The 243,640-nt window shown below is 44.1% G+C and overlaps 4 protein-coding genes, 1 non-coding gene and 2 pseudogenes across 13 annotated transcripts; 4 read left to right on the forward strand and 3 right to left on the reverse strand.

The window, feature by feature from the left end:
- The first annotated feature begins 51,648 nt into the window (after positions 1 to 51,648).
- On the forward strand, positions 51,649 to 74,069 carry NRROS (negative regulator of reactive oxygen species). Its single transcript, XM_004038256.5, has 3 exons — positions 51,649 to 52,039; positions 66,610 to 66,730; positions 71,816 to 74,069. The coding sequence occupies exons 2-3, from the start codon at positions 66,623 to 66,625 to the stop codon at positions 73,784 to 73,786; spliced, it is 2,079 nt and encodes a 692-aa protein (XP_004038304.1). The 5' UTR covers positions 51,649 to 52,039; positions 66,610 to 66,622; the 3' UTR covers positions 73,787 to 74,069.
- Positions 52,215 to 53,316, forward strand: LOC109026140 (uncharacterized; annotated as a pseudogene).
- A 45,480-nt stretch (positions 74,070 to 119,549) lies between the features above and the next one.
- Positions 119,550 to 125,884, reverse strand: CEP19 (centrosomal protein 19). 5 transcript variants are annotated; one of them, XM_004038258.5, is made up of 3 exons: positions 125,198 to 125,884; positions 121,789 to 121,988; positions 119,550 to 121,178 (listed from the first exon to the last, which is right to left on the reverse strand). In XM_004038258.5, the coding sequence occupies exons 2-3, from the start codon at positions 121,928 to 121,930 to the stop codon at positions 120,817 to 120,819; spliced, it is 504 nt and encodes a 167-aa protein (XP_004038306.3). In that variant the 5' UTR covers positions 121,931 to 121,988; positions 125,198 to 125,884; the 3' UTR covers positions 119,550 to 120,816. The 5 variants fall into 5 exon arrangements, with proteins under 5 accessions (XP_004038306.3, XP_055238722.2, XP_018879485.3 ...); XM_055382747.2 differs by having other exon boundaries at positions 125,760 to 125,858; XM_019023940.4 differs by having other exon boundaries at positions 121,789 to 121,985; positions 125,760 to 125,850.
- On the reverse strand, positions 122,121 to 122,226 carry LOC115934100 (U6 spliceosomal RNA). The gene has a single exon (XR_004069948.1). It is a non-coding gene; the product is annotated as a U6 spliceosomal RNA (small nuclear RNA).
- PIGX (phosphatidylinositol glycan anchor biosynthesis class X) lies at positions 125,571 to 194,515 on the forward strand. Of its 5 annotated transcripts, none has more exons than XM_063704536.1 (7): positions 125,796 to 125,928; positions 130,198 to 130,261; positions 135,758 to 135,899; positions 141,281 to 141,494; positions 144,369 to 144,469; positions 147,841 to 147,897; positions 194,439 to 194,515. In XM_063704536.1, the coding sequence occupies exons 2-7, from the start codon at positions 130,209 to 130,211 to the stop codon at positions 194,448 to 194,450; spliced, it is 579 nt and encodes a 192-aa protein (XP_063560606.1). In that variant the 5' UTR covers positions 125,796 to 125,928; positions 130,198 to 130,208; the 3' UTR covers positions 194,451 to 194,515. The 5 variants fall into 5 exon arrangements, with proteins under 5 accessions (XP_030865536.1, XP_063560606.1, XP_063560605.1 ...); XM_063704535.1 differs by lacking the exon at positions 194,439 to 194,515 and adding an exon at positions 188,751 to 188,967; XM_031009676.3 differs by lacking the exon at positions 194,439 to 194,515 and having other exon boundaries at positions 125,571 to 125,928; positions 147,841 to 150,081.
- On the reverse strand, positions 128,557 to 128,611 carry LOC115934173 (uncharacterized; annotated as a pseudogene).
- Positions 194,460 to 243,168, forward strand: PAK2 (p21 (RAC1) activated kinase 2). Its single transcript, XM_031009672.3, has 14 exons — positions 194,460 to 194,646; positions 212,881 to 212,981; positions 213,979 to 214,126; positions 216,327 to 216,358; positions 217,555 to 217,662; positions 218,758 to 218,890; positions 221,269 to 221,332; positions 223,113 to 223,161; positions 223,640 to 223,752; positions 225,349 to 225,466; positions 228,960 to 229,059; positions 231,280 to 231,476; positions 238,145 to 238,282; positions 239,013 to 243,168. Exons 1-14 carry the CDS (start codon positions 194,460 to 194,462, stop codon positions 239,097 to 239,099), a joined length of 1,575 nt encoding a protein of 524 aa, XP_030865532.1. The 3' UTR covers positions 239,100 to 243,168.
- Positions 243,169 to 243,640: the final 472 nt, after the last annotated feature.

Consider the following 243,640-nt stretch of genomic DNA (forward strand, 5'->3'; position numbering starts at 1 on the left):
ATGTAGATTGTCATATTAATATTAATTTTTTTTGTTATTTTGAAGAAGTGAGTAGTTTGAAGAGATAGAAACTTAGGGAGTGGTGTGTATGTTTCTTTTTTGGAGACAGAGTCACCCAGGCTGGAGTGCACGATCTTGACTCACTGCAACCTTTTCCTCCCAGGTTCAAGCGATTCTCGTGCCTCAGCCTCCCGAGTAGCATGTGCCACCACACCTGGCTAATTTTTTTCTTTTTTCTTTTAGACGGAGTCTTGCTCTGTTGCCCAGGCTGGAGTGCGGTGGTGTGATCTCAGCTCACTGCAACCTTTGCCTCCCGGGTTCAAGTGATTGTCCTGCCTCAGTCTCCCGAGTAGCTGGGATTACAGGCACCTGCCACCATGCCTGGCTAATTTTTGTATTTTTAATAGAGACGGGGTTTCACCATGTTGGCCAGTCTGGTCTTGAACTCCTGACCTTGTGATCCACCCACCTCAGCCTCCCAAAGTGCTGGGATTACAGGCGTGAGCCACTGTGCCCGGCCCTAATCTTTGTATTTTTAGTAGAGGGGGTTTATGCCATGTTGGCCAGGCTGGTCTTGAACTCCTGGCCAACACCACCCACCTCGCCTCCCAAAGTGCTGGGGTTACAGGCGCGAGCCACCGTGCTGGGCCAGAAATTTAAGGAGTTTTAAAGGTTAGCATTGAAAAGATTACTTTCCAGAAATCGAGACCACCACAGTTCCACAATTGGGACTGTGGTAGATAATCAGGACCACTTGGAAGCCTTTATTAGGAACAGCCCACACCCAGCCCAAATGCTGTCCTCAAAAACATTCCTCAGTTTCTCTAGCTGAATGTAATCTCTCCTTGAAATTTCCCTAGTTTTATATATCTATAGTTGACTCATGCTGTATTTATTTATACCTTGTTTAAAATTATTTATTGATTATTTATTGGTGTCATATTGCCCCTAAACTGGGACAGGATCTCTAACGGACTCATCTTTGTGCCACAACATGTAAGCCCAATAGGCAGGTGCTCACATATTTGCTGAAGGAACAGAGAAAGAACTGCGGAGAAAGACAAAAGCTCCTCTGAAGTTTTAGACTATAGAAGCAAAAATTATAGTAGCAAAAGATGAATGAGAAATTCTGTTCTAGTCCAAGTGAAGCAGGAAGGAAAGGGTTGCAAACTTGAGGCTGGTAAGGAAGAAATAATTACTGTGAATGCATTTAGCCACTCCCCTCTACTCAAAAATACTGGTAAACTCTAATTTTTATATTTGTTTAGAATTTAAATTAGAATTCTGTATCTTTATTTTTTGGAATTCTGTTGTTTTGCCTTAGTTTCTTAATAAAAAGTTAAACATTAACCACCTGTGATTGCTTACATTTAAAGACATTTTTTACACATTGGTTAGAAAGAAAAATTGGGGTGCCTTAATAGCCAGAGGTGGTGATGGAATTTACCTATAAATTCCATGGCTTTAATAATAGAATCCACATTCCCCATGTTTAGAATGGAAAGTGGACAGAGAACAGTAATTCACTAGGGTCTTATTTCCCAATTGCCTCTACCGCCCCCCACCCCACCCTCCTGCTGACATTTGTTTGATAATGCAGTTGTTTGCCAAGAATTATAAGAGACAGGCATGCTATTCCTGAGCTGGCTGAATACACAGCTCCTGTGATCCAAAAGCTTAAAAGAGAATCAGTTGATGATGTTGCTAAACAAGTTTCCTAATAGGTTAAAGTGCAAAGCATTTTAATTTTTTTTTTTTTTTTGAGACAAAGTCTTGCTCTGTCACCCAGGCTGGAGAGCAGTTGATGTGCTTTCGGCTCACTGCAACCCCCGCCTCAGGTGATCCGTGTGCCTCGGCCTCCCAAAGTGCTGGGATTACAGGCATGAGCCACCGTGCCCAGCCCAAAGCATTTAAATTTCGTAAAAGAAAAATGGGTGTAAATGTTCTGTATTTGCCGCTTTGTTTAGTGGAAAGAGACACCAGAGACAGCTTTACCAGTCTGTTGTCCTGATTTCTTTTTTGGATCCTCCCCCGAACTGTTTGCTTCTTATTTAATATGTTCACTAAAATACTATTGAGAGCAACATGTTCTCTAGTCTTCAGAATAATAGTTTGCTGAAAGAAGTAGCCCTTTAAGATTTAAGATTGTTATTCAGCTTTTGTATGTAGGATTTCATGATGAGTGGCTCAAGAAGTAGGAATCATTTGGGGAGTTTCCTTAGGTCACCCTGTTGATAGTGTTTAATTTCTGTTTAAGGCAGGAAAACATTAAGAAAAGATTAGAGAAGTCAAGTCCTGTCTATGATATGATATGATACTTGTACACCATGTTATATTTCTGCCCTCTTTCCTATATAAATAAAATGGGGGATAAAATCAAGTAATGGTTTTGAGGTCATAGCTCCCTTAAGAAAGTCTCCCTGAAATAATGTATTAAAATTCTAGCGTCTCAAGTTAGATTCATTAGAGGCATATTGTAGTGGGAACAGACCAGATATCTTTGTTTATTTTAATATAGCTAACTTGTTCATATTCCAAACCCATGTTTAAAGAGCATATGATTGATCTGTGCCCCCTTGTTGGTCATCTTCACCTTGGAAGGAAAGGAGGCTTAACGTTGGAATGAGAGTTGTTGATGACATCTCTAACCCCTCAGTAGGCCAAAGAGTGATGTAGTTCATGATCAAATTGCCCAGAACAGCATGGACAGATGGCTACTTGCTAAAAGACATGTTGGTAGCAAAGACACTGCTCTGAGCAGAGACTGGTGGCAAAGCCCAGCGCAATCCACCCTTCTGAGCACAGCCTACAGGAACTTCAGTGCCGATGGAGTCACGGAGCTAACAGTGACTCTGTAGGCCACTCTAGGTTTTACATGGCCATAGTTGAGCTTCTGAAATTTTGAAGGATCTCCCTGCCCACCCAGCTACTAGTCATCCACTTGGTAATGTAGAAAGAATGAAAAAGGCAGGAAAGATAATGCATCAAATTATTTTCTAACATCCATTATATACCAGGCTTTTACCAGGTACTAGAGATGGAAAGATGGGAAGGAAAAAACGAAGTTGCTGACAAGCTTCTGTGAAAGCAAATGTGGAAACAGACTACTGTGAAACGGAGGTTACTGCTTTAATGAAATTACAGGTGAGGTCCAGGGTGGCATAGGAGAGGGAATAGTTAACCTGGGGCGATGTTTAAGCTGAGCTTAGGAGATAGTAGGTAGGAGCTAATGAGGATAAATCCACTGTTCCAGGCAAGTGGGATAGGACGTGCTATGATACGGAGGCACAGATAGGTCCGCTATGTCTGGAACCATGCTGGACAAGTGGTGGGGGAGGGCATGGAACAGGGAAATTGCGTCTGGATTATAATTGCCATACTAAATAGTTTGGGTTTTGTCTATTTTTTCATGGGGGAAGCCATTCAAAGGTTTTCAGCAGGTGCATGATTAGCTACAAAAAGCAATATCTGAAAGGTGGGAGTCAGGAGATCTAGGCAGAAAATGGTGAGGACCTAAACTAAGGTGACTAAAGATGGAGGAGGGATGTATTTAAGAGAATGCAGGAACACATGTGGACACCATTTGTATGTCAAGAGTGAGAAGCTTTTTGGTGCAGACATTTGAGAGAATAAGGTACTGCTTATTAAGAAAGGGTATCGAAAAGGAGGAATAGATTGGGAGGTGAGGGGCCGAGCGCGGTGGCTCACACCTGTAATCCCAGCACTTTGGGAGGCTGAGGTGGGCAGATCACCTGAGGCCAGGAGTTCGAGACCAGCCTGGCCAACGTGGTGAAATCCCGCCTCTACTAAAAATACAAAAATTAGTCGGTTGTGGTGGCAGGTGCCTGTAATCCCAGCTACTTGGGAGGCTGAGGCAGGAGGATCACTTGAGCCCGGGAGGTGGATGTTGTAGTGAGCCGAGATCGCGCCATTGCACTCCAGCCTGGGTGACAGAGCGAGACTCTGTCTCAAAAAAAAAAAAAAAAGATTGGGGGGTGAGGGTAACAAGTGCAGTTTTGAACATGTTAAATCGGAGGTGGAAATACAGAAAAGGCAGTTGGAACTAGTGAGCCTGGAGTTAAGGAGATCGGCAGCCAGCTGGATGAGAGAGCTGCTGGTGTGCCGCGTTCCTCGCTGGCTGTACCGGCTCCACAATCCAGCAGGTGGAGAGAGGGAGGCGGGCCTGCAATACCCTCAAAGGACAACCAACTGCCTTCTCAACCGTGACTCTGCCAACTAAAGGCTGCGGGGGTGTTTTGTTGTTTCGGGATTTTTTTTTCTTACATACCCCACACCTCTGAATAACAATCCTAGCAGTTCAATTTTTTTTTTTTTCCTTGGAGACAGAGTCTTGCTCTGTTGCCCAGGCTGGAGTGCAGTGGCGCGATCTCAGCTCACTGCAAGCTCCGCCTCCCGGGTTCCAGCCATTCTCCTGCCTCAGCCTCCTGAGTAGCTGGGACCACAGGCGCCCGCCACTACGCTCAGCTAATTTTTGTATTTTTAGTAGAGATGGAGTTTCACCGTGTTAGCCAGGATGGTCTTGATCTCTTGACCTCGTAATCTGCCCGCCTCGGCCTCCCAAAGTGCTGGGATTACAGGCGTGAGCCACCTCACCCAGCCTCAGTTCAAAATTTTTAGGTGCCGCTTTTTAATTTTGGGAGAAGCTCAGCAATGTTCTATCATTTTGGTCTTGAGGCAAGACCACTGGGTCAACAGCACAGGACTCATGCGGTCTAAGTCCTTGGGGGGCTGCTGGTCACAACGCGATTCCGGAGCAGATGTCTTCCTTCCTGGGGCTGTTGCTGAGGCTGACCTAGCTCAATGATTCTCATTTTGGGATGCCCACTAGAATCACCTGGGGAGCTTTTTATTTCTTTAAATTAGCTTTATTGAGATAATAACTGACATCAAATAAGCTATACATATTTACCAGTGCACAATTTGATAAGCTTTGATGTATGTATATATCCATCACAATCAAGATAGCCTATATGTGGGAAGCTTTTAAAAGATAAGATGCAGCCGGGTGCGGTGGCTCATGCCTGTAATCCCAGCACTTTGGGAGGCCGAGGCAGGCGGATCACCTGAGGTCGGGAGTTCGAGACCAGCCTGACCAGCATGGAGAAACCCCGTCTCTACTAAAAATACAAAAATTAGCCGAGTGTGGTGGCGCGTGCCTGTTATCCCAGCTACTCGGGAGACTGAGGCAGGAGAATCATTTGAACTCGGGAGGGGAAGGTTGCAGTGAGCTGAGATCGAGCCATTGCACTCCAGCCTGGGCAACAAGAGCAAAACTCCTTCTCAAAATAAATAAATAAATAAGATGCCCTGGCAAATTAAATTCCATGGAATAGTAGAGTGGAGTTTTGTTTGTTTGTTTTTGTTGTTGTTTTTTTTTGAGACAGAGTCTCACTCTCTCCCAGGCTGGAGTGCAGTGGCCCGATCTCGGCTCGCTGTAAGCTCTGCCTCCCGAGTTCATGCCATTCTCCTGCCTCAGCCTCCCAAGTAGCTGGGACTACAGGCGCCCGCCACCACGCCCAGCTAATTTTTTGCATTTTTAATAGAGACGGAGTTTCACCGTGTTAGCCAGGATGGTCTCAATCTCCTGATCTCGTGATCCACCCCCCTCGGCCTCCCAAAGTGCTGGGATTACAGGTGTGAGCCAACGCACCCAGCCTTTTGTTTGTTTTTAAGTCTCCAGGTACCTCTCCCCTGAACTAGGAGACCACCATTCAGGAGTGACATTTGAGCAGCCTCAAGTGGAGGCAAAAATCTCTGGTTTATTTTATGTTATGATTTGATTATTTCATTTCATTTTATTTTATTTTATTTTATTTTTTGAGATGGAGTCTCACTCTGTTGCCTAGGCTGGAATACAGTGGCGCGATCTTGGCTCACTGGAACCTTTGCCTCCTGGCTGCAAGCGACTCTCCTGCCTCAGCCTCTTGAGTAGCTGGGATTACAGGCAAGTGCCACCATGCCCAGCTAAATTTTGTATTTTTAGTAGAGACGGGGTTTCACCATGTTGGTCAGGCTGGTCTCGAACTCCTGACCTTGTGATCCACCCGCCTGGGCCTCCCAAAGTGCAGGCATTACAGACGTGAGCCACCGTGCCAGGCAAAAATCTCTGGTTTATAACCAGGAAAATCGTATGAGAAAAAAGAGCTCTAGCTCTAGAGACCAAGAGCAAGGTGATGGCAGTGCCAGAGTGAGCACCTAAGGTAAGACTGTCTCTTCTGTGGGTCTTTCTATGGCCCTTAGTGAGCTAAAGTGAGGCTGTCATTTAAAAGAGGTTCTAGCCCGGGTGCGGTGGCTCACGCCTGCATCCCAGCACTTTGGGAGGCCAAGGCGGACAGATTATAAGATCAGGAGTTCAAGATCAGCCTGGCGAACATGGTGAAACCCCAGCTCTACTAATAATACAAAAATTAGCCGGGTGTGGTGGTGGGTGCCTGTAATCCCAGCTACTCAGGAGGCTGAGGCAGGAGAATCGCTTGAACCCAGGAGGCAGAGGTTGCAGTGAGTCAAGATGGTGCCACTGCACTCCAGCCTGGGCCACACAGCGAGACTCCGTCTCGGAAAAAAAAAAAAAGAGGTATCCTTATCAGGATTCTTTCAGGAATTAGTGATTTGGTCCTTCCTATATTGGAGTGGCAATGACATTTGGATGCCTAACCAAAGCTGAGCAGCTGCACCTGTGGTTTGTCACATCTTAAAATCAAACTTCTTACCTCTGATAAAAGGAGATATAATGATTGAAAATTGCTACAGGAAAGAAACAATAAAACCTAATGTCATGGGCTGAGTTGCATCCCCTTGAATATTTATATGTTGAAATCCTCCAGTACCGCAGAATGTGACCTTATTTGTAAATGGGGTCATCTCAGATGTAACCAGTTAAGATGAGGTCATACCAGAAAAGACTGGGTCCCTAATTTAAGATAACTGGTATCCTTATGAAAAAGAGATTTAGACGCAGACATGCACGCAGGGAGGATCCCATGTGAAGATGAAGGCAGCGATCAGGTCCACCCAGCAGAAGCCAAGTGCCAAAGACTGCCAGCAAACCAACAGAAACCGGGCAGCGGCGCGGAGCAGATTCTTCCGCACCACCCTCAGGGGAAACCAGCCTTGCTGACACCTTCATCTCGGACTTCTAGCCTCCAGGACTGTGGGACGATACTTTTTTCTTCTTTGAGACGGAGTCTCCCTCTGTCGCCCAGGCTGGAGTGCAGTAGTGCAATCTCGGCTCACTGCAAGCTCCGCCTCCCAGGTTCAAGCAATTCTCCTGTCTCAGCCTCCTGAGTAGCGGGGGTTACAGGCGCCCACCACCATGCCCGGCTAATGTTTGTATTTTTAGTAGAGACGCGGTTTCACCATATTGGTCAGGCTCGTCTTGAACTCCTGACCTTAGGTGATCCCCCTGCCTCGGCCTCCCAAAGTGCTGGGATTACAGGCGGGAGCCACCGCGCCCGGCAAGGGACGATACATTTTTGTTGTTGAAGCCACCAACTTTGTGGTACTTTGCTGTGGCAACCCTAGGAAACACACCTTTTAATTTTTCTCTCTACCAATTCTATTTCTTTCTGGAGGCAACTTTGATTTTGTGTTTGGTTGTTCGCCGGAACCACGGGAAAGGCCAGGAACAGTTTTAAGGTGTTAAGGTTTGTTGGAAGGTCTTTGTCAGGTTGCATTCGTAACCCAGTGTTTGTAAAGTACTTAGTGTAGTGGTTAGGGGCATGGATTCTGGGGTCATGAATTCAAACCCGCGTTCTACCACTTACTAGTTCTGTGACCCTGGGTGGGACATTTGATCCCTCCATGCCTCAGTTCCCTTATCTGTAAAATGGGGGGTGGGGGGAATCGTGCTACTTACTTTAAAAAGTGATGTGAGCATTACATGAAACGCACATTGAGCCACTTAGAACAGTGCCAGGAGTGTAGTAAGTATTCACTGTATTTCTCATTATTATTACTGAACTGTTCTATTATAGGTAAGTATCATTAGGAGCCAACCATGGAAGAAAAGCAATTTTAGTCACTAAAAAAAAAAAAAAAAAAAAAAAAAAAATTGTGGTGAAATATAAAACGTTCCATTCATCTGGTTCTAAAATTAAGAATAGGAAACATTTTAAAATAGGAAATGTTTTAAAATTTAGGAAACATTTAAAAATATTCAAAGCAACAGAACTTGAGGTAGTACAAGCAAAATAAGTTTATTTTAGAGATACAGGGCTGGCTCCCAGAGATCAATAGCAGGAATGCCTTGTTTTTCATGAGGAAGTCGGACAAAGCAATGGAAAGCCATCAGGAGCCTGGGAATACCACCTCTTCCTTATTCCCGAGACATTTCTTCATTCTTTCCCCAAACTTCCTCTTCTACACAGTCCACGTTGTGAAAAATGGCCACCCACACTTCTCCCCTCCATCCAAGAGATCAGCTCAGGGTCTCAGATAGAGACTCCAATTCCTATTATTGGTCCAATCAGCTATGGCCATGGGATGGGGACTGGGCTCACACAGTACCTAGGATGCCACTAGAGTCTCAGCCCTACGACTCTGTGGCTGGGGGATGAGGCGGAGGGAAGACATAAAGAAGAGAGAATGGGTACTGCAGGAAGACACTAACAAATATGCTTCCTCCCACCCCCAAACTTTGGCCATATGAGGAATAGCACATTTGAGGACTCCCCAGAAGAAAAACGACAAAGGAGGCTGAAAGGAGTGAAGAGGAAAAAAGATACAGAGGGGAGAGCAAGGTAACCCCATCAAGTACTGGAGACTCACAGCAAGACAGCCACCTAGACGGGCAGCGCGGCGTCTCGGTGTAAGACTCAGATGGTGCCTTGCCCAGCCTCTGCCCTGAGAAGCAACAGACACTACCTGCGCTGTCAGGGGCTGTGTCTGAGCAGGAGCTGGTTTGCTAAATCAAGGGCGAGAAGAGAAAGCTCAGGTCTTTTGGATCTTGAAGAAACTGTACTTCTTACCTCGTCCTTCTCTTCTCTGTTTTAAGGGAGAGACTAAAGAATTGTGAGGTTTGAAACTCAGAGGAAAACCACCTTGGTGATCTGTTTTTTGTTTAGCTGATACGAAATCATTCACACCCAGCAGCTCACTGCCTGCTTATTTTAAGCATGAAAAATGAGGGTAATAAGTTTCTCCCTCTCTTGTGGGAATTATGTTCATATCTTTCACTGGACTCCTTTCCTACACACCCAGAGCTTAATTTTGGTTACTTTTGGAATACTAAAATGAACTGAGGGTCCCAGCCTGGAAGGGAGTTTGGTGATGAGGTGAAATGAAGAAGTATTTTAGGGCAAGGATGGCAACGGAATTCAAATCCTCTGCCGTGACACCCAAGTGAAATGCTCCGCTTCTCACAGAGTGACACTTAGAGCTGTGGGTTTTGAGACAGATAGAAAAGGATCTCTCTTGGTTTTTTGTTTGTTTGTTTGTTTTTTGAGATGGAGCTTCGCAGTTGTTGCCCGGGCTGGAGTGCAATGGCGCAATCTCGGCTCACTGCAACCTCTGCCTCCCAGGTTCAAGCGATTCTCCTGCCTCAGCCTCCCAAGTAGCTGGGATTACAGATGCCCGCCACCATGCCCAGCTAATTTTGTATTTTTAGTAGAAACAGGCTTTCTCCATGTTGGTCAGGCTGGTCTCGAACTCCCAACCTCAGGTGATCCACCCGCCTTGGCTTCCCGAAATGCTGGGATTACAGGCGTGAGCCACTGCGCCTGGTTGAAAAGCATCTCTTGTAGGAAGATGGAACCCAGGGGGGCTTAAGAGGACCTACCGCACCCGCAGGCCTCCTCTCCCTGCACAAAAACATATGCGTCCCCTGATTTCATGACCAGTTGTCATGAAATCACACCCAAGTCCCTCACTTAGGAACCCCCATGAGGAGTTAAACTATTCACTGGCCGGGCGTGGTGGCTCATGTCTGTAATCCCAACACTTTGAGAGGCTGAGACAGGTGGACTACCTGAGGTCAGGAGCTCGAAACCAGCCTGGCCAAGATGGCAAAACCCCGTCTCTACTAAAAATACAAAAATTAGCCGGGCATGGTGGTGGGCGCCTGTAATCCCAGCTACTCAGGAGGCTGAGGAAGAATTGCTTGAAGCTGGGAAGCGGAGGTTGCAGTGAGCCAAGATCATGCCACTGCACTCCAGCCTGGGCAACAGAGTGAGACTCAGTCTCAAAAAACAAAAACAAAACAAAACAAACAAAAAAAAAACACCGTTCCCTGCAGCTTCCCTGCCCATAAAGAAACGCATGCTATAGTGAAGGAAAGGGGTACAGCCTTGTCTTCTGCGCATCTGTCTTCCAAGGCCTTATCAGAAGTGGCTGGTGGACAATTTATGATTGAGGTCTTCTTACCTCTTTTCCCATCATAATCATGACTAGCAGCAAGAATGGAACATGTAGAGCCCTAGTCTAGGCAATCAATATAGCACTCACATTCCTTTGACTCAGCATCTCCTCCATGGAATATGCAGCACGGGTACTGTTAGTGTGTCTGGAATTGGTGGGTTCTTGGTCTCACTGACTTCAAGAATGAAGCCGCGGACCCTCGCGGTGAGTGTTACAGCTCTTAAAGCGGGGCGTCTGGAGTTGCTTGTTCCTCCCGGTGGGCTCGTGGTCTCACTGGCTTCAGGAGTGAAGCTGCAGACTTTTGCAGTGAGTGTTACAGCTCACAAAAAGCAGTGTGGACCCCATGAGCAGCAGCAAGATTTATTGCAAAGAGCCAAAGAACAGAGCTTCCACACTGTGGAACGGGACCGCAGTGGCTTGCTGGGGCTGGCCCGGGCAGCCTGCTTTTATTCTCTTATCTGGCCCCACCCACATCCTGCTGATTGGTAGAGCCGAGAGGCCTGTTTTGACAGGGTGCTGATTGGTGCGTTTACAATCCCTGAGCTAGATACAAAGGTTCTCCATGTCCCCATCAGATTAGTTAGATACAGAGTGTCAACACAAACGTTCTCCAAGGCCCCACCAGAGTAGCTAGATACAGAGTGCCGATTGGTGCATTCACAAACCCTGAGCTAAACACAGGGTGCTGATTGGTGTGTTTACAAACCTTGAGCTAGATACAGAGTGCCGATTGGTGTATTTACAATCCCTGAGCTAGAAATAAAGGTTCTCCAAGACCCCACCAGACTCAGGAGCCCAGCTGGCTTCACCCAGTGGATCCCACACCAGGGCTGCAGGTGGAGCTGCCTGCCAGTCCTGCGCTGTGCGCCCACACTCCTCAGCCCTTGGGTGGTCGATGGGACTGGGCATGGTGGAGCAGGGGGTGGCGCTCGTCAGGGAGGCCCGGGCCGCACAGGAGCCCACGGAGGGAGTGGGAAGCTCAGGCAGGGCGGGCTGCAGGTCCCGAGCCCTGCCCCTCGGGAAGGCAGCTAAGGCCCGGCGAGAAATCGAGCACAGCGCTGGTGGGCTGGCACTGCTGGAGGACCCAGTACACCCTCCGCAGCCGCTGGCCCAGGTGCTAAGTCCCTCATTGCCCAGGGCAGGCAGGGCCAGCAGGGCCGGCCGGCTGCTCCGAGTGCGGGGCCTGCCAAGCCCACGCCCACCCGGAATTCCAGCTGGCCCGCAAGCACCGCACACAGCCCCGGATACCGCTCGTGCCTCTCCCTCCACACCTCTCTGCAAGCTGAGGGAGTGGGCTCCGGTCTTGGCCAGCCCAGAAAGGGGCTCCCACAGTGCAGTGGTGGGCTGAAGGGCTCCTCAAGTGCCGCCAAAGTGGGAGCCCAGGCAGAGGCGGGCCGAGAGCAAGCGAGGGCTCTGAGGACTGCCAGCACGCTGTCACCTCTCATTAGGACTCTGCAGCGCGGGTACTGTTAGGACTCTGCAGCGCGGGTACTGTTAGGACTGGGTCCCTGCACTCCAGGTCTTCAGAGATGTTGTGCTTAACATTTCTGGGCACCTGCTATGTGTTTTATCTACATTGCTTGATTTGTTTATTAGAATATCTTGATGGTATTCACATTCATGGAACACTGAGGCTCACAGACGATAAATAACTTGCTAAAGTCACACACCTTAAGTTTCAGAGTCTTGTTTCAGCCTAGATCTCTGACTCAAAACCTTGGTTACTTTCCCCTCAAGGGGGAGGCAGACGTGTCAGCAGATAAACATCCAATAACAAGTAAGTGCTCTTGAAGAGATAAACGTGAGTAGTGCAGGGGTGGCTGACTTGCCTGGAGAGTCAGTAGATACATTTTGACTGTTGTTTTATTTACCAGGACTGGAGAGGAAAATGGGAAGAACATATATTCTCTCTCCTCACAGCCAGCTCCTCTCTGCTCCTCTCCTCGCTTCTGTGAACTCTTCCCTCAGCCTGCCTATGAATTATGATCACCATTCACTATAGAACCCTGACCTGTGTCCGGGTTGCCAGACATAATACAGGATGCCTGATGAAATTTCAGATCAATGAATAGTTTTTTAGTATACATATATACCCAATGTTGCATGAAATATAATGATACTAAAGAATTATTCGTGTTTAAAATTCAAATTTCACTATGGGCACTGCATTTTTTCCCAATTTTCGAACTGTGGTACTATACACACAATGTACAATGTTTACCATCTTAACCAATTTCAAGTGTGCAGTTAGTGGCACTAAATACATTCATGATGTGTGCAACCATCAGCACCATCCATCTCCAGACCTCTGTTTGTTTGTTTGCTTATTTGTTTGGTAGAGATGGGGTCTTGCTGTGTTGCCCAGGCTGGTCTCCTGCTCCGTGACTCAAGTGATCCTCTCGCCTCGGCCTCCCAAAGGCTGGGAATACAGGCGCAAGCCACCATGCCCGGCCTCCCGAGCCCTTTTATCTTGTAAAATTGAAACCTTATGTCTACTAAACAATAATTCTACATTCCCCCGACTCCCCAGTCCCTGGCAACCACCATGCTACTTTGTGTATCTGTGATTTTGACTCCTCTAAACACTGCATATAAGTGGAATTACACAGTATTTGCCCTTTTGTGACTGGCTTATTTCACTTAGTGTAATATCCTCAAGGTTCATTCATATGTTGTAGGATGTGTCAGAATTTTTGTCCTCTGTAAGACTGAAGACTGTTCCATCGAGCCACGTTTTGCTTATCCATTCATTCGTTGATGGACTCTGGGTTGCTTCCACGCTGTAGCTGCTGTGAGGAACGCTGCTGTGAACACGGGTGTGCAAAGGTCTCTTTGAGGCTCTGCTTTCGGTTCTTGTGAGTCTGTTCTCAGCAGTGGGATGCTGAATCATACAGCCATTCTCTGTTTTATTTTTCGAGGAACTGCCAGACTGTTTTCCAGGCTGGCTGCACATTTTCCACTCCCACCAGCCGTGCACGAGGATTCCATTTCTCCACGTCCTCACCAACGCGTCTATCTGATGTTTTTGTTTTCCCAAATAGCCATCCTAAAGGGTGTGAGGTGAGGGCATTCTTTATTTGTATTTGCCAAATGTAGCGACCCTAAAGCCCAGCCAGAGACCTCTTGCCGGGCTCTGATGTCACACCTTGCCCATCTAACCCTTGCCTTTTCTGTGTCGCATCCTGGCCTGGACTCCTGGTCCTCTGGTCCTCACCCAGCCTCTCCTCATTTGCTGCTGCACATGCCTCAGTGTGAGACTGTGTCTGGGGCTGCCACAGAAAGAGCTCTCATCACCTCTTCTTGCCTTGCTTCCTCTGAGAGCACCTCGCTGGCACCACACTGACAGGTTGGCACCATAGGCTGAGCCTGAATGTAGAAACTGGCAGAACATCAACTCAAAGGAAATGTCCCAAGAGGAGAAAATGTTGAGACAGCAAAAGTTTGTGGCCTAATCTCAGAGCACTCACAGTTATAGATACCCGACACTTTGCAGGCCAGAAGAAGCTGAATTTTTAGTTATTTGATCCTTTCCCAAGTTAGGGTTCCAGCTTCCTCCTCCTTTCCCTTTTTCAGGTACTAAGAACCCACCATGAGCACCACGCTGACAGGCAGGCATAGACAAGTAAAACTCTGCCCTCAAGGATCTAGGCCCAGTGAGGAAGCCGAGACCTTTCTAAATAGTTGTAACATATAGAAAATGAGAACAGCTGAAGGAAGTGCAGGAGGAACGCCACATGAGGGCATTTGCGGGTGAGGGAGGGTCCAAGGACCTTTGTGGAGCAGGTGTCATCTGAGCAGAACCTTAAAAGATAAATGGTATTTAAGCATGTATCAATTTGCCAAATAAAATTGTTAACACAAATTTATATTTATTTATTTATTTATTTGGAGATGGAGTCTCGCTCTGTCGCCCAGGCTGGAGTGCAGTGGCGTGATCTTGGCTCACTGGAACCTCCACCTCCCAAGTTCAAGCAATTATCTTGCCTCAGCCTCCCAAGTAGCTGGGACTACAGGTACACACCATCACGCCCGGCTAATTTTTGTATTTTTAGTAGAGACTGGTTTCACCATGTTAGCCAGGCTGGTGATCTAGCCATAGGTGATCTACCCACCTTGGCCTCCCAAAGTGCTGGGATTACAGGCGTGAGCCACTGCGCCTGGCTGCACAAATTTATTAATAGCAATTTACCAATGTTGCTCGCTAAAACTTTATTACTTTTTTTTTTCTTTTTTTTTTGAGACAGAGTCTCGCTCTGTCACCCAGGCTGAAGTGCAGTGGCACGATCTCAGCTCACTCTAACCTCCGCCTCCCAGGTTCAAAAGATTTTTGTGCCTCAGCCTCCTGAGTAGCTGGGATTATAGGCGTGCACCATCAAACCTGGCTAATTTTTCTATTTTTAGTAGAGACAAGGTTTCACCATGTTTGTCAGGCTGGTCTCGAACTCCTGACCTCATGATCCACCTGCCTCGGCCTCCCAAAGTGCTAGGATTACAGGTGTGAGCCACCATGCCTAGCCAAAACTTTATTCCTTTTAGCAATTTGTAGAATGTATAGCAATTTAATTTTTACCAAGCTTTCCCAATATTCCATTTATTTATTTATGTTTTCATTTCAGGCAATGTTTATGTCCCAAATGTCAAAAAACATTATAAGATTGGTTTTTCTCTTCCAACCATGTTTTTCTGGTTTTAAAAGTAATCTTTATTTTTAATTAATTTATTAATTAAGTTAATATAAATTAATGTGATAGAAATTAGGATAATTTAATTACTCTTAGTTAATATGTGCATTATAAGAAACTGAAAAACACAAGAAGCGGAGAACAAGGCCGTCCACAATCACTAGCAGTTTGCAGTTGGCCGTGTCCTTCCAGGTCCCGTGTATGTACAGACACAACACCCAGTAGATCGTGCTTTGTCACACATCATTCTGCCCAATTTTAAATCCGTTTTGCTGCCTCCTTGGGATTCTGTGACTCTAGTGGCTTGGTTCCCACAGGTATCTCCCTTTGCAAATCTATGCTTGAAGGTATCTCTGTCATACTAAGTCAGTGACTATTATTTTTCAATTCTGACATCTTTGAAATATGCAGAAGAGACCAGGCGCAGTGCTCACGACTGTAATCCCAGCGCTTTGGGAGGCTGAGGCGGGCGGATCACGAGATCAGGAGATGGAGACCACCCTGGCCAACACGGTGAAACCCCGTCTCTACTAAAAATACAAACAAATTAGCCGGGCATGGTGGCGGGCGCCTGTAGTCCCAGCTACTCGGGAGGCTGAGGCAGGAGAATGGGGTGCGCCCGGGGCGGGGCGGAGCTTGCAGTGAGCCGAGATCGCGCCACTGCACTCCAGCCTGGGTGACTGAGCGAGACTCTGTCTCAAAAAAAAAAAAAAAAGAAAAGAAATATGCAGAAGAGTAAAGAGAATAACAACAAACACCCACCTGCTCAATGTTCAGCTTTAGCAAATCTTAACCTTTTGCCAAATTTGCTTCAGATATTTTTTTCTCAGAAACGAAATATTACAGATACAGTTGAAGCCTCTTATACATCTATGCGTGTGATTTGACTCCTTTCTCTCTCTCTCCAGAACTTGACACGTGTCATTGCTGTGTTTGTTTTCATGCTTTTCTGTAGTGTGATGGGTCCCCAGCCAAGTTACTAAAGAGTGTGTGTCTGCTGCCTGAACCCTGAAGGCCAGGCCATGAGCCAAGGCCACAGTGCCCAGCAGAGGAGCAGGTGTCCCTCAGAACCAAGCATCCCGGAGGGTTTCTAAGAAACTACCAAGAAAAACAGTCCATCTCTCACACAGTGGGCAAAGAGCCAGAAAATTAGCTTAAAGGCAGCTCAAGAGTGTGGCCAGGCACGGCTCACGCCTGTAATCCCAGTACTCTGGGAGGTCAAGGTGGGTGGATCATGAGGTCAAGAGATCGAGACCAGCCTGGCCAACATGGTGAAACCCCATCTCTACTAAAAATACAAAAATTAGCTGGGCGTGGTGGCATGAGCCTGTAGTCCCAGCAACTCAGAAGGCTGAGGCAGGAGAATCACTTGAATCCAGGAGGCGGAGGTTGCAGTGAGCCAAGATCATGCCACTGCACTCCAGCCTGGAGACAGAGCAAGACTCCATCTCAAAAAAAAAAAAAAACAAAAAACACAGAGTGGGAGAATGGGAGGCAGTGCAGGTCTCTAAAGCTGTCCTGCTACTGCCCAGGAGGCCTTGTATGTAGGTCCAAATAAACTCATCTACTTGCCAAGCTGGACTTGTCTCAGTCATTCTTTGGTCTCTCAACCTCCTCCTAGTTTGGGAAAAGGTTTTTTGTTTGTTTGTATTTTTTTAATACAATTCCAGGTTTTCTTTGTTATGTTTCTACATATCCATTGATCTATAAAGAAGGCTTAGCATTTTTTGCATATTTCTAAACCATATACAGGATATATACACATGCATGTGTGCCACGAACCGTTTATGTCCTCCTGCAACTTCGTGTTCTTGTGATTTATCCATTCCTAAACATAGAACTGTTACTTCTTTTTTAATTGCTGTACAGCAGAGGTCCCCAAACCCCAGCACAGGTGCACAGCCTGTTAGGAACTGCGTCATACGGCAAGAGGGGAGCAGCAGGCGGGTGAGCAAGTGAAGCTTCATCTGTATTGACAGCCGCTCCCCATCACTCGCAGTACTGCTTGAGCTCCGCCTCCTGTCCGATCAGCAGCGGCACTAGATACTCATAGCTATGTGAACCCTATTGTGAACTGAGCATGTGAGGGATCTAGGCTGCATGCTCCTTATGAGAATCTAATGCCTGATGATCCATCAGTGTTTCCCATCATCCCCAGATGGAACCGTCTAGTTGCAGGAAAACAAGTTCAGGGCTCCACTGATTCTACATTATGGTGAGTTGTATAATTATTTCATTATATCTTACAACGTAATAATAATAGAAATAAAGTGCACAATAAATGTGATGCACTTGAATCATCCCAAACCATCCCCCCACCCCCAGTCCATGAAAAAATGGTCTTCCAGGAAACGGGTCCCTGGTGCCAAAAAGGTTGGGAACGCTGCCGTACAGTATTCCATTTCACCAACATACTACCGTCTATCAATTCTTCTGTTCACCACCATTTAGGTTGTTTCCAATTTGTGATTACAAACAAAGCTGGAATGAATTCTGTATGTATGTGCTCTAGTCTCTAGAATACATTATGAGAAGCGGCATTCTCAGGTTCTGGCTTATGCTCATCTCCACCTTTGTTAGGTATTGCCTCATTGTTCATCACCATCAATATTTCTGTTTATCAAGCAAGGGACGAGGGCAAGCAGCAAAAATAGCACATGGTACAGGTATGTTTCAACCTGCAGGTGAGGGGATGCATATAGTGCCCAAGATTCTCACCATTTCATGGGGAAGAGTGCTTAGGCTAGGCATAGCTGGACACATCATGTGTTCTGCACAAGAGAGGGAATATAAAATTCCTTGTTGTCTCATGCATTTATAAAGTATTATGGAGGGCAGGCGCCGTGGCTCATGCCTGTAATCCCAACACTTTGGGAGGCTGAGGCAGGTGGATCACCTGAAGTCAGGAGTTCAAGACCAGTCTGGCCAACATGGTGAAACCCCGTCTCTACTAAAAATACAAAAATTATTCATGCATGGTGGTGGGCACCTGTAATCCCAGCCACTCGGGAGGCTGAGGCAGGAGAACTGCTTGTACCTGGGAGGCAGAGCTTGCAGTGAGCCGAGATCACACCAATGCACTCCAGCCTGGGCAACAGAGCAAGACTCTGTCTCAAAAAAAAAAAAAAAAAAAGAATTATGGAGGAATCAGAGATCATCTGACCAAGGTGGCTTTGCAATTAAGGTTTCAGCCTTTCTATCCTAAGAAATAATGTTAGAAACAACCCAATAATCCAGACAGTTTATACATGAGGGGGTTTGTGGCCCTCCCTGAAGAGCCAGCTTGTTGCTAGGTTACCTGAAAAAAGACTCACAAGGGTCATCCACTTAACAAACTTGTTTATCCCTCTGCATTACACCTCTGGCCCTGGCGATTTATTCAACAGGCTTTCCGACCTAGGGCTTGTATTAGTTGACAACATTGTGACAAGTTTGCATCACGGGCCATGAAAGGCATAAAAGGTATTTTGAGGCTTCTGTCCATATCTGTAAAACAAAAGGAGAAATAATCTTTAAAACATTTTTAATATAGGTTTTTAATCTATCTAGAATTTATTTTTGTTATGGAGAAAGTAGAAATTTCATTATTAAAAACATACTGTTAACATTGTATCCTGCTCCTATTTATTGAATAGCTTATGCTTCCATTGATTTGCAGTGCCTCCTCTGTCACTTGTCAAGTTTCCATATGTACATATACATGGGCCAGCTCCTGGACTGTCTGATTCTTTTGGCCTCTTTGTCTACACATAGGCTAGTACTATACACTCTTAGTTGTTCTCACTTTATAATCAATCTTAGGGTTTTTGTTTTGTTTTGGAGTCACGGTCTTGGTCTGTCACCCAGGCTGTGGTACAGTGGCATGATCGTAGCTCACGGTAACCTTGAACTCTTGGGCTCAAGAAATCCTCCCATCTCAGCCTCCCTAGTAGCTGGGACTTCAGGTGTGCACCATGACACCTGGTCAATCTTTTTTATAGATCTTTTATAATGTTTTAAATAATCTTTTTTCTAGGGCTGGAGTCTCACTATGTTGCCAAGGCTGAGCTCGTATTCCAGATCTCAAGTGATCTTCCTGGGATCGTAGGCTGGGATTACAGGCATGAGCCCTGTGATCACGGCTCACCGCAGCCTCTGTCTCCTGGGCCCAACTCCTGATCTTGAACTCCTTGGCTCAAGTGATCCTCCTACCTCAGCCTCCCAAGTAGCTGGGACTACATGCACACACCACTATGCTGGCTAATTTTTTTGCATTTTTTTGTACAGACAGGGTTTCACCACGTTGCCCAGGGTGGTCTTGAACTCCTGGGCTCAAGCAATACGCCTGCCTTGGCCTCCCAAAGTGCTGGGATTACAAGCGTAAGCCAGGGTGCCCAGCCCCAGTCTTCATTTTGAAAGAGCAATTCCCTCCAACTTTTGGTTTTAAAAAATTATTTTGGTTATTCTTGGCCCTTTACTCTTCTATATAGATTTTAGAACATACCTTGTGAAGTCACCTGGAAGTTCTGTTGGGATTTTTATTGAAAATTGAAAATATAAATCAATATGCATGTTGAATCAATAGACTTGGGAAGAATTGGTATCTTTATGATGAAATGCATTCTCATCCATGACTGTAGCATATCTTCATCATCTTTTATGTCGTTCAATATTGTCTTTGAAGATCCAATAAAAAGATAGGGTTCTCTGCTTGGGTTTGGCCCCTGTAGAGGCCAAAATATTATCTTTATTGCTGATAGCGACCAGGTTAGAGGATGTAGCTTTAGGTCTGTTAGCTGAGTGTTTAGTAGATCAAGGCAACAAATATACAAACAATTTGATAAACATATATATATATATATATAAAACACCGCCAGCAGTTTGCTCCCCAAAAAGAAAAGCAGAACTAACATATCCAGATTATTCTTCCTAAATTTACTATTTAACATCACTCTGTCCTCCAAGGAGCAGAATGAGTAAAGAGGCAGAGAGACTGAGACTATCACACCAATAGAGGTCCTTGAAATGAATGGAAATCTTAGGAGTAGGAACTAAGCATGCTTTCCTCACAGGCATCTAAGTTGTTTGTGTACAGATCCTTTGCCCATTTAAAAAATGGGTAATTTGGCTGGGTGGAGTGGCTCATGCCTGTAATCCTAGCACTTTGGGAAGTCGAGGTGAGCAGATTGCCTGAGCTCAGGAGTTCAAGACCAGCCTGAGCAACATGATGAAACCCCGTCTGTACTAAAAATATTTTAAAAATTAGCTGGGCATGGTGGTACACACTTGTAATCCCAGTTACTTGGGAGGCTGAGGCACAAGAATTGCTTGAACCTGGGAGGCAGAGGTTGCAGTGAACTGAGATTGCACCGCTGCACTCCAGCCTGGGTGACAGATTGAGACTCTGTCTCAAAAATAAAAAATAAAATAAAATAAAATAAAAAATGCGTAATTTGTCTTTTTATTGTTGAGTTGAAGTCCAATTTATTTACTTCTTTTGTCACTTGGGCTTTTGGTTTCATATCTAAGAAACCATTGTCTAATTCAAAGTCACAAAGATTTACTCCTTTGTTTTCTTCAAAGGGTTTTACAGTTTGATCTCTCACATTTAGGTCTATGAGAATTTAGAATTATTTTTTTGTTTATGGTGTGAGGTAGGAATTCAACTTCATTCTCTTACATGTGGATATTCACATGAACTATAATCTGTTCAATCATTTCTCCTTTACTGTTATTTTCTTCTGAGGCTTTTAAAAGGGGATATATTAGAGACCCAATGTATTGTCTCGATTGCCTAGCTGATGTCACATATTTTTTACTTGAAAAAATGTCTTTATCATGTTTACTCCTCTGTCTTGTCTTAATTCACAAATTTTCTCTTTGTGCTCAGTCTGGAGTTTATTCTATTAGATTTTAAAAGTCATTAAACATATGTCATGTTCCTAAGATTTCTAACCCATTTTTTCTCATTTAAAAATAAACTAATGAATTTATTATTTTTGAATATGAAACACAGGCACACAGTACAGAATTCAAAGAATAAAAAATACAATAATGAGGTTATTGGCTTTAAAAATATTTACCTGTTCTTGTTTCATTTTTGTCAGTTCTTGTTTCATTTTTGTCAGTTCTTGTTTCATAACTTCGTTTATAATGTGTGTTATTTATAGAGCTATAAGTGTGTGTGCAGGGGGAGTTGGTAGAAGACAACATAGGTCACAGCCTGTGCAAGGAAGAATAGTGGGAGACAGAGCTAAAGAGGTAGGTTGGGGTCAGTTTGTGGACTTTGGAATAAAAGGGAAGAAAACGGTTGTTGAAGAGTATGAAGCTTATTATCCTAGCCATGTAGTCTTTGAATAATTTTTTTTACCACTTAATAAACACTGTGCTTTAAGAAGGCTAAAATGCTTCAGATATACCAAAGGGAGGAGATGGGTTGTCTAGGCCTCATTAAAAGGCTTCCATCTCAGGTGGGTACCCAACCACCTTATACTTCCTTGACCCCTTTTCACAGGCCTGTATGCTGATTATAAGCCAGACGTTTCAGACATTTTCTGCAAAGATTTTAGTGTCTGGCTATATTTAAATGCTCTGTTTTATCACTTACCCCTCAAAGTCCCCTCCTCTCCTGCCCCTGATGTGGCCACTCTGAAAGGAGTCCCTCTCCCCGGGATCCAACAGTGTTCTCCCAGCAGGGGGCAGCAGCGGCACATGTCAGGTGCCCAGGGTAGGGTGGGGTGCTAAGGGGTGCCCTGTGGGGAGGAGCTTGCATGAGGAAACACATAGAATGGAAAAAGTAAACTAGTTCCTCAGTCCCACTTCAGAGTCAAACCCACACCTGTGGTGAGTTGAGCCACAAATATGTTTTCTCTAAAGCTGGCAGCCGTTTATTTTGGAAGGAGGAAGATGCACTCAATACTATTGAGGACCTGGCTTTTTTTTCTTCGCTTTTTCCTAATGTCTTATCCTCTGCTTCGGCCATAAATGTTCTAGCTTCTCTCACTCTTCTCTTTCCCTTCCTTCATGTCCAACGTTTTCCCATTTTTTTTCCCAATGGTCAGGAGTACAGGTCTGGCCAAATAATCACCTTCTAGTAATAAGAATATTTCTGGAAATAAGAAACACAGCATAAGGGAATGGAAAAGCTGGTTGGCTCCCCCAGTTCCTCACCTACCCCAGAGGCATCACACTGATCTCCAAGACTATCATCACCCGGAAGGCAAAGGCCTCCCACAATTTCTTACACATCTCTATGTTCCCCACTCACTTGCTAGACTGGATGAGAACATAGACACCCACCTGCAATCTGGTCTATAGCTTTGTCCACACCCGCATGGCATGTGGAGAAGGAATGCCTGGGGGTAGGACCTGGGGGGCTGGGGATCAAAACACTGTAATGAGGGGTAGTTTTGCAGAAATCCCCAAAAATGTGATCCTAGGACCTTCTCACTGCTTCTCCCTGAAATCCACTGTTACAATGCCCTTATACTATCTTGGTATCCAGGTGTACCACAGTAGAGGCAGCGTGGTAACTGTGTGACCTCTAACCTAGTCCCACCATGGCCAAGGTGACAAACATGTACATGGGAGTTTATCATCTTGGGCGTGGTTGCACTAGGTTAGAGGTCACATAGTTAATTTTGGGCAAGTCACTTGCCTTCTCTGGGCCTCAGTCTTCTTTTCTTTTTTTTTCTGAGAAAGAGTCTCACTCTGTTGCCCAGGCTGGAGTGCAGTGGCGCGATCTCAGCTCACTGCAAGCTCCACCTCCCGGGTTCATGCCATTCTCCTGCCTCAGCCTCCTCAGTAGCTGGGACTACAGGCGCCCACCACCATGCCTGGCTAATTTTTTTGTATTTCTAGTAGAGACGGGGTTTCACCGTGTTAGCCAGGATGGTCTCGATCTCCTGACCTCGTGATCCGCCCGCCTCGGCCTCCCAAAGTGCTGGGATTACAGGCGTGAGCCACCATGCCCGGGCCTCAGTTTTGTTATCTATAAATGGGTATTAATAATGCCTTTCATAAATATCTCACAGAGGACGGGCGCAGTGGCTCATGCCTGTAATCTCAACACTTTGGGAGGCCAAGGCTGGAGGATTGCTTGAGGCCAGGAGTTTGAGACCAGCCTGGGCAACAAAGTAAGACCCCATCTCCACAAAAAATAAGAATTAGCTGGGCATAGTGGTGCATGCCTGTAATCCCAGCTACTTGGGAGGCTGAGGCAAGAGGATCCCTTGAGCCCAGAAGGTGGAGGCTGCAGTGAGCTGTGATTGTGCCACTGGACTTTAGTATGGTGACAGAGTGACACCTTGTCTCTAAAATATAATAAAAATAAATACCTCACAGACTTGAGATGCTCAAGTAAGATAATAATGTGAAAAGTTTGCATTTATGGTGGAGTGTTTTTAAAACATTATTTATCATTACTAGCTCTTTTTCAAGAGCACTTTGGCCCTTGTCTCATGGGCATGTTGCTTGAATTTCAGCCAAATAATTAGGTGTTGGGACAAGTTGGCTTAAAAACATCTTTTATAATTTATTTTAATTTATTTTTAGAGATATGGTCTCTCTATGTTGCCCAGGCTGGTCTTGAATTCCTGGCCTCAAGCCATCCTCCTTGCCTCAGCCTCCCAAAGTGCTGGGATTACAGGCATGAGCCACCAGGCCAGGCCAAAAATTTCTTATTTTTAATTATTACGGATACATAATAGTTGTACGTCTTTCAAATTGAACTCTTGAGGGGTCCAGGGCCATTGAGAGGAAAGACAGCACAGAACCAGGTGGATTTATTTCTAGGGATTTGGCTCCTACCCCCTTGTCAGGGAAGGTGGCTTCTTTCTTTCCCTGGGGCCAAGAGAGACTAATAGGGAGATGTATCTCTAGAATCCCAGGTCTGAATGAGACCACCAATGGGTCATTGGTTTTAGGTGTTTTTTTTGTTTTTGTTTTTGCCCCTCAGGTAAGGCTACATCGAAACCACACTAAGGGGATCAGAAAGAATATATGTTAAATGTTTCCAAGGAGATTCTATATTCTTTCCTGGTAATTCAGGACTAAGGATGTTTTACAATGAGTTCTTCTTTTTAGCCTTTTGGCTGCAATTGAGGGTTGGAAATGCTTTGAGGGTAGTCTATTCATCTTTATATCCTGTCCAAACCCAGCACAAACAGGCCCTAGGGTCCCATCTATTGACCTGAACTGCATTGTTCTGCTCTGCCTGGAGCTAGGAAATATGCTGGTCACTGTTTTTTGTTGGCTTTAAATATAGTATTTGCAAAGTTCAAAACAAATCTTATGATCATTTGGCTTGTGGCTTCTCTCCTAAATCTCCCTCCTTTTAGAATGGTCAGCATGGGAGGAGGACGTGCCAAGACTGAGCTTCTGTTTCTTTTCAAGGACAGTCCCTGCAATGGCTTCGTTTGACCTGCCCTCCCTTTTCTTATCAGATGAAATCAGCCACCACAGGAAATTGACTTCTCCAGATTGTAGGAGACAGGAAGCAGCACCACAAAGCAGGGTCCAGGGAGGGAAGGCAGAGATGAGAGAAACAGCTCGAGTCCCAGCTCGGTCAGTGCCTGGCCCCAGCCTCGCTTTCTGCCTCTCTGTCTCATTCTTACCATCTCTAGCCTCACCTACCCTTCTTCTGGGTCCTGGCGTCTGAGGCTGAAAGGCGCTGTAGAAGTCTCCAAGGCCAGCCTCCCTCCCCACTCAGTCACTCCCAACAAGCCTTCCAGCCTGTGCTTGACCCTTCCAGGCATGGAAATTTTACTGCTTCCCCTAAGAAACCAGCTCTGTTTTGCCTTTTATCCATCTGAAACCTCCCTCCTCCAGTGTTCTTCCACTGGCCTCACTTTTCCTTGGGACAGCCCTTTCCATACCTGAGTCTCCAGGCTAAGCCCTCCCGGGGAGGTCTCTTGGTAGAGGCATGAGTTTCTCAGAAACTCAACCAGAGGGAGTCAGGAAGGGGTCTAAGCAGGAAGGAAAAGGTGAGAACAATGCCATCGTGGGCCCTTTCCTTGCCAAGGAGTTATGTGTGGTGGCTTTAACTTGATGTTTAGTACAACCTCAACGTGCTTTTCTTCTGCATGACTACTGCCTTATGGGAAGAGTGTCTTCTCTTTTAGCTCACTTCATTAATTTTTTATGAAATATTTAAATACATATATAAAGGTGTCATGACATTCCACTCCTAAATACTTCAGTGTGTATCTTTAAGACATAAGAATATTGGCCGGGAGCGGTGACTCATGTCTGTAATCCCAGCACTTTGGGAGGCCAAGGTGGGTGGATCACCTGAGGTCAGGAGTTCAAGACCAGCCTGGCCAACATGGTGAAACTCCATCTCTACTAAAAATACAAAAATTAGCCAGGCGTGGTGGTGGGTGACTCCAATCCTAGCTATTCCAGAGGCTGAGACATGAGAATCACTTGAACCCGGGAGGCGGAGGTTGCAGTGAGCCGAGATCACACCATTGCACTCCAGTGTGGGTGACAAAGCGAGACTTTGTCTCAAACAACAACAACAACAAAAGAATATGTTCTGCATGGCCAAAATCAAAATATAACACCCAACAAAATTAGCTATAATCTCCCGACATTATTTAATACTTAATCCACAAAATTTCCCCAGTTGATTCCAAAATGTCCTTTACTGCTGTTTTGTTCAAACCAGGATCCAATCCAGGACCACACATTTCATCTGGTTGTTCTGGAACTTAGGGCTCTTTTATGGATGATGCTGATAAATAGAAGGAAGCTTCCTTGTTAAAGTGCTCTCTTTTTAAAAATTCATATCAGGGCCAGGTGCAGTGGCTCACGCCTGTAATCCCAGCACTTTGGGAGGCCGAGGCAGGCAGATCACCCGAGTTCAAGAATTCAAGACCAGCCTGGGCAACGTGGTAAAACCCTGTCTTGACTAAAAATGCAAAAATTAGCTGAGCATGGTGGTGCACACTTGTAATCCCAGCTACTTGAGAGACTGAGGCAGGAGAATGGCTTGAACCCAGGAGGCGGAGGTTGTGGTGAGCTGAGACCACGCCGCTGTTCTCTAGCCTGGGCAACAGAGTGAGACTCCATCTCAAAATAAAATAAAATAAAATAAGTAATCAGGCTGGGCACAGTGGCTCACTCCTGCAATCCCAGCACTTTGGGAGGCTGAGGGGTCAGATCGCTTGAGGCCAGGAGTTTGAGACCAGCCTGGGCAACTTTGTCTCCTCAAAAAATACAAAAATTAGCTGGGCGAGGTGGTGCATGCCTGTGGTCCCAGCTACTCGAGAGGCTGAGGTGGGAGGATCCTTTGAGTCCAGGAGGCAGTGGTTTCAGCAAGCCGAGATCACGCCACTGCACTCTAGCCTGCGCCACAGAACCAAACCGTCTAAAAAAGAAAGAAAGAAAAAAGAAAAACCAAACCAAAGTACATATCATATATCATCAACATAGTTCATTACGCCATTATTATATCATCAATATAGTTCACATTGCACATCACATGACAGTTGTACCACTCAGACGCCATGAACCTTCTACTTGAGACAGTTAAATTCAAGAATAATTTTTTTGGCCGGGTGCGGTGGCTCATGTCTGTAATCCCAGCACTTTGGGAGGCTGAGGCGGGTGGATCACCTAAGGTCAGGAGTTCGAGACCAGCCTGGCCAACATGGTCAAACCCCATCTCTACTAAAAATACAAAAATTAGCTGGGTGTGGTAGCCGGCGCCTATAATCCCAGCTACCTGGGAGGCTGAGGCAGGAGAATTGCTTGAGCCCAGAAGGCAGAGGTGACAATGAGCCGAGATCATGCCACTGCACTCCAACCTGGGCAACAGAGCAAGACTCCATCTCAAAAAAATAAGATTAAAAATAAAAAGGATAAATTTTACCAGACTCCATCTCAAAAAAAAAAATTTTTTTTTTTTTTTTTGAGATGGAGTCTGGCTCTGTCACCCAGGCTGGAGTGCTGTGGTGCAGTCTTGGCTCACTGCAACCTCCACCTCCCAGGCTTAAATGATTCTCCTGCCTCAGCTTCCCAAGTAGCTGGGACTACAGGCACATGCCACCACGTCCAGCTAATTTCTGTATTTTTAGTAGGGACGGGGTTTCACCATATTGGGCAGGCTGGTCTCAAACTCCTGACATTATGATCCGCCTGCCTTGGCCTCCCAAAGTGCTGGGATTACAGGTGTGAGCCACAGTGCCCAAGAATAATTTTTTTCAAGAAGTATTCAGTCTATAGAGTCCCAGTAACAGGGGTAATAAACATACACATGGTAGTATTTCAAATTCATGGATTTGTTCAGCTTGGGAGTAATGGGAATTTAGCTTTTTCTTTTATCTTTTATCTTTTTTTTTTTTTGAGATGGAGTCTTGCTCTGTTGCCCAGGCTGCAGTGCAATGGCGCGATCTCGGCTCACTGCAACCTCCGCCTCCTAGGTTCAAGCAGTTCTCCTGCCTCAGCCTCCCGAGTAGCTGGGATTACAGGAGCCCACCACCACACCTGGCTAATTTTTGTATTTTTAGTAGAGATGGGGTTTCACCATGTTGGTCAGGCTGGTCTCAGACTCCTGACCTCTAGTGATCTGCCCACCTTGGCCTCCCAGAATGCTGGGATTACAGGCATGAGCCACCGTACCGTGCCCAGCCTAGCTTTTTCATGTTTATTTATTTATTTATTTATTTTCAGAATAACCTGAAATTTATTCTAGTTATATTGGAAAAAAGAAAATCCTCAATCACTATCCACATCATACAACATACCAATTCTGACTCAAATGCCGACCTACATTTTTTTTTTAGACTGATGGGGTATATGTACATGTTTGTTACATGGTTTTTTGTTTGTTTGTTTTTGTTTTTGTTTTTGTTTTGAGACAGAGTCTTGCTCTGTTGCCCAGGGTGGAGTGCAGTAGCATGATCTCAGCTCATTGCAACCTCTGCCTCCTGGGTTCAAGTGATTCTCCTGCCTCAGCCTCCTAAGTAGCTGGGACTACAGGCACCCGCCACCACACCTGGCTAATTTTTGTATTTTTTTAGTAAAGTCAGGGTTTCATCATGTTGGTCAGGCTGGTCTTGAACTACTGACCTCAAGTGATCCTCCCACCTTGGCCTCCCAGAGTGCTGGGATTCCAGGTGTGGGCCACCGCGCCCGGCCACGTGGGTTATGAAGTGCTGGGATTCCAGGTGTGGGCCACTGCGCCCGGCCACGTGGGTTACGAAGTGCTGGGATTCCAGGTGTGGGCCACCGCGCCTGGCCACGTGGGTTATATCACATTATGGCGAAGACTGGGCTTCTGGTGTACCCATCACCCAATAGTGCACATTGTACCTAATAGGTAATTTTTTGCCCCTCATCCCTCCCACCCTCCCCCCTTCTGGAGTCCATTCCATCTTCATGTCCATGTGTGCCCATTGTTTAGTTCCCACTTAGAAGTAAGAACATGCAGTATTGGAGTTTCTGTTTCTGAGTTAGTTCACCTAGGATAATGGCCTGCAGCTCCACCCATGTTGCTGCAAAGGACATAATTTCATTTTTTTTTTTTTTTGAGACAGAGTCTTACGCTGCCACCTAGACTGAAGTGAAGTGATGCGATCTCAACTCACTGCAACCTCCGTTTCCCGGGTTCAAGTGATTCTCCTGCCTCAGCCTCCTGAGTAGCTGGGATTACAGGTGCGTGCCACCATGCCCGGCTAATTTTTGTATTTTCAGGTGAGATGGGGTTTCGCCATGTTGGCCAGGCTGGTCTCAAACTGCTGGCCTCAAGTGATCCACCTGCCTCAGGCTCCCAAAGTGCTGGGATTACAGGCGTGAGCCACCGCGCCCGGCCACATTTCATTCATTTTTATGGCTGCAGTTACAGTGTTCTAGCTGGTTCTTCTGTGTCCTTTATTTCCTATAAATGATAAATGAGATGTTAACATTTGATTTAATTCAAGTTAAACACTTTTAGCAAGGATATATCCTAAGTGCTGCGGGGTGCTTCGTGCTCACCATGGTGGAAGACATATTCTGGTTGTTCTCCCATCAGCGATGCTGAGATTAACCCCTGCATTAGTGCTAACAGTGTGACCCTCTGATTGTGACCCCTTGATTGTGACCCCTTGATTGTGACCCCTTTATTGTGTTTCTTTTCCTCTCTTGTGACCAAAGAGAAGTCTGCATGGTTGCTGTTGCATCACACAAATGTCAGGTGATGTTTATTTTATTTTATTTATTTTTTTTGAGACGGAGTTTTGCTCTTGTTGCCTGGGCTGGAGTGCAGTGGCGCAATCTCGGCTCACTGCAACCTCCGCCTCCTTGGTTCAAGCGATTCTCCTGCCTCAGCCTCCCAAGTAGCTGGGATGACAGGCATGCACCACCATGCCTGGCTAATTTTTTTTTTTTTTTTTTTTTGGATTTTTAGTAGAGATGGGGTTTCTCCATGTTGGTCAGGCTGGTCTCGAACTCCCAACCTCAAGTGATCTGCCTGCCTCGGCCTCCCAAAGTGCTGGAATTACAGGCGTAAGTCACCGCACTCAGCCAAGTGATGTTTATTTAAAAGTCACAATTGGTCAGAAAAAGAAAAGGCAGATATGTTAGGATTCTCAAGGACACGTATACAGAGAAAGAGATGTTTTTAAGGAATTGGTTCACATAGATTATGGAGGTGGGCTAGTCCAAAATCTGCAGCGTGAGCTAGCAGGCTGGAGAACTTCCTCTTCCTCCAGGGAGCAGCCTTTTTGTTTCAGGCCTTCAGCAGACTGGATGAGGCCCACTCGCATTACGGAGGGTAATCTGCTTTGCTTAAAGTCCACTGATTTAAATGTTAATCTTATCCAAAAATATCCTCACAAAGACATCCGGAATAATATTTAACCACATACTGCTCTGAAAAGTCAATGGGTTCATTTTTTTTCTATTAAAAAACCCCACCACATATCTCGGCATTGTGGCCCAGCTAAGCTGACATGTAAAATTAAGATATCACAGCAGCGCTGAGAGAGATGGAGCTTCCGTCTCTGCTACTGTTTTCTGTTCTTGTGTAAATAATGTAACACTTAGGGCCTCAGTTTTCCTCTCTGTCAAACAAAGGGTTTGGACTAAAAGATCTCTAAGTTCCCTTCCAGCTTTAAAGTTCTTTTAAAAATTGTGGTAGGACAGGCATGGTGGCTCGCGCCTGTAATCCCAGCAATTTGGGAGGCCGAGGTGGGCAGATTGCTCGAGGTCAGGAGTTCAAGACCAGCCTGGCCAATATCGTAAAACCCCATCTCTACTAAAAACAAAAATTAGCCGGGTGTGGTGGTGGGCACCTGTAATCCCAGCTACTCAGGAGGCTGAAGCAGGAGAATCACTTGAACCCGGGAGGCGGAGGTTGCAGTGAGCCGAGATCGCGCCATTGCACTGCAGCCTGGGCGATAAGAGTGAAACTCTGTCTCAAAAAAAAAAAAAAAAAAAAAAAAATCGTGGTAAAATACATGTAACAAAAAATTACCATCTTAACCATTTGTAACAGTACAGTTCAACAGTGTTAAGTGTATCCCCACTGTTGTTCAATCTCCAGGAGTGTTTCATCTTTCAGAATGAACTCTCCATCCACTAAACATTATTTCTCCCTCTCCACAGCCCCTGGCTGCTTTCAATGCTTGTGGGTATATTCCCATAAGCAGAATTGCTGGGTTCTGTGGTAATTCTTATTTTAAGGTTTTAGGGAGCTATCACACTGTTTTCTATACTGGCAGCACCATTTTACATTCCCACCAGCAGTGCACAGGACTTCCAGGTTCTCTACATCTTTTCTAACACTTGTTGCTTTCAGGTTTGTGCGTATGTTTTTTTTGTTTTTGTTTGTTTTTGTTTTTGTTTGTTTTGTTTTTTTTTTTTTTGAGACGGAGTCTCCCTTTATCACCAGGCTGGAGTGCAGTGGTGTGATCTTGGCTCACTGCAACCTCTGCCTCCCGGGTTCAAGTGATCCTCCTGCCTCAGCCTCCTGAGTAGCTGGGATTACAGGTGCCCACCACCATGCCCAGCTAATTTTTGTATTTTTAGCAGAGACGGGGTTTCACCATGTTGGCCAGGATGGTCTCCATCTCTTGACCTTGTGATCCGCCCGCCTTGGCCTCCCAAAGTGCTGGGGTTACAGGCATGAGCCACTGCGCCAAGCCTTGTGTGTGTGTTTTATAGCGGCCATCCTCATAGGTATAAGGTGATATCTCACTAAGATTTGATTTGCATTTTCCTAATGATTAGTGCTGTTGAGCATCTTTTCGTAGGTTTGTTAGTCATTTGTTTATCTTTTTTGAAGAATTGTCTACTTAAGCCCTTTGTCCATTTTTAAGTGAGGTTATTTGTTTTTGTTGTTGTTGTTGAGTTATAAAAGTTCTTTATATATTCTGGATATTAACTCCTTATCAGATATGTGATTCACAAATGTTTTCTCCCGTCTCGTGGTTTGTCTTATCCCTCTGTTGATTGCATCCTTTAATGCACATAAACTTCTTTAAGCCTATGAAATTTGGGGTTGCAACTCTTCCTCCCATCTGTGGCCCATGGCTGCAGGCTGAGGACCTTAACCTCTCTGTCCTAAATGAGTGGTATGCCTGCCCTCCTATCTCTTTGATGATACATATTTCAGAATAGAACTCTAAGTTCTTATTGCTGAAATCAACTTCGAAATTCTTGTCCAACCTCATTTTACTCATGGACAAACAAGGCCCTTTGTGAGCAACAGAGCTGGATCTAAAGTGTGAGCTTCTCTCTCCGTCCGGCGCTCTCTGCACTGCGATGCAACTCGGCAAGTCAACTGGTCTTTGTAATGAACTCCTCAGGAAACACAAGCAATTACAGGAAAAGACAACCAGGCTATTAAGAGGGAATTTTATTCTATTGAAACTCTGTTATGGGGAAACGTGTGTGTTTGTTATAGGTAATCTATTTACATTTTCAAAAACCTTTTTACTTTCTAAAAGCAACTACACATATTCTAGGACTGCAAGTGCTGTTTTCTGGTAAACGGGGAGTTGCTTAGAAACCAGGAATGAGGGATGGAGACCAACGGTCTTCTGTGGATGAAGTATAAACAGTAACTCTTCTAAGGAATCAGTACTAACCTTGGGAAGAAGATGAGCATGATTTTTCTCTGTACAACCTCTACCCCTCTTCTGATGAAAGCACCTGCTTTTCTTTAGGGCCTACTCCATCAACAGGAGCCCATGTCGTTTGGGTGGAGCTTCAGGAATCGGCATATGAGTCAGTCCAGAAAAATAGGCACATCCCACCCGTCAGCCACAGTGACTGATTGCAGAAGAGGCACTTGACCCCAGGTCACACCAAGGGGGTTCCGTCCTGGGACTTTTGCTGCACTGTTTTGAAAGAGGCCCTCTTTCCCCTGGTATTGCTAAACTAGCAGGCCGTGGGCCTGAAACTGCCAGAACGCACCCTTGATGCCACCCGGGTAGAGTCGGGGAGAGCAGGGCTGAGAGTTGGAGACACAGATTCCTGAAAGCATTGTTTGAGCGCGTGGATCCAGTCTTGCTTTAAATCAGACTTTTTAGTAACATGAACCGATCAATTCCTCTGCTACACCAGTTTGAGTTGGGTTTCTATCACTAGTGATTAAAAGAGTCCTCATTAGTCCAGATTGTACTTTAAGTTGCTTGCATACATTATCTGGAGGAGAGTATAAAAATAATAGGCTATAAATAGTGAGACTAATATTAAGTTATTTTAGGTAATAAAAAATCAAACTGATGGGAATAGTTCTGTGGGGAATTGTGTGAAGCTATGTTAACAGTAAGAAAAGTGACTAGGTTTTGGTGTAAGTAAATGGCTGGTCACACATTCGGGAAATAATAATTTAAATTCTATTTCTAGTATGACAAATTGCAAGGCAAAGAATAAGTCATTAAGGGCTCTTTAAGAACATACAGTGCAAAGATGCCACTGCACATAACATATTAGAAAAGTATACTAGAAGTAAAACAGGTGACAACGTTTAAAAAAAAAAACAAAAAAAAAAAACAGGTGGCCAGATGCAGTGGCTCACGCCTGTAATCTCAGCACTTTAGGAGGTCGAGGTGGGCAGATCACTCGAGGTCAGGAGTTCGAGACCAGCCTGAGCCAACATGGTAAAACCCCATCTCTACTTTAAAAATAGAAAAAAAAAAAATTAGCCGGGCTTGGTGGTGCACGCCTGTAGTCCCAGCTACTCGGGAGGCTGAGGCAGGAGAATCACTTGAATCCGGGAGGCGGAGGTTGCAGTGAGCCAAGATCACACCACTGAACTCCAGCCTGGGCAACACAGCAAGGATCTGTCTCAACACAAAACAAAACAAACAAACAAAACCAACAGGTAACATTCATCCCACTGTTGCATAGAATCACAACGGGCCGGATATATTCCGTCTGAGCTTCCAGATCCACTGTCCACCCTCTCCCACCCTGCTCTCCGCTCAGCAGACCTGTGTCCTTTGTCTTCTAGCTGGGGTCCCTAATAGGGATCCCCGTCAGGGAGGGGAGAGTGGTCGCGTGTTTGCTCCCCTGGTTTCCTCCTGCAGGGCTTCCTCGGGGAGCTGCTTCCCTAGATCAGGGGTCACAGGGCTTCTCCAGGAGCCTCTCCAGGCGCTTGTGGACTCTCACCTTTTGGGCTCTGATTGTTGTTGCCTCCCCCAGACCTAGGGAAGTAACAGCCCTTTGGGGCAAGTCCTGGGCTCCCGCGTTGCCGTGACCACACTGGGTACTAGTCCCTTTATTACACTCTCCTCAAATTGCCTAACTTGCAGATGGTAACTCTTTCCTATGATATGACATAATATATCATAACGCACGTTTTTTTTTTTTTTGAGATGGAGTTTTGCTCTGTCGCCCAGGCTGGAGTGCAGTGGCTCAATCTCAGCCGCTCACTGCAACCTCCGCCTCCCGGGTTCAAGCGATTCTCCTGCCTCAGCCTCCCTAGTAGCTGGGATTACAGGCACTCGCCACCATGCCAGGCTAATTTTTGTGTTTTTAGTAGAGATGGGGTTTTGCCATATTGGCCAGGTTGGTCTCGAACTCTTGACCTCAGGTGATTCACCCGCCTTGGCCTCCCAAAGTGCTGGGATTACAGGCGTGAGCCACCGTGCCCGGCCGCGCAACGCACATCCTATGTCCACATTTGGAAAATTACCTTTGATTGTGAGTGTTCAGCCTCAAGAAAACAGCAAGGCAGGCAAAGTCTAAAGGAGGGGAAGTGAAGAGATCAAGAGCTGGGAGTGTGAGCTAGAACAGTCATATTGGAACCGATTACATGTGATGCCTGAACTTACAATCTTCATGTGAATGACTGATCGGTTTGATTATAGACTAGAATGTTAGTATAGGGAGGACAGCTTACACCTGGAGATATGCTTTAAGTAAATAAAATGGAGTATCACCTCGCGCAGAAGGTTGCACACTCACGAAATTCATTGTACTAAGAGGCAGCACAATTTGAAAGTAAAAATCAATTCCAAAATGCTTTAAATACACAAATGAAGGAGTTTTAAGTCACCCAGGGAAACTTGAATTTTGAGGTTAATATCAAGATGTGAGAGGGGTAAATGGACTAGAGCTGATCTGGAAATTTTTATGTTTAATAATAAATGAAATTTTGAACATAAATAAAACTTAGGTTAGCTTTTCATTTTCCACCTTAGTTGGCCCTTCTGAAAACATTCACCTTATATAATACATTTACCTCTTTCATTTGAATTCTGAACTACTATCTGCTGCCCTCTCAGGACGTTTTAACCCGGAGTCCATGGATTCAAGGGGTCTATGGATAGAATTGTATTTCAATGTAGTCTATTTCTTCTCCTTGAGTATGTATTTCATTTTCTACATTTAAAAACGTGACTCTGAGGAGTCCACAGGAGTTGCCAGAGTACCAGAGGGTTGTGTGGCAAGTGAAGTTTAAGATTCCCTTGTAGGCCAGGTGCGGTGGCTCACGCCTGTAATCCCAGCACTTTGGGAGGCTGAGGCAGCAGATCACGAGGTCAGGAGTTCGAGACCAGCCTGGCCAACATGGTGAAACCCCGTCTCTACTAAAAATACAAAAATTAGCCAGGTGTGGTGGCGGGCTCCTGTAATCCCAGCTACTCGGGCGGCTGAGGCAGGAGAACTGCTTGAACCCAGGAGGCGGAGGTTGCCGTGAGCCGAGATCACGCCACTGCACTCCAGCCTGGGTGACAGAGCAAGACTCCATCTTGAAAAAAACAAAGATTCCCTTGTAGACCAAACCAGCTGTCTGGGTTTCCCATGGGGTAACAGAGAAGGGCACTGCCTTGCTTCACAATTCTTGTAAGGATCCTGGTTACCAGGGCACTTCCCAGCCTTTGGAGAGACGGGGATCTCTCTCCACTTTGGTGTGGATGCAGAAGCACAGAGACTAGAGTTGAGGCAGAAACGAGTAAGAGGCTCTCCCAGCCCAGGGCCTGTTTGGGAAGGAGGAAGCTGAGCTGCCAGGGCCATCTTCCAGGCCCAGTACAGGCGGCACCTCCCTTCCTGATTGCTGCCAACATAGACTCTCTCTGCAGTTCCACTCTCTGATCCCATCCTGCACGACTGGATGCACTTTGGGACCACGCACTGAGACAAAACTTATTTTAAAAATTTAAATTAGGCCAGGCGCAGTGGCTCATGCCTGTCATCCCAGCACTTTGGGAGGCTGAGGTGGGCAGATCACCTGAGGTTGGGAGTTTGAGACCAGCCTGGCCAACATAGAGAAGCCCCATCTCTACTAAAAATACAAAATTAGCCGGGCATGGTGGTGCATGACTGTAATCCCAGATACTCAGGAGGCTAAGGCAAGAGGCAGGAGAATTGCTTGAACCCGGGAGGTGGAGGTTGCAGTGGGCCGAGATGGTGCCACTGCACTCCAGCCTGGGCAACAAGAGCAAAACTCCGTCTCAGAAAAATAAATAAATAAATAAATTAATAAATAAATTAGCTGGTGCATGCCTGTAAACCCAGATACTTGGGAGGCTGAGGCAGGAGAATCGCTTGAACCCAGGAGGCAGAGGTTGCAGTGAGCCGAGATGGCACCATTGCACTCCAGCCTGGGCAACAAGATTGAAATTCTGTCTCAAAAAAAAAAAAAAAAATTAGCGGCGTGTGGTGGTAGCGTGCACTTGTAATCCCAGCTACTCAGGAGGCTGAGGCAGGAGAATTGCTTCAACCCGGGAGGTGGAGATTGCAGTGAGCTGAGATCATGCCACTGCACTCTAGCCTGACAAAGAGAAACTTCGTCTCAAAAAAAAAAAAAAAATTAAATGAAAAATAATTGATCCTAGTGAAAAAGATTTCAGTGGAATAAAAATAGACAAAAATGGAAATGTTTCAAATGAGTGTCATGGAAAGATGACCAAAGAATTCAACTGACTGTGTGAGTTTGTTCCAGAAAACATGTTCTTTAGAACAAAACGTTCTTTAGTTCCCTACATGGACTCCTAGTGACCACCGCCATCTCATTAATAAGTGGCTTTGATTCTTGGACTCAGTAAACAAAATGGCTTGAGGCGTGTGGAACTGAGTGTCTTTACTCTTTTGAAAATTGTACTAAATGCTTGTCCCTAAGAGGTTTAGCCCTTAGACAATGCATGGAGGGAAATTATTTGCAAAACTCCCCACTCTCTGGAAAATCATTTGTTCTGGTCAGATTCCTGGAATTCATATATAGATAGTGGGGTCTCTCACAATTTTTTCTGCCACTTTGGGTTAACTTTTCCTCCGGGCGTTTCAGTTCTAAGAATGCTCCCTTTGACAGGGAAAAACAGAAGCAAAATACACATTGAGGAGTTCTGCTTTCCCTTGTCACCCACCAACATGACAACACTGACCGCAAACAGCGTATCCCCTTTTTTGCTTTGAATATGACTTTATGAAGCCCTTGTACGGGCCTCAATTCACGTGGGGCTTTCACTTTCTCAGAAGCACGCTGCCATTTGTTCCACCTTACGTTCCTCTGCGGGCGAAAGCACCCCCTGTTCAGCTCAGGCTCACCTTCTCCCACAATCACATCACAAACATCTGCAACCTTAGGGTTTCTTTAAGCCCCTTTCCTCCTTTTTCGCTGAATTGAGATTTCACGGGCACAGTGAATGTTCTTAGGAAGTACTCAATTCTTGAGCATCTTTCCAGCGTCTCAAGCCATGGTATGTTCTTTTAATTGGTAAAATCTAGGGACCACGTCTAACTGGGCCCTGCCATTTCTCTCACTATTATATACTGGAAGAAGACACAGTTGCTTTCTCCCAAGCTTCCTGTCATTTCCACTCTGCCAACCAATTCCTCCTTTTGGCCAAATTTAGTTCAGAGTGGCAGTTCCGCTTACTACTTCTCCACTCTCTGGAAGATGAAATTGTCAGCATGCAATAATAATAGCTGACGCCTACTGAGTTCTTTCTGTGCCAAAGGCACCTTTACTATGAGGAAGCGGAGGCACGGAGATGCTAAGTGTCTTGCTCAAGTTCATCCATCTGGCAGGTGGCGGGGTGTGGGCATTCGAGCCAGGGTCTGACTCCAGAGCCCAAGTTCTGTTTCTTGCTCTACGCACCTGTCAAAGACTCTGATTTCCACTGGATGGACTTTCAGCAGGTCCAAGGATGTCAAGATCTCCCATCAGCATCTCCCCACCTTGGGGTCGCCTTTGTGATAGGGAGAGGTCTGTGGTCTCTTTCCTGAGTCTGGTTATGGGAGCTGGGTAACTCCCAATGCAGTGGACAGAGATACCTCTCTGGTATCTCTCCTTGTTTTCCACCCTCAGCCTTCTATCCCTGTGACCTACGACAGCACAGCCCCTCCACTCCTCATAGGGCTTTCTTGGTTACTTCCAGGATGTCTTCATGTTCTCCCCGGACGATTCGCGCAGACAGGCTTTTCTTAAACACCTTTGCTTCTTCCTACCTGTGGACCATCTTACACTGATTGTAGACGTGGCTGGCAGGAGGATAATGGCGGCCCCGCCTGTGGACCATCTTACACTCACTGTAGACGTGGCTGGCAGGAGGATAATGGTGGCCCCGCATCTGGGACTGGTGGTGGGTTCCCAAGTGGAATAGTTCTCTGTGGATCCCTCTCTAAACCATGGCTTGAGACGCTGGAAAGAGAGTTCTGCTCTTTTCCCCCCTAAATTTCAATAAGTTTTGGGAATGCCACATTTTCTGAGTTAAGTAATCTCATTTTAACTAAATGGCTCTCCAAGGCTGCTTTCCCTTCCATGGTCATTGAGAATACATCTCACTTTGCCCCACATCATAAAAACCCTGCAATCACAATGAGAACAATAGACACAGAGTTCTTCATATGCACCAGGCGCTGTGTCTAAGGGCTTACAGGATTGATTCATTTCATTGTTCACAACAATTCTGTGAAGTAGGTACTATTATTATCACCATTTTACAGATGTGGAAATGGAGGCACAGAGAGGCCACACCACTGCTGAACAGGTCATTTTTGCTCATAGAACAAAGTCTATGTGAATCTGTTTCTTTTACAAATTTTCTATTAATAATTTTCAGCCAATCCATGTGATCAAGAGGACCCTAGATTGAAAGAAGTATCATTTCATTGAAATGATTTCAAATTTAGGCCAGGTGCGGTGGCTCACACCTGTAATCCCAGCACTTTGGGAGGCTGAGGCAGCAGATCACGAGGTCAGGAGTCTGAGACCAGCCTGGCCAAGATGGTGAAACCCCGTCTCTACTAAAAATACAAAAATTAGCTGGTCGTGGTGGGGGGCACCTGTAATCCCAGCTACTCGGGAGGCTGAGGCAGGAGAATCGCTTGAACCCGGGAGGCAGAGTTGCAGTGAGGCAAGATCGCGCCACTGCACTCCAGCCTGGGGGACAGAGTGAGACTCCATCTCAACAAAGAAAAAAAAAAAAAAGAAAGATTTCAAATTTAGTATTATCAAATTTCACCTATAGGCCACTATATACTTAGAATCTATTAGCTTCTGGTCAGTAATTTAAATTATCATGTTTGTTATTATAATTATGTAGAATTGTAATTTCAGAATAGCTTAAATAGTAATTTGACCCAAACTGCAAATATTCTTCTCACATAACCGACTGTAAGTCAGTTCTATCAATTTCTTATTTTTAAGTTTGGTTTGAGATTACTTCACCTATAAACATTTATTGTCTATTAATGTTTCCGCAATATTTTGAGCATGTTGCAAATAAAGTTTTTTCTATCTTGTTATGCAGTTTTGGCTAATATTTAACTCCTATGCTGTTAGGCATTTCCAGACCTAACTTACCCTAAAGTATAGCCCACCAGGAAACATCATCTCAGAATATCAGACACTACTGCCTCTGTAAATAATTCCATTACTCTGTCACTCAAGTGACTCAGTTCCCACTGGGGTAATAGACTGTCATTTTTGACTTTTGCCAATTGAATTGCAGCTCTGGTTTCTCTGGGAGCCCGGCAGCTTTGCACATAGCTGCGGGTAATGCAGTGGGTTACTCTGGCAAGACTTGCTGTCATTGCTTTCTGCTAATTCCAGGAAAAAACTTATTTTACCTTTCCAAATCCCAGTACCTCTTTTCTTCCCGTCTCTCCTCCTTTTCTCCTCACCTTTCTCAACTTGGAGGGGTTTAGTTTGCATTTTTTTTTCCTACTTGGAGAATGAGTCAGGGCTTTTTTGTTTGTTTGTTTTGTTTTGTTTTGTTTGTTTATTTTTTATTTTTATTTTTTGACGGAGTCTTGCTCTGTCGTCAGACTGGAGTGCAGTGGCACGATCTCGGCTCTCTGCAACCTCTGCCTCCTGGGTTCAAGCAATTCTCTTGCCTCAGCCTCGCAAGTAGCTGGGATTACAGGCACGGGCCACCATGCCCAACTAATTTTTGTATTTTTAGTAGGGACAGGGTTTCACCATGTTGACCAGGATGGTCTCGATCTATTGACCTCGTGATCCGCCCGCCTCGGCCTCCCAAAGTGCTGGCATTACAGGCATGAGCCACCGCGCCCGGCCCATGAGTCAGAGTTTTTAACTGCAAACAACAGAAACTGATTCTGATTCACTGGAGCAGGAAAGGAATTTATTGGAAGGATAGTGGGTAAATGTCAGTGCGAAGGCTGGAGACGCAGGTGAGCAAATGGCAGCAGCAGGGGAGGTGGGCAGCTGCACCCACAGCCATGGTCATGCCAGGGGGCGGCCTGGTTGGAAGGCTGTGTCACTGTGACTGCCTGGGACATCAGAGGCTGCGGCTGCCACCCCTGGAGCGAGGCCGCTTCCTCACATACTTGCTCCATGCCCAGGTTTCTTAGCACACATTCCGATGGTTGAGCCCAGATCATACAACCAAATCCTAATTTCCAAGGGACAGGCCTCTGCTTCCAAACAACACCATGCAAGAAAAGGCTCCTCTTAGCCGTGAATAGGTTCAGACGCTGAGCACCCGTCAAACACAACCCCTGCAAATACTGACTATTATAGATTCCAGCTCTGGGGACATCATCCTTTTATCCTCAAACAGAAGAAGAGTCATTTCTGCTCTCAAAGGGATGAATGCACCTTTCTCCTTCACAAGGAATACCAACTTCCTGCAGTTTCCTGATATTTAACATTATCTAATTACTTCATGTATTTAAATTATATAATTTTAAAATATTTATATTATTCTTAATATAATTATATTTAATACATTATACTAATATGCTATATAATTTATTAATATAGTAGAATATATTTTATATATTAATGATCTCCCTAGTAATCATCTCCAACATAGGATTAAGGATAATTGTGGCAATTTTAAAATTTTGTTTTGTTTTTGTGACAGGGTCTCGCTTTGTCACCCAGGCTTGAGTGCAGTGGCGCAATCTTGGCTCACTGCAGCCTCAACTTTCTGGGTGCAAATGATCCTTTCGCCTTAGCCTCCCGAGTAGCTGGGACAACAGGCGCGTGCCACCATGCCTGGCTAATTCTTTTGCATTTTGTATTTTTGTAGATATGGGGTTTCACCATGTTGCCTAGGCTGGTTTCAATCTCTTAAACTCAAGGGATCCACCTACCTCAGCCTCCCAAAGTACTGGGATTACAGGCGTGGGCCACCGTGCCCGGCCCAGATGATTCTATATTTTATTTTATTTTTTATTTTATTTTATTATTTTATTTTTTTGAGACAGAGTCTTGCTCTGTTGCCAGGCTGGAGTGCAGTGGTGCGATCTCAGCTCACTGCAACCTCCGCCTCCTGGGTTCACGTCATTCTCCTGCTTCAGCCTCCTGAGTAGCTGGGACTACAGGTGCCCACCACCATGCCTGGCTAAACTTTTTTTGTATTTCTAGTAGAGACGGGGTTTCACCATGTTGGCCAAAATGGTCTTGATCTCTTGACCTTGTGATTCACCCGCCTCGGCCTCCCAAAGTGCTGGGATTACAGGTGTGAGCCACCATGCCTGGCCGATAATTGTATTTTAAATAAGAAACCTAAAGCTTCAAAATCCTCAAAATATAACACTTAAAAACATTTATACAGATATTAAAGGAATAGTTCAATAGCAGTGAAATATTTTTAATTTGAGAAGCCAAATACATATTCATGAATCACTCTAGAGATACAAAGAGAAACTGCACAATTTCAAAACAGTATGGTCAAAATACGACGTCATTCTGTTTAACTAGCTTTAAGATGTTGCTAGGTGCTCCAATGTTCTATCTAATTTAGACTATAATAGGAAAACACATGTTTTACATAAATGTATTTTCCAAATAACTAGAGAGTATCAGTTTAAGCACTAATCTTTTTTATTCTGATTTTCAAAAAATGTTAAACAAATCACACTTCACGGGGATTACAGATGTGAGCCGCCACACTTCCCTTTCTTGTATACTGAGTCTATGTTAATCTTTTCTTTTTTTCTGGCGTGATCTCGGCTCATTTGCAACCTCCGCCTCCCAGGTTCAAGTGATTCTCCTGTCTCAGCCTCCTGAGTAGCTGGGATTACAAGCATGCACCACCAAACCCAACTAATTTTGTATTTTTAGTAGAAACAGGGTTTCACCATGTTGGTCAGGCTGGTCTCGAACTCCTGACCTCAGGTGATCCGCCTGCCTCGGCCTCCCAAAGTGCTGGGATTACAGGCGTGAGCCACAGTGCCCAGTGGTTTATTTTTATAGGACAGTTTATTGAGATATAACTCATCTACCATATAATTTACGCGTTTAATGTGCACAAGGCAATTGCTTTTAGCATATTCACATAGTCATGAAACCATCACCACAATTTTAGAACATTTTCATAACCTCAAAAGGAAACCCCATACCCATTACCAGTCACTCCCATTTTCCCCCAAACCCCCAGACCTAGGTAACCACTAATCTTTCTCTCTCTACAGATTTGCCTTCTCTGAACAATTCATGTAAATGAAATCATGTAATATGTGATCATTTGTGACTGACTTTTTTCACTTAGCATAATGTTTTCAAAGTTTGTCCCTGTTGTAGCGTGTATCAGTACTTTATTCTCTTCTATGGCTGAGAAATGTTCCACTGCATAGCTGGGCGCAGTGGCTCACGCCAGTATTCCCAGCACTTTGGGAGGCTGAGGCGGGTGGATCGCTTGAGCTCAGAAGTTCAAGACCAGCCTGGGCAGAAACCCCATCTCTACCAAAAATACAAAAAATTAGTCGGGTGTGGTGGCAGGCACCTGTGGTCCCAGCTATTGGGGAGGCTGAGGTGGGAGGATCGCTTGAGCCCAGGAGGAGGTTGCAGTGAGCTGAGATAGCATCACTGAACTCCAGCCTGGGTGACAGAAAGAGACCCCATCAAAAAAAAAAAAAAGAAGAAAGAAGAAAGAAAGAAGGAAAGAAAAAGAAAGAAGGAAAGAAAAAGAGAGAGAGAGAGAGAAAGAAAGAAAAACAAAGAAAGAAAGAAAGAAAAGAAAGAAAGAGAAAAAGAAATTCCACTGCATGGATATACTGTATCCACTCGTCAGTTAGTTGATGGACATTTAGGTTGTTTCCACTTCTTGGTAATCATGAATGATGCTGTTCTGAACATTCATGTTCAGGTGTTAGTATGGCATGTCTTCAGGTGTTAGTATAGCATGTCTTCAGGTGTTTGTATAGCATGTCTTCATTTCTTTTAGGTCCCTAGGAATGGAATTTGTGAGCCACCTGATAACTCCATGCTTTTACCTTTTGAGGAGCTGCCAGACTCCTTTCCAAAGTTTCTGCACCATCTTACATTCCCACCAGCAGTGTATGAGGGTCCCAGTTTCTCCACATACTTGTTTTATTTGACCTTTTGATGCTAGGCATCCTAGTGCATATAAAGTGATATGTCATTGTAGTTTTTGTTTTTGGGGTTTTTTTAGACAGGGTTTCAGTCCCGTCACCCAGGCTGGAGTGCAATGGCACAATCTCGGCTCACTGCAACCTCTGCCTCCTGGGTTCAAGTGAGTCTCCTGCCTCAGCCTCCTGAGTAGCTGGGATTACAGGCACAGGCCACTGTGCCTGGCTAATTTTTGTATTTTTTTGTAGAGACGGGGTTTCACCATGTTGGCCAGGCTGGGTTTGAACTCCTGGGCTCAAGCGATCCACCTGCCTCAACCTCCCAAAGCGCTGGGATTACAGGTGTGAGCCACAGCTCCTGGCCTCTCATTGCAGTTTTGATTTGCATTTCCCCGATGACAAATGATATCAAGCATCTTTTCACATGATTACTGGCCATTTGTATACCTTCTGTGGAAATGTGGTAACACCCTTTGCTGATTTTAAAATAGGGTTGTTTATTATTGAGTTGAAAGAATTCCTTCTTTTGAGTGTCAGTGACTGAGGTTCGCTGTGACACAGAGGGGTTCTCCTGGAGAGCTATGGCACATGCTCCATATTAAAAGGCAACATGATGCTGTCAGGAAGAATACAAAAGCAATTATAAAAACATGTTAGTACATATTTATGCATCTTTTTTCTTACTCTCTCTTTGCTATCTATTCTCACAGCTCTAAATATGAATTATTTCTCTAGGTAGAGGCCAAGCATGAGTCAGCTTCTCCCAAGAATGAGTTGCCTGGGCTTCGAGACAGTTTTCTGCCGTATTTTGGGTAATTGAAGTTGCCAGGAGTCTGATTTCTGAGGGTGTCAGGTGCCATTTGCCGTAAGTGGAGATAGTAGGTTGAACAGGGTGGGACTAATCGGGGCCAGTTTTGAGGAGGTGAATCTTTAGTGAAATCTCCAAGAACACAGTGGTGAGGACCTGGCAGAGAGGAGGAGATTCCAAGGCTGGGGGAATCGAGTAGTGGCGTCTGGGCACTGGGTCCTGTAGAAGGGAATTGGCGAGACGAATGAGCAGGGCTTCACAGGTGTGACTGATCTTGGTAAAGACGGTGAGAAGCCGTGACGAGGCAGGGTGTGCATGGGAGCAGTGAAAGGTCTAAAACTCAGCCTTTGAGCTCAGTGCTAGGCTCGTGCTAGTAATTGGTTCTGATAGGTTAAGCTTCCTCTGGTTTGCTGGTGTGAGAAGAAAACCTACTCCTCCCTGTTTCCGCCTCACCAGCTTCCCTTCTCTGCCAACCCCACCCTGCCCCCAGCCCGTGTGGCTAAACTGCCCAACTGCCGATTAAAACCCACACTTCCCAACATACCTCGCACCACCCAGAGGCCCCAGTCCCCACCATTCATTCCGCTCCCGGCCGAGGGTCGCTCTAGCCAGTCACCTTCCAGGCTCAGGGCGGCCGAGGCAGGGCCCCTGCCCCTTCGGGGGGCCTCTCCCTCCCACTGCCCCTGATTGTGGCTGAACTGCCACCACTTGATAGCAAACCACACTCGACACAGGAAGGAGAACAGGGCCCGTGGCCCTGGGCCTCCATGAAATCAACAAGGGCGCGTTCCTCCCACCGCAGGCGCTGCTGAGCCTCCCGCCTTTCCTTCCGGTCCCCCCGCGCCTCGAGCGGCCCCGCAGGGAGCCCTCTGCTGGTCTCGTCCTCCGCTGTTAGCTCTTAGGATTTTATGCCTTTTCATAGGGGGGCAGGTGGGCGCGAGGCGAGTCTGGGATCTTCGGACCTCCGCTTTCTGGCAGTTTGCACCTTGCCCCACTCACCGGCAGCGCGCCTGCGGTCTGTGTTCACTCTTCCTCCTCTCCCACGTCTCGGGAACCTGCGGCTGACCCCCGAGCCCGCGCCCTCCCGGTTCTAGGAATTCACCACTTTCTTGCCTTTGTCTGGGTGTCTTTCGTTTGGAGCCAGAGTCGGCTCCAATGAGGAGCTGCCGGAGGGTGTTAGGCTTTTTGCAGAGGAAGTGAGGAGCAGAGTGATAGGGCGTAAAGTCAGAGGGAGCAGAGAAGGGGCGGAACCCAGCGGGGCCCGGATCATGCAGGGCCTTGAGCCTGTGGTAAGGACTCCGGGATTTATATTCACCAATTATGAAAAAGGACTTCTGGGCCGGGCGCGGTGGCTCACACCTGTAATCCCAGCACTTTGGGAGGCTGAGGCCGGCAGATCGCCTAAGGTCAGGAGTTCGAGACCACCCTGGACAACATGGTGAAACTTTGTCTGTACTAAAAATACAAAAATTAGCCAGGCGTGGTGGTACATGCCTGCAATCCCAGATACTTGGGAGGCTGAGGCAGGAGAATCGCTTGAACCCAGGAGGCGGAGGTTGCCGTGAGCCGAGATCGTGCCACTGTACTCCAGCCTGGGCAACAAGAGCGAAACTCCGTCCAAAAAAAAAAAAAAAAAAGAGAAGAAAAGAAAAAAGCAAAGAAAGCAAAGAAAGAGGACTTATCAATGACCACAAATGACTAAGTCCTCAACCTCTCCAACGGCTCTAGAGCAAATAACACTTTAGCCTGCATTCATTTAAGAAACCTGTGCTGAGCCCCTACAAGGTGCTAGATTAAGTATTCTTGGGGATATATACAAATGTGAACAAGCCAGAAACCCTGCCTGGCAGGACTCGCTGTCCAGGGGGAAGGCAGAACTGCAAAGATGAGCTGGGACGCCCCATGGGAAACACTGGACAGAGTCAGCCACAAAGCCATCCCCCTGCAGCCTCCTCCTTGGCATGGCCTTATTTTCCTTGTCGGATCCCTAGTGTCCCACCCCATGCCAGGTCCCACCCCGGGAGGGTCCAGTTCACACTTCCAGAAAGTTTGGGCTGCACTGTCCCAGCGGCTGTGCCCTTCGTGTTCTCCCACTCCCAGGACTCTCCCAGCACCGCGTCCCCATTTTCCCCATGGTCCTTTCTGCCCTGGACCAGACCACGGTTAGTTATGGGTGCCCCTTCCCCTCGCCGTCCCACTCCACGCCCTGGCACTGATAGGACACTTCCATGTTATCTTTGCACCAGCTGGACTCTTTGATCATATGTTGATACTGTCGGTGTTTCAGGACAGGAAGAGGCAGTGTCCCCACAGAGGTCAGTCACCGGAGTCAGCGGCTGAGGGAGGCCATGGGCAGCAGGGAGAGCCAGAGGAGCTGATCTCAGGACTGGAGACCGCCACCTCCTCCAGGAGGAGAAACACGCGGGGAAGAGCCCCCAGCCCCACCCCCACCCCCGCACTGCTTTCAGCCTCTGCATTAACCCCTCCGCTTTTCCAGGACAGGCATCATGAGGCGCTGAGTGGTACCAATGTGGGCGGTGGGCTCTCCTCTTTCCGGTTTTAATCTTGGTTCTTAAAAACTCCGTTCCAAATGAGGGAAATGAAACTACTGAACACTCTCCCCCAGCAGCCAGCTGACGTGGGGCAAGAGAACAATTCCCAGTTAAGGCCCCAAAGGAAATCCCCTTCCTGCCATGTGCTGAGGCTGGAGAAGTGGGGACTGGAGAAGTGGAGGCTGGAGAAGTGGGGGCTGGAGAAGTGGGGGCTGGAGAAGTGGAGGCTGGAGAAATGGAGGCTGGAGAAGTGGGGGCTGGAGAAGTGGGGGCTGGAGAAGTGGGGGCTGGAGAAGTGGAGGCTGGAGAAATGGAGGCTGGAGAAGTGGGGGCTGGAGAAGTGGAGGCTGGAGAAGTGGGGGCTGGAGAAGTGGAGGCTGGAGAATTGGAGGCTAGAGAAGTCGGGGCTGGAGAAGTGGGGGCTGGGAGAAGTTGGGGAGGCTCTATCTAGCTCACTGCTCCGCCACCAAGGTGAAGGGCCTGTCTGTGGCCAGCGGCTGAGAGCCCACAGCACAGTGGAGAACCCAGAGGCAGGAGCGAGAGGACCATGATTTTGCCCGGGGTGAGCCGCCAGTTCCAGGTCCCCATGGCTCCACTGCTAGGTGCAATCCCTGTGCTCCTCTCTCACAGACCTGTCTGGAGTGGGGAGCAGCCCCGGCTTCTCCCATGGCTCCCTTGCACACCGAGTTGTGTCCCCTCTCACAGGCCAGCTGTAGCCCCCTCCCCTGGTCTTGACTAGGTTGCCATCTGGAAAAGCAGTCAGGGGTCGGGGTGGAGGGCAGAAGCCAAGGCTCCCTTTGATCTCCTTGGGAGGCTGAGAAGTCCCACAAGTGACAAACTCTTATGAAGCTTAGTTTAAGAAAGAAAAGAGATCCCCACACCCTCAGAGGGCAACACCTAGAGAATTATACAAAGTGGGTTGACCGCCATCATTCCTTCCTTCCCTCTCTTCGTTTCTTTCCTCCTTCTTTCTTTTTTGTGGAGATGGAGTTTCGCTCTTATTGCCCAGGCTGGAGTGTAATGGCATGATCTCGGCTCACTGCAACCGCCACCTCCCGGGTTCCAGCAATTCTCCTGCCTCAACCTCCTGAGTAGTTGGGACTACAGGAATGCACCACCATGCCCAGCTAATTTTTTGTATTTTTAGTAGAGATGGGGTTTCACTATGTTGGCCAGGATGGTCTTGAATGCCTGACCTCAGGTGATCCACCCACCTTGGCCTCCCAAAGTGCTGGGATGACAGGCGTGAGCCATTGCGCCCGGCCTCCTCCTTCTTTCTTTGAGCAAATAGTCACCAAGCCCCTTTATGTGCATAAGACAGTATATTTTTTGGAATAACACATGACCCCTGCCTCCAAAAGTTTGTAGTGGGCCAGGCATGGTGGCTCACGCCTGTAATCCCAGCACTTTGGGAGGCTGAAGCGGGCAGATCACCTGAGATCAGGAGTTCAAGACCAGCCTGGCCAACATGGTGAAACCCCGTCTCTACTAAAAATACAAAAAATTAGCTGGAAGTGGTGGTGGGCGCCTGTAATCTCAGCTACTTGGGAGGCTGAGGCAGGAGAATTGCTTGAACCCAGGAGGCGGAGGTTGCAGTGAGCCGAGATGGCACCATTGCACTCCAGCCTGGGCAACGGGAGTGAAACTCTGTCTCAAAAGAAAAAAAAAGTTTGTAGTGTAGTTGTGGAAAAAAGGCAGAAGTCCAAAAAATTAAATCACAACACAAGAGATGTCATGAGGTAGGTGGATATTGGGGACACTGGCACCATGTGTTCACAGGACAAGGTGGCAATTGCAGTGGGGAAAGCTTCATGGAGGAGGGGAGTCCAAGCCATGCCTTTGGGATGGGGAGGGTTGGGGTAGGCAGAAGAGGCCATTCCAAACAAGGGAACCCTCTGCCAGAGAGAGTAGAGAGTGGGGAGCGTTTGTTCTGTGTTTGGGAAAATCGTGAGCAGCCCGGGCTGGGTGAACCCACCTGCAGGCCATGTGTGCAGTGATCATGAAGCGTGGGCGGTAGTCGTGAAGAGAGGCTGGAGGCAGCTCAGGCTGAATGAAGCATCTGGACTTTCTCCTCCAGCCGGGAGCCGCCTGGGTTCTTGCTTTCACTTCGGATCAGAGACGCTACTGCGCTGCTTGACACTAGACTTGCTTTATTCCTGTTGAGTGGAATACGGCAAACACCCCAATAGGTGGAGCAGGCTCAAAGCAAGAGGCACATGGCCCCCCAGAAATTCTCATGATCCTGTGGAGGGGTGAGCTTGGTCAGGGCAACCAGGGCTGGATGCACCAGGGTTGCATTTGAGAGGAAGCACCCTGGTCTCCTCTGCCTCGAAAAGCATAGTGAGGGGGGAGCCCGACCAAGTTGGAGGATCCTGAGCTGTGCAGTCGGGCTTCCAGCCGTGCTGGCATGTTCTCCTTTCAGCTGAAATCTGCATTGGTTTCAGCTGGACGTCCAGGCTTCCACCCACTGAGGCAGCGTGCTGCTAGACTAGGGGAGGGCTGCTGGTGTTGCCAACCAACTGGCTTGTCTCTACACATCCATCAAGAGCACTGGGGCCGGGTGCAGTGGCTCACACCTGTAATTCCAGCACTTTGGGAGGCCAAGGTGGGCAGATTGCTTGAGCCCAGGAGTTTGAGATCAGCCTGGACAACATGGTGAGACCCCTGTCTCTACCAAAAATACAAAAGACATGGTGGTGTGTGCCTGTGGTCCCAGCTACTGAGGAGGCTGAGGTAGGAGGATCACCGGATCCCAAAGGTTGAGGCTGCAGTGAGCCTTGATTGCGTCACTGCACTCCAGCCTGGGCAACAGAGTGAGACCCTGTCTCAAAAAAAAAAAAAAAAAAAAGAAAAGAAAAAGAATTAAAAAGAAAAAAAAAAGACCATTGGTTTACTAGATTTTTTTTTTAGGGGTAGCAGCTGCCTTTCTCAAAAGAAATTCTATAGAGAATCTCCCAATGTATAAAACATATCAAAGTAGAATTCTTGGGATGTGGAGGGAATGGGGTACCTGGATCCCACCTGCCAGTCTTTAGGCATTCATGAGGAACCCCTGAACCTGCTGAACCCTGTAAAAGGGCTGTAAGCAGAGAGTGAGATGACCCAATACACATTTTAGAAAGATGCCCATGGCTGCTAGGTGGAGTTGACATTGGAGAGGGATGAGATTAGGGGCAGGGAGCCAGTTTCAGGAGGCTATGAAAGTGGTCCAGACATGAGCTGATGAGGTCTAGACCCAGGGCAACAGCCTAAGGATGAAAAGCAGGTTGGATTCCAGAAACATTTCTGAGTTAGAATCAGCAGGAATTGGGGGTCAATGAGATATGAAGGATGAAGTCTGTGAGGGCTGGGCTGAAACATACTGTAAAGTGTGACAGCCATACAGGAGAGAAACTGCTGGGACAAAGGATAAGAGTTGAGTTTGGGGCCAGGCACAGTGGCTCATGCCGGTAATCCCAGGACTCTGAGAGACTGAGGCAGGCGGATCACCTGAGGTCAGGAGTTTGAGACCACCCTGGCCAACATGGTGAAATCCCATCTCTACTAAAAACACAAAAATTAGCTGGGTGTGGTGGTGGGCGCCTGTAATTCCAGCTACTTGGGAGGTTGAGGCAGGAGAATCACTTGAACCTGGGAGGCAGAGGTTGCAGTGAGCTGAGATTGCGCCACTGCTCCAGCCTGGGTGACAGAGCAAGACTGTCTCAAAAAAAAAGAGAGAGAGTTGAGTTTGGGGTACATCATGTTATGGTGACTCTGGGACATGTAGCAGTTGATTGACCAGTAGATAGTTAGAAATGCAAGTCTGGATCTTCTCTCGTGGAAGAGAATGTTGGAGCTAGAAATTAAAATTGGGGAGTTATCAACAGATTGGTAGACACAAAAGACATGAAGTAGAGAATGTGCATACAGGAGAGAAAGAGGCCTGAATCAAGCACCTGGGTTTGCAACAATTTGATCTTTATTTAGCCTTTTCATTGGTGTGATTGTTATTACCATTATGAGATAATATTTTATTTTTTAAATTATTTTTACTTTTTTAAAGACGGAGTCACACTCTGTCACACAGGCTGAAGTGCAATGGCGTGATCTTGGCTCACTGCAGCCTCAACCTCCCTGTGCTCAGGTGATCCTCCCACCTCAGCCTCCCAAATAGCTGGGACTACAGGTGCGTGCCACCAGGTCTGGCTAAGTTTTAAATTTTTTGTACATACGGAGTCTCAGTATGTTGCCCAGGCTGGTCTTGCACTCAGGCGGTCCACCTGCCTTGGCCTGCCAAAATGCTAGGATTACAAGCCTGAGCCTCTGTGCCCGGCCATGAGTGAATATTGTAGAAAGCAGAGACAATGTGCCGGATGTTTGGAGTGAAAAGGACTTGGCTCCTGTTCTCTTAGGATGGACAATGCTACACACAGTCACAAATCACAGGCTATAAGAGAGGTGACCCAATCCTGCAGGACAGTTCAACGTTTCAGATTTGAAGGGGAGTGAGAGAGATCAGAACTGGAGGCCCCTTGTCTGAGCCCCCGACTATGGTGGTCCACGTCTCTCTACATGCAGCAGGCACTGTAAATATTTCACCTTCTCTAGACGACAGTAGTTCCTCGAGAACAGGAGCGCTGGGATAATGCATATAAAGCTCTTAGCACAGTGTCTGGCGCTGCTTCGATGATGGCTATATTATCAATTATTCTTATTCCTTTGAATTCTTGGCAAGAGCTGGCAGGGAACTTTGTACACATCAGGTACAAAAAAACCCATCCACGCAGGCTAAGATCAAGAAGCTCTTGGCACTCTCTGACAGTCCTCGACAAAGCAATTCCCCTTCTTTCTAACTCAGGGTCCGTAAAGGAGATTATCCACAAGGACCAGCTGAGTGGATAAGAAGACAGACTAGCCGAGCGGCTGACCCTTCCAGACGACAGGCTGTCCCTCTTTACCACGGTGCTGCCGTTCCCAAAGTCGGCCTCAGCGTGGTCCTTGGCTGGAACCTTGTAGCAAAGTTTCTGGGTCAGCAGACCTCATGGGCAAGGGGCCCCTAGCTGGCCACCCCCGGCCCTGCAGAGGCACCAACGCAAGAAAGCCGGGGGAGCCTCGTTCGCATTGCTGGAAGAGCGTTTAAATATCCCCGCTGCTCGGCTCCTAGGCCGGCAGGTGTTCCGGGGCCAGCTCCCCGGCCCGCCCCACCCCCGCGCCCCGCGCCGCAGTTCCCTCTAAGAGGCCCGATCTGAGTGAGCCTGTGCTGAGTCGCTGAGCAGCCCGCTCTCCATGTGACTTCAGTTTCCGTCTGTTCCTTCCGCTGGTGCTAAAATAATCTGATGCCCCACAGCAGGGAGGTAGCCCAGCCCCGCGTTCGGCTGCTCTCGAGGAGGCCGGAGCCCCCGGAGAGGATGCGCCCCGCGCAGCCGCCTGCGCCTGCGGGAGCCGTGAGTATTTCCCGCGTGGGGGCGTCCCCGGGGGACAGCCGGGGCCCTTCTCCAGGTGGGCGAGCTCGAGCGAGGTTGGGTGGTAGGAGGTCAGCGTCCGCGGCCCGCAGCTCAGGGCTGACGAGGAAGCTGTGGCTTGCTGCGTCCAAGCGCCGCCGCTTTTGTGCTGGGCGTGGGGGGCTGCAGCTCTGGGTGGAGGTGGAAATGCCTCCCTCCAGGAGCACTTAGAGCTGAGAAAGGTGGTGCGACGTAGTGGAAGCCACGAGGGCTTCAGACTCAGACGTGGGTTTGAGTCCTGGCTCTGCAGGGAGCGTGTGAGCAGTTAAGGTTTCTGAGCCTCAGTTTTCTCATCTGCAAAATGGGAACAGAGATGCTCCCTCCCTGGGCTGGGCGACTGGATGTGATGAGACCGCTCTGTGCACACTCAGCATGCTGAGCACTGGGCTCTCCTTTCCTGTCCCACAACGTGGATTGAGAACCACTATTTCATAGATGAAGACGCTAAGACTGGTTAACAGCAACACCTATTCACAGATGCCGTCCACGTGCCAGGCCTGTCCGGGGCCCTGGGGATACAGCTGTGAAAATGTGCAAAGCCCCTTCTCCCACAGAACGTTTGTCCTTGGGAGATTCACTGGGGCTCTGTGACTTGGATCTTAGCCTAGACTTAGATCCATGGCTTATCAGAGGGAGACTAACAGGAGGGCGACGAAGACTCTGATGCTCTTCCGTAGCCCTCGTGGCCTCTGCATGTGGGTCGGCTTCTGAAGGGGTCAGCGTACTTCCCCACGTACCCAGGATCTAGACGGAAAGAAGTAAGGAGCCACCGGTGTGGCTTTGTGCTGCCTCTGAGAGAAGGTGAACACGTGCCAATTGGTGGCTGGGACTGGAGGAGGCCGGATCGGGGTCCTAGGAATGGAGCCTCCGGACAGGGCTGGTCGGGGCTGCTGTGCTTCCGGAGGGGCTGAGGGGACCCCACCGGAGGCTTCTTCATGATGGGCACAGCCTGTTAGGAGTCTGGGTGCTAGAAACATTCAGCGTCTGTGGCCCTCCATGCTTTCCTGTGTGCTCCTCACCTGCCGGCTGTGACACACGGACTGTTCCTGTGGATGCTGAGGGTTTGCTGGGCTTTGCATTTACAATACGTATTTATTCTCCTCACACACCGCTTAGGTTTGTATGTGTATGCCCGAGAGTCCCTAAAGAAGATTGTAGAATCATGGGCCCAGGAAAAAACCTTAACTCCTGCCTTTAGGTTAAAAAACAAAACAAAACAAACTCAGCTTCACAAAGAAGGCACTTTTTAAAAATATATATGTTTATTTATTTATTTTTAGAGACAGTCTCTTGCTCTGTTGCCCAGACTGGAGTTCTGTGGCACGATCACAGATCACTGCAGCCGCAAACTCTTGGGCTCAAATAATCCTCCTGCTTCAGTCACCTGAGTAGCCAGGACAGCAGGTGCACACCACCATGCCAGCTAATTTTTACAATTTTTTTGTAGAGACAGGATCTTGCTGTGTTGCCCAGGCTGGTCTCAAACTCCTGGGCTCAAGCAATCCTCCTGCCTTGGCCTCCCAAAGTGCTGGGAGTGTGGGCGTGAGTCACCACACCCAGCTTTCATGTAATGAGTGCCCTCATGGGAACTTCATGAAAACACATATAAACTTAATCTCTCATAGTTTTTAAACTCATCATCTAAGAGTTCCTGCTCTTTGATGATGAGACATACCTGGTAGACTCCAAAACAGAGAGCAGATGCCTAGTATCTTTGTTCTGGGGTGTGCATTAAGAGTACATTGACCTGTCTGTCTCCAGTCTTGACTCTTTTGGAAGAGAGACGCTAGTACTGATGACAACCTGCATTCTGGCTGTGGGGTGCGTCCACACTGCACAGTGTGCACCAGACTCGTATGGACAATGACTGTTCCTCACATCAGGCGCAGATCCATTTTAGAGCCTCAGAAGTCAGGAGAGGGTGGACTTTCAACCACGACTGAAAACACTGTCTTTCTTAGGACATGCTGTGTGTATGACACACTTATAGATGTCTGTGCTCACTGATGCTTGTTGATGTGTCATCGCACATCAGTGACAAACATTTGTCATGTTTTTGCCTTTGGTGGAACTTCTTTATTATACTCACTTTCCTCCCAAACCATTTTTCTCAACTTCATCATGAAGCAAATGTCATGTGGTCATTCTGTGATGGGGCTCAGGGCTAGGTTAGGTGATGATTTCTGAAAGCTCAGAGATGTGAAGGAAAAAGGACATCAGTGCTTGGATCTTATAAGCCTCACGTGCAACAATAAACCCGAGTTCAAGAATCAGATTCTTAGATAGATTGGTTTGGTAGCAAATGACAAAAAACCAACGTAAATATGCTTCGGCAAAAAAAAAAAAAAAAGGATTTATTGTTTCAAATAACTGAAAAGTGTATGGGCAATAGTTTCAGGCATGGCTGAGTCCAGATGCTCAAACGGCATTGCCAGGAATCCATCTGTCTCCTTTCCTCAGCTTTGCCTTCCTCTCTGTGGGCCTCTTTACCAGGCAAGTCCCGGAGCTGGTGGCAAAGATGGCTGCCTGCAGCTCCAACTATATTCCTACCGGTTTGGCATCTGAAACAGAAAGAGCAAGTCTCCTTTCCATGAGTTCTAGCAACTGCCCATGGATTGATTCTCATGGGCTTGGCTTTTATGATGAGCCTGTGTTAGGAAAATGGAGTGCTCTCAGGGGCCCAGCCTTACTCATAGGCCCCACCCTGGAACCAGGAGCTGGGATCAGACCCGAACACACAGACTTTTGAAGAAAGGAAGGGGGTTGGTTGCACAGCCGCGTAAGGGTACTTAACACTACTGAATTGTACACCTAAAAATGGTTAAGATGGTCACTTTCGGCCGGGCGCGGTGGCTCATCCCTGTAATCCCAGCACTTTGGGAGGCCGAGGCGGGTGGATCAGGAGGTCAGGAGTTTGAGACCAGCCTGGCCAAAATGGTGAAACCCCGTCACTACTAAAAATACAAAAATTAGCTGGGTGTGGTGGTGCACAACTGTAATCCCAGCTACTCAGGAGGCTGAAGCAGGAGAGTCGCTTGAACCTTGGAGGCGGAGGTTGCAGTGAGCCGAGATGATTGTGCCATTGCACTCCAGCCTGAGCCACAAGAGCAAAACTGTCTCAAAAAAAAAAAAAAGATAATCGCTTTCATGTTTTGTGTATTTTACTACAATTAAACATTTTCTAAAGAAAAAAAGGAAAGAAAGGGGGTGATTTTCTCAAAGGGGAATTGAGGGGTTGTTACCAGAAGGAGAAATGAATGTGAGTAGGCGAAACCAACCAATTTCCAGAGCGAACGGAGTCAGGTGCTGAGCCCAAGCCAATGTGTCTTTTCTCACTTTAATGCCTGAGGGATTTCAGAGTGAACAGAGTGAAGAAAGGAGGAAGTGGAACCTTGTCATGGTCCTCACCCACGAGGTGGGCGCGAGGAGCAGGCTGGTACTGGATAGGCTCAATGCGGCCACAAAGCCTGGTGAGGTCACAGGGACTCCCCTCCTCCAGCCCCAACCCAAAAGGTTGCCTAAGGCAGGTGCTGCACCATGTGGACCAAGCAACTTTCTGCTGCCACCTCCAAGAAAGAGAAGGACCGGGAGGGGATTTCTCCCAGGAGAGAGCACATAACGCTCCGTCTTTTCACCTGTCTGTTCTCAAGCAGGACCTAAGTGTCTGAGGCAACCCCACACCCACAGTGCCTGGCAGGGGCCCACCCATGGGTACACATCGTGTTCTCCTAAGCTCATGTCACTCCATTTCAGATGTCAACTGGACATGGACTCCTGCTGATCCTCCCTACTGTCATTCACTCCTCTCCTGCTCCAGCCCTGATCCCTGAGGTCTCTTCTGCCCTTGCAGTGTCTCCCCTCTGTGGTCCTCAGGCACCAAGGCTGAGCCCTTTCCCTCGGCCCTGCAGGCTCAGTGGGGAGCAGGGCTTTCCCTGCCTGGCCCTGGATCACCTCCTTCAACTTCAGCAAGTTAGCGGTCTCCCTGTCACCAGCCAGCCTGACACCCTGAGACCTCCTCATGGGCCTCCCCCAATGGCCGTTCTCTTGTTCTAGGTTATTGGCCCCTTCCTCAGGTCCTTAAACTGATGCTTCCATTCAGCTTCTCATCTCCTTCCAAATCCCCAGTTTTCTTCTAGGCTCTCTGGCTAGAGAAGGTTAGAGCCATTTTGAAGGCCTCTGACAGCCCCCGTCTTGCTTTGTCTCCACAGAAGGCCATGGTCCCATGATACACTCAGGGGTGCTGTTCAGAATATCAGGCACCGCATGGCACAGCTACTTGGGAGGCTGAGGCAGGAGAATCGCTTGTACCCTGGAGGCGGAGGTTGCAGTGAGCCAAGGTCACGCCACTGCACTCTAGCCTGGGTAACAGAGTGAGACCCCGTCTCAAAAAAAAAAAAAAGTTAAATCACTTGATATGCATTCTGAAATATTTAAAGGAAAGTATATCAATGACTGCAATGTACTTTGAAATGCACGATCAGGCTGGGTGCAGTGGCTCACACCTGTAATCCCAGCACTTTGGGAGGCCAGGGCGGGAGTTTGAGACCAGTCTGGCCAACATGGTGAAACCCCATCTCTATTAAAAATACAAAAATTACCCGGGTGTGATGGTGATCTGTGGTGATCTGGTGCCTGTGATCCCAGCTACCTGGGAGGCTGAGGCAGGAGAATCTCTTGAACCCCGGAGGCAGAGATCTCAGCAAGCAGAGATCGCAGCAAGCAGAGATTGCACCATTGCACTCCAGTCTGGTGACAGAGTGAGACTCTGTCAAAAAAAAAAAAAAGAAAGAAAGAAAGGTGGCATGAGTGGTGCTGTGTGCCTGTAGCCCCAGCTACTCGGTAGCCCTAGGCGGGAGGACTACTTGAGGCTGGGAGCTTGAGGCTGTAGTGTGCTACAATCCCATCTGTGAATAACTACTGCACTCCAGCCTGGGCAACATAGCAAGACCTCTAAAAAAAAGGAGAAAGAAAGATGGACAGAAGGATAGATAGATGGATAGATGTATGTTGTTGGGGAAAAGTTAAATGACTAACAGTACCTAGTAACTGTCCACATTCCTTGTCATGATCATAAAAATCAAATAATTTAGAAAACTTCCATAGGAACTGTAACTACCTATAATACACTGTCATATGAATTACCGGGTTATTGCTCCACTGAACTTTTAGTTTGTGATGAGGAGGTGATACCAGCACTGAGCCTGGCAGGATGAATAAGAGCTTTGCAGGTGAACAAGACCAGCAAAAGAGCCTTTCCCACAGAGGACAGAGCGTGTGGGCATGCATGATTTAGTCAAGGATCGCAGGCATCCCAGGGTGGCTGGGGCTTGTGGTATTGAGGTTGAGTTGATGCAGAAGTCACAGACCTGGGTTTGAATTGTGGCTCTAACATTCTCTAGCTGTACAACCTAAACCTAGGTGAGCCTCAATTGACCAAGTGTGAAATGGAGATGACAACATTTACCTGCTAGGATTTTTGTGGGAATTATATGTAAAGTACCCGGTATAGCCCATGTTCCAAGGTGAGCACTCAGTAAGCGTGAGCTGTCACAGTGAAGAGCCCGGACAGAATCTGGGAGCGATTATGCAGACCTCGAACACCACTGAATTCACCTTTGAATCGGCCTCTTGTCAGGAATCCATATGCTTTCATTCTTCAATTGTACACTTTCTCAAGGAAACCAAGTAGTCGGGGTGGGGGGATATATTTTCATTGTTTTCCCACTGGGGCCACTAAGCCGCTGTCATCACCCATAAAAAATCCCTGCCCACAGTCTACTGTGGACCCTGGGTGCTCGCTTCTCCCCTGGACATCCCAGGGTCCACACGCTGCAGCTCCCAGGGGTGGGAGAAGGGACGAAAACTCCTTCTCCTTCACTGTATTTCCCTCAACACCAGCTTGCTGTTTGCACAGAGGAACTCTGCTTTCCCTTTGATTAATACACCTCTTTGTCTCACTATAGAAAGCGTCTGTCCCCCTCCAGTGGGGGCGTGTCCTCCTGCAGGCCTTGGAGGGCTTGGTGGGGTCCCCCGCCCACTGAACTTGAAGTCCGAACATTCCCTTACATCGACAAAGCCTTTTCACACACACTGTCCCATTCAGTCTCGACACAACCCTGTGAGGCCATCAAGGCAAGTGCTGTCCTCCATGGCCACCACCAGAGTGAAGGAGCCAGGCTTGGGCCCAGGTCTCCTTCCCCAGCCCAGGGTCCCTTCCTCTACACAAGTCCCACCTGCTCCTTCTTATCAAGAAGGGCGGTGGCAGGTAGCCACTCCCTCAGAAGTGACCAGAGGGAACAAACTTGTGATACTGAAGGGAAATCAGATGCTAATGCGTTATGCAGTTGAGCGCCTATCAGCAGAGATTATGTGGGCCTCTCCTATAGAAAGGTGACACCGAGGACCCACCACCAGCCACCACCAGCATGCAAGGGCGAGGTGTCACCTCCCAGTGGGAGCAGGTTTGCATTTATTAAGACCTGTGGCCAGATGCAGCCTGTGGGCATGGAACAGGACGAGGTGAACTGACCTCTGCTGGCTCTACCAGGCCAACGCTGACCACGTAGGGAAGCCAGTTGGCTTATTCGTGGCCCTAAGGAAGTGAGGGCTGAGCAGGGAGGTGCTCAAAGCGGGCTCCTCACACTGGCTGTCTGGAGTCGCTGTGGGAAGGGCCCAAGGGAAGAAGGGTTGCTGGGGACTCTAAATCCCCCCCCATGGAGGCAGAGCCTCATCCATTCCCAGAGAGTCTCTCGCCACGAGCCCCGGTACAGCCCAGGCTGACCAGGAGTGCGAGGCCGGGGTGGGAACCGGAGATCTGAGTTTAACCAGTGCTGGGAACCATGGCACTGCCTTCGCCGAGCCGCCGTGTGTCTCTCTTTTCACCTCTCTGGCCTGCATGTTCTTTTAGCAAACTTGGGGATTATACTACACATTCTGCTTTACACTTTCCTTTCCTTGATATTATTTTATTATGAACATCTTTCTGCGTCAATCAATAGATTGCTACCAAAGCATTTTTTATCACACCACGTCATTCCTATCATGTAGTTTTATCATAACTTATTTAGCCAGTGCTTCCATTATTGGACTTTTGATGGTTTCCACTTTTTTATTATTCTTACTAATGTTACAATGAATATTTCTTTTAAAATATTTTTATGTACATTGTATTTCCTTAGGATAAATTCCTAGAAATTGAATCATTGAATCAAAAAGAATCCAGACTTTCAAGGTCTTTGATAAATTGGCTAAATTGTTCTTCAGAAAAAGTGTGCCAATTTTCTGTTCTACCTGCAGGGTGTGAGACAGTTCTTAGAGGGGGAGAAGTCAAAACAATTGTATTGTCTGTATTTTAACAAATTCATTATTAAGAGAAAGCTAGAGAAGCAAATCACAAGCTCTGAATTCACACATCACAATTCTGAATGTTTGTTGTTCTAATCCTCAATTTCAAGTTCTTGTTAATGCATCCACCATTTGAATATTTACTTTTTCAAAATATAGGAATGTATTAATTTACCAAAGATCACAATCGGTTCTTTGCTTTTTGTTTATTTTTTGAGACAGAGTCCCACTTCGTTGCCCAGGCTGGAGTGCAATGGCATGATCTCGGCTCACTGCAACCTCTGCCTCCCAGGTTCAAATGATTCTCTTGGCTCAGCCTCCCGAGTAGCTGGAATTACAGGTGCCTGCCACTATGCTCGGCTAATTTTTGTATTTTTAGTAGAGATGGGATTTCACCATGTTGGTCAGGCTGGTCTCAAATTCCTGACCTCAGGTGATCTGCTGGCCTTGGCCTCCCAAAGTGCTGGGATTACAAGCGTGAGCCACCGCGCCCAGCCACCTGGCTAATTTTTGTATTTTTAGTAGAGACAGGGTTTCTCTATGTTGGCCAGGCTGGTCTTGAACCCCTGATCTCAGGTGATCCACCCACCTCGGACTCCCAAAGTGCTGGGATTGCAGGTGTGAGCCACTGTGCCCAGCCTGTATTTCCATTTTTAACATAACAAATGTTTCCTAAGCACCTTTCTGAGAAGAGTGTTTGAAAAAGGTATGTTAATGATTCCTGGAAATATGGGGACAAAGATTACCATAATTTAACATCTCTTTTCAGGAACACTTATTTCATTTTCCTCATTTTTAAATGTGAGTACTTTAAAACTTACAGAAAAGTTTACAAGAAAGTACAATACTAAATTTACCGAGTAGTAATATTTTGCTTTACTGTCTCTATTGAGCCATTTGAAGGTAGGTTACATAAATTACGGACATCATGAAAGTTCCCTGTAAGTGCTTCAGCATGCATTTCCTAACAATAGAGGCGATGTCTTACATAACCACAGGCTTGTTATCCGACCTGCAGACCTCATATCATCTGCGCATCTGAAAACTCATCACTTAGTGCCTATTTAAATTTCCCCAATTGTCTCATACTTTTCTGTTAGAGATTCTTTAAAATCCAACATCCGGCCGAGCTCAGTGGCTCACGACTGTAATCCCAGCACTTTGGGAGGCTGAGTTGGGTGGATCACCTGAGGTCGGGAGTTCGAGACCAGCCTGACCAAAATGGAAAAACCCCATCTCTACTAAAAATACAAAATTAGCCAGGCATGCTGGTGCATGCCTGTAATCCCAGCTACTCAGGAGGCTGAGGCAGGAGAATCACTTGAACCCGGGAGGCGGAGGTTGCAATGAGCCGAGATTATGCCATTGCACTCCAGCCTGGGCAACAAGAGTGAAACTCCATCTCAAAAAAAAAAAAAAAAAAAAATTCCAACATCCACTCAAGGTTCATTCACTGCACTTGGTTAAATGCTTCTTAGTCACTTGTAATCTAGAACAGACACCCCCAGCCCCACTCCAGCCTTTCTTTGATTTTCAAGACTGACTCTTGAGAAGTCCAGGCCAGTTACCTTGCAGGACGTCTTACAGCCCGGATCTGTCAGAGGCTTTCCTCATGACTGGATTCAGGGCAAGTGTTTCTGGCAGGCGTTCCACCAGGACAGTACCCTGTTTCCTAAGGCATCACACTCAGAGGCTCAGAATGGCAGGAGCTCTCACCACGGGGGTGTTGAGTTTGGACATTTGGTGAAAGTTGAGGTCATCCTAATGTTTTGCTAAGAATCAGAGGGACCAGAGCTGCTTGCTTGAGGCTTCCCAGTGCTTCCTGGAGAAGGGACTGTTGGAAGTGGTCACAGACTGGGGGTTGGTTTTGTTCTGTATCATCTGTTCTCGGTGGTCTGTGACCAGCTGCCCTTCCCATTCTCCCAGATCCCAGGTGCAATTGCTCTTTTTCTTGCAGTCCAAGACAGACTCCCTTTCTCATGGAGGCCTCCATCCGGCACCGTGTGCCCTTGTGTGTCCATGAGTGTCGCTGTCACACATTTACACGCTGCACCTGTGTGCACTCTGCCTCTGGAGAGCCCTCCCCCAGACCCAGGGAGAAATATTTGTTTCTTTTTTTTTTTTTTGAGATGGAGTCTCGCTCTGTCGCCCAGGCTGGAGTGCAGTGGTGCGATCTCGGCTCACTGCAAGCTCCGCCTCCCGGGTTCACGCCATTCTCCTGCCTCAGCCTCCCGAGTAGCTGGGACCACAGGCGCCTGCCACCGCGCCGGCTAATTTTTTGTATTTTTAGTAGAGACGGGGTTTCACCGTGTTAGCCAGGATGGTCTCGATCTCCTGACCTCGTGATCACCCGCCTCGGCCTCCCAAAGTGCTGGGATTACAGGCATGAGCCACTGCGCCTGGCCAAAATATTTGTTTCTAGCACAGAGTGCCCCGAGAGCTGCCCACTTTCTCCAGGAGACCTCTTTCCGTAAAGCTTTTTCAGCTTCTCTGGTTACTTTGAGGAGAAAATTCTTAACTACGTGGTAACATACGTATGGCACTTGCTCAGAGCCCCTTTAGCAGAGAGGGTCCGGTCCCAGCTCTGGCAGCAGCTGCTCCCGTAGTAGCAGTCAGGGGAGGTGGGGGTGGGGACGGTAAGGTGTCCGAGCAGCTCCAACAAGGAGAGGCCGTCACTCTGGCCGGGATAACAATTCAGATATCCAGCGTGCACCTGAATAGTAGAAATCCAGCATCCTTTTCTAAAAACAAAACAATAGCAAAATTCAGATCTGAGCTACTCTGTAGCATTTCTTTTTTTAGAGACAGAGTCTCACTCTGCTGCCCAGGTTGGAGTGCAATAGCGAGATCTCCGCTCACTGCAACCTCCGCCTCCCAGGTTCGATTCTCCCGCCTCAGCCTCCTGAGTAGCTGGGATTACAGGCATCCGCCACCACGCCCAGCTAATTTTTGTATTTTTAGTAGAGACAGGGTTTCACCAGGTTGGCCAGGCTGGTCTCAAACTCCTGACCTCAGGTGATCCACCTGCCTCGGCCTTCCAAAGTGCTGGGATTACAGGAGTGAGCCACCGCGCCCGGCCATTTTTGTATTTTTTTTAGAGAGGCAGGGTTTTGCCACCTTGCTCAGGCTGGTCTCGAACTCCTGAGACCCAGTGACGCCCCCACTCCTTGGCCTCCCAAAGTGCTGGGATTACAGGCGTAAGCCACCGCACCTGTTCGCAACAAACATAATTTCTAAAACAAAGGAGACTCTTTGCAGCGGCTGTACGTTCTTATTCCTCACTGTCAGCATTCTCTTGTTGCAGAATACAACCTCCAGTCATGTTGTTTTTATGAATGAATCTTTTTACCACTTTCTTACTATGACCAGGTCTGGAGGCAGAAAACCACGTTGTCTTCTCTGCCTAAAAAGCAACACCACATCTTCACAGACAAAGTTGGCTATGGAGTAGACTCACAGCATTCCATGATAACTAGTTAGAATGCAGCAGTGTTCCAAATGGGCCAAACCTTGTCCAGACAGGAGCAACAGGCAGCTCAGGGTCCCAGGAACACTCACCAGCTGGCAGCCCCTCGGGAAGCGGCTGGGCTTTCCACGTGTTCCTGCATGCTGGGCACACTCTGGCTTAGATGCCCTCTTACAGCTGCAGGTGCTGTGGCGTGGTCCTCAGCCCTGAGGATGTGGGAGGAGAGGAAGCAGTCCTGTGCATGCAGGGGATGAGTCACGGGATTTTGCAGAGAGATATGGCAAGAGGATTGTTTATCTTGGACTCTTTGCAGTGCCATGGCTCTGAGGAAGCTCTCTGCAGCTACACACTCTACGAAGAGTGTTTCTCAACCTCAATGGTCACTATTTTGAAAGCCTTTTATTTCTTACAGTCATTACATACTTTTGATTTAGCACTGGGTCTTGGCCATTCTCACATGATTGTATTAGTCAGGGTCCAACCAGGAAACGGAAACTGCCCAGATTATTTAAGACAGAGGATATTTAATGCAAGAAAGTGGCAACACATGGTGGAAAAGGCTGAGAAAGCAAATAAACAGTCAACACAGCGACGAGCAGCTTCAGGAAGCTTCTTATCCTCACCTAGGTAGGGTGAGGACAAGAAGAGAAGGTGGGCCAGGCACCATGACTCACGCCTGTAATCCCATCACTTTGGGAGGTCAAGGCGGGCAGATCACCTGAGGTCATGAGTTCGAGACCAGCCTGGCCAACATGGTGAAACCTCATCTCTACTAAAAATACAAAAATTAGCCAGGCGTGGTGGCGGGCGCCTATAATCCCAGCTACTTGGGAGGCTGAAGCAGGAGAATTGTTGAACCCGGGAGGCGGAGGTTGCAGTGAGGCGAGATCACAACATTGTACTCCAACCTGGGCAACAAGAGCAAAACTCCGTCTCAAAAAACAAAACAAAACGAACAAAAACAAAGAGGAGGAGGTGGTGTCACCAGAGCCTAGGGGTCAGTGGAAGAAACTCTAGGATGTCTCTGTCCAAGGCAGAGAGGAAGGGAGAGAAGTATGCTGGATTCTTTCTGCCCTCTACTGTCTGACCTCCCAGGAGGAGTGTCTTCCATTGACTAAACCAGCAGAGTTTGTGACAGGTGACAGCAGTTTGAGGCCAGGTGACAGCACAGTTTGAGATTCAGGACCTTCAGAAGTCAGAGCCCTGCCACACTGAGGAGGGCAGGGAAGGGGAAGGCGCAGCTCTGGGGACAAACTGCTGTCAGCCAGCATAGTCATCTGTGCCCAGGGCTAGCCTTGCTCTGCAATTTATGAATGTAGAGTTTTTAATTGAACCTTCTTGCATACGTTTTACACATCTAGTTGGTATAATTCATCCTTCCAGCCACATTACTCAGGCCTTTATTTTAGACTTTGGGTAGCTGTTGAACTACCTTGGAGATTACACAGGAATAACCAGCACTCAGTCAACTCACTGGTGTTTGGAACTCACAAGTAATAATTAATAATTGTGTTACTCGCTACCTTTACAGCCACGAAGCCCTTTCACATTCATGAGACTGGTTTATTCTCATGCAACTCTGGAATAGTTATTATTACTCCCATTTTGTAGACGGATTCTCCGAGTCTTGGAGACTTTGTCTGAATTCCTGAAGGACAAATAACAAATAACAGAGGCAGAATTCAAACTCTGGTCTGCTTGGTTCCAAATTCCATTATCTTCCCATGATATCCTGCCGCTTCCTGCCAGGGCCACAAGAGTTTTTTTCTGGGCTGGTTGGCTGAGTTTAGGAGGAAGGAGAGGATCTGTTTTAAACTTGCAAAATTCTTGATGACCCATAAATTAAAATGCCCCTCCTGAGTGTGACACAAGGCCTAGCTTGCCTTCCAGTCTGAAGGTTGCCTTTTCGCTGAGGGACCTGCACTCTTGCCCCTTACACGTCTAGATGCAGTTCTTCAATACACAGGGCTGGCTCTCCTAGAAACACTGGAGTCACAGCAGCAGGTACCACCCCACACCCGACAAGAGGCGGCCAGGGAGGAAGGGAGGGTTCTTACCTTCCCATCTCCCCTCAGTAAAATTCAGGATGCCCAGTGAAGTTTGAATGTCAGATAAACAATTTGTTAGTATAAGGATGTATCTAGCATTGAAATGATGCCTTGTAATTTACTAAATCTGCAACTATGCAGCCTTATTTCATGGTGGGCAGTGGTGGTGATCCCAGGTTTCAGGGGCGTGGGGGCAGGGAAGGGTGCTGGGGGGATCCTGAGGTCAGGAACCCGCACACCTCTGCTTCTGCCCTCTCTTCCCTGTGCCGGCCACAAGGCAATGACTCCCGTGTGGGTGCAGAGGCAGAAGTGGGTCTGGAAGGGGATTCCCAGTGTCTGGCAAGTTCTGGTAAATTCTGCATTGGAGGTTCTCTCTGTAGTAAGGGGAGTTGGCCTGGCCTGAAGTGAAAGCTGGCTTACCCGGTTTCATTGAGCTCTTCAATTAGTCTGTTTGCACTGGTGAGCATTCAAATCTGATCAAGAAGGTAAAATGAGCTTTCAAGATCCCTAAATGCATTTGAAGAAAGGAAAGAGGCGGCCCCTGAGTGGTTGGAGCTAGCAGGTGGGCTGAGCTGGTGCCGCTGGCCCAGGAGAAGATGGGAGGGCAGACACTGGGCCTCCGGTAGGTGTCAAGGAAGGGGGCAGATGGAATGCTGGGGCCAGCTCTTGCCTCTGGGTCTGCAGAATGCAGAGCTCGGGGCATGCACTGGGCGTCAGGTCCCCAGCAGGGCAGCAGTGAGTGCAGCCTCACTGCTGGGAGAAACTGCCCTGCTCACTCATGGGAGCTCGGGGAGCGAGGCGGGGCTGCTCTTAGCCCTGCCACTAAGTTCATCCACAGCCTCGAGTAGTATCTCTGGGCCTTTGTTCACCTGGCAAATGTGATGAGTATATTGCATTCCTTATGGCTCCTCTTAGTTCTGAATCTCTGCTGGTGCGTGTATACCTTCAAGCCTTCTCATTACTGCTGTTCTCTGTGCACTGGCCAGGCAAGCGGCTGGCAACCACGTTTTGTTAACCACCTTTATTCTACGCAAAGATTGCTTCTTCATTTTCCCTCCGTTTTTCCCCCTGTCCAAGCAAAATATCAAACCTCTTTTTTCAAAGGGTCATAGTCAAATGAGTGAACCAAAGAGATCAACGCTTTTGTAACAGCCCCACGTCAGCAGTGGAGGAGTAACTCTGTGGGACAGAGGCCCCCATCCGTGTTTCCGTCTCAGTCCACTCTCCAATTGTTCATTCATTCACTCAGCAAGTACTTACTGAGCTCAGGGGATGCATCAGACCGATTGGAGCTGGAGGCAGGAAAACTTCAGCAGAATTACAAAATATGGGAAACTCCAGGTGACTGGAGGCCTGGTTACTCAAGCTTTTTGCTTCTCCCTTCTGTGCTGGACTCACTGAAGTTTAGTGTTCAGCCACCCATCCATCAAGTGGTAGAGGCAAAATGAAATTGAGTTCTTGTCAACAGTTTCAGTGAAAGGCCGGAAGTCTTGGCTAAATGGAGGTATCTGAGTATCCTGTGGGCTGCACCTCTATGGAGCTCCACAGAGCTCCAAGACCACATAGAATTGGAACTGGCTCCTTCTCCCGATAATACAAACAGCCCTCTGGGATGTCCTTCTCTGACTTACCTCTTCCCTGCTCTCTGTCCACAGGGCTGCCCTTGAGATGGAGTTGCTGCCTCTTTGGCTCTGCCTGGGTTTTCACTTCCTGACGGTGGACTGGAGGAACAGAAGCGGAACAGCCACAGCAGCTTCCCAAGGGGGCTGCAAGTTGGTGAGTTTCCCTTGAACCCTGATCTGTCGGCTGCTCCTGTCCTGACAAGGCTTGGTCCATTCGGAAAGCTGACGGATTGTCCATCAGGAAGGGCAGAGAATGAAGGAGGCTGCATCACTCTGTGCCTGCCTAGCACAGGGCCATGTGCAGCTGCTCTTTAACCACAGGATTTTAAGATGCTTCCTGGGAAGAGCCAGGCAGTCCCTGCCCCGCCCTTCTCACGCCTGCTGAGGATAGGAGGCATCCGAGACCAGCCTAGGGCATCCTCCCGGAACAAGAACAACTTGTTAAAAATCTGGATGATTCAGGCCGGGTGCGGTGGCTCAGGCCTGTGATCCCAGCACTTTAGGAGGCCGAGGCAGGCAGATCACTTGAGCCTGGGAGTTGGAGACTAGCCTGGGCAACATGGTGAAACCACATCTCTACAAAATACAAGAATCAGTCAGGTGTGGTGGCACACACCTATAGTCCCAGCTACTTGGGAGGCTGAGATGTGAGGATGGCTTGAGCCCGGGAAGTGGAGGTTGCAGTGAGCTGAGATCATGCCCCTGCACTCCAACCCAGGTGATGGGGCCAGACCTTGTCTTTAAAAAAAAAAAAAAAAAAAAAAAAAAAAAAGCCAGGCGTGGTGGCTCATGCCTGTCATCCCAGCACCTAGGGAGGCCAAGTCCGGCCGATCACCTGAGGTCAGGAGTTAGAGACTAGCCTGGCCAACATGGTGAAACCCCGTCTCTACTAAAAATACAAAAATTAGCTGGGCGTGGTGGTGCATGCCTGTAATTCCAGCTACTTGAGAAGCTGAAGGAGGAGAATCGCTTGAACCCGGGAGACGGAGGTTGCAGTGAGCCGAGATCACACCCCTGCACTCCATCCTGGGCGACAGAGTGAGACTCTCTCAAAAAAAGAAAAAAACAAAACAAAACAAAAAACTGGATGACTGAGCTGCACCGATGGTATGAGAATCTCCGGGTGAGGTGCTTGAGAGCTGGAGAAGCCTGCCTCGGAGTTTGTGGACGAGTTGACCGCTAAGGCTTACAGAGCTGCGGGGAGGGCTTGCTGCCATGCCACACTGCAGAGCGGCAGCCCGGACTACGCTCAGGCTAAGAAGACCCAGAGCGTGGATACCCAAGCCTTCTCTAGGGCTTTCAGCCTAGATGTGAAAATAGACTTGGGTCCAAACTGAGAAATTTCCAGTAATTTTCCCCTTCATCTATATAACAATGATATCAAAAGTCTGCTCAAGAAACACATATTTAGGCCAGGTGCATGGCTCACGCCTGTCATCCCAGCACTTTGGGAGGCCGAGGCGGGCAGATCACAAGGTCAAGAGGTCGAGACCAGCCTGGCCAACATAGTAAAAACCCGTCTCTACTAAAAATACAAAAATTACCCAGGCATGGTGGCACATGCTTGTAGTCCCAGCTACTCGGGAGGCTGAGGAAGATTGCTTGAACCTGGGAGGCAGAGGTTGCAGTGAGCTGACATCGTGCCACTGTACTCCAGCCTGGGTGACAGAGTGATACTCCATCTCAAAAAAGAAAAAAAAATGAAACACATATTTAATAAACATTTCTTGAGACAAATTGGATGTCAGGGCTAACACTTACATTCAAGTATGTATTCTTAAAGCATAGCTGTCATGGTTTTTAACCTCTTTTAGTAGGAACCTATAACCACTGTGCTAGAGTCTATTCCAATATGACATAGAGGTTACAAGCTAGACTGGCCTGGTTTAAACCCAGCCCCACCCTTAGCTGGTGACATTGGGGCCACTCTAGGTCATAGTTTCTCCATCTGTAGAATATATACGTAATAATAATATCTACCAATAACATCATGCTGTGTTGGCTGATGATTAAATGGGTTAATACATGTAAAGCACTCAGGACAGTGCCTGGTAGGTAGTCAGTGCTATGCGTTTTATCCGTTATCACTCATATTATTATTAATCTCTGCTATGTTTGACCTCCAGCGTTCTCTTACAGAGGCAATAAAGGATTAACTACACAGTAGTTATTCAGGGGTTACCAGGCACAGGAAGAGGAGAGATAAATGAACAGCCTTTCAGAGTTCAGGCAAGACCCTCTGCTTGACACTTTCTGGCCCAGTGGGCAGGAGTAGAGAATTGGCTGCCAGGAAGCCCAAAGAGTGGGTTTCCTGCGGCTCTTCCGAGTTGAGGACTGAGAATTGGAGAGTCTGGGTGCCCTCCACTGGCCCTCATCACATTATCCATTTGACCTTATTAGAAAGTGGACGTTGGCCAGGTGCGGTGGCTCACACCTATAATCTCAGCACTTTCGGAGGCCAAAGCAGGCAGATCACCTGAGGTCAGGAGTTTGAGACCAGCCTGACCAACATGGTGAAAGCCTGTCTCTACTAAAAATACAAAAATTAGCCAGGCATGGTGACAGGCACCTGTGATCTCAGCTACTCAGGAGGCTGAAGCAGGCGAATCGCTTGAACCAGGGAGGCCAAGGTTGCAGTGAGCTGAGATCGCGCCACTGCACTCCAGCCTGGGCGACAGAGCAAGACTCCGTATCAAAAAAAAAAAAAAAAAGAAAAAGAAAAAGAAAGTAGACATGGTAAGCTTTTCTGGGATGGCCATATGGTCCTTCTACATCACTTCGGTGGGGCCACAGGGAATTGCAGAGGTGTGACCCACGACTGCAGCAGCTGTGGTGGAACAGCACCCCATAGCGTGAAGAAAGCCCCTGACCACAACATTCTCCAGTGAGTCCACACTCAGGGAGGAGCGCAACACCCACTCACCTAAAGACACACACCTGGCCGGGCGCAGTGGCTCACACCTGTAATCCCAGCACTTGGGGAGTCCAAGGCAGGTGGATCACCTGAGGTCAGGGTGGCCAACATGGCAAAACTCTGCCTCTACTAAAAATACAAAATTAGCCCGGTGTGGTGGTGTGCGTCTGTAATCCCAGCTACTTGGGAGGCTAAGGCAGCAGAATCGCTTGAACCCGGCAGGCAGAGGTTGCAGCAAGCGGAGATGGTGCCATTGCACTCCAGCCTGGACGACAAGAGTGAGACTCTGTCTCAAAAAAAAAAGATAAAAGTTCTCTTCCAGAGTACTTTGTAATTATAATGCAATCCCAATCAAAATACCAAAGAGGGAAGGGGGATGTGGAAAGAACTTGGCAAATCCTTTCTAACGTTCATCTGGAAATTAGAGAAACCCAAATGCTCAACAATAGGAGATGATTAATTAGATCATCCTAATAATTATAGCTAACATTTATTAAGCACAGTAAATGTGTTTCACGTCAACAGTCACACTTGATCCTGAAAAAAAACGCTATGCGAAAATGACGAGTATAAATTCGGTTTTACAGGCAGGGTAATGGAGGTCTCTTTCGGTTCCGTAACCATCCAAAGGTCACCCATTTGATCAAAAGCAGAGCCACGAAGCATTGGCCCTGGAACTCTTGCTCTCAGCCACTGTGCTATTCATGAGATGAATGCATATGCTTCCTAAAAAGATTATGATCACATTTATTTGTACTGCCAAGGCAATAAGTCCATCATACTTTATTGACAGGGGGAGAAAAATAGGTTACTGAACAGTTTGCACAGTATGGTCTTATTTTTGTTTTTTTAGACAAAGGTAGGTAATATCTTAGGAAAGATCCAGAAAGACATGGAACAGAAGGTGACTGGTGTTTCTCTGAGAGAGAGGCGGAGGTGACAGAAGAGTTGAGGTTTCCATATGTCAATACAGTATCAATGTTTAATTATTGGAAGGTTTTATTTTAATTATCAGATAAAGAACCCGAGGGTCCAAGAAATTCCACTGCTAGTGGTGGTAGAGCCAAGATTCAGACTTGAGTCTGTCCTCCAAACCTGTGCTTCTTCTAACCTCTCTCTTGGGATTTTCCTCCTCTGTTGCCGTGCTGCACTTACCCTCTGGGACTGAACCCACAATTGTAGGCAACCACTGCCCTTGTATTACTGATGAACTTGTGCAAACAAATGCCATTGCTCCTCTGTCTTATCACTTAAAACTTCTTTCTGGCCGGGCACAGTGGCTCACGCCTGTAATCCCAGCACTTTTGGGAGGCTGAGGCAGGCAGATCACCTGAAGTCAGGAGTTCGAGACCAACCTGGTCAACATGGTGAAACCCCGTCTCTAGTAAAAATACAAAAAAAGTTAGCTGGGCATGGTGGCATGTGCCTGTAATCCCAGCTACTTGGGAGGCTGAAACAGGAGAATTGCTCGAACCCAGGAGGCAGAGATTGCAGTGAGCTGAGATCACACCATTGCACTCCAGCCTGGGTGACAGGGTAAGACTTCATCTCAAAAAAACAAAAAAACAAAAAAACCGTTTTTGTCCTAGACACCTAAATAACATCCTATGGCTGATGGTTGTTTTTGCCAATTTTGCAAAACATGGGGCTGAATTAAAGTATCCTGCACGTGTGCTTTCTGCAGTGTGACCAGGGTGCCCTCGTCCCTTCCGCCTCCTTATTCTGCATGATCAGAGTAGAACCCTGTTTAGGAAAAGCACTGAACTGGGCATTCAGAGCCCTGGGCTCCAGTCCCAGCATAGCCACTGGCTCTTCACTTCTCCCCTCCAGACCCACTTTACTTCCCTGTACAATTCAGGATGGTGAAAGCTCTCAAGTCCTTTTTTTTTTTTGAGATGGAGTCTTGCTCTGTCGCCCAGGCTGGGGTGCAGTGGTGCAGTGGTGCAGTCTCGGCTCACTGCAATCTCTGCCTCCTGGGTTCAAGCAATTCTCTGCCTCAGCCTCCGGAGTAGCTGGGATTACAGGTGTCCACCACCACACCCGGCTAGTTTTTTGTAGTTCCTGTAGAGACAGGATCTCACCATGTTGGCCAGGCTGGTTTCCAACTCCTGACCTCAGGTGATCCACCTGCCTCGGCCTCCCAAAGTGCTAGGATTACAGGCATGAGCCACCGTGCCTGGCCTTGTCTATCCTATTTTTAAAATGAACATCTCTAGAGCCATCCCCGGCGGTTGCAGGGAGAGTCTGATAAGCGAACTAAGTTTCTATGCACAAATGCTTGCCTCTGGGCCCCCTCCCTGCTGACCAGTGTGGTTTTGGCCGCAGGTGGGTGGAGCCGCTGACTGCCGAGGGCAGAGCCTTGCTTCGGTGCCCAGCAGCCTCCCGCCCCACGCCCGGATGCTCATCCTGGACGCCAACCCTCTCAGGACCCTGTGGAATCACTCCCTCCAGCCTTACCCTCTCCTGGAGAGCCTCAGCCTGCACAGCTGCCACCTGGAACGCATCAGCCGCGGCGCCTTCCAGGAGCAAGGCCACCTGCGCAGCCTGGTCCTGGGGGACAACTGCCTCTCAGAGAACTACAAAGAGACGGCAGCCGCACTCCACGCCCTGCCGGGGCTGCGGAGGCTGGACTTGTCAGGAAACTCCCTGACGGAGGACATGGCAGCCCTCATGCTCCGGAACCTCTCCTCGCTGCGGTCCGTGTCCCTGGCGGGGAACACCATCATGCGGCTGGACGACTCCGTCTTCGAGGGCCTGGAGCGCCTCCGGGAGCTGGATCTGCAGAGGAACTACATCTTCGAGATCGAGGGCGGCGCTTTCGACGGCCTGACTGAGCTGAGACACCTCAGCCTGGCCTTCAACAACCTCCCCTGCATCGTGGACTTCGGGCTCACGCAGCTGCGGGTCCTCAACGTCAGCTACAACGTCCTGGAGTGGTTCCTCGCGGCCGGGGGGGAGGCTGCCTTCGAGCTGGAGACGCTGGACCTGTCTCACAACCAGCTGCTGTTTTTCCCGCTGCTGCCCCAGCGCAGCAAGCTGCGTACCCTCCTGCTGCGCGACAACAACATGGGCTTCTACCGGGACCTGTACAACACCTCGTCGCCGAGGGAGATGGTGGCCCAGTTCCTCCTCGTGGACGGCAACGTGACCAACATCACCACCGTCAGCCTCTGGGAAGAGTTTTCCTCCAGCGACCTCGCAGATCTCCGCTTCCTGGACATGAGCCAGAACCAGTTCCAGTACCTGCCAGACGGCTTCCTGAGGAAAATGCCTTCCCTCTCGCACCTGAACCTCAACCGGAATTGCCTGATGACGCTGCACATTCGGGAGCACGAGCCCCCCGGAGCGCTCACCGAGCTGGACCTGAGCCACAACCAGCTGTCGGAGCTGCACCTGGCTCCGGGGCTGGCCAGCTGCCTGGGCAGCCTGCGCTCGTTCAACCTGAGCTCCAACCAGCTCCTGGGCGTCCCCCCTGGCCTCTTCGCCAATGCTAGGAACATCACTGCACTTGACATGAGCCACAATCAGATCTCACTTTGTCCCCTGCCGGCCGCCTCGGACCGGGTGGGCCCCCCTAGCTGTGTGGATTTCAGGAATATGGCATCTTTAAGGAGCCTGTCTCTGGAGGGCTGTGGGCTGGGGGCATTGCCAGACTGCCCATTCCGAGGGACCTCCCTGACCTACTTAGACCTCTCAAGCAACTGGGGGGTTCTGAATGGGAGCCTCGCCCCACTCCAGGATGTTGCCCCCACGTTACAGGTCCTGTCTCTCAGGAACATGGGCCTCCACTCCAGCTTTATGGCGTTGGACTTCTCTGGGTTTGGGAATCTCAGGGACTTAGATCTGTCGGGGAATTGCTTGACCACCTTCCCAAGGTTTGGGGGCAGCCTGGCCCTGGAGACCCTGGATCTCCGTAGAAACTCGCTCACAGCCCTTCCCCAGAAGGCTGTGTCTCAGCAGCTCTCGAGAGGTCTGCGGACCATCTACCTCAGTCAGAATCCGTATGACTGCTGTGGGGTGGACGGCTGGGAGGCCCTGCGGCATGGGCAGACGGTGGCCGACTGGGCCATGGTCACCTGCAACCTCTCCTCCAAGATCATCCGCGTGACGGAGCTGCCCGGAGGCGTGCCTCGGGACTGCAAGTGGGAGCGGCTGGACCTGGGCCTGCTCTACCTCGTGCTCATCCTCCCCAGCTGCCTCACCCTGCTGGTGGCCTGCACTGTCATCGTCCTCACTTTTAAGAAGCCTCTGCTTCAGGTCATCAAGAGCCGCTGCCACTGGTCCTCCGTTTACTGACCTGGCTGTGTGCCAAGACTCGGAATTCGGTCCGCACACAACAGGACGCTTTCTCTGCCGGCTTTCAAGATGTGATGCAGAGGCCAAGTCTGACGAATTGAAGTTTCAATGAAAATTTAACATGTTTCCATTCCTCATCGCCCACCCCCCGCCCCGCCCCCACCACCGCCCAAGTTCTTTTTCCATCATTATAATTCATCCTCATTATCTTGGTAAAATATTTATTGAGTGACTTTTTTAGAAATAAAAGGCAACGTGTCTCATAAATATTTTTTAAATTAAATGCAGCTTGTGTTTTTTTTTTTAATTGTTCCTTCGTGGTTTCCCTTGGATTATTTTGTAGTGTCCTCCCCTTGGTGACATCCGTGGAGCCGAGGGTAGCAATTCAATGCAACCTACTGGAAAAAGAACTCCAAGAGCAGGTGCTAGAGATGGTGAGTCAGTGCCCTGGGGACTCACCAGGGACGAGGATTTCATAGCAGGACGACGACAACAAAGCATTTCAAAGCACAGCTGGAGGGTCTGACATACGATCATAAGATGAGGCCTCTCACCTGCTGCGTGACTGGCCTCTGCCGTCAGAACGGTCCTGTGATCCTAGCACTTTGGGAGGCTGAGGCGGGTCACCTGAGGTCAGGAGTTCGAGACCAGCTTGGCGAACATGGTGAAACCCCATCTCTACTAAAAATACAAAAATTAGTTGGGTGTGGTGGCGGGCGCCTGTAATCCCAGCTACGTAGGAGGCTGAGACAGGAGAATTGCATGAACCCAGGAGGCGGAGGTTGCAGTGAACCGTGATCACACCACTGCACCCCAGCCTGGGCAATGGAGCAAGACCCCATCTCAAAAAATAAACAAATAAATAAAATAATGGACCTCTAGCTGGGCCCTCTCCAGGTGCCCTGGCTTCATACCCGGAGTCTCTGGCAGACAGACATGACTCTTCCATGGAGAAACTAAGAGAATAATAACTGGCCCCGAGTTTATCCAGTCAGTAAGCCGACTGCCAGAGGCAGTCCTCGTTCTGAAGGGAAGTAAAGAGGAATGCGGAAAGGAATGAATTCTGCTCACTTGTGAACCCTCCTAACTCTTCGCAAAAAATTGCTTACAACTGCTTAGCAGATGTTTGGTATCTGTATTCACTAGATTCTTAGCTTCCCTTCTCCCTCTGTTCAATGACTAACGAACAATGTGAACAATGTCTGTGCTCCTCTCTGAGAGAAAAGATAACAAGGACACAGCCCCCGTCCTTTGGTAGTTTAGAATTTACACTGTCCTCAAAGTTTTTAATCTCTGCTTACTAAATCATAAAGGAATTAAACGCAATGGGGGAGAGATGGGGAGGGAGAAAGGCTAGAAATCCCACAAACTGATAGCTATTACCATGCAGACTGTCAGCAGAAATGTTTAGACAAATCAAAGAGATAAAATCAGTGGTCTCACTCTGACAAAGCAGAAACTTCCCTTGGATGCTCTACAGAGGTTTGAACAAGGCCATCTCAGGCCCCACATTCAATAGCATTAGCGGCAGGTCCTGTTAGGCTTTACCCTTGTTATGACCCCACCTTTCCCTCCTGCACTGCGCCCGGCCTAGTGCCATGGATGTCTCTCAGGTTGTCTTGAAGCCTCCTGGGCAAGTCCCTTCAGCCAACGCAACATCAGAGCAGACTCTCCTGATTTCCTCTCCCCATCAACAAAACCCTTCTCTGGGGTCCTGCTGTTTCCTAATGTGACAACTAGCTAATTAGACAAATGCATCTATCTGTGGCTGGTGCACTGACGGCTTCTCTTGAGTTAATGTGTCACCTCTGGTATCAATCAGTGTTCTTAGTCTCATGCAACTGAAGACGGTTCTGTCTGATTTAAGTAGCTTACGCATTTAGTAAAAGAATATTAGTAAGCTCTGGACTCTCGGGAAGGCTGAGGAACAGGCTTGGAAAATGGGCAGGAACAGAAGATGCTGTGTAGCAATTGGGACCAGCTGGTCTCGAACTCCTGACCTCAGCCCAAACCATGCCATGAGCAGTAACTGTGGGAGCATGGCTGCAGCCACCCCTGCCACCTTCTGCTGAAATAAATGCTCCCCAAATTCTGCTGCGTCACCAGCTCCTGACCGTGGTCATGTGCCCCTGCCCTGAGTACAAGAAGGACTGGCACAGCAATGCTGTACCCCTTAGTGAGGTGTCTATGGCAGAAGATAGGCTCCGTGTCCTCCAAATTCTTATGAGGGGGCAGAGTTCTTGAAACCTAAGAAAGGAAGTGAGACGTTGAGCAAACAAAATGAATGAAAAGTAAGTCCCATATCCTTTTATGGCTGCATGTACATTTTATTTATTTATTTATTTATTTATTTATTTGTTTGTTTGTTTGTTTGTTAGCCTGAGTCTCGCTTTGTTGCCCAGGCTGGAGTGCAGTGGCGTGATCTCTGCTCACTGCAACCTCCGCCTCCCAGGTTCAAGCGATTCTCCTGCCTCAGCCTCCTGAATAGCTGGGACTACAGGCGCCTGCCACCACACCCAGCTAATTTTTGTATTTTTAGTAGAGACGCGGTTTCACCATGTTGGCCAGGCTGGTCTTGAACTCCTGGCCTCAGGGTGATCCGCCCACTGTGGCCTCCCAAAGTGTTGGGATTACAGGCGTGAGCCACCGCGCCCAGGCAGCATGTACATTTTAGCAGGCAACTTCTGGAAGCAAATTCTTAGCACAAAGAAATGACTCAAATGATGGAAACTTCAGACAGAAACTCAGGGCAGTCGGGGAGATAGTTTGGGATTCAGCAGGACTTTTGAAGCCCCTCAAGTCACACCATGTAGCTGACCACCCACTCTTTCTGTTCTTGGGGTCCAGCCCGGGAGGATGACAAATTGAGCCCCAGCCCTGCCTGTGACTGTGACTTTAGAAGGCTGTGGGCTTTCCTTCCTAGTGTTTTCCATCACAAGGATCCAAAGGTGATTTCCTGCCAGGTGCGGTGGCTCATGCCTATAATCCCAGCGCTTTGGGAAGCTGAGGCGGGTGGATCACCTGAGGTCCGGAGTTCGAGACCTGCCTGGCCAATATGGTGAAACCCCATCTCTACTAAAAATACAAAAATTAGCTGGGCGTGGTGGCATGCGCCTGTAATCCCAGCTACTCGGGAGGCTGAGGCAGGAGAATCGCTTGAACCTGGGAGGCAGAGGTTGCAGTGAGCAGAGATGGCGCCACTGTAGTCCAGCCAGGTCGACAAGACAAAATTCCGTCTCAAAAAAATAAGGATGATTTTCTAGGTTTCTCTCAGTATGAGGAAAGTTACATAGGGAAGGTGCTTTCTGCCTTCAGTGCTCAGCTATGGTTCCCTCAGCAAATTCTGTCCCCTTTCCCTGCTTCTCCCACTCCGACCTGGACACATAGGAGAGCGTACTGGTGAGGGAAGGACCCACAAAGCCTGTTACCAGAGTTCTTTGGTGGGGCCAGAATGGTGTCTGCCTAAGAGCTCCCATTCAGCCAGGTGGGGCACCACGCGGTTCTTCCTCAGTGGGTGGGCAGTAGGGGGCCATTTCCGGTTGCCACATGCCAGAATATTCACACAGGAGGATATTCAGAATCACAGATAAATCATGTCAGAGACTGGTCTGTGAACATGAGTAACAGTAACTTAGATTTTGGAAATCCAGTCATAAAACAAAAGCTGAAGGTTTTTCTGGAGGCATTTAAGTTAGGGATCAATTGATTTTTTTTCTTTCTTTCTTTTTTTGAGATGGAGTCTTGCTCTGTCACCCAGGCTGGAGTGCAATGGTGCAATCTCGGCTCACTGCAAACTCCGCCTCCCGGGTTCAAGCAATTCTCCTGCCTCAGCCTCTTGAGTAGCTGGGATTACAGGTGCCACCACCACACCCGGCTAATTTTTGTATTTTTAGTAGAGATGGGGTTTCACCATGTTGGCCAGGATGGCCTCGAACTCCTGACCTCGTAATCTGCCTGCCTCGGCCTCCTAAAGTGCTGGGATTACAGGCATGAACCACTGCGCCTGCTGATTTCTTTTTTTAAAGGACTCCAGTTACAAGCAATTGGACAAACTCTAATCCTTGGTTTGTATCACTGGTCATATCACTTTTTATTTATTTAATGTGCCAGATAACTTCCATTTGCCCCTCCAGATCTGCTTCCCACTCTTTTCCACCCTGCCCCAGGAGGCTGGCCTCAATGGGCTCCCTTGCCCTTTGGCTTCCAGTGGTATTTGGCTAAGAAGGAGGTTTGGCAAATCACGGGAGGAAGAAAGTGAGATCAGAGTATTTATTCTCCTGACTCCTCCCTGTAGATTTGTCTCAGACTGGCTGCACCCATCAACCAAACTCACACTCGTCTCAAGGCGGCTCTTTGCACACGAATCTCTGCCTTAGGTATCTAGGAACCACTCACTCTCCTGGCTCTCTTCTCTGGGCCTAGCATGGGTAACAGCTCTGCCTCAACAGCTCGTGTAATTGCATTATCCTTTGTGGTTTGCCTTCCCCTCTCCACCGCTTTGTGAATCGTCCCTTTGTAAATCCTCCTGACTTGTCCTTGTTTGAACGTGCCATCTGGTTCCTACTGGGTCCCTGCATGACGCAGCTGGCTACTCATTTAGTAATCCTGAGCCCGAGAGATTCCAGCACTTGTGTCAGGGAGCCACAGAGTGCTAAGGATGCGGCCAGCGCTAGGAAAGCAAATCTCCCGAAGATGGAGTCCCCTGATTTCCATGGAGTCCATGCGTGGACATGAGGAAGATGGCACGCCTCAGTGTGTTACAAACATATTCATATTTTACCCAACTTAGAGTGGGAGAAGTTGCTAGCCTTGGAGACCTTCTTTAAAAGAGTGTGGGTGTTGCAATGACCAAAGCAAACAGACGATGGAGCTGGGGAAAAAAAAAGTGTTATTTAAAAAAATACTTCTCGGCCGGGTGCAGTGGCTCATGCCTATAATCCCAGCACTTTGGAAGGCTGAAGCAGGCGGATCACCTGAGGTCAGGAGTTTGAGACCAGCCTGCCCAACATGGCGAAACCCCGTCTCCACTAAAAATACAAAAAATTAACCCGGCGTGGTGGCGCATGCCTGTAATCCCAGCTACTGCAGGGGCTGAGGCAGGAGAATCTCTTGAACCCGGGAGGCGGAGGTTGCATTGAGCCAAGATTGTGCCACTGCACTCCAGCCTGGGTGACAAGAGCGAAACTGTGTCTCAAAAAAACAAAAACGAAAAACAAACAAAAAAAACCACTTCTCACCAACTAGTCATCTTCTATTTCATCCTCATCAACAAGTACCAAGCACTTATTTTGTGCTAAGTGCTTTATGTGGATAATTTCGCTTAATCTTGGAGAAAACTCTAGGCTGAGAGCGCTTAAGATTTGTTCAAGGTGGCTGGGCGTGGGGGCTCATGCCTGTAATCTCAGCACTTAGGGAGGCCATGGTGGGAGGATCACTTGAGGGTAGGATTTTGAGACCAGCCTGGGCAACAGAGCAAGACCCCATCTCTACAAAAAAATACAAAAATTAGTCAGGCATGGTAGCATGTGCCTGCAGGCTCAGCTACTCGAGAGGCTGATCACTTGAGCCCAGGAGGTGGAAGCTGCAGGCAGCCACGATCGCACCATGGCACTTCAGCCTGGGCAATAGAATGAGACCCTGTCTCAAAAAAAAAAAAAAAAAAAGATGATTTGCCCAAGAACTGTGGTGAATATGTTAACATTATGCAAAGAAGAGAAAACAGCGTCAACAACTTGTCATCTTTATCAAGTCTATCAGACTGTCAGCCGATAGTGGTTAGTGGCTGCTAAACAGCACGTTTGCTGATTAAATGGCAGACGTGGAGAAGGTTCGTATGGGGCACAGGTGACGAAGCACATAGTGATGGAAGATCACTCACTTCCACTGAGACTGTTCGAAGGCAGCAGCATGATGCAGTGATAGCTTGGAGGTAATTAACAACAGAGGAACCTTACTCAGTTGCTTCCTCCTTCAGCCAAGCAACATCTTCCTGCTGAACAGTCAGGATCAAAGGCTGATGTAGGGGGATCCTGGTTTTCACCATGATTTTAATGGTTCATGGTGGGTGTGGGCACTGATTAGGAAAACCATCTTGCCAGGGAGGAAACTGTTTCTGAGATAATCACCTGATCCAAGTTTTTCAAACGTAGAACCCAATTATAGATGTCATTTCTTTGGGCCTAGGCAAAGACTGGGCACAGTGGCTCATGCCTGTAATCCCAGCACTTTGGGAGGCCGAGGTGGGTGGATCACCTGAGGTCAGGAGTTCGAGACCAGTCTGACCAATATGGTGAAACCCCATCTCTACTAAAAATACGAAAATTAGCTAGGCTTGGTGGCGTGCCCCTGTAGTCCCAGCTACTCGGGAAGCTGAGACAGGATAATTGCTTGAACCTGGGAGACGGAGGTTGCAGTGAGCAGAGATCATGCCACTGCACTCCAGCCTGGGCGACAGAGCAAGACCGCATCAAAAAAAAAAAGAGAGAGAGAGAGAAAGAGAGAAAGAAAAAGAAAGAAAAGAAAGAAGGAAAGAAAGAGAAAGAGAGAGAAATGAAGGAAGGAAGGAAGGAAGGAAGGAAGAAAAGCAGAAAGAAAGATTAGGCTAAATACCAAGATGGACTACTCATTCAGAGACTTAGTAGTTGTTGAAGCATTGATTCATTCACTCCAGGACCTTGAGAGCTCAAGCAGTTGGTTCTTGTTCTCAGCTTTACCAAGAATGGTAGATGGCGGAAGGACGAGAGCCAGCTAAACCCCAGGAAAGACTGGAAGAGGAGGATCACAAGGCACAGACCTTGACTCCCCAAGGAGTCACTCTCAAATTATACTTCTCAGGGCTCCTTAAAAATGGTCTTCTTTAAGGCTGAGGTAGGCGGATTGCCTGCGGTCAGGAGTTCGAGACCCGCCTAGGCAACATGGTGAAACCCCGTCTCTACTAAAAATACAAAAATTAGCCGAGCGTGGTGGCGGGCTCCTGTAGTCCCAACTACTAGGAAGGCTGAGGCATGAGAATCGCTTGAACTCGGGAGGCAGAGGTTGCAGTGAGCCGAGAGATCGTGCCATTGCACCCCAGCCTGGGTGACAGAGTGAGACTCTTGTCTCCAAAAAAAAAAAAAAAAAGGTCCTCTGTAATTGGTCCCAAGAGCCTCTGTGACTTTCATTCATTCGGGACACGGCTTTTGTTCAAGGTCCCATCTTCCTCCCAGTGCAATCGGTGCAATGACTGTCCTCAGCAGCTTTTTGGACCTTCTGTCCAAAGTTGGTTCTGTCGAAGGAGAGTCAAACTCTGGAAAAAAAAAAAAAATATATATATATATACATATATATATATATATTTTGAGACAGAGTCTTGCTCTGGCCCCCAGGCTGGAGTGCAGTTGCACGATCTCGGCTCACTGCAACCTCTGCCTCTGGTGTTCGAGCAATTCTCTGCCTCAGTCTCCCGAGTAGCTGGCATTACAGGTGCCAGCCACCATGCCTGGCTAATTTTTGTATTTTTAGTAGAGATGGGGTTTCACCATGTTGGCCAGGCTTGTTTCGCACTCCTGACCTCAGGTGATCCACTTGCCTCGGCCTCCCAGTGTGCTGGGGATTACAGGTGTGAGCCACCATGTCTGGCCAGAACTCTATAAAATATTTGAAGAGACTTATAGAACTCTGTAAAATACTTGAAGAGATTTATTCTGAGCCAAATATGAGTGACCATGGCCCATGACAAGTCCTGAGAACGTGTGCCGAAGGTGGTCAGGGCACGGCTTGGTTTTATACATTTTAGAGAGGCAGGAGACATCAATCAAATACATTTAAGAAATGCATTGCGGCCAGGCACGGTGGCTCACGCCTGTAATCCCAGCATTCTAGGAGGCCGAGGCGGGGGGATCACAAGGTCAAGAGATCGAGACCATCCTGGCCAACATGGTGAAACCCCGTCTCTACTAAAAATACAAAAATTAGCTGGGCGTGGTGGGGCACACCTGTAATCCCACCTACTCGGGAGGCTGAGGCAGGAGAATTGCTTGAACCCAAGAGGCAGAGGTTGTTGTGAGCTGAGATCCTGCCACTGCACTCCAGCCTGGGTGACAGAGTTAGACTCCATGTCAAGAAAAAATTAAAAAAATTAAAAACTTGCATTATATTTAAAACTCTTATCCCTTGTACACACTGAGTTTGCAACCAGTATTCCCTCCCTTTGCTTCTTTCAAGGGTGTTTAGCTTATAAATGGCAACACAGCAAACCATTTTACATGTAAGAACATGCAGAGCAATTCTGACACTAAGTGAGTCTGTGTTTCAGTGACTGATTAACCCTGATTGATTTGATTGATTAACCCTTAGTAACTTTACATAACAGCGTCTTATCTTGCTGAGACTGAGAGAAGTTTCTTGCATCATCTCATAATCTTAAGAGAGATGGTATTGGCAGATCACAGTTCAAAACCAGTCTTCCCACAGACCTCCAAAACCTTTGTCTAGGAGAACATGGGAAGGTACACATACAGCCACATCAAATCTCAGTGGGGGTAAAGCTGGCATGGACACTGCGGGGGCCTGCACACTGCTACCCCAGTGGGGCCCCCCAGTCATTGAGGGGGAAGTGGGGCCGGCATGGGGAGGGCACAGAGAGCAAGGAGGAGGGGGAGAGGTCATGCTCTGGAAGATGGGTGTGTGCTCTCTTTTCCGGCTGCTGTTTTCAGTGTGGTAAGCAAATCCCTTCAGCTGAATGCCCTGGAGAGGAAGCCCAGTGCTTCCTGTTGTCTTACCAACGCTGTAAAATGCAAGTTAGAAATAAAGCAAAAAGGGGGAAAGGGGAAAAAAATGGGAAGCTCTCCTGGCTAGATCGGAATGCCAGCCTTTAGGAGGAAACTCAGCTCACTTCTTTTCCCCGGAGATGCAGAGGAAGAGGCACACCTCACATGTGAGTTGTTTCTCAAATCAATCAGGATTCAGAAAATAATCTCTCTATATAAAAAGGGCATTTTTGGCCGGGCTCGGTGGCTCACGCCTGTAACCCCTGCACTTTGGGAGGCTGAGGTGGGAGGATCACCTGAGGTCAAGAGTTTGAGACCAGCCTGGCCAACATGGTGAAACCCCATCTCTACTAAAAACACAAAAATCAGCCGAGTGTGGTGGTGCACACCTGTGGTCCCAGCTACTCGGGAGGCTGAGGCAGGAGAATCGCTGGAACTCGGGAGGCAGAGGTTGTAGTGATCAGAGATCGCACCACTGCACTCCAGCCTGAGTGACAGAGCAAGATTCTGTCTCAAAAAAAAAAAAAAAAAAAAAAAAAGAAAGAAAGAAAAAGAAAAAGAGAAGACAAGAAAAACAGCAGAATAAACAACAGAGTTGAAAGTCTTAAAAGGAAGACTAAGGAGATATGTGTAGGAGATACAGCCAAAGAAATATACCCACCCCCTGTTTAATGCCCTCAAAATCCTTCCATTCTGTGAGAATCTACCCCCAAGGGTTTGTAGTATTGAAAGGAATCATTTAAATATCAGATTTTGTTTGATTGCTTTGTTGCTCTGAGCATCTTAGCTGCCTATGAGATACTTCATGAGATGTAGCAGAAACATCCTGGCCCCCAGGGTAGAGTACACAGGCAGTCCTGACAGGTCACCCGGTATTCATATACTTATTTATTTATATCACCATCATTAATATACATACATTCATTTATTTTTAACATTACCATACAGCTTACCGCTTACCAAAATAGCCTCTCTTTGGCTGGCATTTCACTGACAAACTTTTTTCTTCTATTTTCAAAAAGCCAATATATCTCCATTCAAATTTTATTTGGCCATTTGCCTTCCCCACACCCCCTTCTTAGATAATGTCTTTGAGAAATCTGGGCGAAGGACTGTTTTTAAACCGTCTTCTGCTAATGACACCTCTCCTGAAATTTTCAGATTATACAAGAAACTTCTCTTAAAAGTTTCAAGCCAACCCTGACTTTCTTGATCTAGATTTCTTGAACAATATCATCTTCCTCTACTGCCTGTGTTTCACTTTGCAGAACATCCTTCCTCTGAAAGAGCGATAACAACAACAAAAATTCCACTTTGATCATAACAGTCGATTAGAAAAGGAAATGCCCTTCAATTCTCTAACTTTTCAAAAATGTCACATGCTTTCGGCCGGGCGCGGTGGCTCACGCCTGTAATCCCAGCACTTTGGGAGGCCGAGACGGGCGGATCACGAGGTCAGGAGATCGAGACCATCCTGGCTAACATGGTGAAACCCCGTCTCTACTAAAAAATACAAAAAATTAGCCGGGCGTGGTGGCGGGTGCCTGTAATCCCAGCTACTCGGGAGGCTGAGGCAAGAGAATGGCGTGAACCCGGGAGGCGGAGCTTGCAGTGCGCTGAGATCGCGCCACTGCACTCCAGCCTGGGCGACAAAGTGAGACTCCTTTCTTAAAAAAAAAAAAAAAAAAAAAGTCATGCTTTCCTTTTGAATGCAAGTCAGTGTTGCCTCCCCAGCTCCGCTTCCTACAGTTGTCCTAACAGGAAACTAATTTTTCTTCTTTTATTTCTTTATGGCCACTGTCCTGATTTAATTTATTATTTTTAACTTTTGTGGGTACAGAAAAGTGTATATATTTATGGGGTGCATGAGATATTTTGATACGGTACACAATGTATAATAATCACATCAGGGTAAATGGGGTACCCATTACCTCAATCATTTATCTTTTCTTTGTGTTACAAACAATCCAAATATACTCCTTTAGGTATTTAAAAATATACAGTAAATTACTGTTGACTGTAGTCACTGTATTTTGCTATTAAATACTAGATTTTATTCATTCATTCTTTTTTTTCCCCTGAGACAGGGTCTCGCTCTGTCATCCAGGCTGAAGTACAGTGGCCGGATCTCGGCTCACTGCCTTCTCAACTTCCTCGGCTCAAATGATTCTCCCACCTCAGCCTCCTGGGTACTGGGATTATAGGCGTGCACCACCACGCCCGGCTAATATTTTTTATTTTTATATTTTTTCAAGACGGAGTCTCACTCTGTCGCCCAGGCTGGAGTGCAGTGGCTCAATCCTGGCTCACTGCAACCTCCGCCTCTTGGGTTCAAGCGATTCCCCTGCCTCAGTCTCACGAGTAGCTGGGATTACAGGTGTCCGCCACCATGTCAGGCTCATTTTTGTATTTTTAGTAAAGAAAAGGTTTCACCATGTTGGCCAGGCTGGTCTTAAACTCCCGACCTCAGGCAATCTGCCCACCTCGGCCTCCCAAAGTGCTGGGATTACAGGCGTGAGCCACGGAGCCCGGCCATTTTTAAAATTTTTTGTAGAGATGGCGTCTCACTATGTTGCCCAGGATGGTCTTGAACTTCTAGGCTCAATCATTCTCCCATATTGGCTTCCCACAGTGCTAGTAGCATAAGCCCCTGTACCCAGCCCTTTGTTTCTTTTTCTTTTTCTTTTTTTTTGAGACAGAGTTTTTCTCCTGTTGCCCAGGCTGGAAGGCAATGGCGCGATCTTGGCTCACTGCAACCACTGCCTCCCAGGTTCAAACGATTCTCCTGCCTCAGCCTCCCGAGTAGCTGGGATGACAGGCATGTGCCACCGTGCCCGGCTAATTTTGTATTTTTAGTAGAGATGGGGTTTCACCATGTTGGTCAGGCTGGTCTCAAACTCCTGACCTCATGTGATCAGCCCACCTCGGCTTCCCAAAGTGCTGGGATTACAGGTGTGAGCCACCGCGCCTGCTCCATTGTTTGTAACTGTATTTTTGTACCCATTAACTATCCCAGTTCTCTCTGACCAATCACCCTTTCCAGCCTCTGGAAACCATCATTCTACTCTATATCTCCGGGGATTCAACTGTTTTACTATTTTTAGCTCCCACAAATAAATGAAAACGTGAAGTTTGTCTTTTTGTACTTGGCTTATTTGACTTAACATAATGACCTCCAGTTCCATCCAAACTGTGGCAAATGACAGGATCTCATTCTTTTTCTTGGCTGAATAGTACTCCATTGTCTATATGGACCAGTTTCTTTATCCGTTCATCTTTTGATGGATACTTAGGTTGCTTCCAAATCTTGGCTATTGTGAATAGTGCTGCAATAAACATGGGAGGGCAGGTATCTCTTCGATATACAGATTTCCTTTCTTTTGGGTATATACCTAGCAGTGGGATTGATGGATCAGATGCTAGCTCTATTTTTAGTTTTTGTTTGTGTGTTTTGAGACAGGGTCTCACCCTGTCGCCCAGGCTAGAGTGCAGTGGCATGAGCTCGGCTCCCTGCAGCCTGAAACTCCCGTGCTCAAGCGATCCTCTCACCTCAGCCTCCCAAGTAGGTGGGACTACAGGCATCCGCTACCATGCCCTGCTAATTTTTTGTATATTTTGTATATATATATATATGTATATGTATATGTATATATGTATATATAGAGAACGAGTGATGGAGTTTCGATCTTGTTTCCCTGGCTGGAGTGCAATGGCATGACCTCGGCTCATTGCAACCTCCGCCTCCCGAGTTCAAGTGATTCTCCTGCCTCAGCCTCCTGAGGAGCTGGGATTACAGGCATGCGCCACCCTGCCCGGCTAATTTTGTATTTTTAGTAGAGATGGGGTTTCGCCACGTTGGTCAGGCTGGTCTCGAACTCCTGACCTCAGGTGATCTGCCCACCTTGGCCTCCCAAAGTGCTGGGATTACAGGCATGAGCCACTGCACTCGGCCCCAAATACTTTTTTTTTAAAAGTTACGTTTAAAAATGAAAGAACTCTTTGCATAACGCATGTGTTCACAAATAAGAAAGTGGCATATATTAATTCAGTGGCTGAAATATAATTCTGCGTATGAAAGTACAAAGTCTTTTTTAAAATGTGCTTTATTTACTTTTGATTGCTAGTGCTTCTACTGAGGCTCCCATGGTGGGCGCAGTTCTGCAGCTATTCACCTTTCTATGGGTATTTTGGGTCTCCCACTCTCCTCCCTGTCAACCCTGCTCCAGCACCCGGCAGGTAGGACATCCTTGTTCATACTTTTAAAGTTTATTTAGACCAACAGTGAAATACTTTAACAACTCAGTTTTTTTTCTTTCGATGGCTATTAACTCTAGTACTCTCCTCTTTTTGGCATTTAAAATCTTATAAATAGGCACAATTTGTTTCTCAGGCTTCAAAGGAAGAAAAGAGCTGATACTTGCTTGAGCAGCTCAGCCTCTGGTGACTGCCATCAAATTCCATTAGCCCATCATTGAATTTATCGTCTTTTCCCTTCCTGACTTATTTAATCTTTTTTTTCTCCCAATTTGTACCCACTCAGTCCTTTTTCATTTCATTTTCAAGTGTCCTTCTTGGGTGTATTTTTGTGAGTTCATGAACAAATTTTACTCCTTTTGGGGGGCTTAGTTTTCCAGTGTTGATTTCTTAGCTTGTGAATCTCTCCACAGTCCTTGCAAAATGTTGTACTTACTGGCCGGGCGCGGTGGCTCACGCCTGTAATCCCAGAACTTTGGGGGGCTGAGGCGGGTGGATCACAAGGTCAGGACCATCGAGACCATCCTGGCTAACACGGTGAAACTCTGTCTCTACTAAAAATACAAAAAAATTAGCCGGGCGCGGTGGCGGCGCCTGTAGTCCCAGCTACTGGGGAGGCTGAGGCAGGAGAATGGCGGGAACCCGGGAGGCGGAGCTTGCAGTGAGCCAAGATCGCGCCAGGGCACTCCAGCCTGGGCGACAGAGCGAGACTCCGTCTCAAAAAAAAAAAAGTTTCACTTACTGTTGTTTACTTTTGTAGTTTGTGGGGTTTTTTGCTTGTTTGTTTGCTTGTTTTGAGACGGAGTCTTCTTCCGTCACCAGACTGGAATCCAGTGGCGCGATCTCGGCTCACTACAAGCTCCGCCTCCCGGGTTCCCGCCATTCTCCTGCCTCAGCCTCCTGAGTAGCTGGGATCACAGGCACCTGCCACCACGCCCGGCTAATGCTTTGTATTTTTAGTAGAGATGGGGTTTAGCCATGTTGGCCAGGCTGGTCTCGAACTCCTGACCTCAGGTGATCCACCCGCTTCGGCCTCCCAAAGTGCTGGGATGACAGGCGTGAGCCACCACCCGGCCGAGTTTGCGGTTTTCATCACTCAGTCACTTGAGGAGCTGTATTCCCGGCGCGTGGTATCCAACATGGCGACCGCCATGGCTTCTTTGTTAAGACTTAAGCGGTACCTGGGCTTTGATGTTGTGAGGTTTGTTCATTCTCAGAGGGCATTTTAATGTTGCGTTACTACTAGGTTGCCATGTTACTGGGATTCAATGTTAAATTCTAGATCCTGTTTAATTTTTGGTAGTGGATGACAGGGCTCATCACCTTTTTTGAGATGATGGAGTATAGCCTACTTTGGGAACTTGTATCAAGAGAAGGAGGGTTGCTGGTTGAATGGTATCAATCCTTCGAGTCATCGCCAGTTCACAATTTCTATCTTCCCGTGGAACATACTGTTTTTCCCAATCCCAAGAAGCCTTTTGCTAGATACATGATTTTTAAAAATCAACCTTTTTTTTTTTTTGAGACGGAGTCTTGCTCTGTTGTCCAGGTTGGAGTGCAGTGGCGCGATCTCGGCTCACTGCAAGCTCCGCCTCCCGGATCCAAGTGATTCTCCTGCCTCAGCCTCCCAAGTAGCTGGAATTACAGGCGCCCGCCACCATGCCCGGCTAATTTTTTGTATTTTTAATAGAGACGGGGTTTCACCATGTTAGCCAGGATGGTCTCGATCTCCTGACCTCGTGATTTGCCTGCCTTGGCCTCCCAAAGTGCTGGGATTACAGGCTGGAGCCACCGCGCCCGGCCCCGTTTTTATTTTTTGTTGTTGATAAGTTTTCCACTGTCAGTTCCTGAACTTCAGCAGGTGGAAAGGTAGGTCAGCCTGCGGTCTGGCTGTTGCATCCACTCTGAGGTTACTCAAGGTGGAGGAGCAGCACCAGAATAACAGAGATGGCTTTCGACTGGGCGTTAGCACTGAGGTTACAGTCCCAGGTTGACTCTAACGAAACGTGCCCTTGAGCTAAGCATTGCCCTCCTGGGCTTCACTTTCCTCACCTACAAAATAAGGAGGTTGAACTAGATAATTTCTACAGTTTCCTGCAAGTCTAACGTTCTGTGATTGTAAGAGCTTTCTGTTGGATTATCTGGGTGAATTAGAGAGATATTAGAAATGTTTATAAATAAAATATCGTTTGTAAATAAAATTAGAAAGAGTGGGAGGGGTCAGCTTAGTTAAGAAAGGGAGCAATGTGGAGGTGTTTGGTTTGCCCGTGGCCCAGAGGTGATGAGGAAGCAGCCTTCCCTTCCTGTCCCCACAACATTTATCTGATTGTTTATAACTGTGAGCTTCCAGTCTGTGAGAACACCTATGTGGATTTTGTTGGTTGTCGCTGAGGGTTTCAGCTAACTCATATCCACAAAGTCATTGGACTATTGGACTTAGAGGGCTATTGAGCCCTCTAAGATGGGTATGTCTCAGCTCTCTTTCTCATCCAGGTTCCAGCACCTACCTGTGAGATACTGACCAGGAATCTCTTTCCTAACACCCCTAAAGTAGGCTGGAATCTGCCCCCCACCCTTCAAGCCAGCTGACAGCAACATCAGGACAAGTTTAGATGTACTAAGCTGACAAAGGGCACTCTGCTTGGGAACTGCCCACTGGTTTCTTGGTATCAATAAACTAGAGCTTCACCACCCACCCCCATATCCTCAAATCTGATGTCCTAATCAGGGAATTACAGCTCAGTCTTCCCTTATGATTTCAACATCATAAGCCTTTTAGGTCTGTTCACTTCTAGAAAGATGCGTTTATTTGCTTGAGGCTTATTTAAAGTCCAAATACACAGAAATCTTACTCCTTGTTTAAGCAAACCCCTAAGACATTCATTTATTCAGCAAATATTTACCAAGCTGCTGCTCTGTGCCAGGCACTGCTTAGCTCTGGGGATACATACAAAGCTATATTTTTAATTCATTGGTTGTCACTTACAAGTTACTTTTCTTCACTTCCATCTCCCATCCCTCCACTGTTCTTGACTCCCCCCAGTATCCTGAGAGCTGAGTACTGAACTACTCCTGTCAGCACTGGGTCAAGGTTCTCTGTGCTGCATTTGGACAATGACAAGAAGGGTGTGTGGCATATGTATCATATAAGCTGTTTTCTGTGTCTTCATTTTTCTTAATTTAATGTGCTCCTGAAAGAGGAATCAGTTTCTCTTCCTGTGTCAGCCATGCATTTGCCACATACTATAACACAATAGGCCATTTCTGTTCTTAGTCTCAAAGCTGGATGACACAGAACATCAATTTGCCACATATCTAATCATCCAACAGACACATTAGTCCAGACTCTGGGCTCAGAATCTCAAAGAAACTAGAAAACAAGTAATATTGGCTTAGCCCTAGTGCCAGTCAGTTGCCTCTTTACTTTCAGATCCATTCTCCACCCTTTCCTGTTTTCCTCTGTATCCATCCATACTGATATAAATAAATGTCTGAATAAATTAATAAGTGGGAAAGAAGAATTATAAATAATGTGTCTAGATTCTTTCCATTCTAGGAAGTGAATATTATCCTCCTCTGTTGCCCTCCCTCAACTTTGGAGTGTGGTTGGACTTAGTGACATACTTCCAAAAAATAAAATACGGAGAGGCAAAAATAGTAACGTCACAGTAAAGCAACCTGGCAGATACTACTTAAACCAAGTGATGAAGGTTAACATCACCAATGGTGTCATGCAAGTAGTATGTACCCCTTGATACGATGTGATGAGAACGGCACATCACCTCTGGTATTCCTTCCAATAACCCATCACCCCAGTCCTATAATGAGAAAAATACAAGACAACCCAATCTGAAATACATTCTACAAAATATCTGACCAGTCCTCTTCAAAACTGTCAAGATCATGAAACACAAGGAAAGCCTAAGAAAGTAATAACTAATCACAATACAGTATTCTGGATTGGATCCTGGAAGAAACAAAGATCACTAATGAAAATATCTGGTGAACTACGAGTAAAGTCTGGAGTTTATTAATAGCAACGTATCAATGTTGTTTTCTTAGTTTTGACAAATGTATTGGATAAACAAATAGGGTGAGAGGTATATGGAAACGTTTTGTAGTATCTTCAGAACTTTTCTGTGACTCTGAAATTATTCTAAAACAAAAAAATTTTAGTAAACTCTCAAGAGGAAAAAAATGAATTACCAATGTCAGGAATTAAAATGAGAATATTGCTACAGACCCTACAACAATAAGAAGATGATACGATGTTGTAACTATCTTTGCACAATAATTTGAATAGTTTAGATGAAATCAGCAGAGGCTTTGGAAAATGCAAGTAAATAAATATGAGATGAGAAGAAAGAATAAAATCTGAATAGTCCTGTAGGTTAGATTTGTAATTAAAACTGTCCTACAAAGAAAACTCCATGTCCAGATGGCTTTACTAGTGAATGACTCAAAATATTGAAGAAAGAAAAATATTAATATTCTTCACAAATTTTTTAAAACGATAGAGGTTCATGACCAACATGGTGAAACCCCATCTCTCCTAAAAATACAAAAATTAGCTAGGTATGGTGGCTCATGCCTATAATCCCAGCTACTCGGAAGGCTGAGGTAGGAGAATTGCTTGAACCTGGGAGACGGAGGTTGCAGTGAGCTGAGATCGCGCCACTGCACTCCAGCCTGGGCGACAGAGCAAGACTCTGTCTCAAAAAAGAAAAAAAAAAAGGAAAAGATAATATATTCCAACATGTTTTATGAGGTGGGCAAAATCCTGATATCGAGACTCAAAAACAGACATTGCAAAAAGAGAAAATTGTTGGACAACCTCTTTAATGAGCTTGGATATAAATATCCTCAACAAAATATTAACAAAGCAAATCTGGCAATATACCCAAAAAAGACTTCACACCTTGCTCAGTAATGTCAGGTTTATTCTAGTAATGCAAGATTAGTATAACATTTGAAAGTCAATCAACACAAATTTTACATGAACAGACTAAAAGAATAATCATGTAATCATCTCAATATGCAAAAAAGCACCTGAAAAAATTCAATACCTGTTAATGTAATAACACTCAGGAAACCAATAATAGAAGATTTTTAAATTCATTAAATAGTATCCATCTGTGCCAGGTGCGGTGGCTCATACCTGTAATCCCAGCACTTTGGGAGGCTGAGGCAGGTGGATCATGAGGTCAGGAGTTCAAGACCAGCCTGACCAAGATGGTGAAACCCTGTCTCTACTAAAAATACAAAAATTAGTCGGGCGTGATGGCGGGCACCTGTAATCCCAGCTACTCAGGAGGCTGAGGCAGGAGAATCACTTGAACCCAGGAGGCAGAGGTTGCAGTGAGACAAGATCATGCCACTGAACTCCAGCCTGGGCAACAGAGCAAGACTCCATCTCAAATAATAATAATAAAATAGTATCCACCTGCAAAAGGTTTTTGCGAAATACTGCAAAAATAGTATCCATCTGCAAAAAGCACTTTTTGCAGAACTTTTCTGTGACTCTGAACTTTTCTGTGACTCTGAACTTTTCTGTGACTCTGAAATTATTCTAAAACACAAGAACATTTTAATTAGGTATAGGTATCATCAAACGGAATGCTGAAATATTGAATACTTCCCCCTGACATCAGAAACATGGCAATGATATGTACCATCACCACCAATACCCAACAGTGTACTGGAGGTTCTAGCCTTTACTGTCAAGAAAGGGGGGAAAGGAATAAAAACTGGAAACCAAAAAACCTGTCATTATTCACAAATGACATGACGATATACATAGAAAGTCTGAAAGAATCTGCAAATAAATGATGAGATTTCACAGATGAATTTAGCACAGTTGCTAGAAGGAAGGTCAGTATACAAAAACCAACTGTATTTGTACATGCTTCTACAATCAACTAGAAAATAAAAATCTTTAAGACACCATTTATAGTAACACCCAGCAATTCCATTCCTAGTACTTATCCAAGGAAAATGAATCTCCCAAAAGACATGTACACACTTTTAGCAGCTTTATCACAGTAATAAAAAACTGACAACCACCTAAAAGTCCATCCACAGAGGGCTGAATCACCAAAGTGTAATATATTCATATATAGAAATACCACACAGCAATACAAAAGACAAAGTACCATTTTACGCCACAGAGTCAATGAATCTCACTGCCCCATGTTGAGCAGAGAAACCAGATGCCAAAAAGTATATACTGTTTTTGTTTTGTTTTTGTCTTTTTAGTAGAGACGGGGTTTCAGCATCTTGGCCAGGCTGGTCTTGAACTCCTGACCTCATGATCCACCCGCCTCGGCCTCCCAAAGTGCTGGGATTACAAGCGTGAGCCACCGCGCCTGGCCAAGTATATACTGTTTTATTCAATTACATTCAAGATGACGAAAGCAATCTAAGGTGGTAGAAGTTACAGTGGTTCACCCTTTTGGGGTTTGGTATTGACAAGGAAGGGGATGAGGCAGCCTTTTGGAGGTGCTGGAGACGTGTGCTGGTGCCCACAGGGGTGTACATCTGTGTCAACGTGCACTGAACTGTACACTTCAAATTGATGCACTTTGCTGGACCTCCATTAAATAAAAATGACTATGGAATAATCGCAACCAATCTAGACAATGATAATACTGTAGACAGCATATGACGAAAGCCTGGTCCAAAGCACCTGAGGGCGGGGATCGTAATGTCTGAGACTGACTCTTCAGGACTTAGAATCTCCTTAGAAAGAAAGATAAGTGTAAAAGTTACCACCCTATAATGATGACATAGATTTTTTTTCTTTGCAATTTTATCTTTTTTTTTTTTTTTGAGATGGAGTTTCACTCTTGTTGCCCAGGCTGGAGTGCAATGGCACAATCTCGGCTCACCGCAACCTCCGCCTCCCAGGTTCAAGCGATTATCCTGCCTCAGCTTCCTGAGTATCTGGGATTACAGGCATGCACCACCACGCCTGGCTAATTTTGTATTTTTAGTAGAGACGGAGTTTCACCATGTTGGTCAGGCTGGTCTCAAACTCCCGACCTCAGGTGATCTGCCCACCTCAGCCTCCCAAAGTGCTGGGATTACAGGTGTAAGCCACCCTGCCCAGCCCTTATTAAAGGACATTGTTGCTTTACGCATTTTGTATCAGTCGTTTTCAAAAAGTGAATTGCCTATGTGTTACTATGTAGCTTGGAAAAACTTGCAGGTCTCTTTAGCAAACACACATTGTGTGGAAAACACGCTACTCTCTGTGAGAAAGCCAGAAAGGAGCCTCAGGAAATGAACCTGTAAATTAAAGAAAGGAGGGAGATGTTTCCACCAGCTAGTGGGAAACCTGGAGAGAGGACAGAGGTGACTCTTCCCCCCCTCCCACACCTGGACTTTTCCCTCACGGAGGAAGGAAGGAGATGCAGGTATATTTGCTGAAGGGATTTTCTCTGAAGTGGGATGTAAACAAAATACTGTGAAACCAACCTAAGGCAATTTGTCCATTTATAATAGTTGGTAGATAACAGATGAGGTCCACAGATGTCCTGACCCACATCATGGCACGATGGAAGCAAGTCTCAGCCCAGATAGAGCCGTATGCACATCATGTTTACTATCAGGCAGGTACAGGAACAGTTTTCAAATGTGTTCTGTGTACTTGACGAAGCCCCAGATCTCCGACCTTTTCGGTACTACTCCATTTCACTTGACACAAATGAAACGCTAGTCTCCAGTGAGGATCCAGCTAGCCTCTTGTCAAACGCAAAGGGCCAAGACTATTTTTTTGAAACAGAGTCTTGCTCTGTTGTCCAGGCTGGAGTGCAATGGCATGATCTCGGCTCACTGCAACCTCCACCTTCTAGGTTCAAGCGATTCTCCTGCCTTAGCCTCCCGAGTAGCTGGGATTACAGGTGCACACCACCACTCCCGGCTAATTTTTTTGTATTTTCAGTAGAGGCAGGGTTTCTCCATGTTGGTCAGGCCGGTCTCGAACTCCCGACCTTGGGTGATCTGCCCGCCTCAGCTTCCCAAAGTGCTGAGATTACAGGCATGAGCCACTGTGCCTGGCCCAGAAAGGTTTTCTTTTCTTTTCTTTTTCTTTTTCTTTTTTTTTTTTTTTTTTTGAGACAGAGTCTCCCTCTGTCACCCAGGCTGGTGTGCAGTGGCGCGATCTTGGCTCACTGCAACCTCCGCTACCAGGGTACCTGCCCCGATAATCACGTATGTTCTTTTCTAGTTTCCCTAAGCGTCCGCCAGCTTGAGAAATAAAGGGACAGAGTACAAAAGAGAGAAATTTTAAAGCCAGGCATCCGGGGGAGACATCACATGTCGGTAGGTTCCGTGATGCCCCACAAGCCACAAAAACCAGCAAGTTTTTATTAGGGAGTTTCAAAAGGGGAGGGAGTGTGGGAATAGGTGTGGGTCACAGACATCAAGTCCTTAACAGGGTAATAGAATATCACAAGGCAAGTGGAGGCAGGGCGAGATCACAGGACCGGGGCGAAATTAAAATTGCTAATGAAGTTTCGGGCACCATTGTCATTGATAACATCTTATCAGGAGACAGGGTTTTGAGATCAACCGGTCTGACCAAATTTATTAGGGGGAGTTTCCTCTTCCTAATAAGCCTGAGAGTGCTATGGGAGACTGGGGTTTATTTCATCCCTACAGTCTTGACCACAGAAGATGGCCACACCCAAGGGGGCCACACCCAAGGGGGCCATTTATAGACCCACCCTCAGGGGTGCATTCTCTTTCTCAGGGATGTCCCATGCTGAGAAAAAGAATTCAGCGATATTTCTCCCATTTGCTTTTGAAAGAAGAGAAATATGGCTGTGTTCTGCCCTGCTCACCTGTGGTCAGAGTTTATCTCTCTTATTCCCTGAACAATTGCTGTTATCCTGTTCTTTTTTCAAGGTGCCCACATTTCATATTGCTCAAACACACATGTTCTACAATTTGTGCAGTTAATGCAATTATTACAGAGTCCTGAGGTGACATACATCCCCTCAGCTGACAGGATTACGAGATTAAAGTAAAGACAGGCATAGGAAATCACAAGGGTATTGATTGGGGAAGTGATAAGTGTCCATGAAATCTTCACAATTTATGTTTAGAGATTGCAGTAAAGACAGGCATAAGAAATTACAAAAGTGTTAATTTGGGGAACTAATAAATGTCCATAAAATCTTCACAATCCACGTTCTTCTGTCATGGCTTCAGCTGGTCCCTCTGTTTGGGGTCCCTGACTTCCCGCAACACTCCGCCTCCCAGGTTCAAGTGATTCTCCTGCCTCAGCCTCCCCAGTAGCTGGGACTACAGGCACCCGCCACCATGCCCGGCTAATTTTTTGTATTTTCAGTAGAGACGGGGTTTCACCATGTTGGCCAGGCTGGTCTCGATCTCCTGACCTCATGATCCACCCACCTCGGCCTCCCAAAGTGCTGGGATTACAGGCATGAGCCACCGCGCCTGGCCAAGGTTTTCTTAATGGAGGGACATAAAGTCGATATTAGTGGAAAGGGGCAAGGCCCCCTCTTTTACAGTGGACACAGAGCTGAAAAGACTATGAGTGACAAAAATTGGTGATAAGTGAAACACAAAACAGGAAAATAGAAGGAGTTACAGTAACATTGTTTGAAGTGTTTTGTTTTTGTTTGAGACGGAGTCTTGCTCTGTCGCCCAGGCTGGAGTGCAATGGTGCCATCTCGGCTCACTGCAACCTCCATCTCCCGGGTTCAAGCGATTCTCCTGCCTCAGCCTCCTGAGTGGCTGGGATTACAGGTGCTCACCACAATGCCTGTATTTTTGTATTTTTAGTAGAGATGGGGTTTCACCACGGTGGCCAGGTTGGTCTCGAACTCCTGACCTCAGGTGATCCGCCTGCCTCGGCCTTCCAAAGTATTGTGATCACAGGCGTGAGCCACCGCGCCCGGCCTGTTTGAAGTTTTCTTAATGTATTTCATTTAATCAAAGAGGATTGTAAAATGTTTTTAAACTCAGGTGAGCTCTGAAAGTGCCTAGTCCTTGGATTTACCCAAACCAGTGTTTAACTCCTGCCACTGCCACTCACGAAATGCTGGGTTGCCTACCATTTACTTCACTCTGCTCCTTGGTTTCTTAATCTGCATAATAGGATCAGAAATTCTTCTGTGAGGAAATTCGGAAAGGAAAACCCAAACGTAGCAGAGACAATGGACATTGGCACCCTTCTGCCCCCTGGTGGTAATTTTTAGAACTATGTGGGCAGTGGCGAGGGTAAAAATAAAATGTGCAAAGTGTAAAACAAAAACCACGCAGTGTCTTCCTTGTCATGCACGGCCGCGTTCGAATCGTTCATTGTCTTGCCTCCTCAGTGCTTTCTCCCGCCCACGACTATCAGTGGTCCAACCACACATTGCAGGAAGTTCCAGGAGTCATCCACTTACCCTAGAGCAAGCTTGTCCCACCTGCTGCCCGCGGGCTGCATGTGGCCCAGGTGGCTTTGAATGCAGCCCAACACAAATTGATAAGCTTTTTTTTGTGACTTTTTTTTTTTTTAGTTCATCAGCTATCATTAGTGTTAGTGTATTTTTTAATGTATGGCCCAAGACAATTCTTTTAATGTGGGAAGAAAAAAGATTGGACACCCCTACCCTAGAGGAATGAGTGTTTAGTATTTGTTTTCATTCTTATTTTCCTTCTCCTCTACGTCGCATGGACTGTGGAGCGTGTCCATGTCTTCAGGTCATCAGCATGACTTTTAGGGGAGGTGACTACAGAGTCGAAGCCATGGGAGATGCGGAATTCAGCTGAAGATCACTTAAACATCCAGCACCGCTGTAGCACTAGTCATAGAAAGAATATGAAGAGAATTCAAGATTGAACAGACTGGCCGGGCGCGGTGGCTCAGGCCTGTAATCCCAGCACTTTGGGAGGCCGAGGCATGCGGATCACCTGAGGTCAGGAGTTAGAGACCAGCCTGGCCAACATGGTGAAACCCATCTCTATTAAAAGTACAAAAAAAATTAGCCGGGTGTGGTGGCGCATGCCTGTAATTCCAGCTACTTGGGAGGCTGAGGCAGGAGAATCGCTTGAACCAGGGAGATGGAGGTTGCAGTGAGCCGAGATTGTGCCACTGCACTCCAGCCTGGACGACAGAGCAAGACTCTGTCTGAAAAAAAAAAAAAAAAAGATTGAACAAAGCAGTGAATAGATTAATTGGATTTAATGAAGTGATGAAAGAATTGAGTAATGGAACTTCACCCATTCTAACCATGTGATAAAGTAGAAAAGTTTCAAAGATTTAGTAGGGGTTCAAATTGAGTTCAAGAGAATGGGATTACAATTCCAATCCCATTGATAGGACAAATTCTATTTCTAAAAATTCATGTATTTCCCCCTTTATACAACTGCAAATGCGAGTTTGGAGCTAGAGTGGGAGAGGAAAGCAAAGAACGAAGGGAAAGAAATAGGAGGAAGATTCTAGAAATGGGGGCAGCATGGGAGAAGTGGTGGGAGCAAAGTTCTGGCATGTAGATGCCACAATCAAAACTTCTGCCCTGTTTCCTAGCTGCTTGGTGTCAGCACTGGGGCCATTCCCCCAGCCTGTGACCTTGGCACCCCCTATGTTGACCTGGGCTCTTCCTCTGTCCTTCCACCTGGATGTCCTTTAGTGGGTCCTGGCCAGGGTCCTATTGCTCCCTTTAACCTCTGGAGCTTTTGTCTGCTACATTTTCTTACACTGATGCTGACTCAGACCTAATGCTGGGTGAAGTCGTGATGTGGCTGAAGTGTCTGGGTGTAATTCAAGAATCCTCGAGGGAGAATCAGGAGTTTTGGGTTCCGGTTCCAACTTGGTAATTTACCAAGTCACAGCCTCCTGGAGCCTGGTTTTCTCTATCAATAAAATGAAGAAATCTGTCTTCTCTAGTTCATAAGTCGTCAAGATCAAATGTGTAAATACATAGGAAGTTCTTAAGAAAGGGAAGGCTTCTATCACTGTAAAAAAGTATCATTGATAACTAGTATATGATAATCTGCTGCTGTCTGCCTTCCCCATGTGTACCCTATCATGCTCTGAGTCCCTCCTTCCTGCCTTTTCCCCATCTCCTATCACAACCTGCTTTTTGTATGTGATTGCTATTTACACCTTGATAATATTAAATCAGAGATGTACACAATTAAATTTGACATAGTTACGCCTTGTCCAGAAATATTCACATATTAAGCCTGATCGCTATTTGAGTGGTAAAAACAGTTAGTCCTTGTTCAAGAAATGTTAACCAACAGTTTGGGGTAGGAGGGAGAAGTGAGGCTTTCCTTGTGTTCTGAAATCACTATATTTCATGCCTGAATTAGCCTGTCTGAGCTGGAATTCAGAGTGAATCTTTGGATCCATGTTTTAAAGGGACAACTATAGAGACTCCCATTGCTTTTTCTATGCACATAGTTTTTGTGTGGTTTTTAACTGGAATCTTATTACAGTTACAGTTACCATCCCATGGACCAACATGGTCCATCGAGGGCCTCGCAGTGAGAGGGTCAGTCCATAGATGCTGGAGCCACATGGCGTGGGTTCAAATCTCAACTCTCCCACTTATTAGCGTGTGACCTTGGACAGGCTGCTTCACTGCTCCGGCCCTCAGTTTTCTAATTTGCAAAATGGGGGAGATTAATAATACCTATCTCCAGAGGTTTGTTGGGAGGATTGAATAATAGGCCTAAAACACCTAGAGCAGTGTCTGGCGCTGAGTACACATTAGCTGGAATTTATTTCAATTGCATGTTTGAAAAAATTTAAGTCATTCAGAAATTTAATTTTAAAAATAAAAAATGAAAAGTCACTTAAGCTCTCTATCTCCCACTTTAACCCCACTCCTCTTTCCACAGGCAAACTGTTAACAGTCACTTTGCACACATCATTCAAGAGTTTTGTTTTTGTTTTGAGACGGAGTTTCGCTCTTGTTGCCCAGGCTGGAGTGCAATGGTGTGATCTCGGCTCACTGCAACCTCTGCCTCCCAGGCTCAAGCGATTCTCCTGCCTCAGCCTCCCGAGTAGCTGGGATTACAGGCCTGCGCCACCACGCCCGGCTAATTTTGTATTTTTAGTAGAGATGCGGTTTCTACATGTTGGTTAGGCTGGTCTCAAACTCCTGCCCCCAGGTGATCCGCCCGCCTCGGCCTCCCAAAGTCCTGGGATCACAGGTGTGAGCCACTGCACCTGGCCTCATTCAAGAGTTTTTACTGATGTATTTTTTAAATCAAGGAATTATAATATACTATTTGGCAACTTGTTTTCCTCACTTAACCATGTAGCTAGGAGTTATTTCCAGGTCACTATGCCCAGTGCTACCTTCTTCTTCCTACGGGTTTCATAGTATGCCGCAGCATGGACACTGCGCAATTCACTTAACCGATGTCTTATTGATGGATATTTGGAGTGTTTCTGGTTTTCCACGATCATATTCACTTTTTGCACATTCTTTTCTCTTTATAATTCAGAACGATCAAGCTGAAGCCCAGCAGGGCTTCCTTATTTCGTCATCATAGCTCATTTCCTATTGAGCAAAGCTTCTTCCTCGGGTCAGCTCTTGCCACACTTCTTTCTACAGAAACAAGAAGTGGAGTTATCTGTCCTGGGCTTCGGGACTGAACACACCCATTCCCACGCTGCTGCTGCCCATGCTGCTTTGCCCACACAGCACCACTGTCCCTGGGGATCCTGAATAACAATCTGCTGAGCAAAATCAACATCCCTTTGGTTACAGCAAGGCTAATTGCACTTAATAGGTTGTAAGAGTTCTGGCACAGACAGGCTCCTTCCCATGATGTATTTCACCACCTCATTGAAGAGATGTGTGTTCCAGTGAGAGTCTGTTCCTCCGTGTCATCCCAAGAAATGCGCCTATGTTCAGGGGCCATTGTCAGGAATGCTCGTTCCTCTCCCTTCTACACAGACAAATCTCCCTCTGAGGACACACTCAACTCCAACTCCTTTTGTGAAGCTTTCCCTGTTGCTCCAGCCCGCATGAATCCTTCCCTCCGCCGAATGTCTTCAGCAAGAATGCCTTCTAGGCCAGGCGCGGTGGCTCATGCCTGTAATCCCAGCACTTTGGGAGGCCGAGGCGGGCAGATCACCTGAGGTCGGGAGTTCGAGACCAGCCTGACCAACATGGAGAAACCCTGTCTCTACTAAAATACAAAATTAGCTGGGTGTGGTGGTGTGTGCCTATAATCCTAGCTACTCAGGAGGCTGAGGCAGGAGAATCACTTGAACCCGGGAGGCGGAGGTGGAGGTTGTGGTGAGCTGAGATGGCGCCACTGCACTCCTGCCTGGGCAACAAGAGCGAAACTCCACCTCAGAAAAAAAAAAAATGCCTTCTAAGTGCATAGCACCTGTGTGAGGGTGAAACCCTGGCCCACAGAGCCAGTGGTTGTAGGATAGTTAAAATAGAAGGCCACAGTATATTGGGAGGCCGAGGCGGGCGGATCACGAGGTCAGGAGATCGAGACCATCCTGGCTAACACGGTGAAACCCGTCTCTACTAAAAATACAAAAAATTAGCCGGGTGTGGTGGTGGGCGCCTGTAGTCCCAGCTACTCGGGAGCCTGAGGCAGGAGAATGGCATGAACCTGGGAGGCAGGGCTTGCAGTGAGCAGAGATCGCGCCACTGCACTCCAGCCTGGGCGACAGAGCAAGACTCCGTCTCAAAAAAAAAAAAAAAGGCCATAGTATATCAGAATTCCATAGAAATAAGATTATTACAAAAAGCCTATAAGCAGAGAGACACTGGAATATACTGAAGCTAATATGAGCAAAAGGGAATTGTGGGTTGGAACACCAATACCCACAGCAACAGTGAAGGAAAGCAAAAGCCTCGCACAGTGCTTCTCAAAGTGTGGTCTGGGGGCTTGTTAGAAATGCAATTTCTTGGCTAGGCGCAGTGGCTCACACCTGTAATCCCAGCACTTTGGGAGGCCAAGGCAGGCGGATCACCTGAGGTCAGGAGTTCAAGACCAGCCTGGCCAACACGGCAAAACCCTGTCCCTACTAAAAATATAAAAATTAGCCAGGCGTGGTGGCACACGTCTGTAATCCCAGCTACTCAGGAGGCTGAGACAGGATAATTGCTTAAACCTGGGAGGTGGGAGTTGCAGCGAGCTGAGATTGCGCCACTGCACTCCAGGCTGGGTGACAAGAGCGAGACTCTATCTCAAACAAATTTAAAAAAAAAAAAAAGGAAAATAAATGCAAATTCTTAGGCTCCACCCCAGACTTACTGAATCAGACATTCTGGGGGTGGAACGCAGCAATCTGCGCTATCGTAAGTCCTACAGATGAGTTTGGTGCATGCTGAAGTCTAAGAACCTCTAGCTTGAGTAGAGATTCAAAGTTTGAGTCTCTAGCACAGAAAGACTTTTGTAACAACGAGTCTCAGGAGGCGTAAAGCAAGCAGAGAGGACTGCAGCTGTTAAAAGTAGTCCTAAGAAGATTCTAGGTAGGAGAACTCAAGTGTGGGGAGCTGGGAAGCCCCAGCTGGCAGGGAGGGGTCCTGCCTGGCGAGCTACCCCCCAAGGGCCTGCGCTGGTCAAGTGTCTCCCGAAGGGTCTGCCTGCGGGCAGGAGAAACACAGGTGTCCAGGACTAGTGTTCTGACTGATACGTTGCCCTAGGATTTCTCTCCTGGGACCACTTGGAGAGGCAACCCTTGGCTGCCAGAGGAAGAGACTGATGGAGGCGGCAGGATGGGAGGAAGGCCTGTGGGAGGAGGGTGCCAGAGTGGGAAGGGAACATGTGAGGAGAGTCTTGATGGTTAATGCCAATTACCTCTAGAAAATTACCAGGCTTTACAGACTCAAGAGCTACTACCCAAAAGATTGAAAAAACTGCCTTAAAAAAAAAAAGCAACCCACCCCAGGGAAGAGAGAGAGCTATTTAGAAAACTCCATAAGTAAATAAACTCAGACAAATCTGAGATTTATCTGGTCTCTGCTCCTGAGTCCTGTCTGAGAATCAGGCACCTAAGAGACGGGGTGTTGTATCCACCAGGGACGGTGGAGAGGCCGGGCACGGCGGCTCACACCTGTAATCCCAGCACTTCGGGAGGCCGAGGCAGGCAGATCACCTGAGGTCAGGAGTTCGAGACCAGCCTGGCCAAGGTGGTGAAACTCTGTCTCTACTAAAAATACAAAAATTAGCCAGGCTTGGTGGCGCACGCCTGTAATCCCAGCTACTCGGGAGGCTGAGGCAGGAGAATCGCTTGAACCCGGGAGGCAGAGGATGCAGTGAGCCAAGATCACGCCATTGCACTCCAGCCTGGGTGACAGAGTGAGACTCTGTCTCAAAAAAGAAAAGAGATAGTGAAGAAAGCCATCATCTCTGGTGGTTTGCAAGTTTGATTTTCACAGCAGAACCCTTAATGAAGATCTCAAGTAGAACTCTGAAATGGGAAAAACTTCAACACGTAAGAATTGAGCTGCTGTGGATAAATTAGGAGTCCAGTTCCCACCTCCTTATTCTTTTTATCACTCAGAACAATGACCACTTTTACACCCGACCCCAACCCTAGCTCCCCAGGGTGCTACTCCACAGAAGGCAGCTTGAAAAACGCCGATGGTTAACCTCTCTGGTGCCTCGCTGGGCTGCTGTAGGGACAGCGGGGTCACTGCTTCACAAAGTCACCCTTCCCGTTGCTGGCGGTTTTGATCTTCAGAGAGTTCTGTCTTTTCTTTCTTCTTCTTCTTCTTCTTCTTCTTTTTTTTTTTTTTTTCTGAGGCGGAGTTTTATGCTTTTCCCCCAGGCTAGAGTGTGCAATGGCATGATCTGGGCTTGCTGCAACCTCTGTCTCCTGGGTTCAAGTGATTCTCCTGCCTCAGCCTCCCGAGTAGCTGGAATTACAGGTGCACACAACCACGCCCGGCTAATTTTTGGATTTTTAGTAGAGACGGGGTTTCACCATGTTGGCCAGGCTAGTCTCGAACTCCTGACCTCAAGTGATCCACCCTCCTTGGCCTCCCAAAGTGCTGAGATTACAGGCGTGAGCCACCGCGCCTGGCCAGAAAGTTCTGTCTTTTCTTGAGGTGAGAGCTGCTCCCTAAATTTCCAATCACTGTGCCTAGTTTTTCCCTCTGGAAGTACTAATATATTCTTCTATGTGAAAGATCTGTAAAGAACTAAAGAGCTTTAAGAGCAATCTTTTAACTTTTGCCTTTTCCAGGCAAAAATCTCATCACTTCTTGCAAAGGATTCTCATGTGACATGGTCACTCTCTGTGGGACACACTCCAGTTTGTCAACATCTTTTAAAATGAGGCTCCTGGAAGAAAACATGGCTCCAGACAGGATCTGATCAGGACCTTTCCCCAATCTGAGCACTAACTCTCAATTAATGCAGCGTAGGCTTACATTAGCTTTCTGGGCAGCCAGTCCACAGAGTGTTCATACTGCGACTGCTGCCAATTGGATGCCCTCTGTCTGTTTCACGTTGTTTTTAGGTTAACTGTTTCCTGTCCTGTGCTCTTGCAGTTGGCATTTCTTAATGCAAGTCATGGACTTTACTTGTGTCTCCATAATATCTCATCCTGTAGGTGTTAGTCCAGTCACTCAAAATATTATAAAATACAGATCTTTTCCTTTTTTTTTTTTTTTTTTTTGAGATGGAGTTTTGCTCTTGTTGCCCAGGCTGGAGTGCAGTGGTGCAGTCTCAGCTCACTGCAACCTCCGCCTCCTGGGTTCAAGCAATTCTCCTGCCTCAGCCTCCCGAGTATCCAGGATTGCAGGCGTGCACCACCACGCCTGGCTAATTGTGTATTTTTAGTAGAGACGGGGTTCCACCATGTTAGCCAGGATGGTCTCCATCTCCTGACCTAGTGATCCACCCACCTCAGCCTCCCAAAGTGCTGGGATTATAGGCGTGAGCCACCACGCCCGGCTGGCAAAAGACTTTTTAAAAAAAAACTTTCACATATTGAACACTTACTCCCTGACAGATGCTGTACTATGCATATGGTATCTAACTTCCTCCTTACGCTGGCCCAGTGGAAACAGGTATTAACGTCCCATTTTACAAATAAGAAAACTGGGGAAAGGAACAAAGATGAATGTATCCTGATTTCTGAGGGTCTTTTTGGCTGTCAGTGTCAGTGATGACTGAGCAGGGAGATATTCTACACACACAGCCATTTAAGCCCCACCCAGCAGTCCTAAGGGAAGAGTTAGGCTCAGCACCGGATGAAAGGCTTGAACCACGGGAGCGAGAGCAGAAGAAAAACTCACTCCTGGTTCCTTCTCCCTAGGGTGACACCTCATCCACCTTTTGAAGAAAGTGGGGCCAGGCATAGGAATGGACCAAGAAAATGAAAAACTGTTAAAGCTGGATTTTAAAAATAAAGCTTATTGAGCATATAATGCTATAAAATGTGCTTGCTCATGCAGTTATCTTGGATGTAAGACCCTGATATTTGCATACAGTAGCTTTATCAGGCTGAAATATTTTTTCTTCCTTGACTTCCTGTTATTTATTTAATTTAATTTTTTTTCTTTTTTTCAGACAGAGTCTCTGTCACCCAGGCTGGAGTGCAGTGGTGCGATCTCGGCTCACTGCAACCTCCACCTCCCAGGTTCAAGCTGTTCTCCTGCCTCAGCCTCCCGAGTAGCTGGGACTACAGGCGCCCGCCACCACGCCCAGTTAATTTTTTGTATTTTTAGTAGAGACGGGGTTTCACCGTGTTAGCCAGGATGGTCTTGATCTCCTGACCTCGTGAGCCGCCGGCCTCGGCCTCCCAAAGTGCTGGGATTACAGGCGTGAGCCACCGCGCCCGGCCTTGACTTCCTTTTTTGGTTTTGCAGGAGGGAATGGATTGAGTGAAGGAGGAACCCCACGTGGTCTACTCTATCTACACAGCATTTATGACCGTGTGATATTTTCTTTTTCTTTTTTTTTGCTTATAGTTTCTTGTTGGAAAAAGATACGTTTTCTTGTTGACTGTTGCTCTCCGACAGAAATGTGAGCTCCACGAAAGAAAAGTCCTGGCTTGCCTGGTCCTCCTCTGTATACCTGTTACCCAGAACAGTGCTTGGCACCTGCGAAGTGCTTCAGACATATTCGATCAATAATTAAAGAATGGTTCTATGTATGGCACAGACAACCTAGCGTTTTTAAAAGATGATTTAAAAACAATGTAAATTCTGAGCAAGGCTCACTCTAGATGTGGAGGTAGTCACGTTTAAATTGCGAGAAAAAATTGCGGCCAGGCGTGGTGGCTCACGCCTGTAATCCCAACACTCTGGGAGGCCGAGGCGGGCGGTTCACTTGTGGTCAGGAGTTCAAGGCCAGCCTGACACTCCTCTAATCCCAACTACTCAGGAGGCTGAGGCAGGAGAATCGCTTGAACCCGGGAGGGGGAGGTTGCAGTGAGCCGAGACTGCCCCACTGCACTCCAGCCTGGGCAACAGAGCAAGATACCATCTCAAAAAAAATAAAAATAAATAAAAATAAAATAAAATTTAAAAAAAGGATTAGAAATAGAAAAAGAAAAAATTGCTAATACCCAGTGCCAAGCCAGAGCTACCTTTTGATAAATTAAAAAACAAATACTGCCCTCTGATGGTAGTAGTTTTTTAATTTTTAATTTTATCAGCAATAAACATCCTCATTTCCTGAATACCAAACTATGGCTGCCCACGATGGCAGAGCCAGTAGGAGGGACAGGAAGATGAACAATGTGCTTTGCCATCTGAGTCCAGGATAATTCTCTCAGCTACCACCCACTACACACCCACACACTACACACCCCACACACTACACACCCACACACTACACACCCCACCCACTACACACTCACACCCACCCACTACACACCCACACACCTACACACCCACACACTACACACCCCACACACTACACACCCACACACTACACACCCCACCCACTACACACCCACACCCACCCACTACACACCCACACACCTACACACCCCACACACCTACACACCCACCCACTACACACCCCACCCACTACACACCCACACCCACCCACTACACACCCACACACCTACACACCCCACACACCTACACACCCACACACTACACACCCCACACACTACACACCCCACACACTACACACCCCACACACTACACACCCCACACACCTACACACCCACACCCACACCCAACACCCACACCCAACACCCACACACCCACACCCACACCACACACCCCCCACACACACATCCCACTCACCTACACACCCACACACTACACACCCGCACACTACACACCCACACACTACATACCCACACCCAACACCCACACACCCACACGCATACCACACACCCCACACACCTACATACCCACACACCCCACACACATACATACCCACACACTACACACCCACACACTACACACCCACACACTACACACCCACACCCAACACCCACAAACCCACACCCACCCCACACACCCCACACACCTGCACACCCAACACTCACACACCCACACCCCACACACACCAACATCGACACACACCCACACCCGCACACCTGCACACCACACAGCCAAACACTACACACCCTAAACATCTACACACCCACACACCCAAACACACACACCACACACCCACACACCTGCACACTCGCACACTGCACACCCACACACCCAGACACCCCACACACCACACCCCATACCCACACCACACCACACACCCACACACCCCACACACCACACACCCTACACACCCACACACCACACACCCACAGACACCACACACCCTACACCCACACACCCACACACCCCACACACCACACACCCTACACCCACACACCCACACACCCCACACACCACACCCCACACACCCACACACCACACACCCACAGACACCACACACCCCACACAACCACACACCACACACACACACCCACACACCCTACACACCCACACACCCACATGCACCCACACACCCCACACACCCACACACCACACACCCTACACCCACACACCCACACACCCCACACACCACACACCCTACACCCACACACCCACACACCCCACACACCACACACCCACACACTACACACCCCACACACTACATACCCCACACACTACACACCCCACACACCTACACACCCACACCCACACCCAACACCCACACACCCACACCCACACCACACACCCCCCACACACACATCCCACTCACCTACACACCCACACACTACACACCCGCACACTACACACCCACACACTACATACCCACACCCAACACCCACACACCCACACGCATACCACACACTCCACACACCTACATACCCACACACCCCACACACATACATACCCACACACTACACACCCACACACTACACACCCCACACACCTACACACCCACACCCAACACCCACAAACCCACACCCACCCCACACACCCCACACACCTGCACACCCAACACTCACACACCCACACCCCACACACACCAACATCGACACACACCCACACCCGCACACCTGCACACCACACAGCCAAACACTACACACCCTAAACATCTACACACCCACACACCCAAACACACACACCACACACCCACACACCTGCACACTCGCACACTGCACACCCACACACCCAGACACCCCACACACCACACCCCATACCCACACCACACCACACACCCACACACCCCACACACCCACACACCCCACACACCACACACCCTACACCCACACACCCACACACCCCACACACCACACCCCACACACCACACACCCACACACCACACACCCACAGACACCACACACCCCACACAACCACACACCACACACACACACCCACACACCCTACACACCCACACACCCACATGCACCCACACACCCCACACACCCACACACCACACACCCTACACCCACACACCCACACACCCCACACACCACACACCCACAGACACCACACACCCCACACACCACACACCCACAGACACCACACACCCCACACAACCACACACCACACACACACACACACCCACACACCCTACACACCCACACACCCACATGCACCCGCACACCCCACACACCCACACACCACACACCCACACACCACACACCCACACACACCGCACGCACGCACCCACACCCACACACCCACACACCCCAACCTTCCAACTACATTACTGCCCCTAGCCTTTTTTTTTTTTTTTGATACGGAGTTTCACTCTGTTGCCCAGGCTGGACTGCAGTGGCGCGACCTTGGCTCACTGCAACCTCCACCTCCCGGATTCAAGCGATTCTCCTTCCTCAGCCTCCTGAGTAGCTGGGATTACAGGCGCCCACCACCACGCCCGGCTAATTTTGTATTTTTAGTAGAGACGGGATTTCACCATGTTGGTCAGGCTGGTCTCGAACTCCTGACCTCAGGTGATCCACCCACCTCAGCCTCTCAAAGTGCTGGGATTACAGGCGTAAGCCACCGTGCCCAGGCCTAGCTTCTCTTATATAGAAATTCTAGAACCCCACTGATTAACTTGGCAGTGCTAGGGTGGGCCTGTCCAGACACAGTGTCAGGAAGATAGTGACACAGCTTGCTTGCTTGCGCCAGCTGGGATCCAGAGGCGGGTAACCCGTAACATGGCAATTGTTCTTTATTCTGTCTGGCTCCTCAACTTGACCTCTTCTTTTTTTTGCCTCCAACTTGCTGCTCTTTCCTGCTTCCTGTTCTCAGCTCATCTCATAGGTAGAAATGTGGAAAATCTAAAATATATTGGTCCGATGCATCAAAAGCATACCCTAAAAGGGAGGCCGGGCGTGGTGGCTCACGCCTGTAATCTCAGCATTTTGGGAGACCAAGGCAGGTGGATTACTTGAGCTCAGGAGTTTGAGACCAGCCTGGCCAACATGGTGACACCCCATCTCTACTAAAAATACAAAAATTAGCTGGGCGTGGTGGTGGGTGCCTGTAGCCCCAGCTACTCGGGAGGCTGAGGCAAGAGAATTGCTTGAACCTGGGAGGTGGAAGTTGCAGTGAGCTGAGATTGTGCCACTGCACTCCAGCCTTGGCGACAGAGCAAGACTCTGCCTCGAAAAACAAAACAAAACAAAACGCAAAAGCATCCAAGCGTGCCACAAAAGGCTAATAGATTCTTTTAAATTTGTTATTTATTTATTTTTGAGACAAGGTCTTGCTCTGTCGCCCAGGCTGGAATGCAATGACTCAATCTCAGTTCCCTGCAGCCTCCACTTCCCAGGCTCAAGCGATCCTCCCACCTCAGCCTCCCTAGTAGCTGAGACCACAGGTACACACCATCACATCCAGCTAATTTTTTTGTATTTTTTTCAGAGATGAGGTCTCACTTTTTGCCCACAATGGTCTTGAACTCCTGGACTCACCTGATCCTCCTGCCTCAGACTCCCAAAGTGTTGGGACTACAGGCATGAGCCACTGCACCTGGCCCTAAGTGTTGGGACTACAGGCGTGATCCACTGCACCTGGCCCTAAAAAGATGTTAATCTGTTTATCATACAGGCTATCAGTGCCAAAGTATAATTTTCAAAATTCAAAAAACATAATTCTCATATAAATAGAAAATGAATCCATGTTTAAGACTTATTAACCCATTGGTGAAGAAGACCAGTAAGATGTAAAGCTAGTTCAAAGAACGTTTACAGGCGTTCACAAAGGGATGTTAAAATAAGACTGTTAGTTTAGATATAATAGTGGTTGATGGACTGGACGCAGTGGCTCACAATTGTAATCCTTTGGGAGGCCAAGGCGGGCGGATCGCTTTAGGTTAGGCGTTGGAGACCAGCCTGGCTAACATAGTGAAACCCCATCTCTACTTAAAATACAAAAATTATCAGTCGTGGTGGTGCACACTTGTAATCTCAGCTACTTGGGAGGCTGAGGCGGGAGGATCACTTGAGTCTGGGAGGTGGAGGCTGCAGTGAGCCAGCATACGGCCACTGCACTGTATTCTGGGCAACGGAGTGAGACGCTGTCTCAAGGGAAAAAAAAAAGCGGTTAATGTCCTCTAGGGAGATGAAAATAACCTTCACAGTTATATTTTTTAGTGGGCAGAAATCTTCAAGTTAATATGCAGCTGCACCATGTCTAGGCTCTAATCAAATACTAAATAGCAAAGTCAAACAGTTACATTGTTCTAGAAAATTATCCCTTGTGCAAGCTTTTAAATAATGCCCCAGTATGACATTGAAAAGACATGTGGCCCTGATTTTTGCCTTATTGTAAGTTTTGGATAGTTTTGGATAGTTAACACAAGTTTATGTATTCTTCAACGTCTTACCTTCTTCTATTAGTCTTTCCCTGTTTTGGAGTGTGTTAGTACTTCTCAAATTAAACAGTGGATATGAGAAACAGAAAATGTAAATCTCTGAAAACTTCTGTTGTTACTAGTTGACAATTCTAATTTCAGGGTGGGGAGAAAAAAGGAAAAGTGAGGGAAGAGATGAAAAGTTTTGAGTTAGGCCAGGCGCGGTGGCTCATGCCTGTAATCCCAGCACTTTGGGAGGCCGAGGAGGGCAGACACGCAGTCAAGAGATCAAGACCATCCTAGCCAACATAGTGAAACCCCGTCTCTACTAAAAAAAAAATACAAAAATTAGCTGGGCGTGGTGGTGCACGCCTGTAGTCCTAGCTACTTGGGAGGTTGAAGCACGAGAATCTCTTGAACCTGGGAGGCGGAGCTTGCAGTGAGCCGAGATTGCGCCACTGCACTCCAGCCTGGCGACAGAGCAAGAGTCCATCTCAAAGGAAAAACAAAACAAAACAAAAACGCTGGGTGCAGTGGCTCATGCCTGTAATCCCAGCACTTTGGGAGGCTGAAGAGGGCGGATCACCTGAGGTCAATAGTTCGAGACCAGCCTGACCAACATGGAGAAACCCCATCTCTACTAAAAATACAAAAAATTAGCCGGGCATGGTGGCACGTGCCTGTAATCCCAGCTACTCGGGAGGCCGAGGCAGGAGAACTGCTTGAAGCCTGGAGGCAGAGGTTGCAGTGAGCTGAGGTCATGCCATTGCACTCTAGCCTGGGCAACAAGAGTGAAACTCCATCTCAAAAAAAAAAAATTTTGAGTTAAATGAATTTTGAGGATTATATATAATGAGGTTTAATGTATCCATTCTATTTCTATTGTTCATTATTAGAAATAACAGATACCTCTAAATTTCCTGAGGGCAGAGAAGGCCTCTGGCCAAAAATGTGAAAATTATCTAGTATCCAGTATATAATATCAGGAAAGAGGGACAATGGAATCAAGAAATATTTAATAGTAGTGATGACAGATGTCTTGGCTGTGGCTAAAATTTCCTTCTCAGTAGAGAGGCATATGGCAATCTTACTGGCCCAACTACACAAGGCTACAGTTAGGCCACGGAGGGGAGAAGAAGGCAGCCCTAAAAGGTTCCTGGATTAGGCGTCCACGTTTAAGTTAGGCCCAAGGAACATTCATTCCATTTGAAGACTGCCCTATCTGTCTTGAGCATGTACTACCATTTTTTTCCTTTTGGTGGACCATGTGTATATACATATATGTGTGTGTGGAAATTTTTTTTCCATTTTTTTACAAATGGAAAATATATATATTTTAAAATCTAACCTTCCTAATCTTTTTTATTTTATTTTATTTTATTTGAGATGGAGTTTCGCTCTTGTTACCCAGGCTGGAGTGCAATGGCGCAATCTCGGCTCACTGCAACCTCCGCCTCCCAGGTTCAAGTGAGTCTCCTGCCTCAGCTTCCCGAGTAGCTGGGATTACAGGCACCTGCCACCACGCCCAGCTAATTTTTTGTATTTTTAGTAGAGATGGGGTTTCTCCATGTTGGTCAGGCTGGTCTCGAACTCCTGACTTCAGGTGATCCCCTTGCCTCGGCCTCCCAAAGTGCCAGGATTACAGGTGTGAGCCACCGCGCCCAGCCTAACCTTCCTAATCTTTTATCACTTCTCTCCTCTGTACTTCTTCTTTCCTTTTTCCTATCTACTATAGGAATTAGCTACTATATATTACCTACTATATATATATATATTATCTACTATAATTCCATCTTTTTACATTTTCTTCTTCAAATTGTTGGTGCAGTTGCCAATACCATAGTAAGCATTTTGTACCCACCCAAGTGACTTTAGGATCTGGCTGATTTGATTCTCCCTTTTGCCGCTCATCGATGTTCCCAGGATCTTTCAACATCTGAGCTGTTGCTCCTTTAGACTCCTCGATTTCACAGGACTCTATAACTTTCTTGATTTCCTGTACTTCCCCCTCTATCTGTCTTGGTTTGGAATGTGCAGAGGCCAGATTTGATTAGCACCAGGGCTTCTAAACTTCTGAGATCTCTTTACTCAGCATTCCCCTTCTATGACCCAATTGCTTTATCTATTTTCTCCCAAGCAAACCTGCCACAACTTGCTAAAACTGCCCTGGTGCAATGAGTCAGCCCCTATCATTTTACACGCTGTCTGCTGGCTCCGCAGGACTCTATCCAGCCTTAGATTCCAAGCTCCACTGCTTTGCGCTGCCCTTGCCAGTTTCCCGGCCTTCCTCAATCCCTGATGCCTGCTCTGTCCACTGTATCAATCTCTTCCCGGAGGTCTCCGGGCCTGTTCTTGAGAGACAGTTGGTCCACATTGTGTCCAGAGATGGAAGAGGCTTATTCCCTTGTTAATGGAATTTTTTGCTGCAAGAAACAGAAAAATACCAATTTAAATTGTTTTTTATTTTTATTATCTTTATTTATTTATTTATTTGGACAGAGTCTTGCTCTGTCTCCAGGCTGGACTGCAATGGTGCAATCTGGGCTCACTGCGACCTCTGCCTTCCAGGTTCAAGCGATTCTCCTGCCTCAGCCTCCTGAGTAGCTGCGACTACAGGCATGCTCCACCATGCCCGGCCAATTTTTGTATTTTTAGTAGAGATGGGGTTTCACCATGTTGGCCAAGCTGGTCTCGAACTCTTGACCTAAGGTGATCCGCCTGCTTTGGCCTCCCAAAGTGCTGGGATTACAGGTGTGAGCCACTGTGTCCAGCCTAAATTGGTTTTTAAAATGTGAAATTTGGCCGGTTGCAGTGGCTCATGCCTGTAATCCCAGCACTTTGGGAGGCCAAGGCGGGCAGATCACGAGGTCAGGAGTCTGAGACCAGCCTGGCCAACATGGTGAAACCCCGTCTCTACTAAAAATACAAAAATTTCTGGGCGTGGTGGCGGGCGCCTGTAGTCCCAGCTACTCTGGAGGCTGAGGCAGGAGGATCGCTTGAACCCGGGAGGTGGAGGTTGCAGTGAACCGAGATTGCACCACTGCACTCCAGCCTGGGAGACAGAGCAAGACTCCATCTCAATCAATCAATCAATCAATCAATCAATAAAATGGGAAATTTGTTAATTCATATAATGAGGTAGGGCAGCCTCCATGTGCAGCATATCAGGGTTCTGTATCCTTCTTTCTGTGATTCTCTTTGTTCTGCCCTCATTAATGATGACTGTCATCCTCAGGCTGGCAACAAAACGACTACAGTATTTCCCAATATCACATTCAGACACAACCACGTCTAGAGAAGCAGAGAGGCCTTTTCTTTTCTCCCACAAATATAGAACACCTTTCTACAGTTGATCTCAGCCAAAAGGCAGAGAAGAAATCTAGAACATCTTTCTCACAAGTCCTCGTAGATGCTGCTTTCACATCTCATTGGTCAGAAAGAGGTAATGTGCCCATCTCTAAACAAATCACAGACAATGGAATGAGATCACTGGTATTTCTTTATTATTCATTTTTAAATTTTATTCTTTATTTATTTCTTTTTCTTTTCTTTCTTTTTTTTTTTTTTTGAGACAGAGTTTCACTCTTGTTGCCCAGGCTGGAATGCAACGGCACGATCTCGGCTCACTGCAACCTCTGCCTTCCAGGTTCAAACGATTCTCCTGTCTCAGCCTCCCAAGTAGCTGGGATTACAGGCATGTGCCACCATGCCTGGCTAATTTTGTATTTTTAGTAGAGACGGGGTTTCTCCATGTTGGTCAGGCTGGTCTCAAACTCCCAACCTCAGGTGATCTGCCCACCTCAGCCTCCCAAAGTGCTGGGATTATAGGCGTGAGCCACTGCACCTGGCCTATTCTTTATTTCTTTTAGAGACAGCGTCATTCTGTCTCTCACCCAGGCTGGAGTGCAGTGGAATAATCATAGCTCACTGCGGCCTTGAACTCCTGGCTCAAGCAATCCTCCTGCCCCAGCCTCCCAAGTAGTTGGAACTACAGGTGTGCTAATTTTTTAAAATTTCTGTAGAGATAGGCAGGGAGCACTCTCACTATATTGCCCAGGCTGGTCTTGAACTCCAGGCCTCAAGCAGTACTCTCACCTCGGCTTCTCAAAGTGCTGGGATTACAGGCGTGAGAATACTATGCCCAGAGATTTATTTAGATCCGTCAGGATTTGCCTCCGGATCTGAGACTTGTGTGGGAGGCTTATACTTGAACAACAAAATTGGACTTCTGCAGGCAATAAAGAAGGAGATTAAGGATGTTGAGTAGGTAATCAGCAGTATCTGCTATAGTGTGAAATGGTGGACCATTGAGAGGAAGACTTTATAAACACTTTTCAGCTTGAAGGTCGCTAATTTAACCATTAACGGTCTCTTCTTGTAAATTTGACCATGGGAAGTTCTTTTTTTAGTTTGTCGGTTGTTTTTTCAGGGGAGATGGTGAGGATGGGGGAGATTCTTTTTAATTTCTAACTCCTGGCCGGGTGCAATGGCTCACGCCTGGAATCCCAGCACTTTGGGAGGCCGAGGCGGGCGGATCACAAGGTCAGGAGTTTGAGACCATCCTGACCAACATGATGAAACCACGTCTCTACTAAAAATAAAAAACTAGCTGGGTACGGTGGCTCACGCCTGGAATCCCAGCACTTTGGGAGGCCGAGGCGGGCGGATCACAAGGTCAGGAGTTTGAGACCAGCCTGACCAACATGGTGAAACCACATCTCTACTAAAAATACAAAAATTAGCCAGGCATGGTGGCGGGTGCCTGTAATCCCAGCTATTCGGGAGGCTGAGGCAGGAGAATCACTGAACCTGGGAGGCGGAGGTTGCAGTGAGCCAAGATCTCACCACTGTACTCCAGCCTGGGCGACAAAGTTAGATTCCATCTCAAAAAAAAAAAAAAAAAGTAACTCCTGGATTATCCATTTTTGTTTGACACCCCCAGAATATACTTTCTCCATCTATGTTGAACATATCCAACCTTAGCCTTGCATCTGAAAAGAGGTCCTCTGCTCACCTGCTCTTTTCACCCTAACTACTCCCTCTCTCCTATGCTTCTTCCCGTCTCGCTCTAATCCCATGGCTCTGCTTGCGCCATTTAGGGGAACACAGAAATCGTTAACCTCAACCAGCTGTTGGCATCATAAACTGACCTGACCATAACTACATCAGTCTTTTGTCTTGTTCTTCCTTCTCCATGAAAGCTGTCTGTTTCCAGACATCCTGAGGAGTTTCCACAGAGTAAATACTCAAAAGTGTTTACTGAATAAATGCATTTATTCTGTCCCTTCTCCAGCCTTTTTCAACCTCCACCTTTGTGTGGGCGCAAGGAAGTTTTACATGTATTTTTGGTCCCCCTTGCTCAGTCTTCAAACAATGGTCTGCAGACATTTGTTTTCTATTTTTTAACAGCTTTATCGAGACATAATTTACATAGCTCAGTATATACCATAACATTTACCTGTTTTTAAGTGCACAAATCAATTACAGTGAATTTATAGAATTGTGAAAACAAGACACAATCCAGTTTTAAAGTGTTTGCATCAACCCCCAAAAAATCATCTCCCATCCTCAGCCCCAGGCAGCCATAATCAATTGCCATGCTCAGCCCCAGGCAGCCATAATCAATTCCCATCCCCAGCCCCAGGCAGCCATAATCAATTCCCATGCTCAGCCCCAGGCAGCCATAATCAATTCCCATCCCCAGCCCCAGGCAGCCATAATCAATTCCCATCCCCAGCCCCAGGCAGCCATAATCAATTCCCATCCCCAGCCCCAGGCAGCCATAATCAATTCCCATCCCCAGCCCCAGGCAGCCATAATCAATTCCCATCCCCAGCCCCAGGCAGCCATAATCAATTCCCATCCCCAGCCCCAGGCAGCCATAATCAATTCCCATCCCCAGCCCCAGGCAGCCATAATCAATTCCCATCCCCAGCCCCAGGCAGTCATAATCAATTCCCATTCCTCAGCCCCAGGCAGCCATCATCTGCTTTCTGTCTCTATAGAGCTGCTTTAAAAAAAAAATATTTCATGGCCGGGCGCAGTGGCTCATGCCCGTAATCCCAGCACCTTGGGAGGCCGAGGCGGGTGGATCACCTGAGGTCAGGAGTTTGAGACCAGCCTGGCCAACATGGCGAAACCTCGTCTCTACTAAAAATACAAAAATTAGCCAGGCGTGGTGGCGGGTGCCTGTAGTCCCAGCTACTGGAGAGGCTGAGGCAGGAGAATCGCTTGAATCTGGGAGGCAGAGGTTGCAGTGAGCCAAGATCACGTCACTACACTCCAGCCCGGGCAACAGAGTGAGTGTCCGTCTCAAAAAAAAAGAAAAAAAAGAAAAATATTGTGGGGAATGCCTTTCTACGTACAACAAAAGGTGCAGATGTGTAGAGAAAAATATTCATAAATTTTACCACATTAAACAATTCTACCAGGAAAAAATATCAAATTTTTTTAAATGACAAGGTGGAAATATTTGCAACTTATTTCATAGACTAAGGACTAATTTCCTTGATAAACAACTTTTATAAATCTGTAAGAAAAAGACCAGCAACCCAATAAAAAAATGAACAAAGGACTTAAGTTATTTCATAAAAAATGGGTCTTGGCCGTGTGCGGTGGCTCACGCCTGTAATCCTAGCACTTTGGGAGGCCGAGGTGGGCGGATCACGAGGTCAAGAAATCAAGACCATCCTGGCCAACATGGTGAAGCCCCGTCTCTACTAAAAATACAAAAATTAGCCTGGCATGGTGGTGCATGCCTGTAGTCCCAGCTACTCAGGAGGCTGAGGTGGGAGAATTGCTTGAACCCAGGAGGGTTGCAGTGAGCTGAGAGGTTGCAGTGAGGTTGCAGTGAGCTGAGATCGCACCACTGCACTCTGGCCTGGCGACAGAGCGAGGCTCAGTCTAAAAAAAAAAAAAAAAAGTTTCTTAAATATATGATACTCAGACCCCCTCAAAATAAGAGAAATGCAAATCAAAACTATAAGATGCCATTTTTATATTAGAATATTGGCAAAACTCAGAAAGTTTGATAACATTCTCCATTGATGAGTATATGGGGGAAATGGGTACTCAAATGTATTGCTGGTAGTTTAAGTTGGTACAACCTTCGTGGTAAGTACTACGCATTGGTAAAATGCACTCCAACCTCATCTCCTACCATTTCTTCTCTTGCACAATTTGTATTAGCCACACTGGCCTCCTGCTCCTCCTCAAACATGCAAGGCACACTCCAGCCCCAGGGCTAATACACTTACCTTTCCCCGCTAATCCTGAAATGCATACCAATTTTTCCTTGCCTCCTTCAGGCCTTTGCTCATCACGTGATCTAAAACAGTGGCTCCCATCCCCTCTATCATTCTCCTTTTCATCCTGTTTTGAGCACTTATCATCTGATGACACTATTCTATGCATTTATGTCTCTGCTCTCCAACTGTAAACCCAGGACTGTGTTGTATATACTGCTGTAACCCCAAACTCCAGAACAGTACAGGCTTAGAATGTAGTAAGTGCTTATTAACTACAAATAATGAATGAATGAACGTCTATTGGTGACAACTTAGTATCTATTAAAACTTAGAATGCACATACTTAGTAATTCCCCTTTAGGCATTTATCTAATAGATATCCTTGCGTATGTGCAAAACAGAGAATGTACAAGGTTATTTGTTGTAGCACTGTTTGTAGTCTTGAAAGGAGAAAACAACCCAAGGATAAAATTTTTTTTTTTTTGAGACAGTTTCACTCTTGTTGCCCAGGCTGGAGTGCAATAATGGCATGACCTCGGCTCACCACAACCTCCACCTCCCGGGTTCAAGCGATTCTCCTGCCTCAGCCTCCGGAGTAGCTGGGATTACAGGCATGCACCACCACACCCGGCTAATTTTGTATTTTCAGTAGAGACGGAGTTTCTTCATGTTGGTCAGGCTGGTCTTGAACTCCCAACCTCACGTGATCTGCCCACCTCAGCCATTCAAAGTGCTGGGATTACAGGCGTGAGCCACTGCGCCCAGCAACCCAAGGACAAATTTTAAAATAAGTTACCTATAGCCAGGCACAGTGTCTCACATCTGTAATCCTAGCACTTTGGTAGGCTGAGGCGGGTGGATCACTTGAGCCCAGGAGTTCCAGACAAGCCTAGGCAACATGGTGAAACCCTGTCTCTACAAAAAATACAAAAATTAGCCAGGTGTGGTGGTGGGCACCTGTACCCACAGCTACTTGGGAGGCTGAGAGGGGAGGCTCACTTGAGCCCAGGAGGTTGAGGCTTTGGTGAGCTGTGATCACGCCACTGCACTCCAGCCTGGGTGACAGAGTGAGACCCTGTCTCAAATAAAAAATAAACTACCTATATCTATACAATAAAGAATAAAGGAATACTATGTAGATATGGAAAGATCTCTAATTCAGAAAATTATTTGGCTCCCTTTGGCTACTATATGTATGAGATCTATTTCAAAACTCTGGTGATATCACTACAAGAATGAGCTCCCTTTTAATGAAGTGCTTAAAGGTAAGGAGAGTGGAAGTGAACAGGTAGAAACACTGAGTAATTATTTTCAGTTTTATTTAATAAACATCAATTTCCTTGTAGAAAACATAGAATTTCTACCAACTAAACAATATTGTAATAAGGATAAATGTATCAAATCACAGATAATGTTGTTAAATGAAGATGCTCTCTTGCAGATCCATTCATGAACAGGCCTAAACTGGCAGTGCCTAGTGTTCATTTATTATGGGTGGATTTCCCATTTTACAAACAAACCTTTTATTTATGGGAAGAGGTTCAGCGTTTCGCAATGTCTTAGTATGTATTTCCTGATACCGGAGGGGCAGAATTCCCCCTCTGTCCATCAAGTGACATCTGCTTGCAGCTGTAGGGAATTTTGCAGGGTACTCTTTTCCAGAGATAAATAATATAAAGATATAACACATAAGAGGTAATTCCCTGGTAACCATATATGTCCCCCAATCTTGTCAAACTATAACTTGCTTATGGTTCCTCAAAAAAAAAATTGTTTCTTGTCCCTTTACTACTTCCCCTCTCCTTCTTTTCAGTTGCTCTTATCAGGAATCCTACACAAGCATCTACCTAAACACTACTATTTCAAGGGCCAGGCCACCTCCTCTCTCTTTACTAAAGGACAAAGTCTTCCCTTACTATTCTACTCTACAGTAATATACGCTCTGGCCTTCTTTAGCCTTTATCATGCATTTGGCGCTAATGTTTGTGTTGCTTAATACTGCTAATTAGCTTTTCACAGGTTTTGACATCTTCCAGTCAGATTGTAAGCTTTTTTTTTTTTTTTTTTTGAGATGGAGTTTTGCTCATCGCCCAGGCTGGAGTACAATGGCGCGATCTCAGCTCACTACAACCTCCGCCTCCCAGGTTCAAGCGAATCTCCTGCCTCAGCCTCCTGAGTAGCCGGGATTACAGGCACCCGCCACCACGCCCAGCTAATTTTTGTATTTTTAGTAGAGGCGAGGTTTCACCATGTTGGCTAGGCTGGTCTCGAACTCCTGACCTTAGGTGATCCACCCGCCTCGGCCTCCCAAAGTGCTGGGATTACAGGCGTGAGCCACCGCGCCCGGCATGATTGTAAGCTCCTTAAAGGCAGATTCCTTTATTCTGTTTTTCCCATATTCCTCATGCACCTACATAGTAGATGCTTTAAATGTCCTGGTTTTGAAAAGTAACATGGTCAATCCCCTATAACCCAACATATTTAGTATTCTTTACAGCTTCTTCCAGAACCAGTCTGGTAATAAACATGGATATTCTGCTAGCCCAATGCATGTTTTGAGTGTTTGGTATCAGAACTCATCAGCTGACTCTGTGTCCCAGCCACAGGACTGCAGTTGATCGTCCTGTGGAAATTCAACCTCAATGTCATAAACAAAATTTGGATCATCCTTCTTCTTCTGATTTTTCTCAAAAAGTTCATCCATGATGCTCTTTCTTTTGGCAAGCTCCTTGTCATCTAGTTTGTTCAGGTCTTCCTCAGGATCAATGGTTGTTTCCCGTTGAATTTGTTCCATTGTTTCTGCCAAACTCTGCCCCGACAAGTAACCTCGTAAAAAACTGAATAGCTTCTCTAGCTGCCTCAGGGATACTTGTTCTAGGTAACTCTTGTGTCGGGGATTATTCTTTAATTGTTCAGCAGCTCTGTTGCAATCTGGGAGAGAGAAGAAAACTATATACCACATACATACCACGTACATCATATACGCCACAAACTACTGCAACAGCCAAAACAGAACAAAAACTCTGAACCCTGAAAGCATTATCTCCATTATAGTCAAGTAGCTAAATGGCTTGATTGGAATGAATTACTTTGTAGAACTATTCCTTTATATTGAGCTTTCAGTGTGGTGGGAGAAGGACATACAGTTTTGACTTCTTTAACTTAAAAATCACTTTGTAGAGATATTAAACACTTTCAACTGGAGAATATGTCTGAGAAGAAAAGTGATATTATAGCTTTTAGATAGCAGTAGTGGTATTAATAAAATATTAAGACTACAAATAAAAAACATTTGGAAGGAGAGAAGGGAATTAATATTATTGAATAATGCTATATCATTTAACCTAGGCAGCAATCCCAAAAGGATCAATTATCAGATTGGAAAAAAACACTACAATTCCCTTTTATAGATTAGGAAACTGAAGCTCAGTGACAGTAAGTAATTCATCCAGTGTCACACATCCAGTCCCTGACAGAGTCATGATGTGAACCTGTATTTAGAGAATATTTAAGACAGGAGGCAAGATAAGACATGAGGTACCTGAAAACTTTGAAAAGTTTCGAACTGGCATAATGCGCTGGCGAATTTTCCCCTTGATTTCACTCTCATAGATTAAGATAATAGCTGGAGGCTGAAACCTAATCCCACATTTCTTGGCAGTGCACATCATTCCCACGTACATGTCCGGGTAAGTCAGAGGAAATCTGATGAATATGTGTAAGTTGCATAATGACTTCCTGCTAAAGGGAAAAAACAACTAGGTGTTGGATAAATGTCATTCATTCCCCTCGCCCCTGTGCCCCAGAAGATCTGGTTCTAGTCCAGCTCTGGCCACACACGCTCAGCCTGTGAAACTCATTTTTTTTTTAAATTAAAATACGGACTGCTTCATGAATTTGTGTGTCATCCTTGCGCAGGGGCCATGCTGATCCTCTCTGTATCATTCCAATTGTGGGGTATGTGCGCGGGAGCGACCACAAAGCTCAGTTATTTTGAGAACTGCCCTGAAAGTTCAGTTTGGCCCTGGGTTAGTTTCAACCTGTGGGATCCCTAAGATCTGGTTTTTTCAAGGATATAGACTTGTTCATATGTGAATCTGGGGATGCAATCCAGTTTGAACCTCTTAGTGTACTGCACTCTTACTGAAGATCGAATATGAACCCCTAAGTCAGCCCAATAGCTGACCTATAGGGTCTTTACTATTTATCAATTAAGAAAGGGCATATCGAGCATCCTCGGTATCAAGGTACTATGATAAGGTAAGTTTTTTAACCTTAATCATTTTGTCCTGAGAGGTTCACCAATCCAGAACTGTCTCCTTTGTACTTTCCCAATTATTTTACTAGAGTTTTTCGTTATTATTTATTCAATCATCTATCTTCCCTTCTGGTCAATATGCTACATGAGAGTGGCGGGCATATTCATTTTCCACCACAATATCTCAGCATAATACCTGGAACGTAGTAGGCATTCTATACATTGTTTAATGCTATGAATTAACATGATGGTCCCTGTACATTTTTGAAAGCATTTACAGTCTAGAAGCCTGATCAAAAAGCAGACCTGCTGCAGAATCAGCTTCTTCATATACACGTCAGTAATGTCTGCAGCTACATCATATACATCATATATATCAGCTTCTTCATATACAATAGTCAGTAACGTCTGCAGGGCTTTTATTTTGGCCTGTGTGTCTCACTATATGATAATTTTCTAGCTACAAGAAACACAGCTATTTGTAGATGAATACGTACTATTCTCTCTTCCTTTCCCCACCCTCAATGCCCAAAGAATACACTGAATCCTAAGCACTGCTTTCAATGTGACTATGACATTCTCAGAAAGATTTGTAAATGTCAAGAAATATTGAGGTAAAGTGGCATAGGGTGATGATATCTTCGTGAACTCAGTTCTGCTGCAGAATCACTATTAGGAACATACTTTTTATAAAATACTTAGCAGTGATTATACACGTCATTGTAGAATACTGGGGGCAAAGGAGAGGGGAAACATATAGAAAATAATCACCCTTGATTCTGTCCAGTCTTTTTTCTAGGCATATCGTTTATAGTATGTTTCATACATACCTTATCATACAAGCTATTTCCTGACGTTCAAATTTAACAACATATATTATTATTTTGTCATTAAATGTTTTACTACAATGTAACATTTTATATGACTGCTAAATGTTTTATTTTATGGATGTACTATAATCATATGATTCACCACTTATTGTTGGGCATGAGAATTTTTACTCTTAGAAAATTAATCACATATAAGCCCAGGCACAGTGGCTCACCCCAGCCAGCACTTTGGGAGGTCAAGGTGGGCAGATCACTTGAGGTCAGGAGTTCGAGACCAGCCTGGCCAACATGGTGAAAACCACGTCTCTACTAAAAATACAAAAATTAGCTGGACATAGTGGCAGGTGCCTGTAATCCCAGCTACTCGAGAGGCCGAGGCAGGAGAATCACTTGAACCTGGGAGGCGGAGGTCGCAGTGAGCTGAGATGGTACCACTGCACTCCAGCATGGGTGACAGAGCAAGACTCCATCTCAAAAAGATGGAGGCAGGTGTGGTGGCTCAGGCCTGTAATCCCAACACTTTGGGAGGCCAAGGAGGGGAGATCCCTTGAGGCCAGGAGTTTGAGACCAGCCTGGGCAACACAGCGAGACCATGCATGTCTCTACAAAAAATTTAAAAATTGGCCAGGCATGGCAGCATGCACCTGTAGTCCCAGCCACACCAAAGGCCAAGGTGGGAGAATCGCGTGAACCCAGGAGTTTGGGGCTGCAGTGAGTTGAGATGGTGCCACTGCACAACAGCCTCTCCAAAGCATGATACGCCTATTCTTAAAGAAAAAAAAAAAAGAAAAAAAAACTACTTTAAAAAATTACTGTGCTCTACCTCTAATCTGATGCAATGAGCTCACACCATTTTCTCCTTCTTTTCCTTCTCTTTTCTTGCCTTTTTTTTTTTTTTTTTAACGAATACTATTCCCAATTCACCCAACTAAAATTTGATGTTAGTAAACTACAACCTACGGGGCACAATATAAACTCCACACACTGAAGCAATGGCTGTACTCGTCAAAGATGTATGCAGTTGGTACTCAAATAATGTAGTTTTTTTTTTTACTAGACTCTTTTTAAAATTTAACTTTAATTTTTGCTAAAGTAATGTTTGTATTTGGAATATAAAATAATTCTATGAGGCTTATAACAACAAACTATCGTCCTTGGCCCTACTCCTCTTCACAGGGAACCAGATTGAATTTTAAAAGGCATATCTTCCAAAATTTCTCTCTCCATTTCTTAAGAAACATGCTTATACTACCATTTTCAGTTTTTTTTTTCTTTTGAAACAGAGTCTCCCTCTGTCGCCCAGGCTGCAGTGCAGTGGCGGGATCTCCCCTCGCTGCAACCTCCGCCTCCTGGGTTCAAGCGATTCTCGTGCCTCAGCCTCCCGAGTAGCTGGAATTACAGGTGCCTACCACCATGCCCAGCTAATCTTTGTATTTTCAGTAGAGACGGGGTTTCGCCATCTTGGCCAGGCTGGTCTCGAACTCCTGACCTCAGGTGATTCGCCCAAAGTGCTGGGGCTATAGGCGTGAGCCACCTTGCCCGGCTATCTTCAGTTTTGGATAGTATGTTTTGACATACATTCTGTTTCCTCTTTGAGACACCCGCTCTAGAGCCCTCTATTCCACTCCAAGCCGCCTGGATGCTCTCTTGGCCTGCTTACAGATTCCACTCTGTTTAGGAAGAAGGACGGCACGTTTATCCAATTATTCTTCCTGGACAGGAATACTCCTCTCCCCAGAGATCAGTAACTGCCTACAATCTTGTTAGGAAGCCCCACAGCACGTAAGGGTACGAATGTCCCCAAAGGGTAGACGATTCTCTCCCTACTCACGTCTCCACCAGCGCAAGGCTGGCTTTCTTACCCTTAGAGGAATACAGAAATGACATCTTCTGCAGGCCAACGTCTAAACAACCAGGAGTGGGTTTTTCCACCCAACCGCAGTGCACGCAAAGCACCTAAGCCGACTGTGAGACCGGGCGGAGCCTGGCGCTGCAGGAAGAGGCGACAGCCACAGCCCTACTGACGAGACCGAGGGGTGAACTCCCCGGCGGGAGGCCCGAACCCTCAAACACCGGGAAGCGGAGGTGGGGGCCGGCTGGGGGAACGGTCCACCGGCTCCCGCCTCGGCGTGCAGGGATTGCAGGTCCCGGGGAGCGCTGGCCTAGCGGTTTCCACAGCGACAGGCCGGGCGCGCGTCCCCGCGCGTGCGCAGCTCCTCGCCCGCCCCCGGGTGGGCGGAGCAAGGAACAGCTGGGCGGGGACGACCGCCCCACGCCGCGCGGGAACCCTTGGGGGCCGGGGCTGCAGGCAGCTGGGAACCGCGGGCGCTAGGCGCGCGCACCCAGCACTCGGTCCCAGCCGATAAATCTGGGGCAGCGCGCGGTAGGAGCTGCGGGCGGCCAGGCCCCTTCCTGCGTCCGCACCTGGCCCCGCGCGCCCCTCTCGGGCGTCCGGCTTCCGGCGTCCTGGCGGCTCGGGTGGCGGCGGTTCGGGCGGCGGCGGTTCGGGCGGCCGCCTGGCTGCTCCTCGGGGCGGCGACCGGGCTCACGCGCGGGCCCGCCGCGGCCTTCGCCGCCGCGCGCTCTGACGCCGGTAAGGGGGGCGGGGCTACGGAGTGCGGGCGGGGCTTGGGGGCCAGAGCGTGGGAGCGGTCCCGGCTCCCGGGCCTCTCGGCGGGTTGCGGGGATGTGAGGACCCGGCGCGGGACCTAGATCAGTAGGGCGAGCCGGAGGAGGTCAGACACTAGAGCCGTGTGCCCTCCTTCCCTCCCGTGCGCTTTGCTCTGCGGCGGATCCCGGGTCTCCGGGAGAGTCGGGCTCGGGCCCTGCGGTTCCCAGGCTGGACTGGCCGCCCTGTTACTAAAGTTCTGAGAAGGAAAGTCAGCCGTCAAGCGTCTTGGGATGCTCTTGAGTTGCACGAAGCTTCCGATCACCAAGGGGCCAGGCAAGGCCTTAGCGCCCTGTGAGGCCTGAGAATCCCCAAACTGAATATAGGACTCCGTGGCAAACTGCTAGTTGTTCGTGCAAGTAGTAGTTGGCAAACTGCTTGTACTACTGAGACGGGCAAGTGCGGGAATAATTACGATAAAGGGTAAGGTTTGATGGGAGGAAAGCACAAACCCGACGAGTTTCTCCATCTGTAAAATGAGGATGTTTGTCATCCTTGGTATCATTTAGATCCATTTAGTATCTGTCCATCAGTGCAGTTCTGCTTGTGTGTTTACATATTGGGTTTTCAAGTTTATCTAAACAAAGGATTATGAGGCCAAGAAGATTTTTTTTTTTGAGATGGAGTCTCACTCTGTTGCCAAGCTGGAGTGCAATGGCGCGATCTCGGCTCACTGCAACGGCTCACTGCAACCTCCGCCTTTCCCAAGTTCAAGCAATTCTTCTGCTTCAGCCTCCCAAGTAGCTGGGATTATTACAGGTGCCCGCCACCATGCCCAGCTAATGTTTTGTATTTTTAGTAGAGACGGGGTTTCGCCATATTGGTCAGGCTGGTCTTGAACTCCTGACCTCAGGTGGTCCACCCTCCTCAGCCTCCCAAAGTGCCAGGATTACAGGTGTGAACCACCATGCTCGGCCAGAAGAATTTTTAAACAGTTGGATTTGGTAATCTGTAGAGGCTTCCAACATTAGCATTTTATAATTGAAAAGGGGTCAAAATTAGCGGGGCGTGATGGCGTGCCCCTGTAGTCCCAGCTACTCGGGGAGGCTAAGGCAGGAGAATCGCTTGAACTGGGGAGGCGGAGGTTGCAGTGAGCCGAGATCGTGCCATTGCACTCCAGCCTGGGTGACAGAGGGAGACTCTGTCTCAAAACAAGAAAAAAAAAGGAAAAAGGAGTCAATTTTCAGAGCCAGTTCACCACTACCAAAGTAATAGTTAAGAGGAAAAATGTTGAAGGTAAATTCACATCCAACAAATTGGTTTTAAAAATGGTACTTTTGCCTTTAAAATCATAATATTCTAGTATTTGCTGTACTATTTGTAAATTAGCCTTTCTCCGGTCCCGATGATCAACTGCTGTCTGGTGTACATACCAATAGAATTTAAGCCTGTTCATAATTTTTCTTCTAATTTAATTTATAGTTGGATAGTAGTCCTCACTTCCCACCCTACCCCCATTAAAATTAAACATGATGAAGAAAAATCTGGATTTGTGCTGGGCACAGTGGCTCACACCTGAAATTCTAACACATTGGGAGGCTGAGGTGGAAGGATTGCTTGAGGCCAAGAGTTCAAGACCAGCCTGGAAAACATAGCAAGACCCTGTCTCTACAAAAAAATTTAAAAGTAGCCAGGTGTGGTGGCGTGGGCCTATAATCCCAGCTACTTGGGAGGCCGATGTGGGAGGATTGCTTGAGCTCAGAAGTTCAAGGCTGCAGTGAGCTGTGGTCATGCCACTGCATTCCAGCTTGTGTGACAGAGTAAGGCCCTGTCTCTTTTTTTTTTTTTTTTTTTTTTGAGACGGAGTCTCGCTCTCTTGCCAGGCTGGAGTGCAGTGTCGCAATCTCGGCTCATTGCAACCTTCACCTCCCAGGTTCAAGCAATTCTCCTGCCTCAGCCTCCCAAGTAGCAGGAACTACAGGTGCACACCACGACGCCCGGCTAATATTTTGTATTTTAGTAAAGACAGGGTTTCACCATGTTGGCCAGGTTGGTCTTAAACTGTTGACCTTGTGATCTGCCTGCCTCGCCCTCCCAAAGTGCTGGGATTACAGGCATGAGTCACTGCACCCAGGCTGTTTGTTCTTTTTTTTAAGAGGCAGAGCCTTGCTCGGCTGGGCGCTGTGGCCCATGCCTGTAATCCCAGCATTTTGGAAGGCCAGGGTGGACAGATCACCAGGTCAGGAGATCGAGACCAGCCTGGCCAACGTGGTGAAACTCCATCTCTACTAAAAATACAAGAATTAGCCTGGCGTGGTGGCGCGCGCCTGTAGTCCCAGCTACTCTGGAGGCTGAGGCAGGAGAATTGCTTGAACCCGGGAGGCAGAGGTTGCAGTGAGCCAAGATCGTGCAACTGCAGTGCAGCCTGGCAACAGAGTGAGACTCCGTCTCAAAAAAAAAATAAATAAAATAAATAAATAAATAAATAAATAAAAATAAAAAAAGAACAAATAAAAATCTGGATTGGTACAAGATACATATGGGATTTGGAGATTTGTTTATTTGGGAAAAGATATGCTTCTCCAAAGCAAATACAATTTCTTTTTTGAGGGCTGGAGATTTTTCAGTGAAATGTAACTAGACAAATTCTAAAAGAGCTGTAACACTAAAATTTCATTCAGTTTTAGTGTTGAAAGTGGAAGTATCTTAGGCTTTAAAAATCAGGCAAACCTTTCTTCTAATCGGTCACGTAGTTAGTTGTATGACCCAGGGCCATTTACTAATGCTTTAGAAGTTCAAGTTTCCTCCTGCAAACAAATGGCAGTGATTGTGCTTATTTTGCTATAGATCGTGAAAGTTAAAACACATATGAAAGCACCAAGTAGAGGATCTAGCATGTTAGATATTATTTAACCAGTTATTTTTTTCTATTCTTTTTTCATTCCTTCAAATAGTTTCACCTTCACATCATTTTTCTTAATGCATCTTTTCAGAAATACATCTAATGGATTCAGCAATATTCAATGATAATAACAGGATTATATAAATAATATATAGTTTTCTGTATGTGTTTGGGGTTTGTTTGTTTGTTTGTTTGTTTTGAGACAAGGTCTGGCTTTGTCACCCAGGCTGGAGTGCAGTGGTGCAATCTCTGCTCACTGCAGCCTCCCTCTGCCTCCTGGCCTCAAGCCATGCTCCCACCTCAGCCTCCTAAGTAGCTAATTTTTGTATTTTTCTTAATGGAGATGGAGTCTTGCTATGTTGTCCAGGCTTGTGTGTGTTTTTTAAATGTTCTTCCCACAGATTTACAGCTTTTGAAATGGGACAAAGTTCCATAGCAAATGCCTGGCAGAGTTGCTGGTCAATAGTAACTGAATTTTCAGTTTTAAGATGCTTACATTGAGTAATAGTTTTCTTTTTTTGTGTTTAGAGACAAGGTGTCTCTCTGTCACCCAGGCTTCAGTGCAGTGGTGTAATCATAGCTCACTGAAGCCCCCATCCCCTGGGTTCAAGCAATCCTCCCACCTCAAGTGCGAGCTGGCACACCTGGCTCAGAGTAATAGCTTGAATGTCTGGAATCTGGATGAAGTCAGTACACTGAGATTTGTGCTCATTCTAAGTTTACAGTGGAACCCGTTGAACCTTTATGTGCCTCCAGCTTTGCTTTTTTTTTTTTTTTAAACCTTCCAGCATCTCCACAAGGCATAAATGTACCATTTTCCTGGTTTTGTAGGCATGGATGTTAGAATATAGAAGTTGCCAGTATGTATCTATCTGATACACAGTTTCAGTGAACAAGGATTAAAATGGAGATTTCCTGGCTCTTTAGCCATCCTGTTCCTTTTTGGCATCTTGGGATCACCTGAATAAAGTAATATTAATAACAAACACTTACATAGAACACTTAATATGTATTCTTACTACTGTTCTAAAAGCTTCTACTTACATTAAATTCTTACGACAGCTAGTAGAGAGATAAACTATCTTGCCCAAAGTTAACACAGCTGTTAAGTTACAGACTGGGATTTTAAATCAGGCAGTCTAACTCCAGAGTCACTGTTCTTAACCACAGTGCTATATTGGAAGTAGATTTATATACGTATTTCAAATTGCTTAAATTTTAAAAGGTTTTGTTTTTAGGTTGGTTAGATTTTCTAGGCAAGTAAAGCCTACTAAAATAACTCTTTTATAATTATTTAAATATTATTTTATTCAGTGCTTTTGTTTTTTAAAAAAATCTTTTGGTTCTTATAGGCATAAGGGCCATGTGTTCTGAAATTATTTTGAGGCAAGAAGTTTTGAAAGATGGTTTCCACAGGTAAGTTGCCCATTGATTTCTATTTCTATTAAAATAATGTGTCATATAATTGAGAGCAAAAAATTGATGGTTGAAATTTGTATAAATTGAAAAATCAGGCCAGATGCGGTGACTCTCATCTGTAATCCCAACACTTTGGGAGGCCGAGGCAGGCGGATCACAAGGTCAGGAGTTTGATACCAGCCTGGCCAACATAGTGAAACCCTGTCTCTACTAAAAATACAAAAATTAGTTGGGCATGATGGTACACACACCTGTAGTCCCAGCTACTTCAGAGGCTGAGGCAGGAGAATCACTTGAACCCGGGAGGTGGAGATTGTGGTGAGCCGAGATCATGCCACTGCACTCCAGCCTGGGCAACAGAGTGAGACTCTGTCTCAAAAAAAAAAAAAAAAAAAAAAAAAAGAAAAATCACTTGCTTCCTCAAAGTTACTCAGTGATGGCATATGTGGTTCACACTTTGAAATAATGATTAACTGAGTGGAGCAAAGAAGAAAACAAGTATGTATTGTTTACCACGTACAGTTGTCCCTTGGTATCTGAGGGGATTGGTTCCTCCTGGACCTCACCTGAGGACACCAAAGTCCTCAGATGCTCAAGTTCCCTATATCAAATGGCATAGTACGTGTATAGAACCTACACACACCCTCTCATATACAGAGGTTTTTATATATATACAACTAGTGCCTATATATACAATATTCCATTTAATCTTCACAGTGGCATGAGATAGATGATTTTTTCTTATTTTTCAGATGAGGGAGGTAGAGTTCAAACAATTTAAATAATTTGGTAGAAATTAGGGTGATAGAGCTCTGACTCTAGCTTGGTACTATTATACTTCAAAGCCATCTCAAGTACTATGATACACTACTCTAAATCACTATGTCTTACTACAGTTGATTCTAAATGACCAAGCTGTTTCCAAAAAAGAAATTATCTTCAAAAGATGAATATTTGCCCATATTGAAGATCTTTAAAAGTCTGGTAAAAAGGTGTGGAAACTGTTCCTTAAGAAAACTTGCCCAAACTGAAGCTTCGCAAGGTGATTATTTTGAAATGATTCTCAGATACTTGATATATAAATTCTGATTCATTTATTTTGTTTTAATTTTTTTATGCTGGGTGCAGTGGCTCATGCCTGTAATCCCAGCACTTTGGGAGGTCGAGGCCCCCGGATCACGAGGTCGGGAGTTCGAGACCAGCCTGGCAAACACGGTGAAACCCCGTCTCTACTAAAAATACAAAACATTAGCCAGGCGTGGTGGCGGGCGCCTGTAATCCCAGCTACTCAGGAGGCTGAGGCAGTAGAATCGCTTGAACCCGGGAGGCAGAGGTTGCAGTGGGCCGAGATTATGCCACTGCACTTCAGCCTGGCACCAGAGCGAGGCAAAACTCCGTCTGAAAAAAAAAAAAAGGGGGAAGGGTATAGTTATTTCACCATGAAGTATATTTGTGTTAGGTTTTTTTGTAGATAGCTTTTTATGAGTTGAGGACTTAATCTTAAGTTTCTAGTTTCCTGAGAGTTTTCTTTCATGATTGGGTGTTAAATTTTGTCAGATACCTTTTCTTCCTCTGTTTTGAGAGGATCATACAATTTTTATATTTTATTCTGTTAATATGATGAAGTACATTGATGTTTCCAGTAGTGAACCTACTCCTTGGTCATGCGATATTATCTTCTTGAAATATATCTGGATCTGTTTTGCTTATAACTTGCTTAGTATTTTTACTTGTATGTTCATGAATGAAGGCTATTGGCCCATGACTCTGTTGTGATGCCTTATTCTGGTTTCACTGTCCGGGTATTCTTGGCCTTATAAAATAGTTTGGGAAACATTTTCTTCTCTAGTTTCTGCTTGTGTAGCATTGGTATTATTTATTCCTTTAATGTTTAATAGAATTTAACAATGAAGCTCTGTTTTTATGTGTGTGCGCTACATTTAGTATTGTTCTTGATGCTCTTGATAATTTCTTGATGAATTGGATGAATTGACCCTTTTATCTTTGTGTAATGTCTTTCTTTATGACTGACAATATTCCTTGTCCCGAAGTCACCTTATTCTAATATTAATATAGCCATCCCGTATTTATTATTAATATTTGCATGTCTTTTTTATCCTTTTACTTTTATTGTCTTTATCTTCAGTGTGTTTCCTGTAGATAGCATATAGTTCAGGGTGGCCAATTTTTTTCTTTCCAAATCCCAAGACCTTGTGAAAGGAGTTGCTGTTTTATCCATCTGTCAGTCTCTGCAGTCATTCTAATTGGAGTGATTAGACTGTTTATTTTTAATGTAAATATTAATATGGTTGGTCTGGTTTAAATCTGTCTAGCTACTTTTTTATCTATTTGTTTTTCTCTTTGTTGCATCTAGTCTTCTCCTTTTTTTCTTGCCTTATTTTGGGTAAATTGAGTATTTATTTTTAATTTTTTTTATTATTATACTTTAAGTTATAGGGTACATGTGCACAATGTGCAGGTTTGTTACATATGTATACATGTGCCATGTTGGTGTGCTGCACCCATTAACTCGTCATTTAGCATTAGGTTAAATTGAGTATTTATTAAGCATTCTATTTTATCTCAATTTTTGGATGATTAGCTATACCTCTCTGTTTTTAATTTGTTGCTTTAGGGTTTACAATGTGCAATCGTTACCTATCACAGTCTACCTTCAAATAATTTTATTCCATGTCACAGATACTGTTTTATCAGGATAGCTTCATCTCCTTCTCTTTTCTATGCTGTTGTTATCACATATTTTACTTTATTTTTTACTTGTGTTATGAACCCCACAATATATTGTTATTGGTTTTTCTTTAAGCAGCCACTTTTCACATTATTTATTTTAATTGTGATAAAATACCCATAACATAAAATTTACAATTTTAACTTTTTTTGGGGGGTATGGGGTCTCTCTCTGTTGCCAGGCTGGAGTGCGTGGCGCGATCTCGGCTCACTGCAACTTCCGACTCCCTGGTTCAAGTGATTCTTCTGCCTCGGCCTCCCGATTACAGGCGCCCGCCACCACACCCAGCTAATTTTTGTATTTTTAGTAGAGATGGGATTTCACCATGTTGGCCAGGCTGGTTTCCATCTCCCGACCTCGTGATCCGCCTGCTTCGGCCTCCCGAAGTGTGGGGATTACAGGCGTGAGCCACCGCGCCCGGCCTAATTTTAACGATTTTTAAGTGTGCAATTCAGTGGCATCAAGTACATTCACGTTATTGTGCTGCCATCACCACCATCCATTTATGGAACTCTTCGTTTTGTACAACTGAAACTCTTTGCCTGTTGAGCAATAACTACTCATTCCTCCTCCTCCCAGCTCCTGGCAACCAGCATGCTTGTCTCTGTGAATTTGACTCCTCTGGGTACCTCATATAAGTGGAATCATATAATGTTTGTGAAGCTTATTTCACATAGCATGATGTTCTCACAGTTCCTTCATGTTTTAGGGTATGTGAGAATTTCCCTTCTTTTTAAAGCTGAGTAATATTCCATTGTATGTTTGTACCACATTTTGCTTATTTGTTCATTGTTGATGGGCACTTTGGTTGCTCCTGCCTTTTGGCTGTTGCAAATAATGCTGTTGTGAACAGGATTTACGGTTGTCTCTTAAATGCCTGCTTCAGATACCCAGAAGTGGAATTGCTGGATCATGTAATAATTCTATTGTAATTTTTTGAGAAATTGTCATAGAGTTTTCTGTAGTGGCCACATCGTTTTACATTCCCACCAACGATGCTCAAGGGCTCCAGTTTGTCTAGCAATCATATTTGAAAGCAATTAAAACATGAGAAAGAAGTCTTTTATATTCCCCCACATACTTATCATTTCTGATCTCTTCTTTCTTACAGATTTACGTTTCTATCTAGTATCATTTACTTTCTGTCATTTCTTGCAGTGACAAATTCTCTTAGTTTGTGTTTGTCTGAATCTTTATTTTGCCTTTATTTTTGAAGGATTTTCCTCCTGGATATAAAATTCTAGATTGACAGCCTCTTTTCTTTTAGTACTTTAAATACGTTGCTCCATTATCTTCTAGCTTATTCTTATCTTTGTTAATCTCTCCGTAATTATTGATAGCTTTTAAGATTGTTTTCCATTGACTGGATAATAATGTGCCTTGATGTGATTTTCTTTATATTTATCCTGCTTAGGGTTGGTTGGCTTCTTGGATTTGTAGACTTATAATTTTATGAAATTCAGAAAGTGTTCAGCTATTATATCTTCATTTTTTTTCTGTTACATTCTCTTCTCTTTTTTAGGAACTCCAAATATATGTATACTAGACTACTTGATATTGTTTAAAGGCCATGGAGGCGGTTCCTTTTTCCTCCCTGGTCTTTTTTCCTCTCTGTGCTTCAGTGTGGGTAGTTTCTGTTGCTCTGTCTCCAAGTCACTGATCTTTTCTTCTTCAGCATCTAATGGCTTTTAATTACATCTGGGTAAGTTTTTATTTCAGAAATTATATTCTTCATCTCTTAAAGTTGCATTTAGTTTTTTAAAAAATATCTTCTCTCTCTCTCTCTTTTTTTTTTCTTGAGACAGGGTCTTGTCTCTGTCCCCCAAGCTGGAATATAATGGCGCTATCAGAGCTCACTGCAGCCTTGACCTCCTGGGCTCAAAAGATTCTCCTACCACACCCTCCCTTGTAGTTGGGACTATAGGCACACATCACCATGCCTGGCTAATTTTTTTATTTTTTTAGAGACGGGTCTCTCCATATTGCTTAGGCTGGTCTCAAACTCCTGGCTTCAAATGATCCTCCTGCATCAGCCTCCCAAAGTGCTGGGATTACAGGCATGAGCCACCATCCCCGGCCTATTTTTTCTTTTTTCTTTTTTTTTAATGGGGATTTGCTCTGTCACCCAGGCTGGAGTACAGGGGCATGATCTTGGTACACTGCACCCTCCACCTCCCAGGCTCAAGATTCTCCTGCCTCAGCCTCCTGAGTAGCTAGACCACAGGCATGTGCCCCCATGCCCGGCTAAATTTTGTATTTTTGGTAGAGACTAGGTCTCACTGTGTTACCCAGGCTGGTCTCGAATTCCTGAGCTCAGGCAGTCCACGTGCCTCAGCCTTGCAAAGTGCTAGGATTATAGGCATGAGCCACCATGCCTGCCCTCTGGCCTGTTTTTTTCTGTGTAAATATCCAGCTGTTTCAGTGCCATTTGTTGAAAAGACTATCCTTTCCCCATTAAATTACGTTGGTACCTTTATTGAAAATTGTGTGAATGTTATTGGATTCCATTCCTTTTCATTGATCTTTGTCTATTTTTACAATAATGCTATAGTGGCTTATGACATGCATTATGAAAGATCTAATGGATGATTCTGACATGTTATAAATATTTCATTTGACCTTATAATCTACTTTTGGAAAATGAATTTTGAAATACAGTGTTTTCACTAATAGGAATACAGTGTTATGTTATCTCATTTAACAGTTGAATGAAGAGATTTACTTTCAATGTACTTGTCTTACAGAGACCTTTTAATCAAAGTGAAGTTTGGGGAAAGCATTGAGGACTTGCACACCTGCCGTCTCTTAATTAAACAGGACATTCCTGCAGGACTTTATGTGGATCCGTATGAGTTGGCTTCATTACGAGAGAGAAACATAACAGAGGTACAGTTATTAGGGGATTTTTTGGGAGAGAAATTAATTTAGGGGTGCTGTAGTTTGGATTAAGGAAAAATAGTAGGTTTTCTTTTCATTTTGTTAAAGTGTATAAAGTGACATTTTTAGAGATAGAATGGGCATAGTCTTTGACAAGTGAGTGACTCTTGTCAGGAATAAGCCAACTAAACTGAGCTAGTTAAATGCTTTTTAAGGTGGTTCATAGTTCAGTGACTAAGAAAATTATCTGTGTGTATGTGTATGTCTTGAGAAAATTAATGATTAATAAATAGTGCCTCAACAGTAACTTTGTTAATGAGAATGACATATATCCCAACATCTGGGTAAGTTTGATATGTGAGGAGAAGAAACTAATATTTAATAGATGTCTATATGCCAGATATCTTCATTTTCTTTTAAAAAGAAAGATCGTGTCCCGCACCCTTTACATAAATTAATCTTTATAACAACCCTGGAGGTGGAATCTCCATTTTATATATAGGGAAACTGAGGGCTGGGCGCAGTGTCTTACGCTTGTAATCCCAGCACTTTGGGAGGCCAAGGCAGGCAGATTGCCTGAGCTTGGGAATTCGAAACCAGCCTGGGCAACATGGCGAAACCCTATTTCTACAAAAATACAAAAATTAGCCAGGTGTGGTGGTAGGCGCCTGTAATCCCAGCTACTTGGGAGGCTGAGGCAGGAGAATCACTTGAACCTGGGAGGCGGAGGTTGCAGTGAGCCAAGATCGCACCATTGCACTCCAGCCTGGGTGACAGAATGAGACTTTGTCTCAAAGAAAAAAGAAACTGAGGCGCAAAGAGGCCAAGTAACTTATCCAAAATCATATAGGTAATTGGAAGAGCCAATAAATGGATCCAAGATTGTCTAGTTGTAATGTTGTTGCCCTTGCTGGACCTGAATCTTACCCTGTAGTTAGAAAAGTTTCCCCAACTTTGGTAAGAATTCCTTGGGGGCACTTTTGTACAGAGTATTGCCTTCCAGGGAAATCCTGATTCAGTAGGTCTAGATTGGGCCCCAAAATCTGGTTTGAAGAACCCAGATGATTTCTTTTTTTTTTTTTTTAATTATTGTGGGTACGCAGTAGGTATATGTAACCCAGGTGATTTCTGTTAAGAAATTTTGGGAGACACTGTCTTAGTTGATAAGATTATAATCTACTTACAAATTTTTAAAACTGTAAAATAGATGCATCTATAGTTATTCATGATGGCAGTTTATTTCTAATCGTGGTTTAGGCCAGTTTCTTTACCCATTTATTTTATTTTAATTGTTTTTGAATAAGTAATTACATTTTCATGGGTTCATTGAGTAGATATAAAAAGGTATGCAATGATAACATTCTGCCTGTGTCAGCCACCAATCAGCAAGTGTGTTCTCAGTTTTTTGTGTATGTATGACAGTTTACATACACATACAATTATGGAAAGACCTCATTTTTTTTTAATTTAATTTTTTTTTTTTTTTTTTTTGAGACAGAGTCTCTGTTGCCTAGGCTGGAGTGCGGTGGCACGATCTTGGCTCACTGAAACCTCTGCCTCCCAGGTTCAAGTGCTCCTGCCTCAGCCTCCCGAGTAGCTAGGATTACAGGTGCATGCTACCATGCCTGGCTAATTTTTGTATTTTTAGTAGAGGTGGGGTTTCACAATGTTGGCCTGGCTGATCTTGAACTCCTGACCTCAGGTTATCTGCCCACCTTGGCCTCCCAAAGTGCTGGGATTACAGGCGTGAGCCACCGGCCAGAAGGACCTCATTTCTTTTCTTCAATGAATTATGAATTCTAAATGAGGCTATTCAAATTTAAAATAATAGATTTCAAATTTCAACACAGTTTTTGGCTTGTAAGGATATGGGTTGGAATCATATTTAAATCTACTTAATAAAATCACTTACCATGTTCTAAGAAAATGGAAGTTTTTTGGATGGGGGTTACCCAAAAATTCATACCTTTGGATGGGGATGAGATTTGGATATTTGAAGGTTGACTGTTAGAAGAAAAGGGTACAGGTAGAGAGTGCCATTATAGATTGATTAACAAGTTTATCTTGATCTTGATTTTCTGCTTTCTAATCTTCTAATCCCTAATTATAAGCCTTGTAAGTGTATTTACTTCTTTATTTTGGAAACTTCTAGAAAAACAGATGTTACATTTGTGACATTTAAATATATGGAATTTGATGCCTGACATATTCCTTCTGCCTAGTTGAGATTGTTTCCCAATTCCTTGTACAGAGAAACTTTGTTATGCTAAGTGTTATTATATAATAAGTGTAACTGGGTAGAAGGAATTTATATGTAGGGACTGATTGATGCTTGTATACCTGGATTAATGTCTTGACTCTGCTCCAGGAAATAAAAGTTTTGGCTGCAGCAAATGGAACTGTGGGCCCAGATTAAATGAGTGGTGTGCCAGCAAAATGCTTCGTAAGGAGTTTGTGATGGTTTGTGAATAATTTGAAAATAAATGCAGGCCTTAAGTAGGTTCACCAAGGATAAGGCAGATCAAATAAACCTCATTTCACTTTTTTAGGTAGGGTTATTAAACATATTTTTCATCAGAAGTCTCTTAGATTCTTTGAAAGCAGTATAATATTAGATTGAAACATATAAAATTACTGTTTTGTGGGTCAAAATGGAAACACTTTTTGAAACCGTAAGTTTTACTGAAAGTATGTAGTATTAAGGCTTCTGCTTCTGGTCAAGTGGAGAACAGGTAACAGATTTAGTCTCTCACTTGAAACAAGCAAGAAATAGACAAAATATATGAAATAATGAAAAAAGTCATTGAATATCAGGCAATAAAGGGCAGAGATATCCGAGAGAAGGGAAGTAAGTAAGGTGAGCCCTACTGTCATCCAGCTTATTTTCTTGAGAATATTTTCAGGCTTAATGCAGGGAGGAGAAACTCAAGCAGAGCCTAGTGGACTTTTTGAGTTGAGGAGATAAAGTTCAGATGCTGGGCAGGCCAAGGTCACTAGAATTCACAGGACAGTGTACCAGAGGGGAGAGAACTTCATAGAGGCAGAACTGCAGAAATAACAGAAGGTTCCTTTCAAGTATGTAGCTGACAATTTATCAGTGTGTATATGTTAGGAAACTACCTGATGCCAGGGAAAGAACCATCTGACAAAATGAGCGGTAACAGTGTCTGGTACTCACACAGGGACGGGAGTAGTACCTCGTCCCAGCAACCAGACTGAGAAAAGCCTTATAATTTCTTGAACAATGGAAAAACAGAGAACTTTTACTCAGTAGCAGGGAATATTTAGCCACAAACTGAACATTGCTTTAGTCCTGCATAACAAATCTTAAAAAACAAAACCTTAAAAAAAAATCAAACTGTTTCTAAGTAACTTATCTGCATCCCAAACAAAGCTCAAGAATATGTATAGGAATACAGACATATCCAGGAGGATCAAATTAGCAATTTCTTGACTGTAATAATAAATTAGCAGCTAAGCAAGGATGGGGGGAAAAATGACTATAATGAGGAGGTGAATCAATCAGTTACAACCAATCCAGAATTGACCCAGATGTTAGAATTAACATCATCTCTACTAAAAATACAAAAAATTAGCCAGGCATGGTGGCTGTAGTCTCAGCTACTTGGGAGGCTGAGGTGGAAGGATTGCTTGAGCCTGGATGGTTGAGACTTCAGTGAGCCATGATCATGCCACTGCACTCCAGCCAGGGTGACAGAATGAGATCTTGTCTTAAAAAGAGAAAATAAGAGGCTAGGTAAGAAAAAGAATAGGCAGCTCATGCCTATTATCCCAGCTCTTTGGGAGGATGAGGCAGGAGAATCGCTTGAGCCCAGGAGGTCAAGGCTGCAGTGCACCCTGATTGTGCCACTGCACTCCAGCCTGGGTGACAGAGTGAGAGTCCGTCTCAAAAAATAAAATAAAATAGTAGTACATATAAAGCATAGTGAGATAAGGCTGCCAAAAAGCTAATGCAAGTTTTGCCTAAAGAAGATAATATTGCTACTATACTCTATGAGTACTTCAAATGCAGCTAATATGATGAATGATTTGGAAACCATGTCATGAGAACCCAGGAGAACTGTGAACATTTCCTTTGTCAGGAGAAGACTTCATGGCGGCGGTTATGGTTGCCTTCTGATAATTGAAGGATCCCTAGTGGAATAAGGAACGAATTTATTGCAGACATTGTAAGCAAGAACAACTGGTAAATGTTACAGGCTGGTACATACAGTTTCTACTCATGAAAAAGAAATAACCTTGTAACAGTAGACAGATCGAGATGACTTATAGTAATGAGCTTCCTTCCAGTCACTGAAGGTATTCAAGCAGTGGCGGTATACCTGAAAAATACCTTTGTTGGGACAGTGGTTTAATTTTATTACTTCCAAAGTCCCTTATGACTCATGAGATGATATAATTCCTTGACTTTTGCCAATGAGTTCTGTTCCTGCTGTGACTAACTGAAAAGGAACAACATGTAAAGAAAACATAGCACTTGGTGTCACTGTCAGAGGAAAGTTAGGATGCTTGATGTGATGGGAAGGAGTTAATGCTGTTTGTTTCTCTGAGTTATACCAGGGTTTTGCATGGACAATCTAAAGAGAAGTTGTGTGTGTGTGTACATCCATACATATACACATAGGTCGCGTATATAATGCCTGTGTGTGTATGTGGATATATGTGAGTGTGTGTACATAAATATGTATGTATATGTGGATATATGTGTAATAAATAAATATACATGTTATAACTTAGGTCTAATTTCTGCCACATGTACATTTTCACTTTTGGTGTAGAATACTATACTTTTCTATAAAATAGTTTTTGCCATATTATTTTAAGCAATCATTTACTATTTTTTCCATTAACTGTTTATACCGTCTCTAGAAAGAGTGCTGACCTTTGCTTTGACTTCCTGACCGCAGTGCTCTTACTCACTGCCATCTCACTTGCTTCTCTGAAGAACAGGAAATTGTCAGAATGATAGCAATCATTTTAACTCAATACAGGTTTAACCTTTTGTCATAGTTTTTGTACTTATTGAATAATGCTATATTCACAAAATTTCTCTGTCTTAGGTACCTATTTTGTCACCTAAGCAAAGACTAATAAGAAAATATTACAGGAATAATTTTTATTATGGGGAAATTTGGTACCCTAGAATATAATTTCCCCAGTTTTTTTTTTAGTAAGCAGACTTTTATTAAGCATAAATTGGTCTTGTGTTTTTCTCCTTAAAATTGAGGATGGAAGGGGAATGGAAATTGTTTATAAAAGGGGCAAATTTGACACTGCTGTGTATCTGTATGTAGTCTTCTGGTTTTAACTTTTTAAAAATCTTCCTCATTCATTTCTTCTTGATTAATATTTATTTTCTTTTTGAACAGGCAGTGATGGTTTCAGAAAATTTTGATATAGAGGCCCCTAACTATTTGTCCAAGGAGTCTGAAGTTCTCATTTATGCCAGACGAGATTCACAGTGCGTTGACTGTTTTCAAGCCTTTTTGCCTGTGCACTGCCGCTATCATCGGCCGCACAGTGAAGATGGAGAAGCCTTGATTGTGGTCAATAACCCAGATTTGTTGATGTTTTGTGACCAAGGTGAGGGCTGCAAGTGTTTTCTAAGGGTTGAAACATCAGAATAAAGGTATGGTGGCAAGTCCTCCTTCTGCTAGGCTGGCTGGCAAGGCTCTATGTCTTGACCTAGGTGGTAGTTACAAGGGTATTTGCCTTATAATAATTCACTAAACTATGTCTTTGAGTAGATTTTTATGTGTGTGCTTTAATTTACAATCAAAAAGTTAAAAAGAAACATGCATCTGCCATCCCTGTCCTTGACTGCACTGCCCCAACTGTCATCTCCTTCCCTCTAAGACGAACCCACCATCCTGACTGTTAAATACTTCCTTATGTTTCTTTATATGTTTATCATCCAGATGGGCATTCCAAGACACGATACCAAGACTAAGGTCTTGTCCATTTATAAAAATCTATTATTTCCATTAAGTCTCTTAATGCACAGGTTTCTCTCTATCCCTTTCCTTTCTTCAACACTGATCTGTTGAAAGAACCTGGGCCATTTGACCTGTAGTTGGTCATAGCTGGGGTTTTGCTAATTGGACTCATGTTCCTCATACTTCTTTATTTACTGGAAATTGGCAGCTGGCTCCAGAAGAATGATCAGATTCCGGTTTGATTCCTTTGACAAAACTATAGGTAGTGCTGTGTTCTCTTTTCAGTAGCCATTTAATATTAGTAGGCATGTACTATGTGTTTCTTTTTGCAGCCATTGGTCCACATTACCCCTCTGTTGCTTTTTGTTTCTTCTTATCAGTATTGCAGGACTCTGTGGCTTTTGATGTTTTGTTTCTACTTGCATGTATTTTGATGTTTGGGAAGATATTTTATCACCTAGTTTTGTTGCAGATTTTGTCGGTGAGTTTTTAATTTTGCTGCAGATTTTGTCTGTGAGTTTTTAATTTTGCTGCATAATTGTCGTTTCTGTTTTTATGTGGGAATGGGTAAATTGAAAAATTAGCTTTTGCTGCCGGGCGAGGTGGCTCACGCCTGTAACCCCAGCACTTTGGGAGGCCGAGGTGGGTGGATCATGAGTTCGGGAGTTCGAGACCAGCCTGACCAACATGGTGAAACCCCGTCTCTACTAAAAATACAAAAAATTAGCTGGGCGAGGTGGCGGGCATCTGTAATCCCAGCTACTTGGGAGGCAGAGGCAGGAGAATCATTTGAACCCAGGAGGCGGAGGTTGCAGTGAGCTGAGATTACACCACTGCACTCTAGCCTGGGTGACAGAGCGAGACTGCGTCTCCAAAAAAAATAAAATAAATAAAATAAAAAGCTTTTGCAGTTTGCAGTCTTCTCAAGATGTTTTCTTTCTTTTTCTTTTTTTTTTTCTGAGGCGGAGTCTTGCTCTGTTGCCCAGGCTGGAGTGCAGTGGTGCAATCTCGGCTTACCACAATCTCCGCCTCTCCTGCCTCAGCCTCCTGAGTAGCTGGGACTACAGGCATGTGCCACCATGCCTGGTTAATTTTTGTATTTTTAGTAGAGACGGAGTTTCACTATATTGGCCAGGCTAGTCTCGAACTCCTGACCTCGTGATCCACCCGCCTCGTCCTCCCAAAGTGCTGGGATTACAGGCGTGAGCCACAGCACCTGGCCAAGACGTTTTCTTTAGTTTACGAAGCCCCTTTCAGTTTTTGGTTCTTTGTGTCTTCAAATTTGGGTTGATTTAGAATGTTTATAAAAGTTAGTAGCACTGGGTCCAGGTGCAGTGTATCACACCTGTAATCCCAGCACTTTGGGAGGCCGAGGCAGGCGGATCAGTTGAGGTCAGGAGTTCGAAACCAGCCTAGACAACATGGTGAAACCCTGTCTCTACTAAAAATATAAAAATTAGCCAGGTGTGGTGGTATGCGCCTGCAATCCCAGCTACTCGGGAGGCTGAGGCACGGGAATCGCTTGAACCTGGGAGGCGGAGGTTTCAGTGAGCTGAGATCGCGCCACTGCAGTCCAGCCTGGGAGACAGAGCAAGACTGTCTCAAAAAAAAAAAAAAAAGTTAGTAGCGCTGTTACTAAAAACCGACAGATGGGAAGTTTTTAATACTACATTTGTTACCGTCATACCTTTCATGACGAGAAAATTAAAAATGTTCAATTATATTATCTTTGTTCATCCAACCTCGTTTTCTGTTTCTATTAAAGGTACCTCTTAGCATAAATAAAGTTTGAAAAAGTTCCTCTCCTGAGAGAACTGGATTCTGGTATTCTGTCTTTTTATCTGAATGCTCTTTTATGGGTGTGTTTCATATGGAAATTTATCGAGTTTTGCACTTACGATATGTTCACTTTTCTGAGTGATGCTTCAAAAATAAGTTTACATTAAATTTTTAAGAGCAGCCCCAAATTTGAGTACAATGAGATTCATTAAGAAGTCATGTTCGGCCAGGCGTAGTGGCTCACGCCTGTAATCCCAACACTTTGGGAAACTGAGGTGGGTGGATCACGAGGTCAGGAGTTCAAGACCATCCTGGCCAAGATGGTGAAACCCGATCTCTACTAAAAATACAAAAATTAGCTGGGTGCAATGGCAGGCACCTGTAATCGCAGCTACTCTGGAGGCTGAGGCAGGAGAATCGCTTGAACCCAGGAGGTGGAGGTTGCAGTGAGCCGAGATTGCACCACAGCACTCCAGCCTGGGTGACAGAGTGAGACTCTGTCTCAAAAAAAAAAAAAAAAAAGAAGTCATGTTCAACTTTTGCAATACTTTTGTGATTTTCTAATTTCTTAGGCATTCACATAAAAAAGGATGCTAAAATAACAGAATGTGATAGATGGGTCCAGATCATATACATAATGTATTAAAATGTTTGACAACTTCTGTCTATTGAGGTTTAATACAAGCCTAGCTTTCAGTCCAAATACAGGTTTTCTGACATCATTTTCTACCACTTTTCTCAGAGTTCCCGATTTTGAAATGCTGGGCTCACTCAGAAGTGGCAGCCCCTTGTGCTTTGGGGAATGAGGATATCTGCCAATGGAACAAGATGAAGTATAAATCAGTAAGCTAATGTTTTATGTTGTTTTTTAGGTCATGTGCCTCATTTAAAGCTCTTTCTGTAATGTTCCTGCCACATTTAAGAGATTAGCATTTTTTTTTTTTTTTTTTTTAGGCAGAGTCTCGCTCTGTCACCCAGGCTGGAGTGCAGTGGCACAATCTCGGCTCACTGCAACCTCCGCCTACCAGGTTCAAGTGATTCTCCTGCCTCAGCCTCCCAAGTAGCTGGGATTCTAGGTGCCCGCCACCACACCCAGCTAATTTTTGTATTTTTGGTAGAGGCAGGGTTTCACCCTGTTGGCCAGGCTGGTCTCAAACTCCTGACTTTAGGTGATCTGCCTATCTTGGCCTCCCAGAGTGCTGGGATTACAGGCGTGAGCCACCGTGCCCAGCTGGGATTAGCATTTTCTAATATAGAAAGCTGTTTTTTCTTACAGCAAAGGGTTACTACAAAGCACTGCTGTTTTTTGTTGGGGAACTTTCATTGAACATACAGTTGGGAAGATGGATGACTCTGCAATCTTATGCAGTGTAGAATTGTTTTTGAGTAGGTTGCCATTGCCATATGGTATCTGAAAATTTTTCTCAAACTCTAAAATACATCTGGAGACCTGCATTTGATTGATTATGTCAATGAAGAGTATGCTTAGTGTTTATGATTTATTGATTTAGCAAATTAGTGTGTATTGCTACAAGATAAGTAGTGACCCTTTTAAAACATTTTGAATTCAGTTGTCCTTATTTATTTATTTTTTTTTGAGACAGAGTCTCGCTCTGTTGCCCAGGCTGGAGTGCAGTGGCACAATCTCGGCTCACTGCAACCTCCGCCTACCAGGTTCAAGTGATTCTCCTGCCTCAGCCTCCCAAGTAGCTGGGATTCTAGGTGCCCGCCACCACACCCAGCTAATTTTTGTATTTTTGGTAGAGGCAGGGTTTCACCCTGTTGGCCAGGCTGGTCTCAAACTCCTGACTTTAGGTGATCCGCCTATCTTGGCCTCCCAGAGTGCTGGGATTACAGGCGTGAGCCACCGTGCCCAGCTGGGATTAGCATTTTCTAATATAGAAAGCTGTTTTTTCTTACAGCAAAGGGTTACTACAAAGCACTGCTGTTTTTTGTTGGGGAACTTTCATTGAACATACAGTTGGGAAGATGGATGACTCTGCAATCTTATGCAGTGTAGAATTGTTTTTGAGTAGGTTGCCATTGCCATATGGTATCTGAAAATTTTTCTCAAACTCTAAAATACATCTGGAGACCTGCATTTGATTGATTATGTCAATGAAGAGTATGCTTAGTGTTTATGATTTATTGATTTAGCAAATTAGTGTGTATTGCTACAAGATAAGTAGTGACCCTTTTAAAACATTTTGAATTCAGTTGTCCTTATTTATTTATTTTTTTTTGAGACAGAGTCTCGCTCTGTTGCCCAGGCTGGAGTGCAGCGGTGCAATCTCGGCTCACTGCAACCTCCGCCTCCCCGTTCAATCAGTTCTGTCTCAGCCTCCCGAGTAGCTGGGACTACAGGCGCCTGCCACCATGCCCGGCTAATTTTTGTATTTTTAGTAGAGACGGGGTTTCACCTTGTTGGTCAGGCTGGTCTCAAACTCCTGACCTCAGGTGATCCACCCCCGTCAGCCTCCCAAAGTGCTGGGATTACAGGCGTGAGCCACCACACCTGACCTCAGTTGTCTTTAAAATTCTGTAACTTGCCATAAGAGGTCATAATTTAACACTTTAAATATAGCTTTTAACTATATGTATATATTATATATATATGTATATATTATATATATACGTATATATATTATATATATTATATATACGTATATATATTATATATATTATATATACGTATATATATATTATATATATACGTATATATATATATATTTTTTTTTTTTGAGATGGAGTCTTGCTCTGTTGCCCAGGCTGGAGTGCAGTGGCACGATCTCGGCTCACCACAACCTCCGCCTCCTGGGTTCAAGTCATTCTCCTGCCTCAGCCTCCTGAGTAGCTGGGACTATAGGCACGCGCCACCATGCCTGGCTAATTTTTGTATTTTTAGTAGAGACAGGTTCACTGTGTTGGCCAGGCTGGTCTCAAACTCCTGACCTCATGATCCGCCTGCCTCAGCCTCCCAAAGTGCTGGGATTACAGGCATGAGCCACCACACCCAGACAACTTTATATATATTTCATCTTCATATATACCAGAAAAATAGGTGGCCATTACTAAGGTGGTATTCCATCCCAAGGATTGTTGAAGATGTCATTTTTTTGAATGACGGTTTTCAGATAGCACTTTGTTGCAGACTGGGTTGGTTACTTGTATTTTTTGGGGTGTGAAATCATAATTCAGGTATTTACAAAAAGAAAAAGTATTCCCAAGTTACGTACATTTTAATGTTTTTTAAAACTTATTTTTAAAGTATAAACTTTCCCAGTGTTTTTCATTGAACTTTATCTTCAAAACCAAATAGAAAATAGAAACTGAGTTGAATGTAGGAGCTTTTCCATTGCTAGTCATAGTAAAGGCCACATCCAGCTGTACAATATGGGAATAACAAGGCTTTAAAAGCTATCTGGGGAGAGAAAGGCAAATGGGAATGAAAGAATAATTTAGTTTTTTGTTGTTTTAATGTTTTTCCTCTAAGTCTTCAATTTAGAGAGAATTCTGTATTCTAATTTGAAACATGGTAAGAGGAAGTAAATGTTTATATTGATTACAGAGGTGACACTGGGATATAGCTTTTCTTAAAATAATATACTTTATGTAAAAAGCAGAAAAATCAGAACTAGTGAGATTTAACAAATTATTGTGGGAATTGAGTCTGATTCTGTAACATTAAATGAAATGTTAGATTCAAAAGTCATTCAAACCAATAATATTACATGTAGTGTAGCACTGGCTGAAATACATTTAAAAGAAAAAGGAAATAAAAATATCCAATTAAAAATCAAAGAAATAGTGGTCTCACCTTATGACATGCATTTTATTTTACTATTTTTATTTATTTATTTATTCATTCATTTATTTATTTATTTGAGACAGAGTCTTCCTCTGTCTCCCAGGCTGGAGTACAGTGGCGCAGTCTCAGCTCACTGCAAACCTCCGCCTCCCGGGTTCAAGTGATTGTTCTGCCTTAGCCTCCCTAGTAGCTGGGACTACAGGCACCCGCCACCACACCTGGCTAATTTTTGTATTTTTAGTAGAGGTGGTTTAGTAGAGATGTTGGCCAGGCTGGTTTCGAACTCCTGACCTCAAGCGATCTGCCCGCCTTGGCCTCCCGAAGTGCTGGGATTACAGGCATGAGCCACCACACCGGGCCCATGACATGCATTTTCAATGTCTAACTTCTCTCTCTCTCTCCATAGGTATATAAGAATGTGATTCTACAAGTTCCAGTGGGACTGACTGTACATACCTCTCTAGTATGTTCTGTGACTCTGCTCATTACAATCCTGTGCTCTACATTGATCCTTGTAGCAGTTTTCAAATATGGCCATTTTTCCCTATAAGTTTTATGTAGTTAAGTGCTTCCTAGAAACCTAAATAAGATCTATTAATTTCTGACGAGAGGTGTTCTTCTAGAATTAATTACTTTTATCTTTTGTCTTCATTTGTGGCCAAAATTATGTTTACTAGAGGAAATTTGGGATCATTCTCAGCTAATTCCAAAATGTAGTGCTCTATTGCATGGATCCTTGGTAATCCTCAAGCATCAGATGCCATAAGGGGAAACTTAATTCTGCTAAATTAATGTTTATTTTGTGAGAAGTGACTTTATCTTCATTTGGGGTAGAAAAATTATTTCTTTATGTAGTAGAGACAAATTATTCTCATTTTGCGAATACTTTCAATTTAAGCTACAAATGGAGAAAACCGTTATAAATAAGAATAAAATAGGCCAGGCGCAGTGGCTCACGCCTGTAATCCCAGCACTTTGGGAGGCCGAGGTGGGCGGATCACCAGAGGTCAAGAGTTTGAGACCAGCTTGGTGAAACCCTGTCTCTGCTAAAAATACAAAAATTAGCTGAGGCTGGTGGTGGGCATCTGTAGTCCCAGCTAATTGGAAGGGTGAGGCGGGAGGATCGCTTGAACCTGGGAGGCGGAGGTTCCAGAGAGCCAAGATCGCACCACTGCACTCCAGCCTGGGCGACAGAACGAGACCCTGTCTCCAAAGGAAAAACAAAAAAGAAGAATAAAATAATTTGGATGAAAATCATGTTTATTTAAATAGTAATGTCATGAGACTATTAAAGATGTGCCAGAGTTTCAATGAAAATCATTAAAGTAGGACAGCTAAGAAATTAATATTAATATCAAAATTATTGATAATCTTAAATTATTGATTATTCCTTAACGCACTCCATTCTCCTTTTACATTTTATCATGTTTCTTTTGAATATATGAATTGGCAAAGGACTTGAAACTGAGTACTAAGATTTGGTACAGAGTATGTCAGGAAGACAACTCAGATTGCCATTTTAAATAAAGTTGTACATGAACAATAATTGGAATCATCAGGTAATTTTTTTAAACAAAGGTTCTTCATTTACTGTTATGATTGGAAAAAAATTAGAAAATAAAGTAAGTGCCATAGGCTAATTAAAAAATAAAACCTTGGCCGGGCGCAGTGGCTCACGCCTGTAATTCCAGCACTTTGGGAGGCCGAGACGGGCAGATCACGAGGTCAGGAGATTGAGACCATCCTGGCTAACACGGTGAAACCCCGTCTCTACTAAAAATACAAAAAAATTAGCCGGGTATGGTGATGCATACCTGTAGTCCCAGCTACTCGGGAGGCTGAGGCAGGAGAATGGCATGAACCCGGAAGGCAGAGCTTGCAGTGAGCCGAGATCGCGCCACTGCACTCCAGCCTGGGCGACAGAGTGAGACTCTGTCTCAAAAAAAATAAATAAATAAAAATAAGTAAATAAAACCTTAGGGCAAGCATGTTCCAAAACAGAAGACATCAAACCAGGGTGTGTTGGCATTATTTGTTTTATGTAGAGTATTGAGATGTGATAAACCTTTGTATATGCCATCACTGCTCCATTTCCTAAAGTATTTTGATGTTTTCATGGGACTACATCTTGTATAATTTGACATGTATGACCTGACTAGTCCTAACAGTTCTTTTTAAACGTGTATTTGAGACTTAAATATTGGAAAAGGCAACCCAGTGCCATAAAGCAGAAACAGTGACCTTTAAAATGACTAAAATTTCAACCCAGTATAGTTTCATACCTATTTCATGCTTTCTCGTAAGAAAGAATTTCATGTTTTAGAAACATTTCTTTCACTATGGGATTAATAATGTGACACTAAAATGGAATTATATATGTCAGCTACAATTCAGGCATTGTTTTGGGATATGGTTAGATTGACAGGCAATGTTTTGGAATATGGTTAGACGGGGAGGGAACACGGTACTGTTTAACATCTTAAGAGTATGTGGGGGTATGTGTATACAGAATGTTTTTGTTTTTGCTCATCACAACCAGGTTTCATCAGTATTTAAAATATTTAAGATTGTGGCTTGGAATGTGGTTCAGCCATTTACTCACTTATACAAATATTCAGAAGTGTAATAAAAATGTGAATGAAGAAAACTTTGATATAACTCTTCTTGCCTGGATAAATGGTTGCAGATGACATCACTTTTAGTATAACAGAACATTTCTGGTTTTGTTTGTATCATCTTGTAAACATGGCCAACATGGTGAAACCCCATCTCTACTAAAAATACAAAAAATTAGCTGGGAGTGGTGGCATGCGGCTGTAATCCCAGCTACTCAGGAGGCCGAGGCAGGAGAATCACTTGAACCCGGGAGGCAGAGGTTGCAGTGAGCCGAGATCGTACCACTGCACCCCAGCCTGGGCGACAGAGTGAGACTCCGTCGCAAAAAAAAAAAAAAAAAAAAAAGGAAAGAAAAAGAAAGAAATGTACCTTTTAAGGAGTTCCTTTAGTGTGTCTCTGTTGGTAGCTTGTTTATGTTTGATGATATATTTATTTCATCCTCACTCATCTGATGGATAATTTAGGTAGTTGTATGCTTTTTTTTTTTTTTTTTTTCCGAGACAGAGTCTCGCTCTGTCGTCCAGGCTGGAGTGCAGTGGTGTGATCCCTGCTCACTGCAACCTCCGCTTCCTGGGTTCAAGTGATTCTCCTGCCTCAGCCTACCAAGTAGCTGGGACTACAGGCACACACCACCACACCCTGCTATTTTTTATATTTTTAGCAGAGACAGGGTTTTGCCATCGTTGGCCAGGCTGGTCTCGAACTCCTGATCTCAGGTGATCCGCCCACCTCAGCCTCCTAAAGTGCTGGGATTACAGGTGTGAGCCACTGTGCCCAGCCGGTAGCTGTACACTTCTAAGCTTGGTTATTTTCTCTTGGTACTTTGAAAATATACCATTATTGACTGGCACCCGTTTTGCTGTTGTGAAATCTGCTATGAATGTAATAGTTGTTTGTACAGAATGTCTTTTCTCTCTGGTTGCTTTATCTCTGGTATTCTGCGGTTTCATTTTCATGTGTTTGAAATTTCTTTACTTATCCTGCTTGGTATTCAGTTTGCTTCCTGAATCTGAAGATTCCTGTCTTTAATCAATTCTGGAAATTTTTCAGCCATTATCTCATCATTATCTGCCTCTTTTGGTTTTTCTCTTTTCTCTCCTGGAATTCTCATTAGGAGTATGGTAGACCTTAACAATCTATCCCCATGTCTCTTAAGCTTGCTTTCATTTTTCCTGTCTCTAGGCTGTTCTCAGTAATTTCTTTTGGTCTGTCTTCCAGGTTACTAATTTTCTCTTCAATTGTGTGTAATCTGCTATTTAACCAAACATTGGCTTTGGTTTCAATTATTCTTTGTTTCTAGAAATTCTACTTAATTCTTTTGTTGTTGTTTTTGTTTTGAGACGGAGTTTTGCTCTTGTTGCCCAGGCTGGAGTGCAATGGCATGTTCTTGGCTTACTGCAACCTCCACCTCCCAGGTTCAAGTGATTCTCCTGCCTCAGCCTCCTGAGTAGGTGGGACTACAGGTGCCCACCACCACGCCTGGCTAATTTTTGCATTTTTAGTAGAGACGGGGGTTTCACCATGTTGGCCAGGCTGGTCTCGAACTCCTGACCTCAGGTGATCTGCTCACCTCGGCCTCCCAAACTGCTGGGATTACAGGTGTGAGCCACCGCACCTGGCCTACTTATTTCATTTTCAAAGCTGTTTGGTCGTTAAAAAAAAAAAGCATCTTGTTTCTTGCTCGTGTTTTCTAGCTCCTGTCTTACTTTCTTTAATCATTTAAATAGGCGTACTGTATATTCTGTAGCCATCAATTCCAGCAGCTAAAGTCTGTGTGGGTTTCATTATGTTCTTTGTAGTTTCTATTGACTCACTCATTGCTGCTTATTTCCTCAGGTGTATTGTATTTCGGGTGCTCATGTTTGGCTTCGGAAATCCTGTTTATCTGTGAAATCCTTTGAGACCCAGGTTGAGGGTACACCTGTGCAGTCAGGATTTGTATTTGTTTCTTCCAGGCCCCCCAGAACTCCAGCCTGGGACCACTTTCTTGACAAATTTGAACTTTAAAACCTTAGTGAGGGAAAATTCTAAAGGGTTATTAATTCTAAAGGGAAAATTTTCTTCTGCCCTGCAAGCCCACTGCAGGCCAAAGTAAACAAATGTCCTGTGTGTCTCCCTGGGCTAGCATAGGGTTTTTTTTCCCCCCCAGTCTGCTCTTGGAGGGTATAGCGCCTTGAATTTCCAGTCCTATGCAGGATCACAGTCCTGACTTCTTGTATAGGCCCAAGTCCTTGTCTTTAGTTTCCTGTGCACCTATTAAAACTCTAGAGATTTCTGAGATAAGTAGGTGCCCTCAACACAACCATGGCTTCACTGCCCTGCTTACCACTCTGGTGTCCTGCCCCTTCTTCAGGTTGAGTGTGAAATTTGGAAGACTGTCAGAAACATTCTATTTTCATTCTTGCAAGTTATGCCTTTGAAACGATGTCTTATTTATCCAGTGTTTCTGTGTGTTTAATAATCAGAGCATTTTTCAGGTTATCTCTTACTGTGCCATGTTGCTCCTTGATTCCTTTCTCTCCTGTACCCACTGCATCAATTGAGTTTTTTGCTCTACATTGATAGAGAAGCACAATTCCTCTTTCTTTCCACTGCCTTCCTACTTTATTTCCCTTCTATTCTTGCATCTCTATACTCCAGTATCCACATTGCAGTCTAGTGATCTTAAAGTGTAAGCCAGGTAACATCGCTTTCCTGCTTAAAAAAGCCTTTTAATGGTTTTTTGTAATATAGACTTTTTACCATGGCATTCAGGATCTTTCATGACCTGAATCTTGTCTGCTGTAGTGTTTTCTTAATAGTACCGCCTTCTTGTTCTAGGCCCCAGCTACACAGGCCTTCTTAACTGACCGTAGCAAGCCCTTTTCTTTCTTCTCCTGCCTGTATTGCTTTTCTCTGGGTGCTTCTTATTGCTGTCTCTTTCTGTTCTTGCCTTAAGTGTCACCTCCTTAACGAGGCCTTCTCTGACCATCCTATCCAAAGTAACCTCGCCAAGTTTTTTCTTATACCAGGTGTGACTACTTTAATTACTGCGTCTTCATATAAGCTCCACAAAGGCTTGGTGAATCGTGTTCACCCTTGCATTTCTTTTGTGTTTTTTGTTTTGTTTTTGAGGCATGACGACTCTGTCACGCTGAAGTGCAGTGGCCCGATCTTGGCTCACTGCAACCTCCTCCTCCTGGGTTCAAGCGATTCTCCTGCCTCAGTCTCCCGAGTAGCTGGGACTACAGATGCGTGCCACCATGCCCAGCTAATTTTTGTATTTTTAGTAGAAACGGGGTTTCATCGTGTTGGCCAGGCTGGTCTCGAACTCCTGACCTCAGGTGATCCGCCTGCCTCAGCCTCCCAAAGTGCTGGGATTACAGGCGTGAGCCACTGCACCTGACCCACCCTTGTATTTCTGATGCTTAACAGTGTCTAGTCCATATCAGACACTCAAATATTTGTAGAATAAGTGAAACATCGATGAACTCCTCCGTGGATAAAATAGGGAAGTCTTAATTTGCAAGGAGGTGATACTTAATTTAGCAGCAAAATTTTAGTTAAGAATTTGTAAGCATAAAAGCAAAATGGATAACGGATGAATTCCCAGAAACAAATGTCGCGGAGCAGATGTGTATAACAGCAATCGTCTGTCAGCGTCTTCCGTCGGCAGAAACCTGCTTGGAGACAATGCTGAATTAAATGAGGGACTGGCTGCTCCTCTCAATACAAAGACTACCAAAGGAATAAAAGCAATGTCTATCACCGAACTACTACTCCCAGCGGCCCCCGCGCGGGCCTGCCCATGGGAGGCGGCGCTCGTCTCCGCCCCGGGGAGCTCCGGCTTCGGGGCGGGAGGGGTTCTGGGTTCTGGCCCCGCCCCGTCCCGCTCCCCGCCGTCTTCCTCCCCCAGGGTTGTGGCCACGCGCAGCGGCGGCGGTTGTTCCGCTTCCCCTCCGGCCCGGGCCGTCGCCATTGCCGAAGGCTCCCTCCCCTCCCCTCCCTGGCGTCCGCAGGGCTCCGCCGCCGCTGGGCCTAGCGGTAGCAGCGGCTGCTCCAGCGCGGCGTCTCTTCCCGCCCCGCTTCCCCTTCCCTCCCCTCCCCTCCCCGCACCGCGCGCTAGCCCGGGGCGGCTCCGCAGCCCGCCGGGAGCTCTGACCGAGGCGCCTCGCTGGGGCGGGGACCTTGCCTTGCCTGGGGTAAGTGCACACAGGCCGGCCGGCGCGGGACGCAGGCCGGCTCTCTTCCTCCTCCTTCCTTCTCCGCGGCCTGGCGGGCGGGAGCGGCCCGGGACGGCCGACCTGCCCCGCGCGGGGCCGGGGAGCCGCCACCTGCGTGCTGGGAGCCGCAGCTCCTGGGGCGGTGGCTCATTGTCTGCTCCCCAGGGCCGTTTTCTTCGCTGGCTTTAGCCAGAAATGGGAAGCTTGCTGGGCTGCCGAGGTCTGACTCTTCCTGGACCCAGCCCTGCCCTGAACCGCGCGGCACCACGGTCTCTGCCGACTCTCGGTCTTCCCTCCCCTCGCGTTTCACCCTCTTCCTTTGCTCCGTTTTCTTAATGCTGGACCAGACTCTCCGGTTTTGTTCCTTGATTTTTCCTCTCTCACTGATTATCAGCCCCTGCTTGCTCGCTCTCTGTTCACTCGTTTCACTGCTCAGGAATATTGTCGCGAGTAGCTTGGCTGTTTTCTCAGCTCCAGCCTGTAACCTCTTTTCCACATTCCGCATTGGTAAAAACGTAGAGCGTCCCGGGCGCTTGAGGGCCACCGCTTACGAACGGAACTTTCGGAGCTTCTCCTCGCTCCTGTTTGAGCTTCAGCCTAGGGGTGAAATTTGCTTCTTTAGATAACTTAGGTGAAGTTAAGATTGGTTTTTCACCATGTTTGGCTTTCTTGGAAACACACGCACGCACAAACACAAAACGTTGCCACAGATTTCTCTCTGGACTCAACCTTTTAACTAATTCTTTAAAGATAAGTCATCCAAGAACAGAAGCGTGTCATCGTCAGTGGGTGTGAGGTTGTACCCATCCTTGTATCTTAATTTTAGTAGTACTGTCCCTGGGCAGTGTGAGCGTGATTTGTTTTCCCTTGATAAATAACGAACTCCGGTTGATATCATTATCTCACTTCTGCGTTACAGGTGATGTGTCCTTTCTTTGTTTTCTTTTTTAACCTTTATAAAAAGACAAAATGGTTAGGCCTAAAATTAAACTACGAAGAGCTGTGTTTTGGATCAAGGTTGTGCACGTCACGTTTTTTCCCCTGCTGTGTTCGACTCTTCCGCTCTTATAAGTAGGCAGGATATTGAAATGTACAAGAATTTGCTCTGGGGGTTTTGTTTTTGTAGGGTTGTCCAATAGAATAACACTCAATAAAGTTACATTGGGATGAAGGCAGTGAATAGTAGTTTTTAAAGCAGGTTAAAACTTGTCAACTTTGCCAGAAGGTCTGTGGCTTCTGTAAAACCCACTCATGCTCGTGTATGTATGAAGAGCTTTTTTCATGTTCTGTTAGGAGTATGGATTTCAGGCAACTTTTTCACTCTGTCATCCTCGGCTATTAAATCTTTCGAGCTACTTATTAGCCAAGCACACTGATTGACACTTACTACGGAAAGTGAACCTGTAATAGATGTAGGTCTTAAACCAACTTTCCGATTTGGTAACAGAGGTTGACCTAAATTCAGTGTATTTTGTGTTTTCCCTAAATAGCCCATTGTTACCTTTCCCTCCAGCAAGGCTCTGAAAAAAGTGGCTCCAATACTCAGCTTTAATACTGTCATCATTTCTTAAATAGTAGTTATCAGTTGTCCTTAACTTAATGGATGTTTTATTGGCCTGAGGGATTAAGGTGTAGAAAGGTTGGAGTTTTGTTGGAGTTTGAAACTTGGTCTGTAGATGTTGGCTTCTCTGCCAGTTTCTTCTAATCAGCAGATATTTTTATGAAGGAAGAGTTCCTGGGTATTTCACTTCCTTTAGGGCCTTGGTTTATGGTTTACTCACATTCAGAGAGAGATACTATTCTGGACTCCGTGCTATTTAATACTAACCTTGCAAACCCAAATTCAAAATTAAGTTTATAGTTCGAGTATACAGGTGATAGGGCTCTCTGATCTTTATGATAGACAGGTTCCCAAGTAGATGCGGTTAACAATTAATATTTCTTTTTTTTTTTTTTTTTTTTTGAGACGGAGTTTCAGTTGCCCAGGCTGGAGTGCAATGGTGCGATCACCGCAACCTCCGCCTCCTGGGTTCAAGCGATTCTCCTGTCTCAGCCTGCTGAGTAGCTGGGATTACAGGCACGCGCCACCACGCGCGGCTAATTTTGTATTTTTAGTAGAGATGGGGTTTCACCGTGTTGGTTAGGCTGGTCTCGAACTCCCGACCTCAGGTGATCTGCCCGCCTCAGCCTCCCAAAATGCTGGGATAGGCGTGAGCCACGGCACACCACCAACAGTTTCTATTTCAATTATACTTTTTAAGAGAGACTAGAACTTGTTCAGGTAGCTAAAGTTAAACTTTCAATTATACGTTTCTAATATTTAAGAACTTCTTCAAGTAGCCAAGGATAAAATGAGTAGGAATGGTTAGATTCTTCCTTTTATCCATCAAAATTGATTATTATTATAATAATATTTGAGTATATTTCTTTTGGCTTTCTGACTTTTATACTTTTGGTTAAAATTTGAAACTGGGTCTTCTTCGCCGGGCGCGGTGGCTCACGCTTGTAATCCCAGCACTTTGGGAGGCCGAGGCGGGCGGATCACGAGGTCAGGAGATCAAGACCATCCTGGCTAACACAGTGAAACCCCGTCTCTACTAAAAATACAACAAAAAATTAGCCGGGCATGGTGGTGGGCGCCTGTAGTCCCAGCTAATCGGGAGGCTGAGGCCGGAGAATGGCGTGATGAACCCGGGAGGCGGAGCTTACAGTGAGTCGAGATCGTGCCACTGCACTCCCTCCTGGGCTACAGAGCGAGACTCCGTCTCATTAAAAAAGAAAAAGAAAAAGAAAAATAAACTGGGTCAACTTCAAGACTTTAAGTCGTAAAGGTTTCGATCAGTTTGGTATAAGAGTTGAGTTTCCAGACTAATCAGAGGGAGGGTGTTAATTGCAAATTGTGTGTCCAAGCTCTTCCTAGTATCCTTTTTGTGCCTTAACAGAGCAGAATAGGAAAGGGAAAAAAACCCTCATTGCCCCCCAAAAATAAAACACTGGTTGTTTTCCTCTGTGATCAGAGTTGAGTTTCATCACTTCTTCCCTTCTAGGGTCACCTGCCTGGTTAAGGGTAGTCAGTCTGAACATTCATTCAGGATTTCAGTGTTCCAGCCTACTATCTCTGAGTTTCTTTAGTACTCACTCCATGTATCCCATGTGGTTAGGAGCTAGAGTCCTGCGTTTGAATTCTTGCTGTTCTACTTTACCCTGGGCAAGATAAACATTCTTTTCAAGACTTGCTTTTCTCACCTGTAAGATGGGGATAATAATAATAATACCAATTTCACAGGGATATTTAGATCAAATGAGGGAATGCAGGTAAAGGATTCTGTAATTATAGTTCTTAATAAACGTTAGTTAATAGTCTGTTCTTACATGCTGTAGAGTCGATACTCCTAAACTTAGAATTAAAACTGCCTTCTAGGCCGGGTGCGGTGGCTCACACCTGTAATCACAACACATTAGGAGGCTGAGGTGGGCCGATCACTTGAGGTCAGGAGTTCAAGACCAGCCTGGCCAACATGGTGAAACCTATATTCTCTACTATTCTTTAGTAGAGAATTTAGTATTCTCTACTAAAAATAAAAATATTAGCTGGGCGTGGTGGCGGGCGCCTGTAATCCCAGCTACTCCGGAGGCTGAGGCAGGAGAACTGCTTGAACCCAGGAGGCAGAGGCTGCAGTGAGCTGAGATTGCGCCACTGCACTTCAGCCTGGGTGACAGAGTGAGACTCCGTCTCAAAAACAAACAAACAAACAAACAAACAAAAAACTGCCTTCTAAAAGAACAAAGTTTCTGAGACCGTAACTAAAAATAAAAATTACTTTTGGATGAATAAAATATAATTTTTCAGGAGAAAAAATATAAAATAGTTTCACCACTGAAATAAAACATAGGGTTTTTGAACACAAACTTCTCAGATTTAAAAATATGTGTATTTCCTGTATAAAAGTTGAAAGGTGGGCAGTGGCTGGTGGTGCCTGTAGTCCTAGCTACTTGGGAGGCTGAGGATACTTTGAGTCCAGGAATTTGAGGTCAGCCAGGACAATACAGGGGGACCCCATCTCTTAAATCAGACAAAAATGAAAGTAGAAAAAAATATTAAATAAGAAATTTGGAAAGTGGTAAAAACTTTTAAGACAAAATTACCTTAGTCTCAGCTGGAAGAGAGAACCATTGTAACAAACTGGAACAGTGGTTTTGTTCCTTATTTTAAATTTAAATTCTAAAAGCAGTACATATTTATTATAAAAGGTTCAAACAAGTCAATTAAATATTTAAAGAGTGAAAATTCTTTGGGAGACCGAGGCAGGAGGATCACCTGAGCTCAGGAGTTGGAGGTATAGTGAGCTATGATTGCACCATTGCATTCCAGCCTGGGTGACAGAGCAAGACCCTGTCTTATAAAATTCTTAAAAAGTGAAAATTACTTTCTCTTTTTAGTCCCATTCCTTAGAAGTACCTACCCGCTGTTAATAGTTTTACTTACTGAGTTAGAAATAAGTACCTTTTGTGTGTCGGATACTTTTTATGTTGATTTTAAAATAAAAAATCTGATCATTAAGTATTGTTTTCCATATCATGACATATAGTGGTACTTCTACTTTTTAAGTTATTAGATATTACGCTATATGGTAGTACTTTAATTATTTGTGATCATTTATGTTATTTCTAACTTTGAGCAACTAAAACTAGAGCCTTAATGAACTTATACGTATGTCTTTGTGCACATGCATATGTAGATAAGTATTTCCATTAAAACGACTTGTAAGTGTGCCTTTAAATTTCTTTTTTCTTTTTTTTTTTTGAATTGCATTCCAAAAAGACTTGTAATCTATATTTCCTTATTGAGTTGTAGAAGCTCTTCACATGTAATAGATATTAATCTGTTGCCTTCTGTTTAAGATCTTCCTCATTCCACCTTTACAAAAAACATTCTTATGTGTTTTCTTCTGGTACTTTTAATAATTATTGTGTTTCAATCTTTTTTTTTTTTTTTTTTTGAGACAGAGTCTCACTCTGTCACTCAGGCTGGAGTGCAGTGTTGCATCTCAGCTCACTGCAACTTCCGCCTCCCGGGTTCAAGCGATTCCCCTGCCTCGGCCTCCCGAGTAGCTGGGATTACAGGCACCATACCATCACACCCAACTGATTTTTTTTTTTTTTTTTGTAGAGATGGGGTTTTGCTGTGTTGGCCAGGCTGGTCTCAAACTCCTGACCTCAGGTGATCTGCCTGCCTTGGCTTCCTGAAGTGTTGGGATTACAGGCGTGAGCCACTGTGCCCAGCCCATTGTGTTTCAATCTTAATCTTTCTGGAATTTTTTCATGCCTGGTGGGGATAAAAGAGTTTTAAAATAGTTTTGCTACAGAAATAAAATACAGGTATAAAAATATTTGGCCGGGTGCAGTGGCTTACGCCTGTAATCCCAGCACTTTGGGAGGCCTAGGTGGGTGGATCACCTGATGTCAGCAGTTGGAAACAGCCTAACCAACGTGGTGAAACCTTGTGTCTACTGAAAACACAAAAAATTAGCTGGGTGTGGTGGTGCACACCTGTAGTCCCAGCTACTCCGGAGGCTGAGGCAGGAGAATTGTCTGAGCCCGGGAGGCGGAGGTTGCAATGACCTGAGATCAAGCCACTGCACTCCAGCCTGGGCAACAGAACGAGACTCCATCTCTAAGTAAAAAAAAAAAAAAAAAAGAAGAAGAAGTAACTAGATTTTTCTGTTCATTGGTATTTTTATTATCTTACTGGACTTCAGTAAACGTCTTTATTTTGTTTTCTAGGTTCATTGTTTTATCTGAGAATAATAGTAACTTCAGTCACTTTTCTGTGGTTACAATATTTAAGCTTTTTTTTTTTTCTTTTTCTTTCTTGGGTTTCACCGTATTAGCCAGGATGGTCTCGATCTCCTGACCTCGTGATCCGCCTGCCTCAGCCTCCCAAAGTGTTGGAATTACAGGCATGAGCCACCGTGCCCAGCCCTTAACCCTGTTTTAGGTCTTTATTACATTGGCCTGAAGTTCCAAGACTTGGTTAAACAAGAGAGGTGTCATTGTCTTGAAATGACTCTGGTATTAATATTTTTATAGTTAGGGATGATGGCAGCTGTTGGATTTAGAGAAAGATTATTATTTTATTCTGTTTCTGCTTTACAAAAAATAGGAATGGCTTCTGAATTTTATCAGATGCTATTGTAACATTTAGATGATGATATGGTTTTCTTCTTTTAACTATTGCTGAGGATATGTAATAGTAAATTTGCTATTAATCAAAGGTATCACAAGGTATATATCGTGAATAACCGAAATCCCACTCATATTAGTCCTGCATACGGAATTTATTGAAAGGTTAGAGGAGAATCTCATATAAATTTAGATTAATAAGAATAGGCCAGGCACAGTGGCTCATGCCTGTAATCCCAGCACTTTGGGAGGCCGAGGCAGGTGGATCACCTGAGGTTTGGAGTTTGAGACCAGCCTGACCAACGTGGAGAAACCTGTGTCTACTAAAAATAGAAAATTAGCCGGGCGTGGTGGCAGGTGCCTGTAGTCCCAGCTACTCGGGAGGCTGAGGCAGGAGAATCGCTTGAACCCGGGAGGCGGAGGTTGCAGTGAGCCGAGATCGTGCCATTGCACTCCAGCCTGGGCAACAAAAGTGAAACTCTGTCTCATTTAAAAAAAAAAAAAAAAGAATAGATAGGCCTTTATGATAACTTCTGTAGTTAACTTCTATAACCTATTCAGGAATCCTTATTCATGAGTCACTTTTGATGATTTGTATTTCCTAGATCATTTCTTTTAGATTTTCAAATCTGTTACTATATAGGTGTGTATAATCTTTTGTCATTAAGATCTGTGGTATTCATTTCCTTTTTTTATTAGTGATTTCACTATTTTTCTGAATTTGCCAAATGTTTGTCTACTTAGTGGTTTTTTTTACTAACCAGCTTTGAGATTTACTTATTGTATTGGTTTTTTTTTTTTGTTTTCTGAATCCCTGATTTCTACTTTTCTCTTTATTTTGCTCTCCTGCTTTTTTTGTTGTTGTTAACAATGTTAACATTAAGTTAATGTTAATATTATTAATTCTTAATGAATTCTTAGTTCCTTTAATGTGTTTTCGATGAGCGGTGATTGCTCCTCGGATAGACCTCATTGGCTACGATACCGCCACTGTGCAAAGCTAGTTCCTTTTAATGTCTTTTAATAATAAAAACGTTTAATGTTCTTAATTTGCTTTTGAATGCAGCGTTGGCTGCACATTCTAATTTACATGAATGATGTTCTTCTGCTCAGTATTTTCCAAATAGCTGGTGGTTCTAGTTTTGATTTCCTGTTTGACTCAGGAGGTATTTAGGATAATTCTATTCACTCATATTTTCTTTCATTGTTGTCAGCTTCTATAATCTTTTAAAATATCTTTTAAACTTATTGAGGGTTTCTTGTGACTTAAAACATAATCCATTTTGGAAAATGTTCTATGAAAACTTAAAAAGAACATTTTCTGTTGGTAATATACAGAGTTTTATACATAACCTATTGATTAAATTTAATGACTAAGATTATTTGTATGAATTACCAGTTTTTATAAATAGTTCTTACTAAATATAGGACTTAGTCTTTATTAGTCCTAGTAAGAACTATAGTCGTTATTAATATTCTTATTAATGTAAAAATCTTCCTAATCTGCCAAAGACAAAGAGGTAGCATTGTTTCTGGGAAGCTTGTTCTCACGTTGGGACCTTTAGATTTTTATTTCTTCTGCCTGAATGTCACTGAGGCCATATTTGAAAGAGCTCTTTCATGATCACCTCTGCCTACCCCCACTCCGCATCTAACTTCCTGCCCCTCAGTGTGTTTATTTTCCTTTATAGCACTTCCATCTGAAGTTTCTTTTTCATTTATTTGGTTTTCTTTAATATACTATTTGTTTTACAGAGCTTTGAACAAATAGGTATGAAATAAGTATGTGTTGGTTGAGTGTCACTCTCTTATTTCTAATGATTTTTAAAAATTTTTATTCATTTTAATTAATAGACTTTGCAGCATTTTAGGTTCACAGCAAAACTGAGCCTAAGGTACAGAGTTCCCATATACCCCGTGCTCCTCACGCCCCTCTTCTCCAAGCCTCCTCCTCATCAGCATCCTGCATCACTGTGGTATATTTGGCACAGTCAGTGAACCAGCATTCACACATCATTACTGCCCAAAGCCCACAGTTTACGTTAGGGTTTGCTCCTATGGTATTGTACATTCAGTGGGTTTTGCCAAATGTATAACAGCATGTCTCCACCAGTATCATACAGACTGGTTTCCGCACCTTAAAACTCTCTGCTCCACCTGTTCCTCCTACTTTTACTGCAACCCCTGGCAACCGCTGATCCTTTTACTACCTCCATCGCAATGCCTTTTCCAGAATGTCCCGTAGTTGGAATTATATAGCATGTAGCCTTTTCAACTTGGCTTCTTTCACTTAGCAGTATGCATCTGAGGTTCTTCCGTGTCTTTTCATGGCTTGATAGCTCATTTCATTTTAGCACTGAATAATATTCCATTGTCTGGATGTACATTCACCTATTGAAGGACCAGGTTTGGTGATTATGAATAAAGCTGCTGTAAACATTGATGTGTGGAGTTTTTTATTGTGGTGTAAAATACATGTAACAGAATTTACCATCTTAACCATTTTGAAGTATACAGTTCAGTGGTACTAAATACATTTATAGTGTGCAATTATCACCACCATCCATCTCCGAAACTTCCCATCCTGCAAAACTGAAATTCTATACCCATTGAACCATAACTCCTCATTCTCCTTTCTGTCTGCATGATTTTGGCTACTCTTACGTACCTTATGTAAGTGGAATCATATTTTGTGTTTTTGTGACTTATTTCACTTATCCTCAAGCTTCATTTGTGTTGTAGCATGTCAGAAGTTCTTTTCTTTTTTTTTGGGTGAATAGTATTCCCATGTATGTATTTACCTTATTTTGCTTGTCCATTTATTCATCAGTAGACACTTGCGTTGCTTCCGTAATTGAGGTACTGAGAATAATGCTACTACGAACATGGGTGTACAGACACCTCTTTGAGACCTTGTTTTCCGTTATTTCGGGTACATACCCAGAATGGAATTGCTGGGTCATATGATAATTCTGTGTTTCATTTTTTGAGGAACTACCGTATTGCTTTCCACAGCGCCTGTATCACTTCACGTTTCCATCAGCAGCGCACAGCAGTTCCAGTTTCTCTACATCCTTTTTAACACAACCGTTGTTGTTTTTAATAGTAGCCATCCTAATGGGTATTAGGTGGTATCATGTTAGTTTTGATTTGCATTTCTCTATGGTAGCTATGTTGAGCATTTTTTCATGTACTTATTGACCATTTGTATATCTTCTTTGAAAAAATGTCTATTCAGGTGCTCATGTGTAGGTTTTCGGGTGGACATAAGTTTTCAGCTGATTTGGGTGAATACGAAGGAGCATGATTGCTGGAGTGTATGGTAAGAATGTATTTCATTTTGTAAGAAACTGTTCAACTTTCTTCCAAAGTGGCTGTACCATTTTGCATTCCCACCAGCAATGGATGTGAGGGTTCCTGTTGCTTCATATCTTTTCCAGCATGTCATGTTATCATTGTTTTGGATTTTACCCATTCCAATAGGTAGTAGTGTCTCATTGTTTTCTGTTTTTTTTTTTTTTTGAGATAGAGTCTTGCTCTGTTGCCTGGGCTGGAATGTAGTGGCACGATGAGAACTCACTGCAGCCTCGAGCTCCTAGGCTCAAGCGATCTTCTCACCTCAGCCTCCAGAGTAGCCAGGACTACAGGTACGCTACCTTACCTGGCTATTTTTTTTTTTTTTTTGAAACGGAGTTTCGCTCTTGTCGCCCACGCTGTGGTGCAATGGCATGATCTGGGCTCACTGCAACCTCCGCCTCCTGGGTTCAAGTGATTCTCATGCCTTAGCCTCCCAAATAGCTGGGATTATAGGCGCCCGCCACCATGCCTGGCTAATTTTTTGTATTTTTTTTGTAGAGATGGGATTTCACCATATTGGCCAGGCTGGTCTCGAACTCCTGACCTCAGGTGATCCATCCACCTCTGCCTCCCAAAGTACTGGGATTACAGGCGTGAGCCACCGTGCCTGGCCTATACCTGGCTAATTTTTAAAATCTTTTTGTAGCGACGGTTCACTCTGTTGCCCAGGCTGGTAGATACTTCTTTTGCAGATATTTTTTTTCTAAGTCTGTGGTTTAAGTTCTCATTCTCCCAACTCTGATGATTTCTGTCATGTTTTGATTCAGTATTATTTGGTACATGTGTAAATTCTACACTGCTCAAGACCTTCATTATGAATTATACCTCATCCGTGAAAATGATTGTTCTGGACGATCATGATTTAACATTTTTGCATCTTATATTTTGCTTGTCTTAAATTCCTGTTGTACTTTCTTTTTTGTTCAATAAATTATTCAACATTATCTTTCCTTGCTGTTTTTTGTTGTGTCTTTTTAAAATTGCGTGTAGTTTATTTTTGCTTTATTCCAAAGTGAATGCTTAAAACATATTAATGCTTAAAACCTAAAATAAAGTTTTTTTGTTTTTTTTTAAAAAAAACCAAAACATGTTTATTATAATAAATGCTTTCTGGTATGTTTCTGTTATTTTATTTAATGCTTTCTGTTTTTTAATGATTAATTGTTGCTTTTTTTAATTGTTGTAAGATACATATAACATAAAATTACCATCTTAAACGTTCTTAAGTGTACAGTTCTTTGGCATTAAGTACTCACGTTGTGGTACAACTTTCCCTACCATCTGTCTTCAGAATTTTTTTCATCTTCCCCAACTGAAACTCGGTACTCATTAAACACTTAACTCCTTATTCCCTACCTCCAGCCTCCAGTAGCCTATCTCTAATCTGTTTTCTGTCTCAATGAACTTCCCTCTTCTGGATATTTCTTATAACTGGAATCGTGCAACGTTTGTCCTTTTGTGTCTTGCTCATTATTTCATGTAGCGCAGTATTTTCAGGGTTCATCCATTTTGTAGCATATAGTATAGGTTGAGCATCGCTAATCTGAAAATCCAAAATCTGAAATGCTCCAAATTCCAACACTTTCTGAGTGCTGACATGACATCACAAGTGGAAAATTCCATATGTAAGTACTTAATGCAAACCGTGTTTCATGCACAAAATTATTTAAAATATTGGCCAAGCACAGTGGCTCACTCCTGTAATCCTAGCACTTTGGGAGGGCAAGGTGGGTAGATTGCTTGAGGCCAGGAATTCAAGACCAGCCTGGCCAACATGGTAAAACCCCGTCTCTACTAAAAATAGAAAAATTAGCCAGCGTGGTGGTGCGCACCTGTAATCCCAGCTACTCGGGAGGCTGAGGCATGAGAATCTCTTGAGCCCAGAGGGCGGAGGTTGCAGTGAGCCCACATCACACCACTGCAGTCCAGCCTGGGTGACAGAGCAAGACTGTCCCCCCAAAAAACACACAAATTTGTATTTATATATATATGTGTATATATATTTATATATATGTATATATATTTATATATGTATATATATTTATATGTATGTATATATATTTATATATGTATATATATTTATATATGTGTATATATATTTATATATGTATATATGTATGTATATATGTATGTATGTATATATGTATATATTTATATATGTGTATATATGTATATATTTATATATGTGTGTATATATATTTATATATGTGTGTATATATATTTATATATGTGTGTATATATATTTATATATGTATATATGTATATATGTATATATTTGTATATATGTGTATATATATTTTTATATATGTATATATATTTATATATGTATATATGTATGTATATATATTTATATATATGTGTGTATATATATATAATTACCTTTAGGCTATATATAAAGGGCATTTATGAAACACAAATGAATTTCTTTCTTTCTTTTTTTTTTTTTTTTTTTTTTTTTTTGAGACCGTTTCACTCTTGTTGCCCAGGTTGGAGTGCAATGGCGCAGTCTTAGCTCACTGCAACCTCCTCCCAGGTTCAAGTGATTCTCCTGCCTCAGCCTCCTGAGTAGCTGGGATTACAGGCACATGCCACCACTCTCAGCTAATTTTTGTATTTTGAGTAGAGATAGGATTTCAGCATGTTGGCCAGGCTGGTCTCGAACTCTTGACCTCAGGTGATCTGCCTGCCTCGGCCTCCCAAAGTGCTGGGATTGCAGGTGTGAGCCACCGCGCCGGGCCTGAGACAAAAATCTTATAATCTTCAGATATAAGAGGGTTGCCCAGTTTGGAGTGCAGTGGTGCAACCTCAGCTTGCTGCAGTCTTTCAGGCAGCCCTCCCATCTCAGCCGCCTGAGTAGCTGGGACTACAGGTGCATGCCACCACACCCGCCTAATTTCTGGGCTCACGTGATCCTATCTTCCTGCCCCAGCCTCCCTAAGTGCTGGGATTGCAGGTGAGAGCCACCACACCTGGCCTAATTATTTCTTTTATCTTGCTAATTACATTTAGTATTAACACAAGTTATTGAAACCTTGTTTATGTGAATTCATTGCTCATTGCCAGCTTTCTGTTTTACATTTAAATTCATTAGTCATGTATACCATCTAGTGTACATTTTCAGCTAGTATTTTCACTGGGAGTACCTGGAAGCCACATTTAATGATTTAGATTGCTAACTTCCCTCAGAAATTCTGTTGATGTTGTTCTGTCGCCTTGCATTAATCATTTTGTTTTTTTCCTGTGCCTGGATGGTGGTAGGAATTTTCCTTTTTCTTTTTTTAAAAATATTTTGACAGATTCTGTCTTGTACATGTTCACTAATGTTGCCTGAAACATTAGTTCCTTATGATCTTTGTACTTGGTGCTTTTTAAAAAATTTCCAATAATACTTTTGGTGATTACTTTTGTTTCAATTGTTCTGTTTCCTTCCTTCAAAACACATGTAATTATTAGGTTGGCTCACCATTTCTGTCCCCTATGTGAACTGCTCAAAAGTTTGCCCTTTTTTACCACTCGTTTGATTTTTCTTTTTCACTTCTAATGTTGGCTTTATTTCTGCTATTGCAATCTTAATTTCTTAGTATCCTTTTAAAATTTATCTCACTTTTCTTAAATTATCTTATCTCATCCTGGTCTCTTCTCTCCATATACTCCTGTTTTGTGTCATTTGCTAAATTGTGACTGGAAGTTCCTGAAGTAATTTACCTTGTAAGTTAGGTTCTGCTTTTGTGTGAAGGGTAATCTTCCTTGTGGTTTTCTTTTGTTATTAGGATTAGTGCTGGATTTCTTACTGCCTACTTACCATTGAACAGTAACTGTTATGTCCTGTCTCATGTGCATTTGTCAGAGATGTGTGTGGGTTTTCCTTGCCTCTCCAGGGGACTGGAGTTCTGATGAAACCGCTTCTCAGATGTATTTCTGAGGGATATAAATACACAGCTCCCGGCCTGATTTCCAGTGATGAACAGACATTCCTCTTCATATGGTATTCTGGGCTAGGGTAGTAGGATCTTACCCTACCCTGTTTCTGTCTTTGTGAGTCTGAACTGATGTATGAGAGTGGCCCTCATTTCTAGCATGTGCTGCTGTTACAGGTTTTCTGATTCTGATCTTACACCCACAACATAACACTCTCCTTGTTACTTCACTAAACCTCCCAGGAAGCAGTGTGTCCATTCAGGTTTTCCTGCCCTTACACAGCCCCGCCGGAACCTTACCTGCACACGGGTGCAGACACACACTTCCTGGTTTGCTTTCTGGAATTTGTGCCTGGTAGTGTCCCTGAATGTATGTTGAGAGATCACAGAAGATAAGGAACTGTGGCTGCCACAAAAACTGCCTCTGTGTAGCAAGGAGTGGCTGACCAATTCTTGATTCTGCCTTGATTCTTCAAAGCCGACTCTGAGTCTCCAAATAAAGGGATGGCTAGTAGGGAGAGACAAGATATCTTCATATGTTCTTTTAGGCAGATGATTGAACTTTGTTTTATGAGGCAGAGCATGGCTGGGTCACGAGTCTTTTTGCAGTACGGTTGACCTTAAAGCTAATTGAAATCCTTCAAAGATCTCATATAAATTGTATTGGTGGAGATTTGGGACAGACTACATTGGAGATTTCTGATTTGATAGCATTATTTACTAGAGTAAACCTGTTCCAATTTTTTGAAACTTAGGTAATCACTTAAGTAGTAACATCAGTCTTGATCTTCATCTTTTAATAAAAGATTTTACCTCAGATTGATAGATTTTCACTTTGGTAGTAGGAGAATGGTATCTTGTTCCATTTTGCATCTGTTTGATAAATCTAGTGAGGCTGAAAATTTTTCATATGTCTATGGACCCTCCCTCCCCATTTTTCCATTTTGATTTGCTATTTGGGGTTCATGGCCAAAATTAGGAAAAACTAGACTTCAGAGTGTTTACGCATTTCTTCTTCTGACTTTTTTTTTTTTGAGATGGAGTTTGGCTCTTGCTGCCCAGGCTGGAGTGCAATGGCACAATCTCGGCCCTCTGCAACCTCTACTTCCCGGGTTCAAGAGACTCTGCTGCCTTAGCCTCCTGAGTAGCTGGGATTATAGGTATGTGCCACCACGCCTGGCTAATTTTGTATTTTTAGTAGAGATGGGGTTTCTCCACGTTGGTCAGGCTGTTCTCGAATTCCTGACCTCAGGTGATCCGCCTGCCTCAGCCTCCCAAAGTGTTGGGATTACAGGCGTGAGCCACTGCACCCAGACTTCTTTTTTTTTTTTTTTTTTTTTTGAGACGGAGTCTCGCTTTGTTGCCAGCCTGGAGTACAGCGGCATGATCTTGGCTCACTGCAACCTCCGCCTCCTGGGTTCAGGCGATTCTCCTGCCTCAGCCTCCTTAGTAGCTGGGGTTACAGGCGAGCACCACCATGCCTGGCTAATCTTTGTATTTTCAGTAGAGACGGGGTTTCACTGTGTTGGTCTGGCTGGTGTTGAACTCTTGACCTCATGATCCGTCTGCCTCGGCCTCCCAAAGTGCAGGGATTACAGGTGTGAGCCACTGCACCCGGCCCCTTCCAACTTTTTAAGTAATCTTTCTTGTTGCTGACTTGTTCTCTCCCTGTTCCCTACCGTCAGGCAGTTTTGAAGCATTTTCTGAGGCTCGCCACTTGACTTCCTTTACGCTTTGTCATTGTTTCAGTTTTTTAATGTGGTGATTGAGTGAAAGCCAAGGGGAAGAAGAAAAAGAGAAAAAAAGGTCACATTTGAATTACAAAATGCCTTTACACTCCCTGTGTCCTCTGTGTACAGATACCTTCCTCTCTGTCTTTGCCTGACACATTCCTTTTCATCCTTCAAAAAGCAATTCTGGGTTTTTTTTTGCCTAATTACTCTCATCTAAACAGGAGCTCCGGGTCCCCCTTTCCAATGCGTTCCACTGGGCCCTGTCAGCATCTTAACTCATTTCAGAGTAGTTGTTATTTGTGAGCTCCAAACTGAGACTTAACTCTTTTAGGCACTTAATAAATATTTGAATGAATCAATAAATTAGGAGTATTAGAAACAAAACGCTTGGGCTGGGCGTGGTGGCTCATGCCTGTAATCCCAGCACTTTGGGAGGCCGAGCTGGGAGGATCACAGGGTCAGGAGTTCAAGACCAGCCTGCCCAATATGGTGAAACCTTGTCTGTACTAAAAATACAAAAATTAGCCGGGCGTGATGGCACGCGCCTGTAGTCCCAGCTACTCGGGAGGCTGAGGCAGAAGAATCGCTTGAACCTGGGAGGAGGAGATTGTAGTGAGCTGAGATTGTGCCGCTGCACTCTAGCCTGGGTGACAGAGCAAGACTCCATCTCAAAAAAGAAAGAAAGAAACAAAATGCTTATTCCTTGGTGCTGCAATGAAATAGCACTCAGCATAAATTTAACTTTCTCAGCAAGGCAATTTTACTTGCTGCATAAAGGGTGCTCCTTGCAGATGGAACAATGGTGAGAGCACACCTGAACAAGGGAGGGGAAGGGGTTCTTATTCCTGACACAGGTAGCCCCTATTGTTGTGTCATTCCCCTGTTGGCTAGGGTTGGACTGCACCATCTAAGCTAATTCCAATTGGCTATTTTAAAGAGACCAGGGGTATGAGCCAGAGTGGCAGGGTGAGTAGTTTAGTGGGAAGGACGGTTAGGAACAGGTAACTCAAGGTGACTTAGGTCAGAGCAGGTGACCAGGGGTGACTCAGGTCAAAGCAGGTGACCGGGATGAGTCAGGACAGAGCAGGTGACTGGGGGAACAGATGTGAACTACTGATGAAAACTGGTGGAAAAGGTTGTTTACTGAAACTACGTGGAAGTTAAACTTTAAAATGGAGGGCAATATTGGTTCTTTGAAGAGAAATCTAGAACTCACTGTATCCAATAGGAGAGATTTACCAAGAGTTTCTGTTATTTTTTCCATCCACATCATTTCCCTGCTTAGTAACTTCTAGTGTGAAAATATCAAAAGCAGGTGTCTCTGAGAAGTGGACTTAGGCTTATTCTTTTTTTCTTTTAGACCTTATTCTGGTTTGAGGTTTTTGTGATCATCATGTACTACTTTTATTATATAAGAATAAAAAAAAAAATTAACCCCAAACCCCTCAAATTTCCAGGCGCTTCCTATTGCCCAGACCCTGCACCATTCTGGCCCCACTCAGCCTAGTTTTATTTCCCACTGCTTGCCAGCTGTGCCCTGTGATCTCTTTGCTGTCTCATGAGCTACGTCGTACTTATGTTCCTGTTGCCTGGAATCCCGTCTTCTGGTCAGGAAGATGATCTGCGATAAATACCGAGAATACTCGCGTTAGAGACTGAATAGTGAGAGTTTAGACTCACGACCTGGGGTGTCATCTTGAACATACAGTGCTTAAGGGATGAGGTTTCTGGGTCAGTTTTATCGGTTGTGATGAACAAGATAAATGGAGCATTTGTCTTAGCTTCTAGAATAGTGACCTTAAAAGAGAGAGAATAGTGAATGTATCTTCAAACTTGCCTGGGTCTCCACTAGCCTAAAGAAGAAAAAACCCTTTAATTCTGATGCTGTCACAGATGAAATCCTTTCATTCACTGATTTATTCATTCAAGAAATAATGACTCATCACCTACTCTGGGCTAAACACAGTGTCCAGTGTGATGGTGATGTAATGGTCAACAAGATAGATACTCACTGGGTCCATGCCTGTGGAGTTTATACGTAGTTAGAGAAGACAGACATTAAAAGGACAAATCCAGTGTGATGAATGTTGAGATAAAAGGAAATAAACCAATACTTGTGGCAGTGAAGAGGTGTCGGAGGTTTCCTGAGAGAATGACATTTAAGCTAGTGCTTGAAGTAGGTGTTTGCCAGGTGGAGGTGGTGGGCAGAAAGTAGAGTCATCAGTTCATTCTGGTTTGTCCACGGCTTTCCTAGTTTTAGCACGACGCGTCCCGTGTCTGGGGAGGTCAGGTGCGAAAGCTTCAGATGGCAATTAAAGAAACAGTAAGAATAGTAAAAACTTAAAGCCTGAAGAGGGAAAGACTAAAATGAGTCTAGAAAGTTAGACAGGAGCCTGATGATGCACGCACTGTTGGGCTTTACCTAAGAACCATGAGAAGGTTTTAAGTGGGAGGATGAAGTGGTAGTATTTTTATTTTATTTTATTTTATTTTATTTTATTTTATTTTATTTTATTTTATTATTTTATTATTTTATTTTATTTTATTATTTTATTTTATTTATTTTATTTTATTTTATTTTATTGTAAGAAAGTGTCTCGCTCTATTGCCCAGGGTGGAGTGTACCCTGGCACGATCTCAGCTCACAGCAGCCTCCACTTCCTGGTTCAGGCGATTCTCATGCCTCAGCCTCCTGAGTAGCTGGGACAGCAGGCACTCATGATCACGCCTGGCTAAATTTTATATTTTTTTAGTAGAGACACAGTTTCACCAGGTTGCCCAGGCTGGTCTTGAACTCCTGACCTCAAGTGATCTGCCCACCTCAGTGTGCCAAAGTGCTGGCATTACAGGCATGAGCCACCACACCCGTCCAAGGATGTTAATTTCTTAAAAATGGAAAAACTTACACATTTTTATTCTCATATTTTTCTGTCACTGGATAGAAACATTACTAGCAGAGTAAATAATCCAGATGCCTGTCTTCAGCCTTTTTGTCAGACATGAAGAGTAAGCATAGAAGGTAGGAGGCATGGCTGTGAGGTCGTTGAAGTGATCTTTTCCTGAACACAGCAAATACTATAAATGGTTTTTGTCAATGGGAAGTAGTCCCATTGAGAGACTGCCTGATTATCCCAGTGATGCTTCCACTCTTCAGATTATTTCTAGAACTCTTCTTTTTGCATTGCCCTGGGAGCCTCTGGCATATTCTTCAGAGTTTCTTCTTCACCAGAGGCAAACTTTTCATCCTTGCCTGTGCCTCTGTTTCAGGTCAGTTTCTCTTGCTCTCTGCATCTGTGTTTGGCCCAATTGGTTTCTTTCTTTTCCTTAAAAATTCCTTAAATTTTAAAAAACAGATATTCATATACAGTAAAATTCACCCTTTAAAGTATACAGTTAAGTGGGTTTTTTTTTTTGTTTGTTTGTTTTTTGAGATAGAGTCTTGCTCTGTCACCCAGGCTGGAGGCTGGAGTACAGTGGCGTGATCTTGGCTCACTGCAACCTCTGCCTCCCAGGTTCAAGCAATTCTTCTGCCTCAGCCTCCAGAGTAGCTGGGACTACAGGCACGCACCACCACACCCAGCTAATTTTTGTATTTTTAGTAGAGATGGGGTTTCACCATACTGGCCAGGCTGGTCTTGAACTCCTGAGCTCATGATCTGCCCGCCTCAGCCTCCCAAAGTGCTGGATTACAGGCGTGAGCCACTGTGCCCAGCCAGTTAAGTGGGTTTTGTAAGTATGCTCACAAAGTTATACAGCCGTCCCCACTATCTAATTACAGAATATTTGCACCACCTCAGAGAGAAATACTGCGCTGAATAGCAGTGACTCCTTATTTCATCTCCCCGCTGGCCCCATATAACCACTAATCTATTTTTTGTCTCATGAATGGAATGATACAATATGTGGTCTTTTGTGACTGGTTTCTTTCATTTAACACAGTGTTTTCAAGGTCCATCCATGCTGTGGCATCTCTCAGCACTTCATTCCTTTTACAGTCAAATGGTATTCCATTGTATGGGTGAAAGAGACAGGGTCTTCTTATATTGTCCAGGCTAGTCTTGAACTCCTGGGGTCAAGTGATCCTCCTGCCTCAGCCTCCTAAGTAGCTGGGATGGTGCACACCTGGGTTATTTTCAGTTTTTTGTTTGTTTGTTTGTTTTGAGACAGCGTCTTGCTCTGTCGCCCAGGCTGGAGCACACTGGCGCAATCTCAGCTCACTACAACCTCCGTCTCCCGGGTTCAAGCAATTCTCCTGCCTCAGCCTCCTGAGTAGCTGGGATTGTAGGTGCCCACCACCACACTCAGCTAATGTCTGTATTTTTAGTAGAGACAGGGTTTCTCCATGTTGGCCAGGCTGGTCTCGAACTCCTGAGCTCAGGTGAACCACCCGCCTCAGCCTCCCAAAGTGCTGGGATTACAGGTGTGAACCACCAAGCCCGGACTCTGAGCATAATTTCTTACCTCATTGTTCATATTTCTACAGTGATAAGTAGGCATCATTCATGTGCAGCCGCATTATGGGCCTGTAACCATGACCAGTCTGTGAGTTTGAGCAGTTTGAATGCATAAGGATGCATTCTTATGCTATCCAAATTATTTGTGCTTTGCTGGTGAAGATTCTGAAACAAGGTGTGTCATTAGAAAGTGTTTACTTGTTTATAAGGGCCTTAAACTACTGAAGATGTATAGGATATTTATGAGTCGTGATTCAAAGTGTGAGTTTAAACGTTGGTGCCTCCGTGTTAAAAGCATTATGTTAGATAGTGTCAGATAGGTACAGAGATGTATGGAAAGTGTTACCTGCCAGCCAGTTTATAATCTTGTAGAAAAAAGAAAAGTTAGGGCTGAGCACCGTGGCTCAAGCCTGTAATCCCAGCACTTTGGGAGGCTGAGGCGGATGGAGATCAGGAGTTCAAGACCAGCCTGATCAACATGGAGAAACCCTGTCTCTACTAAAAATACAAAATTAGCCAGGTGTGGTTGTGCATACCTGTAATTCCGGCTACTCGGTAAGGCTGAGGCAGGAGAACTGCTTTAACCGGGGAGGCGGAGGTTGCATTGAGCCGAGATCGCGCCATTGCACTCCAGCCTGGGCAACGAGAGTGAAACTCCGTCTCAAAAAAAAAAAAAGAAGAAAAGTTAGAAGCCAGATGACTGAATTTCAAGGAAGTGTGCAAGTACCATATGGACGGATGGGACTGTATCATTCTGGGTCTAATCAGGAGAGAGAAGCCATACAGTAATTTGAACATGAGAAAACATAATTGACTGACTATAACAGGGTAATTGAGTAATGAGGGATTAGCCAGTAAAAAAATAAATAGAGCTCTAAAGAACATTAGAATAGCAAAAGTAAGAAGCAGCTACTTCCCCTGGGGCTGAGATAGACCCCCGACCCCCTGCCTGGGAAAGAGCTATTCCTTTTCCCAGAGCTGAGATCCAGCCCTTACTGTAGAGAGCGTGGTTGTAAATCACTGAATGGCAGAGACGTTTCTGCCATTTAATGGTTCTTTGTTGGCCAAAGTTGTTGGACATCTGCCCTTTAGGGTGCCAAGGAGAATTATTAACTCTGATACAAAACTGCTCAAAAAGAGCATGTGGGGTGGCTCCCTGTTCCAGTAGACTCAGTGCTGCTGGCCACCTTCCCCTATTGGAGTCTGATGCTGGAGGAGCTGCCTGCCCATCAGGAGTCTTGTGACAACTGGAACCAGGAAGCAAAACTCCTTTTCTTCTGTGATGTCTCTCCAGCGCCCTATATCGACAAAGCTTAGCATCATGCCCTGGCAAAGGAAAAATGCTTAAAGGCCTCAGATCTGTTTTCAGAATGGACAGAAAGGATGAATTTGGAATGGAGAGGCACTAGATCAGTAACTGGCAGGAGAATGGTATTAACTGCTGTGGGAGCTCAGAGACGGAGCAGAGGTCACATGACAGTAAAAGAAGTATTTGAGAGAGAGCTTATGAGTAGATTTTTTAAATTGAAGATTGCTTACTGTTTTCATTGCAAAATAATATCTGCATTTTAGAAAAAATAGAATATAGACAAGTATTGTTGTCTATTTTCTATAGAAAGAAAGGAAAGGCACTCAGATCACTGTCTACAAAGAGATCCAGTGTTAATTGCTTGATAAAAGGTGTCTGGCCAGGCTCTGTCGCCCAGGCTGGAGTGCAGTGGTGTGGCACGATCACGGCTCACTGCAAGCTCTGCCTCCTGGGTTCATGCCATTCTCCTGCCTCAGCCTCCAGAGTAGCTGGGACCACAGGCACCCACCACCACGCCCGGCTATTTTTTTTTTTGTATTTTTAGTAGAGATGGGGTTTCACCGTATTAGCCAGGATGGTCTTGATCTCCTGACCTCAGGTGATCCACCTGCCTCAGCCTCCCAAAGTGCTGGGATTACAGGCGTGAGCCACCGCGCCCGGCCTGCTGCTGCTTTTGTATATTTGCAGAAAACAATTGGCTTTTAGGTGTAATAATGCTAAACTTTATAAACAGACACTGGGAAAAACTTCCTACTTTGGTATTTCAACTATGAAGTTTATTTGCATAACTTCTTTATGATAAGTTTGTCAAATAAACATTTTAGCGCTCTTCAAGTGACCTTTAGGAAGAGATTTTCTGATGGAACATCGTATCTTAGAAGTCCATTTTTTCTTGCCAGGCGCAGTGGCTCACACCTATAATCCCAGCACTTTGGGAGACCAAGACGGGCAGATCACTTGAGGTCAGGAGTTCAAGACCAGCCTGGCCCACATGGTGTGAAGCCGCATCTCTTCTAAAAACACAAAAAATTAGCCAGGCATGGTGGCGGGTGTCTGTAATCCCAGCTACTCGGGAGGCTGAGGCAGGAGAATCGCTTGAACCTGGGAGGCGGAGGTTGCAGTGAGCCAAGATTGCGCCACTGCACTCCAGCCTGGGTGACAGAGCGAGACTCTGTCTCAAAAAAAAAAAAATAAAATAAATACAGATAGAAGTCAACTTTAAAGCTAATACCCAATTTCTAATTTAATTTAATTTAATTTTTTAAAATAGAGAACGTCTTGCCATGTTGCCCAGGCTGGTCTCTAACTAGTGGGCTCAGGCAGTCCTCCCGCCTCACCCTCCCAAAATGTTGGGATTACAGCTGTGAGTCACTGCACCAACCCCAAATTTTCTTTTCTTTTCTTTCTTTTTTCTTTTTCTTTTTTTTTTTTGAGATGGAGTCTCTCTCTATTGCCCAGGCTGGAGTGCAGTGGTGCGATCTCGGCTCACTGCAAATTCCGCCTCCCGGGTTCATGCCATTCTCCTGCCTCAGCCTCCTGAGTAGCTGGGACACTACAGGCACCCGCCACCACGCCCAGCTAATTTTTTGTATTTTTAGTAGAGACGAGGTTTCACCGTGTTAGCCAGGATGGTCTCGATCTTCTGACCTCGTGATCCCCCTGCCTCGGCCTCCCAAAGTGCTGGGATTACAGGCATGAGCCACCGTGCCCGGCCTTTTTTTTTTTTTTTTTTTGAGACAGGGTCTCACTCTGTCACCCAGACTGGAGTGCAGTGGCATGATCTCAGCTCACTACAACCTTTGCCCCCCGAGTTCAAGCGATTCTCTTGCCTCAGCCTCCTGAGTAGCTGGGATTACAGGCACACACCACTACGCTCATCTAATTTTTTTGCGTTTTTAGTAGAGACGGGGTTTTGCCATGTTGGCCAGGCTGGGCTCGAACTCCTGGCCTCAAGCAATCCCCCACCTCCGCCTCCTGAGTAACTGGGATTGCAGGTGCGAGCCACCGCATCCAGCCTGCCAAATTTTCTAAAGTAGTTTTGCCAGTTTATACTCCTGCCAGCTGTATATAAGAATTCTCTTTGTGCCATATTCCTGATAACACTTGATTTGAATCAGCCTTCTTGTTTTTTGCCAATGTAGAAGGTGTAAAATGGTATCTGCCAGAGGCCTTAATTTACATTTCATTAATGTCTGAGGTTGGACATATTCTTATGTATGTGCTCATTATTTGTCATCACTTGTGAGAATAGATAATACAGGTATTACTCCATTGTATTGGTGGTTAAATACAGGGACTAAAAGGAAGAGTGATGTGGCTTTCAGTATGCAACTTGATAAGTGGCAGTAGTTTATTTGCCTAGACTGGCTAACATTGTTTATTTGAAAAACACATTTTGAGTTTCTGTGATGTATATAACACTTTGCTAGGTGCTCCTTGAGAATAAAAAGAGCTATAAGATTAGTATCTTCTTTTTTTTTTTTAGACGGAGTCTTGCTCTGTTGCCCAGGCTGGAGTGCAGTGGCATGATCTCGGCTCACTGCAAGCTCCACCTCCCGGGGTCAAGCGATTCTACCTCAGTCTCCTGAGTAGCTGGGATTACAAGTGAGCGCCACCATGCCCACCTAGTTTTTGTACTTTTAGTAGAGATGAGGTTTCACCATGCTGGCCAGGTTGGTCTCGAACTCCTGATCTCATGATCCACCCCCGCTTGACCTCCCAAAGTGCTGGGATTACAGACATGAGCCACCATGCCTGGCCTCTTTTTTAAATTTTTATTTTTATATTTTCTTATCTTCTCAAAACTTAGTACCTTCTCACAAAGAGTAGAGTTCAGTAGAGGAAATATGATACATCATAGTAGCTGACAATAGAGGCATAACCTATAAATAATAGAGCTAATAACCCAGTCATAATCTGGTTAATGAGTGTTTGCTAACTGTGTAATACATACAATACAAAAAGTTACCATTATAGATACCATAATCTCTAAAGATGTAAGAACAGAACCAGTGCCAATTTACATTCAATTCTGTTCTGTATTTTGGTCTTCATTTAATTGTAAATGCAAATAAGGTGCGTATGTCGTCTACAAAGCAAAAAAGTACAAGGATTTTCTTAAGTGATCAGTGGATGGCTATCTTACTACAAGCAGTGTTGTTCATTCTTCATAAGCTGGTGATTTTATATAATTTACGGAGTTCCAAAAGTGAATATACCAAAAATATATATTCAGAGAAATCTAGGTTTTAACTTGGTCCCATCTCTCCCAAAGTAACTATTTTTTAAAATTATGGTTCCTCCGCCAACCCCACCCCCGACCCATGCGGTAACTATGGATGGTGATGGATGTCTTAATTTGATTGTGATAATTATTGCACAGGATATATGTATATCAAATCATCATGTTGAATATATGCAGTTTTGTCAATTATACCTCAGTAAAGCTGGGAAAAAATTATGGTTCTTCCATTTAAAAAAAAATAGAAACAAGTACACCCCGTGTGTGTGTGTGTGTGTGTGTGTGTGTGTGTGTGTGTGTGTGTGTGTGTGTGTTGATACACCTTCCCCCCATCTCTTTTGGTAAATGATAGCATCCCATATATATTTTTTTCTTCCAACTGGTTTTCACTTCATATATCCTGGAGATTACTCCATGGCAGTATATAGAGCTATTTTCTCATTTGTTTTTATAGCTTCAAAATTACTTAGTGTAGAATGTTCTGTAGTTAGTTGAGCCATTCCCCTATTTATGGCTGTTTGAGTTACTTCCAGTCTTTTGCTGTTACTGATAATGCTACAATAACAGCCTAGTGCATATATCTTTTTGTATTTTTGTGAGTATATGCTTTGGATAGATTTTTAGAAACGGGATATATGGGTCAAAAGGTATATATGTAGTCGGTACTCCTAAACACTGTGTTATATTGCTTTCCTATGACTTGAAAATTGTAGATTATTAAACCTATCCTCACAGAATTTTAGGAGAAAAAAATCAATGTAATGCCCTGACTATAATAGAAAAAAAGAAAAGGCGAGCAATTTATAATGAAATACATGTTTTTTGTTTGTTTGTTTGTTTGTTTGAGACGGAGTCTTGCTCTGTCACCCAGGCTGGAGTGCAGTGGCACGATCTTGGCTCACTGCAACCTCCGCCTCCCGGGTTCACGCCATTCTCCTACCTCAGCCTCCCGAGTAGCTGGGACTACAGGCGACCGCCACCACGCCCAGCTAATTTTTTGTGTGTGTGCTTTTAGTAGAGACGGGGTTTCACCATGTTAGCCGGGATGGTCTCGATCTCCTGACCTCGTGATCCACCCACTTCGGCCTCCCAGAGTGCTGGGATTACAGGCGTGAGCCACCGTGCCCGGCTGAAATACATGTTTTTATTTGTAAATACTTGATCACAACTGTACTAAAAGCCATTATGCAGTGACCAGAGACTTGTAGACATAGGGGTGACCACAGTGCGGTCTCATCATATGGACTCTGCTGTTGGTGACTCAACCAGTATGAGCACAGTATTGCTAGTGACATGATTTCCGAAATTGTGAATAAACTTCTTGGTGAAGTCTGAGCAAAAGTACAAGCTCCTCTTGGTTCACATAGTGGTCGCATATCTGGAAAATTCAGTGTATGCTAAAACTGGAAAAATATTTTCATATGTGAAATAGAGTTGTGTCCTCAGTTCAGATCATTATAAGTTTTAAAATGATAAATCAACACGTGGTGGGACACTGAGGAGTTGTGAGCACATTGCAGAACATTGGATACCTGTGGTCCCTGCTCATTGAATGCCAGCAGAACTGGTTTTCATTCCTAATCATGTTTATTTTTTACTCTTTGTTTTGATTAATTTTGCCGAGATATTTTACTAGTTTTGCCCAATACACTATTTTTGGCTTTATTGATAGTCTTTTTTGTATATTAGTTTTCTGTTCAGTAATTTCTGCTTTTATCTTGATTATTTCCTTCCTACATTCTTTGGATTTATTTTACTGTTTTTTGGACTTCTTAGGTTGGATGCTTAACTCGTTAATTTTTAGTTCTCCTTTATTTTATTTATGTATTTATGTATTTATTTATTTATTTGAAACAAGGTCTCACTCTGTTGCCAAGGCTGGAGTGCAGTGGCAACCCCAACCTCCTGGGCTCAAGTGATCTTCCTGCCTCAGCCTCCCAAGTAGCTGAGATTACAGGTGCAAGCCACCATGGCCAGCTAATTCTTTATTTTTATTTATTTTTATTTTTGAGATGGAGTCTTGCTCTGTCTCTCAGGTTGGAATACAGGGTGCAATCTCGGCTCACTGCAACCTCCTCCTCATGGGTTCAAGCGATTCTCCTGCCTCAGCCTCTTGAGTAACTGGGATTACAGGCGCGCCTCATCATGCCCGGCTAATTTTTGTATTTTTAGTGGAGACAGGGTTTCACCATTTTGCCCAGGATGGCCTCGAACTCCCAGACCTCAAGTGATCCACCGTGCCCAGCCCCGCAAAGTGCTGGGATTACAGGCGTGAGCCACCGTGCCCGGCCTACTTTTATTTTTTTACGGGGTCTTGCTGTGTTACCCAGGCTGGAAGTTTTCCTTTTTTGATGTAAACATTCAGAGCTAGCTGGGCACTATAGTGCACACCTATAATCCCAGCAATTTGGGAGGCCAAGGAGGATGGATCAGTTGAGCCCAGGAGTTCAAGACCAGCCTGGGCAACATAGGGAGAACCCTTTCTCTACAGAAAATACAAAAATTAGCTGGGCGTGATGGTGCACGCCTGTGGTGCCAACCACTCGGAGGCTGAGGTGGGAGGATTACCTGAGCCCAGGAGGTTGCTGCAATGAGCCGTTATTGCACCACTGCACTCCTGCTTGGGTGACAATGAGTCTCAAAAAAATAATATAAATAAAAATTCAGAGCTGTAAGGGCTTCATATCCTAGTTTTTTGTTGTGCTGCTGGTGAAGTATACATAACATAAAATGTATTATTTAAGCATTTTTAGGTGTACAATTTGGTGGCATTAAGTATATTCAGTGTTGTACAACCATCACCACCATCCTTTTCCAGAGCATTTTCATCATCCCAAGCAACAATTCCACATCCTGGCCGGGCGTGGTGGCTCACACCTGTAATCCCAGCACTTTGGGAGGCCAAGGCGGGCGGATCACGAGGTCAGGAGATCGAGACTGTCCTGGCTAACATGGTGAAACTCCATCTCTACTAAAAAAAAAAAATACAAAAAATTAGCTGGGCGTGGTGGTAGGTGCCTGCAGTTCCAGCTACTCGGGAAGCTGAGGCAGGAGAATTGCTTGAACCTGGGAGGCGGGGCTTGCAGTGAGCTGAGATCATGCCACTGCGCTCCAGCCTGGGCGACAGAGCGAGACTCCGTCTCAAAAAACAAAAACAAAAAAAAAAAAAAAGAAAAAGAAATTCCGCATCCATTAAGCCGTAACTCTGCATGTTGCACTTTCCCCCGTCTCTAATGACCTTTATTCTACTTTCTGTCTATGAATTTGACTAAGGTATCTCACTTGAGTGAAATTAATACAGTGTTTGTTAGGCCGGACATGGCAGCTCACACCTGTCATCCCAGCACTTTGAGAGTCCACAGTGGGAGGATAGCTTGAGCTCAGGAGTTCAAGACCAGCCTGAGCAACATAGTGAGACCTTGTCTCTGCTAAAATGTTTAAAAGTTAGCTGGGGATGGTAGTATGCACCTGTAGTTCCAGCTACTTAGGAGGCTGAGGTGGGAGGATCACTGGAGCCCGGGAGGTTTAGACTGCAGTGAGCTCTGATCATGCCATTGTAATCCAGCCTGAGTGACAGAGTGAGACCCTATCTCCATTAAAAGTATATATATACAGTATTTGTCCTTTTGTGTTTGGCTTATTTTACTTAGCATATTATTTTCAGAGTTCATTCTTATTAATAGTATATATCAGAATTTCATTCCTGAGCCAGTATGGTGACATGTACCTGTAGTCTCAGTACAGCTACTTGGGAGGATCAGGTGGGAGGACTGCTTGAGTTCAGGAGCTGAAGGGCTGCAGTGCTGCCCTCTGATCATGCCTGTGAGTAGCCACTGTGCTCCAGCCTGGGCAACACGGCAAGACCCCATCTCTTAAGAAAAGAATTGTTTGTGTGTATATATGCCACATTTTGTTTATTCAATCCTGCAAGTTTTTTATATATAGTATTTTATTTTATTGTATTGTATTTTATTTTAAAGACAGAGTCCAGCTCTGTCTCCTACGCTGGAGTGCAGTGGCACCATCTCGGCTCACTGTAATCTCCGCCTCCCGGGTTCAAGCAATTCTCCTGCCTCAGCTTCCCGAGTAGCTGGGATTGCAGGCGCATGCCACCAGCCCGACTAATTTTTGCATTTTTAATAGAATCAGGGCTTCACTATGTTGACCAGGCTGGTCTCAAACTCCTGACCTCAAGTGATCTGCCCACCTGGGCCTCCCAAAGTGCTGGGATTACAGGCATGAGCCACCATGCCTGGCCTGAGTTTTTTATATATAGTCTTTAAATCTCCATTCAGTTCTAAATATTTTTCAATTTTCATTACGTCTTTTTTTAACTGGGGTTTGTTGGAGGTGTTTTCAAATTTCTAAACATGTATTTCTTTCCTAGTTATCTTTTTGTTATTTTAAACTTAATTGACTTTAAGAGTGTGTAGTGATTCTGATCTTTTAAAAAAACAATTGTCTTAATGTTTCTGTTTACCTCATTCTTAAAAAATAGTTTTGTTGAGTTTGCAGTTTATGTTGGCAGCTTCTTGTCTCAACACACTGATGATACTCCACTGTCTTCTTGCTTTCATTGTTGATATCAGGAAGTAAGCTGACCATTCAATTACTGCTTCTGTGAAATTTGTCTTTTTTTCTCCTTTGGCCAATTTTAGGAATTCTTTGTCTTTGATATTATTAATATCACTATGATGTGTCTACTTGTAGATAATTTTCTATCCTGCTTTTGATTCATTAGACTTCTACTTACAGATTTGTGTTTTTTATCAGTTCTGGAAATTTCTCAGCTATTAATTTGTTCAGTGGACCAGTCCTTCATTCTACCACCTTCTGGAACTCCAAGTAGTTGTATGTTAGACCATCTTATCTACTCATCTCCTCTTTCATATTTTCTTTTTCTGTTTTTTTGAGACAGAGTCTTGCTCTGTTGCCCAGGCTGGAGTACAATGGCGCAGTCTCAGCTCACTGCACCTCTGCCTCCCAGGTTCAAGCAATTCTTCCGCCTCAGCCTCCTGAGTAGCTGGAATTACAGGCGCTTGCCACCACGCCTGGCTAATTTTGTATTTTTAGTAGAGACGGGGTTTCTCCATGTTGGTCAGGCTGGTCTCGAACTCCCAACCTCAGATGATCCGCCTGCCTCAGCCTCCCAAAGTGCTGGGATTACAGGCGTGAGCTACCGTGCCCAGCCTCCTCTTTCATATTTTCTATCTCATTGTCTGCAATGAGTTCATTAGTTCATTGTTCATTAATTCTAACACTATGTGTATGCTGCTTTTTACTTCAAATGTTGAGTTTTAGCTTTCACTTATTTTTTCTTATTGAAAGTTCTGTATGGTGTTTTCATATTCGCTCTATTCTGCTTTTATTTTCAAGCTGCTTCTATGTGTTCTTTGACACAGCATTCCATATCTGTGTTTTTCAGAGATTTTTCCTCCTCTTGCCATCACCATTTTCAAAATGCTAAAGGTTCTCTTGTTCCTTTCTGTCCAGAGGGATTTATTCCTGATTGGTTGTTATGTGCATTATAGCCTTTTTCAGGCCTAGCCTTATGTGGGAGGGACGCCTGTTAATTTTTCAACATTAGGCAGGCTGGGTTTTACTACCTGTCCCCTGTGGCAGCCATCGAAGTGGAAGCATGAGGTCTCTGGGGTTTAGTCAGAATCCCTCGAGAATAAGTAGATTAGTAAATTGCTTACTCTTTTTGAGTTCCTGGTTTTGCTTTGGTTTGGGCTCTATGGAATCATCCCTCTTATTTTACTAGCCCATCCATGCATTTAAAAAGACTTGATACGTTATCCAGACCTTTATTTTAGAGTTTGAAGCGAAGTTTTATTTTCCTTCTTTTTTACCAGCCCTCAGATTGTGTTTTCTGCATCTCTTTTCTCGCTTTCCCTCTTTTCTTTCTGGATTTGCTACTAGTGGGACTGATGTTATGGCCATTGTCGCCGTCACCACATGAGAACACTCTTTTGCTTCAGAGTTGTGAACCTTCTGTTTAGAGTGTGTGTTGTCATCTTCAGGTGATTTGGAAATGTTTTCATTCATGCTTCTGCTCTCAAAGACTCTTTTGAGAGTCTCTTTTGTTTTGAGGCTCTTTTGTTTTTTTGACGGAGCGGGTGGGGAGGGAAGGGCCACTGGTGTTGGGCTCTTGCAGCTTATTGAGAGATTGTTGAAAGTCTGGGTAATTAATTAGTGCTGTGTTACTACATTCATAATGTACTGAAAAATTAAGGCTCACTTGTTATTTATATAAAAAGTAAATAAAAATGCTTTTAAAATCATTGTGTTTTTCAATAATAGATGGTTTACACTTGGAGTACTGTAGTTGATCCCAGCAGATAATAGTAAGTTTAGTAATCTCCACTATTTGGGCTGACCGGTTCCAGATACCACTCCGCTGTTCGTTTCTGCTGTATATTTAGCCACCCCTAGTCTCCTTCAGCAGACAATTGAGGAATTGTTTGTGTTTGAGTTGTGTCACAGTTAAACAATGGGCCTCTTAGAAGAGTACAGTGTGTTTTGGGCACACTTTTTGTTTCGCCTACTTGTTTTTCACTGAAAAGTAGCAAAAAGTGTTTAAACAGATTTAGAGAGAGGCACTACTTACCGTTTGCTCTTTTTTTTTTTTTTTATAAAACATTTGTTACTAATGGTTAAGCAAAACATAAGGTAAATCAGTATTTTACCATGAATTATTTTTATATCTAATATTGTTTTTGGCCAACATATAAGATGAACATAAAGAACCTTATCACAGCCTCATTTGGTACTTTTCAGGCATTTGACACTGTCAGAAGCAGCAATTCACACACAAAAAATACTGTTTTATGGAAAAGAGAACTGAAGGTCATGAATCAGCTGTGAGGGGAAAAGTATAAATCTTTCTAAATATATTTTTGTTAATATGGGGTAGTTGATGTTGTCTAGTGCTGTTTGATTAAGAAAACAAGTTCAGGCCGGGCACAGTGGCTCATGCTTGTAATCCCAGCACTTTGGGAGGCCGAGGTGGGTGGATCACCTGAGGTCAGGAGTTTAAGACCAGCCTGACCAATATAGTGAAACCCCATCTCTACTCAAAAATACAAAAATTAGCCAGACGTGGTGGTATCCGCCTCCCAGCTACTTGGGAGGCTGAGGCAGGAGAATTGCTTGAATCCAGGAGGTAGAGGTTGCAGTGAGCCGAGATCACGCCACTGCACTCCAGCCTGGGCGACAGAATCTCAAAAAAAAGCAAAACAAAACAACAAATTCAATTAGCCGGGTGTGGTGGTGCACTCCTGTAATCCCAGCTACTTGGGAGGCTGAGGCAGGAGAATCCAGGAGGTAGAGGTTACAGTGAGCCGAGATCACGCCACTGCACTCCAGCCTGGGGGACAGAACGAGACTCCGTCTCAAAAAAAAAACAACAAAAAAATCTGTGGACACAGTATGGTACCATAAATCAGTAAACATTGCCTAATACATGCACAGTACCTGCCTTTGAATTGCTTGAGGTCTTAGGTAGGAAAAGCAGATAAAATAACTAAGGGTTTATAGTTGTAATTCATTGCCGAAGAATGGCCCAGTATATTAGCATAAGTAAGATAAAAGAGCCTGAGATTCAGAGTTGTTAGGAAACTTGAGTTCTAGTCTTAGTTCTGTTAGTAACTAGATTTATGTGCCTTTAGGCTAACCACTTACTTTTTGGTAAGTTGGGTTTTTTTCACATATAAAACAAGGCAGATGGACTAGATGACTTAATCCTTTACAATCTTAATACCGTGTGAATTTGTTTTCCTGTGTATCTCGAGTTTAGAGGATGTGAGGGATCTTTCTGGGCAAGGACTGACCTCAGGAAGGAAATCATTTTCACTAAGCCTTGAAAGATTTGGTTGGGTAGATAAAAGGAAAAAGAAAAGCTAAGAATGCAGAAATAGATACATAAAAATTATTTAGGCCAGGAAAGTCTTTGGTGTATTTGAGGAATATGAGGCATAGGATTGACATGGTGCAGTCACGTGAGATGAAATTGACTCAGCAGTTCGGAGTTCAGTGGCCCTAATGCCAGAGTTTAGTCCTCAGTCTGTAGGTTATGGGCAGCTAGTCAGGACGATGTGTAGCCAGGGAGAGTCATAGCACTTGTTACCTTTAGTCAACTTCTGCATGATAATTAAGGTATATTTAACCAATTCTGACTTCTTTCTCCCAACAAAAAAAAACTGAACACAGAGAAACCCTCTAGGGAGCTAGTTATTAGGTGGTGCAAAAGTAATTGCGGTTTTTGTCATTACTTGTAGTAGAAACTACTTTTGCACCAACCTAATAGAATTTCTTCCACTCAACAACAACTGAAAACATAGAGACTGAGAGAAATCCAGAGATGACGTGGTAAATCCTCAGCTAAGCAGCTGGCAGAGGCATCAGTATTGCATCCAAGGTTGTGCTTATATTTACTAAGATCTAGTCACTCATGTGGTATATTAGAATTGTTGCGGCATATTTGTCATCTTGAATAGTTTCATTAGGGACATCTGTGACTCAGGTTTACTATTAAATTAGGGTTTTGTTCAGGCAAGTATTGCTTAAAGGGTAAGTCATGTTAATTGGAATTTCCTTGAGACAGCTCATTCAACATGATAGTGTGTGGTCACTAAAAAGTTCCGAAAAACACAGCGCTGTGGCTCCTCTTTAGTTCTATTAGACTGAGTATGTACAGAAAATAAAAAAGTTGCTGCACAGTATACTAACATTGAACAGTAGAAAAAAAGTTATTGATTTATTTTTTTTGAGACGGAATCTCACTCTGTGGCCCAGGCTGGAGTGCAGTGGTACGATCTCGGCTCACTGCAACCTCCGCCTCCCGGGTTCAAGCAATTCTCCTGCCTCAGCCTTCCGAGTAGCTGGGTCTACAGGCGCCCACCACCACAACCGGCTAATTTTTGTATTTTTAGTAGAGACGGGGTTTCACCATGTTGGCCAGGATGGTCTCGATCTCTTGACCTTGTGATCTGCCCGCCTCAGCTTCCCAAAGTGCTGAGATTACAGGCGTGAGCCACCGAAGGATAACCAAAGTGTAAGGAAAGGCTGTGTTCTGAAAGTTGCTGTGTAATGTCATTTGCTTAGAATTTAGCATTGCTTCTCATGAATGAAAATGTCTCTCTGGCCCAGCCATGAAAAAGCCTTCTGACCTTTCTGATACTGTAATGAAAAGCAGTATGGTAAATACCATTGCACGCATTTGGGTTTTCAACATGTTAAGGATTGAAGAGGTTTCTGTACCCTAGCTTGGAAATCTAGCTGTTGCTTATTTGTTCTGTTAAAATGTGTTCTGTCGAGTATAAGATGAAATAAATATGAGTCTTCTGCCACCTCCGTAAAACATCAAAGCATTTGGGGTATGTAGGTGAAGGGTAAAGATGGAGTACACTTCGAAGCAGCAGTTCTCAAAGTGTGGTCTGCAATACCGTGGGGGAGTCTGATGTCAAAACCTTTTTCAGAATATTCTTAACACATTATTTGCTTTCACACTGTGTTGACATATGGATTGATGGGGCAAAAGCAGAAGTGGGTCAAATTGCTCGTTACTTTAACCCATACCAAGGCCATGGCCAAGTGCTTGCAGTAAAGTGCCAGTTTCACGTAATAATATAGTTAATGGAACAATAAAGTTATTGATCAAGTATTCTATATAGCAAAATGGGAAGTACTCATAAGGTACTTCTGCATACCAAAGTATGAACCGTTGTCTTGGAGATAACCACTTTTGCAAGAGAGCTAAACTAGCCCTCTGTTTCATGGAACACCTTTTTTTATTTGGAAGAACAACTGACCCACAAATTCCGGTTGTTCAGACTTCGTATTTTGCAGACATTTCCTCAAAAATAGTGACAGAATTTGTTGCTACTGATACAATTTAGGCTTTCAAGCAAAAATTCGAGTTTTAGAAAACTTGTATCCACTATGTTGATTTTAGCAGTTTCTCAGCGCTTGACTTACTCTGATGACATAGGTGGTGATATTAATGAATGTGGTTTTATTTTTACTGCATAATGAAATGTGTCAACATTGGGAGTATCTTCAAAACCCAGGGAACCAATATTTTCCAAAAACCAGTTCATGACATTGTAAAACTTCTGCGTAGGTAACAGATTCATTCAAAATTCAAGAGAGTCAATTGGTTTAATGTAATAGGGTACAAAAAGATTCATTGCTGTGATTTCAGATTCCACAATGAACCTTTTAGGAAGGTCAGGTTTAGTGTAATACCAAAGAAGAAAATCCACAATTATGTGAAAGCTGTTAAAATGCTCCTCTGTTTTCAGGTGGGTATCTGCGTAAGACAAGATTTTTTTCGTAAACTTCAGCTAAAACAACTCAGCACAACAGATTGAATGCAGAAGCAGATCTGATCATCTGGCTGTCTTCTACCACACCAGACATGAAAAAGACTTGCAGAAATGTCAAAGAATATCAGTCTTCTCACTCAACTTATTTTGTTTTGGAAAATAGTCATTTTTCATAAAAATGTATAACATGTAATGGGTTTGTTGTTATTTTTAAATGAATTATTTAAACAACTTGGTTTTTTTGTTTTGTTTTGTATTTTTGAGGCAGATTCTCACTCTGTCACCCAGGCTGGAGTGCAGTGGCGTGATCTTGGCTCACTGCAACTTCCGCCTCCCAGGTTCAAGCTATTCTCTTGCCTCAGCCGCCCGAGTAGCTGGGATTACAGACACGTGCCACCACGCCCAGCTAATTTTTTTATTTTTAGTATAGACGGGGTTTCAGCATGTTGGCCAGGCTGGTCTCGAACTCCTGACCTCAAGTAATCCCCCAACCTCGGCCTCCCAAAGTGCTGAGATTACAGGCGCGAGCCAACATGCCCAGCCAAAAACTTGTTTTAATTTCTCATACAGTAAGTATATATAAATATAACCCTCATCAACAAAAACTCTTTGGACTCTTCATTAATGTTGACAAGTGTAAAGGGTCTTGTGGGCAAAATGTTTTCAGAACGGCTACTTTGAAGGAGCTGAGTAGCTTTAATATGCCTGTGTTGAGAACAGATACCAATAAAGGGAATGCCTGACCTAACTTAAAACAAGTACGTGTTGGTCTTTCTCCAGGTTATGAACTCTTACAGAGGACTCAGGTCGTCTTTTATTTTCTCTAATGTCTAGCACAGTCTTATAAATAGTAATGATGATAACAATTGCAGCAGCTTTTAATCTTTGTTAGCTCATTTAATCTTTATTCTGTGAGTAGATAGATATCATTTGCATAACCAAAAATTTACCATTTTTAAGTGTACAATTGAGTGGTTTTAGTATATTCACAGGGCTGTGCGATCATCTCCACTGTCTTCATACCAGAACATTTGCATCCCCCAGAGAAACTTCATACCCATTAGCAGCCCCATCTCATTTCCCTCACTCCTTAGCAACCACTCACTAATCAGCCGTGTTTATGAACTAAATTCCTTTCTGTCTTTGTGGATGCCCCCGTTCTGGACATTTCATATGAAACGGAATCCTACAATATGTGGCCTTTTATGGCTTTTTTCACTTAGTGTTCGAGGGTCATCCATGTTGCAGCGTGTATCGGTACTTCTTTTTGCGGCCAAACAATATTCCATCTTATGGGTACACCACGTTTTGTGTATCCGTTCATCAGTTGATGGATATTTGGGTTGTGTCTATCTTTTGGCTGTTATGAATGCTTCTATGAACATTCATACAAAGTTTTTGTGTGAACATGTTTTTCAGTTCTCCTGGCTATATACCTGGGAGTGGAATTGTGGGGTCACATAGTAGCTCTATATTTAATTTTTGAGGAACTTACTAACTCCCTTTTTAATAAGAGTTTTTATTAGGGGATAATTTTAGATTTACAGACGAATTGCACAGATAGTAGATTTCCTGTATACCTATCACCCAGCTTCCTCTAATGTTAACATCTTACATAACCGTGATACGTATGTCAAAACAAAGCAGCCAACATTGGTACCTCACTGTTAACCAAATTCTAGGATTTATTTGGATTCTACTAGTTGTTTCACCAGTGCCCCTTTTCTGTTCCAGGATCCAATCCAGGGTGTCAACGTTGCGTTTATGGTTGTGTCTCCTCTGATCTGTTACAGTTTCTCAGTCTTGTTTTTCGTGTCCTTGACAGTTTGGAGGAATGTAGTGGTCAGGAGTTTTGTAGCATATCCCTCAATTGGGGTTTGTCTGGTGTTTTTCTCGTGATTAGGCTGGGGCTGTGGGTTTGGGGGAAGAATACCACAGAGGTGAAGTGTGCGTCCCATCACATTAGATTAGGGGATAAGTAATATTGTCATGACTTGTTGCTGGTGATGTTAACTGTGGTCACTTGGTTAATAAGGCATGTTTGCCAGGTTTTTTCACTGCAAAGTTATGTTTCCCTTGCCATACACTGTTCTTTGGAAGTGAGTCACTAAGTCCTGCCTTCACTCAAGAGGAGACAAGGATTAAGCTGAAACTCCTAGAGGGAGACATATTTACCTATTTTATTTGCAATTCTTCTGTAAGAAAGATTTGTTCCTTTTCTCCCATTTATTTACTTATTCATTTATTTATGTCAGTATGGAATAACATACTTATTTGATACTTTGGGTCATAATCTAATAGTATACTAATTTGCTCAAATCATCCCAGCATTGGCCTATGGAAAATCTTTCCTGTGACCCTTTGGCATTTCCTCATCCTTTTAAAGTGCTCCCTTGCCTTCTGACACTACAGCATGCTCTGGGCTCATCTTCCATTTTCCCTTTCCCATGCCTAGAGTCAGCCATTCCTTCAAGGAGTCATGAGACATGGTGAAGTGTAAGTTGGTGGTGGAAACAGGATTCCATCCAAAGCAGTCTGATTCTGGAACATATGCTGTTAACCAAAAAACTGGATAACATGCAGCTGATTTATTATTATTATTGAAGGTGCATTGGCAGTTTCTACTCACATTCCATCTATGTGGGAGCCTTGAGGAAAGAATTTATAGCACTTTACACTAATTATTGTGCCCTGTTTTTGTTGTTGTTTTTTGTTTTGTTTTTGAGATGGTGTCTCACTCTGTTACCCAGGCTGGAGTACAATGGCATGATCTCAGCTCTGCAACCTCTGCCTCCTGGGCTCAAGTGATTCCTCTGCCTCAGCCTCCCGAGTAGCTGGGACTACAGGCGTGCACCACCACACCTGACTAATTTTTGTATTTTTCGTAGAGACAGGGTTTTACCTTGTTGCCCAAGTTGGTCTCGAACTCATGACCTCAAGCGATCTGCCCACCTTGGCCTCCTAAAGTGTGGCGTGAGCCACCGCGCCCAGCCACAATGTTGTTACTAAGCTTTGTCTTTCTTCTGTCTGTAGCAAGATAGGGCCCCTCTTGTAATGCACACTGGTAGTAGCCCATACTTAGGAATAGCCAGCTGCATGCTGCTTGCATCCCACCCCAAAACAAAACAAAACAAAACAAATCCTGCATGATGTCAGGAGCTGGTTAGGAAGAATCATTTTAGGGCATGTTGTCAGCACCGCCTTAGATCCTGCCCTCATTTCTTCCTTAGACCAGACAGCCTTTTGCACACAGAGATAGAGATCTTTTTCACTTCCTTTTCCCAGCCCTTCTCTAGCTAGTTACCCCCTCTCTTAGTCTGTTTTCATGCTGCTGACAAAGACATACCTGAGACTGGGCCATTCACAGAAGAAAGAGGTTTAATTGGACTTACATTTCCATGTGGCTGGGGAAGCCTCACAATCATGGCGGAAGGCGAGGAGGAGCAAATCACGTCTTACGTGGACAGCGGCTGGCAAAGAGAGAGCTTGTGCAGGGAAACTCTTCTTTTTAAAACCATCAGATCTCGTGAGATGTACTCCCTATCAGGAGAACAGCACAGGAAAGACTTGCCCTCATAATTGATTTACCTCCCACCAGGTCCCTTCCATAACATGTGGGAATTCAAGATGAGATTTGGGTGGGGATGCAGCCAAACCATATCACTCCCAGAAATGTTTTTGCTCCTTTACCTTTTTTTATTCTTCCTCTTTTGTAGAATGAAAAAATAATCATTTCGAGAGCGAAAATATACCATAGTGCTAGTGACACACTCCCATCAAGGAAAATAAAAGCTGTAAGATTTGGTGTAAGCTTCTCAAATTTTTTTATTTTATTTTATTTTATTTTTTTTTGAGACAGAGTCTTGCTTTGTCGCCAGGCTGGCATGCAGTGGCGCAATCTCGGCTCACTGCAGGCTCTGCCTCCTGGGTTCACACCATTCTCCTGCCTCAGCCTCCCAGGTAGCTGGGACTACAGGCGCCTGCCACCACACCTGGCTAATTTTTTGTGTGTTTAGTAGAGACAGGGTTTCACCATGTTAGCCAGGATGGTCTCGATCTCCTGACCTCGTGATCCACCCGCCTCGGCCTCCCAAAGTGCTGAGATTACAGGCGTGAGCCATCGTGCCCAGCTAATCTTCTCAACTTATACCTACTTTTCTTCAGGTATAAGCATTCAAACGAAATAAAAAATTTGTTTTTAAGTTCTGAACAGTTAGCATTCTTTTCATTGTATATATGCAAGGTTTTGTTTGCTTAAATGCATTAAATAATCTTAGAATCAAATTAAGATCCAGTTACCAATGAAAACCATGTTTAGTGGGAAAATATGTTGTTTTCTAACATATAGTTTTGTATCAGAACTCATATGTATAAGTTACGGATTCTCTCCCTTTTACTGCTGATTTCAAGTATGTGTCATCTACTTTTTTAAAGACTTATACCTAGAAGTATGGGTAGCAGGGTTGAAGTTTTCACTGAATTAGCCATGTAGCTAAGACAGATTACCCAACTGCCTGGACAGGGCATTTACAGGTGTCACAGAACCTGAGGGATGTGGCCACACTCAGCCTTTCAGCCATGCTCTGTATTTAATTTTGTCAGTATATCCAGATTCGTCAAGCTCCTTTGTGATTATCTGCAAAACTCGAAAGACTAATGTGTGTAAATTAGGATGTCAAATTTTCAGAGACCAAATACTGTATCAGCAGTGCATTGTTTCAAGAATCCTTGGCCAGGCGTGGGGGCTCACGCCTATAATCTCAACAATTTGGGAGGATAAGGCAGGTGGATAACTTGAGATCAGGAATTCGAGACCAGCCTGGGGAACGTAGTGAAACCTCATCTCTACTAAAAATACAAAGATTAGGCTGGATGCCGTGGCTCACACCTGTAATCCCAGCACTGTGGGAGGCCAAGGTGGGCGGATCACCTGAGGTCAGGAGTTCGAGACCAGCCTGGCCAACATGGTGAAACCCTGTCTCTACTAAAAATACAAAAAAATTAGCTGAAAGTGGTGGCATGCGGCTGTAATTCCACCTACTCAGGAGGCTGAGGCAGGAGGATTGCTTGAACCTGGGAGGTAGAGGTTGCAGTGAGCTGAGATCACGCCACTGCACTCCAGCCTGGGTGACAGAGCGAGACTCCATCTTGAAAATAAATAAGAATTTTTTAGGAAAGTGACTGTGAAGGCTAAGTTGTAACTGCGAGGTTGGAGTGAAATCAGATTGGAGGGGTGCTGTTTGATACCCTTAATAGCCAAGCATCTGTCTCTGCTCTAGAGGTGCACCTCCCCAAGATATCCTATAATTTGCTGGTCAGAACATATTTTTCCTCTTTGGAATTAAAAAAAAAAGATTTCATGTTGTCTGTCTTTCTATTGAGAAGGTCTCTTAGAATTCATTGATTAGACCAGTAGCTTTTGGTAGTACCATGATGTTTCCATTTGACTTTTCAAACATTTTTCAGCTGACCATTACCAGCTTTGTTAGGGGTAAACTCAAGAGAGTTACATCTTTTACACATTGATTTTTCCAGATTTTGCAAATGTCACTCTAAATGGATAATATTTTCAATTGGGAGTTGTGGCAGGGGTAGTTATTACTGTTTCTTGCTTGTTCGTGCTATTTTTTACTTTGTTACTAATTGTATTTTTTCCAATTTCAGGCCATTTCATAATTCTGAATCATGTCTGATAACGGAGAACTGGAAGACAAGCCTCCAGCACCTCCTGTGCGAATGAGCAGCACCATCTTTAGCACTGGAGGCAAAGACCCTTTGTCAGCCAATCACAGTTTGAAACCTTTGCCCTCTGTTCCAGAAGAGAAAAAGCCCAGGCATAAAATCATCTCCATATTCTCAGGCACAGAGAAAGGTAAATAGCGCTTCTGGCTTTCAGAGTCTCAGCATTGGTTTATTATTGTATGTTACCCATGTTGATAACTTTTATGGTGAGAACATTAAAACAGATCATGAAAACAATCGATGCTAATATACAGGCACTATTAAAAAGACTAGTTTATTTTAAATTGTGATTTTTAAAAGAATAAAATGTAAATTTGTTTCTCACCCTGCTTGTTATGGCCAATAAATTTCTATATTCATCTCCTTTGTTTTCTGAGATCTTGGCCATATTTTAATGAGATTTGTGACATTTGAGGGAGACCTGCTATTATAAGAATGGTGACATAGGGCCCACAGTCCCCTGTCTGAAATCCCTGGAGCCAACTGTGTTTTGGAATTAAGAGTTTTTGTGATTCTTGAGTAGTAAATACTGTCTTTTACCAGGTGTTCTATAATGCCCTCAGAAGTATCGGAGGCAGCCTCAGTACTCACAGACTGATGTGTCCTCAGCAAAATATATGTCTAGTTCAGGGTTTCTCAACCTCAACACTATTGACATCTTGGAGCCAAATAATTTTTGTTGTTGCAGGGACCTATCCCCTGGGGGCAAAATTACTCGAATTAAGAATCACTGGGCCAGACACAGTGGCTCGTGCCTGTAATCCCAGCTGCTTGGGAGGCTGAGGCAGGAGAATCACTTGAATACAGGAGGTGGAGGTTACAGTGAGCCAAGATCGTGGCACTGCACTCCAGCCTGGGGAACAGAGTGAGACTGTCTCAAAAAAAAAAAAAAAATGTGTATGTATATATATATGTATATAAAACATCCTTGTACCTACCACCCAGCCTAGAATTTTATCAGTACCTCTGAAGTCCCCATCTGCTATACCCCATCCTAACCTTCTCTTCATCCCCAATATCCACCATTCTGCATTCTGCATTTTTATTGTAATTTTGTAACATATCTAGTCACCCTCAAATATGTATGGTTTAGGCATGCCTGTTTGGGAGCCTTTTATGAATGGAATTATGCTGTCTGCATTTTTTCCACATACTTTTCACTCACCTTTATGCTTTTGAGACTTGTTGATGTGTGTGGTGTAGTTTGTTCACTTTCACTGCTGTGTATTGCTACACTGTAAATATACTGCAGTTTATTTGGCCAGTCTCCTATCTGTAGACATTTGGGTTGTTTTCATGAATAGTGTTGCTATGGATAATCTTGAACGTACATCTTACTGGATGTAGGGCAAAGCTTCTCAAACTTCAGGTGATCTGTTAGTTTAGTTCTTGAATTGCTAATTAGAATCACCTGGGAAGCTTAATAAATGTGTGTTCAAACTCCATTTCATTCCAGTTGAATCAGCAATCAGCATCTTTAGGGGCTTACCCTGGCATCGTTTTTGGTTTTGTTTTTAATTTTTTAAATACCCCAGATGATAATGATGTGCAGCTCATATTAAAAACCAATGCATTGGTGGGTTATGAACTCTGTATAGTGGACGACACTAAATGAGCTAGAATAATATAATCAGAGTGTTGTGCACACAGTAAAAACGTTGTCTTATGAAACAGTTTGTTTTAGTTATGTGTATACTGAGTCAGGATATAAAATGTATTTCTTGGTGTGGGTCCTGACCAAAGATTTAAAGGTCATTCAGAGATGTATATTTAGGATTAGACTTGCTGGGTTACAGGCTGTTCCCGTGTGTGACTTGACTAGGTTTGTCAGATTGTTTTCTAAAAGTTTTTAGTGTACATTCTCACCCACAGAAGATGAGCGTTCCCATTGCTGAGCACCCTCAGCAACTCTGGGAGGGGTGAAATACTAGCTCATTGTGTTTTAAATTGGCCTTTCCCTGATTACTCAAAAAACTGAGCATCTTTTTGGGTTAATTGACCATTCTTGTGTGCTTTCTGTGAAATATCTGTTCAAGAGAAAGAAATATCTGTTCACTATCTATCTATATTAGTCTGTTTTCACACTGCTGATAAAGACATACCTGAGACTGGGTAATTTATACAAGAAAAAGGGTTTATTGGACTTACAGTTTCACATGGCTAGGGAGGCCTCACAATCATGGCGGAAGGCAAGGAGGAGCAAGTCGCGTCCTACGTGGATGACAGCAGGCAACGAGAGAGAGCTTGTGCAGGGAAACTCCCCCTTTTAAAACCAGGAGATCTTGTGAAGACCTGCCCATGATTCAGTTACCTCCTACTGGGTTTCTCCCACAACACATGAGAATTCAAGATGAGATTTGGGTGGGGACACAGCCAAACCATATCAAGGTCTTTAATCCATTTTTCTACTTGGTGGTTAGCTTTTTCGTTTTCTATTAATAAACATTCCTTGTAGTCTATACACTAATCCTTTGCCAGTTATATGATGTTAAAGATAGTATTCCAGGATGTGATTTGCCTTCTCACCCTTTCGGTAGTATATTTTAATGAATAGAAGTTATTAATTTGATATGGTAGAATTGATCAATTTCTCTCTCTTTTTTTTTTTTTGAGACGAAGTCTCATTCTGTCACCCAGGCTGGAGTCTAGTGGCTCAATCTCAGCTCTCTGCAACCTCCACCCCCCGGGTTCAATCAATTCTCCTGCCTCAGCCTCCCGAGTAGCTGGGATTACAGGCGCCTGCCACCGCGCCCGGCTAATTTTTGTATTTTTAGTAGAGACAGGGTTTCATCATCTTGGCCAGGCTGGTCTTGAACTTCTGACCTTGTGATCCACCTGCCTCAGCCTCTCAAAGTGCTGAGATTACAGGCATGAGCCACCGTGCCTGTCTTCAATTTCTCTTTTTTATGGTTCGAGCTTTTTGTTTTTTAAGCAATTTTTGTCTAACTTGAGGTCGTAAAGACATTTTCCTGTATTTTTTCTATAGCTTGCCTTTTACACTTTAAATCTTCGAGCTAGCTGGATTTTATTTTTGTATATTTGTGAAAAGATTCACTTTAACTTTTTTCTTTAAACTTGGATAGTATCCCAGACCCATTTATTGAGTCTTCTATTTCCCCACTGACCTAGACCACCATTATTTATCAAGTTTCCATGTGAGAGTCTGTTTGTGTGTTCTCTGTTTTATTCCATTAGGTTATTTGTCTGTACCTGAGCTAATAATAGCACCCTGTCTTGATTACTATATCTTACAATCTTTTTTTTTTTTTTCTTTGAGGCAGGGTCTCACTCTGTGACCCAGGCTGGAGTGCAGTGATGTGTCTTGGATCACTGCAACCTCCACCTCCCAGATTCAAGTGATCCTCCTGCCTCAGCCTCCCAAGTAGTTGGGACTACAGGTGCACAACACCATGCCCAACTAATTTTTGTATTTTTTGTAGAGACAGGCTCTCATATGTTGCCCAGGCTGGTCTCAAACTCCTGAGCTCAAACGATCTGCCAGCCTTGGCCTCCCAAAGTGCTGGGATTACAGGCGTGAGCCACCACACCTGGCTCTTATATTGATTGATAATGCCTGATAGAACAAATCTCTTAACCAGATTATTCTTCAGAATCCTGTTAATTGCTTTGGCTTTTTGCATCTTTCTATAAATTTTAGAATCTGTTTATCATGTACTTTAACAGAAAAAAAAACCTGTGGCTACTTTGATTAGAATTGTATAGACTTTGGGCTGGGCACCGTGGCTTATGCCTATAATCTCAGCACTTTGGGAGGCCGAGGCAGGCAGATCACGAGGTCAGGAGAGCGAGACCATCCTGGCTAACAAGGTGAAACCCCATCTCTACTGAAAATACAAAAATTAGCCAGGCATGGTGGCAGGTGCCTGTACTCCCAGCTACTCTGGAGGCTGAGGCAGGAGAATGGCGTGGACCTGGGAGGCAGAGCTTGCAGTGAGCCTTGATTGCGCCACTGCACTCCAGCCTGGGCGACAGAGCGAGGCTCCGTCTCAAAAAAAAAAAAAAAAAGAATTGTATAGACTTTGTAGGGCAAATAGGGGAGAATTGCATCCACCTTTGTAGCTGAGGGTGGGGAATCTGCAGAGCCTTTGTGTAGCCTGCTTACAGGGAAGTTTAGTTGCACGTCGTTTTCAGTCTCAGAGAGACAGAGATGTGTGGAATGTTTGGAGGGTAGGATGCTTCTTGATTCCTCCTGTTTCCTGGAGCTCTACCTCCCTTTCCTCTTACACTTACTGCTCCTACCTGGAAGCCGAAACACAGCCTAGTCACTGGGGCCCAGCTTTCGGCATTAGGAATGAGGGAGAACCTTGTGTGTGTTTACACATCCGTGCTTTTGTAAACATAGAAATAACCTGCTCTGTTGCTCTCACTGGATTATCCCGTTCATCACCCTAGTGGTTGCCTCTGGGTCCCCTCATTTCCACCCACCTTGCTTCTAGTTTCAGCCACCTGCAGCAGTTTGCAGAAGCATTTTCCCACTGACATCCTAACTGCTGCTTCTCTTGCTAGTCTTATCCTAATTGCTTTTCATTCTTGAGCATTCCTCGTGGATTTTATTCTGTGAAACACTCGGTTTTGGTGTAGAAGGGAGAGAACTTCAGTATGTGCTCAGTACATAATCTTGAAACAGAAGAGTCTAAAAGGCAAACAACTGTATTTCCATTTTTTAAAAATCATAATGACCTTAAGACTTTTGCCATCTCTAATGTAAGGCCTGATATAGAGATAATTCATTTTATTCCACTAAAAAATTTACATCCCTTACTGCTTTCCTTACTAAAAAAAACAGCTAATATTTTTATAAAAAGAAAATAAAGACTCTAGGATGTTTTCACTTATTAATTACTGGTTTTAATTGGTATCACCAAAAAACTTGCAAATTATCCTTTTGGATCGTGCCGTTTTAAGGCAGCTTGACAGAACAGATCTTTTTTCCATGCTTGCTAATGTGTGTACTATGTGCATAATCAGAGATGAGTGATAAAGCAGATAGTGTCCCTGCTCCCACGACAGCAATCTAAAACCATGGTATAGAATTACAAGCCATGAAAAGTGGTACAGAGGTAGTGCACAACATGTGTCCAATCTGCAGTGTCTGGGAAGGCTTCCTAAGGAGGTCATAATAGAGCTGAAGACTGCAGGATGGGTAAGGGAAACGATAGTTACAAAGTGTGTTCCATGCCTGGGAAGAGCCTGTTTCAGTGGCCCACCTACAGGAGGGATCAGAGCACATCCATGGAGCTGAGTGCCGCCTGGTGTTATTGGAAAGCAGAGAGGGAAGGACAGAGAATTACAGCAGGGTGTATGTAGGCACTACAGACAGCAGAAGAGGCTGAAGAGGTAGGCAGTGACCAGGTCATAAAGGGCCTTGTATTCTGTGCTACAGAGCTCACATTTTATCCTGTTTCCTGGGGAACCATTACAGATTTTTAATCAGGGGAAAGACCTGGCCATCTCTCTGTTTTAGATAGGAGAGAATGGTAGGTATATAGAAAAGAGGTTTTGTTCGAAGTGTGAGAGTGAAGTTGGAAACTAGTTAGGAGGCTTTTGCAGTAGCCCAAGTGAGAAATGGCCTAACTAGTCTACTAGTTTAAATAATGAAAATGTCAATGAGCCATTTGACTTTTTAAAATAAGCTTTATTCATACAGCTAGAGTTGAATGGTATTGTCTTTATTAACTAAAGCAGTTTTCATATCTAGCTATTCAACCTATAAGCACCTTCACTTCTGGTTGGTTATGACTTAGATCTGTAAACAACCTTTCTGATTAAAAAAAATGAATTCTGAGATTAATAATAGTAACCCATACTTCTCTGCCTATTTCCTAGAGGAGTGGTCCCCAACCTTTTTGACACTGGGGTAATGGTTTCATGGAAAACAATTTTTCTTTTTTCTTTTTTTTTGTTTCATCTTGTTGCCCAGCCTGGAATGCAATGGCGTGGTCTCAGCTCACTGCAACCTCCGCCTCCTGGGTACAAGCAATTCCCCTGCCTCAGCCTCCCGAGTAGCTGGGACTAGAGGTGCGCGCCACCACGCCCAGCTAATTTTTTTGTATTTTTAGTAGAGGCGGGGTTTCACCATGTTGACCAGGCTGGTCTCGAACTCCTGACCTCAGGTGATCTGCCCACCTCAGCCTCCCAAAGTGCTGGGATTACAGGCGTGAGCCACCGTGCCTGGCCGGAAAACAATTTTTCTATGGGGCTGGCGGGGGGGTGGTTTCGGTATGAAACTCTTCCACCTCAGATCATCAGACATTAGTTAGATTCTCATAAGGAGTGTGCAACCTAGATCCCTCGCATGCGCAGTTCACAGTAGGGTTTGCGCTCCTGTGGGAATCTAATGCTGCCACTGATCTGACAGGAGGTGGCGCTCAGGCGGTGGTGCTCACTCCCCACTGCTCACCTCCTGCTGTGCCACCCAGTTCCTAAGCGGCCATGGACCTGTACTGGTCCACGGCCCTGGGGCTGGGGACACCTTTCCTAGAGAATTCTCTGCTGTGTCATGGAATTTGAAGCTATTACACATCAAAAGAACAAAGGAGGAATTACTTATGGTTAGACTAGAAACAGAAGAGTCTTCCTTTTAAACAGATAAAGGGTTTCTTTTATTTGTTTGTTTAGCCTTAGATGTAGCTTGAAAGCAGTCTAAAAGGTAGTGCCCTAGAGAATGTGACAGTAGCCTACTTAGGATTCTTTTCAGTACCTTTTGTCAACATGTGACTCAGGGTCTCTGCCTCTTGGCTGAAGGTTGCTGCCTGCCTGCTGCTGCTGTTTTGTTGTCTAATGAAGTTGGAAAATGATTCTAAGAATCTTTTTTTCTCCTAGGACACTATTTAAATTGTTTATTTTATTAAAATAAGTTTTTTGCCCTGGTCTATTACTTCCCATCAAGTGATCTGGTTGCCTGGTGAACCTCCCGTAGATGGTTGTGTTTGATAAGCAGAAGTGGGAAGTTGACCTCCTTTCATTTTATGAAACATGAACAGATTTCAGATTTCTCCAAAGCTAAGGTGTCACATGTAGGGGTCCGTCCCGCAGACCCTGACCCAGTGACGGATGAATAACTTACACTGACACAGATGTTATGCTTGTCAGTCCAGCTGAGAGTCTGGGCCACTTACAGACTCCCAGGAGAGTGTGTAAAGTGTTGCAACCATCGGCCTCAACTAGCCAACGAAGCTTGCATTTATTTAGTATAGATTAATTGACAAAGGCTTGAGTCAACACACCTGTGGGTAATTCACCTGGTCGCCCCCACCCTGGAGAGGGCCATCTTGCCCACCAATGATCAAAGGTTAGTCTTAGGACCACATGAGTAAACAAGCTCTTTAGATAAACTACTTTATATTCCTTTGTATCTGTACCTTAAGCTCTCTGGCTCCTGAAAAGAGAATCTGGCTACCTTCAGCCAAACTTTGAAGCTATGCAAAACTCCCCGGCCTTCCAAGAAGGTTTGCTTTTTTCTATTCCTATAATTTCTTCTGCCATCCTGACTGAACCCCCACATCTACATAAATTTATTGTGATTGGCCCTCTATTTCTGGGCTTCTAGAGTTGTTATATAACAGTATTAAAGACATTCTGTTGGTATAGCAATATCTTTCCAGCACATTGTTCAATTCGAGACATGCTTTAGTATCTTTTTGTTTTAGACACTGTTTCTAATATCCCTTCCTTTTCCCATTGAGACTATTAAAATACAGAGAGTACCTGTATGTGTGTTATGTAAAAACAAATGGCATTAAACAGATTTTTAGGATTTTATGTTTATTTTGAATGAACTAATGTGACTCTATCTCAAGTTCTGCTTAATTGTTTAACTTTTTACTCTATACTCCTATCATATATGAAACTTTAATATATTTCTCTAAACTCTTAACGTTTCCAAGTTGAAGAATATGACTAGGCCTTAGACACAACAGGAACCAGGAATACTCTTGCTAGATATGTTATCTCTCACCCTTCTTTTTATATTTTTTTCTTATTTTATACTTCTTATTTCAGAATGTTTTTTCTCTATGTGTTAAGAAATATAATTCCTGGGCCAGGCGCGGTGGCTCACGCCTGTAATCCCAGCACTTTGGGAGGCCGAGGCAGGTGGATCACGAGGTCAGGAGATCAAGACCATCCTGGCTAACAAGGTGAAACCCCGTCTTTACTAAAAATACAAAAAGTTAGCCAGGCGTGGTGGTGGGCCCCTGTAGTCCCAGCTACTCGGGAGGCTGAGGCAGGAGAATGGCAGGAACCCAGGAGGCGGAGCTTGCAGTGAGCTGAGATCGCGCCACCGCACTCCAACCTGGGCGACAGAGCGAGACTCCGTCAAAAAAAAAAAAAAAAAAGAAATAGAATTCCTGGGCTCAGTTTCTTACAACTTCAGTCACTGGTGATAGACTGATTCTCAGGGAGCCAAGTCTGGCTTAGCTGCTCAGGTGGCTGCCCCTGCACCAGTTGCTGGAGGGTGTGTGGGAAGCTGTGCTGACCTGGCTTGAGTTAGGTGCCCACCTCGGACCAGTCATCTGTGACCATAGTCGTGTAAGAAAATGGCATCTTTCCCAACTATCTGCATAGAGGAAAGGTGAGGGAAGTTTCCAGAAGTAGGATGCTGAGCAGATTTTTTTAAAAGAAAGAACACATATAATCATAGTACATTAAATTGTAAATTACTAGTTTATCGTTAACTAATAAATAATTTCTCCTGTATGTAGGGTATTCCGTTAGAAGCCAAGGGACATAAAGAAATGTTGAGTGCACGACCTCAAATTACTCAAAGTCTAGTGAAAATTGAGAGAGAGGTAATTTATGATAGACGTATTAATAATTGTGTTTCAGTAAAGAGAATCCAGGCTTAACAGTTTCCTTTCCCTCTGCTCCTGTCCATAACCAGCATTCCCTTCCCTCTCACTGTGACCAGATCTCTTTTAAGTTACATGCCTAGAGAGGAGATGGACATTTGAGCATAAATCCCTCATTACTAGTTAAATAAGTATTATTGTGTTTCCTACCAATACTAAACTAGTAGTATCTTTGTAAACAAAGAAGAGCATACGGTAACATTTCCAGTTTTATATGTATAGACTTACCAAACAGCATGATTTTTAACTCTTTGATATTAGAAGAATCTTCTGGTTAAACACAGCATGTTGACCACATACAGAAGCATTCTATTTACTCTCTCTCCCAAGACCCAACTAAAATGACAGAAAATATATATATATATATACACACACACACATACACGGTCAAAGAGAAAAAGAGAGGAGACAGTAGTGTGAAAGAGGCTTCAGTACACATTTGGAAGGCAGAAGTGGTGGAAAATTGGCACCTGACTCAGCAGGACAGAGAAACACATAACCTAAGCGTTTGCAGAGGGGAATCTGTGAGAAGGGAACCAAGTTTCCCTTGTAGAAATTCCGGAAGCTCAAGATTTAGAGGCACACGATACTGTGTTGGAGTGGGGGTGGGATGTACCACACATGCTGAAAAGAAGGGGGATTAGTTGAAAATCAACATAGAAAGTGTCAAAGGCCCCCCAGGACTCCTCCTTTACACCCCACACATCCATGTAAATGTTATCCCCATCCTCTGGAAGGAAAAAAGAATAAACTGGGATTTACATTTGTTTCCAGAGAATTTAAACCACAGAAGCCTCTGTTCTTATCAGGGGAGTCAGGAAAAGTTGAAGCACCAGAATAAAGCAGGTGACTTCATGCAAGTCAGCATTTTCAACTCCTTTCCCCATCCTGCTTTCAGAATATCTGCAGCCTGACTCACAGCCTCAGACAGGAGATTGGAAGATTTTTCTCTGGATAAACAATGGCCTGGGGAAAAAAATACTTTAGGTACCTTGCATGCATGCTGTCCTTATCTTTAGTGTTAAGGTTGGCTTAACTCCCAGTTAGCTTTTTAATACTTTTCTGTATGAGTAGACAGTAAAGGATCACCCGACATTTATGAAAAACCCTTTATAAATGAGAGGGAGAGTCCAAAACAATAGGGATAAAAACAGGAACTTAAAAGAAATAGACAGTGTAAGGAGAAAAAAAACCCCAAACTGCAGCCTGTGCATACGCACATACTGTATAATCGTCAAAGAGAGGAGATAGAGGAATCCATGAAACAAGAAAAGAGTTCGCAGAGAAAGAATGATCAGAGAACAATGGAAAACAGTTCTTGGAATATCAACATTTAAAATTACCAAAACAAACAAAAGATAGCAATAGAAAGAAGAGTGGGAGATAATCAAGAAAATTCTCCCTGCTGGAGTGGTGGCTCACACCTGTAATCCCAGCACTTTGGGAAGCCAAGGTGGGTGGATCACTTGAGATCAGAAGTTCGAAACCAGCCTGGTAAACATGGTGAAATCCCGTCTCTACTAAAAATACAAAAATTAGCTGGGTTCGGTGGTGTACAGCTGTAATCCCAGCTACTCAGGAGGCTGAGGCAGGAGAATCACTTGAAGCTGGGAGGCAGAGGTTGCAGTGAGCCAAGATTGCACCATTGCACTCCAGCCTGGGCAACAGTGCAAGACTCTGTCTCAAATAAAAAAAGAAAAGAAAATTCTCTCAAAGAATTAAACAGAAATACAAAGATGGAAAATATGAGAGAAAAGATAACAGTTAAAAGATCTGACTAATGACAATTAAGTGGAGGACATAGTGACTTCTAGCTCTAAAATGGTGGTGTAGAAGCACGCTGGCTTCACTCACTCTGCCCTGCCACCACAGAAAACCAAGAACATACAGCACTAAGATGATCGCCAGCAACATCCAAGAACTCAGATATGAGAAGGAGACAGTTCCCAGGGGCACAGAGAAATGAAAGAACTCCAGGCATGCTGTAAGAATCGGACTTCCGGATCTGCAACACCCGTTCCCCCTGTCTGCCTGGTGCCAAGTGTGGGAAAATCTCCCCCAATTCACAGTTTCTGCACAGCAAAAAGTGAGATTGAAGAAGACAACCACCTTCCCCACCATCTTGGGTTCCCTGGCAGGAGGCCTGTCCCTGCCTTAGCCCACAGGCGGCATAGGGAGAGCTACCCTGAGGACAGCCAGAGGCAAAGGAGGGAGGCGGGATTACTGTTCCCAGCCTTGGAAACCCTGCTGTATAACTCAGCCAAAGGGGATGCCAAATAGAGCAGCTGTTCAGCAACACCATGTTGTAGGAGGTTTATTCCACAGGACCCTTGGCAGGAACCCTGAGCCACCCTTCCTGTACTGCTACCAGAATATCCCCTTGGGGACTCCTCTCTCCCATTTAGGATGGGCTGCACTCTGCTAGAACCAAGGCAAACCTGGGCTTATGGTGCCATTTAGTGCTGGAAAGGAGGCAGCAACCTAGGCTCGGGGGTGAGGAAAAGAAAGAAAATCAACAGGTAAATTACAGAGACTCTCTAAGCAAACATATCCAATAAAAACCAGACTAAATATCCTCATACTTCTTTGAAAAATGGCTTAAAATTTTCCAAATTTAATGAAAACTGTAAACCCACAGATTCAAGAAATTTAACAAAATTTGAGCATAGGAAACATGAAAACTACACCAAGGCTTACCGTAATCAAATTGTTTAAAACCAGTGATAGGGCTGGGCACAGTGGCTCATGCCTCCAATCCTAGGATTTTGGGAGGCTAGTGTGGGAGGATCACTTGAGCCCAGGAGTTCAAGACCAGCCTGGGCAACATGGCAAAATCCCATCTCTACAAAAAAAAAAAAAAAAGAAAAAAAGAAAAATTATCTGGGCAGGGTGGTGTGCACCTGTACTCCCAGGACTTAGTAGGCTGAGGCAGGAGGATTGCTTGAGCCCAGAGGTTGAGGCCGCAGTGAGCTGAGATCGCACCACTGCACTCCGGCCTGGGTGTCAGAGCGAGACCCTGTTTCAAACCAAAAACAACAACAACAACAACAAAGACACAGTGATAGAGAAAATTTTAAAAGCTACCAGAAAAAAAATAAAAGACTCATTATATATATAGGACAAAGATAGAGTGATCACAGACTTTATCTAAGTAACAGTGCAAGCCGGAAGGCAAGGAACAACATCTTTAAAGTATTTAAAGGGAAAAAAATCTATCAGCCTAGAATTCTATACTATTGAGAGTGTCTTTCCAAAACAAAGGAGGACACAGAATTTTAAATGCGTAAAAGCTGAACGAGTGTATCGTCAGCAGACAGACTACAAAAAATGTTAAACTAAGCCCTTCAGGCAGAAGGAAGGTGAGTCAGATGGAAATGTGGACTTACAGGAAAGAATGAAAAGCACTGGATGTGGCACCTCCGTGGTTCCGGACCTTTTTGGCACCCGGGATTGGTTTCACGGAAGATAGTTTTTCCACAGACCCAGTGGTGCGGGGGAATGGTTTCGAGATGAAACCGTTCCATCTGAGGTCATCAGACATTAGATTCTCATAAGAAGCGCACAACCTAGATCCCTCGCGTGTGCAGTCCACAGTAGGGCTCACGCTATGAGGTTTAACGCGGCTGCTGATCTGACAGGAGGCGGAGCTCGGGCGGTGATGCTCACTCACCTGCCACTCAGTTCCTGCCGTGCAGCCGGTTCCCAACAAGCCTCAGACTGGTACCAGTTTGTGGCCTGGGGGTTGGGGACCCTTGTGGTATGCGTTCTTTCTTATCTAAATTTCTTTGAAAGATAATTGTTTTGAGTTTTTAAGAAAACAAAGCACTGATACACCCTGTAACATGAATGAATCCCAAAAACATTAAGTAACAAAAGTCATTCGCAAAAGACTGCATATTGTATGGTCCCATTTATATTAATGAGCAGAACAGGCAAAGCTATGGAGACAAAGTAGATTGGTGGTTGCCTGAGGTTTGGGGTGGGGCAAGGGCTGAAATGGGGAGTCATTGCCATTAGGTGCAAGGTTTCTTCTGGGTATGATAAAAATGTTCTAAAGTTAGATTGTGATTATGATTGCACAACTCTAAATATACTAAAACCCATTGAAGTGTACAATTTCAACAGGTGAACATGATAGTATATGAAGAGTTCTAGCTTAAGAAACAACTGAGTAGATAAAAGGGAATCTCAAAATACTTAGTCCAGAAGAAGGCAGAAAAGATTGATAAAAACAGACCTACCTACAAGAAATCTACTTTAGAACATAAAGCCACAAAATAGGTCAAAATGAAAGGATACAAAAAGGTGTGTTAACAATTAAAAGAAACCTGGACTGGCTGTATAAACAGCAGACAAACTAGAGTTTAGAGCTAAAAAATACTATCAGTGATAATAAGGAAGGTTGTTATTTCATGATAATAGGACCAGTTCATTAAGATGATATAATAGAACTAAATATTTATGTACCTAATAACAGCTTCAAAATTCACGAAGCAAAAACTGAGAGGATTTCAAGAAGAAACAGACAAATTCAATTATAATTGGAGATTCCAAAACTTCTCTCAGTAATTGGTAGAAAAAGTAGACATAAAATCGGTAAGGATATAAAAAATTTGAACGTAACTATCAGCCAGCTTGACCTAATAGACGTTTATAGAACACGCCACACAATAACAGCAGAATATACATTCTCTTTAAAGACACATGAGGTCTACTTTTAAAAATTCTCAAAAATGTTGGCCGGGCACGGTGGCTCATACCTGTAATCCCAGCACTTTGGGAGGCTGAGGCGGGCAGATCACTTGAGGTCAGGAGTTCGAGACCAGCCTGGCCAACATGGTGAAACCCCGTCTTTACTAATTATACAAAAATTAGCTGGGCGTGATGGCAGGCGCATATAATCCCAGCTACTTGGGAGACTGAGGCAGGAGAATCGTTTGAACCTGGGAGGCAGAGGCTGCAGTGAGCTGAGGTTGCGCCACTGCACACCAGCCTGGGCAACAGAGCGAGACTCCCTCTCAAAATAATAAATAGGCTGGGCACGGTGGCTCACGCCTGTAATCCCAGCACTTTGCGAGGCCGAAGTGGGATCATGAGGTCAGGAGATCAAGACCAGCCTGACCAACATGGTGAAACCCTGTCTCTACTAAAAATACAAAAATTAGCGAGGCGTGGTGGTGGGCACCTGTAATCCCAGCTACTTGGGAGGCTGAGGCACAGAATTGCTTGAACCCAGGAGGCGGAGGTTGCAGTGAGCCAAGATTGTGCCACTGCACTCCAGCCTGGGCAACAAAGCAAGACTCTGTCTCAAAAAAAAAAAATAAAATAAATAAAGGATTTAAATTATATAAAGTGTGTTCTTGTGATCATAATATAATTCAATTAGAAATCAGTCACAAGAAGGTCTCTGGAAATATTTGGAAAGTAAAGAAAGCACTTCACAAATAAAAAGATATTTAGAAAATATATTAAGCCGAATGAAAATTCAAAACATCAATATTTGTAGGATACTGCTAAAGCAGTACTTAGTGGAAAACTTATAGTATTAAACACCATATTAGAAGAAAAGAATTTAAATCAATGACTTTAGCTAAGCCATCTTAATAAACTAGAAGGGAAGAGCAGATGAAATCCAAAGTAAGTAGAAGAAAGGAAATAATAAAAAGCAAAATGGGAATAGATGAAATAGGGGGAAAAAGCAGCAGAGAAAATCACTGCAACCAAAGGTAGATTCATTTAGAATGTCAATAAAATGGATAAACCTATAGCCAGACTGACGGGGCAGTGGATGGGGAGGAGAGACACATTACCAATATTGAGAATGAGAGAGGTGGTGGCACCCCTACAGATTTTACAGACATTAAAAAGATGGTATGAACAAATATGTACCAACTTTTTTTTCTTTTCTCTTTTTTTTTTTTTTTTTTTGGAGAAGGAGTCTTGCTTTGTTGCCCAGGCTGGAGTACAGTGGCACGATCTTGGCTCACTGCAACTGCCACCTCCCAGGTTCAAGCGATTCTCCTGCCTCAGCCTCCCTGGTAGGTGGGATTATAGGCATGCATCACCACGCCCGGCTAATTATTGTATTTTTAGTAGAGACGAGACTTCATCATGTTGGCCAAGCTGGTCTCGAACTCCTTAGCTCAAGTGATCCCTCTGCCTCAGCCTCCCAAAGTGCTAGGATTACAGGCATGAGCCACTGCGCCTGGCCAATGTTAAATTCTTAGCAAGATTTTAGCAATTGGAATCCAGCAGTGTATAAAAAGGGTAATACGTCATGACCAAGTGGATTTCATTGGTTTAAGTTTGAAAATCGATGGATGTTATTTACTGTATTAACACAATAGAAAGGATGAGCCATGGGTTTGTCTCAATACATGTAGAAAAGGCATTTGACAGAACCCAGTATCCATTGCTGATAGAAGTGTTCAGCAAACTTGGAATAGAAGAGAATGCCCTTTAGCCTCATAAAGGACATCTTTTAAAAACCTACCATTGGCATTAAACTTAAGGGTAAAAAGAATGACAGTTTTTCCTCTTAGATCAGGAAAAATAAAATTTCTCTTCATCCACTTTTATTCAACAATGTACTGAAGGGTCTAGCTAATGTAGTAAGGCAAAAAAAAAAATTTTTTTTAAGAAAATGAATAAAAGGAATCCAGATTGGAAAGAAGTAAACTTGATTTTATTCACCAACAACATGATTGAATTTTTGTAGCAAAATTGTATATTTACAAAAATACTAGTGGAAGTAAGTGTAATAAGGTTTCAGGATATAATATTAGTATTCAAGAAACAACTGTGTTTCTTTATGGCTGCAATGAATGATTAAAAAGGAAATTTTAAAACTGCCATTTGCAATAGTATCAAAATCAGGAAATACCGAGGCAGAAATCTGATGAAACAGTGTGCGCTCTACACTGATAACTACTGCTCTGTGTCTAAGTGTCCCCCAGAGTTCATGTGTTAGAAACTGAAGCCCCAGTAAGAGAGTGTTGAGAGATGGGACCTTCAGGAGGCGACGCGAGTGCTCACGGATGGACTCATGTCTTTATTGTGGTTGCGAGTTGGTTATAAAAGCCAGTTTGGCCCTCTCCTGCTCTCTTTCTTGCAATGTGATGCCTTCTGCTACGTTATGACACAACAAGAAGGACCCTGACCAGGTGTGGCTTCTTGATCCTTGATCTGGAGGACTTTCCAGCCTCCAGGAGAACTGTGAGCCAAATGAACTTTTATTTTTTTGAGGCAGTCTCACGCTGTGACCCAGGCTGGGGAGTGCAGTGACACAATCTCGGCTCACTGCAGCCTCCACCTCCTGGGTTCAAGCAATTCTCGTGCTGCTATACTCGGCTGAAGTTTGCATTTTAGATACAGTGTTTTGCCGTGTTGGCCAGATGGGTCTTGAACTCCTGGCCTTATGCGATCTGCCCACCTCAGTCTCCCAAAGTGCCAGGATTACAGGCATGAGCTACTGCTCCCAGCCAGCTTCTAATGTTTATATTAATCAATTGCGTAGGCAGTGGTATTCTGATAAAGCATACCGAACAGATGAAGACAACTGCAAACACTGCTGAGAGAAATTTTTAAAGACCTAAATAAATGAAAAGATTTGCTGTTTTCATGGATCAGAAAACTCGGTGTTGTTAAGAAATCAAGAAATAAATTCTCAGCCAGGTGCAGTGGATCATGTCTGTAATCCCAGCACTTTGGCAAGCCAAAGCAGATGGATTGCTTGAGGCCAGGAGTTTGAGACCAGCCTGGCCAACATGGTGAAACCCCATCTCTACCAGAAATTATAAAAATCAGCCTGGTATGGTGGCGGGCGCCTGTAATCCCAGCTACTCAGGAGGCTGAGATAGGAGAATTGCTTGAACCCGGGAGGCAGAGGTTGCAGTGAGCTGAGATCACGCCACTGCACTCCAGCCTGGGTGACAGAATGAGACTCCCTGTTAAAAAAAAAAGAAAGAAAGAAAGAAAGAAATTCTCCTTAAAATTCATCTGTATGTACATTCATTCCAATTCTAGTCAGAATTCCAACAGGCTTTCTGTAGAAATTAATAAGCTTATTCTAAAATTCATAGGGAAATGCAGAGGACCTCGATTACCCAAACAGCTTTGACAAAAGGAAAAGAAGACTTATGTGACATAGTTTCAATGTGTATTACAAAATGGCAATAAAATAATCAAGGCAGTCTGATAGTGGCATAAAGGCAGACAAACAGATAATTGCAACAGAGCAGAGCCTTCAGAGATAGACTCACACGTATACAGACAATTGACTTTCAACAGTGGCTCCAAACAGGAACCAAAATGGCACTGGCCTTCTAAATGGCAACACTGGAAATGCTGAGGGTTCCAACTTATATATATATAAAATTAGTGAAGAACTATCACTAAAGGGATAAATCAAGAGGAAAACGTAAGATCCAGAAAATAGATTGCAGCACAGGGCAGGAGTGAAGGGATGTCATGGACGGTAACTGCAGGAAGCATAGGTATGAGCTACTGCAGATCAGAGCAGGAGGAGCTGAGAGGGAGGGGGCGGGGGGAAGGAACTGATGTGTTGGAGTTTACAGAGAACATTATTGATAGGTGTGTGGCAGAAATGTTGCAGAAATAATTTACAATCGGACCATAGAAAAACTGCATAGTTTTAAAATGTGGCAATTAGCAACTCCACTAAAAAAGGATTAGGCTTGCACAAAAAAGGAGAGGTGGTTTTGTCAACTACTTGTCTTGACAGTGTGTATTATCCGCGGAGTCACAGTAATGCAAATCTGACTTCCTGATGAATGTAGCTGAGTGGAAATGGGGTTTGCTGTGTTTGCTGTCCACATTGCTCAGCATCTGAGATGTAGCCCTTTGTGAGAGAGCTGGTGCCCGAAGGGGGTGTCTCTTCTGCCTGTGCTCTGTTACTCAGGCCTGCCGTTGGTCACTCCATGTGCCTCCTCAGTGTTTGGTTGTGTCCAGCCCTACTCTATGGCAGGACAGTCTGCTTTACTTCGTTTACTAGTTTCCTATCAGCCAGTTTTTAGGGGAAATCTTTTCTAGAATAACTTTGATTCTAGTATGTTTTCTAGAATAACTTTGATCCTAATATGTTTTAGGAAAAATATAAACATAATATGTCGGGCATGCGGTGGCTCACATCTGTAATCTCAGCACTTTGGGAGGCCGAGGCAGGTGGATCAGGAGTTTGAGACCAGCCTGATCAACATGATGAAACCCTGTCTCTACTAAAAATACAAAAATTAGCCGGGCATGGTGGTGGGCACCTGTAATCCCAGCTACTTGGGAGACTGAGGCAGGAGGATGGCTTGAACCCGGGAAGCAGAGGTTGCAGTCAGCTGAGATTGCACCACTGCACTCCAGCCTGGGCAACAAGAGCGAAACTCCATTTAAAAAAACAAAAGACAAAAAATAAAATTATAAGTGCCTTTACTAGTCTTGTTTAAATAGGCTGATTCTTTCTCTTTTTTTCTAATGCCCTCTAGGAAGTAAAAAGAAAGAAAAGGAACGGCCAGAAATTTCTCCTCCATCTGATTTTGAGCACACCATCCATGTTGGCTTTGATGCTGTTACTGGAGAATTCACTGTAAGTTAACCTAGTTCGGGCCCATTTATAAAATTTAAAATAGCACTCAAACATTTTCCTTCATTATTAAATTTGAAATTAACATTTCAGGCCAGGTGCGGTGGCACACGCCTGTAATCCCAGCACTTTGGGAGGCCAAGGCTGGCAGATCATTTGAGGTCAGGAGTTCGAGACCAGTGTGGCCAACATGGTGAAACCCCATCCCTACTAAAAATACAAAAAAATTAGCCAAGCGTGGGAGTGTACGCCTGTAATTCCAACTACTCAGGAGGCTGAGGCAGGGGAATCATTTGAACCTCGGAGATGGAGGTTGCAGTGAGCAGAGACTGTGCCATTGCACTCCAGCCTGGGCAAGAAGAGCGAAACTCCGTCTCAAAAAAAGGGAAATTAACATTTCTATCTATACGTTAACTATGAATTCTTACTGCTTTTTCCTTTTTATAAAAGTGTTAGTGGTTGGATATATCGTTTTCCTAGAGAGCAGAGCCTATTAATTATAGTTATGCAAAACAGACTTAGAAAAAATAGACCTAGGCCGGGTGCGGTGGCTCACGCCTGTGTAATCCCAGCACTTTGGGAGGCCGAGGCAGGCAGATCACGAGGTCAGGGGATTGAAACTATCCTGGCTAACATGGTGAAACCCCGTCTCTACTAAAAATACAAAAAATTAGCCAGGCGTGGTAGCGGGCACCTGTTGTCCCAGCTACTCGGGAGGCTGAGGCAGGAGAATGGCCTGAACCCGGGAGGTGGAGCTTGGAGTGAGCCGAGATCTCGCACGACTGCACTCCAGCCTGGGCGACAGAGTGAGACTCTGTCTCAAAAAAAGAAAAAAGAAAAAAAGAAAAAATAGACCTTTAGAAAATGAGATCTTTTAAAATTTACTCAAACCTACACTCAAAAGATTGGTTTGTTTTGTGTATTTTGTCATTTATCTCTGGAAATTAATTTTATTGCATCAATTTAAACCATAACTAATTTCTGAATATCTTTTTGTTAGGGCATGCCAGAACAGTGGGCTCGATTACTACAGACCTCCAATATCACCAAACTAGAGCAAAAGAAGAATCCTCAGGCTGTGCTGGATGTCCTAAAGTTCTACGACTCCAACACAGTGAAGCAGAAATACCTGAGCTTTACTCCTCCCGGTAAGAGAGTGGCATAAGGCTGGATCAGATGGAGATTTGTGAAGCACTTCTAGATAAAAAGATTACTCCTGGAAAAACGAAAAGCTAAACTGTGGTTCTTGTTGATAACGTTTTTTCCCTGGATAGATTCTACCTTTTGTAGACTGATCCAGGGCAGTTCTGAAGCATAATTTGGATCTGTGAATTATAGTAATCTCATAGGTTTGCCAGAAACGGGAGTTGATGGATATTTTGGCTTTTTGTTTATTTGGTTTTTTCTCCTCATTGCTGTGTTTTTGTTTTCATTTTTCACTCCTCACTGCTTTTAAATGACTTCCAGCAATCAAAGGAAAAGACGCTGGTTGATAGACATGTTCATACTAGAAATACATTTATTGTTAGCGGGACAAGAGGAGGTTGAACTAAAAAATGTTTAGGTCCACTCAAAAAATTGAAACTCGCAAGTGTGCAGATAATAGAATATATGTATTTTAATATATAAAATAGATAAATCATATATGAAAGAAGCATTAGAACTAAAAGGATTTATACCTCAGAAATGGAATATCTGGAATATTATCTACATAGTCACAGTAATGCAAATTTTACTTTCTGGATGAATATAGCTGGATGGAAATGGGGTTTGATGTACTTTGTTTTCCAAGTTGCTCAGTATCTGAGATATACCGTTAACCTATGAGAGAACCAGTGAATTGGTATATAGTGTAAGAGTTGGTGTAGTGGATTTTTAAAAATAGTTTTTGTTCAAATAAAGATCAGAATAAAGTTCATCCAATGCAGTTGGTTGATACATCTCTTGAATCTCTTTTGATCTTTAGGCTTCCCCTCCCACACACTGGTTCATGCTGTCTTTTCTTGACGTTTATTTATTACAGAAACAAGATCATTTGTCCTGTTTCCCTCAGTTTAGATTTTGCTCACTACATCCTCAGGATGTCATTTTTCAATATGTTTGTCTGTCTCTGAAGTCATACATGTGGTTTTCAAAAGCAATATGATGGAGCTAAAATCCTACATGTGGTTTTAATTGATTTTACTTACTGTTTGCATCCTCACAGAAACAAAGGCCATGCGCAAGGGAGAAATAGAAATCTTTTTGCAAGTGATCTTGACCTTTTTTTGTTGAGTCTAGTACACCCTTAGGAAAAGGTCATACTTGCTCCTAGAACTTTTCTATCAACCAGTAAGTCTGTGTGTAAATTAGTAATTTTTTTGAAAAACCAATGTTTGACCACAAAATGGTAGCTTATTTTCACCTAGTACACATACATAGGTATATGTGTGTGCGCATGTGTGTGTGTGTGTGTGTGTGTGTGTTTTGTTTTGTTTTTGAGCTGGAGTTTACTCTGTTGCCCAGGCTGGAGTGCAGTGGCACAATCTTGGCTTGCCAGAACCCCCGCCTCCCGGGTTCAAGCAATTCTCCTGCCTCAGCCTCATGAGTAGCTGAGATTACAAGCATGCGCCACCACACCTGGCTAATTTTGTATTTTTAGTAGAGACTGGGTTTCTCCATGTTGGTCAGGCTGGTCTTGAACTCCCAACCTCAGGTGATCTGCCTGTCTCTCGGCCTCCCAAAGTGCTAGGATTACAGGCATGAGCCACTGCGCCCGGCCTGTGTGTATGTTATATGTGATATGTGTGTGTGTATGTGATATATGATATATATACACATATATATACACACACACGTACACACACACACACACACACACACACACACATATATGTATGTCTCTGGGCATTTTTAAAAGAAAAACAAAACAACGTCAGAATTTTACTTTGCACAATTGTCATTGTCTTAATTGTTGCATTAAGTTCCTCAGTCGGCAGTTTTCTGGAGAAAGTATCTTTATCAATAAATTTGTTTTGTTTTAATAAATACAGATTGATAGGTATACTTTCAAACTAAATTTTGATAGCTTTATTGAGGTATAATTTACATGCAATACAATTCACCCATTTTAAATATATAATTCACTGATTTTTACTAAATTTATAGTTTCATGTAGATTTCAGATTTCTTAGCTTGGTCTTATATAAATTCTTATTTGACTACTTGCGTGGTCATTTTTCTCAAGAGTTAATTCAACTTGAAATCAGTTTAAGAACATTTCACTTTCTCTGCTTTTTTTTTTTTCCTTTTATCATATAAAAGTGCCATTTCTTGAATTGCTAATGTTATGTTTTGTTTCATATTCAGAGAAAGATGGCTTTCCTTCTGGAACACCAGCAGTAAGTTAATGATATTATTTCTTGTATCTCTTGTTCTAATTTAGGTTACCCAAGACAAATCTCAGTTTTTATTTTGCTTTCTAAAATAAATTACAGCCATCAGAGGTAAATAACTACTCAATAGGTGTTTTTAGCTAGCCACCTGATTAGTTGAAGAAGCCGTATTAAATAGAAATTCCTTGATGTGATACTTAATGTAACTGAAATTTATAATGACCTTCAGAACAGTTTAGTTAGTTTTGGTAATGTTAACATATACAAACGTGAACACAAAGAACTTGCTAGCATATATTTTCCTCTCCATCCCTCGGTTCTCCTTCTGGTACTATTTTACTGAATATAGACTATGGAAAGGTGCTGAACAGTTGAACCTTGTCAGTCTTCAGAGTCATCTGAAACTTAAGTTATCGCATAAACACAGTCAGTTTTTGGAAACAGTCGTTTTATTTGCAGTTTCTCAATTGGGAGGAAACAGTCTCCTGGAGTTTTCTTTTTATATTTTATTTTATTTTATTTATTTATTTATTTATTTTATTTTTATTTTTTTTGAGTTGGAGTCTCGCTCTGTTGCCCAGGCTGGAGTGCAGTGGCGCGATCTTGGCTCACTGCACGCTCCGTCTTCTGGGTTCACTCCATTCTCCTGCCTCAGCCTCCCGAGTAGCTGGGACTACAGGCGCCTGCCACCACGACCAGCTAATTTTTTGTGTTTTTAGTAGAGACGGGGTTTTACCGTGTTAACCAGGATGGTCTTGATCTCCTGACCTTGTGATCCACCCACCTCGGCCTCCCAAAGTGCTGGGATTACAGGCGTGAGCCACCATGCCCGGCTCGAAATCTGACTGTTTTAAATGTCACCAGATGTCTCTGACATAACAAAGCCCAGAGGATCTTTGATTTTGGTCTTAACAAGTAACATTGTTTACTTTCAGGACGTTGTATATGTATGCTTAGGGTAACTTTATTAAAAATATTTGGTACTCACCATATATATATTTCATAAACTTTTTCATAATTCATAGAATCGCCTCATTATGTTAGATTATAATTCTATTGAGTTATCTAAGAGCTAATGAGATTTAGTGGTTTTGAAATGAGCTATCAAAGAAGCAAACTTTTTGAAGTACGTTCATAAAGGGCGATAGTCGCATTGAAGCCTATTGGACTTGTTTTCCTTACTTTGCTCATCATCAATGCAGCTGAATGCCAAGGGAACAGAAGCACCCGCAGTAGTGACAGAGGAGGAGGATGATGATGAAGAGACTGCTCCTCCCGTTATTGCCCCGCGACCGGATCATACGAAATCAGTGAGTCTCCATCGGTGATCTAGGCTGTGTGTGTGCACGTGTGTTTTAAAAAACAGCAGAGTTTGTATTTGACTTTCAGTGATTGCTTTTAAAAAGCCCTCAAGTTTAAAATCGTTTAGTATGGGGAAATTTAACCAAGAAATCTGTACCCAAAGACCACTCACCTAAAACTAGTTTTCTGAAGATTAAAATGTGATGTCTTTAAAAGTTAACGCACTCACCTCACTGGGCTTTTTTCTTTGTATAGTACACCTTTTCCAGAGGGTTCGTCTGTTTCCCAAGCTTTCTCTGTTTATCTCAATGTAGATGACGACTAAATCTAAAACTTAGAGCTTTCCTCTTACCCAGATTATGCGTTTTAATCTCCCATTTTACACTACTCTTAGCGCCTTGCTGTCATTCAAAAGGCAGTTGAGAATGAAATTCCTAACCAGGTAAGGGAGAATTTTTAAAATGATGACCTTAAATGGAGCCAGGAAGAGAGGAATGACTGCAGTTACCATTCTGCTCCCTGCAGTACTGCAGGTAGAGTGTGCGGAAGGTGCTGTGCCGTGGAATGGGCTGTGCTCCTGGCACAGCGGGCAGGCAGAGCTCAGGAGACAGCCTCTGGATGCCAAGCTGATGGCAGAGGACTCCGTTTTCTTTAGCCTTTCAATCTGGCTGTTTGAAATGGGTGGTAGGCATTATAATTGTGTAAAAACATTCATGGGAATTAATAATAGTTCTTTCAACATCAAGGTTTCTGTTCTTTTGCATTTTACTTACCATTTGTAGTAAAAACATGATTTTTAAACCGTGCTTTTTGATACATTGTTATACCATTTTAGACCTGGTCACACTTAAATTTCATTCATGGACCTGCTGTTTTACTAGACAGCTTTTCAAATATATACATGCTCTGCCAAAGAAAAATGTTTCACATTTATTCTTCTTAGTTACACATCTTTTATATCTGAAAATAGTGTTCTCATTATTTAGAACAATGGAAAAGACTACTTAGTTCAGGTTAAAAATCGAAGAACTGAATTAGTGTGCCAGGAAGAATATCTGAAAACATTATTCCTCAAACCTTGGTAATGAACTGTGTCTCCACAGATTTACACACGGTCTGTAATTGACCCTGTTCCTGCACCAGTTGGTGATGCACATGTTGATGGTGCTGCCAAGTCTTTAGACAAACAGAAAAAGAAGACTAAGATGACAGATGAAGAGATTATGGAGAAATTAAGTATGTTATCTACATTTTACATCATTGTTAAATTGTTCACGGCTCTTAAAACATTTGGCCCAGACAGATTTTAACTTACACTTTACATTGTGACTTAAAGTATAAAGAATAAATTGTTTCCTTATAGCAATAGTAGCTTCGATTACAATCTGGTGATGTCGCAGGGTTCACCCCTAAATCCCAGCACTAGGTCAGGAGTTCAAGACCAGCCTGGCCAACATGGTGAAACCCCGTCTCTACTAAAAATACAAAAATTAGCTGGATGTGCTGGCATGTGCCTGTAATCCCAGCTACTTGGAGGCTAAGGCAAGAGAATCACTTGAACCCAGGAGGTGGAGGTTGCAGTGAGCCAAGATTGCATCATTGGGCTGGGCGCAGTGGCTCACGCCTGTAATCCCAGCACTTTGGGAGGCCGAGGTGGGCGGATCACTTGAGGTCAGGAACAAGACTAGCCTGGCCAACGTGGCAAAACCCCATCTCTACTAAAAACAAAAATTAGCAAGGTGTCATGGCAGGTGCCTGTAATCCCAGCTACTTGGGGAGCTAAGGCAGGAGAATCACTTGAACCTGAGAGGCGGATATTGCAGTGAGCCGAGATCGTGCCACTGCACTCCAGCCTGGGCGAAAGAGCGAGACTCAGTCTCAAAAAATAATAATAAATAAAATTAACAATTAAAGAATGCTAATGTAGAGGGTTCAAGGAAAAATACTTTATGGAAGGATTGTTTTAAACATAAAGCCTGGGCATAGTGGCTCAAACCTATAATCTCGGTACGTTGGCTGGCCAAGATAGGAGGATAGCTGGAGTCCAGGAGTTCAAGGCCAAACTATACAACTTAGACCCCGACTCCACCCCCCCCAAAAAAAAAAGAAAAAAGAAAACTAACGAGACATGGTGGTGCGTGTCTGTAGTCCCAGCTGACTGGGAGCCTGAGGCAGGAGGATTGCTTGAGCCCATGAGTTCAAGGCTGTAGTGAGCTGTGATTGTGCCACTGCACTCCAGCCTGGGTGACAGAGTGAGACCCTGTCTCTAAAAAATAAACAAATGTTTATATGCCCCATGTTTATTTGGTTTTGATTTCTCAGTGCTTTCAAGTATAAACCTGGCTCTTACTCTGTAATTATTACTATCTTTTTTTTTTTTTTTTTTCCGAGACAAGAGTCTTGCTCTGTCACCCAGGCTGGAGTGCAGTGGCGTGGCTCACTGCAATCTCTGCCTCTCCGGTTCAAGCGTTTCTTCTGCCTCAGCCTCCCGAGTAGCTGGGGCTACAGGTGTGCGCCACCACACCCCGCTAATTTTTGTATTTTTAATAGAGATGGGGTTTCACCATGTTGGCTGGGCTGGTCTCAAACTCCTGACCTCAGGCATGAGTCACCACACCCGGCCTGCTCTGTTACTCTATGAGCATATAAGAATTATTTTAGGAGAGCTGCTACTTAAAAAAAAAAAAAAAAAAATTAACTAGAATCCTAATTGTCATCATTCAGTTGTGACCTTTAGCTGTCACATCCCCAGTCTTTTTGGTATCTTTTTGCTCTTAGCCTCTTATTATTGATCCTGTTTCGTTGCTTGTTGACTTGAGGTTGGGTACCTACATAAAATTATTTATGTGAGTTTCCTTGATATGGTCCTGTCCTTTTTTACCTTGAGCAAGTGAAAGTTTAATGTGGTTTTTCTTACTAGTAATAAGAATATAAGTTAGGATTTTATGTCCAACTTCCTAATTTTAAAACCTGTTTCTTGTGACTTTGAACTTTCCTAAAACAAACATATGATTAGTTTATGTCAGAGCATAGTAATTTTTATGGTAATAAGTGGTTTTCTAAATATATTGAAAGATGATATGTATACTGGAAGAGTCAGAAAGACCATTTAGGGTTTAGATAGCCTTTATTATTTGTAATACTAAGTAGTCTCAAACTTACCTATTAACAGATATATTCAAATATACCTATTTCTATATTCAAATATATCTATTTTATATTCAAATATGTCTATTTTCTTGAGATTACCTGATTCTAAAGCTGAACATCTGAGAACCTAATTAATCTCTGACAAACTGGTACAGTCTTTTCAAAATGTGACCATTATTGAGCAAACGATTAGTTAGGAGGTCTAACCTAATGGAAATAATGTGTCTTCTTGTTTCTGTTACTTTTAAACTTTTAATGTGTCTTGTTTCTGATACTTTTAAACTTTTATTATGTATTTAAGTTTCTTTAGTGTTTTGTGTTTGAAACCTGTTATTTTTGGAACTTAGTATTATGTTTGAAAATCACTTATAAAAACAGTGGAGTTCATTAAAAGGAATAATAATATCACAATCAATTTACACTTAAAATGCTTGACTGAGCTTCCAGCTTTTTGTTTATTCTAGGAACTATCGTGAGCATAGGTGACCCTAAGAAAAAATATACAAGATATGAAAAAATTGGACAAGGGTAAGTATTTGTGACTGTATTACGATAATATTCAGTATTCAGTATTTCCTGGCTTTATAGCATGATGTTTATTTTGCCTGCCGACATCAAGTACTTATATAGTATTCTGTGAGTGGTACCCTTGGGGGATTTGTGTAAATAAATAATGCAGTTATTTGTAGATGCTGTTAAAAAACTGTACTAGTTGCTAGCAATGACTGTGTATCATTATTTTTTCTTAAGTGTCATTTCCCATCCGTGATAATTAGAGGGAAGAATTGCCCATAAAATGTATTTAAAAGACAATAAGAATATTTACTGCATGATTATAAGCAATAAAAAATGCATTTAAATCATGTCATTGTGTATTGACTTTTGAGTCTACTGATCTTCTGATTTTGTTGTGTAATTTGTATTTTTAAAGTATAGTAACTAAACTCCTTTTTTCTGTTGCTTGGAAGCAAATAAACACCTTAATTTTTAATGTTATGAAACTCTGGAAAGCATTCTGTGAATTTAGAGTGAGGGCTTAAGCCATTTTTGAAAACTTCCATATGAATTCCTTCCTCCCTTCCTTCCCTTCCTTCCTTCCTCCCTTCCTTCCCTTCCTTCCCTCCCTTCCCTCCCTTCCTTCCCTTCCCTCCCTTCCTTCCCTTCCCTCCCTTCCTTCCCTTCCTTCCCTTCCTTTCCTTCCTTCCTTCCCTTCCTTCCTTTCCTTTCCTTCCTTCCCTTCCTTTCCTTCCTTCCCTTCCCTCCCTTCCCTCCCTTCCTTCCCTTCCTTTCCTTCATTTCCTTCCTTCCTTCCCTTCCTTCCCTTCCTTTCCTTCCTTCCTTCCCTTCCTTTCCTTCCTTCCTTCCCTTCCTTCCTTTCCTTTCCTTCCTTCCCTTCCCTCCCTTCCTTCCCTTCCTTCCTTCCTTCCCTCCCTCCCTCCCCTTCCTTCTCTTCCTTCTCTTCCTTCCTTCCTTTTTTTTTTTTTTTTTTTTGGCGGAGTCTGTCACTCAGGCTGGAGTGCAGTGACATAATCTCGGCTCACTGCAACCTCTGCCTCCCGGGTTCAAACGATTCTTCTGCCTCAGCCTCCTCCCAAAGTGTTGGGATTACAGGTGTGAGCCACTGCACCAGGCCTGAATTTCTTCCTAACAGCTAAATTCAATTGCAGCACTGGTTTTGTGAAAGAGAATTGAAGATTATCTTATTATTTTTGAGCATGAATGAACAAGCAATACCTATCCATATGGACGACCATCACAAATCCAGTGTTGAGTAACAAAAGCAAGTTGCAGAATAATATGTGAAATGAAACTATATGACGTTTAAAAATTAGGCAAAGTATATTTTATAGGGATACATATCTGTGTCCTTTGTAGTTAAAAGTATGGAGAAATGCATGAAAATGATGAACACCAAATACAGGATAAACACCAAATACAGATCACCTTTGGGAGGAAGGAGACTGCTGTCGGAAAGGGCTTATGGGAATCTTCAAATTATTTACAATTATTTGTATCTTAATCAGGGAAGTGTATCCTTAAGTATATGTTATATATTTTTTTTCTTGCTCTTTTTTCCCTACATTTTTGTAGGTCTGAAATATTTCAAACATAAGTTTTGGCCATAAGGATTGTCTCTTTTTCTTCCCCCACCCCCTTTCCTCATGTTTTTGCTTTTACTCCTTTTAAGCACGTTAGGTCATCCTGTTCTTTAATTCTTTTTCAGTTGCTTGAAGTGTAAAGTCTTTGGATATTGCAAATGCTAGTGATTTATCAACCTTAAATCTGGTTGTGTGTTTTCTCCCTCTAGGGCTTCTGGTACAGTTTTCACTGCTACTGACGTTGCATTGGGACAGGAGGTAGTTACTTTGTTGTAATCCTGGGTGTTACCATTATTTTGTTATATAGGTGGAAACTAGGTGAAGCTGGGAAGAAGCAATAGGAACCTCTTTTAAGTTGAGCCTGTTGTAAGAATCGCTCTACGTATGTTTATAGCACTTCTGTCAGTAAGGGGGGGAACAAAGAAGGAATTATGAGTTCAATGTCATAAATAAGCAAATACTTAAAAATTGTTTCCTCAGCTTGAAGTGAAAAGAGGATTAATTCTTAGTATTGGACTGACTGTGGGTGTATTAATCAACTTCAAGATAAATCTAAAACTAGGCTCTAAACATTACAAAGCATTGTGCACAGGCAGTGTGCAAGGCAAGGTGCCACCTGGGAGTAATAGCATGGTGTAATACAGTACACGTACCGTGAGTTATCAACTGCTTGGGGTTTGTAATTTTCTAAGAGAATTCCTAAACCTGATTTTTTTCAATCCTGTTTTCATTATAGGTTGCTATCAAACAAATTAATTTACAGAAACAGCCAAAGAAGGAACTGATCATTAACGAGATTCTGGTGATGAAAGAATTGAAAAATCCCAACATCGTTAACTTCTTGGACAGGTAAGTATGACTATTCCTTAAACACCGGGAGAAAATGTGGAAATTTTAAGTCTCATGGTTTGGGGGGTGGGGCTGGCCACTTTGGAATAAACTGTCAGTGCCGAGAAATAAGATGGAAGAAAGAAGAGGAGAGGTAAAAATAGCACAGTGCAGTTTTAGAAGGTCCTTCTCTACAAGGACATCACTTGGCAGGTGAGAGAAGGCAGTTAATTGAAGGCCATAGCTGGTGGTGTTTATACTCATCGCAAACGACCTGAAGCGAACACATGAATGGTTGGCTGTGATTCGTGTCTTGACTGACAGAGGGGACTGGTTACATGGTTTTTAAACTTGTGGATCAATTTTTATTTCAAATGCTATCCTTCATGGACAAATTTGTATGTCTATCAAAACCTCATTTAGTTGAGGAATTAATGTTAAATAACAGACCAAAAAGCAGAATAGAAAATGATGCATATTGGCTGGGTACAGTGGCTCACACCTGTAATCCCAGCTACTCAGGAGGCTGAAGCAGGAGAATCGCTTGAACCCAGGAGGTGGAGGTTGCAGTGAGCTGAGATCGCACCACTGCACTCCAGCCTGGGCAATGGAATGAGACTCCATCTCAAAAAAAGAAAGAAAAGAAAATGATGTATATTACTACAACTGCATGAGAGAAGATTCGTTGAAAATGATAACAGTGGTTTTATTGAAGATAGAGGTGATTATAGGTGATTTTCTTCCATATTTAAATTTGTTTAGAATGAGGAAAAAATAATGTTTCGAGACTTTAGCGCTAGTTAGGGAGAACATGTTCATAGAAATAAACTTTTCAGGCCGGGCGCGGTGGCTCACGCCTGTAATCCCAGCACTTTGGGCGGCTGAGGCGGGTGGATCACCAGGTCATGAGATCGAGACCATCCTGGCCAACGTGGTGAAACCCCGTCTCTACTAAAAATACAAAAATTAGCTGGGCGTGGTGCCGCACACCTGTAGTCCCAGCTACTCGGGAGGCTGAGGCAGGAGAATTGCTTGAACCCAAGAGGTGGAGGCTGCAGTGAGCCGAGATGGCACCACTGCACTCCAGCCTGGCAACAGAGCAAGACTCTGTCTCAAAAAATAAAAATAAAAAAGAAACTTTTCAGGTACAGTTCCCTGCTTTTTAAAATAACATTTCAAGTCAGCATAGTGTGGTGGTTAAGATAAGCCAGGGGCTTCGGAATCGTTGATCCTTGGCTTCATATTCTGGTTCTGTCACTTCCTATTAATAGCTGTGTGCCCTTGGATGAGTCACTTCACCTCTCCAAGCCTTTGTCTGTTTCTCTCTAAAACAGGACTAGTAATTTCTATATTGTAGGGTTATTTTAATCAGAATGAGCTATGTGCATACTCAAACTACAGTTGTGGGCAAACTGTAACTTCAGAATGATTCAGGATCATAGCTTCAGTTATTTTTCTGTGCTGTTACGTAGCAGCTTTCCAGTTTTCTTCCTAACTCTCAAGCTACCAGCTCTAGTTTTATTGTTAGGGTGTTTAATATTTGAATTCTTCAACATAGAATACCATGTGTTTAGGAAAAATACAAGTGTGACTGTATTTGGTATGTTGTATTTTTAGTTACCTGGTAGGAGATGAATTGTTTGTGGTCATGGAATACCTTGCTGGGGGGTCACTCACTGATGTGGTAACAGAAACCTGCATGGATGAAGCACAGATCGCCGCTGTATGCAGAGAGGTAGGTTTGCCTCCTTCTTGATATGTTATGGTGATATGTGGTTAGCAAGAAGTGAACAAAAGGAAATTTTTCTGCACAGGTAGTTGTTATTGTGGGAGGTGCTTTCTCTGAACACATTCTCTGCAAATTACTCCATCTCCATACCATTTCATTCTACACAGGAATTTCAGCCCTTTCCTTCAGGTATAAGATAATTTGGGAATGAATTGTGGACCTTTGAAGATCCAGATTCACAAGGAAATTCTGGTAGAGTGATGATGATCATTTACCATCCAAACAGGACACTTTTGAGAGTAAAAGGGTATATACCATTAGAAATACACCACTCAGGCTGGGCGCGGTGGCTCACGCCTGTAATCCCAGCACTTTGGGAGGCCGAGGTGGGTGGATCACAAGGTCAGGAGATCGAGACCATCCTGGCTAACACGGTGAAACCCTGTCTCTACTAAAAATACAAAAAAATTAGCCGGGCGTGTTGGCGGGTACCTGTAGTCCCAGCTACTCGGGAGGCTGAGGCAGGAGAATGGCATGAACCTGGGAGGTGGAGCTTGCAGTGAGCCGAGATCACACCACTGCACTCCAGCCTGGGCAACAGAGCGAGAGTCCGTCTCAAAAAAAAAGAAAAAGAAATACACCACTTAGCTGGAAGTGGTGGCTCATGCCTGTAATCCTAGTACTTTGGGAGGCCAAGGCAGGCAGATTCCCTGAGGTCAGGAGTTTGAGACCAGCCTGGGAAACATGGCAAAACCCCATCTCTACTAAAAATACCAAAATTAGCCAGGCATGGTGGTGTGTGCCTGTAATCCCAGCTACTTGGGAGGCTGAGGCAGGAGAATCGCTTGAGCTGGGGAGGCAGACATTGCAGTGAGCCAAAATTGCACCACCGCACTCCATCCTGGGCGACAGAGCAAGATTGTCTCAAAAAAAAAAAAAAAAAAAAAAAGAGGCTGGGTACAGTGTCTCTCGCCTGTAATCCCAGCACTTTGGGAGGCCGAGGCAGGCAGATCATGAGGTCAAGAGATTGAGACCATCCTGACCAATACGGTGAAACCCTGTCTCTACTAAAAATACAAAAATTAGCTGGGTGTGGTGGCACGCGCCTGTAGTCTCAGCTACTCGGGAGGCTGAGACGGGAGATTTGCTTGAACCCAAGAGGCGGAGGTTGCAGTGAGCCGAGATCGTGCCGCTGCATTCCAGCCTGGCGACAGAGCTAGACTCCGTCTCAAAAAAAAAAAAGAAAGAAAGAAATACGCCACTCAACAGTGGAAACTAGAACTATCTCAGGTCAAGCAGGACATTTATTTGCCTTAAGTATCAATAAGTCTGTGCCTGGCTTCATTGAGTTCACTAATGGTGAAGAAACTGGTTATTTCTTTATATTCATTAATGAATTTCTAGACATATTATTAGCTTAAACCAGTAGAATTCTGCCAAATTGCCAATTTAAGCCAAAAATAAGCCTTCTTTTTTCCACCTATATCTGAGCTTTTTCTACAGATAAGATTTGGGCTAATGGTTTGCTTATTGTCATTGAAACTTCTAATATCATAGGAATCACTGTCACAAAGGGCAAAATTTTAAGTTTATAAGACTATATTGTGTTTTCTATGATTTGGCTTTCAGCAGTTCTTCAGTGACATGTGAATTACAAACTTTGTTCATGTAAGGATGATACATATATATTTCCCTTTTCCATCTGTCATTAAGGTGTTAAAAATATTAAAATTTTAATTCTGAGTTGTGTTCTACCTGAGGAATAGTACCTCTTTGGTTGAAGGGAGGAAATAAGAACTCTTGAATAGAATATTAATAGAATATGATAGTCCTTAACAATGGATGCTTGGTCACTGAAAAGCTGATAAAAACAAGAATTTACCTATTTATACTTAATTTTGTTTTTTCTAATACATTTCTTTGTAATTGATATAAAAATTAATTTTGGAAGTTCCTCTAATTTGGGTTTTCTTTTGTGTGCCAGAACTGTTAAACTGTGACAAGTTTGTTTCTATTTATTTGTACAAGTATTTTCTGGAGCTTTGAATCTGATTATTGCCTGGTAAATGTATTGTGGTAACACCCAATTTATCTGTTTTTCCTTGAATGAATAGTAGAAGATTTTGGATGAGATTTTTAGTTGTGCAGACTTTGTTCTCCTCTGATGGGAGTAAGAAATAAAAGCACAGCTAACTTATACCCGTAGTTTATATTCAAAAACACAAGAGTGAGCAGATTTTTAAAACGTCATCTCGTTCTTGTTTGTCACTTTGTGACTCGGTGCTCTCTGAAATATGGCATAAGAGGAAAGTTATTCTTGCATCATTCATGTCCAAGTTGTAGATACAGCTTAATATAAAATCAGGCATTGAAGAACATCTTCTCTCTGATGAACAGCTAAGTGGAACCAGGCCACCCAGACTCTTACCCACTTCTCAGTGGCTCACATTGATTAGCCTTCTGAGTATCTCATGTTCAAATGGGAATGATCAAGGTGTTCTCATTACTGTTGAAAAGATTTCTGAAGAGCCTGTGCATGTTTACCAAGTGTTGTATACCTTTAGGCATTTAAACCTGAAAGAGGCAATTTTTTGTTTTGTTTTTTTTTTTTTTTTGAGACTGAGTCTTGCTCTGTCGCCCAGGCTGGAGTGCAGTGGCACAATCTCAGCTTACTGCAACCTCCGCCTCCTGGATTCAAGGGATTCTCCTGCCTCAGCCACCTGAGTAGCTGGGATTACAGGCCTGAGGCACCACACCTGGCTAATTTTTCTTTCTTTCTGTCCGTCTTTTTTTTTTTTTTTTTTTTTTTTTGAGATGGAGTCTTGCTCTGTCACCCAGGCTGGAGTGCAGTGGTGCGATCTTGGCTCAGTGCAAGTTCTGTCTCCCAGGTTCAAGCGATTCTGCTATCTCAGCCTCCTGAGTAGCTGGGGTTACAGGTGCACACCACCACACCCAGCTGTTTTCTTTGTATTTTTAGCAGACACAGGGTTTCACCATGTTGGCCAGGCTGGTCTCGAACTGCTGACCTCAGGTGATCCACCCGCCTCAGTCTCCCAAAGTGCTGGGATTACAGAAGTGAGCCACCATGCCTGGCCTCCCCTGGCTAATTTTTGTATTTTTTAGTAGAGATGGGGTTTTGCCATGTTGGCCAGGCTGGTCTTGAATACCTGCCCTCAAGTGATCTGCCTGTCTCACCCGGCCAAGAGGCAAGACATTATACAGACCCAGCTAAACAATGTCTCTGAGTAAGATCAGAGGGTAGGAGCGGATCTACTGACTTTTTAAAAATTTTTATTTTCTTATATAAAACTTTAAGGAGGAGATCTAATTACTTTTCATAACTTTGTATATAAGAGAGGATGTTTTTTCTTTATAAATAAAAGTATTGGAGGGTCTTCTGCTGGGCACTGGAAGCAATGCTCAGGCCATAGCTACTGCATGTGCCTCCCTGTGTCTTTTCAGGGACTATTTCATTAATAGGTGTTTTTCTTCTGTTCAGTGTTTACAGGCATTGGAGTTTTTACATGCTAATCAAGTGATCCACAGAGACATCAAAAGTGACAATGTACTTTTGGGAATGGAAGGATCGGTTAAGCTCAGTGAGTAACAAATGGACAATTCACAATCATTTATTATAATTTTCTGCCTTTTGTTTAATTAAAAACTTTTCTTGACCAATGCAAGGATTAATAATGATTTAATATAGGAAGAGGTGAGACCTTTGAAAACTGAGTGATCCTCTGAGGGTTTTAACTAATCAGTGCCAGAGAAAGGACTCGCTGGATAAGACATTACCTAATCATTACCACTAGATAAGACATTATTAGGTAATCTCTTGTCTTGTCTTTTTGAGATGGAGGTTTGCTCTTGTTGCCCAGGCTGGAGTGCAACCTCCGCCTCCTGGGTTCAAGCGATTCTCCTGCCTCAGCCTCCTGAGTAGCTGGGATTACAGGTGTGCACCACCACACCCAGCTAATTTTTGTGTTTTTAGTAGAGACGGGGTTTCTCCACATTGGTCAGGCTAGTCTCGAGCTCCTGAACTCAGGTAATCTTCCCGCCTCAGCCTCCCAAAGTGCTGGGATTACAGGCGTGAGCCACTGCGCCTGGCCATGATTGCTTATTTTTAAGTAATCTTAATGGGCAAGCTCTCATACATTTTTGGTGAATACACATGAAAATGAATTAAACTTTTGGATGACATTTTTTTTTTCTGGCTCTGCCATTTACTAAGTGAATAACCTTGGATAAGTTGTCTTTATGCCTCAGTATTCCTATTTGTAAAATGGGAATAATTGTAATAATAAATGTACCTTTCTCATAGGGTTACCATGCGGATTAAATATTTTAATTCTTATAAGGTACTTAAACAGTATCTGGATTGTTTTAAGTACTCATTTTAGCGATAAATATTGTTTGACCTAACCGTTAACTCTTTTAGAATTCTCTCCTGTAGAATTTCTGAACTTACATACCACAGTAAGTACAAGGATGTTCTCTGCAATATTGTAAAGAAAAACCAAAACTATCTTAAGTGTTGAGCAGTAAGGGAATAATTAAATGGATTATTATATTTTTATATTCTGTATAGTTTTTAAGATGAGGGAGGCCGGGTGCAGTGGCTCACGCCTGTAATCCCAGCACTTTGGGAGGTCGAGGCAGGTGGATTGCTTGAGCCCAGGAGTTTGAGACCAGACTGAGCAACATGGCAAGACTCCATCTCTACTAAAAATACAACAATTAGCCGGGCGTGGTGGCAGGCGCCTCTAGTCCCGGCTACTCAGGAGGCTGAGGTAGGAGGATGGCTTGAGCACAGGAGGCAGAGGTTGCCGTGAGCCGAGATTGCTCTACTGCACACAGCGTGGGCAACAGAGTGAAACCCTGTGACAAAAATTTTAAAATAAAAAATTTTTAAAATAGGCAGATGTACTAATATGGAAAGATCTCTTAAAAAATGGTTTTACCAAAGTTTACAGAGTATCCTGATTGGTAATACAAACCAAACCGTTCATAGATATTATATTCATGCATATGTACATGCATAACCAACAGTCTAAAGCTTACAAACCTAAATTTTAACAGTAGTCACATATGAAACGGAATGGGTTTAACAGTATAAGAAAGAATTCTAAATACTAATCCTGACTTTTCCACTAAATGAACATGGAGTACTACACTAGGCATCCTGCACCTCCATTACAGGTGAGATTGAGAAGATAATGCTGGTGGCGACCTTAGGCTCTCTGCTGAGATGATGGATGTTTAGTGATTCTGGATTCTGTTTGTTTTATTGAAAAATAGTTTACAGCTGGGTGTGATGGTGCACACTTGTAATCCCAACACTTTGGGAGGCCAAGGTGGGAAGATCCCTCCCATGTTGCCCAGGAGTTCAAGACCAGCCTAGGCAACATAGGGGGACTCCGTCTCTACAAAAAATTTTAAAAATTAAACAAAATTAAAAGACAAAGTAGTTTCCATGACCTGACCTTTACCTGATTCGCTGCATTTAGTTTTGGTGTCTACTTTTGCTTTACTTTTTCGTAGACCTCTTTCAGTTTTATTAAATTTTTTAGGATAGAATGAATTATTCAGAATAAAAGGCCTCCTGATAATTTGGACTCTGTGGCAAGTAAAAGTAAAATGTGAGAGTGTGTTACTTCATGAAAATATTTTTAAACTCATTCTGGTTTACTTTATTAATAAAATCTTTAAAAACAAGAGGCCTAATAGTCAAAATGTAATGAATTACATAATCTGAAGTGAACTCTTCTGCTAAAACCATCCATGGAAGCCATTAACTCTTGTTTTGTTTTGTTTTGTAGCTGACTTTGGTTTCTGTGCCCAGATCACCCCTGAGCAGAGCAAACGCAGTACCATGGTCGGAACACCATACTGGATGGCACCAGAGGTGGTTACACGGAAAGCTTATGGCCCTAAAGTCGACATATGGTCTCTGGGTATCATGGCTATTGAGATGGTAGAAGGAGAGCCTCCATACCTCAATGAAAATCCCTTGAGGGTAAGATCAATTAAACACCAGCCTTGTTAAATATTTTTCTTTGAAACTCTTATTTAGAACTTGTATGTGCCTGGCACTGTCCAAGAATTTAAAGTAGAAAGTTGATAAAACCTAATCTCTGCCCCTAACTCTGCATCTAGAAATCATTTGCTCTCTGAGTTACAAATTAATGTGCTAGGTGAAGACTTTGTAGGTTTTTAGTAGTAAGCTGTATTGTTTTGTATTTTACGTAGGAAGTTTGGAGCACCTGTCTCTAAAGCTTCTCCTTCTTTTATTTTTTAAGATGTTTTGAGACAGGGTCCCACTCTCTTGCCCATTCTAGAGTGCAGTGGCGCAATCTCAGCTCACTGCAACCGCCACCTCCCAGGTTCAAGCGATCCTCCTAGTTCAGCCTCCTGAGTAGCTGGGACTATGGGTGCGTGCCACCACACCCAGCTGATTTTTGTATTTTTCATAGAGATGGGGTCTCTCCATGTTGGGTCAGGCTGGTCTCAAATTCTTGACCTCAGTTGATCCACCCACCTCGGCTTCCCAAAGTGCTGGCATTACAGGTGTGAACAACTGCACCTGGCCACTTCTCTTTCTTTTAAATTACCATATGTGGCTCAACATTATCAGTTATTAAGGAAATGTAAATCAAAACCTCAACAATCAGAGGCTGAGGCAAGAGAATTGCTTGAACCCAGGGGGTGGCAGTTGCGGTGAGCCAAGATAGCACTACTGCACTCCAGCCTGGGCAACAGGGTGAGACTCTATCTCAGAAAAAAAACAACAAAAAAACCCCACCACAACAGGATAACACTTCACAACTACTAGAATGGCTATACTCAAAAAGACAATTAATAAATATTGGTGACCGGGTGTGGTGGCTTACACCTGTAGTCCCAGCACTTTGGGAGGCTGGGGTTGGAAGTTCAAGATCAGCCTGACCAACATGGAGAAACCCCATCTTTACTGAAAATACAAAATTAGCTGAGCATGGTGGTGGGTGCCTGTAATCCCAGCTACTTGGGAGGCTGAGGCAGGAGGATCACTTGAACCCAGGAGGCAGAGGTTGCAGTGAGCCAAGATCGTGCCATTGCACTCCAGCCTGGTCGACAAAGCGAAACTCTGTCTCCATAAATAAATAAATAAATGTTGGTGAGAAGATAAGGAAACTGGAAATCTCGTTGATTGCAAAATATAAAATGGTACATCTGCTTTGGAAAACAATTTGACAATTCTGTGTGAAGTTAATACGGAATTACCAGATGACCTAGCAGTTCCTCTGCTGGGTACAGAGCCAAGAGAATTAAAATCATACATCCATACAAAAACCTGCATGCAGCCACAGAAGTGGAAATAATTCAAACCTGGTGAACAGTGGAATATTATTTGGTCATAGAAAGGAAGGAAGTGCCAATCCGTGTTACAGCATTGAACCTTGAAAGTACTGTGCTAAGTGAAAGAGGCCGAACAACAGATGGCAGCAGATTCTGACTGTCTGTTTCCTGAATGCTTTTCATCCAGTTGCCAAAGATTCCAGTTCATGTGGGCCGTTAAAGTACTTCTACAGAGGTGATTAGTTTAGACCGCTTTTCAGAATGACATTAAATCCCTCTAATTTTATTCATTCATTTAGCCAGTATTGGTTTGAGTACCTGCCATGTGCTAAGCACTATTCAAAATGCTGTCTAAAAGAACCCACAAAAATTCCTGCTCTTATAGAACTTATATTCTAGTGGGAAAAGAGAGAAAAACAAAATAAATCAGAATAATGTGTAATATATTGAATAATGGACTCTTGAGTACTGAGACTGGCAGGAAGGAGGTTAGGGTGTTTACTTTCAAAAGGTGCTTAGAGAGCTGGGCACAGTGGCTCATGCCTGTCATGCCAGCATTTTGGGAGGCCAAGGTGGGAGGATTGCTTGAGCCTAGGAGTTCAAGGCCAGCCTAGGCAACATAGTGAGACCCCATCTCTACAAAAAATTTAAAAATTAGCCAAGCATGTTAGTGTGTGCCTGTAGTCACAGCTAATTGGGACCATCATCCTGCCCCAGTGCGTGGGTCACTTGGGCCCAGGGAAGATGAGGCTGCAGTGAGCTGTTACCACATCACTGCACTCCAGCTTGGGTGACGGCTAGGCCCTGTCTCAAAAAAAATACAATAAAAATAAAATGTAAAATTAAATCAAAAGCGTGCATAGGGAGGGCTTCCCTGAGGTGACATTTGGACACAAGAAGTAAGAGCGTGATACTTACCTGAGGGAAAAGCATTCTAAGCAGAAGGCACAGCAAGTGCAAAAGCTCTAAAGCAGGAGTGTTCCTGGTGTATTGAGAGATGATTCTGGACCTCAGCACAGCTGGCGTACGCTGAGCAAACAGCGAGAGGTGCGGTTGATCGGCGAAGAAACCAGGCCAGACCGTAGTGCCTTATGAGAGCTCTGGAAGGATTCTGGCTTTTACTGGAGGCCAAATGGGGAAACTGTTAGAGAGATCTGAGCAGAGAAGCAAAGTGATCTCCTTCGGTTTTAATAGGATTGCCCTGGCTGCGTTGTTGAGAGATCCTTGAGGAAGGCAAAGGCAGAGCAGAAGACCAGTCAAGAGGCTGATGTCGTAATTCAGGCAAGCAGTGATGATGGCCTAGACCAGGGCAGTATCAGTGGAGGTGGGAAAAAGTGGTGTGAGTCTGGATGTATTTTGAAAGAAGAGTCTACATGAGAGAGAGAAGACTAACGGGATCTGTTCCCAAGTAACTCAACTGCATTCCTGTACAAAGCTGAAGAGTCTTACAGGGCTGCGTCTACAGCCAGGAGTACGCTCAGGCTTCAGAAGAGGCTCGCCTCCAGTGGCCTTAACTGTGGCAAAAAGGTCTACTTGAACCCCAGTGAGATCGGTAAAATCACCAGCGCCAAGCTCCTATCAGCAGATCCAGAAGCTGATCAAAGATGGGCTGATCATCTGCAAGCCTGTGACTATCCATTCCCAGGCTGGATCCCCGCAAAAAAAAAAAAAACAAAAAAAAACAAAGAAAACCACCTTGGGCCGGGCACGGTGGCTCATGCTTGTAATCTCAGCACTTTGGGAGGCCGAGGTGGGCAGATCACTTGAGGTCAGGAGTTCATGACCAGCCTAACATGGTGAAACCTCGTCTCTACTAAAAATACAAAAATGAGCCAGGCATGGTGGCGTGCACCTGTATTCCCAGCTACTCGGGAGGCTGAGGTGGGAGAATTGCTTGAAACTGGGCGACAGAGAGAGATTCTGTCTCAAAAGGAAAAAAAAAAACCACCTTGGCCCACAGGCATATGGGCATAACTGCTAATGCACACATTACCAAAAAGGCAGCCTGGATGAGGAAGATGAGAATTCCACCCCAGCTGCTCAGAAGACACTGTGAATCTACCGAGATTGACCTTCACATGTATCAGAGCCTGTACATGAAGTGAAGGGGGACGTGTTCAGAAACAAGCAGGTTCTTCGGAACTCATTCCAAGCTGAAGATAGACAAGGCCTCAAGAAGCTTCTCATTGACCAGGCCAGAGCACACGGGTCTAAGACCAGGAAAGCACCGTAGTTCCATGGAGAGTGCCTCTGGGCCAAGAGAAAATCATTAAGACTGTCCCAGGAGGAAGAAACTAAGAAATAAAGGTCTCCCTCTCTCGTCTGTACATAGTGGATCTTGGTGATTACATAGATCCAGTCATTCAAATAAAACAAGATTTTATCTGCCTGATGGGGGGAAAAAAGCATATTGGTAGGAATACAGAAATAGCCAGGACCCAGCAATCACCCAGACATCAGTCAAAGTTTACCAGACAGGCAAAGGAGCAGGCAAATGCAGCACATAGTGAGAAAAACTTCCAGGCAACTGAAACAGACACCACACAAGTTCATTAAAACAATCTTACAACTGCATTTCAGTTGCAAGAACTTTAAATGCATATTGCTTAGTGAAAGAATCCAGTCTAAAAAGGCTACATATTATTTCAACTATAGAGAGTAAAAATGATTAGTGGTTATGGGGTTTGGCAGGGGGTGGGGGGTAGAGAGGATGAGTAGATGAAGCACAGGGAATTTTTTTGGGCAGTGAAATTACTTTGTATGATATTATAGTGGCGGACACTGGACAGCATTCATTTGTCAGAACCCATGGAACAACTAGGCACGGTGATGCACATCTGTAGTCCCTGCTACTTGAAAGGCTGAAGCAGGAGGATCTCTTGAGCCCAGGAGTTCAAGGCCAGCCTGGGCAACATATCGAGAATGCATTAAAAAAAAAAACAAAAACCATAGGACTGTGTAATGTAATACAGAGTGAACCCTAATGTAAACTGAGGGCTTTAGTGTATCAATATTGGTTCATTTGTAACAAGTGTCCCATAGTATAATAATGTAGATAATAATAAAACTCCACATTGGGGACGTTGCGTGTGGGAACTCTGTACTATCTGTTCAATTTTCTGTAAACCTAAAATTTCTAAAAAATTAGTTAAAAATAATAATTTAGGACCAGACTCAGCAGCTCATGCCTGTAATACCAGCACTTTGGGAGGCCAAGGTGGGCAGATCGCTTGAGGTTAGGAGTTTGAGACCAGCCTGGCCAATGTGGTGAAACCCCATCTCTACTAAAATTACAAAAATTAGTCAGGCGTAATGGTGCATGCCTGTACTCCCAGCTACTCGGGAGGCTGAGCTGCAAGAATTGCTGGAACCCGGGAGGCAGAGGTTGCCATGTGTTGAGATCATGCCACTGCATTCCAGCCCGGGCAACAGAGCGAGACTGTGTCTGAAAAGAAAAATAAATAGGCCAGATGCAGTGGCTCACCCCTGTAATCCCAGCACTTTGGGAGGCCAAGGCGGGCAGATCACAAAGTTGGGAGTTTAAGACCAGCCTGGCCAACATAGTGAAACCCCGTCTTTACTGAAAATACAAAAAATTAGCTGGGCATGTTGGCGGGCGCCTGTAATCCCAGCTACTCGGAAGGCTGAGGCAGGAGAATTGCTTGAACTCAGGAGGTGAAGGTTGCATCGAGCTGAGATCGTGCCATTGCATTCCAGCCTGGGCCACAGAGCCAGACTCCGTCTCAAAAATAAATAATAAATAAATAAATAAATAAAATTAAATTTATAGAAATGTAAAGGAAATAATTAGAACTATGTAAGGATTTTCTAAAGGGAGTTGATTAAATTAGGAAACATTCATATAAGGCAACATTTACTTAAGCCATTACAGTAATTTTATAGATCTAGGTAGTTATTAGTAATAATGACCTGGGATAATTTGTTTTTTGGTTTTTATTTTTGAGACAGAGTCTTGCTGTGTTGTCCAGGCTGGAGTTACAGTGGTGCAATCTTGGCTCACTGCAACCTCCACCTCCCATGTTCAAGCAGTTCTCCTGCCTCAGCCTCCCGAGTAGCTGGAACTACAGGCATGTGCCACCACACCCAGCTAATTGTGTTTTTTTTTTGTATTTTTAGTAGCGATGGGGTTTTGCCATGTTGCCCAGCCTGGTCTCGAGCTCCTGAGCCCAGGCAATCCACTTGTCTCAGCATCCCAGAGTGCTAGGATTACAGGCATCAGCCACCATGCCCAGCCTAATTTGTTTTTGTTTGTTTGTTTGTTTATTTTTGGGACGGAGTCTCGCTCTGTCGCCCAGGCTGGAGTGCAGTGGCGCAATCTCGGCTTACTGCAAGCTCTGCCTCCCGGGTTCACGTCATTGTCCTGCCTCAGCCTCCCGAGTAGCTGGGACTACAGGCGCCCACCACCAAGCCCGGCTAATTTTTTGTATTTTTTAGTAGAGACGGGGTTTCACCATCTTAGTCAGGATGGTCTCAATCTCCTGACCCGCCCGCCTTAGCCTCCCAAAGTACTGGGATTACAGGCGTGAGCCACCGTGCCCGGCCTTGTTTTTTTTTTTTTTTTTTTTTAAGTTTTAACAAATCTCATTTTTTTTTAATGATATGTATGACTTGAAAAAATTTGAGGAAACTAAACAGGATGGTCAATGGTGAGGTTGTGGTTATTTTTAATTATTTTATTTATTTATTTATTATTTTTTTATTATACTTTTAAGTTTTAGGGTACATTATTTTTAATTATTAACATTGTTTTATTTTTTAAAGCAATATGGGCTGGGCACAGTGGCTCACACCTGCAATCCAGCACTTTGGGAGGCCAAGGCAGGTGGATCACTTGAGGTCAGGAGTTCAAGACCAGCCTGACCAATATGATGAAACCCCATCTCTACTAAAAATACAAAGATTAGCCGGTCATGGTGGTATGCATCTGTAATCCCAGCTACTCGGGAGGCTGAGGCAGGAAAATCACTTGAACCCAGGAGGCAGAGGTTGCAGTGAGCCAAGATTGCACCACTGCACTCCAGCCTGGGTGACAGAGCAAGATTCCGTCTCAACAAAAAAAAAACAAAACAAAAGCAATATGTATTGCATTTATAACCAAAGAAAAACCAAAGGTGAATCTGATTTCGGAAAAGTAACTTAAGGAAATGTAACATCTAAAAATAAGAGGAAAGTATCAAATCTAAATTTAAATGGGATAATGATAACTCCAGTTTAGTATTTATGGTGATTTTCTTTAAAGAAGAAAGACGCCCTTAGACTTTATGGAGTGCTCTGTGACTGTGTTGAGCTATCTTAAGTGGATCAAAGATGTTCTTCTATTTTTAGGCCTTGTACCTAATAGCAACTAATGGAACCCCAGAACTTCAGAATCCAGAGAAACTTTCCCCAATATTTCGGGATTTCTTAAATCGATGTTTGGAAATGGATGTGGAAAAAAGGGGTTCAGCCAAAGAATTATTACAGGTAAATTTAAAAATGATTTCATTTGGGGGAATAGTTGACTTTTTTGGTAACTGACAGAAAGTTTTCCTAGGGCTAACAGTAGATTTCACTACTCATTGATCACCAGCGGTATGGCAGCTGCTGCAGTTTAGGGTTTCATCCTATCATTCTGAGCAAACTACCGCAAGGACAGAAAACCAAACACTGCATGTTACCACTCATAGGTGGGACTTGAACAATGAGAACACATGGACACAGGAAGGGGAACATCACACTCTGGGGACTGTTGTGGGGTAGGGGGAGTGGGGAGGGATAGCATTAGGAGATATACCTAATGCTAAATGACGAGTTAACAGGTGCAGCAAACCAACATGGCACATGTGTACATATGTAACAAATCTGCACTTTGTGCACATGTACCCTAGAACTTAAAGTATTAAAAAAAAAAGTGAGGGTTTCATCTGCTGTGAATAAAATTCTGACAAAACCGTAATATGCAGTTTGTGCATCGTATCAATCCTCAGACCTGTTTATTGCTGTTGTGTGTATATTTGTCAAACTAAAATGATTCTGCTTTCATTCAACTCTGAAAGTAATGCGTTGATTATGTTAGTCTTATGAAGGTATTAATATGTGTTTAGTTTATTAAATTATGATCGACAAGTCTTTGGGGCTTAATTGAACAAAATTATTTTGTTTCTAACCTGATGAATGGCACTTATACATTTATTTTTCCCCTTCTTTCTGGCAGCATCCTTTCCTGAAACTGGCCAAACCGTTATCTAGCTTGACACCACTGATCATGGCAGCTAAAGAAGCAATGAAGAGTAACCGTTAACATCACTGCTGTGGCCTCATACTCTTTTTTCCATTTTCTACAAGAAGCCTTTTAGTATATGAAAATTATTACTCTTTTTGGGGTTTAAAGAAATGGTCTGCATAACCTGAATGAAAGAAGCAAATGACTATTCTCTGAAGACAACCAAGAGAAAATTGCAAAAAGAAAAGTATGACTTTTATATGAACCCCTTCTTTAGGGTCCAAAAGGAATTGTGGACTGAATCACTAGCCTTAGGTCTTTCAGCAAACAGCCTATCAGGGCCATTTATCATGTGTGAGATTTGCATTTTACTTTGCTGACTTTGTTGTAATAAATCCCATTCATTGTCCCCTTTGGGGTATTTCCAATACTTGAATGGCAGATTGGAGTTTTTCAGAGTATGTGTTTCATCTGCTAGTCTTTCTCTCCTTCATAGCTTTCCTTTTCCTGGACTTGCTCCTTTTGAGTTGCTTTTGCGTTTCTCATGCCTAGGCAAGTGTAATAGAAATTATGTAGCTCCTTATGTTGGCAAAGGAGCTCTATATAGTTTCACTTTGTATAAAAGTTAGGACCAGCTGTTGTTACATGTAATATTTTAGTTCAGAACTTGACCTGAAGGAAGGGAAGAAAAGTATGTGATTTTTACCTTTTTTAACAAATGTGAAAAAGTCAGTTTTAGAAATTTCGTGGTAGTAAGTTTGGCATTTGTTACATGTATAGAGAGAAGACTAATAATCTCTATTTATAACTAAATCATTGAGATAGAAAAAGATTCCCATTGACCGTAGACTTCTTCCCATTTTGTCTTCCCTTCTGCCTGTTTCCCCTTCAGGTTTGGCTCTAGGAACCAAAGTGATTTGGTGTTGTTCCAACCTGGGCTTTAGACTTTGGTTAGTGCCACTACCTTCCTCTTCCCTCCTTTCCCCCTTCAATTTGGAAATAAATTTCTGTATATGTTGCAATTTTAGGTTTAGGTTTGTTCTTTTTGTTTTTCATTAATCCTCTCTCACCTCACAGATACCCCCTCCCATGGCAAATAATATAATAACCAGTAAATTTTTGGGAATTTAAAAATTAGCTTTTTTCCACTTAAAGGAGAAAAATATTTGGGACTAGCAGCAGAGGCAGTGAGAGGCAGTTGGTGAGCTCTGATATAGTGAGAAGAGATTATACTCATGAAAGAGAATGTTAGTGTTACAGAGAAGCAGCCGATAGCAAATCAACCGTAGAGACTTGGCGGCGGCATTGCCCCAGGTCGTCAGCAGTGTGGTATTATCTATGAGAACTTGAGCGACAGAGTATTTCTTGATGAATTTGTAGATCATTTGAGATGTTGAGTTACTTTAGTTTTGTTTTGTTTTGTTTTTTTTCAAATAAGTAGAGACTATTGTAAAAAATGAGAAAGGAAAATGAAATGTGCGTGTTGATAGCAATAATTTGTTTCTTTTAAAGATTCTAAAAGGTCTGAGACCTGTAGCATTAATTATTTGAGTGCCCTCCCTTCTCCCCTCCCCTCCCTTTTCTCTTCTCTTTTTTCCTCTCCTCTCCTTCTCCTTTATTCATTGTTTTGCTTTTGGAGTAGGTGTTGTTCAGGTATCTGTGGTTTGGTTCTGGCATTTTGGTCCCACCATCCCCTTAACTTCCCCCTGCTTGCCATCCTGCAGTAGTATAAATCATGAATAAAAAATAATTTTGCTGTTGTAGTATACATTGGAGAAACTAGCAGGTTTTATTTCCATTATTTTATTTCCACTATATCTATGATAAGATGCAATTATAAGGAGAGAAGTGACTGTTTTTTATTGATAAGGCAAGGTTTTCAGAAAAATGAGTAAAATAATTAATGAAACATATTTAGAGCACTTAATGGTCTCTGTTTTCAATATAATTCTTGATTTCATTTTTCTCTGGAATATATTGGCCTTCTACAGCTATTACTGAATTATAGAAACTGGTTTATTTCTGGCAGAAAGCTGCAGTGCCACCTGAGTTCCAAATTTTACCATTCTTTGTAAACAGTTGGATGGATTATGATAAAGACGATGCTACCAATGAAATAGAAAACCAACGAGATGAGAAGACTGTGATCCTCATGTACTCAGAGGCACTTCCCTCCTAAGTCAAAGACCATTCTCACTGACTGTGTGCCAAGGCCTCATTTCAGGCTTGTGACTCAACAAAGGGCTTTTCCATTGATAGAAGCAGTTTGGGATTTGTAGTTGCAACTTCTTCGATAGTTACCTGCACGTCCATTGCTGGCAACTGACTTGTCATTAAAACCTGGCTCTTTGGTTAAGGGAGCTACACTGTGGTTTATTCTTAAGTTACGTGGATAAACTAACCTCTAACAGAAATATACTTTGGTTAATTTTGAAATGTGTCATTTTTAAACAATCTTAAAAGTAATACAGAATTGTGATTTATTAATTTTAAAACATTCAGAACTTGTTGAAAGAAAAATTATATCTGAATCAAGATTCATGTTTTTTATTTTTATTTTTTTTGATACAGAGTCTCACTGTCACTCAGGCTGGAGTGCAGTGGCGTGATCTCAGCTCACTGCAACCTCCGCTTCCTGGGTTCAAGCAATTCTCATGCCTCAGCCTCCTGAGTAGCTGAGACCACAGGCACCCGCCACCACACCCAGCTAATGTTTTGTATTTTTAGTAGAGACAGAGTCTCACCACATTGCCCAGGCTGGTCTCCAACTCCTGAGCTCAGGCAATCTGCCCACCTTGGCCTCCCAAAGTACTACAATTACAGGCGTGAGCCACTGCACCTGGCCTCATGTTTTTTAAATAATTGCCTTTTATATTTACCCTTTTTGTCATCACTTCAGAATGAAAATTCCCATTTAAATCTGAAAGTTACCTTAATAGTCCTCTTGTGTTATTAGGACAGTATTACTATAGTACTTATTTATTTTATTTTAGATTTAAAGTTATCTTCTCTTTTTCTTTTTTCTTCTGCTGCTTTTAGGGACAATTAAAACTGGGAAACTATGAAACATGGAACATTTTATCCTACCTGAAATGGTAAACGAGTGATTGTGAAGCGTAAGACACTGAGGCTAATACAACTCTGTCTTCATGTGTCGACTGCCTGGCACATGGTATTCATTCTCTTCCCTTTAACATAGAAGTGTCCAGCTGCGTACAGTCTAGTAACCAGCAACTGTAAACGAGCCTGTGCCTCTAACAAGCGATTCTAAACCACCTATGAGTATTTCTTTTAGGGCTCACTTAAATACATGTTTGTATATACTGTATTCTAGCCAGAATAATTTTAGATCTGATCAGGTAGTAGCTAAAATTAGAAAAAAACAAAATAGATGCTTAAAGAATTTGTATCCATTCTTGAGTCTAAATCTTTTAAAATATACTGAGATCCACATCTAGTGAAATGTCAGTGTCAAAATATTATAGATTATAGCTAAAATCCAGATTAATACTCATTTGGGGTTTTTTATAGTGGAACCTCATAGTAATACAAAAAGCAGATTGTCTTCCTGTCTCCGCTGCTCCCACAGTAGGTATTGAAACTGGTAAAATCAGTTTTTTGATAGTGTGTGTATATAAGAAAAAATAGATACACACATTCTTTTTTCTCAGTCAACACATTGATTGAACACTCTGGCAAAGATGCTGTGATAGATGAGGTTGGAGTTCGAAAGAAGAAGAAACAAGCACTGGCCTGGCCTTGAAAGAACCGAAGTCTTTCCCATTCACTTCTCTAGAAAGCTGCCAAGACAGAGGCAGAAAGAAATGGATGATAGTTCTGTCAAGCACACTTCTGTTCTCTTAGAAGTGTTTCTAAGAGAACAGAAGTAATAAGAGAAACAGTTACGTGTGGAATTCAACATCTTTGGTTGGAACGCATTGGCTTTTTTTTTCTTGTTTTGATAGAAATTGAATTAAGCAAAAGTAGTTTTTGTCTTTTCTGTTGTCTTCCAATTTTATGCCTTTTATTTTTAATTTAATCCTGTTCAATTATTTAATTGTTATACATTGACATTAACTGCTGTATTTTGACTTTGTTCAATAATTTTGTTCTTTCAGGGCTAGAAATAAACTTTTTAAAAAAAGTGTTTATTTTTCCCTTTCCTAAACTTTTATTCTTTGATCAGCATAAAAGAATATTTTAATGTCTTTTGATAGCATAAAAGAATATTTAAATGTCTTAATAGGTTTTCAAAGAACATTCTAGTATTTTTAGTGATAAATGTTTTAAACCTTTTAATGGTGTTGTGCCATCATTTTGAATTTATTACAAAGCTCCAAAGTAGGGAAGTTTCTAGAAATGTGTGGGCAGTAAACATGAAGTTTTCCTTTTTTTTTTTTTTTGAGACAAGTCTCACTCTTTCTTCCAGGCTGGAGTGCAGTGGCGCCATCTCAGCTCACTGCAACCTCTGCCTCCCAGGTTCAAGTGATTCTCCTGCTTCGGCCTTCTGAGTAGTTGGGGGAAGTTTTCCCTTTCTAAATCAAGTTCAGAATAATTTTCTTTATCAATGTTTCTCTATCAGACCCAGGGAAACAGTTCTGATTTGAACACACACCTTG

The sequence above is a fragment of the Gorilla gorilla genome, chromosome 2 (assembly GCF_029281585.2).
Source record: "Gorilla gorilla gorilla isolate KB3781 chromosome 2, NHGRI_mGorGor1-v2.1_pri, whole genome shotgun sequence".
Taxonomy (NCBI): Eukaryota; Metazoa; Chordata; class Mammalia; order Primates; family Hominidae; genus Gorilla; species Gorilla gorilla.

What these genes read in the sequence shown, in the direction of transcription:
- PAK2 (XM_031009672.3), top strand. Translation starts at nt 194,460, where the DNA reads ATGTCTGATAACGGAGAACTGGAAGACAAGCCTCCAGCACCTCCTGTG. An exon ending in CCTGAGCTTTACTCCTCCCG is followed by an intron (nt 214,127 to 216,326) that starts GTAAGAGAGTGG and finishes TTTCATATTCAG; the next exon opens with AGAAAGATGGCTTTCCTTCT. An exon ending in AGAGATTATGGAGAAATTAA is followed by an intron (nt 218,891 to 221,268) that starts GTATGTTATCTA and finishes TGTTTATTCTAG; the next exon opens with GAACTATCGTGAGCATAGGT.
- CEP19 (XM_004038258.5), bottom strand. Translation starts at nt 121,930, where the DNA reads ATGTACGTGGGAATGATGTGCACTGCCAAGAAATGTGGGATTAGGTTT. An exon ending in AAACTTTTCAAAGTTTTCAG is followed by an intron (nt 121,179 to 121,788) that starts GTACCTCATGTC and finishes TCTCTCTCCCAG; the next exon opens with ATTGCAACAGAGCTGCTGAA.
- NRROS (XM_004038256.5), top strand. Translation starts at nt 66,623, where the DNA reads ATGGAGTTGCTGCCTCTTTGGCTCTGCCTGGGTTTTCACTTCCTGACG. An exon ending in CCCAAGGGGGCTGCAAGTTG is followed by an intron (nt 66,731 to 71,815) that starts GTGAGTTTCCCT and finishes TTTTGGCCGCAG; the next exon opens with GTGGGTGGAGCCGCTGACTG.
- PIGX (XM_031009676.3), top strand. Translation starts at nt 130,209, where the DNA reads ATGTGTTCTGAAATTATTTTGAGGCAAGAAGTTTTGAAAGATGGTTTC. An exon ending in GTTGATGTTTTGTGACCAAG is followed by an intron (nt 141,495 to 144,368) that starts GTGAGGGCTGCA and finishes CACTTTTCTCAG; the next exon opens with AGTTCCCGATTTTGAAATGC. An exon ending in ACAAGATGAAGTATAAATCA is followed by an intron (nt 144,470 to 147,840) that starts GTAAGCTAATGT and finishes CTCTCTCCATAG; the next exon opens with GTATATAAGAATGTGATTCT.